Below are 239283 nucleotides of genomic sequence, written 5' to 3'. Positions count from 1 at the left end.
CCTTTTTTCCGGCCACATTTTGCCCAATAACGCGCGGTCTGCCGTTTACGAATTACAGTTGCATGATCCAACCCTTGCCAATAAGTCGCGTTCGAGCAGCCAGTACGTTGTATGGAGGAACGTTGACAATTCACAACGCCCTAGTAAACTGACCCTTACACGGGCCTTTGCACCATGCTATCAGATGGACGGCCTTCTGGGCGCAACCGTACAGCTACAGAGTCAACACTGTCTGGTGGTGGTCATTTTGAAACGGTCGCCATCATGCAGAAGCTATTTGGCTCTGGGCTTCTGCCTTGTTTTCCTTGTACGGCTAGCAAGTTCTTCTAGCCTCTTAAGTAAGGCTGCGCAAGCAAGGCTGACGAGTTGAGATGGCATCCGAATGCTTTCATCTGTCGCGCCAAAAGTATATGATGACTGGAAACAGCACCCGGGAAAATTTCTGGAACAGTTGAGAGAAGAAAGTCCACCAACTAGAAGCATGGCCCAGCCACCAGCGCAAGCAACTCGGCGTGCTGATTGGAGGAATCTGGGTTCCCCTAACAAGTGGAAGACCTAAGCTTATATGTCTTAGTTGCGGAGAAACCCTTCCAGCACAACGGTGTGAGTGTGTGGCACACGTCTGGGGGGGGCACCCTCGTTGTACTGAGTAGTTTTTCCCAGCTATTCAGCCAACGGTCGCTTCTCTTTGGCGCGGTGACGCCGGGATCGACAAGCCAGCCTGTCCAGGCACACGTCGTTGGCGGACGGTCGGTCGGGGGCGGCGGATCTGCCAGGTTGCCTGCGTCCAACAGTGTACAGCACCTGAGACAAGAAGGCTCTCCCCGGTAATGTAGACAGCGACAGCTCGACTGCCACGGTGAAAGAAAGCGGCTCGGGCTGTCATCTTGTCTGAAGAGATACTCGGGATTCCTCGTCGACGTTGTCCCATTGTCGAATATACAACTTGCACGCAAGTTCTACCTTGTATTCTCTGCTATATAAAGCTTCTTCTCTCCCCGTCAGCTCAAACGTTCTTCTTCTTTCTCCTCATCTTCATTCTCTTCTTCTCTTTCCAGTGACAGTGTAAGTAACTTATACACACACACCATCACCACCCACCTCTTTTCTTTTATAGAAAAAAAAAGAATATGGTTTCCTTCACCACCATCATCGCCACTTTGGTAGTAGCCGCTTGCGCCAGCGCCAAAGGCATCAACTGCCAAGGCTCCGGTCTCTGCGTCGGCAACAAGGGTCTTCTGGGCCAGGCCCAGGGCCAGCTCCGCGGGATGGGCCAGAACCGGAAGCTTCGCGACGGTGAGCACGCCGTGTGCGTCAAGTCCTCGGTGAGCATCGGCGACCCGTCGCTGTGCATCTTTTACCAGAACACCGGTCGCGAGTGGACCGTCGGCCAGACGGTGGGTTTCGTGCAGAACATCATCGACCACGGCTGCGCGGCCTGCGGCTCGGTCCCCGTCGACCCGGGCAACGACGTCAAGAACGGCCAGCTGACGGCCAACATGGTCACCAACGCCGCCAAGCGCGGCAACAACGACGACGATGATGCCTACCAGTACCCGGGCCCCCGTCGTGGCGTCCGCGCCGAGGTGCTGGCGGAGCGCGCCCTCGGCATCAACTGTCGGGGGAGCTCGACCTGCAGCGTCGGCGGCGTCGGCGGGTCCCCGGCCGGCACGCTCGAGAAGGTGCGCGACGCCGTGGCCGCCGGCCCCGAGGGCGAGTGGTCCAACGGGCAGCAGATTGCGTGCGTGGGGCATGTGACCGGCCGCCTGTGTTGTTTCTACCAGAACATTGGCACTCGCCGTTTCAGCAAGGGTCAGACACTCAACTACCTGGCCGGTCTCGCAGGCCACGGCTGCCGCGTCTGTGGAAGTATCCCCACTGACGATGGCAATAACGGCGCCAACGGTGAGCTGACTGTCAACTTTGTAGCCTAAATGATGAGGGATGAGAGATATTGGGTGAAGGAATTTGGGCTTTGCCACGATTTGAAGATGGGGTAGAGAAGCTTTGAGAAAATACAAAGAGAGCAATTCGATATAATAAACGGCTTTTGTACATTGTTTCGTGATGCTTAGAAAAGGGTACTCTTTTAAATCTAAGAAAGCGACTTTTCAAAGAAAATGATGTACTTGGCAAGCAGAAAATGAGACCAAAAAATACGAGGAGAAGAAGAGAAGACAATAGATCTGATGTACCTGCTATAGAGGCGGGCCTTCGGCAAGCTGCAAGCTGCAAGCTGTTTGAACTACCAACGGTTTTATTCATCTATAACTCATATTATCGAGGCGTTCTCCATACACGTCTGGTTAGCTTTTACACGTGTTTGGCTGAGATCACCGCCGCTGAGAGTAGGTACCCGAGTCATGCTCGCAGGCAGCTGCGGCCAGCACAACCACCCAAGAGGCCTCGGATGATTCATGCCTTTGGTTCCTGTCTTTCTTGTACTTGGCTGTAGTTTGCCGTGTGCTTCTGGCTCAAGCGGTCACTCCAATGTAGTTAGGGCGAGGACGCCGACTTTGGGTGGAAGCCTACTCAATCAATGTGCTGCAATGCTGGGTCCATGCGGTAGTTTCACCGACATCTCTTGTCGTTTGCTCAACAAATTGCAATCTGACTAGGAGCAACCTGAAAATACGAGCTCCTGCTCACTGGTAAAGCTTGATTGCAGAAAGCGTGCACGTATACGGAGTACCGCGTAACTGCGAATGGCATACAGGGTAGCACAGCGTATCCGTATCAGTAGAGAACTGGTACTCGAGGCAATCCGGTGGACCCCACCAAAAAAAAAAAGCTGGTCCCCTGCTTGCCCCTCTCACGCCCACGCGCCCGCCATAGAAAAAAAATTTCCAACCGCCGATTCTGGCCAGACCTTTCTTCTTCTTTTTCTTTCGGGAAGAAGCGCCGTAGCAATTCAAACAAGTCGAAAAAAATCGTTTCTCGTTTCAATTGCTTCATCGTCTTCAACCTCGCCACTTGTCTATTTCTCCCTGCATTTTTTTTCTCCTTACCCTTCTTCGTTGCCGGCAGACTTTATACAATGGCTCAAATCAACGGATCCAAGATTCTTGACCACAAGAGCGCCCTCGAGGTGCTCAAGGAGTACAAGACCCTCGACGGCCTTGACCTCCATGAGCTCATGGACACGGTCAAGCACGGCGGCCTGACCTACAATGATTTCCTCGTCCTCCCGGGCTACATTGGCTTCCCAGCCTCTGAGGTCTCCCTTGACTCGCACATCACCAAGCGCATCACGCTCAAGACGCCCTTTGTCTCGTCTCCCATGGACACCGTTACCGAGCACGAAATGGCCATCCACATGGCTCTTCAAGGTGGTCTTGGTGTCATCCATCACAACTGCTCTCCCGATGAGCAGGCCGACATGGTTCGCAAGGTGAAGCGCTATGAAAACGGCTTCATCCTCGACCCCGTTGTCATCACTCGCAGCACCACCGTTGGTGAGGCCAAGGCACTCAAAGAGAAATGGGGCTTTGGTGGCTTCCCTGTCACCGGTACGTTTTCCTGTTCCTTGCTCGACACTCAATTCCCGTTCGCATGATTCTATACCTTTTACTTTTAACTTTCGTTCCACCGCATAGACTATTGTCATGGGGACTACCTTTAATATGATTTTGAATTTCTTGTCCACTCCAGCAATGCATCTGCACAAGCAGCTTCATACGCTAACATGTTGCGACAGAGGACGGAAAACTCGGCTCAAAGCTTCTTGGCATTGTCACGAACCGTGACCTCCAGTTCGAGGACGATAACGACGCCTCGGTTGCCGATGTCATGGTTACGGACCTCGTCACCGCCCCCGACGGCGTCACCCTCGTCGAAGCCAACAAGATCCTCGCCAAGTCAAAGAAGGGCAAGCTTCCCATTGTTGACAAGGACCAGAACCTCGTCTCCATGATCTCTCGCTCCGACTTGACCAAGAACCAGCACTTCCCTCTGGCCTCTAAGCTTCCCGACAGCAAGCAGCTCCTCTGCGCCGCTGCCATCGGCACCCGTCCCGAGGACAAGACCCGTCTCAAGAAGCTCGTCGACGCTGGTCTCGACGTCGTTATCCTGGACAGCTCCCAGGGTAACAGCATGTACCAGATTGACATGATCAAGTGGTGCAAGAACGAGTTCCCTGGCCTTGACGTCATCGGCGGCAATGTCGTCACCCGTGAGCAGGCTGCTGCTCTCATCGAGGCTGGAGTTGATGGCATCCGTATCGGTATGGGCAGTGGTTCTGCCTGCATCACCCAGGAGGTCATGGCTGTCGGCCGCCCCCAGGCTGCTGCCGTCTATGCCGTTAGCGCCTTTGCTGCCCGCTTCGGCGTTCCCTGCATTGCCGATGGCGGTGTTCAGAATGTCGGTCACATCGTCAAGGGCCTTGCCCTTGGTGCTTCCACTGTCATGATGGGTGGTCTCCTTGCTGGTACCACCGAGTCGCCTGGTACCTCTTTCGTTTCCCGAGAGGGCAAGTTGGTCAAGGCTTACCGCGGCATGGGCTCAATTGATGCCATGCAGGACAAAAAGGCCGGCAGCGGTGGCAAGGACAGCCAGAAGAGCAACGCTGGTACCGCTCGCTACTTCTCCGAGGGTGACAGCGTTCTTGTTGCTCAGGGCGTCTCTGGTGCCGTCGCTCACCGAGGGTAGGTTCTCCCGGTTGCTTTTTATTGAAATTTCGCTGACATGTCCCGCAGATCGATCAACAAGTTCATTCCTTACCTTGCCGCTGGACTCAAGCACTCTATGCAGGACTGCGGTATGCGCAGCCTGGAGGAGCTACACACCTGTGCTAGCAACAGCACTCTGCGCTTCGAGATTCGCACCGCCAGTGCTCAGCTCGAGGGCAACGTTAACATGGAGTCTTATGAGAAGAAGCTCTTTGCTTAATTGACAGGACGAAATTTTCTTTTGGGACGATGGATGACTGAATGGAAGGACAATAACGATTTCAGTTTTGCTTTTTCGGAGTCAACTTGGGTATTTGAAAAAGAAGGGTACAAACTAGACACGTAAAGAGTTTTTCGACTGTGCTACACAGCACTGATATTCCCCGTACTTGCCAGCGAACAGTACATGCACATTTAGTTATAATGAAATGAAATGAATTTATGCCGTTATGCTGTTGTACGGAAGTGCTGTCCCGCTGCCGCTTGAGTGAAGAAAGATTTTGCCTGCACATGCGGCTCCGTGACCCTCTCAAGATGGGGGGTAGCCGATGACTTGGACCTTTTATTCTACAATCGCGATATATGTGCAGGTCTTTTCTTTCATTTCTTCTTCTTCTTCCTCTTCCTCTTCCTCTTCTTCTTCCTCTTCTTCTTCTTCTTCCTCTTCTTCTTCTTCTTCCTCTTCTTCTTCTTCTTCCTCTTCTTCTTCTTCTTCCTCTTCTTCTTCTTCTTCTTCCTCTTCTTCCTCTTCTTCCTCTTCTCCTCCCTCTTCTGCTTCTTTGGGTTCCCAAGCGTTCGTCACCGGCTTGTCGACCTGCACAGGATGACGTACTCGGGCTCGACCACCCGGTCCCGCAGCCTCCGCGGCCGCGGCGAGCTCTCGTCGACGTCGAAGCCCAGCCTCTCGTAGAAGCGCCGCGCGTGCGCGTTGGCCACGAAGCACGTCAGCATCGTCTTGTCCAGCGCGCCGATGCGGTCCGCGGCGGCCGTGACGTGGCCCATGAGCAGCCTGCCCAGGCCGGTCCTACAAAGATGAAGGCGCGAAAAGGGAGGTTGGCGCGCCTCTGGTTAGCGAGGTCTATGCGTGCGTTGCCGTGACTGTGTACTCCCCTCTATTCCTATCCCAGTTTTTCGGCCAACGGAGCAACGGGAGGGAGGGTTACTGGTCCGAAAGGGGGGCAGCCAACGCACCTTTCCAGCTCTGGCACCAAGTGAATCTCGTAGCAGTACACGACTGGGTGGTCATCCTCCCACGTCGGCATAAACGACGCAAACGCACGAATCTCTCCGTCGTCTTTTTCGGCTGCTGCTGCCGCTGCTTTGTCCGGATTCGGCCCCTCCGTCTCCGCCCTCCGGACGAGAATGTAGCGGAGGCCCGGGGAGCGCATCTCGGCGCGCTTCTCCTTGGGGTGCCAGCCGCCTGCCGCGCGTCGGTAGTCGTCGCCGCTGGTGCGCTCGACCAGGGCGAAGCACGCCTCCAGGTCGGCCTCGGCCATGTCGGCCGGCGCGCGCAGGCTCAGGGCGTGCGCTTCGTGCGTCGCGGGATGCGTCCACGACGGCCACGACGAGGCGCTGCAGAATGGAGCCGAGAATTTTTTTTTAGCAATGGCAAGTAAGAGAAGCAATTTTCTTTTCTTCCCTCTCTTTCCTTCAACACACACACTCACACACTCTCCCTCACTCTCCCTCTCCCTCTTGACGGCAGAGCTCAGTAGACGCCCGCCCAAGAGCAGAAAAGAGGATAAAAATGGTATAGAAGAATAAACACCCAATATGTACAAATGAATATATATACACACCTTGGTTTAATGTAACTCGAGACAAAGTCGTCATTGGTTAATTCGTTGGCAGCTGCGATTGCCTCTTCGGCGGCTCGTCGCGCGTCGCGCCGTGGGAGGCGACGTTTGGTGCCCGAGGACGCTCCCATGATGAATCGCAGACCAAAGTGAAGCGCCTGGTGTCTCCTGTCTGAGCTGCAAAGGCAAAAGAAAATGTAAAGAAGGAAGGAAGGAAGGGAGAAAAAAAAACACATCCACAATGTTTGCCGAGTTGTGAGTGTCAAGAGTCTGTTGTAGGGTTGTAAGTTGGTCTTTTGACTCCCGAAGTTCCACCGGGTTTGTTCTCATGATTTCGCTACCAATGATGGCCTTATTTTTTTTTCCCTCCTCCATTGACGCCCCCCCAACTGTTCTCCCTCTCTGTTTAGTTTTTTTTTTCTTCAATGGAACAGTACTTTTAATTATATATATACTTTATAATTTAATACAGATCCTCATGGCTTCGTCCCTGCGCATCGTGCACCGATGCTGTGGATTCGCCACACAGCAGCGTCCTTCATCCAAGCGCATCGGCGGCGCTCTCAGTCTCGATCACGTATGTCTTTCCCCTTTCTTCTCTTCAAAAATCGCTTGTAGCTCGAACCTTGTTCTAACAGAGAAAAAAACGGCCAAAAAAAAAGTTCCTGCAAAGATCAAGAGTCATTTCATTTTATCGCACAATTCTCCGCGGATGTCGCGGCATCGGCAACGCGCAGACGCGGCGCGAAACGCAAAAGTTTGCCCGTGATGAGTTGGAGCGCCATCGCAATGTCACCGATCTAGTAGGTCCCTCTTTCTTCCTTTTTTTCTTTTTGAATTCCTGGCCTTGCCCCGTTCGTTTCATTCGGGCCGTTGCCGCGAGGGCAAAGCCCATGGCTGACCAAGTCATCTTCAGCAACATATACGATATTTGCTGTCTACAGGAAAGACGGAATGGGAGGCCATGGAGCGGTATATAGGGGGTATGTAAAATGAGAGGACGGGTGTGCGTGCTCGCATCAATTGTAAAAGTAAATAAAGTACATGGAACATAACAAGCAATACAATATCCAGACGATTCACATGCTCATTCGTCTGCAATGCCCAAATCGCCCAATGCTGCTTTCTATGCCGTTTCCTGCCTTGTTCTGTACATGGTTCGTCCCATGAGCGCCAGTAATCGTACAAGTCTCTATCCTCTTTCTTTTTTTTTCTTTTTGGTCAATCCTCCACTGCAAGTGATCAATCAGTCTTGCCGTTTCACTTGGACAGAAAGGTTCGGTCTCGTAATCGTAATCCACACAGGTCAAGAGAGTCGATTGTTAACCTTGTCGTTGCTTGTGTCGAGGGTTCGCCTTGCAGATAATGTACAGGTAGCCATTATGTCTCTTGCCGGCCTTGCGTCGGACCACCTGCGCGCGCACACTCTCGTCAGTTCTTTTTTCCTTTCCCATTCTCTTCTCCGTGCCCACGGAAGGGGATTTGGGGGGGGGAGACGAAATGAACTGATGCCTCGCAAAAACGTACCTTGCAGTGCTCGCATCGCTTCTTGACGGAGCTATGCACCTTCATGCCGCGAACCTGCTGCTGATGCGTCGTCGTCGTCGTGGCGGTCGCCGCCAGAACCCGCGAAAACGGCGACAGCACAACGCCGGTGGCTTTGCCGGCGGCTGGGAGGGACGTCGAGGAAGCGGCCAAGAGGGCGCGCGAGGAAAATGCGCTCGCGCAGAGCGTCAATGATCGGAAAACGGACGCCATGGCGGCTTTTATGGGCTTATGGTAGCCTCTTCTTCTTCCGTCTTTCGCCCTTGGTCGACTTCGCGATAAACGTCAGTAAAAGTTGCGGAACCGCAAGGCACCCAGGCCGATGGCGCACGTGACCTATAGCTGCGGCGCCGCCCGTTTTGGCAGGCCCGTCATCAAGGCTTGTAAAGTCACAATGAACATAGGATATTTGCAGAGCATAACCCAAATTTCTGGGATGTTCAAGTTTGAATTTTGTTTGTCGCAAGTTGAGTCTCGTTTCTTTTGGCTCTCTTTCAAAACCCTTACTATTGATAGTTCTAGGTCCCATTACCTAGCCAAACATGCAAAGTTGAAGCTTAACCCCTATACCCTAGTTGTTCAAATTCGTGCCATTTCAAGCCAGTTTCACATTTTCCTCCATCAAAAAGATGGTCCAGGTTTTAGCAAGTCTCTCGCATACATTTCACTCTTTCTTTTTCTCTTTCTTTTTCTCTTTCTTTTTCTCTTTCTTTTTCTCTTTCTTTTTCTCTTTCTTTTTCTTCTTTTCTCGGCTGGACTGTCCCCGCCCTAATCAATGCTTGCTTGCTGTCATGGACTCTGTTTCAATGGCCTTTACCAGCCCTTCTCTCGAACAATTACGTGGAGCTGCACCGCTGTCGTGTAATTGAAGCTCTGCACCTCTCTCTCATGCTTCCGTCTCCTCCAGACCTCACCGTAGCAATCGTGTGGGAATTCCGACGGGCCCCAATTCTTCCTCCATTCCGCGTGGACTCTTTGCCGCGCGCGCGCGTATATGTCTGCCCTGTTGCAGTGGTTGAACAGATTCGCCCAGCATTGATCATAGGCCGCGTCTGTTGTCAGGTCCCGCAGTGATGGCAAGTTCTGCAAAGAGTCTGCGGGGTATTTGTTGTCCCGGAGGCGCTGAATGGCGTGGCGTCGAGCAGTCAGATTCCCTTCTTCGTTGATGAAAAGAGGTGACGGCTCAGTGCGCAATGTCGCCGTTTCTTGGAGTCGCATCAAATCGGACTCGGGGCCTGTATGGCTGCCCGTGGGCGCGTCTTTGTTGAATATCAAGCCGTCCCATTCTGGCATGAGTTTCGCCAGCAGGCCTACCTTCCAGTCCCGCATATCATGCGGTTCACGGTCGAGCAAATCTTGCAGAGCACACGCTGCACAGATTCGCCGATGCGGATTTGCATGACGGGTTCCGGCAGGAAACAGCTCGTTCAACATTTCGTAGCCACACGAACTACAAAACGGAAGGTAGCTGCCCATTTCTTGCCAATACCACCGTTCGTCATCAAGGCTAGGCTCCAAGCCAAGCCTAATCGGCTTGGTCAAGTCAAAGAGTGCTTGACGCTTCTGTATTACGGAAGCCCCCTTCTCAAGGTAACGGCAAAGGCCATCGAAAAATGTCGGGATGCTGAGCGGCGGGTTAGGTAGTCGAAACAAAAAGGCCTTTAGTGCTTGACCCGGCTCGAAGAGCAGACCGAGCTGCATTTGCTGCGACTTCAAGAAACTTTTGAGCAGAATCGCGTAGATGCCTCTCTGCACAATATCCAGGTCTGCCGAGTCTGCCGTGAGACCATACGTTGGACGCCGGCCTTCCGGCCCAGTCAACCCTCGATGAAAGCTTGGATAGAAGTCAAACGCCGAAATCAGCGGCTCATCCTTCCGCTTTCTCTCATCATTGATCTCATGTATCAGATCGAGCAGCGGAACAAGGTCCGCGAAATGAATCAGAGGGCAGTTATACACACCCAGCATCGTGACGTGGGGACTGGATCGAAGCACAATCGCGAGGATCCGTCTGTCAAGGAACGGAGTTTGGTGGAAATGAAGGACTTGCGTATTTTTCCGATGATGGAAAAGTTTGATGACTGCCACGGTCAGTTAGAGCAGCCGTGTCCTCGATGCAAGTCAAAATAGTCAAAGGAACTCACGTAAAAGCTGCAGTCGAGTAGCCGCATAGATCATCTGCGGCTCAAACACATGGCGTGACGATAGAGAGGTAAATTGGTTCGCTTTGAAGATGTTCTGGAGATCCTCAACGGCCCGAATCGCTGCCAGTATGGGCGGTTCAAAGATGCGCTCCAAAAACCCGGCATCTGCGCCAAGCCCAAGCCTTTTTCGGACCATATAAAGGGTGCTTATGATATCTTCTTCCCTCGTAATCGCGGCATTGTGCCAGTCAGTGCACGGCGTCGCTGATCTGAGGCCGTACGGGTCGGTGAGACGCGTCGCCATCATCTCCTGGCGAGTGAACTCGGGCGTCGTGCTAATGAAGACGCAAGTCGGTCCCAGATTCTGCAGCCTTCCGGCGTAAAAGTCAAAGTAGTTGACACTCGCGGCCAGTATGGCCCAGATTTTCTTTGAAGCGAGCGCCAGATGGAGTGCAGACTTGTGTCCCGTGGCGAACACATGGCTGATGATGAGGGGGCCGACAGACTGTGATGTGATGAGCGTTTCGAACTTACTTGCTTCATCTTGCTTCAGATGTGGCCTTTCTCGCAGGAAGAGAAAGGCTCTGGTCATGCGCACAGTAGACTCGTCGCGGGTCTGCCTCATCACCATGGCCGCCCAGGAGTCAATTGTCTCCCGGGTGCCTGTATGGCTCCAAGCCTGCGGTTGAAACCCCTCCCGCTCGAGTCTCTGTCTTGATAGTGTCATACCATACTGATCGCTCTCTGGGGCGGTAGTTGGCTTCGCCGCCGTCTTGCTTTTGCGTGCCATGGTGGCTCGTCAGATCTGTAGTGGATGTGTAAGAAGGAACGAATGTAAAGAAGGCAAGAATGGAGAGAAGGAGACAGAGTCACCGCCCCTTAAAAAAAAGAAAAAAGAATTCGCCACTATTAGATTTTATTAGATATTTCGATGCAATAATAAGGCTGTGATGAGAAAAGGGATGTGTATGAGATGGAAGAACAGTGAAGACCGCGAACAGGGACGACGTGCCTTGCCAAAATATCTCTTGCAGATGGTCAAAAGTCTGACTGAATCACATGAACACAAGAATGTAATAACTAGAATTAGAGCCCCTCAACTTGGACTCTCTTGTTACCGAAGTGGAACAGGACCGAAGAAGACAAACAGAGAGAAGTGTGTTCGTTACCTTGTACGTGTTATTCGGAGCAGAGGTATCAAGTAGATATCGTAGCAGGAGCTGAAATCCAGCCATCCGCGGGAATTATAAGAATCAATTATAAGACCAGGGGTCATGGTTGGAAGGGACTAGAGTGTTTGGAGAAGGAGGATACGGAAAGGCGTGTGTGCCTGCGAAGGATTCGTCGCAGCTGCGCGGTAGCTCAGAAGCTGTTAGAAACTGGTGCATGTATCCTTGTTTGACTGTATACGCGCGGGTGACACATTCGGAGCTGCCGCACAGGCGGTGAGGCTGCTATTTACCAAACGATCGCAGTCTAAATCGTGGCAGCCTTCTTCCTCGGGTTCCGTTTGCTTGACGAGTTTTTTTTTCTTGCAGAATCCTTTCCTCCTCGCATGACTATTATGAGAGAACCAGTTCAAATCGCAGACTGTGCCCGTTTGGCTTTCGGGTGCTTGGAGAAATGACTCACAGCTGCAAATCTGCACTACAATGTTCCTTCTTCGCACTGCAGGCGCGGCAGACGCGAACACGCGGAGCTGGTTCTGCTTCACATGAGCCGCGCCGTACTCTGGGTCTCATCATATCTAAGAAAGCGCGAATGAATGGCAGATACGTGAATCCTAGGCCTGTATTGACATTGTCTGATGATATTACGGGTGAATATTGTCATTATTGTCTTCCGGTCCGGGTTCTAGGATTTGTTCACGATGCGAGATTAGCTCATCTTGCAAGCGCGGGTCATGCCAGGTTGATTAGTTCTCACAGCTGGTACATGGTATGCCAACTTTTGGACAATCCAATCGGGCCAATCTCAAACAGATTATAGCTTTCATGGCGGGCTTTGAGCATCTATAGAAATACAGCACCACCACGAAAATTCAAAGCGGACTAGGCAGGTGGGAAGTCTCGAATGGATCCTAGCAGTTGCGCTACCGTAGAGGCAAAGAGGGGTCGCAGTGCCTCATCGGCTTGCCTGCAGGCTTTGAGAGATCCGCATCGAGTCGTTCCCCACCGGCGTTCGAGGGTGATGGATGCAGACAACCTCCAAGTTAGACCGGGAGCCTTTCCCGGTGGCTTCCAATGGCCAAATTGAACACAGCGCACGGAATCTCGCAAGGAAACCTACCGCAGTGACGGACGTGCCGTGGTACTACCTGCATGGCCAACTGTGCGTAAGAGAAAAGGGCGACGGCAGGCCGGAAAAGCGATAAACCCGCACCATATGAGCTGCATTTGTCATCTATCATATGAGGTTTCGTTTGGCTGTACGCACCTTGCGCGCCTTCCGTCAGACTGCATACCGCCTCCGCCAACGGACATGGTAGCGAGCAAATCGGAGCTCCTCATTCATGCTACGAGTATCACTGCTTTATTCGTCTCTGGTACCGTGACCTATGTCGACTAGCTTGGCATATTCGGTGGCGCCTGTCATGCAGTCAACACCGTGCACACAGCTGGCGCGTTGCCGTTGAACCACTGTGCCGGCCAATGGTGGCTGCTTTGAGAACTATCAGTAAAGCACGACCAGCCAATCGTGGCAAACTCGGACATGTATCTGGGGCTAAGAAAGGCCAGGCAAGTTATGCGTGGCCTCATGAGGAGGAGCCATGCCGTCCTCATAACCGTCGTCTTCGTCCCCGCCGCAGGTTTCTATCCGTAATCGCATCAGCGATGCACTGCATGGCCTCATTCGTCGAGGACCTTCACCTCGACGACACATGGCATTCAGCCCCGCTCGGGGTCCAGTTGGCCTACCAGTAGTTACCGACTGCAGCCTGCAGGTAGCTCGTACACATGAAGCGCCAACGTCGGTACTTGTTTCCTAGCGTGTGCTCCTACTCGATTGGAGAGACGTCAGTGGACTAGTTTGAGCAGGGCGCATGTGTGGCGTTTGCATTACTGAGTAAGTACATAGTATGGCACCTGTATCGTGCCACAAGCTCAAACACATGCCATTGGCTGTGCTTGCCCTCGAGTTGTTGCACCACAACCTACGACACCACACCACGCCCGCTGCGCACACTGACGAGCATAGATGCCGCTTTCTGCAGGTTTGCCGTACTTATTCTGCAGACGCAAAGGGGGAGGTGGTAGACTTTGCTGCGAAAGCCGGCTTTTGCGAGTGCGTTGTCTTGGGCGGAATACCACGGTAGCACGGCCATGTACTGGTACAGTAGGGTGCGGTCGCATCGGATCGCCTCGGTGTTCTCCATCAAGCACAAGTCATGAGCGTTTCAAGGTTTTCACGCAATACGAAGGATTCGCAGCGAGTGCTCCGTAATGGCTGGTACTCATGTAAGTACTCATGTCGACTTAGGCAATGGCAGCGGCCAAGAGAGTCAGTTGGCCCTGTGACGTCTCGGTGCGCCCCCAAGGTGCCCTCTTTTCTCACGGTCGTGTGGGTAATGGCCAGCCGGTCCACTTATTAAAAGATCAAATGGGGGCTCCAATTTGCTCAGCGAAACGGTTTGAGGAGGAGGTTGGGTATGAAGTATGCGGACCATTTTCAGCTCCTTCAGTGGTACAATTTGACGTTATTTTCCGAGAGGTTTTCGGCAGTAAGGGTATGGGTATTGCTTAACAAGTAGCCTTGTTGCTTTGGTTGTCGAATTCCTCCTTGAGTTTGTCAGCTCGTCGTCTTAAGGCTGCATTCTTTGGAGGCTGTCTCAAGATGTGAAGCACTCGCTTCATGTGGAACACGAATGACTATTAGTACGCTAGCCCGCCTGTGATGCAGGAAAGGCGACGAAAAAAAAAAAATAGACCTCCTTTGTGCGGGACTGCCTAATCTTGGACTGGCCACCATGTGCTAGTTGACCAACTATCAGCGTTAGTTCGTGTCTACGGCGGTGAGACAAAAGCCGTCGAATCTGCGAAAGGAGGCCTTTACTGGTAAACAGTCGAGTCCAAGGTTATTCATGGCCAGGGATGGCCGCATAACGCCAGCAGCACACCAATGCGTCGTCGTCGCAGCATGACACAACGTGCGCGAAACGGGCCATTGTTTCTGGCAGAGGAACGGGTAGCATGCAACTGTTGCAACCAGCAAACTCGTTTGGGCAGCGTGACAACTTAGTGTTGAAGCACTTGCCTGAACGGGACGGACGAGAGCATTGCGAGATTCCAGCCGTAAATCGGACCAAATCTGGGTATTGGTTGTTACCCTACCAAATTGAAGTGGGCAAATGGGGCCGCCATGTAGTTTGGCGCCAACACCAGAGCCTATCAGGCCAGCATTATGCTGGGCCACCTCATTTCCTCGGAGCCATAATTTCCGGCAAGGTGTCTGGAAGGAGGATCAATCTGCAAGGTGGCCCAGCGGCGGATCAAGAGGACGAGGCGCACCAAGGGACAGGCGGGCAACAAGAAAGGGGCTGTAGCCTGTACCAGGCTGCCAGGCATCGAATGCTGCATACTGCAGGCCAGCGAGTCATCGGAATAAGCATTGCAAAAGGCTTAGTTGCGCTCGAGAACAGGCTGGGTGAATTGATGCGTGGGCAAGGGAGAGGCTGAAGTGTAACGACGTGTGGCGCCTACTTGGACGCCGAATACTGAACATGGTGATAAGTATCAGCAGTCCCAAGAGTGGGCGCGGGTCGTTGCAAGCCTTTTATGGTCTACGCTGAGAGGCGTCCGTCCACCGTCCACTGGAGTTTAGTTGGATCGAGTATAGAAATGGCCTAAGCCGCCTAATATGATCTACTCGGGATGACGGGTGGAAAAGGAGAGCAAATGATGTCTGCGTGTCAAGACCATACCAAGACATCCCTTTCCTTTCTTCTCCCTCGTGGCTCCGGACCGTAATTGCTCAGCGCACAATGTCGGGCTACTGGTAGACATCGATAGTCGGGCTACGAGCCCTGGCAAAACAAAGCGAGACAGCAAGCGCAATAATCCGTACATGGTGTCTGACTGTCGATGGCATTTGATATGGGTTTGCCCCGGCAGCCATTGAGTATGTTTGCGGTGGCTTGCAAGTATGGAGTACCTAGTACTCGGTAACTAGGTTTTGACAATCAGTATCGGTCAGGGAAGCTCGCTGGGATCTTGACCCTGGCGGGAGGAAACCCCAGCGGTTCCTTGGTTAACAGATGACAATTTCGCCTTGTCGAGTTATCGGTGAGCACTGTATCCGTAATAGTATGCTGTGTAATCTGTATTTACGAAGCATGAGATGAGAGATGTACAGTATGACCCGCTAATGAGGGATCCGGTCGCACGGGGCACATGAGCGAGGGCCACGGCGCAATGCCGGCATCAGTACAGCATTCATGGTAGGTGTGAATGGACGAGCAGGCCGAGAGCCATGTGCAACAGATTGAGACGGCTAGGTACTTACAGAAATGGCTGTGCAAGTCTGCGTGAGAGCCACAGCGTTGGAGCCACGATCAGGTACACTGAGGACCACGATAGCAAAGACTATCGGTATGGCTAGCATGCACCGAACTGCCATTGTGTACCAGTATGTGCGGATACAGCTACACTGACTGACAAATGCACAAAGACAGGGTGTGAGAGGTTCATCGTGGCTCATTGGCCGAGTCTTGGTGATGAAAATGGGGTGAAGCTGGCAAGGCAGGGAAAAGGCTGGAAGGGAACAAGCCCATCTGGGAATCATGTTGCTGGAGCGGGTCAGTAATGTTGAAGTAAAATAAGGCCCACTCGCTTAAAGCAGCACGGGCCAGTAACTGACTGCGTAGCGCCGGCAGGATTTGGGCGGAACCCTGGCAACTAGCAAAACAGAGGGCCCAGGGTCTCAGCAGACAGGTGGATCGGGGTTTCGTTTTCCTTTTTTTTTTTCAGGCCTGGCGCAAGACATGCTTGGCATCGCGGGTTGCTGCCGAGACGAAAAGAGCCGCGGGCTAGTGACGAATTATTATTATTATTATTATCATTACTTATTATTCTCGGATTTTTCGGAAGGGATGGTGGTGGTGGTGATGCTGTGCACGATGAGGTCCCGTTTGTAGGTACTTGAAGATGCAAGCAAGGGATGGACGCGACCTACCTGTCGGTACTTACCTACCTGTACTTAGTGTATTCCGTACTCCTTCATCAGAGGCACTCTAGTACTTACTTACTTAAGGATTTGCTACCGTAATACAGGTAGCTAGCTGCACGGTTCTCCGTTTGCTGCCAGCCGGCCACGCAGACGGTATGGGCTGGCGGCGGGCCGGCAACGGTAACAGCGGTGGCATCGGTGGTCGCGCGAGTGCATCAGTGATGCAGGTACCTGAGAGCTGTGCAGGTAAGAGATGATGATAGGGCTAGCCAATTCTATGGGCACCAACTACCTAGGTACCTACCATCCTACCGTCTGGGCTCAGTGACGATGAATGGCAAAGACGCCATCCCTGGATATTTGTCTACCGATCTGCTTGCTCGTTGTGGTCTGGGTACTTGGCCAGTACGAATAATTATGCCAAGTACTTTGCAGCGTTGCACCAGGAGCCACGGTCAATCACATTTCGAATCACGGCATCCAGGTAAGTACCTAACGATCTATAATCTATACCTAAGTACGTAGCACTACTTAGTTGGTAAGTAGGCAAGTAAGTAAGTATCAAACTTTTCTGCGTACTGAGTAAGTAGGGAGACAAGTAAAGACTAAATAACGGCCGTGTGCTCGCCCACCATGGTCACATTGGCCATTCATCCATTTGCAAACTGTGACTTGCCGGCTGTCCCCTCACACCAAGATGATTCAATACGCAGCGGCAATGCAATATAATGCTAGCCAGCAATAGCATGACACCATTGCCTCCCGTCTCTGGCGACGCTGTCCACACATGCCCACGTCTAAGTATCTAAGTACTAAGTAGGTAGCCAAGTAATCTGCACGGATTACTGAGCAATAGCTCGAGGGTCATTCCCTTGTCACGAGACTCCTCAGACTTGGTCTCTGTTGCGGCCCCCTCCCTTACTTATTGGTATCAGCGAACCTCAATAGGTACTCCGTACGTGGTCCCTACCAACGCCATGTTGCCCCAGTCTGTTCCTGGCATTTGCTAAGTATTTCTTGTACTCAGTACTGGTAGGGAGGGGGTGTTTCTTGGTGCTCTCTGTTTTGCCCTGTAGGACAGAAGTGGTGGTGGTCCCCTTATTATTAGCTAGCGCCTAGCGGTAGGTAAGCAGTTACTTACTTAGCTTTCTGATGGTGCTACCTGAGCGAAAGCCGAGGGGCATACGAATTACGTGCTAATTACCTAGGTAGATACCTGGAGAGGTACTTGCTCCCTAATAACATATGTCAGGCGTTGAAACCCAGTCATGGCACAGTGGCCTGAGTAGCCAAGGTACCTAAGTTGCTACGGGTAGCATGCCTGTAGATACATGGTCCGAGCAAGGGAGGGTCTTGAGTAGGTACTTAGCTATCAGTACTCGGGTGCCTGTGATGATGGGCTGGTGAGTAAGGTGTCAAGTGTGTACCAGGCGACAGCGGTAAGTAGTTACTAAGGCAGGTGCCTACTACCTACCTAGGTACCTACCTACCTACAAACGTGGATACACTGACAATGCTGAAGGCTGGTGGCTGGCAGATAAGGTAGGTAGCCAGCATCACACCCACCCACTCAAGCACCCACCTCTCACTTCCGAATCATTCGTACCTACCTACGAGTCTACTCAGTAAGTAATAGTACAACCAGGGGACCAAGCGAAATAAGTAGGTAGTGGCTCGTGAACTGACGGCCTGCCTACCTAACTATGAGATAAGTACCTACCTGAGCACGTTCAGGTACCTATTTACCTGGGACATGAGGTACCTACCCTGCCCAGGTCGTCACCCCCTCCCTCCCCCCCCCCTATCAGTAGGTCCTAGGTCCCCTTGCTGCCTGCAGCCCATTTTCCATCTCATTAGCTTGCACCTGTAACCTGGCGCGCGCCGCTTCTCCTGCCCGTCCGTCCCCCCTCCTCCTTCAATTTGCCTGCATTGTTGTCAATACCCTGCCAATGCCCTGCCTGACCTGGCTCGCCCGCCCTTTGCAATCCAAATAAGTACCCCCTTCATCCCCTTCCGCCTCGTGCTCCCTCCTTCTTCTTCCTCTCACACACACCATCCTCTGTTCTCATCATCTTCGTGGACGCCTTTTTCTGGTTCCCGGTTTTTTTCTTTTATACCATCCGTCTTTCTTTGTTGTTGTGATACCCACTTAAGATACCCAATACTCTACTTTTAATCCAGAAAAAATGGCCGACATTCAGAAGCCCCTTGAGGTCCCTGCCGCCCCTGTCGAGCAGGTTGACGCCGCCGTCGTCGTCCCTGAGACGGCTCCGGCTCTCGACGTGGCCGCCGCCGAGCCTGCTACTACCGTCGCTGAAGAAACCAAGATCGAGGAACCCGCCCCCGTTGCTGCTGAGGAGGCCAAGGAGGAGGCCAAGCCAGTCGAGGAGGGCCACCTTGGCTACAAAGCCCAGGGCCTGAGCTTCCCCAAGTAAGTCTCACACTCGCATGCGAAGTCGTCGCCTTGATACACGACTCTAACAGCGTCTGAAGGAACCTGCTCGGTAGCAAGGAGTACTTCTTCTTCAGCTCCGAGGCCTTCGAGGCCAAGGCCCTCGAGGCTTACAAGAAGGCCCAAAAGTCGGCCGAGGGTGCCCTTGACAACATTTCTTGGGCCGCTCACACTGGCAAGGGTCTGCTCTTCTCCGGTGACAAGAAGGCTCCCAACAACGTCATCAACCTTGTAAGTTGACTCGACAGTCAACGAAAGCGCGTCTCGCGTCTAGAAAACTGTTAACAAATTTCGATAGTCCCACGCCTCTGAGCCCGAGGTCGACGGCAACAAGTTCCACTTCACCGCAAAGGGCAACAAGCACACCTTCAAGGCCGCCAATGTCGCTGAGCGTGATAACTGGGTCGCTCAGATCAAGGCCAAGATTGCCGAGGCCAAGGAGATCGCTGCCTCCGTCACGGAGTCCGAGGCCTACAAGAACACTCTTGAGTCTCTCAAGCCCACTCCTAAGGAGGAGACCAAGGCTGCTGAGCCCGCTGTTGCTGAGGAGTCCGCTGACGCCGCCAAGACGGAGGAAACCCCTAAGGAGGAGGCCGAGGCTGCCAAGGAAGAGCCCAAGACCGAGGAGCCCAAGCGCCGCTCTGCCAGCCGTAAGCGCGCTTCCTTCTTTGGCTTCGGCAAGAAGGACACCCTTCCCAAGGAAGAGCCCAAGACCGAGGAAAGCCCCATCGAGACCGCTGAGGAGGGCGCTGCTGAGACTACCGAGCCCAAGGTTGAGGATGCTGCCGCTCAGGATGTTGCTGCTCCCACTGAGACTGAGGAGCCCGTTGCCGAGGTCGTAAAGCCTACCGCCAACAAGCGCAACAGCTTCTTCGGTGGTGTCTTCTCTAAGAAGGAGAAGAAGGCTGCTGATTCCAAGACCGCTGAGACCACCGAGGCTGCCACTGAGGAGCCCGAGGTCGCTGCCGAGTCTGCTCCCGTCATCCCTCCCGTTGACACCACCACTCCTCTTGCCGAGGAGGTCATTGCCGCTGATCCCGTCGAGGCCGCTGCCCCCGAGATCAAGACCGACACCAAGGAGAAGCGCAAGTCTTCCCTTCCCTTCTTCGGTAAGCGCGATGCCTCTCCTACCACCGGTGAGGCCAAGACTGGCGCTTTCTCCAAGCTTCGTGCTACCATCAAGGGCAAGGGTGCCGCCAAGGCCGAGGAGGCGAAGGAGGAGGCCACCAAGTCTCAGGAGACTGCCGGTGAGGCCGTTACCGATGCTCAGGACAAGACTGAGGAGACCATCGCCGCTGGCCAGGAGCAGGTCACCAAGGATGCCGAGGGCGAGAAGAAGACCGAGGCGGCCACTGCTGCCCCCGTCGTCACCGCCTCTGCTTAGATGACAGATAGACGTGGCCTAGCTTGACGTCGGCAAGATGTACCAGCTCTTCGATCACTGTTACGCAAACAAACCGCAAACATTTAATCCCAAAAAAATATACCAACAAGCATGAGAGGGTTGGGAATGGAAGGATGGTTCTGCATTTCTTCACAAGATACCAAGATACCCTGTCAAGACTGCCTTCATTGATACCATTTTCCATACTGTTCTGCACCAGGCACTACGGAAGACTTTCTTTTTTTGTTTTCGAGAAAAACATTGGCGAGCCCAATGGCCCAAAAAAATACACAGCTTAGTTGCGCGCATTTGGTCTGTTTTGTTCGATACCCGGAGGTGGAGATTATAGTAATACCTAATTCAACTGCTGTGTTTATTATTTAAATATCATTTCTCTCAGGTGATGTGACTGTGGTGTTCTAGCTTTGACGAGTGACGGGATGACGCTGATTACCCGCTCTGCTTGCTACTCGAGGTTCATGAATGGTTCGGTGGTCGGTACTTTCGAGGTTCATAAACTACGCTTATACTTTGTCCCTCGTGACTGGTCTGACCACAAATGATGAATTCAAAACGCCAGGGAAATTAGTGAAGCACATAGATGAATAGGCATAGCTCATGTATTTCTAGCCTCGGCTCGAGGGGGTATCTGTTGATATATGTATATGTAATATGATAGCAAGTCTCGTGTATCAGTCCACCGCACCACCCACCCTGCCTGCCTGTGTGCATATATCCACGTATATACTCCGTACATACTAAGATAGACATGTAATCGCGCCTCAGACGCAGAGTTGGTGCAATGGCGTGTCTGGGCTCCTCGCCCCCTCTCCGATAAAAAGTCTTCCCGAGAAGACGTGTTTGACCATTGCGATGTGTAAATAGATGTTCGTCAATGATTTGCAGCAAAAAAAACAAGGTGCGTGGTGGGGGACAAATTTCGTCCTGAAAAAAAGAGAAAAAGGGTCCAAATATTGATAACAGTGGACACGAAATGCAAAAAGCCATCCCATTTCATCCCGTGTACTATGCCCGTTGGCGAGGTTCCGTCGCCCAACATACCGTTTCTCTCTGCCTCTCTCTCGCGCCGAATTTTGGTGGTGTTGATGTGAGATATTTCTTCCGTTTCGCAAAAGAACAAAGCATGGGCAAATGCGAGAGGGGGAGGGGATGCCTCTTGGCAAAAAGGTCATAGCAAATAAAATGAATTGCGCCGTCGCTTTGTGGTATAAATGAGGTCAGGGTGAAGGGAGATTCACACGCTGAGTCTTTATAAAAGGTCAATGTCAAACGAATACCTAAAATGAAGTGAAAAATGAAGAATGAACGAATAGAAGCTATTCGAGAAAGAAAAGCACGCGCCCCGCGTCTGGTCTGTAGAGGCGATCAGCCAGTGTAAAGAGCTTACTTCTCGACAGGCAGTGTGCCATACTGGCTCACAAGACCATCGATCCGTGGCAGTAGCTCCGGAATGCGAAACGGTTTGGAGATGACGTCGTCGATGCCAGCCGCCTTAGCATCGGCAATCTGCTCGGGCCGAGCATAAGCCGTGACAGCAATAATGGGTATATGTTTGGTGATGGTGCCCTCCCGCTCCAGCGCGCGTATGCGGCGCGCGCACGTCACGCCGTCCATGACGGGCATTTCTAGATCCATGAGAATCACCGAGAGGTCTATACCGTCGCCTTCCTTGCCTGTCCAGAAACGCGACTTTTGCAACGTCTCCAGGGCTTCTTGTCCATGGTTAGCGACAAAGGTGGTATTACCGCAATTGACGAGCTGGCGTTGCAGGACTTTTTGGTTGACGATATTATCTTCCACGATAAGTACATCGTATTTCGGGCCTTTGGACTCGCCTTGGGGTTTTTGTAAAGTCTGTTGGCTGTGTGAGGTACATTCGACTTGGGCGGCAGTCTCCGGTGCAGCCAGTAAGCGGCATTGCCGAGAGAGGGTGAAGCACGAGAGGGCCTCAAAAGGCTCCGACGCATCGGCGCACTGACGGCTTTGGATGTAAAAACTAAACTTGCTTCCTTGGCCAGCTGAAGAAGTCACACCGATTTGACCACCTTGCATCTCCGTCAAGATCCGCGAAATGAAGAGGCCAAGGCCAGAGCCACCATATTGCACATGGGTTCTAGGCGTTGCCTGTTGGAAACGTTGAAAAAGTATCTGAAGCTCCTCCTCAGCAAGGCCAGGCCCAGTGTCTTCGACGGTACAGTGAATGTTGATTATGTCGCCGGTGCCCCATTCATCCTCACTATCGATGTCTATTCCGCTGCCAATTTGTTTGGTGTTTCGAGGAAAGTATGTACCCTCACTGGCAACTTCGGATATGTCACGCGACGCACTGAGATTGACCTTGATCTGACGGTTCTGCCGTCCCTGGGTAAACTTAATCGCGTTCGTCATCAAATTTATGAGGACTTGCCGCAGACGTGATGGGTCTAGCTTCGTCCATTTGATGCCGTGCCTCGCAAAGCTATCGTCAACCGTGAAGTCAAAGTCAATATCGTGAGCTGCCAGTTCGGCTTCAAACATCTTGAGCGTCCGGTGTACAACCCTCACTGGCTGCTCTGCTATAGGAGTGACGGTGAGCAAGTTCGAGTCTAGTTTTGAGAGTGTCAAAACATCGTCGACGATGCGCTTTTGGTGGCTTGCGCACAGATTGATCGTATTTGCCGCGTCGAGGCAGCTTTCGAGAAGTGCTTCAATGCCCTCAACGTTGCGCGTGTTGAATGCAGCGATGTTGTTTGCGATCTGGTCGGCGCACTGTAGAATGGCCGAAAGTGGATTGCGCATTTCGTGGCTCGTGATGTCAATAAAGTTTTCCTGCTGACGTTTGAGCTCAACGGCTTCTTCTCGGCGTTCGCTCTGAACTCTTTCCGCCCACTTTTGAGAGGAGATGTCAGTGATACAGCCAAAGATGGACTTGAGAAGCCCATCGCTATTCTGTTCTGGAAAGGCGCTCATCAAAACCCAATTATCCATGGTACGATCGCTTTCATGACCAAAAGTCTTGAATCGAAATTCCTGGGAAACAGTGACTTTCTCTTCAACCAAAGTTGTCCAGGCACGCCCTAAGGCCTCCATGTCATCCTCATGGACAAGATCCATCCATGCATCCTCCAGAATATCTTCGCGGCCGAGGCGTGAAATCTGCCACCACATGTCGTTGCAGTAGTTAATTTTACCTGCGGCGTCTGCAATGAACATGCCGACCGGTGCATAAGCTGCCATCCGAGTAAATCTGTGTTCGCTTTCATTTGCTTCCTGCGTTCGAAGGAGGAGTTGCATCGAAAGCTCTCTTCGATCCTCGGCAGCAAGCTTCGCCGCCATTTGACCACGTTTGATCTCCTCTTCAAACAGTACGACCGACGCCATCGATGTAGCAAGTTGCCTTGCCAATAAATGAATAAACAGCTGGTAATCGTCGTCGTAAGGTCGCCTTGGATTAACGCCGATGATCAAAAAGTCGGTAATGGATTCACCCCCGCTAGTAGAGACGATGGGATGAACGACAATTGTTCTGCAAGGGTCACCGAATCCACGCCACTGAATACCCGCTATAAGTTCTTCAGGAAGTGTGCCATCTTTTTGGGACAAGACAACGGGTAGACCACCCATGTTGATGGATTGCCTCATATAAGGAGCGAAGCCTTCCTCGGATGTGCGCAAATCTATCGTCTTTGGCGCCGCAACGTGTCCCTCTGGCGCCCCGGATGAGGCTTCAAGCGTCAGATGGGTTGGGTGTGCCAGACTGCCGGAACGCACAGAAGATATTTCGCTTTCGGCTTCTTCTTTTGATGTGGAATAAATGAGATTGAAAGGTACATCAAACTCGTTGTATTCAAGTCCTTGTTGCACCAGAGGCCAGAATCCGCTAACGGTAGTCGCTGTAGCGGTCTGTTCACCAATCTCTCGCAGCGTAAGCATGCGCCTTTCATTGATTTTTCGACGAGTATTTTCAAATGCAGGGCTGTACAGGCCTACAACTTGACCATCTCCCCCGACGACCGGAACGAGAGACCATGAAAAGAATGTCTCCTCGAGATATCCATCTCGACGTAGAAAGAGGTGGTTGTCATGCTTCATAGTCGCTTGGCCGGATTCCCAAGCACTACGGAAGACAGGCTCAATTTCATCATAGACTTCCTCCCAGGCGTCAAAGTTCCTCATCCCCATGATGCTTGGGTGTTTTTTGCCGGCAATCTCGACGTATGCGGCGTTATATATGCAAATATATTCGGGACCCCAGTATAATGTGGCTGGGTGTGGACTGCCCATGACGAGATTGGAAAGCATCCTCAATTCATGAGACCATTCCTCCATGGGACCCAGCGGTGTAGACGCCCAGTCAGTTGTCTTTGCAAGCTTGATATGCTCAGGAAGCGAATCGCTCATTGGTATTCTAGTCCAGTCAAAGAAGGGTCTCGATTCTTTAGAACGAAGCACTTCATTCGTAAATTCATCGGGGTGTCCGGGTTGTACGTTTTTTGCTTGGTCGATCAACGCTTTTTCGAAACTATTGACGCGACAGGCATCGGATGTCTCCGCGGCAGCATCACCGAAATAATCCAGCGGCTCTACAGTAGTCGCAGCAGTTTCCACCTGCGCCTCGAGGCCTGACGGCATATTTCCCTCATCCATACATGTGGGAGCATCTGCACTTGTGGCATCAGGGTCGGAGTAATCTGGCGATTCACTTAGATTGATGCTACCAGATATGAAGCGGAATCGTTCCCTGACCGTCGACTTGATCCAGTTGATACGACCATACTCGCAAGAAGGAAAACCGAGCTCCGGTTGTTCCGGTGTCGGTGTTGAACACAAAGCCCATTCTCTAAAGTGGCCGAATTCTGGCGTCGTTGGGTTACTTTCAAAGCCGGCGTTTATTAAAGGATGTATGTCGTAACAGGCGCGAAGAGAAGGGTTGGAGTATTGTATAGGAAGATGAGATTGAGTCGTATTGGCGGGATTTTGGAGGTCGATCATGAACGTGGGCCGTATATCGTTCTCTAGAAGCTCTAGAATACCAATAGAACGGATTATCTGCAAGTTGCTAGGAATCGCGATACTGTCGGGGCTCGTAGAGGATCCTGAGACGTCTATGGAGGAAGTCAAGCTACCCGGGGTGCTTCCGGAAGGAGCGGGGCTGACGGTGCTGACGTTTGCTCTAGGAAGCTTGAGAGTCGTAACAGCCTCTCGAGAATCTTCGCCGATGGGGGAGAGCATGCCAGCGGCGAGATCAGATGTTGAATCGACTGATGGCCGGCTTGTATGGCGGATAGGCGAGTTGGAGAAGAAGAGAGGAGAGAAGACCGGCTCGCGAAGAATTCTCGCGGAAGCCCTTGTAAGGGGGGCAGTGGCAACGGATGGTAACTCGAATCGCCGGGGCGGTGATGAGCCGGTCCGATGCTTTTTAGACGGAGCGGATGACATGGCGGAGTCAAGCAGGGCAAGCCGGCGAGGTCGCTTGCGCAGTGAGTGTAGTGGCTGGACTAAGGCCGCAGTGTCGGTTTGGGTGAGACACCGTTGTTGTAAGATTGAGGCGGTAGCAAGCACACTGGGTATGGTGGTGTTTGAGTGGACGGATGTCGCAGGCGGCGCCGGTTGACCGGAAAGGGAATCAGTTGACTGAACGCATGATCCGGCGAGGGTTGAAGAATTTCGCCGCGGACAAGAGCCAGGAAAGCGACTCAAGGTGCTGGTGTTGGCAGTACTGTTCGTGGTGGAGGCGGCGCACCATTCAGACGCAGCGGGAGCGGCAGGGCCGGGTGAGGCTATCACCGGGGTGTCGGCGCCGTTGGGCGTTAGTAACGGTGACAGGTGTGAAGCACTGTCGGTGGCGTGGCATGAGATGAAATCGTCGGCAGGATGTGGGTGTAGGCACTGAACTCTACGCATCAAGGTCTTTCGGGATTTCGCAATTTTTGCCTGCGTCGTGAGAGAGAAGAGAGACGGCACTTGATGGCGGGCAAGTAGAAAGATCAGGCAGTGTGGTCCGCATGGCAGTGGGGGGAGGGAGTTGGACGGTTGTTGCTGGAGCCTTCCACAAGTTGAACTCTAGCTGTGTTTGAAGCGGTAAGAAGAGGGCCAGGAAAGAGATAAAAAAAAATTAGCCAGCGGAAGGGCAGCTTGCTAATAATGCGTTGCAATATTGTTTTGCTGCGGTGCGCGTGGCTTGGAGGGGGGACCTTGGGTCTGGGCCTGGGTCTGGACCTCTGGCTCAGGTGGTAGGGGATAGCAGCGGAAGATCGAGATGGGCGTGGAGGGATGTCAGCGAGTGGATATGCGAGACGACCGGGGGGCGGACTGTGAGGTGGATAAGAAGTCAAGAGAGCTGGTGCAAGGTACCGAAAGGATCATCATGTACTCCGTATGTGCGGACGGGTGGCGGTTTTGAAGTTGGGAGCCTAGAGCCAAAAGGAGCGTATAAAGGTTGCGACGGTGGTGCGCGGCCGAGACGGCGGCCGAGACAGCCAACAGGCGGGAGAGAGGCGTTTGCGACCCGCGGCAGGCTTCGTGGCCGTGTTTGGATGTCGAGGAAGCAACCGCTCGCAGCCGCTATTGGGGAGAGTCAGCGTCGAGTTGTGTTGCGTGGGATCGGTACAGGACACGGCCGTGATTGCACCCGTCGCATTACCTGGACTGCTGGGGTGCCGTGGTGGCCGTTGAGCATGGCCAGGCACGCATCAAGTCTAGCGACAGGTTATACTTAAATAAGGTATCCGTACTTGCTGGCCAGCCAGCCGTTTCGGTAGTAAGCCGATGGGGAGGACAGGCATCGATGCAGCTAATGCTGTACCTATCTACCCATCTGCTAGTTAACCCAGCAGACGACGAGTCTGTTGCAGAGGGGTTGCAGAAAGATGGGGGGGAGAGACTGGAGACTAAAAGGTTTGAGCGTCGTGTATCCGTACGCCAACAGTGCAGCAAGTCGAGCTTGGCGGGAGAGCTTGGCCTCGTCAGCGGCATGTCTCACTTGTGAGCCTGGTGCTGCTGGAGGTGCTGGAGGTGCTGAAGGCGGGCTGTCAACTCTTGTTGATGGGTATAGTGCGACCGGTTTTTGTTGAATCGGACGAGATGCTTGAAAGTCGACGGTGGCTTGGCCGAGCGAGTTAATTCCTGAGCAGCTCGCCGCTTTGTAGACACCGCGCTGATCAACCAGTCTGACGTCCTGCTGAAAACGAAAACGCCCTCGCTTAGTATTACTGATAGGTATCCGAGCAGCCGCCAGCTGGCAGAGAACTCGTACTGGAAACGCGGGCCAAGTGCCTCTCTTTGTTTGCCTTTTATTAAACTGACGACCGACTACGCACGAGTTAAAGCAAATCCATCCAACGATATTCTCAACCACAGCAACGCCACTGGTCGAGGCTTCGTGCATCAGCCATGAACCGTTGCTGCCCTCTGTGTTCCTTGTACGGAAATGCAAGCGAGATGTGACAAGACCGGGATGCCCAGCGATGTGCATGGCTTCTCCCAGCACTGGCCCGCGCCTGGTGGACCAAGGTGCAGCGCGTCCTCTGGTTTTCTCCAGACCTAAGTACTTATTTCGTTACCTAGGACCTCCCTTACTCGGCTGCTCAGTTGCCCAAGTACTGAGTACTACTTACCAAGTCATTAAGGTATTGCCTGGCTTACCTTTTCAGCATGTACTTACCTATCGAGATGCAGCATGTCTAGGTATCTGAAGTCGTGCCGTCCCCAACGCCGCTGCGACGGCTTCTCTCCCGTCAGGCAAGTAGTAACAATCACCGCCAGACTTCCCTCGACACATTCTCCCAACCGACCGCAGACTTTTCCCGCTGCTTCGCGCGCCACTGCCTACCTAGCCAGGGGGGTCAGAGGACCTGTCCAACTGTCCTCAGCCGTTGCGCCACCTTGTCGAGGTGGAGGGATGGACCTCTCCACCATGGACCAGTCCAGACCACCAGCAAAGGCACCAGTACTTACCCAGCGAGACACATCAACGTGTCGCTTACTGAGTATTATCAGTAGGTACTTAGGTAGGTACTCCATACTTACTGTTCATCACCGATAGAGTTCGCAGCGATGCCCAACCTATTTGGCGATCGTACCTTCGATGCCTTCCTCTCACTTGCCTTGTTCATCTTCTTTTCACATAGCCGTAAAGCTAACATGCGCCCGTGTAGTTATTGATCTACGCGACTAAGCCATATGCATAACTATTTCATCAACCAACACTAGACTATTGGTGCATAATGCCCTCAGAACGGTCCGCAACCCCGAGCGTTCCGCTGGTTCGTGGCTCTGTTCGGCTCACCTCCGTCGCACGCTACTGGGTTGTGGCGGCGGCCTCCACTACTCAAGGTTCGCTATAGCTACTGGTATCAGTCGTACCGAGCATTAGATCCGGTCGATGGCGGCTGTAGGGTAACCCAAGTCGCCACGTACCGAGAAGAAATGACAGCGTCATGACATTGTATGCTCCTTGTGATTTTGCCTTTCTAGGTACACGTCCTCCGGGTCTATCTTGCTCTAGCTCGTGGCTTCCACTTCCCCGGTTACACGGCAATCGAGTGCACCTGTTCCTTCGAACTGTTGCCCAAAGCACTGCTCGGATACAAAGCTACGATTTACTTCGATCTTGGCTTGCCGCGACGTCGCACCAAAGATCCACCTACCAATGCACATGAATCAACATATCAAGCCCACAAACGCAGAAAACCAGGCCAAAGCCACAATTAGCAACGGATGAGAGTGACAAGTTCGCAGTTGACAGCAGCCATTGAAGGCATCGCCTCTCATCAAACTGTGGCACGGCTGGACCCACAAACGGTCGCTGGCAAGCTTATGTAATACATTTTGTGTAGCTTCATCACAACGGCCGCCAGCTCCCGATATACTGACTGACTCCCGCATACGAAAAAAAAATAAAAAAAGGAAAAAGGAGAGATATGCAGGCCATACTGATAATGCATTCTGGAACTTCACCGCTACACATTTCTTATTTCTATGCTATCATCACAATTTCCATCACAATCCCTCCGTCACGGCCAAAGTCACCCACCACCTGCCTCCCGAGTTCCCCACCTCTCGACATAGCGCACAGCTCTGCGCCGTTCCTCGCCGCTCATTGGCCGGGGCCGGTACGGCACCCATCCAATCGTCCACCCCCGTCCGATCCGGGCGCTTACAGCAGCCTCACCAGTGGCTGGTGATGAGCTGTCCTGCAGCAGAACCCCTCCCCATGCTCTCACCCTCATCGACGTCGGCGCCTACCAGTAGCTGCTGCTGGTTTAAACCTGGCAGCGGCCCCCCAAATCCTCTCGTCGGTCTCTTGACGCTTTCATCTTCCTGAGACGAACAGCGCACACCGGACCGAGGAGAAAACATTCGTCGTTGTGTGAGAGCAGCTGGACTGGCCTCTTTTGCAACAACTCTGTGTGCCGGTGCACCCATCCCTCGCAATACACGACGCGCGACTCGCGGCCGCCGGCAGATTTCACGCACTCCAACCCTGGCGGTGACATCTTGACGCCACTTACCATCCGCCGCTGTCCACAACTCCTGGCCGAAATCGAAGACAGTGACTTTCGCTTGCACAGCGGACAACCGCCATCATGGGCATCTTTTCGAGCAGCTCGCGGAGCTACCACATCGTCCACCGCAAGTGGCCCAAGATCTCGCGCAAGGCCACCATCTGGCTGATGCCGCTCGAGCTCATCGGCCTGATCGCCGTGCTCGTCATTTACGGCATCGCACAGCCCGATCTCTACCGCACGAAGATGTGGCAGATTGGGTTCGAAAATGGGCTCAACTCCAACCCCAACATGATCCTCTATGCCTACGCCAATTTCAAGCCGCTGCCCAAGGTGCCTCTCATCTGGTCCTCCACGTACGCTTCCGCACCTGATTAGGGACTCGCCTCGTTCATCTCACTGACGCCATCGCAGATTGACCAACTTCAACGTCGCCATCTCCGTCATCTCCCTCTTCTTCCTCCTGTCCAAGCTCATCGCCTTCATCATGAAGCTGTGGTTCCCCATCGTCGCCGTCTTCATCAATACGGCTCTCCTGGCTCTCTACACGGTCAGTGTCTATGGTCAGATTGGTCCCGACTACGCCGACCCCCGCTACCCCTCACCCGCCGCGTGGTACTTTCGCCAGGGCTGTGGCCTCGCCAAGCGCTACGGCGCGTACAAGTCCTGCCAGATTGCCCAGGGCTCTCTCGGAGCCACCTTTTACATGCAGTAAGTCTCTTCGTCGTCTGGACGCCCGCCCGCCCGCCGGTGTTGCTTGCGCTCTCTGCTGACATGGCTGTCCAGCATCTTGTATCTTCTCAACCTCGGGTTTGCCATCTACGCCATGTTGCCGAGAAAGGGCAACCACTTCGAGGACGAGTCGGACGTGGAATCGGTCCACAGCACACCGAACCTCAAGGACACCGAACTGGAGGCCTTCAGCAAGACACCCTTTACTCCCCGAACGCAGGCCTTCCACACTCTCGACAGAAAGCTCCCCCTGCGGCAGGAAGTGGTCCAATACAAATAATGAATCTAGGAGATAAATGATCGCCGCGTACATACCAGAGAGGAGGTGACCCAAACACGGTCAATGTAGTTGGGACATTGATCAAATTTTTTTTTGAACATGTATCAAACGATGGCAAAACGACAACATCGATAATGATACCCGAAATAATTTTTATGTTGCATTTGGATAGCTTGCGTTTGGAAATGAAAATTGCTTTAAATTACTTGACAGAGTGTCTTTTCTTCACTTATTGAATTATATTCTTGCGTCATTGCTCAGCTCTGCAGAGGCTTGTTCATGCCGCCAAACGTGATCATCTTGGTGACTTGGTACTCGGCGATGCCATACTTGGACCCCTCGCGGCCGAAGCCGCTCTCCTTGACACCGCCAAACGGCGAGGCGACGTCAGAGATGATGCCGGTGTTGACACCGACCATGCCGACCTCGAGGCTCTCGGCGACGCGATACACACGCTCGAGGTCGCGCGAGAAGAAGTAGCCGGCCAGGCCGACGTCGGACTTGTTGGCCATGGCGACGACGTCGGCCTCGGTCTCGAACGGGAACAGGCCCGCCAGGGGTCCGAACGTCTCCTCGGTGGCAATGGCCATGTCGACCGTCATGTCGCGGAGGACGGTGGGCTGGAAGAAGTTGCTACCGAGGTCCGGCATGGCCTGCCCGCCGACCAGGAGCTTCGCACCCTTGGCGACGGCGTCCTCGACGTGCTTCTGCACCTTGCTGACCGCGCGGTCGTGGATCAGCGGGCCGTGGGTGACGCCGTCGGCGAAGCCGTTGCCGACCTTGAAGGCCTGCACCTTTTCGACAAACTTGGCGACGAAGGCGTCGTAGATGCCGCGTTGCACGTAGATGCGGTTGGCGCAGACGCACGTCTGCCCGGACGAGCGGAACTTGGAGGCGATGGCGCCGGCGACGGCGGCGTCGAGGTCGGCGTCGTCAAAGACGATGAAGGGCGCGTTACCGCCGAGCTCAAGCGAGAGCTTCTTCAGCGTGCTCGACGACTGGCTCATGAGCAGCTTGCCGACGCCGGTGGAGCCGGTAAAGGACACCTTCTTGACAACGGGCGACGTCGTGAGCTCCTTGCCGACGGCGGGCGTGTTCTCGAGAGACGCGATGATGTTGACGACGCCCTTGGGGATGCCCGCGCGGTGGGCGAGCTCAGCCAAAGCTAGGGCCGTAAAGGGCGTCTCGCCGGGGGCCTTGCAGACCACGGTGCAACCGGCAGCCAGGGCAGGGCCGATCTTTCTCGTGATCATGGCGGCAGGGAAATTCCAGCTACGTGGACGATTAGCATACAAGACAACAGTTGAGCGCCCCCTTCCCTCTCATCAACGCTAGCTTACGGAGTGATGAGGCCGCAAACGCCAACAGGCTCCTTGACGGTCCACACGCGGTTGGCGGCCACGGAGCTGGGGATGGTGTCGCCGTAGGTCCTGGGCGCCTCCTCGCTGAACCACTCGAAAAAGTTGGCGGCGTAGGCCGTCTCGCCGCGGGCGTCGGCGATGGGCTTGCCGTTCTCCCAGGTGATGAGCTTGGCGATGTCGTCGGCGTTTTCGTTCATGAGGTCGAACCACTTGCGCAGCAGTTTGGCGCGCTCGCGGCCGGTTTGGGTGCGGAACGTCTTGAAAGCCTCCGCGGCCGCCTCGATGGCGCTCTTGGTATCATCAATGTCGGCCTCGGCGCTGGTGCCGACGAGCTCGCCGGTCGAGGGATCTTTGAGGCGAACGGTCAGTCTGCCTGTGTGCCGAGGGCCATACTGGCCAGGAAAGCAAAGCTCGAAAACAGACATACCAGTAACCTTGAAGGTCTTGCCAGAGATGGCCGGCACGAATTGGCCGTTGATGTAGTGTACATTTTGCTTGAGAAGCGAGGGATCGTTGAGCTGCGTGCATGGGTTGCCAATTAGCTGTGGGAAGCCCGGCCATCGTACAGTACGAGAGCGAGTACAGTACCTTGGGTGCCATGGTGGAAGCGTTACGGGCCAGGGTCATGGACACAGACGGTACAAAACGAAGAGTCGATTGTGCTGCAATTCGTTGCAAAAGGGCCATTATAGTGAGGGTAGTTGCGGCAGGGTTCAAAAAGCTACTGTGAGCTATCCGAGTAGCTGTTTTCCCTCTCAGTATTAGCTATGCTTTTCGTGATGTCGCCATGACGCAGATGAGGATGGCGACGTAGCTGCGAAGCACCTTGGTGGATCCGAGCTTACAATCAACTTGCGGCCGCTTGTTCTCTTTGACGATACACTAGGTACCACCACGCGATGCCGTGTGATCCTTGTTTCCTGGGGCCGACTGTTGGGGAGTATATGGAGATGCAGATGTAGGGAGAAAGAGTTTAGGGTTCCCTGGGCCGCTGGAGCTTGTCCGCGAGATCGGAGGGAATGCCGGCCGCGGGTGTCCGTTGCTCCCCCAGAAGCGCGGGGTGCTGTACTACTGCTACAGGGCGCCCTCCGCTGTGAGAGGGCGCTGCGGGGGAGCTTCCTAGCTAGTACAAGCCTGGAGGGCCGCGGAGTGCGGCATGGGAGCACCTGTGGAGTAGCCGGGGTAACGTGTTTTCTCTACTCCGAAGACATTGAGTCGCAGATATCAAGACACTCTGGAGAGCGAGGTAATCGACTATAGTGGACGGGAACGCACCCGCATATGAGTTGAAGAGTGAAACATATGATCTCCGAAAGCATGTCGCTGGGAGAGTTCGGCGGAAAGATGGTAGAGCCAGTCGATCATTCGCCCACACATTGATGGTGGTAGCACTACACCAACGTCGTCCGCCTTACAGAGTATGACATTCATAAGAGTCATGTGGCTGCTGTAAAGAGAGCCGAATATACTTGCTGATGTACATTCACGACTTACAAAAGCAACGTAAACACCTTGAATAGAATTGATTGAATTTTGGAGGGAGTCCCCGTTACGGGAGCCTTTGTAAAGGGGAATAAGGCGGCTGGAACGCAAGGTCGTGTAGCGTAGTGGTTATCGCGTTTCGTTTACAGTTATCACCTTCATCCGAAAAGGTCGCAGGTTCGAACCCTGCCACGATCATTTCATTTTTGGCTTGCCCTCTCTTTTTGCCCGATCATATGTTCGGACGTTCTCTTTGCGGAATTTTTGCTTTACAATTGTCCTGCCCTAAAAGAAGAACAGACCAGACTGATTACTCGAGCCACACACCCACTGCTCGCGCAGTATCAACCGCAACCATGTCAACGATTGCATCGCCCTACAATTGTTGCGTTTCCTGCGGAGTAAGGCGAGACAAGCAGTAACGAAATAACTGTTCGTGAGCTCATCTGTAACTAGCTTGCTCCCGTGCGAATGTCTTAGTAGCTATAGAATGTAAAAGTTACTGATAGAATCTTGTCTGTCGCGCAGTGCTCTGCCGTGTGAATTGCATCTCTCATTATCAGGGAGAGCTGTCTCGACAGCCCCATAAAAAATTCTTGGCTTCGCCTGTCAGTTACAGCTCCAATTGCATGCAGCCTTCAGGTTGCTCCCCTTCTATCACGTCGCATAGTCGTCAATCGACATCCCCGTGCGCGGTCTCATTCCACTATAGAGAACAGACATCAGCGCCCCTCCTGACCTCCCGTCAACATGTCTTTTGTCCGTGTTGCTCGCCAAGCGGCGCGGAGCTTGCGAGCTGTCACACCAAAGGAACGGTATGGCTTGCTCCCTTTCCTCCCCCTTCCCTCGCTGCCAAACCTTGCTTCACGGGGCGTCACAACACCATCATTGGCTCAATCAGAGACTCAATCTAACTAGCCGAGCCCTGCAGGTCTACCACCACTCCTACCCGACCCGCGGCCCTGACGCCTGCTCGCCTCGCCCGGCCATTCAGCACATCACCACTACACCTCAAGAAGCGCAAGCCCGACGCACCCTCGAAATCCGCCGCTCACGCAGCGCCTACGTCGTCCGGCAAAGGCAAGAACAACGCTGCCAGCACCAGCAGCAGTACCAGCAGTGCCGGTGACGACTTTGACCCCCTCGACCTCGACCCCGTCGAGGCGGCCTTTGCCGAAGTCGACGCGCACTTCCAGGCGCAGGTGCAAAATGTGCTGCACGGCGGGCGCTTCAACCCGAACCAGCTCGGCGCGCTGGCCGTGAGCGTCAAGCCCGACAACGGCGGCGAGGCGGCGGACCTGTTCCCGCTCCGCGAGCTCGCGCAGGTGGTCCCGCGCTCCGGCCGCACCGTCTCGCTCCTCGTCAACGACAAGGCGTACATCAAACCCATCATGTCGGCCGTGCAGGCCAGCCCCGACTTCAACCAGCAGCCGCAGCGCGCCGAGGACAATGAGCTGGAGCTGCTGCTCCGCGTGGAAATGGAGCGCCCCGAAGAGCTGGCGCGGCGCATCCGGGAGGCCACGCAGGCCTGGCGCGAGCGCGTGCGGCAGGCCCGCACCAAGCACGACAAGGCGCTCAAGGACGCCCGCAAACGGGGGCTGCTGCTGCCCGACGCCCTGAAAAAGGTCGAAAAGGAGGTGCAGAAGCTGCAGGACAAGAAGATGAAGGAGATTGACAGCCTCGAGGCCCAGAGCGTCAAGCAGGTCGGCAGAAACTAGTCCGATATGGTCGTCGGGTGTAAAGGGTTGCGAGATGGTACTATTACATCTTGAACTTTTGTGTATACTATAGTACATGTACATTGATGAGAGCATTAAAGTAACAGGCTGCTTTTGAATGAGCCGCAGGAATTCACCCCTTCTGTGCCCCCTTGCCATCAAAATGCTTCGGTCTACGTGATCTGTTTCAACCACCAAGCCATTCTCTGTCCACATTTTCTTTTTTGTCACTGTATTTCTACACGCCCACATAGCCTGCCGCTGATATGGGCATCAATCAAGCCTTTGCTTCTTTGGCCTCTGCCTCTTTAGCGTTTCCCGCCTTGTTGGCGGGCGCGGCTGCGGGGGAAGAGCTCCCCGCAGCCTCGGGAGCCGCAGGCTTCGGCGCGCCGACGAGGCTCTGCAGCTTCTTCTCGAACATGGCTGTGGCCGCGGGCCCGTAGCTGCCTGCGCGCAGGTGCTGCGCCCGCACGATGCCGTGCACGTCGGTCGCGAAGCGAGGCGTCTCGTGCACCCCGGCCACGGCCGCGCGGAGTACCGCCTTTTGCACGGCGTCACTGGCCGGCGCGAACACGGGCGTTGCCGTCGCCGCATCGTCCCCCTTGGCGTTGGCATCCGCATCTTCCTCGGTCGGCTCCCGCTCGCGCCTCTTGGCCTGGAGGTGGTCCTCGGCCCAGCCGCGGGACGCGGGCGTCGCGAAGAAGGCGAGCCCATCCTCCCGCACGCGGCCCTCGACGTCGCCGGGGAGATAGCCGCTGGCCGCACCGACGAGGTCGCCCGTGCCGCCGCCCATGGCCTGAAGGCTCTCCATGACGGCGGCACGTCGGCCGCTCACGGTGGTGGGCGCGGCCGGCGCGTGCGCGACGAGGTCCTCGACGTCCAGCGACGGGCTGTACTGTGCCGGCTGGCGGAACCGCACCGCCGCGTCGAGCGCCGTCTCGGCTTCGTCCATCCTCTCGTAGGGGTCGACGGAGGATCTATTATTGTTGTTGCGCCCGCGGTCCCTCTTCTCGCCGCGGTCCTGGGCGGCGTTACCACCGCCACGACCACCTCTGGCGCCGCCTCGCCCGCGTCCGCCGCGTCCGCCTCGTCCGCCCTGTACGAACCGGTTTGCACCGGGGGGGCCCGTCGCGCCGGAGTCGGTGCGGCCTTGGAAGCCACCGCGGCCGCGGAACCCGCCGCGGCCGCGACCCAACCCCCTGGGCAGGCTGCGGACGTCGAGGACCTTGGGGGCTGCGGGAGCGTTGCCTACGGGTCTGGGCCCGTTGGAGGGAGCCGACGGCCCGCGGTTTTTTACCATAGTATTAATGGCGGATGCCGCGGCGCGGCCGCGCTGTAGGCGAGCGTTGCCTCGCCCCCGGCCGTTGCCGTCGTTGTCGCTGCTGTTGTTGCGGTTGCCGCCATTCCCTGGGGTGCTGGCATCGTCGGCGAGCGATTGCGTCGTGGAAAACTCTCGGAAGTAGTTGCTGAGAGCCTGGCCCGTCTTGAAAAGCTCCGGCCTGGCCCGAGAGCAGACCAGCGAGCGAAATGTCGGCGTGCTCATTGCTTGTGTGTGTTCGCGTGCCTGTGCTGAGCTGCTGGCGTCTAAATTTCTAGAGCTCCTTTCCAGCCAAATTTCTTCCCAGGGTGTTGATTCGTGGTGACTAAGCAGCCACACCACCACCTCGATATCGCACAGCAAGACGTTCTGCCAGGTGTGATTTATTCTTACAAATTCATGCTTCAGTTAATTGAGTGATAATGATGCTGATATTAAGAAAATTCGAACAAGTTATGCTAAATCATCAACTACATCGGCCTGCGCGGCCCCCGCCGCCTCTATGCCAATGCGCAGTATCTTATATTCCAACGACCTCGTAATACAACATCTCAACACTGCCACGCCGAATGCAGAACGGACGGGCGCTATTAGCACAGTTCTGCAAAGTTCAAACCACCACACAGCAAATCTTCCCAAGCATTTGCGCACCGCAAGAAAGAAAACAAGCAAAACGCCTAATTAATCGACAACCTGCGTCGATTGCCATCCAACGCCAATTATTGTCGGCCACGGGGCCAGGTGCAGATAAATATCTACGTAAGCCGTAATAATGTACTCGTGCGGCTCTGATGCACGGATTCTCCGACTGGATTACCGACCCTATTCATGCTGCGTGCCACTTGTAGCAACAAAGCGTGGCAGGGGGATGTAATTGTTGACGGCAGTGCTGGTGAGCCACGGGTGGCTCTGAAAATTTGTAGGTATGGAAACCATCATGTACATGGCCATGATATATGCAAATGCGTGAATCAATTTTTGAATGATCTGTGCAGGCTTCACTACACGCTCTGTGGATAGACACTTGCTGGCTGTTTTTTGTAAGCAATAATTTTGCATTGGTGGAAGCTGCATAACTTACAGGACTGTTTAGCATGTGTTGTCTCTTGTTGCGACCTTTCTTGATGTGGCTCTTGAGAGCACTGGAGTCGAGTGGCTTGAGGAGCTCGAAACTACATAAAAGTTCTGCATTAACAGACATGACGGCTCCCCAATTGTCAAATTCGCCGCAGTACTGAGTCTAGTTAGCGCAGCTCTGAAAGGTCACACGGAACAAATTTCGATGCTTACGTTGGGTGCGCTGAATACTGTCACTAAAACTCGGTCGTTGAAGAATTCGTAACCGTCTTCAACAACCATATGTGCACGGCAAATAAGATCAAAGTCATGGACAGCAAGAAAATCAGTTATGACCCTCTTGCCGAAGCAATAACTCACGCCCCTTTCATTTGCTTCCCAGTCTTGTTCCATATCTGCAGGATCAGACCAGAGCAGATCATTGAGTAGGCCGTAGTCAGGAACGTCTGTAGGGCGGGCAATGTTTCGAATATCGTCCATGTGACTGAGAGCGGGGGAGAGACCGCCATGAACACAGAAAATTTTGCCGGCAACAATGGCGGCAATCGGGAGAGTATTGAAGCAGTCGATAAATGTCTTCCAAATCTTGACGTTGCACCTTCGCTTGCACTCGTCATAGAATCCGTATACTCGCGTAACGTTGGCACATTCGTGGTTTCCCCGCAGCAAAAAAAAGTTCTCGGGGAACTTGAGCTTGTAACACAGAAGCAGAAGGATAGTTTCCAGAGACTGCTTCCCGCGATCGACATAGTCGCCGAGGAAAAGGTAGTTGGCCATGGGAGGGAAGCCACACATTTCAAACATTCGGATAAGGTCGGTGTATTGTCCGTGGACATCACCAACGACCTTGACAGGCGCATCGAGCTCGAGCAGAGCGGGCTGGGAGAGAAACACCTCGCGCGCACGCTGGCAGATGGCGACAATCTCGGCGTTCTTCAGACACACGCTCTTCGTGACTTTGCCGGCATAGCCAGCATCTAAAAGACGCTTGATATAATCGTCAAGATCCATTTCTTTAATGTCGGCCATGGCGACGTTGGAATTGCTGTCCGCTTTGGCGGACTCAGTCGCGGGTGTCTCATGCACCATTTGGTTGTTGCTACTGTCACGTCGGACCAGAATCGATTGCCCGGGAGACTGTAGGTGGGTGTTGGCGCTAGCTGCGGCTGCCGAAGGAGGCTGGTCGGACACGTGGTCGACCTCACCACTGGCTTGGGCGGCGCTCACATCATGAAGACCAGCGGCGGACTTAGATGCGCTAGACTGGACGGGTGAGGGCGGCGGTTGTTCGTTAGAGAGCATAGAGTCGGCAATCGACATGTCGGTAGAGCTGTGCTTGAGGTTGTTTTCACCCCGACTGCCGCGCGAGGCGCTGCGGCCACTTCTGCCAGACCGGACAGAGGCAGCATCTAGACCCTTGTCGGAATCGCCGTTGCTGAGAAGCGTAGAATTTCTGGGACTGTCAGTTTTGGAGTTTCCGGGAATCTTTGACCGCAAGGAGCGAAAGGAGCGGGACGACTCTTTAGTGTCGCTTCTGCTAATCGAGGGATAAGACTGGAGATTTCCATCAGAGCCGGATTTGGGCGACCCGCCATCGGGCTTGGAGCTTTGGTTGCCCATGGCCGCGATGATGGTCGTGTGACGACAGAGTTTGGTATAGCTGTCTCAGGCGCGGCTTAACCGTCAGCGGAAGACAAGAGCAACTGCCAGACAGAGGTCAGGTTGTGGTGGGGAGGAAAATGCCAAGATCGGGGGGTTTGTTGGGGTCGGCAGAGATTTTGTTGCCGCGGAAGAGCGGTAATGCGGGAGAGAGCGATCGGCGTCAAAACAGTCCTGAATGGTGAAATGTGAGTCGCCAGGCACGAGACGTGGATTCGGTCGCAGAGTGGGATGCTGCGAATGAGCACAAAAAGCAATGTTTGGCAGCGATACGGTAGCAACGATGACGTCGAGTGGTCCGTGGGAGTGTGAGGGAGCCTGCAGGGCAGGGTAGAGGTAGGGTTCGGTGTCGAGGCGGGCAAGAATCGACAGGGTCCGGGGATGGCGGTAACTATTCTAGAGGGATGGGTTCGTGTCAGCAGAGACATCTCATGCAAGATGCAGGAAAATGGATAGGTGGAGTGAGAAGTAGCGGGCGACGAAGAAAGCTTGTGCTGCGCTGCGCAGAGACTGCGACAGGGACAGCCAGAGCGAAAAATGCAGCTCGCGGGACGAGAGGAGAGAGGTATGGGCAATGAGCTAGGCAAAGCGAGACAGAGCTAGCGAGGCGATGCAACGACGGACGGCCGCGTCAATGTACCTGCAGAGGCAGCGACACAACATGCGGAAGGCAACGGTTTGCCAAGTCGTCATACAGTCTCAAGAGCATGGGCCAATGTCTCGAAGCTGCCCTCCGGGACCGAGGCGGAAATAGCGATGAACACCAACACAAAGGGAGGGGCAACGCAGAAACGGTGCATTCCTCGGGAGACGGAAGACGAGGCCGGAGACACGAAGCGACCACGATTGAGAGAAGAGAAACAGGAGACAATGCAAGAGGGTCTAGATGTCATTTGTAGAAGCATGAGGACGGCCAGAAGACGGCGGCTTCGGCGAAAGCACAGCGCAACGACAAATCGACGACCCAACAGTGAGTGACGCATGCATGTGAGCGCCAGAGAAAGACAAAACTTACCAACTGCGGATTATGGCCAGAGGATGGTAGAAGAGAGAAAAACTCGATCGAGGTTGACAATGGGGAAGAAGGCGTAGTGCAAAGAGTGTGCGAAGTGTGACAAGTGTGACAAGTCTATGACCTTTGGCAGCTTTTGGCGCGATATGGGGTGGAGGAAGGGGGGGGGGGGGGGGGGGGGGGGCGAAAAACGGCGACAGCGATTAAAGTTTCCAGCACAGTGTGGTGCTTTTGTTCGTCGAAACTAGCGAGCGAGCTGCCAAGGCGGGCAACAAATCCAACTTGAGTTCTCCCGCAGTGGCGGTTCTGGCGAGGCAGAAGCGGCTTCTAGGTCGGACCTAGTTAGTTTATTAGGTCGTTGTTGGGTGTCGCGGACCATAGATTGAAGGCCCGTCGCCGTAGTACCGCAAAGGCCAGCAGCAGGCTGAGGTGGCGGTGGGGTGCGTGCAAGCCGGCGCCGGCCTGGGGGAGGGGATAGAGACAAGCAAGGAACAAGTCGAGACGACAGCTGGAGTGCCCTTGCGATGCAACCCGGGAGATGACGGATAAGATGGCTGCGGGATATACCCAAGACCAGGAGGCGGAGATGAATGTGCATGAGGCGGGTGGGAAGGCGGCAGGTGGTGTTTTCTGGTGTCGGGATAAGTAGGTAGGTAGAGAGTAGTATGGGCAAAGGTCATCGAGGCATGTACCCAAGCAGAGGGCAAACGGGTGAGGCAAACGGGCGAGCGCAAACGTCAAGCAGAGGGCAAGACAGCAGAGGCGAAATACCTATGTACCTACTGATAGGTTGGGTATGCTGACGCAGACGACGAGGCGACCGCGGCCAGCGAGTCCAGCCAGCCCTACGACAGGCACTACAGGCGGCTGCGGGTGGTGCAAACACAGCGGGCATAGCGCCTACGGGTGCGGGTGGCCCCCGGACTTGTGAGGGGTGTGTGTGAGTGACTGCTCTATCAGTATGGGTACTGCCATGGTACAGCTTACATCGGCAGCCACTAGCCGACTAGGTAGGTGCCTGTTAATACCTACTAGTAGGTACTAAGTTATTATTCATATGGGGCCTCGTCCCTTTTGCCAACTGCCACGGCTGCCCGTTTGAACTGCTCAACTGCCTTCTGTCAACTCCCTTGGCTGCTACGCCTCTTGTTTCAATTCGACCTCTTCTATCCGTACAGACCACAAAAAATCGCCTTCCTGCATCTCCCGACTCTCCCCAACCCCTTGTGCCGTTTCCTCTTCAGCTCTCCCGTCCTTCATCTCCAGATCTCACAACCTCGTCACTCGCCTTCACAGCCTGGGGTCTCGAACACAACGCCATCATCCCACGCAAGGTCATCCGGCCGCTAGCCTGCCCGCTACCGCACTCCAACGACGCTCTAGCTGTCCGGACCCGGCGCTCTTTGCAGCGGGCGTGCCACACTAGCCAGGGATGCGCCCCACGTCTTGCCTGCGCTGTCCCTCCACTGACGAGCCACGACTGGCCACACCTCTGCAGCTGAGGCCTCTCTCTTTTGCCGTGCGACGACGGCGTCACTCTCTACCAATTTTTTTTGGCCGTTTCTTGCCAACTCTTCGCTTGACCGACAGCCTGTTGCGCGCGCACGCTGGGGGGGCTGCCCCCCGGCCAATACGCTTTTGGCCATTTTGTATCATTCCCCCTGCCCGGCCTGCGCCCGCCCCCCCCATCGCCGTCCGTCGCCGTCTACGGAGTCGGATATGCACATCTCTTCGGACGCGACGGTCTTGGTCCCACGCTGCTAATTTTTCTCGAGTCACACACCTTGGACAGTGCACAAGACGTCTCCGCGGGCGTTGCCGTGTCTGGCGCCGTATTGCGGCGGCGGCGCTGACGAGCCCTGCCTTTTTTTTGACCGCTGCGACGTTGAAATTACCTTTGAATATGCGCGGCAAGGCTATCGACTTCGGGCAGCCAGATGCAATTTCATCGGCGCCCAAATCTAGTAGCCGTTGAACAGGGTACACAGTTGGGCCGCCGTGCTAACAATCAGATCTTTTTCTGTATTGGCACGCTACTCTGCAGCCATTGTAGCACAGCGCGCCGCCTGACGTCCAATATCCATCATCCTATCTTCGACGCGCGCTATCAGTATGCAGACCAGCTGCCTCAAGTATAGTCCGGTCCCTTGCCTGAGCCAATAGGTGCCGGGCAGGGTACAGTGTAGGTGCCAGATTCGCCTGTCGCATCTCCGACCATTCCGGGTCAAAAAATGTTATCAAGATGTCTTCTACTAAGGCCGAGTAATTCCGCCTTGAAGCCGACATGGAAAAGTCAAGTTATCTACGGAGTAGGCAATCCACAATACGCGTCGCCGTGACACCTTTCATTAGTGATAACGGTAAATACCATGCCCTTGTGCTCGTGCCAAGTCAATGGATAGCCCCTCGCCCAATGTGCCGGCTAACATGGCACGACCAATTACATGCTCACTCTGGAACGCCGCACATAAAACGACGTTTTAGAATGGCGCTGTCGAGAACTTTTTTTTTGCTTCGTCATGCAACTACGAACTCACTAATAATCTGTACCCTATACGTAAGTAGTACGGATCACGGATTACCTCGATTGCTTTTGCACAAGCTGTACGGAGTACGGGTGGCGTGGCTTCTAAATTTAGGACACTCCGCTTAAATAGTGGCGGTGCTGCTGTGCCTGATCCACGCACGTCATGCTTGCGCCGCAAGCTCAAGTAGATCTGAATCTTGAACGTAACGTGCATCACATTCTCTCCGTCTCCCTATCACCTGGTTGCCAGTAATGCAACAGACTGTTGGCTGGCTGACCGCCTAACTGGATACCTCATGTGGACTAGGGAAATGACACCAAGAGAATGTCTTTTCAGATGGGCTAATAAAACACGGCGACGATCGACCCCGTTCGTGGTGGTTGGTAGGTAGAATCGGATTCCGATGCGGAGATTGGCAGCATGGCACGAACTCACAGATCATCTATGCAAGTTTCAATTTTATAGAAACATTGTGCCCAAATGTGGCTACTGTACGCCAATCGCGGGTTGGATTCCATTCACCGAGCCGGTCCATCACCTGTCCCATGACGCGGTCATCAAACAACATTCTGTGTAACTTTACGATTTGAAGTGGAGAAGGTGTTTTTGTCTTTCCTGCCATCGTCTGAGTAGAGAGGTTTGACGTTCTGCAGCGGCTCCCCGTCTATTTGGCCAAAGAATTTCTAGACAATACCTACGCGTAGCCCATGCAGAGAAATTGTCAAGATTCTTTGCGAGCCGTGGCGAAAACGCCAATGGACCTGTGGTTCTTAACCCTCGTGGCAGTGAATTACAGACAATATATATATAGTATCAAAGCTGCTGCGGATGCGGAAACACGCGGGGGGTTACACAGCAGACGGCGGCAGAACGCGCCATACCAGCTGACAAGTGGTGCTTCCGTCACGCCAGGACCACAGCCGGTCTGTCCCGTTCGGCAGTTGAGATGGAGGGAAGGACAGAGAAAGCTTAATCCTGGTGATGGGGCTCTTGCTTTGCAGTCCATTGAAACCCAGACAGCCACAACGCCAGCGCGCGTATCGAAGGCACGCTGACAGCCGGGTGCCGTTGAAACACGTCAGCGATGGACTGGTCTGGGCAGTCCTCGAGTCTGGCCATTGTCGAGGCCTTTGAATCAGCTTCCAACAAGATGGGATGCCAGCCGGCGTTGGTGGCCCCGACAACGTCTTTGGAGTGCTCGTCGCCGACGTAGACTTTGTACCAACTCTGCAGCTGCTCCGGCGTCGGCGCCGTGCCCTCACGCGCCGCGACGACTTGGGCCAGCATGGACTCGGCGGCGCGAAAAATTTGAACGTCGGGCTTCTCGCACCCAACGTCGTAGGACATGCAGTGAAAGTCGACGTCGTGGGCGCGGCCCGAGCGCCGAGGGTGGCCAGCAACCTGCTCCTCGACGCCGTAGCGCAACGGGCTCACGTCCAGGCCAAAGGAGGATAGGATGCTGGGGACGCGGTCGTCCGAGTTGGTCACGACGCCAATGACGACCTCGTCGAACGCCTGCCGCGAACCGGGGCGGCGCAGCGCCCGCAGCGCGGGGACGAGGTCGGCCTGCGCGTCATACCCTTGGTCCGAGGCGAAGCGTTGAATCAGCGCAGGGGCCAGTGCTGGCGGAAATGGCTGGTGTTCTTGAATCAGCGGTGTAAAGGTGTTGTGAATGACCTATGACAAGTGGGAAACAGGGAAGGTATGAGAAGAACTACGGTTAGCAATGGTTTCTAGGGACCAAGAAGCGAAACAGGGCTGCGCAGGGCTTTCGGATACATTTGTCCACCACCGCGTGGCACCCAGGCCGGTGGCCCTGCCGTAATTGGGGTTGAGCGCGCGCTCCTGGCGAATGGCGGCCATGAGGTGCGTTTCCAGCTCGGCCTCTGAGAAGCCGGCGATGCCGCACTGCCGCGCTACATGGGCGTACTGCTGGACCACGGAGCCCTTGGGGCTGAAGAGGGTGCCAAAGGCATCGAAGCAGAGCAGTAGATTTCGGCTGCCGGCCATGGTCGACGGCTTGACGATCAGGGTCGCATTCGAATGACTGCGCAGCAATGATGGGGTTGTGGGGAGGATGAGCAGAAACGCAAATCGGTCCTTTGTCTCTTGCGAAATCGCTGACGCGGCAATGGATGCAGATCGGATGTCGCAAAGAGTTGATGAGCGGTTGGATATACGAGTGATATAATGCTTATGGGCTTGCGTAGGAGCTCCATCCACCTTCGACATTGGCTATTATGTGGGCCGAGAGGGATGGAGGGTGCAGTTGGAAGGTTGGCAGGCCACCGGCCATGGCGTAGGGAGCCAGCTGTCGCCTACCAAAGTGCAGTGTTACTTTGAGTACGTGCATTGACCCAGGCAACAACGGTGTCGAGTCGGAAAAAGAAGAAGAGGAGGCTGGGAATTAAACTTCTCGAGAAGGTCTGAAAGGATGCTCGAATTTTGTCTCCATGCGGAATACGGCTGCGCTACGGCTGCTGTGGTGCAACAGCGTCAGCCTCAGCTGGTGACCCAACGTGGTGAACAAAGACTACTGATACTTGGTAAGTACGGAGTACAGGCAGAAAGTTGCGGTGGCACAGTCCTGGTCATAGTTTTGTGTTTCCGGGGCTGCTATTAATAACAAGGCTCTCTTCTCCCCCTCCTGCTTGGATGCTTGGTAAGTTGGTAAGGATGCGGTGCGGATAGAGACCTGCGCAAATGATAAGCCACGCTGTTAGGCCTGCCTCGGATAGTGTGAGCCTGGCGGTGCTGTTTATTTTTAGTGGGCTTGGTGAGGCTTGCAGTGAGCACTTGGCTCAATGGCTCCCTCCTCGACGTGCTACTGGTAAAGACCCCGTTAAAAAAAAAATCCAAGTCTCAAACTCCCGTCATCAGCAAGAGTCCAGCCACTGCAAAGCCAGCTTTTACGACATGAAACTTGCCCACCTCGTATGTTGGCCACATGCATAGTAGAGTGAAGCTACAGGTTCTCCACGTTCAAATTTCAGTTCGTAGCATCTTATTTTTTTTATCATCATTCCAATTTGAGAAAATTTCTTTTGCATTTTAGCAATCATCATCCCGCATCACACCGTCATCCCGCACATCATAACCAACCCCATTTACCCTTTTTGGCGGTGCGCTTTTGCCCTGCCACGCACCCGGCTGCGCCACCACCCTTTTGGCCAAGTAACCAGCCCCAGTTCTCCGCTAAAGAAATTGCCCGCTCGACCCAAAACATGCTGCCTTGTTTAACTTAGGCTGACTCTGCTCTGATCAAGGGATGCCCTTGTTCCTTGTTGCTTCCGTGACGCAGCCTCACATGCGCATCTTATAAACGAGCCGTCATCCGCCCACCCTTGTTTTCTTTTCCTCCCATCCATCGTATCTTTGTTTATTCACATCTCACCTCTCCATTTTGCCTTTTTTTTTTATATTTGCAAGGCATTTCTCATCTTCCATTTTCTGTCCTGCTTTGACGTTTGCACCTTTTCTCTGCACCCTCCCTACGAAACTCGGGCTGCGACTCTTCGACTCTTCGACTCTTCGACTCTCGGGCGATCTGCGTTTACATTGCGCCAAAGCCTCACCCGGCCAACCACAAAAGCATACACACACACACGCACGCACACAAAACTCTCACCACCACAGCCATGGCCGTCGGTCGTGCTCTCTGCGTGGCTCTGCCACTCCTATTAACAATCGCCTCCCTCGCCGCGCTCCTCTATGCCACCCTTGCCGGCGTCGCCCACCACAACACCTTCATGTTCAAGCTCGACACTACCAACCTGACAGTCGACAGACAGGGCCTCGAGAATATTGCCAAGGACGCCGGTGTCGACGTCAGTAGCATCGGAAAGGATCTTGGCATCGACATCGACGGCCTGCTCAACAAGGCTACCGGAGGCCAAAACGTCACTGCCAAGGAGCTCAACCTCGACTACGTATTCGAGGTCGACCTATGGGGCTTCTGCTATACAAAGGACAAGAAGCGCGAGTGCACCAAGGCCCAGTTCGACTGGGCTTCCCGCAGTCTCAATGATACGTACCTCAAGAGCTTTGGCACTCAGGCCGGTGTCAATATCCCTCTGCCCAAGGATATCCAGGAGCCCATCAAGGCTTTCCGTACCATCATGAAGGTTACCGAGATTGCCTTCATTGCCGCCAACATCTTGCTCGGTGTCGAGCTGCTAGTCGGCATCCTCGCAAGCTGCTCGCGTGTTGTCTCATGCGTCACGTGGCTCATTGCCTGCATTACCACCTTCCTCGTATTTGCTGCTGCCGGTCTGGCCACTGGAACATCTGCTGCTGTCGTCGGCGCCGTCGAGGCCACCGCCAAAGTTTACGGTGTCAAGGGCGGCATTCAGACCAGCTTCCTTGCTGCCGTCTGGATCTCTGCCGCCTTTGCTCTCGGTGCCAGCCTCTTCTGGGTCTTTACCATTTGCTGCTGCAAGCCTGATCACGGCCGCGCTCGCAGCGTCCGCAACCGCGACAGCTACGGTGATAACGAGAAGCTCGTCCCCTCGCGTGGCTATGCTCCTCTCGGAACCGAGCACGAAATGACCGGCTTCCAGCAGCAGCCTCAGCATCATGCTGGCTACAACAACGGCGCGTACTACAACGGCCAACCCGCTCGCTATCCGGCCGGCAACGGCCGCTCTGACCTGGCGTACGAGCCCTACTCCCACCGCGCATAAACAGGCCTCCTGCCTCGTGTGCATTTCTTTTTTTTACCTTTGGTTTGCAGCGAAACTGGTAGTTTAGAATGGCGTTTACTGGGAAATGGCACACGTCGCTTGGCGGTGCTCATGATGACGGATAGTATATTTACGTGTATAGATAATGGGCTAAGGCCCTACTAGCATTATTATACGCTATGACAATATAACGAACAATCAAGAAGAATGATGTGCCTTGGAGTTGTGAATGTAAACAAGCGCCACGTTTTCGTGAACCACGGCTGCCGATGAACTTGGAGCCACCAACCATACTTTGCGCCATCCAGGACTCAAGTTGTGGAGCAAAATTTTGAGCACTGTACAACTCGCTACACAAAAGAAAGCCTCTGCGACCGGACGGCAGGCGAACCCATGCCGTCAAAGTTGGAAAATTTACATAGACAAGAAGCTTAGGACGGCAAATTAGCTGCATGCGTGCGCCGGCGCGACCCCGCGACAGCACAGTCTTGAGGAGTTGTGCCCCTCCATAATGGCAGTACGTTGAAACCACCGCAAAATCCGTCAAACGGGCTAGCAACCGTCATGAGATGCAGACTTGTATGCGCATAGACACACGAATTCGATTTAGCATGCTAACGCAAGTCAGGCCCAGCGCTCTGTGCAGCTCAAAAGAGAGCTTGCGCAGGTGCCCATCACCGCTGTCGCCTTTTACCGCGACCCCTCCACCGGCGGCGCTCTCTACGTGTTGGCGGGCGAGGACACCGACCTCGTCGCCTACCCGGTCCCGGACCATGATGCCGCCGAGCCGCCGCACGACCTGCGCGCTCCCGTGGCGCGCGTGCGGATGCTGAACGCGCAACCAATTCACGGCATCCACGTGCATCAGCCAGAGGGCAAGGGCCCGTCCGCGGGCCGGCTGCTGCTCTGGGGCGGCTCGACCGTCGCTGTGCTCGCTCTATCCGACCTGAGCCTCCGAGGGGAGAGGCCGGAAGCAAAGGAGAAGAAGGGGGTCGTCGCCGCGCCGCCGCCGCCGCGCGTGGCGCGCGTGCGCGCCCCGGACTGGATCTACGACGCCGCCGTGTCCCCGGCCGACGACAACCTCGCCGTGCTCGTCACCGCGCACAACGAGGTCGTGAGCGTGCGGTTCGACGAGGTCGCCGGGACGGCACGCCTCGCGTCCGCGCCGGTCTCGCCGTCGCGGCCCATGCTGTACGCGGCCCACGTGTGCTGGACGTCGCCGACGGAGGTGCTCGTCGCGGCCGGCACCGTCTTTGGCGACATCCTGGTCTGGAAGCACGTGCTCGACGAGCGAAGCGGCGGTCCGCCGCCGCGGATGCTGTACTCGCTGTCGGGACATGAAGGGTCCATCTTTGGCGTGCACGTCTCGCCGCTGATGGAGATGCCGGGTGGCCGTGCGGTGCGGCTGCTGGCGAGCTGCAGCGACGACCGCACCATTCGCCTGTGGGACATTACGGAGAGCGAGAACGACGAGGAGGCAACGAGCGAGAGGGATGACACGGCGACGACGGTGCAGGTCTCGGACACGGGGTTCCGATGCGCGCCGGCCGTGTACGAAGGGGAGGCCGGCGGAAGCTGTAACAACAGCGGCGGCGCGGGCCGCACCGACGTCGCACCCATCGCCACGGCCATGGGCCACGCCTCACGCATCTGGGGCGTCCGGTTTGGCCTCCCCGGCGTCCCGGCGCTGACGAGTGGCCAGCGTCGGGTCTGGGGCGGCGGCGGCGGCGGCGGCGGCGAGGATGGCCGGCTGTTTGTGTACTCGTTTGGTGAGGACGCCACCGCGCAGCGATGGAGCGTGGACGCGGTCGCCGCGCTGCGGGACCCGCGCCAGGCGAGCCTCGTCCACGAAAAGACGTACGCGCTGCACGACGGTAAGCATCTGTGGTCGCGCGCTCTGCTCTGCGACCTGGAGGACGGCGGCGTGCCCACGACGCGCATCCTGGTCGGCGGCGCGGACAGCAAGATCACGCTCGTCAAGGAAACGGCCGGCACGGCGGACAGCAACGAGGTGTACAATGCGACGGAGACGTGGGAGGTGCACGACATTGTGGCGGCGACGATGGGCCAGTTGCAGCAGCAGCAGCAGCAGCAGCAGCAGCAGCAGCAGCAGAAGCCGGCTACGCGAAAGCAAGGCAAGGAACTGATTGGACGGTACGATTTCGTCACGCCGGATATTTTGCTGGCCGTGAGCAGCACGGGTAGGGTGCTGCTGGGCACGTTCCGCGGCAAGGACGCTACGTGGGAGGAGCTCGCCGTGGAGGACGAGGCTACGCGGGCGGACATGCGCAACGTGTACGCCATCAGGACCGTCACCTACGGCGGCGCGCTACTAGGGTCTGTCACTGGCGGCGTGTACTACTTTGGGATGGACAACAGGCGCGTGACCAGGGTGGCCAACATCGCCGGCCGCGTGGTGGAAATCAACGCACTGTCTGGGACGTTTCGGGCTGCTGCCCATGGTACGGGGGCTACCGGGGACGTGGAGGCACTTGTCCATCTTCACCGTGATGCCGCCTCGGTGCTCCTCACTCTCGACCGGAACACGGGCGCTGTCAAGAGCCGGCAGGTGCTCGCCGGTCTCGACAGCCGCTTCGTCGCCATCTCGGCAGCCCGGATCGATGATGACTTGGTAGCTGTCGGCTCCCGCCACGGCTGGATCGCCGTGCTGCGACGGGACGCCGACGCCGACGATGACGATAGCAGCGTCTTGCGCCCGATTCTTGACCTGCCGCCCGCGAGCGGTGACGCCGTCACCGCCATCGTGCCGCTGCCGCCGAGCCCCATGGCGGGAAGTCTGGCCAAATACGTGCTCACGACGAGCCGCGACGGCAAGTACCGCATCTTCCAGCTCGACGTGGACGTCGGCAACGCCCGCGCGCGGATGACACTGGTCCACGAGACGGCGCCGCCGTTTGGGCCGTGGATCGAGGGTGCGTGGTTCACGGGCGACGCCGCGGCGCCGGAGCTGATTCTGTACGGGTTCCGCAGCAAAGAGTTTGTGCTGTGGAACGAGACGCGGCGCGAGGAGCTGGCGGCGACGGACTGCGGCGGCGCGCACCGCACGTTCCGGCTGGCGCGCGATGAACAGGCGCCGGCGCGGGAGGCCGGCGCGGTGCGGCTCGCCTTTACGCGGACCTCGAGGCTCGCGGTGCACTCGCAGCGCGGCGGTCTCTTTCACGAGCTGGTGCGGCTCGGCCAGCACGGGCGCGAGGTGCGCTCCCTGGCGGCACCGGCGGCGGGCGGTGGCGGCGGCCACCACCAATACGTGGCCACGGGTTCCGAGGACACGACCATCCGACTATGGGCGGCACACGACGCGCACGGCGGCAGCGGCAGCGGCGGGATGCGGCACGCAGCGTACATGAAGAGGCACGTGGCCGGCCTGCAAAAGGTGCAGTGGTGCGGCGACGAGTACCTCTTCTCGGCCGGCGGCAACGAGGAGCTCTTCGCGTGGCGGGTGAGGGCGCTCGACTCGGCGTACGCCACGCGCGTGGCCGTCGTGTGCGAGGGCGTATTCGCGGACAAGGGCCCTAGGGAGGACCTTCGAATCTTGGACTTTGACGCTTCGCTGAGTGGGAGCGGGGGCGGCAACGACGACGCCGGCAGCATGCTCGTGACCATGGCGCTGTCCAACTCGGCGCTGCGGACATACCGCTACGCGGCGGCGAGCGGCTTCGTGCTCGTGTGTGAGGGCCGGTACACTGGCGCGTGCCTCACACAGGCGCGGCATCTCGAGACAGGCGGCGGCGGCGGCGACCTGAACGTGGTGACGGCGTCGACGGACGGGCATGTCGCGCTCTGGCGAGGAGGCCGTGACGGCCGGTACCAGCTCACGCAGACGCTCCGGGTGCACCAGAGCAGCGTTAAGAGCCTGGACGTGTCGAGGCTCGCCACCGGGTACGGCGCGGCGACGGGCGGCGACGACAACGCGCTGGCGTGGACGCTGCTGAGGCTAGAGGGTGGGCCAGACGGCGCGCCGCGCTTCCGGGCTGAGCTCGGCGCGGTGGTGCCGAGGGCGCACGCGGCCGCCATTACGGGCGTTGCGATCCTCGAAGAGGAAGAAGAGGAAGAAGACGGTAGCGGTAGCGGTAGCGGGAGTGGTGGTGAGAGGCGATGCGTGAGCGTGAGCAACGACCAGTGGGTGAAGGCTTGGCGTCTGGGCGAGGACGAGGACGGCAGGGTGGGGATACGGCTACTGGGCGAGGGGTACAGCGGCGTGGCGGACGCGGGCGACGTGGCCGTGTTGCATCAGCAGAAGGAGGAGGAGAGGAAGGGGGATGATGACTTTGGAGCGCGACGATGTCGGCGCGTGATGGTTGCGGGGGTTGGGCTGGAGGTGTGGCGGCTGGAGTGAATGCCAAAGTCGGCAAGACATTTGGTGTGCTTCATTTCCGCCTGGTGCGCCGCATCCATGTATGTCAAGTGATGAAGCCAAGCCATGATGATTTGATCTTTTTTTTCTGTTACGAACACAAAAAAATACAAGCGAATTAGAAAGGCGACAGATTTGGGATAGACAATATTCGGGTGACGGGTGACTAGGGGATACTATGCGATAAACCCCATGTCTACACTCTGTGATTTCGGTCAGAGAGCCGTGCGGTGGAGAGACGAGTAAAATAAAAATAACAATGGAAGAAATACCCAGTAGGATGGAAAACATAGTCGGAGAGGCAGAGCGCAGAGCCTACTATTAGGCAGGATTTACGAAGACGACGACGGGGGGAGGGGAGGGACAGAAACAGCTGAATCATTGTTCTTCCGAATGCAGGCACAGCAACCCTTTACGGGGGGGCCAGGGCACCCGCCAACCGGGCGTCACTGCTGCGACACTGCATCAGTTGACAGGGCGGGACGCTAATCCTGGTTGCGGTCTAGCGTCAGGAACAGGCTCAGCCATATACTCAGTACGGATTAATTAAATCAACATTGATTCGGGCTGAGGCTGGGGCTGGGAAAAAATTGTCAAGGGAGAAACAAGGCTGTCAAGGGGTGTGGGTTGTGTGGAGGGAGGGAGGGAGGGAAGAGAAAGGACGAAGAGTCGAGGGCTTTTTTCATTGCCAGTTGGCTGGCTGGCTGGTCACGGGTGCATCCCAGCGGAAGAGAGAAGAGAAGAGGGTTATCAGTTTGGCATTTGTTTTTGGAAAGGAGGGGAAAAAAGGGGAACACGGAAGAAATGCAACACGAGGCTATAGAAGACGGGCAGATATACCAAGTACCGACTTCCTATTGCGAGTACGGATGGTCGTAACAAGTGGCCTTGGGCTGGGACGCATGAATACGGAGAGGAGCACGGGTACGTATGAGGAAGGTGATGAATTCTTTTCGTTTTATTTCTCTTCTTTTCATTTGGTGAAGACGCTGCCGTGTCATGACTGCGAGCGGTAGGACATGAAACACGAGACAAGGGAAGAAGGGGGGGAGTGTGTAGAATAGGGTAGGAAACGGCAAGAGGAAGATGGCTGGGATGGTGAGAAGGAGGGGAGACAAGAAAAGTAGAAAAGAAACAAAAAAAAAGGCAATGGTGATCTGCTCGAGAGCCGTAGTAGTTGAAACACTAGGTCGACGCCGATGAGCGTCAAGTATATATCAAGTTGCGCGCGCAACGCGAGGTAGGTACTGCCAACATGAGGTTTGTAAGAGACGCTGCTGGCCCCATGCTCATCTCTGTCGCTTGCGATTCGGCATATCATACGGATACTTGTAGACTTGCTTGTTTGAAGGGAAGTAAGTAAACCTGCCAACAACCACGACAGCTGATCTCGGAAAACTCGGGCAACCCCCCTGTCGGGCGTGGTTTTTGCAGTGGGCCAATGGGCTTTACAGTGGGCGCGCGGGTGGGCGTCGGTGGGTTGCCCAAAGGGCTACAGTGGGTTGTTTTAGGCGGGTTCATCCGCTGACGATGAATTGTCTCTCTTTTTTTTTTTTTGTCTTCGTCTCTGTTCTGTTTTTTATACTCATCCCTTGACGTAAAAAAGATGTAAAAAAAAAAAGACGTTTCCGGGGTCGTCCAACAGGCCAAGACAAATAAGTAGGCCCCGCCCGCCTCTTCATCGTCATCCCGTAGGCTTGTCTTTACCCGAAACCAGAACGTTCTGCCCCCTTTTGTTGCTGGAATGGACCGTGTCTCGCGTCTGTCCTCCCCCAGGTGAGTATGCTTATTAGTACGTACTTTTATTAGTGCCGACCTACTTGCCTGTCTGCCTGTCTCGTCGAGCGGGAAAACTGCAACCATGCGTCATAGCGGAGAAGCCATCATCAGCCCGAGAGTACATAGGGCGGGGGGACATCATATGTAGAAGCCACAACCACCACGCACCAGGCTCCAGTAGGCTGACTGGCGTATGTTGTTTTCATTTTTTTTTATTTGGTTAAAGGAATTATAGTTATGCCCGAAACCAGCCCGGCGCGTGAGAGATCCATATGTAGACTATTTTCATTTGTTTTATTCCTGATAGTTGGGCCGGACAGAAAACTAGCACTTAGGTACCTACCTAGAGGCTAGGTACGAGCTCTCCCCCTCCCCAACCCGCCTAATAAACACTAAACGAGCCCTATTTACGACTTGTTGTCCCCTAACCTTGCCTTGTCCGGCTAGTATCCAAAGTAAATAAGTAAAAAAAGACCACCTATCCGTACTTCCGTACACGAGTTGTAATGTGCATTGTTTTTTTTTTGTCTTTTTTTTTGTTTCTTCATAAGTAGTCTTCCCCTTCTCGTGGCTGGCATGGCCCGTCGCATGGCATCAGGATGGATCCCTTTGTAACCAGTCGTCCGTTGGCGTCATTGCACACCTCCAAACATGCCTTTGGTTGGCCAGTCTCGACCTTTTTTTTTCTTCTCTCTGTTTCCGTACTTTTACGAATCAACAAGCTGAATGGCTACAGGCTGCTTGCTTGCCTGCTTGATTGCTTGCTGTCAGCGTACTCTACTCGGCTCGTGGCACCAACGAGGCTTGCTTCAGCCTGTTCACGACGCCCCCCCCGCCTCCCTCGCTCCCCCTCGTACAGCCCGGAATCCTATTTTCTTATGGGCCCAACAACAATACTGTACATGGAAATAGCAGCTAAAAAGATAATTGCAAGGATTTTTTTCCCCTTTTCATAATAAAAATAAAAGATACGAATCCAGTCTGGCCTCATTAGTTCCATGCATGCCAGATCTCTCCCCGTCTGTTTCCATATAATACTTGCCTTCCCTCATCCTCTGCTCCGAATGCGTCCCCTCTCTGCCTCTCTCTCTCCCGCCTCTCCCCTCGTCTCTCAGCCCACCCCACCCCTCAACTCTTCGTTTCCTCTAAACATGGGAATGTACGATCGGCAAAACTAGTTCCTGACCACAAGTTCCTTTATTACTATCCCTCCATCAATGCGTCCAACCATCACCTTGCCCGTCTGACCTGCCCGTGCTCGACGCTTTCGTTGTCCCGCTTTCTGCTTCTGCTTCTGCAACCGACTATTCTCTCTGCTGCTTGCTACACAAAGAAAAAAAATACAAAACCCTCTACTTGACCCTCTCGGCGCCCCTTGTCGATTCTTCTGTCAAAATTCCTGATCCATCGCCTTTGATTTCCCAAATCTTATACACGCGAGCCACTTTCGATATCCTCCTCGCACACAACCATCGACACGACGCTACTACTCTTACTGGTACCACCGCCGCCACCATCACTTGCCAAGTGCCACGCCAGAATCGAATTTCAACACACTCACCCAGACGTTCCTTTTCCAAAATGAAGGCATTTGCTCTTTTCATTGCCGCAATGATGGCCTCTCCCATCCTAGCTGCACCCATTGGCCCCGACGGCCCGTGCCCCGACGTGAGTGACTGTCTACCAGGCTGTTCCTCGATGCCAGGCGTTATGCTGACATGATTGTTTTCCTCGTCTAGTACAAAGTCGATGCCATCCTCAACGGCAAACTTGACCCGTCGGCTTGCTGCTCCTACGGCAAATGCAAGGGCGACGTTGTCATCTCCGTTGGCGAGTGAAGCGTGACCTGACACCGCACGGCCTTGCGCTCTGAAGCCTTGGAGCAGCATAGGCACACACACGCACACACACACACACACACACACACACAATCTACGGCTTCGTTCCCGCGTGTGCAAGACGTTTCAAACTACCAACCTGTGGTTCGGTATTTGACCTCTCCTCACCGTTACTGTCGTCCACCAAGGACGCGAATTTGGAACGCGAGAGAAAGGGGAGCGTCCTACTGCTGCACCCTTTGTCTTTCCACAACGGAACCTTTTTTTTCTTCTGCTTTACTCTTACAAGAAGGTATACTCAAATCGCTCGACACCGAGACAGACATGATGGCATCATTTACACGGCGTTGTTGAGGGCACAGAAACACCATCTTCCCTTTTCCTTTTGACGAATGTCCTTGTCGAACCAGACGTATCAAACTAGTGTCGCGCGACACAACTATACTTGTTATTTGTTTTGAGGAGAATGGGAAAAATCGTGTACGAATAGCATGTGTACAGCCCGAGGGCAAAGTTTACTACCCAAATGTGGTTGAACACGGCCAAAAGATGCACAACCATGTCGGGTGCAGCAAACAGGCCGTCTTCGTTCCCCATCCATGACAATCCCACAACATGACGAGCCAACTTGAACTCATTCCTCCCGTATTGTGGCAAACACAAGTGATCTCGTGCCTCTCCCAAGTGCATTGTACCAGCTCCGCTTTGCAGATCCACCCATGAACCATCTGATTTTTCTAACTACATGTTCTGGCAGAACATGGTACCAATTCCGTGGCAAAAAGAGGATTCTCTTCCCATGCTACCCACCTGCCTGTCCCTGTCCGGCTGGTGCCTCTCTTTATCGACCCATAGCATTGGATTGCACCCCATTTTGGTATTGAGTTTTTTTTTTTTTGCCCCCTCTCCCGCTCTTTCCCGCTCTCCTTTACTGCTTGGCGCTGTCGACGGACGGAACGGTAAGGCAAGCAAGTTGAAAGTTTTTTGTCTGGTCGCACTGGAGGCGGAGCGGAGCAGCAAGAGAGCGAGAGCGAGAGCGAGAGAGAAGACACACACAACATTTACACAAAAAAAAGCACAGATGGGGAAGGCTAAAGTAGGCGTCTGTGCTCGGCAACGCAGAAACAACAAACACCGGGACAAATAAAAAGAAGGAATTGGTGAAACTTGTCGGGGAAAACAAGGGTCACTGATTAATCATATTAATGTGCTTGACTTTTTTTTTCTTTTTTTTTTCTTGTTGATTGAAAGATTGAAAGCCCTGCACGACATCATTTGTATCGATTGTCGTCTCTATTTTGATTCGTTGGAGATTTCTCTATTCTATTTCATTTCTTTTCTTTGTCATTTTATCCATCTTTCTGGTAGTGCTCAAGTCTTTGCAAAAAAGAAAGAAAAAAAAAACAAGGACCTGAGTTTACATCCCCAATCTAATATATATATATATATATATACTGAGATATATTGTTCTTCGCCCCCACAAACTGCCCCCCCCCCTCCCCCCCCTCTTTTTTTTTTCTTGTTCTTTCTTCTTTGTGTCACCACCCTGAAAACTATGCGCGTAATGTCATTTTCTTCTTCTTCTTCTTCTTCTTCTTCTTCTTCTTCTTCTTCTTCTTCTTCTTCGAGCCAATTGACACTTTTGAGTTCTACGCTAGCCCCCTTTGCTAGGCGAGCTATTGGCTGCTTCTTCCCGTGTTTCATCTGTGCTGGTCGCGTTCCCCTCATCGGCTAGGTGCACCAGCGCGGCGGCATCTGCCCCGGGAGCAGGGGCAGTGGGGGGGGGCTGTTAAAAAAGAAGCAACGCAACCCAGGGCGACATCTCAATGGTAGCAGTCACTGTAAAAGACTTGGATGCAGATATCCGAATGCGTTCAACATCACGGTGGTGGCTCGACGCCTCCTCTTATCTGGGCGGCTTCTCGGCGCGCCACAACTCTGACGCCATCATTCGGCTCGCCCTGTCGTGCATCGCGTATTTTTGACGAGCAATCTCTTTTCTTTTCTTTTTCTTTTCTTTTTGCCTATACAGTGTTGGTGATGTGCTTGTACCTACCTGCAGCATCTCAATCCACTGCCAGTCACCACCAAGCCGTTTGCCGGCTTTCACCTGACTCTCTCCGCTGATTACATTCTTCAAGCGTAAATGACGTGTCTTAGTCGTACGTTTTCCCCCGTGTAGTGAGAAAATGAATTCCCGGTTTGAGGGGATTTCAATAGGCGCTTTAGTTTTCAACGAAAAATTTGCTTCTGTCTTTACTCTTCGTCTTTTTCTCAAAGCTCATGGACCATGTTGTGTGTTTCTTTCCTGGCAAAAAGCTTGGTGAGGAAGATGTGAGGTTGGCTCGGGGAGATGAGGTCCGTGTCCCCGAGCTCCCCGCCCCCCCCCCCCCCTTCCCCTCCAAAACAGTCCGTCAGCGCCGGGCTTTGTGATGGAGATCTAGCCTCATCCTCCTTCCCATCCTATTGCTGCAGCCATGAGTAAGTCACTATCTAGCCCGCGGCGATGCATGCCATACCTTATGACTCGTACCGTCTTCCTTTTCCTTTCGCTCGTACTGGGCGGGAATGTAACTGTAAAAGGTGGTAATATCAGACTCTGTCTGCAAATGGCAAGTCGAGTTCATTCTGTACTGCGGACAGCTGTCCGCCACACATCTCGAATCTGAATCTTGTCTCTATCTGCCCTCCAATTTTCCCTGTGATGGCCCTTCTGCAGAAGGTCGCCCCCCCCCTCAACCCGACGCCGGCATCGCGCACATTCTCGCCCAACGCCTTCCATTGAAAGTCGTTGACCTATGATTGGCGCGGCAGACTGCTCCCCCACAACCTCCCACAACCTCCCACGGCCAACTGGCGCCAGCTTCCCCGAAAAAGGCCCAAAGCTTTCCCTCCCCGCTTTAAGTCCTGAGCCGGAGCCCCCCACTATGTTCGAGATGGAGGAATAAGAAAGAAGCTCCTGGCTTCGTGACTTGCGTGTTGCGGTTCACTCCTCTTTTTGTTCCCCTCCTCTTCCCATTCCTCGTTCCTATTCGTGCGGATCCGTCTTTGGTCACCTTGTCCAAGAAAGAATAGAAAAGAAAAAAACCCCGTGACCACCACGAACAGCGGTTGAATATATAAACTTTGGCCCTCGTCCAGCCAAGTTAAGCTCCATTGGCTTATACGGTAGCAACCGTCCACACAACTTGATATACTACTTGGACACGGCCGATCAATTGCGCGGAAGAAGAAAATGAGTCCTTCGGCCAATGGAACTGCCGGCCTCAAGCCCAACGTCGGCGTCTACACGAACCCCAAGCATGAGCTCTGGCTCGCCGAGACCGGGCCCAGTGCCGAGAGTGTCCAGGCCGGCGCCGACCTCAAGGAGGGCGAAGTCACCATTGCCATTCGCAGCACCGGTATTTGCGGGTAAGTGTCATTCTCTTGTTTCGTGAGAGACCAAAAAACCAGAGAGAGAGAGAGATAGAGAGAGAGAGAGAAAACGGCCCGGCCTTGCTGACCAGCGGTATTCCGCCCTTCTTTTCATCTTGTCCAGATCTGACGTGCACTTTTGGCACGCCGGCTGCATCGGCCCCATGGTCGTGACCGGCGACCACATCCTCGGTCACGAGTCGGCCGGCGAGGTGATCGCGGCGCACCCGTCGGTCACGTCGCTCGCCGTCGGCGACCGCGTCGCCATCGAGCCCAATGTCGTCTGCCACGCCTGCGAGCCCTGCCTGACGGGCCGCTACAACGGCTGCGAGCGCGTCGCCTTCTTGTCGACGCCGCCCGTCGACGGCCTGCTGCGCCGCTACGTCAACCACCCGGCCGCGTGGTGCCACCGCATCGGCGACATGTCGTACGAGGACGGCGCGCTGCTCGAGCCCCTGAGCGTGTCGCTCGCCGCCCTGCAGCGCGCCGGCCCGCGCCTCGGCGACCCCGTGCTCGTCTGCGGCGCGGGGCCCATCGGCCTCATCACCATGCTGTGCTGCGCCGCCGCCGGCGCCTGTCCGCTCGTCGTCACCGACATCTCCGAGAGCCGCCTGGCCTTTGCCCGGTCCATCTGCCCGCGCGTCGTCACGCACAAGGTGGAGGCGGGCGGCTCCGGCTCCGCCGAGGACGCCGCCCGCCGCATCGTCGACGGCGCCTTTGGCGGCGTCGAGCCCGCCCTGACCATGGAGTGCACCGGCGTCGAGAGCAGCATCGCCGCCGCCATCTGGGCCACCAAGTTTGGCGGCAAGGTCTTCATCATCGGCGTCGGCCGCGACGAGATCAGCATCCCCTTCATGCGCGCCTCGGTCCGCGAGGTCGACGTCCAGCTGCAGTACCGCTACAGCAACACCTGGCCCCGCGCCATCCGCCTGCTCCGGAGCGGTGTCATTGACCTCTCCAGCCTCGTCACCCACCGCTTCCCGCTCGAGGATGCCGTCAAGGCGTTTGAGACGTCGGCGGACCCCAAGAGCGGTGCCATCAAGGTCCTGATTCAGAGCCTCGACTGACTGAAAAAAGAAAAGAAGAGGTGGCGTGGATGTGGCAAGTTGTCCGAGGCGTTTAGTGGCAAGTATATATGGGAGTGACAGTAATCGGGTACGGTGTTGCATTGAAAGGGGACATGAAGAAATTGAAATGAGAGCGTTGTCTGTCTGTTTGCGGGCTTGGTCCTGATGATGCGAATATTACTGCCAAATACCACATTTGTGCAAGACTTATTCAAATAAGTGTATATACATAACTGCTGCGGCGCCGGCGGGAAAAAAAAACATGAACAACGAGAACAAAACTAATTTGGACAAGATTTTACCATTCTTCGATCGATTCTAAAGAGAACCCTTTCCCTGTGTATTACTACATCATGGCGATGCAACTTGGCCTCACAAGGTGCCTTAGATAGCGGCCCTCTGCTTTTTCTTCCACATTTGATGGCCAGAGCGTAGTACAATTCTGCGCCAAGCTCGAGGGGAACATTTCTGTATTCCATATCCAGATCTTGTTGGCAATGTAAACGAAAAAATTCAACAGCCAGGCATGTGCGTCGACAGAAACAGCTCGTCTTTGAGGGCAGAGGCTGTTTGGTAGGCCACGCACCGAGGGCCGATGGTTATAAGAAGGTACAGAAAATTCTACGATTGAATGTGGCGAGAATCTACTTTGATTTCGTGGTAAAATCAATTCATGAACGCTTGTCTGATCTTTTGTTAACAAGGACATGATATTTGCGTCGATACAGTCAAATCCATATCTAATAAGTAGTCGAACGGACCATAACAAGGCAGACCGTCGCACCACGGCTCACCCAAAACAGCTTAGTGCCCTCTGTGGTCTAATCGGCCAATCAGCAGCCGCCAATCCACGAACGGACCGGGGGAGCAGCAACGATTCTTTCCGAGCTCTTTTTTTCTCCCTCACTGCCAACCTCTCCTCCCAATCCTATCCCGTCATCTCACGCCGTCGTCTTCCCACCCCCCTCCCTACGAGCGCAATCGTCGGAACTGGCATTCATTATCGAGCCCATTGACTCAATTCCAGGATCAATCCATTTTCCTTCCCTGTAACGACTTCGCTGTCTGTTCCTGATCCTGCCGCCCGAGCCTCTCCGCCCCTTGTCCGACCGAACACATCAGCGGAAAGAAAAAAAAAAATGTCTTCCTCGCTCGCTCGCCCCATGCTCCGCGCTCCCATGCGCGTCGCCGGCCGCCGCTACGAGAGCACCGCCAGCAGCGCCGCCTCCAAGGCCCAGCAGGGCCTCTCCAAGGTCACCAGCGCTGCCGGCCCTGCCATTGCTGGCGCCGCCCGCGGCGTCGGCAATGCCCTCGGCAAGATTGGTGGCCGCACCGGCCGCCTGATCAACTTTGTCCAGGGTGCGTTTGCTTTCACTTTAGCTGGGTCGCCGCGGGCCAATGGCTCGCATTTGACGCAGTTTTTGACGATTCAATTGGGCGTTGGACAATCAGAAAATCGCTAACCAACAACTGCAGCCCAGACTCCCTTTGTCACCTATTACGGCAAGGTCGGCCTCGAGCTCTCTAAGCTCGTTTTCCACGGCCAGAAGATGTCTCCTCCGTAAGTCTTCTGTCATCAACAACGACAAAAGTGTCGTTTTCATGTGGATTGCGGAAGACGTCCCGAGCGTCCAATCTACTGGCACCCAGAGCAGATTCTAACCACGCAACCACAGCTCCCTGGCCACCTTCCAGACCACCTACCAAAACCTCTGGACGAGGCTCCAGAACCGTTCCATCTCGCCTCAGACCATTATCCAGCAGGTTCGCAGCCTCGGCACCCCTCAGCTCGTCGCCGGCGGTGTTGTCCTCGCCGAGTGCCTCGGCTTCTTCACCGTAGGTGAGATTATCGGCCGCTTCAAGCTTGTTGGCTACCACGGCGAGGTTGCCCACCACTAAAGCAAGAAAAACTGGGCGGTTGGACGGGAGGACGTCTAATGGCGGACGCTTGCGCCAAGCAAGGAAACAAGATGGCTGCCATTGACACGCGTGGCAGCAACCTTGTGGTGGACGAGGGCGGGAATTGCTACGTGTCTTTGCACACGGCGAATCGTTCCTGCTTTTTCGTCGACTACTGGAAACTGTTGTCTAATGTTTATGGACGGAAAGAAGACCAATGATGGACTAAAACGTTGGAGGATGGATGGATGGACCGATACGGTGAGCACGCGGGTGGAAGAGATGCGGCGCAAGGAATACTTTTGTCGCTGCTCTAGGACTAACCCTTTTTTGTTTTACCATTTTACCTCATTTTCCCTTTGTACCACAAAAGAATCATTGTACATCAGATGGCATAGCTGTAGCGCCAAACAGGCGGCAATTGAGAAGAATAGAAGCTGCCAGGGCCAACGGCTACCAAATTCAAGAATTGATAAAAAAAAAACTATGCTACCATTCAACTCGGCCCCCCTTCAAGCCCTTGTGCAGTGTCTTCTTGCACAACAACACTTGTAGCTATAAAGAGGTTTGCGGGACCAAACCTTGTCAACTCGGTGCTGGTGGTAGATGGCAGAGTCCCTCTGAATTCCTAATCGAGATGTAGCAATATATATATGTATATATAACATGTACTCTGTCATATGTGCTGGTGGTAGATGGCAGAGTCCCTCTAGGTTTCAAATTCTCAATCGAAATGTTATATATATATATATATATATATAACATGTACTCTGTCATATGTAGTCTGCCTACTGGTAGCTTTTAGATCCATCCTTTTTTGACTGGGCTGGGCTGGGCTCATGCACTGTTGATCAATACTTTGAGGGCTCCTTGATGCTCGAATCCGGATGTGAAAAATGTTTGCATCACGGAGAAAGACGTTGAATTTCATCAATTCATTGTTTTTCCCCCCCCCGCGAGTGCCCGCCCTCACCCCCCGAGAACGGTCGTCCGCCCCAGGCGTTGGTGGCAATGGCCCGCCGGGGCGGGTGGGCGGCGCCCCGACAAACGAGCTTTTGATGGGCGGCGGGACCCCTTCCCTCCCTGGCGCTTCCCTCCCCTCCCCTCCCCTCCCACCCCGCCGCCTAGTCCGCCCCAAAAAGCCGTTGAACCCGTTCAGCCTGCATCTTTCCGCCCCCCGTCAACGCAATTGACTCCGACCGAAACCACCCCAGCCAAAAGGGGGAAAAACACCAACACATAATTGCTCTGGATACTACCCCCTTTCCCCCCTTCTACAAAATCAAGGTAATAGAGCTCCAAGCATCCAAGTCCCTGCGACTTTCTCCTTGGTAGAAAGGAGCCTAAAAAATGACCACAAGTCCCATTTCAGGTAACCTCTGTCTGCGCGCGCCGCTCGCTCCAGGTCTCGCTGCGCCGCACGACTTACACATGTGCTCTTGTTGCAGTGTCCAAGTCCGTTTCTTCCGCTCTATCAGTTACGCTTGCCGGGATTCAACCAAAAATGTGTCCTCTCTCGCGAAAATCAAATGAACCAGCCCGCTTCACTGGCCTCTTCTCGCTTCCACTATCCTGCTCTGTGAGCCTCGAGCGCGCGCCTAGTCCTCGGCTCGTCCGCTCTGTCCAAGGCCGTAATGGGTGCCGAATCCAATTCTCCCTTGGAGATATACACTTGCGCGCTCTCAAGGGAGTGAATGTGCTATAGATGCCGCGCCAGAGACCCGTATGCACTTCTCGCACCCGTTTCTTGACCGGTCGCCATCGAGAGCGTTCCAGAATCTCGCCCATCCATCGGCGTCTACACTCCAATAGCACGCCTCATCATACTCGAGACATGTCCCATTCTTCGGCGAGCTTTGACGCCGTTTTACCACCCTCTAGGCTGGCCCATGGCAGGCCGCACTCAGCCCGATGCCAGTTGGTGTATGATACCCATGGGGCCGACCCGACAGTCTGGTACGCCTATCTGGGTCAGCCAATTACAGTCCAGCCATACCGCGACCTAGGCTCCGGATATCCAATAGAATGCCTGGCGTGGCATCCACAACTCTTTGCTTGATTCACGACCGCCCTAGCACATTTTCAGTCAATTGCAAAGCATCGTCAGCCATCTGTCATCTCTGCAGCTGCCCTCATCTGCCTGCCTTGTACCACGACAGACCAACAGCCGCCTGAGATTAGAGACTTGACCACTCCCTCGCAGCGTCACCTCGTCTGCAGCGACGAATAGGAGGGAAATAGCAACGTCAAACTTTTCAAGGTGTCGCCATATTAGAAAAAAGAAGAAAAAAAGGAAAAAAAAAATACTGTATCAAACATAAAACAGGCAAGCAAGCAGAGTATTACCATCATCTTGCTGCAACTACGCACTGGCGTGCTGACCTCTTATCCCCTGCCCTACTGAACCCAGCTTGATAGCTCCCTACCAAAAAACTCCGCCCAATGTTGCAAATGCTATGCCTCTAACCCCTGTCCAAGACTGCCATCGGAAATTCTACTCCCATGGTCTCGACACAATGTATCAAAACCGCACTCTAGCGTGTCGGTCTTCTCGCCGTCCATATGTGCCTGGTCAACACAGTTAGCATTCCACGCCCAGGAAGCCCGTCACCAACGTCGACTCCCTCACTCACATGACGCAATATGCGTGGTAACGTAGCTTGCAGCACTCCGACTTAACAGCCTCTCGAAGCTCATTGACTTGTTCTATGCTCATGCCCAGGTTCTCCACCATTGGTGCCAGGCTCATGGCTTGCACCCCGTCAATCAGACACAGGTTGAACCACTGCGCAACCCTTTTTTCGCCAGGATCACTGCACCATGGATTCACATAGCAACGAATGGTGCGCTCCTCAAAGTTGACGTAACCTGCTGCCTCCATCATGGCTCTCACATTACCAGTGCTCACTCTTGCGCTTCGCTGAAAGCCATCCATGCCTTGCAAGAATTTCTGTGCCCATTCCAAAAACGATGAATGCGCTGGAATATCGGTTCCTTCCCATGACGGAAGCCAATTCATTTCGACCTGCTCGATGTAGCCGCCAGGGGCTGTGTGCCTGTTCAAGTCAGCATTTTCATCCTCCGGCTTACTCAGTCTTGTTAGCCTGCGACAAAACCTACTCAAACGCTTTTCGATAGGTAGCCGCCCATAAATTGTTGTGAATTGACCCTAGAAGCAGTCTCATGTGTATCAAATCACAGTCTTTCAGTAGGGGCTCCCAGGAAGCTTCTTCCAGGTCGAATTGTATCGTCTGCATGTTGCGAGGGATTCTAGGATACAATTAGCCCACAGCCCAATATCAATGGAGCCCTCAAAGTCTGGCGTACAGAGCTGGCTGGATTCTGTTGAGATCGACGGCCATAATGTGGGCATTTTTAAGGTAGCTAGATGCACTGTCAGAAATAGCAGATAGCCCCGTCGCACCGATACTTACTCTTCAGCTACATTTATGGCCCAGATACCCGTTCCAGTACCAAGGTCCAGCACACGGGGATTGGGCTTATTAATTGGGTATGAGAAAGCCTCTTCGTGGCGAGCCAAGAGAAAAAATTTGTGGAAGATGTCATAACGGTTCGTTTCTTCCTGTCCTTGGAGTTTAGAAAGCTGCAGCCATTGATATTGCTAGATGAGGCCGACTACTTATCTCGTACCTTATCGATGGGAAATTGATATTTATCGCGTCTCCAGTCTCCGTAAAACCGACCGTGCTTCCAGAAACCCTGGGTAAACTCAGGTATGTCTCTGCTGAGCAATTAGTCATCATGCGTAGGAACGAATACAGCGAATAGAAGAGACTGACGAGTTTCTTTGAGCCATTGAATTTCTCTGCTGGCCGTGATTTGATAAGTATCTTTTTCAGAAAGAGCGAAGGTACTGACTCGTAGCCAACTCGTAGCCAACACACGACGTACTTTGGTGGATTCGCCGTTGATGGTAGCCAAAGTGTTGGGCGATATATTTGCCGCTTCGGTTCGACGTCAACCTGCTAGATTTTATAAAGGCCTGCGAGTCTGTTGTCTACAATTAGACGGTGCTATCCAAGAAGCAAATGTGAGCGGGAATGACTGTCAACGCCACTCAAATCTCGATAGGGTGCAGCGAAGCGGTTTGGGATGACGAGGTTTGTAATGATTCTGGTATCAGGAATGCGGCCGAGCGAAGCGTAGAGTCTCCTCTTGAGAGCAACGCAACGGAATATCAACCCTGACAGTTGCACGAGGAAGTGTGCTGGGGGAAGCCTCAGAAGGCATTTGCGCTGCAAATTGAAACCACCCGGTCGTAATTGATGACCATTCACGATCCCTGAAGAGATTTTGTGCAGTGCAAGACTAGACGACTTTGAATAGATTGAACAGAAGTGCAACTGCAACCAGAGTGCTGCCTGCAGGTTGACAACTTCTAGGATGGTAGTGTGAGGCAGATTTTGGAGGGGGAGGGGGGGGGAGTGTGTAGGCCGGACAGGAGTATGGAGCAACTCGGCGCAGCAAGGCAAAATTGAGTGCTAAATAGCAGATTATAGTTCGGTAATCTGTGAGGGCAGTACTCCGTACAGGCGCGCGGGATGCGGTGGGGACCAATGACAAGTGAAGAAGAAGGAAAAGGCTAGGGAGACAGGGAGACAGGGAGTGAAGATGGCTGAAGATGGCTGGACAGACGCTATTACTTACAGGAGGACCAGCAATGTGGCGGTGGAGATTTTTCGACTTGACAGTTTGGTTGCGCGCCGCACTGCAGCAATGCACCCGCATATGCACCCACTTTCTCTGCGTCTCAAAATGGGGGTACCGCCGTGGACGGTGAGGACGGTTGATTGCGCTGCAAGTCTGGGCTCGTCAAAGTGGCCGGGAAATGAGCGAGTGATGGGCTTCTCCTTGTCAGTTGGGGTTATCGATGGCACCGTGTGAATGATGTTACCCACCTAGGCAGCCGTGTGAGCCCTTCGTGGGACACCAAGCACGCCACAACTGGTGGTGTAGTAGCAGTTGTACAATCCGCCGATCCGGTAGGGCTGCTGAGCATGTAAAATTTGCAGACGGTAGAGTCTAGCGGTTGACCCGGTTCGGAGGAGAGTGAAACGATGACACGCCGCGGCTGTGATCGGTAGGCCGAGTGAATATAAACAGACGAGGAGTAAAGTTGTATAGTTCTAATAGTAGAGAGGCCGACACACACGAGGGTATAATGCTTAACAAGTCGTGAAGCGAAATGCGTGCAGAAGCCAACGCGCTTTGCTACTGAGATCGAACGGTAGGGACTGCAGATGAATTTGTATCAATAGCCGAGTTCAAGGACAAGAAATGAAGCTGTTAAAAAACATATCATGTGAACCTGGTGTAATATGGCTGGATGTTAATATGGCAAGTACGAGCTGCAGGTACGGGAAAAGGCAAGAAGATTTGGTCAAAAGGAAGGAGACGAGAAACGGAAACGAACTAGTCTTAATAGTCCATCAGGCCTTTGTTTTTTTTTGTTGGGTCGATATCTCGGCAACAGGCCAGACAAGCAAAGACAAGTGACCAGAGACAGAGTCGAGCAGCGCTAAGTAACGAGGAGAACCAAAAGCGAACAGTAAGGCGGGCAGGGCGGGCAGGGCGGGAAGCGGACAGGGGGATCTGGCCGCCGCCGACTGCAGGCCAGCCCAGCAGGGTTACGGCGGTGGTGTGGTTATATGCGAAAGGCGCGGGTGGTGTATGGTGTACTGATGTGCTGAGTACGGAGTGCTGATACGGAGTACTGAGTACCAAGTAGACAGCGACAAGCTTGACGAGAGACGCCGTTGGGCAGGCTGGTCAAGGCTATATCCAGCCTGGTCAGCACAGTCAGCCAGCTCAAGCAGGCCCGACTGGGCAATACAACGAAGCTACTCCGTACTAAGACGACGCGGTTTGGGCACGGCAGGCCGTCAAAGACAGCGTGGAGCCGTGACACATGTTGTTGTCTTGTTGTCTGGTCGGCAGCCACGCCCTCAATGGCGGCCTGGTCTCGTCCGGCCAGCAGTTGGGTCTTGAAGGGCCGTCTCTGCTCGGCCTCTTGGTTCGGTCTGGCCTCGCGTATTCGGGGGCGGGTTGGATAAGGCCACAGCCGCCCGACGGGAAAGCACGGCGGGAAAAAAAAGGCCAGGGATGAGAGGAGAGGGGGAGGGGGGGCATTGGGCGTTGACCGATTGGGGGCCGTCGAGGCAAATACGAGGAGATGGGTGACGAGTCTTGAACGTACCATGTTGATTGCATGCGTCAGCTTGTCCTGTAGCTCCCGGATATAGCGTGTATTTTGCCGATTTGACAAGAGAAATTCTTGGCTCCTGATTTCGCTTCTGGCGGCTACTGGACAGGGTCGATGCGATTGTTGGTCTGAGACGCAAGGCCTCGCTTTTTTTTTTTTTTTTTCTTCTTCTTCGCTTGGGCTGCGATGTAATAATACCTGGCTCGGCTCGGTCTGAGCAGAGCCCTGGGACGTGGCCCTGTAGGCGCGCGTGACACGATCCGCCCCCAATAATGGAGCGAGTAGGAAACAGGAGGACTGCTTGTGAGGGATGACGATGACTGTCGCGACGCTGGGGTGGCACAGAACGAGCCTGGTGATGTAGAGACAGACGGGCAGGACAAGGCTTGTCGTCGGTTGACCGTGGAAGGCTGGGCTAACGATGAGCAGGTTCCCCAATGGCAGCCTGCTCAGTACTAATAGTAAGTACTCAGTACTACTCCGTCCCAGTTCCGTCGACGGCGGCGGCCCTGAGAGTTTGGCCTAGCGCCGAGGAATCAATCTGTACTCAGTACTCCGTATCCGTCCGTACTGGTAGTGTGGTGGGAGTGGCGCGTGGGCGGCCAGTGGCTCTGCTTTCCTGTCTCGCTGCTTTCTTTCCCAAGCCCACTCCATAAGCAGGGACACAAACCCGAGACTGGAGAGGCGAGGCGGAGGTGGTGACCAGTTGCCAGGCCGGGTTTTGGTGCGAGTGCGAAGCAAGGACGGAGACTGACAAGTAGCTTTAGTATAATAGGGGCCAGAGGTGGGAAAGAGGGGCGAGATGTGACGACAGAGCAGGGGCGTGTATGTGGGCGTGGGAATGGAAATGGGCTTTGGCTGATTGATGGTGGGCGTGCGGTGGTGCGGTTGCTGTCTTAAGGTCTTGTGTTGCTTGTCAAAAGTCATGGTGAGAGGCGAAACAAGGACATGAGAAGAAGCCAGTCAAGACTTGCCGCATCCAATCCTCGTCCGTTTGCTCACCAAGCTGCTTCTCCGTTCTTGTTTGTCCTTGTCGCCTTGTCGCCTTGTCGCCTCGTCGCCAAAAGAGCTCGCAGAGTCAACGTCCCACGTGGGGTTCGCTTGCAACGCTGCATCTACAGGTAATCGCAACCGCCAATGCAATATACAATAACTGTCCTGCCCAAGATTGCGACTGGACTATCCCTAGCTGCATAGCTTCGTCGCAGCGTGCTGTCTCTCTCTCTCTCTCGACCTCTTGTCGCATCCCTTTAGCTTCAGCCTGGAGAGAGGGCCGTTTTTTAAACCGGGGCACAGGCGTGTACTTACTAAGTAGCAACTACTGGCAACTAAATACTTAGATGGCAGGCTCGAGACGAGAATGGATCAAGAAGTGCTGGTATGCCGAGGACAAGTTCAAGTTGTCGTTGGTACTAGTCACTCAGCGCTCCGTATGACCGCCACTATTCGTCTACCGAGCTTCTGCATTCGAAGGCGCGGCGAGAGACAGCTCAATAATAATAACAATGCTGGCCTTATTATCCAGCGAACATGGGGTGAAAGAGCCTGTGCGCATAGACACACACCACCACCCCAACAGCGGCGCCACGCCACCCTGATTCTTGCGTCCACGCCCTCAACCTAGGTGAAAAAGACTTTGGGGGCGAAAAAATTTCGACCATGGAGTTACTCAGTAATAAGTAACTAGTTGCCAAAAGCAAAAACTTGTTGCACAAAAAAGGCACGAGGAAAATTGTACTAGTCCTGGTTGTCTGGCTGCGATCCTCTGCCCACCCGAGACACAGCATCGCGCGACGGAAGCGAGCAAGCGAGGAATTCACTTCTTGTCTTGGTTCCCACTGCGGGAGAGGTTTCACTGCGTCTACCCTCAACGTCGGACACCGAGATGCCAGTACGACATTACCAGTACCAAGATTTCGGCGTAATAAAGCGCAGAGGCCATGCCGATTCTGGCGACAAGGGCCGACATTATGCGCCGGGCGGCCTCGAGTAAACAAATGAGAGAGTCCCTTCGGATTAGCATAGCTAGCTATATTAGTAGTGAGATCGAGGACTCGGACAAACAACAACAGATGGCAACTTGTGCATTCATACCAAACGTTGTGTGTACAAACTGTCAAGTAGTCTCGGTCGCCGCCCAGGAGCCACACAAGCCACGCGACCCTTCAGACCTTTGAGCTTTTTTTGGGGGAAATTGGAAAGGTGAGGAAAGCGTCGATGGAAAAAGCAGTCACATCTGGAAATGTTACAGAGGCGGAAATAGCGGACAGGCCCCCCGACACCCCCCCTGACCCCCCTCCGCGCGCCAATGCAATATGCATAATGACCGCAACACACCTTCCAAGGCGGGCTATGCATCAGTCTCTGGCAACCGCTTTCTGTTATGAGCTTCCAAGACGAGAATGGAGCACCCGCAACAGTGCCCGAGGTGGGCAATCCCGCCGATGGATCACCGCTGCAGCCTGGAATCTACGTAGCCTACCCAGTACAATGCAGCCCTCAAAAGAGGCGCAAGGCTGGAAGGAGGGACCCAAGTAGGATATCCAATACGGGACGCAGATGAGAGCTCCGAACTCACTTGTTCTCTGCAATTAGTAGACGATTCCAACGGCATTCCAATCATGTTTGTGCGAGTCAGCACCCAATTCTTTTGGAGCAGCCTTCTCTCTCTCTCTCTCTCTCTCAGAGACGACACGCAATGGATATTCAAATTCACGAGCCAGTTCATGGCTTGTTAGCTCCGACAGAGGCAGCGCACGAGGCAAATGAAACACATTGGCGCCGTCTTCTAGCGCACTCTATTCCTTCCCTCACCCAAGTCACTCCCTGTCATTGACTCGGGCAATCCCAGAACCTGTCGGGGTTCGCGGAAATGGAATGACCACAACGAGTAAGCTGCGAGAGGAAAAAGGAGTAGGCAAGTAGGGTAGGGCTAGAACCAAGCCATCCATGAGGCTCCCGGGTGCCACTCATCAGCCGCCCAGATGAGACCTCGCGAAAGATGGTTGCGGAGGGAGTGAAAAGGGGTCGAAGGGGGTGTGTGAGAGCATAACGTATGTGTCTCTTCATCATCGAAACTCAGTCCTGTCTTTCCCCCCCTCCCCACACACACCATGGAAAAAGAAGTTTCCATCCACGGCTCTTCCCTCGTCTTCTCCCCACCGGCTCGAGCCAGGAGCGAGCACATATCAGTGGGAAAGGCTGCAACCCCCACCAAAGCCAAGCCCACTGGACTTTGATATCTCACCGAGCTTGCCAGCCAGCGAGTCGCTCATGGGAGGAGGCCAATGCTGATACTGATAGGGTCGCCTAGTGAGGGGCCGTGGGTTGAGTCGGCGAGCTCTGTTCCTGGTTGCCCTCTTTTTTTTTTATGCCAATTTGCGGGCACTCTTATTTGACGCTTTCTCTTCTTACTATATGCTCTTGACTCTTTCTTCTACTTCCTCCCCTGTCGGCGGCTCCGTTTAGTGCCCGTTCGCTCGCCCTACTTTCGGACCCGTCCTGCTCAGCTGAGAGTCAGTCGTCCCAGCCTGTACGTACGTATCGCCATTTCTGCTTTCGGCATGCTGCCAGTGCGTGTGCGCGATCGCGCGTCGCGCTCGTGGTGCAGCAGAAGTCGCCCTTTGCGGCTAGTCTCCCGAGCAGATCACTGTAAGGAATCGCGTTGCTAGCTGTCCGAGGAGCGGCGCTGGCCGGTAGCATTGTCGTGCCGCTGTGGCGCTCGTTCGTGGGCTCAACGTCAATCCAACCCCCCCCCCCCCCCATGGATTAATCAGAATCAGCGTGGTGGCTTCTTCATGAGCGCCTACCAGAGCCCGGCCCACTCCTGTCTACTACGTCACTTGGCCATCTTAGCAGTAATTTCAACTTTCCGCTTCAGCTGTATCTTGCCCCTGGCCCCCTCATATCCGCTAACGGGCCGGGCTTGACTGCCTCGTGCACTTTCTCGGCCAGCCAGAGACTTATCACTACATCGGGCTGGTTCAAGCCGAGTTGTTGAATCTTTGATGGTTGAATGTTCTGTGCAATGCGGGCGTTGATTAGGCGCTGTGCGCTTTCCCGCACCACGACCGTCTCTTTTAAAGTTTGAGAAACTCATCATGTTCTGCTTCTTGATCTTCTCCATCATCGTTCTCACCTGCAACCGCCCATGGAGAAGTCATATGCCGGTCCCATATTGTGGCGCTAGGTCTCGGGGCGGCCTCATGATAGCGCTAGATCCAGGAGTTTGGAAACAGGGCGCATACAACACTGCCGATACCACACGTGTAACCTACCATCAAGTCTGAGTTTTTCATCCCATACAGCATCTAGCTCCCTTGCGAGACGAAAGCTTGCTCCGTGCATGTCGGAGGGGCCAGTCTCCCCACCGGTAAGTCCTACGGCACTTGCGGGCTCATCTGCTCTGGCATCCGTGGTCTTGCCCTGGCGGCAAGAGACTCGTACCTTGAATCGGATTTGCCAGCTCGCAAGGCAATGACCTCATTCGTTGAGGGACCGAGTACTGAGTACGTGGGATCAGAACATCAGCTCACGAGTCAACCAAGAGGTCACTTGGGGCGTGCGAACCGAATCGAGCCTATTCCTCGCTCATGATGCCAGGTGGCGTTCGTATATTTCGTCGAGTATCCCCTCTTCCTGACCAAGGCTACTGTGTGTCTCGAGTTTCTACCCAACTATTGGACCCCACGACTGGCAGCGGTTAAACAGCCCTGTCTTACCGGTATGGCTCAGCAGTACTGGCCTGGCAGAGTAATCAAGTGTCATCAGAACTCGAGCGCTTACTGAAACATGATTGGCCCTCTGTCTGATCTGTCCGAGGTCGAGGCATATCCCTTTTTTTGGCCCTCCACTCTTCCCGCGGCTCCCCTTTCTATTGCTTGCTGCATGCAAAGTCGACCAGAGAAGGCCAATGGTTTGGCGCGCGCTGCCTTGGGTGCTCCTATATTCAGGACGGCTATTGTTCTCGTTTCATAGCCACGCATTCGACGAGGTATTTAACCCGCCTCGGTAAAGATGCGCTGCATCATGGTGACAAATTGGACAGTACTGTTCCATGTCCAGAGCCCCCATGATTCAGTGACAGCACTGTAATAAAAGCCTGATGTTGCAATCTTGTAAGCTGCTTGCCACAGCAAACTCAACGCCACAAGACCTGTTCAGCCAGTTGCCAACTCTCTAAGTAGCCAGCAGGACCCAACTGTTGCCAAAAGGAGCCTACCGTGAGAATTTTCAGGGACGAGTTGCTAAGTAGTTACTTGGAACGAACCAGGGCATGCTTTCATAACCGCCCCATCTGTTAGCTTTCTCGTAAAGGCCCGAGGCCCATCCACGTTTCCACTGCCAGAGTAACGGCGCCGGATTAGCGATAGCTTGCATGCAAGTGACGTGAAGACCGTGGCCGACCAGATTGAGGCAAGGGTCGCTTCTCCAACATGTACTACATTCGACAGTCGAATTGTAAAGCAGACGGCCGAACGGGGGAGCAGCTCAAACTTGATTTTTTTGAATCGACATTGGGGGAGGCTCCAGGCCGCAAACTTTCGAAATTCAAGGCCGACTGCAGTACGTTGAACCTAGGGGAGGAAGTGTACCTATAACAGATCTATAGTAGAATTCGTGACTCTGCTATATGATCATATTTGGTTTACTAGCGCTTGAAGTGGGTTAGCCGATGTACTTAGCACTGGAATGCTCCCATGTAACTACCAGTAACTAGCAGGAACATCAGTGCCGGTGGGACTCGGCATTGCTCTGGGAGTGCCTTGCAAAGTACTTCAAAGTCTTCACGTCTCGCGTGATGGGACGGTGTCGAACTACCAATACAGGCCTAATGAACTGCTGCAGCGCCACGACAATGTCAATTTATCTAGGGCAGCGGCGTGACTTGGGTCTCGACGAATATTGCAGCGTCCATCTTGGCTTGATAGAGGAACTCCCCGTCTTCATCATCAGGTTCTCCCAATCGCTGTTTACTCGAAATTTGACTCCGACTTGCTTTGTATTGACTCTGGATTTTGCGCAGTATTTCCTTGGCCGTCCCACCACTTCCCACTATTCCGGCATGACTCTGGACCTTTTTCCAACGTAACCGCGACGTGGCACGACCGGCATGCGCCATTGCCGTCGATGCAAGGTATCATGAAAGCCCATTCCTCCTGGTGGTTTGTCGTCACAGGCCAGGACTCGGAAGCAGGGGATCGTCCAAAGCCCCTCCCCTTCCCGTCTCTCCAGAGCTAATTTCGTGAGGCTGTCTATGAATACGCAGTGATCCATTGGACATGGTTTGCACTGTAAACTGAAAGGGGCCACACTGACTGCAAGGTCCGTATCACGGCATTTGCACCTGCGGCTGTTTTCCGTCGCAGTCGTCAAGCCCGTGACGCCCTGCTGACTTTGTGCCAAGCGCCATGCCTGACGGCAGGCGAAGCTGCGCCGTGGAAAATCGTAAGACTAAGAGAGGCGGTGAAGAAAACACATCACGCACTGCAGCCTGGTCTGCTTCAAGTGGCGTTGCCGTTTCAATGGCGTTACTTTTCCTCTATCCCAGCTAGCCGCTGGTAAGCTGACCTAGGATGATGCTCACGCAAGCTTCAGGATCCAGGCAACTACCCGCAGGTTAGTTGCCTGTCGCTGTGAGATTTTTCAACAGTTGCTAATCTTACAACGGAGGCAATGTCCAGGCACCGCGATAACAGCCACCCCCGGCTTGCCTCTGTCAGTTTTGACAGGTCATCTGTACTGCAGATCTCCTCAAGTTCTTGTTACTATTCCTTGCACTGTAGCAAAAGATTGTGAAGCGTGTATCAAAGCACGACGCACATGACAAAGCAGCTTTGCCACCACTTACAGCCGGGTGGCTCGGCCCAAGTTGCGCGTGGCTCAACTATCTTGCGCAATAACTAAAAACGAATTCCAGCATCATTCTCTGACGAGGCTCGGCTTGCAGATACGTACTGCATAACGCCCAACGAAACCTTGAGAAACATGGTGTCCGCTCTCACGGCAGGACGCCAGCCAGGCCACCACAGTAACTGGAAGTGGTATGATTGCTGCGCTGCTCAGCTGCAAGCCCTGACCAGCAACACATATCCGTGCCATTGGCAGAGAGCCAAGCAAAGATTCCACGCGAGGGCGGGCCAATACGTAAACACGACGCTGTATGCCAGCCTCGTCGATGCTCGGCTGAGCCAGAAGAAATAGCGCGGAAGCGCGCCATAGCCCTCGATCCGGCCAACCCCCGGGCCAAAAGGATTTCGAAAGTTGCACTAACGCACTGTATAGTGGTGAGAATGCAAGCACAAAGGCTTGACGCGCACCAAATAACAAACCAAGAACAACATGTAACGCACGCCACCGTCATCCATTCGACTGTGTCTCGCGCCCCCCCGTGGGATATCAGCGCCCCACCACCTCGACCATGGGGACGCGAACCAGACTGTCGGTACCGACAATAGTCAGCACCCTAGCATTCTTTTTGCTTCTCATTCGCCGCTCTCGAAGCACATTACGTCGTGCGAGGGGCGGTCAGTGTCGAGCCCGAGTGGAGGACGCTGCAAGCTTAGAGGCGCATACGACGTGTGGGCGAACTGCAGCGCAATGACAAATTGTACGCCCCCCCCCCGGCCCGAACCTGCTCACGGCGCCCGCAGTTCGCCGAATGCAAGTGGCGAGGAGAGGCTGCTTCACGCCCGACCTAATAACGAGCATACCACTTGGTCGGCAACTGTCCGGGTGCCGCCGAAGGGCGGGGGGGCGCTGCGACGGACCCGGCTTGGTAGGCTGAGAAACCGAGTGCGCGTCAGACTTTTTCCTATGCACAGTTGAGGTGTGCGCTGGCAGGGGATTCGGATTTCATGGGACTTTGGGGGGGCATGGTGTTCTCGCGGCATCCACAGACTATAAGCAGCGGGAGCGAGAGCGAGAGGAGGGGTGGCGTACGCTCGCAACAGGGGAAACATTTGACCTGGCCGACGTTGGCTGATTACGGAATCCGCTCTGTCAGCCAGCCACACACGCTGCAAGGAGAATGCAAGGAATGAGGCCTCGCGATTGCATCCTGGGGCCCGGCCCGCGGCAAGGTCGGCAAAAAAACAGGCGCGCATCCAAGCTGCCCAGGTAGAGAGCGGGGTCGACACATGCGGTGGTTGCTCACAACTAACCAGCCCGCGGTACGCTTCATCCATCCCTGATCGTCTAATGACACACGTCTGCAAGCCACTTCCGGTCGCTTACGTCAATCCAGGCGCTTACGGGATCTCATGCAGAAGGGGGGGTGTGCGCATGACGGAGGTAGAGAGAAAGAGGATACGGCGGCGTAGGTGTCGGTGCATGTCGTTTGATGCCACTTGGTTGCCATGGAGTTCTTGTTACCTGCGGAGATCCTCTGAATTTTCGGTCCACCCAACTTGGAATGGACACGTTATCGAAATTCTCTTTTGTAGACCGCAGCCTCGATTGAAATCGACGAGCTACCGCCAACGACCGTTCTGTGGCATGTCCGCGCGCAGCCGGAAACCCTATCTGGACTATGAAAGAAAGAAATCTCATTCATCCAAGTCGTAACGTTTGGGATGCTTCGTTCTCCTATCCTGGGCCAATAGAACTGGCGTAGTTGGCAGGCTCAGTTTCCGTGGGCAGGACAGCTAACGTACCCTATATAGCCTGTATGGGAAGCGGCCATCCACAGTGACGGGAAGACATGCAAGAGAATAGCAAAACGTGGCGGAAGCGTTGGTATATTTTGAAACTCAGAATTTTTAAAAAAACTATTTTTGGCCCTTTCCCATGCCGTGATATTTCGACTTTGGCCATACGAGAAACAAGGTAAAGACTACCTAACTCCAGTGCGTTTCCTGCCTCCCAGTTTCGTGCGTGATCCATGTTAAACCAAGAAGAAAGAAAGATAAATGAGAGAAAGAGAGGCGGATAGCCTCATCAAAAGGGAGTCAGGCACCCCCGACGAGTCCATTGGCCAAGCCTGGTGCAGAGTCCCGTTGATAAACGGAATTACCACTCATATTCACCAGTGGCCTTGTGGAAGACGTACTCCTTGCCGTTCACAGTAAGAACGCCGTCTTTAAGTGTACACTTCCTGTCTATGGCGTCAGTCAACCCTTCTTTTTTTTGTTATCAAATTGAAATAATCGGCATGTACTGACCACTTGTTCTTGACTCGCTGGACCTTGTCATACATGCAAAGCATGATGTGGCCGAGACCCTCGTCGTCGACTTCATCTTCTTCATGGTCTTCATCAGGGTCGTCGAGATCCGAGTTGATGGCATCCTCATCATCTTCCTCATCATCGTCGTCTCCACCATCGTAAGCTGCAACTCCTTTGCCCTTGCGGGTCCCTGAAACGGTGCGCTTCTTATTGACGGCCTCTTTCAAGGGTAGCATCAAGCCACCACCTTCCATACTACGAGCCTGAGCAGCCATCCGGGCGTGGAGCATGCGATCAATATCTACTCGGCCGAGCTCATCTAGAGTGCCGGCTTCACTTCGTCGGAGAAGGACGCCCTCGAAATCATCATCATTGGAGTCCCCAGCGCCATCCGTCTGGTGGTTTTGGACCGGCTGGCTCGGTTGTGATTTGGGATTCTGCTGTTGTGCCTGACTGGCGGCCGCCGAGGGCTGCGGTGTTTGGCCCGATTGCTGGGGCTGTTGACCCATGCGATCTTGGATGGCGTTGATTGAGCCCGCGGCGCGGATTCCGTACTGAGCCTGCAATTGCTGCGCTGCTCGGTTCGCGGCGACGCTGTTAGAGTTATCGATACCGTTGTAAGCAGGGTACTGAGGAACCCCAGCTGCTTGCGTTCCAGGTTCTTCCTTGATCATGACGCCCGGCTCGTCCTTGATATAGGCACCATCTGCAGCACCGTTCTGGATAGCAGGAGCAGCGGTTGGAATAGGCGGCTGTGGAACATAGGACTGTGTAGGCTGCTGATGATCGACCACAGCCGGGGTAGGCTCCGGCCTTGGGTCCCATGGAAATCGAGCGACATCAAGCTGGGAAAGCTTCTGCTGCCAGCCCTGTTCAAATATTGGTCAGCACCAGGGTCGGTTTGTTTGTAGAACTTATGGATGTGTGATCGAGGCATCGCAACAGATGCTGCACGTGACCGGAGTGAGATGGATGGTCGCACGAACGGCCAATCAGGCAGCGATGGCGCTAGGCAGCACAGAAATGGCCGGGGCCCTCTTAGTTTAAAAAGGCCCAAATATCAGCAGCCCGCCGCCCCCTCTTCTGCGTCAGTGAGCATCCCTCGGTCCCATCGCTTCCTCCAACGGTAGCCAGCATAGATTTTGTTCGCGACCATATCTCCTCTCTCTCCGCCACTTAACGTCGAATCAATGATGCGATAGATTTGCAAGGGCAAGGCTCTTGGACACGGTGCACTTTGAGCTGCCAAGGCCCTTTGTCGAGACCGGGAATAATATGGAACGGAGAAAAGGGAAAGTAGGCTCACCCTGCGCAATTCCTCCAGAGCCGACTCCTCCACGCCGCTCTCCTCAAAGTCGACCCGGGAACTGTTGATCACCTCATCGATGATTGCCTGGTAGACATTGCCGACAGCCTGGTTCGACATGATGATATGTAACACGCAGTGGACTGGTCGTTGGTTTCACCTTGTCCTCAGATTGCTCCCTAGCTGCGCAATTCGATCTTCAGCCGTGTTGATGGCGATGCGGCAAGCAAGTCGTTGTCTGATGGCTCGGAATAATGATCCCAATTGTAGCTCGCTGGCTCTAATTTTGGCAACGCAAGGTGCGAACTCCAGTCGGTCGACGGCTCGCCGTTGGCGGTCTCAGCCAAAGCTCTAGGCAGTCATGCAATCGCTCTGGGTTCAATGGATCGCGCAGCCTCGTGCTGTCAAATGTCTCGCTATGTGGCCGTACGCTTGCGCCAGATCAGTGTGGAATCGTAGCAGAGTTTGTGATAAATTACCGGGGGTTCTTTTGCGATGGCTTGCTGAAGAACAATCTGGTGCCGTTTACTTGGGTAGTGTGCACTGGAGAGAGTTGCTAAGCACCAGGGAAACTTACACTTTCTATGGCGGTCGCATTAGTCATCTCCAACAGGCAACGCCACCCACTAATAGAGGTTGCGGACTGCCGCTGGTCAACAGCTGTCAGAGCACTATATTATTGGCCGCAGGTCGCTAAAAAATGGTTCTGGAGCATCAATAAATACCACTACCAACCTACAATGTACGTACGGCCAACACGTGCCAAGATACATCGTCGATCACCAACCTGAGTCCATTGGTACAGAAATCAGGCACGATAGATCACTACAGCAGAGCCTGCCTGATATTCGTCATTTCCTTGAATGCCATGCCAAGCGCCAACCTGTTCACTGGATAGGCGACTGGGACCACGGGGAAAAAAGTAAAACACAATTTCGTTTGCAAAGTTAACTATCCTGAACCCTAGAATCTAGTAGATCGAAATAAAAAATTGACCAATCATGAGGTATCATCTGGTCTCTGCATCTTATCCCAGACCATTCCATGTACTCATTCATCGTGGAGAAGCGCTTTCGAACCACGTGCAGAAGGGCAGACAACAACTCCCCAACGCCGTTAAATAGAACAAGCAAGCCCAACCCACGAGACTATCGTCTGTGAAAAGGGAAAAATGCATACCTACCGTGCGGCTTCAAGAGCCGTATACTCATCGAATGGTCATAGACTTGGCCATCTCGGCCTTGCTGGACGAACCAGAGGCACCAACGCCGGCCGACGAACCAGCCTTCTTCTCGAAAATCTTCCAGAACTTCAAGCTCTCATCTGCAGCAGCAGTGGCAAGCATCTGCCCATCAGGGCTCAGGCAACTGTGGAGAACGCGGCTTTCGTGAGCGGGAATCTCAACATTGCGAACCAGGGTGGGATAGCTCCAGACACTCAGCGAGTTGTCAGGGAAGCCAGAGGAACTGACAATCTCACGGTAGTGAGGACTCCAGCGTAGCGAAGTTACTTGGGAACCGGTATCGATGCTATTGACGCGAGCGCCAGATGTTGAGTTCCAGAAGTGGATGTGACGATCGTAGGAGCCGCCACCAGTAGCAAGGAGATTCATGTTCCAAGGGCACCAGGCCAGTGCCTTCACCGCAGCTTTGTGGTTGGTCTTTGTGAACTTGGGGACAGAGAGCGAGCGAGCATCCCAAATGGAAACTAGGTTGTCGTTGCCTCCAGTAGCGAGCTGGGCTCCATCAGAGCGCCACTCGAGGCCGCAAACCTCAGAGGTATGTGAAACAAGCTCTGCAACCTTGTGCTCCGCAATGCGCACATCGTGGTTGAAGACCAGCCCGCTTCGGGCACCGGTGGATAGGAGATGCTTGCTCCAGCCCATGACGCCGACACGGGTATCATGGCCAAACATGCTTCGGATCTTTTGCCCCTCAGAAACATCCCAGATCTGGACCTCGCCCGTACCAAGACCGACACCGACATAGGCTCCATCATCAGACCACTTGACGCTGCTGACGTATGTATCTGGGCTGGTCTCGAGCAAGCAGTTAACATTGCCCTCATCAGCCGACCAGACATAGACGTTACGCTCAAGGCCGATGGCCACTTGGTTACCAGAGCTCCAGTCAAGAAGGTTCAGGTAGTAATCATCAATCAGGCCAGGGGCATCGAGAACACGCTCGGGAGCGGTGGCTATGCGCCTGCGGATCTGAGCTGAGCTGACGCCAACCGGCTTGAGCGGTCGGTTGTACTGCTGGCGAAGATCGATTGGTTTGGAGGACTCCGGGGGGGCAGGTTTGAACTCTAAAATGCGAGTGTTGAGCTTGACACCACAGGCATCGGCAAGCGAGTCCTGGTAGGCAACCGTATTCGGTGAAGGCTTTGTGTACGTATCGGCCTCCTCGCCATTGATATCCAGTCGCTCGAAGGCGGCAGCAGCATCGTCTGCTGCGGAGGCCAGGGCGGACGAACCGCCGGTGCTGGACTTGGGCCGTTGTCTCTCGGAGAGGTCGAGCTTGCTGGAACCAGCGTTGGCAATGGCTGAGCTAGAACTGCGGTTGGGTATGAAGCGGTCGCCGGCATAGTTGATGGTTGTCTTGTTAGGCTTTAGACGGAGCGAGCCCTTCTTAGACTTTGTGCTTGCGGGAGTCTTTGGGACACCAGTTCCTGTCAGGGTAAAATCGGAGACACCAAGTTCGAAGGCCTTGCGCGGTGTTTGCGCACCGAGGGCAATATTCGACTTTGGAGATCCGCGGCTGGAAGCCATCGATACGGAGCGCGAGAGATGTGACATGAGGTTACCACCGTACGTGGACTTGGGGCCTTTGACGGCACGGCAATCCTTCTTTCCTGATCCGTCGGGTGTGTATGGAGAAGAGTTGAGGTTCACGGGGACAGTGGTTGTTGTAGACTGCTGGCGGGGAGAGGGTGTAAGCGGCATACGCCCCCCAGCGGTCCGGGAGGAGAAAAGCCCCTTGTGGGACTTGACTGGTGTCGAAACCGCGGCTGTTGACATCATGAATGTGTGAGAGGGGTTTTTTTTGGTGATTTTATTTCTTAGGTGTAGGTCGGACTGTTGGGGATTTCAATGTAGTAGATGTAGGATGTGTTGAGCGCAAATCAAGCATCGATGTAATCAAAGGAACTCCAAGACACGCTAACAAAAGGCTCCTGGTCTTTAGAGACTCTCTCCTGGTAAGAGGAAGAGGTGATGGGCCCCGATTAGATCGAGGATGCCTTTCTTGCCAAAGCCTGGCGTTGTAGAGTGTCTGTAGAGTGTCTGACGGAGGAAGTAAGTCAAACGTAACAATTTTCGAAACAATTCAAGAATTTCGATGTGCAAAATGCAGAGCGTACAAGTGTGCAAGTAAGCTATGATAGCTTTAAACTGAACGGGCAAAGGATATAGATGGGATCTTTGGTATGAGGGTGAATATTGGTGGAACAAAGTCGACCAGATGCTGCCAATGCACAGTAACCTTTTATTTACTTTGGGCCCCACAAGTTGTCTGTCCAGGCAACCGACGAGGCCCTGTCCAGCGCCCGGAAGAACTCGGACTAGAGTTAATCCGTGTCTCATCGGGGGTATAGCTATGGCTAGTCCCAACTAGGCCTAGCGTCGGCTGACCGATACACCGGCCCCTGCATGGTGCGGGTGGCAGTGGAGCTACATGATTTTTGCCAACGTTCACTCTGCTCTGACCGATTGACGCCTGTCATCGGCGCTTGCAGCATTGTGTGACTCTCATCAATCATCCAGGTCTCAGACGCGGACAGGCTGTTACCATTGTGTTGGCCAGTAATTGTTCACAGCATACTCGAATTTGTATGTCTACCCAACGGGATGCACCGTCGACCACCTTTTGATATGGGAGAATAGCGCACCTAGAGAGTCTTGTTGTCATGGCGCAACCCTCCACCCCGGCCACCCAGACACTGAACTCCATTTTTGGTGCTGGTGACGGCCTCTCGCTACCCGACACATCAAGCCACCGGTCCTCGGCGCCGCCATCTATCATGGCTGCTCCAACACCCCCGGCCGCCCTCCCCGATTCCAACAACACCTATATCATGGCCAACTCCGCCGCCACGGCCCGGCCGTCGGTTGATGGCTATCGGCCGAAGGTCACTCGGACTTTGGGCCAGCGGCCGGCATGTCTTGTGAATGCCTCGGTTACATACTGTGGCAATAATGAAATTTATGCTTTCGGTGGCTTCGATCAGTATACAGACGAGGTATACAACCATGTGTTGCGACTCGACCTCGTCAGCCACCAATGGAGCCTGGTTGATAACTATGGTGACATACCAGGTGTACGCATGGGTATAGTGTCCCGTCACTCCATACTGGCGACTATGATATTCTGCTAACTCTTCCACAGGACATACTGCGACCCTCTACCAAGGCGACAAACTCCTGGTATTTGGAGGCGAAAACGAACACCGCACTTATCTATCCGATTTGATCATTTTCGACCTGAAGACCGCGCACTGGACTCAGCCAGTAGTTTCTGGTCCTATACCAAAGGGCAGAGCCAGACATGCCGCGACACTACACGAAGATAAACTGTTTATTATTGGCGGAATTACTGGTACAAACAACTATGTGTTGGATGACCTTTGCTACCTCGACTTGAAAACATTTACCTGGTCCAAAACCTGGCGCTTTATTGGGCGGTTTGATCATTCTGCCTACATCTGGGGCGAGCGCCTTTGGGTGTTCGGTGGGCTCAGCGAAGACATGGACAAGGTCAGCGACATGTGGTGGCTGGATCTCAAAGGTGCCCCAGCCTTCGACTCACGACCCCAACTTGGTGTTTATGACCGGCCCGCTAGTGGCAACCGTACCGATTCTCCTCGACCGCCATACACAATGAGCCATAGTACCGCAGTTGGAACGACCGGATACGCTGCCAATTCACGTACAGCCCAGGTCAACCCCCCCTCAGTGCAGTTGAAGGCATACGCGCCAATGGCCCCAGGTGCGATCTCTGCTCTTAAATTTACTTCGGGACCCAACAGCCCGTCACAGGGTTCTGGTATTCACTTCCATATCTACTCGTCAGGCACTTTACTCGACTTTGTCTCACCAGCTGCCACAATTACACATCGAGAATGCTCTCTGTCTGCACTAGACTTGACCACATTACGTTGGCAAAAACTTGCAGATGGCCATGAAATGTTCAAATCAGGCTACAGATGGCACTATTGTACTATGAATGAAGATGGCACTAAAGCCTGGCTGTTGGGTTGCCCTCTTGACCCTGTTGGGCCAGAATTCGGCCCCGGGGGTTATGAGCTATATCTTAGGTGAGTTTGAGTAGAGCGATACAAAAGCCTCGCTAACGGTATTAAGTGATGTTATGGAAGTTGACCTTCGGCGGTATGGCCTACTCGGAAACAAGCTGGCACCACAACCCAGTGTCGAAATTCGACCTTCGGCTCTTGCCCGACCGCTCGATCAACCTTCTCATGGTCTTGGCGCAGACCTGGCAAAGATGTTTGACAAACCACCAGAGTCAGGCAGCGGTACAGACTTTGTCATCACAGCGCTTGCGGACGGCGTCGAAGACGATGAACTGCTCAGTTCGGGTCTTATTCGCAGCGCGGAGGAGACTACACCGAACTGGCTTGCACCCGACGCCACGACATCAAGACCGATTCATGTTCACAAGCTGATATTGCAAGCCCGTTGGGCCCACTTTGCAAGACTATACAATGCTCAGATGGCTGAATTCCATACCAAGAAAATGCACATTCCAGAGCCGTATCCTGTTGTACGTGCATTTTTGCTCTATCTGTACACCGACGGCATCCACGGCGCCGTTGAGGCTGGTGGCGAATCTGTCACCGGAATCGATGAGGTAACCGGCCTGCTGGTCATGGCCAACATGTACGGCATCCCGCACCTGCGGCTTCTGTGCGTCAACCGTCTCGCAAAGGAGCTCGATGTAGAGAACGCCTGCTTGATCTGGTATTCCGCCGGCCTCGCCGACGAGGAGTGGCTGCGTAAACGTGCGGCCGGCCTCTGTATGACGCACTGGGGCCGCATCGTCCGCACACAGGGCTTTCTGCGACTGCCTCGCCACGCACTCGTCGAACTCTCCCAGGAGATTGATATGGAGGGCCGCGTCGTCGCCGGTGAAGAACTTGAATGGTCCAGCATGGGTGGCGGCGGCGGCGTCGGGAGCCGCTACGGCGACGACCGCAAAAACAGCGTTAGCAGCAACCAGCTCGCCGAGTCCGAGGCGGAAGAGGATGACGGCATGGAGATGACCTGAAGCCGCGCCAATATGCCGCTGTCTCGCCCTTGCTCTCGTTTCATAGAGATCTCCTGGTCCGTAGCCCCTGCTCACTCACAGAGCGAGGCACGCGGCCTCATTTGACGATTTGTAATTTGTTGCACACAGAAAGCAGACTTTGCTCATGTGCACTGCACCATACATAGATAGTTATGCTTGTCTCATTGCCACTTGTCAAGAACCTACCTTGTTCTTGACTCGTCACAATTTCCTTTCGTTGCTTTTGCACCACTGCATTGTTTTGGCGTTGGGCTGGCTACTCATCATGTTCATCTTATAGGTTTGTGTTGCACCCTCTCGGCCCATGTTGCTGTTCTCTTTTTCGTTGTCTTGCTTGTATATATCAGTCAGGAATCACGAATTACGTTGCTCATCATCGTCAACTTCACAGCGTGCAAAGCCATTTAAACGGGCAGCAGCAAGAGCAACAAACATGAATTGATGAATCTTTTAAACCAAAATACAAAAAATATTCTGCCCTGTATTCTTTTGTGTAACCATTCTCCTTGTGTTGAAAACAAAAAAAATCAAAACCAAAAAGACCAAACATAGAAAAAAAATACCAGACAAGGCGAAAGAATAAATATCAAGCAACCTGAACGGCACGAATGGAAAAGCAATCCAGAAATCCAGTAACGACTTTTTTTTCTGTATCCCTTGCAACCTCTCGCGACGCAGTCAAAGTATAGTATAGAGGAGCAAATACTCTTTTCCTTTCGTGGTGCACTGGAATGCGGGAATCGGTTTGCCGCCTGGTTTTCATGGCGCGTTATGTATGACCCGAACGTGGAGTCCCAGATCGGTCATCTTCAGACGGAGCTCAAGGCAGTAACGTCATTACAAAAAGCCCCAATGGACCAAAGAAGCTCTGACAAGCTGGATCGATCCAGTTTTGCTCCAGATGGCCCGTACGCTTGAGATAGACAAGTAGACAAGAAACATAAAAAGACAATCAAAGAAGGTGAAGATCGTAAAAGAGAGAAAAACCAAGGGCAAGATCCAGTTGACTTGTGCGTGTGCGTCGTCCCCGTTGTCCGACCGCGCATTGGAGTTATACTGATCTCCTAAGTGGCTGCAGAGCAGTAGACACCTTCCGAACCGAGTCAAGTCGATAGACATCAGCGGGGAAGCCTTCGACGTCGTTTGAGGTAGTGGTTTGGCATGACGCGAACGCTGAGCGGGGGCGGCCGTATTTAGGGATCGTCGTTTAGCCGTCTTTGCGGGCAGATCGGCACGGAGCAAACTGGCCTTTTGGGAATCGTGGAAATTAAGTAAGAAAGAAACAACCCTCTTTAGCGCTTTGAGACCTGCCGAGAAGTGGCGAGGTACCCAAATTCAGTGTCGCCATCAGAGAGGGAGGCGCGAAACGAAGTGCAAAAAACGCCGTTGCAATGAACCGTGAACCGTGAACCAAAAGATAATACCTAGACAGCCGTGAAATCACTTTTAGACCAAGATGAAAGGCCAGCTTTTTTGGGGCCTGCCCCCAGAGAAACCCCCGCCCCGTCAGGCCGTCAACGGCCGAACAGAGTCAGGGTTGCATATATTGCAGCTTTGTACAGATGGATGCACGTGGCCAGCATGCGTAATAATGTCGGCGGCGTCTCGGACACCACGCGGGATGCTGATCAGCTGCCTTACTGAGGGGGAACATCTTCAGTGATTCCAGGCAAACTCAATCCAGCGGCCATGGCTTGCAACTTGAACTCAGGGTTGCAAGGTAGCGAATGCGCCTTGTGCTATGGATGCTGTTAGTTTACCGAATGGCTGCATGTAGCACGAAGAGGGAGCACAAAACGTACGTATTTGAGACCGTTCAGGTTCTTGTATCGCTTGCCGCAAGTCTCGCAGTTAAATGGCTTCTCTTTCTCCATACCAAGAGTTCCAGGATATGGTGCACTTGTTTCGGGATTGACAATCGAGAATGTGCCGTCTCCGTTCTCATGCAACTGTTGCGTCTGATGGCCGTGGGCTTTATGATATCTGGAGCGCTGAGTTAGTCACTATGGTCATGGCGGTATATGGGAGTTAACATACTTGAGCCCGTTTTGGTTCTTGTATGCCTTTTCACAGCCGATGACTGGACACTTAAAAGGCTTGTGCTCCTCGGGCATCATCATGCTCTGTAGGCGCTGGAGTAGCATTTTGTTCGTCTCGGGGTCGGCAAACTGGCCCTGAGTAAGTCCGAGCTGGGCGAGCTGGGCCTGAATAGTGCGGTTGCCGCCGGGCGGGAAAGCGCCGTTGGGACTGAAAAGATGCTTGCCAGGATCGTTAATGCAGAAATTTGAGTCTTCATCCTCGGGGTTACCGTTGGAGAAGTCCATATCACCCAGAGTATTGACGTTGCCACCCATCGGCATGCCAGGCAAATCACCCTCCATTTCGTCCATATCATCCATATGCGCGCCACCTTGCGAGAGCTGATGTTGCTGCTGGGTGGTGAGGGTGGGAGTATTTACGGACGACACGGTGGGATTGTTTTGCAAGCCAAAACTAGCGACGGCAGGCGTGGTGGGCTGGGAAGTGCGCAGGGCCTGTGGAAATCCGGCGTGTGACATGTCGAGCTGGGGTCGTTGTTGCTGGCCAAACATCTGTCGAGTATGCGTCATTCGGGAGCTGTCGTCAAGCTCCATGGTTCCGACTGCATCGTCCATCTCCATATCTGCCACAGCATCCATGTCATCGTTCATGTTCGAGTTGAGGGCATTCATTTGAACATTGTCAAGACCGCCCTGGGGCTGCCCGGGCTGTTGGCCAAGACCTTGCATATTGCCCTGCCCGGGGGTGGGCGTAGTCCTGGAGCTGGACATTTGCGAGTTGACCGGCATGCCCATTTGTGCGCCAAACTGGCCGAATGCATTATTACGAGCAGCATTGGGACTAGGCTGGGTGTGTGCCTCTTCGTAATGCTGGAGCAAGTCGTGCAAGTTGGGAAGCGTCTTGCCGCAGCATGTGAAGTCTCTCATGAAGTTTGCTTCGAGCTTGGGCAGATAGGATGAGGAATGAAACGAAGAGGAAGGCTGAGCATTGGCATTACCAAATGCGGGGGATGTGCCTTGCATCATGACACTGTTTGGAAGAGTATGCGTTAGTCACGATGGTGGTGGTGGTGGTGGTGGTGGTGGTGGTACAATGCGTGGGTTGCGACAGCGGCACCGTCACCCCGCAGCCTAAAAAAAAGTGACCGTGTGCCCGACAGCGACGATGCAAATCACTGCTGGGCCGCCATGTAGCCAGTGCACACGGTCGCAAAGACCAGGCACTCTAGCAAATGGAAATAGATGGCAAATAGAAGCGCGGAAAAGGGGGGAAAGGGCCATCATAACTTGCTCGCAGGCGTCGGGGTGGGCTGGTAGGTGTTGGGTGAGGGGCATTCATTGTACTTACTCATCACGGACGAAGCTGCCAAAGGACATACCAGCCCAGCTTATGCCGCCCATAAGGCTGCCAGCGAGGGACTCTCTGCGATTGCGGTTGACGTTGTCGCGGTTCTGGTTGTTGACGGAGATGGGCTTTGGACCGGTGCTCACAAAGGAGTCTTGCCGTGAGCGGCCCATAGGACCGGTCGTCATGTCTGTGTCGGATTGGTCGCAATCGACCAGGTCAACGTCGTCGTCGCGGCGGAGGGAGTCGAGCAGAGCGGCGGACAGAAGAGAGTCGCGCGCCGAAGAATCCGCCGAGGGAAAGTATTGGGCGGGCGTGTCGCGAGGGTCGGAGGAGTGTTGGAGATGGGAAGACGGGTCGGGAGGAGTGGCGGGTTGGGAAGATGGTGAGAGAGTCAAGGACGTGGAGAGGAGAGAAGTAGGCGAATCGGCCACCTGAGAGGTAGAAGTCGACAAGGTATTATTGTAAGCAGAAAGGTTAGTGCCAACAATAGCGGCCTGGGGGCGCGCCACTGCCTGAGTATGGGCAACGGAGTGGGTGGCGGGGGCGGGCTGGCTGCTGAAGAGGGCGCTGAAGACGGAAGCAGCGGGTGCTGCAGCGGGTGTTGCGGTGGGTGTTGCAGTGGCGGTAGTACTTGTGCTTGTCCAGGCAGAAGAGGAGGAGGCGACGCCGCCTCTTGTAAGGCCTCTGCTATCGCTATTGCCATTGTTTTTGCTGTCGCTGTCGCTTCTCGCATCTGTGGTGATTGCTAGACCTGCGTCATTCGTCCATGTACCGACTGCAATAATAGCGCTGCTATCCATCCATGTACCTATACCTGTACTGCTCTCAGTCCCAGTCCTAATAAGCCCATTCCCAACTACCTGGTCGCAGGCACCGACGACGCTATTGCCGCTATCCGGCCTGCCAGCCCTTTGCTGGTGGATCGCCCTAGAACAATTGGAAGCGTCGGCGTCGCCTCCAAAGCCCCCATCAAGTCGTCCGCCTCTGCTACTGGAGCCAGGTCGCCCGCAAGCCGACCCAGGCGGAGTCCCAGCTAATCCAGATACAGCTGGATTGCCTTTCGAGGCCTGCTTGGCCTGCTTGGCTTGTTTGGCCTGCTCCTGCTGATGCTTCTCTCGGTTGGAACCTGGCACTACGCTGGCCGTGCCGGCCCCGAACCACTTTAGAGCGCTCTGCATCTCTTCCCACTCGCGGTGCTACGCCTTCAGCTCCTGCGCTCTCGTGGAGTCGCCTTTCGATGGCTGCGTGACGGTATAAGATGCGTGCTGCTGACTCGGATCGGCGTTTCAATAAACTCTTGGTGTTGAAGATTTATCCTTGTGTCGTCTCGGTATACTATATCCTGCGCGCAATCACGTATAGTCGGCAGTTTCGCTTTCGTGGAGCTGGTCACGCCTTCGTTGGTCCAGGCAGTCGTGGTGATACTGTGCAGTACTAAGTAAAGAGAGATGCCCCAGAACCAGGGTTCGAAGGGGGGGGGACAGCGGTAAGAAATACGGTCAGGGTGGAGTGGTGCCAGGCAGGAATCAGTTGGGCCATTCACCCCAGACATATATCCCTGTAGAATCGCGAGACGACACGGCTGTCGGCCTCTACGAATGATGCTGTGTAGGGAGTAGTACTTGGCCTCCCCTTGGGCTTGCCTTGGGCGCACCTAGTGTAACAGCCCAGTCTACCAGTAATCGATGTTGCCCCCGGGAAGTGTGCGTGTTGGGAGGGGACGTAATCCGCTTCTCGCTGCGACCTTGATGCGCCCGCACTCTAATTCGTTCCTAGGTTATTGTTGGGATTATCTGAATATGCGAGTAATAGATGTCAAACCTGGCTGGCTTTGTATGATGAAATGGCGGCCGCTCGGCTTCCATAGCTGGGTTGTCCGGCCCTACTGCAAAGCCGCCAACGCCAACCTTTGGTGGCTCGTAGCCGGTCGGCGCTGTGTAAGTCGAGTCTAGATGCGTAACGCGGGTAGAGATGGGTTGCCTGCCCGCCCCCCTCCTCCCGTGGTTGGCTCGTTCGTGGGGATGCCACAGTGTCCGATGAGTCGTGGCGGCGGTGAGTCAAACAAAGAAAGTGTATTCTGATCACTCACGATGGCTGCCTGTGCGTAGATGCGTAGATAGCTTGTAGTGCCGAAACTCGTGCCGCGGGCGAGGCAGGGCCTGATGATGCAGTGACCGATGATTTGGTGTTACAAATGTTGATGCACCAGCGTATTCGAGGCTCTCGAAATGTTCCAGCTAAGCTTCGCGAGGCTCTATCAAAGACATGCATATGTGTGCAACGGATAACTAGTCGGTGGCGTGCCTTCTCGGTGACATCTACTCCCACCTTGCAGCTGGCAGCAAACGGATCACCTGGCGTTGCCTCGCATGCCGGGCACTCGTTCGCTCCCGATCCCATCTTTACATATTCGTGAACCAATTCTGCTTATCTATCAAACTGCTTCTACATGCAGTTGACAATCGAATATGCTCTTTGTACAAACAAAAAAAAATTCGGCTTGCGGTTTCCGTCACTCTCTTTATGTTGCTTCCTACGAAAGACAACGGCAAACAAGTAGCTGACGAGTCAGTCAACTCGACGGTTTCCACCGCCACCCTTGGTCAAGTAGAATGGAATCATCTACGGATACTCTGCCTATCTACCAACACATCTTTTCCTATCTAGGTACTTTCCAGGTACACATGCGGCACTTGAGAATGTTCATTCGATGACGAATCTGCCGTGGCAAATCACCTGTCCCTACGCTCAGGGTGAGTAACACCGCCAACCAGACCATAGTTGCTCATAACATCTCAAGGCCACATGGTCACCCACCGTTCGTTGCTCGAAATGGCATGCATTTGCAACATCATGCAGCGTGGTTCATCTACTGTACTGGTACTCGACGCCGAGCTAGTGTGTCTAATAAAACCCTGTCCCTTTGGCCATTCGAACGTCCGCCGCTTGCTGCCACCATCGATCTACCCACTCATGCCACTAACTTGGCAGAGCCCTTCTGGGGTTACCAACTAATAATGATACGGCCTCGGCGGGTGCGATTGCCAAACGAGCTTCGAAAGACTACAAATAGCACTGTGTCAACCTTCCGGTCCAAGGCGTCCCGCTTGTCGACGTCCGCTTGTCGACGTCCGCTTGCAGCGACGCCCGCTCCTTTGGGTACACTGCCACTGCTTGCCTGCCCTGCGAGAAATCTCCAGTTTTGCCGCCAATACTCCAGATCTCGTTTTTCGGAATAACATTAACTCCCGTGAAACTATACTCCGTCAGTGATGCTGCCCAGATTCGCCAAGGGAAATCCAAGACGCCGCTACCGTACTGTAAAGGTTGCTTTGCCACACTTGTTGCAAGGGGCGTGCACAATTGGCTTGACGCTGTTTCCGGCTCCGCTAGTTGACTTTTTGGCAGCACGCTAAGCCTTATCAGCTGCCCTTTCATGTTGAGCTCTCTTTAGCAGCGATGTTAATTTGCAAAATGACTGTCTTTGAACCAACGCAGCATGTGATGCAGCATCGACTCGAAACAAAGGTAAAAAAGGTTCGGCCTATCGGACATTGGGATCCGTCTCTGCTTTGTACTCGAATTCTTTTCAAAAACTCGACTGCATCATCGAAGTGTGGAGACTTGATGCTGTCGGCATTCCTGCACGACGTTCCAGGCTGAAGGAGAACTCTATAATGCACAGGAAGGACAAAGAGGCCTTTCGGAGAAGGTATGTCTTTTTGTATAGCAGCCTGAATCATCCATCACAGTCACCGAATTTATTTTCATCTCTTCTGTCACTTCTTCTCATCCGTCTCCTCCATCTCCTCCATCTACATCAGGCTGAGAAATAACAACCCATCATGAAGTCAGGGAAGCAGAAATTGTCAGGAGTACAACAGTACTGAGTGCGAGAGACCCTCTACTTACTTAGGTGCTCTCCGTCTACATACAACTTCGCCCCACCAATACTCGCGGCCTAGCATATCATTCTCGTACAGCACGAGCCTCGCTTATTATTAGACTTAACTAGCAGCGGTAGCCTCCCGCGGCGCTTGCGTGCAATACTGCATGGCACTCCTGCGGCCGCTTTCATGAATGATAGGTAGCCTAGCAACCTGGCAACCTGGCTCGCTGGCTCAGAATGCTACTTGTTGGCATGCAGCTAGCCGTGGCCTGATGCTTCCACCAACCCCATATCGGTTCATGGTCGTGCCTGATATTTCCTGTGACACATACAAATTGAAGCAGGAGCCGAGTGATGCGCATCGGCGTAACCCTTCTCTAACCGCCACTGGAGCTGGGAAATGAGAGATATGGCGTACTAGGAGAGGCCAGGCCGAGACTAATACATGACGACGAGACCATGCTGCTCAACCGAAATGAGGCACTATAACTTAGCGGAATGCCTGCCGGCCACCGCCACGGGGAACCTGTGGCGCTCATGCAGCCTGTCAGCGCCAAACCCAATCTCAACCTTCTATTCTCACACATAACAAGCAATTGTTCTGCTACCTTCTAGGAATACAGTGCTCTGTCAGAATATCAGCTGCTTATTGCTCCGCCCGCCCGGCCACCATCAGTTAAGTACTACTGAGTAGGGGTGTTCCAACAATCAAAAACGCGAGTTCCAGTTGCCGCCTGTCGCAGCCGATCGAGACATGCTGACAAGCTGAATACTCTGCCGTTTCCTCGCTGCCACATGGGCGACCCTTTTTTAAATGTGGACGAGGTAGGGTGTTGCTGTCTTGGCTACAGGCCATCCTGAGTCATACCTTTAGGTGGGCGTCATGGTCAAACGGGTAACGGAGTGACGCCCAACTTTGAATGGAACACCCACCTACCAACTACAGATTATCCATAGACGCTCTCGCTATGATGTAAGCATTCGTATGGTCGATAGTTGCTTCAAAGTAAACATGCATTCTGTTGCTACGATATTCATCCCCAGCCGGTCTTTGATTAGCTGGAAGCCGCCACTCATACTCGCCCGTTGATCAATCAGAGTCATCCTGGGGAGCAGCCACAGAGCGTCTCACTGACATTATTATGACGTAGATGAAAGGGTTGGCAGTGCGATTGTCCTGCAAGGTCAAATCCGCGCACCCTAGCTGCCGGAGCTACGTTCTTACATTTAACAAGGGTTCAACGGATGAAGGGCAATGAGCATGTTCGACTATCAGTCGCCCGCCTGGTACCTTGCCTGCGTCTGCAAAAAGAGGCAAAGTCGTTCAGGTAATATAGCGTCGCAATCGCCTTGGCTGCCGCTAACTAAGGAATAGGAACCTGCATGGAACAAATGGAGTCGTTCTAAAAGCCTTCCAGCCTCTCAGGCTCTCAGGCTTGAAACGTCAAGAAGCTCCGGGCGCTTTGACCACTGCTTCTTGACGCATTCTGTTAAAGTGGTCCGCAACCCTGAAGATGGAGCTGGCTATGTGGATATTGCCAGGCTGGAATCCTGGACGAAAGGTGAGCGCGGTCCGCCTATAACTTTTGCTCGCTGTCGCATGAATTGCGTACGAATACGGGGGGCGTCCCAAGTTTCTTGAAGTGCGCACCTATTTGCGTGCCAAGGACCATGCTGTGCCGACCAACCATCTTGCTTGGTTGAATATTTATCAGCATGGAATCAGCCAGCAGATACCACCAGTAAGGGTTGAAGCCCGGCCTTGCTACTGGTACGTATGAGATTATCTCAAGAGACATCGGCCCTGGACAGCAGCCCGCGGACGCCGGCTGGTTTGCCGTCGTGGCCCCCTACTCGAGTAAATTGAGCTGTGGCTTCAGTCCTAAGGCGCAGAGGATGCGGAGTACGGAGTACACGCAAAAAAAAGCAACGCAGAAACAGATTGAGCATTCTTGCATCGACCAGATCGGCCCTATTTTGAGTGGCAGCTACTCAGTACGGCCAGATGATTGCTTGGCGACGTGTACTACGGTTTCGGGTATTGCTCCGGCCCTATGCCCAAACACCGACGACGACGACGACGACGGCAATTGCCAGTCACGGGGTCGCCCTGAAGACGAACCTGCCAAAACGATGATCCAAGTTTCATCTTCGTGCCGTCTCCTGTGGTTCAACTAATTATGGAGTCTTACGAGTTCACGAGACGGGCTGTGGATGTAGCATTCCCAGCCAGTCTTGCCGAGCCCATCCTGCCTGGCCTGGTCATGAGAGGGTAGCGGCATTGCACCCTGTTCTCCCCCGTGGCATTTGGCCGCCATTTGGCTGCCATTCATGCACTTGCCATTTTCATTCCCGATCGCTCGTGATGCACAGCCGCGCTTGGGAGTCCAGCAGAGTCCAGCAGAGTCCAGCAGAATTACGGACTATTAGCAGGATCGGGGAAGACCCGGCCGAAGGGAACGCTAAAACAGCTTGTGCAGAGCCTCACGCGTGCCGTTGTTCGGTGTCGCCGCCCTACCCACCTGTGCCGAGGCTGGAGGATGGACGGCCACGGAGATGGCTCCAACACACTTTGTCTCTCTTTGGATCGTTTTGGCCAGGGACTCCGTAAGTACTGTCAGTAGCAATTCTAATAAGTACGACTTTGAAGAATTGTACCTGTACAACCTGAACAATGGGGCGAGGCCGGTACGTAGAAGCCTACTTAGTAGCACCGGTGGTTTCCGACGACCCACGTGCGGCCGCCGCACGCAGCCCTTGCCCGCCCTCTAAGTTATAATTAGCTCGGCGACAGTCCTGCTGCGTTTTATTGGATCTAGTGCATCAACGCTCTTTGTCTGCCCATGTATGGATATCCCTGTGCTGGCCGTCGCCCGAGCTGAGACGTTGGCTTGCACCACGGCATGACCGCATGTTGATTTCAGCTCATTGTTCACGAGACTTGGGTCCCATGCCAGAACTGGGTTCAATTAGGGAGGAAGGTGCCTATACGTCATGGGCACACGAGCGAGCGGGTGAGAGCTGCAGCCGCGACGTCGTGAGAGCTGGAGTCGCGACGTCGTGACCCTGCAAGATGCATATTGACGCCGAGTCCCGCAACGGTCTTTAATAATGGAACGCAAAAGGTGAGTATGCGGCCCCGGCTGGCAATGACGTCCGGCGGGAGCCCGACGGCCCGTGGCTCTACACTCCGCGGAAAGCGAACAAGTCATGAATCAATCACTATTTCGAAATGCCTTGGTAATGGAATTCCCATAGCACTACGAAGTCGACCAATTTCACTTAGGTGGCAGGGGAAGGGGGGGGGCTGGCCACTATTTGGCAAGCTTCAAGTGTCTTCGTTGGGTTTGCCGTATCTCAGTTGCTCGGACCGGTACATCTTGGGGTTCTCTAATTTTCTCATATGATTCCGATAACAGCATTCTCAGGACAGCTTTGCTGCGAAACATCAATCCTCTGTGGCTAATACCAGATTATTGTTACATTGCTTGGAAGAAGTTGTGCAATACGGCTGGGCTAATCTCAACCGTGGAGAGTATCCCATGTCTGTTGCTCATCTGGTGAAACAGTAGCGTTGTAGATACTTTTCACAAATCGCAATGCATACAGACCAAACATTGCCTATGAAACGATACTCTAGATCGTGCATCGTAGGAACATTGCCGACCAGCCAGTAGCCCGGCATCAGCAAATGCAGCCACTTGGTCAAAGGTATTCATTCGCGTAGTACTCGCCCCGTCTTCTTTTTCGATTTATATGCACTCCTCTTGCGATTTCTTGCCTCGGCTCCATCGATGCTCTCTTATATCTTGACTCCCGACTGGCCGAAAACGCTCGACCCCTGATTGGCCAAAGTAGTGTTATGCCAAAGCAACACGGCGTGCTGAGATCTCTGCTACATGTGTCAATGCAAATATCATACGATGCACGCTCAGATATCCGTCGCGCGCGGTCGGGACAAGAGGCTTGATCTACGAGTTGCGGCGGCGAGCAACCCATGCCCGGGGGTTTCCTGCCGAGGCCTTGCCACGAAGAATGGTCAGTAACGCCATCGCGGGCTCGGTGAATCAACATTGTTTTCCGGAGCCTTTTTTTTAAGACTACTGATGCCAGCAGCGTACTGACCCAGGCAAGAAACCCGAAATCAGCGTTCGGCTCAAATATGTCAAGGGTAGCTTGGTGTTGAGCTTATCAAGAAGCTTATTGTCCTCGCGCCATCAGAAGAAGAGCGTACAACACGTTGGACATGCGATACTGATAGTTCAAGACAGTGATGGTGCTCGTGAGAAGTCTCTCGCAGGTGTTTCTGCGACGCGTTGCTGGTTACATGTTCTGTCAAGGCACTTCTTGCGCATTTTGACGGCTTTCGAAGCAGTCAAAACCTATGCTGCAAACAACACCAGCGAACTGGCCGGCACAGACTTGCTGTCCCGATTACAAATACGTTAATAATGCTAGTGTTGCCATTTCCGAGCGATCAAGGACCTGAACGGCTTGGGCCGAACGGCACAGCCGGGTCCAGCTCCAGCGATGAAGATCATGGTTCGTTGCTGCTCATTCGCTCATGCACGATAGCCAGAGAGAGATTAGTCTGTCCAATACTGAAGATCTTGATTGGAATTGTTTTTTTTAACCCGTTTTGTTTCTACTGGTAATAGCCTTCATGGCAGTGATGGAATCTTGCACCAATGACGCAACAGGATTTCGGGGGACTCTCGGGGGGTCTCGGCAAGTGGAATTTTTTTTCGGCGACCTGGTGACTGGCTGGCTGCCCGGCTGCGGCCTTGGAATTATCGTACGAGTTTCTTCCGGAGTTCGATTTGGGGTTTCCGGCGATATATTTACAACAAAGTGCCCTCGCGACACTGCTCAAGAGCCTCATGAGTCTTTTTACATTGTACCCAATCGACACCTTACCTTAGCATCTAACATTTTCATCGCTTCCGCGCACTCCGACCGTGCCGCGCACCATCTCAGTACGTCGCTTTCGCCTAACACGCGAGCAGCTATTGGACAGGCCCACTAATTCACAAGCTTGCACAGCGTCATTTCTGATTCCGGCACCGCATCAACGCATCATCACCGCAACGCAAGCATACGCAGTTCACGTTGATAGATTATATCTCTACTGGGAACGCCGTACCTGTTCGCCGTATCGAACGGTCCATTGAAGTCGACAGACCATCAAGCCACTATCGAACTACCCACCCCTACCTAGTACACACTCCCAACCACTCTACCCAAGATGAAGATTCTCAGCAAGGAAGAGGAGGCCGCGCACTACAAGGTCGTCGTCAAGAGCGGCCTCATTGGCGGCACGGCCGGTCTGGCCATTGGCCTCGGCGGCGTCGTCCTCGCGTCGCGCCGCTACCACGCCTTCCGCAGCCTGACGCTCCCCTTCCGCTCGTTCCTCGTCACCTCGTCGGCCACCTTTTGCGCCATCGTCAACGCCGACCGCTGCTCGACGCAGTTCCAGCGCTCGCAGGACCCCATGTGGGGGTACCAGGACAAGAGCCAGCGCGCGGCCCAGATCGTCCGGGACAACGAGACGACGTACCAGCGCTTCATGGCCTGGGGCAAGGAGAACCGCTACAGCATCGTCTTCACCAGCTGGCTGGCCTCCATGGCCGTCGCCCTCGCCATCGTCGGCCGCGCCCCCACCAGCACCGCGCAGAAGCTCGTCCAGGCCCGTGTCTACGCCCAGGGCCTCACCCTGGCCGTGCTCATCGTCTCGGCCGCCTTTGAGGTCAACGACGCCAAGGAGGGCAAGGGCCGCTGGGAGACCGTCATGGTCCTCGACCCCAACGACCCCGAGCACAAGCACCTGATTGAGAAGCGCGTCCACAAGGAGGAGTACGAGGGCCAGGACCTCTGGATGGGTAAGCAGCAGAGCAACCGCTCTCTCTTTTCTTGGGGGTTTGACAGTAAACTGCACGGACAGAACGCTAACAGCTTGCAGATATGGTTGAGGCTGAGGAGAAGCGCATTGCCGAGCGCAAGGCCAACTCGGCTGCCACCGACAACAACGGCAAGGCGCCTGAGCAGGCCTCTGACAAGTCTGAAAAGGCAGAGCAGCAGTCTGAAAAGGCAGAGCAGCAGTCTGAAAAGACGGAACAGCAGTCTGAAAAGGCCGACGCGAAAGCATAGATCCCTTGCCGAGTCCCATGACGCATCGAAATATAACACAATCAATCCAGTCTGGCAGCTGACCATACACTGCATAAAAAACGACAAATCTCCCGATATCTATACCAAGCACTCAACTTGGGCATTGTAACAATACCTATCACGCTTTACGAAAAGTAGCCACTTATAAAAGAACCAAAGCATATGACTTTCTTTGGGGAGAGAAGGGCCATAGATTAGACTTATATAGGAGACTCCGAACAAGGCGGCGCCAGGGCAAAACTGGTGTCTGTTCCGCTGGTCATAGGCAAGCTAGCATTTTGTACGATACGGCGTTTATAAAATCACACATCAAACCAAACATTCGAACCATGTCATCTTTCGCTAAGCTTTCATCATATCGTGCGTGCTATTTCGTCACTCATTGGGCCCATTCATGCGCCCAGCCCTTTTATGTATGCTATATAATCTATCCTCCTCGAGTGCTTTTTCGCCCGCCTCGGTGTTTTCACACTTCAATGGAAAAGTGGCTAATCTGCGAATAGTAGGCGTGCACTGCGAGCTCCAAAATGTGGACGTCGCCAAACACGTCGCTCCCGTCGAAGCCGCCGACCACCATGAGGCGGCTGTCGTGGAGCACCGTGCCGTGGTAGCCGCGGCCGGTCGGACACTGGCCGTAGACGCGACGCTTGTCCCATGCCATTGTGACAAGGTTGAGCAGCAGCACGTCGTTGCAGTACTCGGAACCGTCGTGGCCGCCAATGACGAACAGATAGGAGCCGACAATGGTGGCCGTGTGCGAGAGGCGTCGAAAGGTGACGGCGATTGGCACAGCCTTCCAGACGTGCGTGTCGACGTCGTACACCCACACGTCGTCGAAGCACTCGCCGCCGTCCGAGCCCCCGTAAATAATGAGCTTGCTGCCCACCATGTTGGCCGTGTGGTAGCCGCGGGCCTTTGGCCGCCGCGGCTTGTCTTTGGCGGCCGTAGCGGCAGCGGCACCGGCCGGCTGTTCCTTTTCGGGGCCCGATATGAGCCGCCACGACATCTTGGTCATGTCGCCGACCTCGAGCCGCCAGATGTCGTTGAGCGCGCGGACGCCGTCGCCGCCCCCGAACACGTAGATGCCGTTCTTGTACAGGCAGGCCGTGTGCGCGCGCCGCTTGGACGGCACGCGGTCGCCGATAATCTTGGGCTTGGTCCACCGAAAGTTGACCGTGTCCAGCACGTAGACGTCGTTGTAGTACGCCGGACCGTCGCCGCCTCCAAAGACGACGAGCTTCTTGCCCACGGCGGTGCACGTCATGGCCCGCAGCGGCATGGGGATCTCGCCGACGACGTACGGCACCGACCAGTAGAAGGCGTCGGCGTCGAGCACGTACATGGTGTTGAAGCAGGTCCGCGCGTCGCAGCCGCCAAAGATGTATATGTTGGACCCGATGAGCGTCGTCGTGTGCGCGCGCAGGTTTGAGTGCGCCGCGCCGGACATGGGCGCTCTCGACCAGTACATGCCCGACGCCGGCGCTGGCGCAATATCCGGCGCGTCCTTGGGATCCTGCAGCGGCGGGAACGCCACGTGCTCGCCCTTGGGAACCTGCGAGAGCGCCGCCGACGTGCTTCTGGACGACACCGTGTTCGATTTCGAGGTTAGGACCGAAGTCGAGCGTGAATAGCCCCGCTTCGCTTCCTTTTCGTGGTCGCCCTGTGTGTCGGAGGTCATCGGCGGCGGCGGCGGCGGCGGCTGTTTGGGATAGCTCTTGCTGCTACTGCTGTTGGCGCCCGCCGTCGCGGGTCGCGGGGGTACCTGGGATGCCGACTGCGATCTCTGGCGTACGGCGAGCTCGGCAGCTTGCTTGGCGGCGGCGCCCGCGCTCCTGTCGTTGACGCTCTTGCTCGCGAGATGTCCTGGCGTGTGGCTCCTAGGCAGCGCCGGATGGGACGGCCGTCGGTCGTCATCGTCGTCATCATTCTCGTCATCGTCATTGTCATCTTCGTCTGAGCCGTCTGAGTCGTCCGAATCTTCGTAAATCTTGGTCCGTCCGTGCGGGGAGCTGACGAGGCTCTTGTGCGAGCGCCGCGCGATGATTGAGGGGGAGGATTTGGAGCTGCTCACGGCGCGTGGGCGTGCCGACTTGCCCGAGTCTGCCATGGCCGTCGGGAGATGCTAGACAGTCAGGTATTCTGCATCACCTCTGCCTAGAGAGTCGCGCAATTGGCTGCGAAAGTAGGTATGTTGGAGCGGCCAGTCGCGCCTGGTATGTAGTCCATTTACTGGCAGCAGCGAGCGCCCGCCCCGCGATGTTTGATATGGGAGGGGTGGGGAGCCGCAGCTTATTATTATCCCCGAGCAGTCGTTGAATTGGCTTGCCACGGTGGCTGCGCACGATCTTTCATCTATACTATGAGATTTGGATTTCAGGCAGTTCGCATTATTCCAAGCAAAATAGATGTCTTTGTCTCGCGGCTGCAAATACTTACCACTATCCAGCCATTTCTTACCTAGGTACGGAGTAGTGCGGCAACATCTCATTATGCTGGCGAAGAGCTACCATCAATTAATGCCAAAACCTTATGCCATCCTATATTAAGCAATCCAGTAATACCTCTATTACATTACGGCCTCTCCGAGTTTGTCTCGGGCTGGTGATTTTAACGAGACGAATGCGGTTCAACGGGCGCTGTGTAAGCCTATGGGCTGCGCTAGCTAGCGGTAGTGACTGGCACCAACCAGGCTGCTATCGAAATTTTTATCGCCAGCGATTTGTTAAGGCTTGTTCAACAACATCACGTCGTCCCTGCCCACCCCCCTTTCACCGCCACCCTTATAGATACATATCGCGGGAACTGATTTCCTCAATCAAGATACTATCAATTCGTATCTCAAAGTCTTGCAGAGCTTGGTGGCTCTACTTATTGGCTCCAGCCGTACACCTTACTGAGACACTCACTTGGTCTGTACCAGGTGCAACAGCCACGCATCATGGCAGACCAAACACAGCAGAACGGGGAGTCTGACAAGGCTACTAACGGCCGACCGGCCTCTCCGATCGAAGAGCCTGCCGCCAAAAGACAGAGGGTTGAAGAGTCGGCTGCGGCGGAATCTCTGGCCGACCAAAACGCCACTGATCAGAACAGTACTGCGGCTGCGGCTCAAGAGAACGACTCTAACAAAAAGGTGGACGACAGAGATAACAGAGACAAGGGATATGCCCCTATTAAGAAAGAGTAAGCGAATTGGCTGTCTTGTAACTACCGTCAATAATAGCTGACCATGCGCGGCTTAGATATCTGATTGACGTCTCGGAGCTTCGCGCCCAGGCCGCCGACCAAGCAGGCGACGCTAATGATGACGATGCTGCAGAGGGCCGCAATGATGGTGATGATAGAGACGGTGACGGCAAGCGTGGCAAGAAGAAGAAGGTCAAGGGCCAAAACACAGAGCGCTCCTTTGGCAAGTTTGATGATGCCCTGCCGCTCTGCAACAGCCGCGCATTCTACCCCGAGTTTTCGCCTCGTGAATGTCGCTTCGGCGATCGCTGCCGCATGTGTCACGACATCCGCAAGTATCTGGCCGAGGGCCGTCGCGGTGACGTCGAGACTTTTGAGGGGAAATGCCCCGTGTTCGTCCAGTACGGCCGCTGCCCGTCGGGCTGGAAGTGCCGCTTCGTGCGCAGCCACATGGACGAGGTCGAGCGCGAGGACGGCCGCAAGGAGCTGATCCTGATTGACAACTCGAGCAAGGGCGATGCGAACGGCAAGACGGAAGGCGGTGCCGACGAGACTCAAGGCGGCGAGGTCGACGACTCGCGACCCGGCGTCGTCAATGTGGTGCCCATGTCGGTCAAGATTGACATGAACAGGAAGCGCCTCGATTTCAGCGACGCCGAAAAGTACATTAGCTGGCTCGACAGCGAGTCCAAGACCAACAACAAGAACCACCACCGCCGAAAGGCCGAGGCCGGGACCGATGCGGCCGCCGCTGACACGCCGAGCGAGGACAACCGCGCGCAGTTTGTCGACCCGCCGTTCAAGCCGTCGGAGAAGCGCCGGCTGTACTTTGGCCGGGAGACGCCGACGCTGGCGCCGCTGACGACGCAGGGCAACCTGCCGTTCCGGCGGCTGTGCGTGGAGATGGGCTGCCAGCTGACGTACTCGGAGATGGCGCTGGGGATGCCGCTGCTGCAGGGCGTCAAGGCGGACTGGACGCTCATGAAGGCGCACGAGTCGGAGATTGCGCCGCCGCGGTACAGCGGCACGGTGCCGCTCTACGACCACGCGCGGGACCTGCGGTTCGGCGCGCAGATCTCGGGCAGCGCGCACTGGGTGACGACCAAGGCCGCGAGCGCGCTCGCCCGCTTCTGCCCGCACCTGCGCCTCATCGACCTCAACTGCGGGTGCCCGATCGACATGGTGTACAAGACGGGCGGCGGCTCGGCGCTGCTCGAGGCGCACGGCAAGCTCGAGCGCATGATTCGCGGCATGAACGCCGTCTCGGGCGAGGTGCCCATCACGGCCAAGATCCGCACCGGCGTGCGCAGCTCCCGGCCGACGGCGCCGGCCGTCATCGACCGCCTCGCCTTCGGCTCCAAGGAGCACCGCGAGCGCCTCGGCGCGCCGGGCTGCGCCGCCATCACCCTCCACGGCCGCAGCCGCGAGCAGCGCTACACCAAGCTCGCCGACTGGGCCTACATTGGCGAGTGCGCGGCCCTCATCCGGGGCTACAACGCGCAGCGCGACGCCCTCACCGACACGGCCGCCGAGCCGGACCCCAGCACGCAGGCCGCCGCCGGTCGCCTCTTCTTCCTCGGCAACGGCGACTGCTACTCGCACGTCGACTACCACCGCCACGTCGACGAGGCCCGCGTCGACACCGTCATGATCGGCCGCGGCGCCCTCGTCAAGCCCTGGCTCTTTGAGGAGATTGAAAAGGGCCAGTACCTCGACAAGTCGGCGTCGGAGCGCCTGACGTACGTCGAAAAGTTTGTCCGCTACGGCCTCGAGGCCTGGGGCTCCGACGAGCTCGGCCTCGGCTTCACCCGCCGCTTCCTGCTCGAGTGGCTGAGCTTCGCGCACCGCTACGTGCCCATCGGCCTGCTCGAGCGGCTGCCCCCGAGCATCAACGAGCGCCCGCCCGCGTACCGCGGCCGCAACGACCTGGAGACGCTCATGGCCTCGCCCAACTACAAGGACTGGATCAAAATCTCGTAAGTCGCTGCTCTTTCTTTCTTTCTTTCTTTCTTCTCCCCCACTCCCTCCCCACTCACCCATTTCTCTCCCGGGCCTGGGCTTGCGACAACAGACCAAAGGCATGTTCACTAACAAGCGCGGTGCGTAGGGAAATGTTCCTGGGTCCTTGCCATCCTGGATTCCAGTTTATGCCCAAACACAAGTCCAACGCCTACGAGGCTGAAGGTTAAAGATTTGTATCAAAGATTGTTACGTAGCGGAGAGGTTACCAAATAGATGGGAACATGCATTTGGAGCGGAGTTTTATGACAGTTACATGAATCAGAAAAACAAAAAATGTCTGAATTGCACATGGGTTGGATTGGATTGATTTGATTTGGTATTTTTTTTATACTCTTATGGCAAAATACATGCAGATCGCTCATCATCAGATCTTGATTATTGATGCAGACAAGAGACAGAAATAAAGAAAAGCGCGCCTTATGCCATCGGTGCCCCCGGTTTGATGGAGGAAATGATCACTCTGGAACAAGAAAAAGATCCTAGAGAGGAAAGACCCAAAAACGCCAGTCGCCCAACCGAAACATGCCATCCTTCGTTTTTCGAAAGAGGGAGAGAATGAAAAGAAAAATTTACAGCGCGTCATCATGTGCGACCCAAAAAATTATTTCCAACAACTTTTGTGTCCATCTTCGTTTTATGCGCAATCGATAGGAAGCGCACTCAAGAGTAGAAGTGTCCCCTCTGCATGCCGTCAGCGGTGACATAGTCCTTCTTGGCCTCGTCCGAGGCGCTTGTCAGGGAGTTTGTGCGGGTGCTATCGGCGACAGCCTTGATCTGCTTCACGTCTTGGCCAGGGCGCTTGAGAACCTCGAGGTAGGTGGAAGGGAGGTATCCTTGGCGGCCATCGCGGGAGCGGCACTGCCACCACTCACTGGGCTGGCCTGCTGGGTCGTTCTTGGTAAGGACGGCGACGAGGTCGCCCTTCTTGGCGTCGAGCTCCATACCATTATTGTTCTGGGGCGCAAAGTCGAAGAGGAGGCGGCAGAACTCGAGCTTGGAGGGGTCGATGGGCTGCTGGGCAGCCAAGGCCTGTTCCTGCATACGGCGTTCCTCCTCTTCAGCATTGGCGGCGACGGAGCGGATCATCTTGGACATGAGGAACGGCAGACCGAAGGCAGCAAGCAGGAAGAAGAGCAAGGGCTTCTTGCTGGCGCGGGGAGCACTGCCAGGCGCGCCGTCGGGACCAGGGCGGCCTTCAAATCGAGCAAAAGCAGCAGGGGTGAGTGCGGTGGCATCAGCAGGCGGCGGGCGCCCGGTGATCTTGGCGATGAGTGTGCGGATCCAACGCATGAGAGTGAAGATGCCAAGAATAGACCCGAGAGTGTCTCGGAGATTTCCAAATTGTTCAGCCACGGCAACCATGGCTAGCGGGTGACGGTTAGTGTTGGGGATGTCAAGGCAAGTCAAGTAAGATGCTTACCAAAGAAACTGGAATGTGTCGCCATATAGGTGCTCTCTAGCATCTGTGCGAAGCCGCCAAAGGCCCCCACGATGCCTTCGAGCATCTGGAAGGTAGCGGCAGTACCATTGTTGAAGCGGTTGGTGAGACTGTTGGGATCATTCATTCCCATACCACCCATGCCGCCGTACATGCCACCACCGTACATGCCTCCGTAACCGCCCATGCCGCCCATGCCGCCGTACATGCCGCCTCCGTAGCTACCCATGCCACCAAAACGAGAGTAAGGGCTGGAGTATGGGGATGAGTAGGCGCTCCCGTAGCCCGTGCCGTAACCTCCGTAGGGTGAGGTGCCCATACCACCCATGGTGCTCATGGGGCGGCTATATGCAGAGGCGTTTTGGTTGACTGTCGATGCGAGAGAGGAAGGGAGGGCAGGTACGGGAGGTGCCGCGGCGGAAGTGCTGGCGGTCGACGGCACGGTTGGTGTGGCCGCCGTGGCTGATGGAGCGGGTATCGAAGCTGTCGAGGAAGCGAGCTTGTCAGCATGTGACGATGATGAGGGTAGGAAAAGAAAAGAAAAAAACCTAGATTGTACATACCTGCAGCTCCAGCTCCAGCTCCGGCGCGCTCCCAGGGCTTAGGTGGAGAAGCCATGGCTCGAGGGGAAAATGACAAGATAAAATTACACAGATGAATGACAGGGTCGCTGCGAAATCCAGAGCCTGGTCGAGAGCAGAAGGCCGAGGCAGAGCGAGAGCGGCGAGTCGCGTTGGGCGGGAGCAGGCAGTCAGTCTCTGGGGATCGGTGGAAATAGCCGTACCGCAGTCAGGTACCAAGGTACTAGAGTACGATGGAGGAGGTCGGCAGGTTGCGCCTGTGCAAGGCGATGGAGGCGGACGGCGGGGGCCGGGAGGACCGAGAAACCGAAGGCGGGAGCCGAGCGCGTGCGACTGGCTGGGTGAGCAAGCGTCGAGAGCGCAACAAAGGCAGCGACGGGTTGATTGAAGGGTGAAGGGAAAGGGTATCGGGTATCGAGAGAGAAAGAGTTGGTGATGGAAACAAAACGAGATGACGGATGGCAAATGTGGCAAGACGGAAATGGGGGAGACGGGTTGCGGTTTTTGGCAGCCGACGACGGGCAAAAGCTTCTGGGGAGGAAAAAAAAAAAGAGATAACCTGGGGCGGCCGGACGATGGGCTACTTTGGCGGCCGCGCGCTGCCCAAGGTAGGTTAGATGGAGGACTTGTTCCCTTGGGCTGGTCCAATCACTGTGGCTGCTCACGCACCTGTGCCGAGGCAAACAGACGGGCTCGGCTTGGTGACGTTTATTAGCTGTGGGCCGCTGTCGGTCTCTGTACATTCACTACGGGGACGATACTGTGTAGCCACGGAGTTTCCATGTTGTGTCATGCGAGCGCGGTTGTTGAAGAGTGTCTATTTTTTTCTTTCATTCATTCTTCTTTTCCAAGAAATCCTCATTTGACAAGTCTCATCGGCCCAACCAGTCCCGGTTACTACATACACCACAAGTCGCGCCACCTTACTCAGCATTCTAGGCAGTTACTGTTGTCGGCCCAGGCGCTCGCATCGCAGTGCATTCCATCCCCCCCCCCCAAAGTTCCCCCCCAAAACTCCAAAAGCATATGATCCATGGCCCCGCTAAAGTCTGCGCTCGTCTCCGTCCGATTTTACTGAGTAATATGTACTGATTGATAGCTACCCTGGCAATGGTTACCTGGCCTGTAAAATTCATGCAGCGCCAGCCATCTCCATCTCCATCTCATATTCATTCCATTGTATTATCACGTAATTTTTGCCCATTTCTTTACGTTTTGCATGGTGCATTACTCTGTCATCTCTACGTCGTTAGCAATTTGCTCTCTCGCAATCATGTTGTTGCCTCACCGCTAAAGTCATGGATACTTCAATTCCCCGCAAACAGCCAGCCAGCCCGCATCTCATCGCAAACCCCTTCATCAAAAAGAAAAACCTGCAATGGACGTTGCATGCCCCCGATTCCTGTCCCCAAGACCCGCCGCCAGGGGAGGCTGCAGACTCTGGAGGCGTCCCGTCACCCCCAAACCCCGACCCCAGCTCGTCCGCCCCCGAGCCGAGGCCCACTGCGGCCGCCGTGGAATCTGGGGCCGCCGTCGTCCATGACCACCTAAATCACTTCTCTGAGCATCTGGCCCAATTCGTCACAGGCAATACGGCAGACGTCTGTCAACCCAGGCTCTCCATTGACGAATATGCCGCGCTCTATTCGGCCAACGCTGCCTCTGAGCTCGGCGCGCACTTTGTTATCCATCAGCATGACCACCCTGTTGCCGGAACCCACTACGATCTCCGATTACAGATCAACGAGACAAGCAGTGTCAGCTGGGCCATCATGTATGGACTACCTGGCGATCCAAACAGTGTGCGACTGAATCGTAATGCGACTGAAACACGCATCCACTCGCTATGGGTGAGTTGGCCGCGCACCCACGTATACAAGGCTGTAAAGTTGACCCGGTAAAGAATCATTTGATAGAGACTGCTTCTCGAGACACGGGCTCTCTCATGATATGGGATACAGGCACGTATTCCGTCTTGCCTCGTCGCAGTAAATATGCTCCTACACTAGACCCAGAGTCTGGTTCGTCCGACGACGATGAAACAGCCTCCTCATCATCACCACCGCCAACGCAGCAGTCTCTTTTGCATGCCGCCTTTCAGACGCGCAAAATCAAACTACGCCTTCATGGTACCAAACTTCCGGATCCATACGTAATATATATGCGCCTCACCAAAACCGAAGATGCCGTCGGACGCGCCAAAGCCGAACGAACCAAGAAGCCATTACGTCGGCGCCGGCGGGGAGCCAAGTTGACAGAGACAATCGAACAAGAAACAAGTGCCAGTGAAACAGACGAGCAGCAAGACTCCGATGCGGACATTGTCCCCGCAACTCGTTCTCAGCTTCCACAACAGGATGCAGCGGCAATGTCGGCAATGGAAACAGAGCTGCGGGAGTTGGAGGACGCCGAGGTACGGCGCACAAACGCATATAAAGGCGCAACGAATTCTATTGGCAGCGTTCACCAGCGCAAATGGTACTTGTCTCTGGAGAGAGACCTGTCTGGCTTCCAGCCCGTAAAGACAGAGGGTAACCGTACGATCTGGCAACCAAAGAATGGTGAAGCAGCCAGTGAAACGACGATGCACGATAAATCGAATTCGGCACCCCGATTAACGTATCCATTCCATGTTCTCGGCAGAGATTCCGAGCGCAGTGTTGTCACCGGCCGTCTCGGCGCCGATGTCCTCCGTGACGAGGGTGTCGCTGGGTTCGTGCCGCGGATGGGATGGCGCCCGGTGGCCAACTAGTGTGGTCATTCCATCCGATCACTCCTGTTTGTGAGAACTAGCTGCTCTGATTTACGAGTAGATTTTTTGCTAAACAGCCTTTGCCGACCAATTCTGGCGCGGAGCGTTGCCTATACAGTCTGCTAAATAACCTAGCGACTGGCTGCTAGGATGTGAATACACATAGTAGGATGGCTATATTGCACATGATCTTTTTTGCCATGATATCAATATTTAATTCCATTGAAACTCCCAGCTGAACGATGATTTTAACAGCAACTTCAATTTCATTAAACAATTATTTTCAAGATCTTTCTATTTGACTTGCACCAAGCACCACGACTAATCGAACTTAAGCTACCGTAGTCAAGGGAAGGAGATAATTCCAGTTTTCTTAATCCACTGGTTTGAAAAGAGAATCGAGACTCCGTATAAATATATAATACCTCTGAATAACCCTAGTCGTCCTTGCCCACGCTCATCTACGTGAGTCGATGTCACTCATGCCAACGTCGCGACTGAATGACTAAGCTAAATAGAGCCTCTGACGTGGTAGCTTTCAGCGATCCACGATACAATGTTCAGGCCACCAAACCTCAACCAGTACATTTTCCGACCTTTGAACCCTCCACCACGCGGGCAACAAGTGATCCCGGCTAATTAGAGGCCGCCTGATCTGTTGCATTTCAGAGACAATGGAGGTCTTATCGCCGCCAACGGGGGACCGCACAGCCGAGTTGAATGAGCTGCTACGTGCGAGAAACGCTGCGCCGGCTGCAGCGAGAGTCGACCCTGACAAGGCCGACGGCTTTCTCAAGGAGGCCTATAGAATCGTGCGTCGCAGAAATCTTGTGCAGCTTCTCCCACGCGCAGCTACTGACCGTGACCCGCCGTCGAACGCAATTTAGAATTCACACACCACCACACTACACAAGGAGCTCCGCGACGTACGGCAAGCCTACCTATCGACGGCGCAGCCCCGACGAGCACACGCGCGCACGGCGGCGGCGCACGGCCAGCCACGGGTGCTGACGGACCGCGAGCGCGAAGAGGTCGACGCCAACGCGAAGCAGATGATCCGGGAGCTCAACGCCAGCATCCGGGCGGTGGACGACGCGGAGCAGCTGCGGCGGGAGACGGCGGCGGCGATTGTGCGCAAGACGTACGGCAGCGCGCTGGGGTTGCTCGGGTCGTGGGCGTCCGGCGGGGGCGGCGCCGGCGCCGCCGGCGCGGCGGGCGTGGCAGGCAAGACGGCGGAGCAGGCGGCGGCCGAGGGGCGCGCGCTGCAGACGGAGATGCACCGCGACAGCGTCCTCTGGTTCCTGCGGCAGCGCCTGGAGCAGTGCTGCCGCACGCAGCAGGACATGATGGAGACGCGGCTGACGCGGGAGCTGGAGAAGTCGCGCGGGTTCCTGGCGGCGCCGGCGTCCGACTTTGCCGACTTTGCGCAGGCCACGAGGAGGTCAGCGGCCGCCGGCCCATCGTCATCGTCACCGTCCAGTGGTGACGCCGCCGCCGCGGCGCCGGCGTACGGGGCAGGCAACGAGGGCTTGACGGAGGATCAGGTGCAAATGTTTGAGGAGGGCAACCAGGACATGATGAAGCACTACGAGAGCACGCTTGCCAAAGTACAGTACGTTTTCCCTTTTTTTTTTCCTTTTACGAGTGTGTGTGTGGCAGAGGAGTCACGGCGAGAGTCTGGTGGGCATTTTACAAAACGTACAGCTTTTCGCTAACAATCATTCTGAAAAAAAAAATCAGAACGGCCGAGAAATCACTGGTGGAAATTGCCGAGCTGCAGTCTTTGCTGGTCAACAACCTGGCGATTCAGTCGGCGCACATTGAGCAGTTGGTGACGGACTCGCTGTCGACGGCGGAAAACGTGGGCGGCGGCAACAAGGAGCTCCAAAAGGCGGCCCAGCGACCCAGCGCGGCGCGGTACACGTTTTTCGCCGCGAGCGGGCTATGCGCGTTCCTGGTGCTGTGGGATTTGATCATATGAAGAGAGGGAGAGCGCGGCGCATATGTGTATATAATGAGGGCGGGCTGTCACGATTTGGAGACGCCGCCCAGGGGGGGTAACAATGTAACAAAACAAGGGCGATCCGGCAAAATAAAAAGAGGAAGATGGGCGATACGATTGAATGCATACAAGCTTTTTTCTTTGCTATTGCGTGAACAGTAGCTTTGCATTTAGATTTCTCTTTTCTTTCTCTCTTTTTCTCTTCTTGTTGTCGAGGACAAAACTTGGTGTTTTGGGGGGGCGGGTGCTGAGCATGTGGAAGCAGACAGACATGTGAAGGGGCGGGCGCATGTGAGGAAAATTGAGGCAGAACAAGTCGCGTGCGTGGGCGGCTTACCAAACCGTGACATTTTCGGAGGATACTTAATGGAATATGCACAAACGGGAAACCAGGGTGCGGGATGTGAGATGTGAGCGGATGATATTATGTCGAGTGCATGAATCAATTGGTCAAGAGAGAGCAGGGGACGGGGGGGGGGGGGGGGGGGGGCCTTTGAGCGCTGATATGGGTGAGTTGCGGCTTTGGTGGTTTGGATATAGTTGTCGTGCGATACATGGCCCATCGATGCTGGCGAGAGAAGAGCAGCAGCTCCTTGAAAATAAGCAGAGCCTGCCGCCAAAAGTCTAATAAATAAATCCGGGGCCAACATACGAGTTAGCCATCTGTGTGTGGTGTCAAAACTCATGACGACACGAGCCAAAGGTTGCTGCTTGTGGGAAAGCCGAAAGGGCCTCGGTCAAAATTGGGCCGCCGGCGCCTGAGAAGCTGTTTGCGCTTCCCCACGGGCTTGTGGTTCTTTCTGGCTTATAAGCGGTAGATGGCCCGCCGTTCTCTTTTTTCGCGATGGCGATTTTTTTTCTTTTTTTCTTCTTCTTCTAGAATTGAACAAGGAACATTGATTGTTTAAATCTTGCATTCCTCCATTCACCTGTATTCCTCATTACATCTGTACATCTGTACGACAACCACGCTCGGTCGCGAATTGAGTTGGTTCTTTGGTTGCCACTTTGCAGGTACGTTGGCGTGCGCCGACACTCGGGCGCGGTTTTGCCCTGGTGTCGTTGTCTTTTTCTTTCTTTCTTTCTTTCTTTCTTTCTTTCTTTTTTTTGTTTTCTTTCCTTTTATCATTCTTGCCAGCGCAACCGGCTACATGCAATGGCAAAATCGTCAAACTCGAAAAAAAAAAACCCCCCAAACCGTCAAAGCTCTGGTTCGCTGCAACCGGGGTATGCGCGTATACGATGCATGGCTGCTGCGACGAGCGCCACTCGGAGACATACCGGCCGCAGCTCTACGACTGCGCAAAAAGGCGAAAACAAAAGAGAAAGAAGAGGAGGAACGAAAGAATAGAAACGAGGAAGAGGAAAGAAGAAAAATTACTGACAGACGGAAAGACTAGTTCCAGCCACGACTACGCCGAACGAGTAAACGAAAAGAAAAATTACTCCGAATCGCGACGGCAGTTGCCCGATTGATACAACTCGTGAGGCTATTATTACAGCTCGAAACAACTCCGAACGACTCATTTACAAGGAGACCCCTGTCATTCTACTGGATCACGATAGTTCGGACCGCCGTACTGGGTAAGTTTGATCTTATTTTAATATTGTATCATTTGATATTACTTCTATTTTCATTTTTCCCTTCCTTGTCTGTCTTGTCTCTCTTACTCTTTTCTTTTACCTTGCCCTTCCACTCTCATACATGTGTCATCTCGCCTCATCAAAATCCCGGTTTTGGCGCAGGATCCCCATTCGCAGCGGGTGATGATATTACTCTTGGTCCGTAAGCATATTATGCTTGGCACGACAAAGCTGTCAGTTTGTGCGGATGCGGATGGGGGGCGGGGGGGGGGAGGAAACTGGGGCAGCGGTAGTGGAGAGACCGGGCGCCGAATTCTGAGGTGGACTGCAGCGGTTCGGCAAAAAAAAAGAAGAAGAGAAAGCAAGGCGATCGATTGGGAAGGGAGGAGTGGTTCTTCCTTGTTCCCGTTGTGGCTATCCTTACTCAAGCTCGATTGGCGCGGTACTGTTCAACAAAGTACAACTGGCACGAAGAGACATCAGACGTCGGTTGCATGGATAACAAGTCGGCCGCTGCTGCGCCGGAGCAAGACGGAGAGACGGCGGGGGGGTGTGTGGGTTGAGCCATGAGGGCCCGAGATCAAGCCTACCCATGGCGACTACATTGGCCACGGGACTGAGAAGAAAAGGAAGAAGAGAACAAAAAACGGGAAAAGAATGGAGAACAGGCAATTGTTGTTCTAGATTCCGTCTCTTTTTTTTTTCTGGTCTTGTGCCTTGCGCCAAGTTTCCGGTTACGGGGACAAAAGGGCGCGCGCGGAGGCCGGCTGCAGACAAAAACGTGGACGGCAAGGGGACTTGCAGTGGGTGGCTTCTACCTGGGTGGGCAGGTAGGTACTCCCTACCTAGGCACCCAAGGTACTTGGCCGTTTCCAGCGGTTCCAGCGGTTGCAGTAGTGTCAGTGGTGCAGCTCTTACAGTGACTGCGCCTCTCATCACGGAGTGCTGGCCTTTTACCTACCAACCTAAGTACCTGCCTCAGGTACTTACCCGACAAGTGTTTGGGCAATGCCGCCTGCCTTCCTTTGTACAAGACTGCGGCCCGGACAAGAGAAGCAATGACAAGTCAGCGGGAAGAGGGGAGCCGTCTCCAAACGCCTGACGGCTTGGAGCCTGACATGAAGAAGAGAAAAAAGCCATTGTCTCATCTGCGGCTCTTGGCTCCGACTCTGACTCTTTTCTTACATGGTCTGTCGTGTCATGGCTTTGACTATGATGGTCCCTTTTGCTGAGCAACAGGAACAAGCTGACTGGGTGATGGCTTACTGGTAGTGGCCTAGTGGCCCTGCTGGTTGGTTGGCTCCCTGCTGGAGAGCGCTGGATCCCCTACAAACTACCTACTCCGTACCTACCCCTACAAACGCTACCCCACCCCCCACTCCGGACGCCCCCTCCCTGAAAAAGGTACCCAAGCCCTCTGCAGCAGCCCACTACTTACTGAGTACACCTGCCTGCCTGCATCAGTTTGCTGAGCAAAGGGAGCCCACTTGCCCATCAACTCATGAGCTCATGCGACCCCCTCAAGAAAACATGATCAAGTCACTTGGACTCACATCAACTCACTTTTTACCCACTAATCTGGTACTTGCCCTGGCACTATCAGCACCTTGCGTACCGTGGTGACCAAGCTCCTACTAAGGTACCTACCTCGTTCGCGAGGTACACCCTAACTACATCTCTCTCTCTACCGTAGCTCCGGCGCGCTACGATCCCCCCCTCCCACCCCCCTCTCAAGCTGCATCGCATTTGCTTTTCCAAGTACCTACACCCTAACTACCTAGACCCGGGCTGACGTTGGAGCAGTTGAAAAGCAGCCAAAAAATTACAATTGGACCGGACCGAAGAAGCTGAGAAGAAAAGGAAGGGGAAAAAAAACTTCAAGGAATAAAAAAAAAAGCTCCATATTCTACATTCCCGCCTGCCGCCTGCCGCCGCCGTCGGCATTGTTGGACCTACCTACCGATTACCCTACCTACCTACCTACCTCACTTTACCTTATCCCCTCTTATTATTGACCTTTCCCCCCATCATGGCGCCATCTTCTACTTCTTCATCCTCCCTCGATCGCCTCAACAGCATCGCCAAACACATCTCCCCCGCCATGTCGACCATTTCCAGCTTCCCTGCCGACTCGGTGCCCCAGGCCCCCGAGGACGCCCTCTTTGGCCTGGCCCGCGCTTACAAGGCCGATTCCAGTCCTGTCAAGGTCGATTTGGTGAGTCAAATACTTTCTTTGCTCGTTTCCTTGGTGGGGAGGGGTACCTTTGCGCATCTTCAAGTAGCTGCAAACCGCAATCACCCGCTCTGTCTCTCTCTCTCTCTGTCCCTCGACCTTTGAAAAATACTAATCCTTTGCTCCTACAGGGAATTGGTGCCTACCGTGACAACAATGCAAAGCCTTGGGTTCTTCCCGTTGTGAAAAAGGTGCAGTTCCTCTTCTTTTTGCCTTTTTTCCCCCATCATTGCTGCCATTGACTTGTACACCACGTCATGCTCTGCGCAACCTACTTCGCACCCCGCCTGCCCAAAAAGAAGCTTAGCTACTGAGAAACTCAGTGGCTGCGCAATCACCTCCCCTGCCTCTCTGTGTGACTGCGACACGCCACAAACACCACAAGCCCAAGCTCTCTCTCTTTTCCAAGCTTCCCATCTTGTACCCCCTCTTACACCCCCTATTACACCCCTCCTCTATTTATCTGTCTCTCCATCTCTCTTCATATTTCCCTCCTGCGTGTACATGCTGTGTCACACACACACTGCCCGCTCCGTACACCCGGCTCTTCCAAGCTTTGTTGCCGTCCCCTCCCAAGCTAACCACGCCACCAACACTCCGATCTAGGCCGACGAGATCCTCCGAAACAACCCCGAACTCAACCACGAGTATGCCCCGATCGCCGGTATCCCAGAGTTCACCTCCAAGGCCAGCGAGCTGATGCTCGGCTCTGACTCCCCCGCTATCAACGAGGCTCGTGTCACCTCCATGCAGACCATCTCCGGCACCGGTGCTGTCCATCTTGGCGCCCTCTTCCTCGCCCGCTTCTACAAGGGCTCCCGCCAAGTCTACGTCTCCAACCCGACCTGGGCCAACCACCACCAGATCTTGCGCAATGTCGGCCTCGAGACCGTCGATTATCCATACTTTGATAAAAAGACCCGTGGTCTCGACTTTGATGGCATGAAGGCTTCCATCCAGTCCGCTCCCGAGGGCTCCATCATTCTCCTCCACCCTTGCGCTCACAACCCGACCGGCGTCGATCCCACACTGGATCAGTGGAAGGAGCTTGCCGCCATCATCCGCAGCAAGAAACACTTCCCCTTCTTTGATTGCGCCTACCAGGGTTTTGCCTCTGGCAACCTGGCCCGCGACGCCGCCGCCGTCCGCTACTTTGTCGAGCAGGGCTTCGAGCTTGTCATTGCTCAGAGCTTCGCCAAGAACTTTGGTCTCTACGGTGAGCGTGCCGGCTGCTTCCACGTCGTAACCGGCCCCGGCCCCGATGCCAAGTCCACCATTGGCCGTATTGCTTCCCAGCTCGCCATCCTCCAGCGCTCCGAGATTTCCAACCCCCCTCTCTATGGCGCCCGCATCGCCGCCACGGTACTCAACGACGCTACCCTCTTCAAGGAGTGGGAAGGCAATCTCGAGACCATGTCTGGCCGCATTATTGATATGCGCAAGGCCCTGCGATCGAAACTGGAGTCACTCGGCACCCCCGGCACCTGGAACCACATTACCGACCAGATTGGCATGTTTAGCTTCACTGGTCTGACCGAGCCCCAGGTTCAGAAGCTCCGTGAAGAACATCACATTTACATGACCAAGAATGGCCGTATCAGCATGGCTGGTCTCAACACGAACAACATTGATCACGTTGCCTCGTCAATTAACAAGGTTGTCGTTGCTTCTCAGTAGTTTTTTTCCCCGTCCTCTCGTGGATGGGTGCGATATTTCTTTTGTTCAGGGCGGCTGCCGGCTGCCAGTGTAAGAAAACGGAACAGCTTAACGAAACAATTTGACCCCCCCGAACGGGTCAGGCGTACATATACATAACAGCAATAGATGCTAGCGACATGATGCTCCGCTATGTGATTGAATAGTACTTACACGCGCGACACTCGCATTAATTGATTCGTGCTATTTATTACTCTTCCAATTTTTTGCATGTCATGTTTCTCTTTAAAAGTATCGTTGACAGGTGAGCAGACTACTTAGTCACGCTTCATCGAATGTGTACTCAGAGAGTATTTTTTACCGAGTCAGGATCTGACAGGTATTTGACCACAATTTTGAGACTTGCAGGATCATGCATATCTTCTAATATATGAGCGATATTTGCCAGGCATTCCTGGAAGTAGGCAACAAAGTCGGGCATATGTGTTACGATATGTGGCGTGTAAACAGAAGATCGGACAGCAACGCCAGGGATTCGAATAGCAGACAAGCAGAACACGTATGGATAAACGGTCAAGCTTCTCTGCCAGGCTCAAAGTCTCATGTAATTCGTTTTACGCAGTTCGTTTTGCACCGGCGGGAGTGCGTCAATAAGCGTCAATAACAGCACGCCACCCCGTTGACGTGTCAGCCGGTGAAGACTAGGTACTCTGCGGTTCTCTGCCACCAATAGCGAAGACGACGAGACGGCTTCGGAGAACAACGGCATGTATCAATTCATTGAGCACTGTAACTTTATCCCGATCCAATCTGGTTTTCTGTTGTGTCAGAGAAAAAGTCATACTCTAGCTGTCGCAAGCCTACGCCGCCACACTCTGTCTCTTTCTGCGTAGCCGTATCCGCTCGTCCACCCAGCGAGCAACGGACAAGACGAAGCCAAAAGACAATATGGCGATGGCGACGCTGAATCCTCGCCTGTACAACGGTTTGTCGTCGCTGCGGAAAATTTGGGCTCCGTAAATGCCCGCAATGTTGGCGTTCATAATCACACTGGGAGCAGAACCAAGGTCAGCCAGCGTTGTTCCGTGGATGCGCAGGGTGACAGGGAGCGCGGAGCGCGCGGGGGAGGCCCCGGCAAAAAAACAAAACTTACCCGGCCATGGCGAGAGCACGCTGCTCCGAGTCGTGGCATGTCAGGGACAGCCAGGCAATGTTGAGCGGATGCGAAAAGGTGCCAAACATTTGCGTCCAGACGACGCCAAAGTAGCGCACGCCGCGCGAGCTGACCTGGGTGAAGGCGCGGTTGAGGATGTAACCGAGCAAATGGCCAAAGAGGCCGACCATGACGGTCTCGCCGCGGCGGTTGCTGGTTTCGCCTTGTTAGTATTCTGCCCTGCCCTCGCCCAGCTCCCGCCGCCGGGCGGGCTATATAGAATGGAAGTGGTGGGTAGGTAGGTCGAAAACTCACAACTTGTCGGAGAACCAACTAAACGCAAAAGATAGAGGCACCTGCAAGAACAGACCGACGGCGGCCAGCGCATTGCTGCTCAGCCCGGCGAAGCCGAAACTCGTCACGATGGAAGGCGCATAGGTGTCAAACGCGCGTTGAGGCCCATTGTTGCAAAGAGTGATTAAGAAGTGAGTCCATATGCGCCAGTCGAGGAACTGGAATCATGTTAGTCAGATGTATTACACAGACTTGCAGCAGCAGCAGCAGCAGCAGCAGGAAGAAGAGGCCTGGTGTCACTTGCCGCTCTCTTAAAGGCGCCGAGAGGAATCTTCTTCTTCTTGCGTCCCTTCATGGGATCGTCAATCAGGACGCGCGACTGGAGGATGTGAATCTCGCGGGGCGAGAACCACGAGTAGCGCGGCAGGAAGGTGCTGCGCGGGTTGCGAAACGAGTCGGGCAGGCAGAAGCCGAAGACGAGGCCGCTGAGGACGGTGAAGGCGCCCATGAGGGCAAAGAGCCAGAACCAGCCGGGCTGGCCGCCGACGCCGCGCATGTGGAGGATGCCAAAGGCGAGGAGCTTGGCCGAGGCCTGGCCGACCTGGTTGCCAAAGTAAAAGACCATGACGCGCTTGGCGGTCTCGGTCCGGGTGTACCACGTCGAGAGGGTCCACAGGCCGCCCGGGATGAAGCCGGACTCGGTGATGCCGAGCAGGAAGCGGGTGGCGACAAAGGCACCGTACCCCCGCTGGAAGGCCTGGAAGGTGCTGACGGTGCCGAAGAGGAAGAGCTGCAGCGTCAGCCACCGGCCCGGGCCGACGCGGTACAGGATCATGTTGGCGGGGATCTCGGTCAGGACGATGCCGAGGGAGAGCATCTGCTGGCCAATGTTGAACTGGTCCTGGTTGATGCCGACGTCGCGCATGAAGTTGTCGGTGATGGCGTTGGCCATGTTGCCGCGGTCGAGCTCTGTTATTTTGCCGTGTTAGTGAGCCAAGCTGCTGCCGGGACGGGGGGGGGGGATATTGACGTACGAAGACAGAAGAACCCGAGAGTCAGGATGGGCATGATGATCAAGTCCAGTCTGAGTTGCTCTTTCATTAGTTTGACGGCCCCCGAGACAGATGTACAGTGGGTGACGTACTTGCGCTTCGCCTTCTTCTCTTCCTCGGGAGTCCAGTCGACGACGATGCGACTGAAAGCCGGCACGTCCTCCTGGACCTCCTGGACCGTCGGGCTGTCTAGTTTGTCGCTCATTTGCCGGAGAGACTTGTGATTTACTGTTTTGCTTTTATGACGAGTTTTCGGCTCCCAAAAATGTCTGCTATCCTGAGCTTTTTTTGCCCGCAACGTTTGGCGGGAAAATCCTACTTATAAACCGTTGTGCCCCGGTTCGGAGCGACACCGAGCCAGCTAATAACCCCTCGGCTGGTGTCGCCAAGGAGCAAGCGTGGCGTGCGTGCCGCGAATCAAGAAAAAAAAAGGGCAGAGATAAGCATAAGATTAAGGTTGTTGTTAATGTCGACAGGAGGCTCAACGTGGGCATTGAAACGGTGCAATGGCGTGGCGCCGCCGCCGCCGCCGCCGCCGCCGCCGTCGCCGCAATGAAAGGGCCAAAGAGAGAGAGGCTTGGGTGCTCTTGGCGCGAGCACGACATCTGGCTGCGTCTTCTTGGCGACATGGAGGCAGCGGCTCGTCCATGTCGTCATTCCGCCTCGGATTTGCACAATTGAGAGATCAGAGACTTGGGTTATAGAATGGGCTGAAAGAGACTATTGGTTTTCATGGGAGACTATCAGGTCACGGCATATACGCCCGTTTTTTTTTTTTTTTTGTAGTCTGCAACTGCTACCGAGACATTAATGGCGGCATACGCGGGAGCACAAAATTCATTTTCTTCTCATACATTACAAGTGATACCCCTACATAATTCTTTTATGTCGTCAAACAATGTTGGTGCAATATAATATGCCTGGGCTGCATGTAGCTCGCGTATGCATTTAGATGGCAGGAGGCGTATGTGGCTGCAGGTCGGGGAATTGTGGGTTGTCAGATCGGTTTTTTTATTAGGCAACTGCTGCAACTACAAGTGAAATCGCGCCAGCTTGCGCACGCGCCTTGATCCCTCCCTACCGAACCTCCCTCTCTCTACGCGCTGCCAAACAACCTACCTAGACTGCCATTATTAATTTTTTTTTTCCTTGCGTCTTGGGCTGCCCATTTCGCAAAGCGCCTCGGGCCTTGCAAGAAATGGCCCGCAAATTGCCGTGGAAGAAGGCATCCGACGCGCAGCAGCAATCAGCTCCCAGTCCCCGGCGCGCGTCGTCGCCAAAGATTGAGACTCCCAGACGCACCGCGGCGACACCGAGCAGTGCCTCTGCGGTGCGCCATCGCCCGGCTGCCATCGCCGCACTCAACTCATCCGGTAGACAAATCTCTCGCCTCACCTGGCCTCGCCTTGCCTGACATGGAGTCCGCTAAGACTATGACATCTAGATCCGTTGCGCAGCCCGTCGACGTCTCCCCCCCCAGAGCCTCCACAGGAAAGGTACAAGTTATTCACCCGGGCCTGGTCAGCCCCTAGCTTTCTTTCTTTTCGTTTTGTTTCTTTATTTTTATTTTTATTTTTATTTTTATTTTTTCCTTTACCGCTTTTGCCGTCAATCTTCACATTGTAAAGAGAACGAGAAAAACAACTCAACATTAGCTAACATTCTCATTCCCAGGTACATGGTGGCTGGTGACGATCAATATCGCATCGTCGAGGATGAGCTGCTGCAAACTGCACAGCGCTTCACCACGCACCTGCATCGTGCCGAGTACAGTCGCCTCAAGCTCATCGCCAGATCCAAGAATGACGCCGCCATCCGCGAGATCAAGCGTCCCGTCGTCGGCCCGCTCACGTCTGATGCCAAGCGGCGTCGCGACCAGGCCAAGCGACTGTCCAAGCAGCGCTCCCTACTCTCGGCCGAGGGCAGCAGCAGCAGCAGCGCCAACCAAGATGACAGCGCAAGCGGCGGCAGCTCACCCTGGGTCGGGACAAATCTGAGAGGGCTGCTGAATGCACCGCGTGCAGAGACAAGGTCCCTTTCCCTGGCACCTCCCCAGCCTGCGGGCGTGGCGTCGTCGTCCCTCACAAAGGCCGCCGTCGGTCATCGTCCGCCGCCTCCTCCGCTAGCATCAACGCCCAACCAGCGCACTTCTCACGGTGGCCGTCTTGCGACTCCCGTTTCGGCGGGGCGCGCAGCACGCCATCTTGCTACGTCCGCCTCGTCGGCGAGTGCGGCGCTCAGCTCCACGCCGCCAAGCCGACATGCCAAGGTTGAGGCTGATGCTTCGACTCCTGTAGACGACGACTTGGATTTTGACGATCCTTTTGGTATCAACAAGCGACGACTAGATCGAAAAAGGTCCAGGGAGCATTTCAAAAAATCTGCTCGCTCAACGCCTACGAAGACGCCGTCCTCATCGGCCACCATGTCGTTTGTGTGAAGATGCTCGATGACGCCAGAGAAGACAGTTTGGGGAATCGTGCTATTTTTATGGCATTATTCTATTTACTGCAGCTATGAGTCCTGCATCGTGAGTTCGTCAAAGTCATCCAACAGTTCACCCATATCGACCTGTGGCGAGTCATCCTCGCCATCTTCAGTCTCAGCCATGCTCATCTCTTCCTCCTCACGCTTCTTCTCACTCTTGTACAGAGCCATAGCAGCACGAAGGTCCTCGTCTTCCTCAACATCGCGCAAGAACTGCTCGTATTCACGATCCATGCGCTCCTGGTCGGCCTTCTTGGGGAGCAGTTCACCTTCATCCTTGGCCATGCGGCGGAGCTTCCAATTGCGCTTCTTGTTCTTCCTACGGTTGGGGTAGTGCTTCTTTACCAGCACAACGTCAGGCAACATGGATGAATACACGTGTGACTCCTCCATGGCCTCCCACTCGGAATTGTTGAAGTTGGTGCCTGTCAGCATATATCCCATGACGCTGTCACCGGCCTGCAGGAGACCGCCCAGATGCGTTCTCGTGAAATACGTTGTGTCATTGGCGCCAAGGTCAACAGCGCGGGCAACGGTAACCTCACCGAGCCTCCACTTGCCGTTGGTCTTGCCAGTCAGCTCAACATCCATGACGATAAACTCCACCAGCTGCTGCGAGTCGGCCAGGGACGTGAATGGCGCTCGCCAGTAGATGGGACAGCTAATGTCTGCGGTCTGAAGGGTCTGGGGGTCCATGAGGTAAATTGAAGTGCCGATTTTGTGGCAAAGTACCAGAGGTGTGATATTTCCCGACTGCTTCGCTAATTTTATGGGCATGGCAACCAGGTCATCTTTACATATGGGTACCAGCTCGGTAGAATATGTGAATTTGTATGACGTTTTCGACGTGTGTGTATCGTGCGAGATCAGCTCCTGGGAGGTCTTGACCGTAACGGGGACGACGGAGTTGAGGAAGTCGATGAACTTCTCGGCTTGGTTTTTTTGTGAAAAGAAGAAATCGATGCCATCCTTTGCTTCCTTGATGTTGAGCGTATCCCGGTGCGCGCCGTGCTTCATGATCAGCTGTTCGAGAAATAGGAATGTGCGCTTGTGGAGGACCTTTTGGCGGACTTGAACGCACGCACGCCAGACATTGGCCGTGTACGACTTGGCGCATTCAGGGCACTGCTGGGTAGCGACAACGTAAAGGACTTCGAAGCTTTGCTGCAGCAGCACACCCTCCTGGACCTCGTCCTGGATGGTGAGCTTGACCTTTATTCTGCGCGAGTGAGGTTCCGTCCACACAAAGCTGGCGTCGACGATGCGGACTTTGTTCAGGCCACGCAGTTTCTTGAGGCACAGCGCCAGGAGCTCTCGGGATTCGGGAGGGGCCACAACCCAGCTGGATGGGGGAAGCAGCCATCGGTCGCAGTCTCGGCAAAAGTTGATGACGGCTTCGCGCTGGACGCCCTTGGAAATGTCAATGGTGAGCTTGACGCAGTCGTAGCAAAGAGCACCGGCGGCCGTCGTTCCGTCGATCGGGGCACCGCAGTTACAGCAGAGAATACTGTAAAACAAACATGATCAGTCCTCGATTCATTTTCGTTTTCGTGGTGTACACCCGCCCACTGCGGGGTGATTTTGTTTTGGAAAAACTCACGTTGCGCCGACCTGATGTTCTACGGCCCCGATGGACACGGGGGCGTCATCTAGATCCATGGACATATTGGGCGACGGCAATACAACTCAAAAACTGTTTTAGAGAAGATAATGCCAAAGGCTTTGGTCAAGTTGGGTTTGGTTTGTAGAAAAAAAAAAGTGGTAAATGTGATTCGAGTCACAGCCAAAAATTTGCCCCGCTGCTTGATAAGCGGGCAGAAAAAAAAACTGAGAAATCTTATCGCAAAATGTGGGGTGGCGAGGGGAGACGAAATAATTAAGCCATACTACATGTGAAATACTCCAAACAGCCTTGAGAACCGATTATGTTTTGCGTGGCCTTAATAAAACCAAAAGTTTGATATGCAATCACCAGCTCTTCAGGAAACAATGACCATATGCTTGAGTGCTAATTATATATACAATATGCCAGTTAAAAAATCTTGCTTAATACCCTCGTGACCCTTTCAGGCTGCTCATCCGTATCCTTATTCTTCTTGGCGAGAGGTATCTGCTTAAACGTCCTCGGGTGTCTCTGCGGCTTAGCCTCCCCACCAACATCGTCACCGCCGCCATTCGGCGCTCCTCCATCGTCATTATTGTCGTCGTCGTCGTCTGCCGCCTTGCGCTTCCTGGCCGCTGCCGACTTGGCGATGCCGTCGAGCACCTTGGCCTGCTCGACGTTGCGCACAAACTCCTTGTTCTCGCGGGCCGTCTTGCTAATCTCGGCGCGCATGCGGCTCGCGCGCTCCGCGTTCTCGGACGAGATCTGCTCCGTCAGGTTGTGCCACTTGAAGCCCTTGAGGTAGAGCAGGTTCCAGAGGTCGTCGCGGTAGTAGCTGCCCTTCTTGCCGCCGACGGTGCGCGCGTTGAGCAGCGCGCACGCGTCCTTGGCGTCCTTTTTGCGCAGGAACTCGACCCAGCCCTCCGTGTACGACCGCTTCTTGTTGCCCCCCGCCTTGACGCGCCGCGCGTGCGCCGCTGGGTCCTCGGGCGCGAGGAAGATGCGGTTGATGGCGCCGTACGGCTCGAGCAGCGACCGCAGCTTGGCGGGCTTCATGAACGGCGGTATGCGGGACAGGTAGACTACGCCGGATTTTTTGATGGCCTTTTCCGTCGCGACGAGGTTCTTCTTGGTGAGCGTCCGAGATATGTCGGGTACGTCGCTTTGTATCTTGGGAAGTTTTGTCTTTTTCTTTGCGGATTCCTTGTCCTGTGTTGCTTTTGTTCCTTCGTCGGCGCTGACGTCGTCATCATCGCTTGCATCGTGGTCGGAGTCGCCGTCCTCGTCTGGGCTCAGCTTCCTGCGCTTCGCGCTTCGGCTGCCGCCTTTGGCAACTTCGTTCTCCGAGTCATAGGTATCAATATGATCATTGTCGCTTTCTGAGGCATCCAGGAAGTCGTTTGCGTTTGGCGCCATCGTTACGACCGCGTGATGCCAATATGATTATCAGTCTTGTTTCTGCCTTATTAGCCCGGCTTAAAAAAAAAGGTCGGCGGGCTCCAAAGTTCACTTATCGATATGCTACTGCCGGGAGTATTGCTTTAGCGGAGCATTGAGGGGTCAGTGGTGGTTACCCTAGAGATCTGGATGGTTTTCTGTCAAATGATTTCTGATTTTTTTATTTCTATTTTTCTTTTGGCCTGTCAAAATACATCAAGGACGTGAAGATGAAGTTCTCAGCTATAAAAATATCTTTCGGTATTGTTGGTGCTTTTTTTTTTCTTGTTCAATTCAATCTTTGGTAAAAGCAGCCATGACGTCTGGCGACGAATTACAGACGTGGGGCAAAGCAACCTGTCTGAACACCTCCCCTCACTACTGAATAATCCAGAACCCATCTCTGTCCTGACATTTTCACCATCAACTTTTTACAATGTCTGTCGAAGTAATCAACACTCTATCACCGACCACCGGCGAAATCGTCATAACCCGCAATGGCGCATCAGCAACTGATCTAGACCTGCTGCCCAAGGTGGCTACCGAAGCTTTCCAGAGCTTCCGCAAGACCACCCTCAAGGAGCGACAGGAAATTGTCAAAAAGTTTCTCAAGGGTCTCGCAGACCGTGAGGCTGAGCTTGCAGAGGAGCTTACTGTGCAAATGGGTCGCCCGATCGCGTTCACTGGAAAGGAGATTACAACTGCCGTGAAGCGAGGTGAATACCTCCTCAAGATCAGTGACGAGGCCCTACAAGACACAGACGGTGAGGCAGAGAAGGGGTTTAAGCGATTCATTCGCAAGGTTCCAGTCGGAACTGTACTAGTCATCTTTGCATGGAATGTGAGTCGGCCGATGTACTTGGTTCATTAATCATTTGGCAACGTGAGCTTCGCCATGTTGTAGGGGCATGACGTTAACATATATCGCAGTACCCCTACCTAATTCTCGTCAACTCTCTTGTTCCTGCCATATTGGCAGGCAACAGTGTCATCCTAAAGCCTTCTCCCCAGACTCCTACTATTGTCGAACGCGTATCCGAGATCTTCACTGCTGCAGGACTACCCCAGGGCGTCCTTCAGTACTTCCACTGTGGCTCGCCTAGCACCATGGAAACGATTGTGCGTGACCCTCGGATCGAGCTTGTGTGCTTCACTGGCTCTGTTGCCGGCGGTCTCGCTGTTCAAAAGGCGGCCTCTGACCGCATCGTCAGTATTGGCCTGGAGCTTGGTGGCAAGGACCCCGCATATGTACGCGGTGATGTGGACATTGAGTGGGCTGCTGAAGAGATTGTAGATGGCGCTGTGTTCAACTCAGGCCAGAGCTGCTGCTCTCTTGAGCGTGTGTATGTGGACGAGAGCGTCCATGATGCTTTTGTTGAGGCAGTGCAGAAGGTCCTCAAGGGCTACAAGGTTGGTGACCCCTTTGACAAGGGCACACATGTAGGCCCTGTTATCTCGAGCCGATCCAAGGCTGCCATCGAGGACCATATCAAGGACGCTGTTGCCAAAGGCGCCAAAGATGCCACGCCGGCCAATGAGACATTTGATAACCTGCCGACCAAGGGCAACTTTGTTAAGCCGACTCTGTTGACTGGTGTGGATCACAACATGGTTGTCATGACGGAGGAGACTTTTGGACCTGTCATCCCTGTGATGAAGGTCAAGAGCGACGCCGAGGCCATCAAATTAATGAATGACAGCGAATTCGGCCTCACCGCCAGTATTTGGACAAAGGACACAGACAAAGGCTACGAACTAGCCGAGGATGTGGAGGCCGGCACCGTATTCGTGAACCGGTGTGACTATCCTAGCCCGGTAAGTGAGACACGACGACCCGGGATCGCGGTCGCGAGCGATGAAGCCACTCCAGCTACGATGAGACGAAGGGAAACAAAAATGTAATGAAAAGCTAACAACTGTCTGTGATGCAGGACCTGGCGTGGACTGGGTGGAAGAACTCGGGCCACGGCCAGACGCTAAGCAAGTTTGGCTTCGACGCCTTTGTCAAGCTCAAGAGCTTCCACTTGAAGGATTACCCGAAATGAGGATGAGATTTTTCAACTGAGACAATTTTATTAGTCGTGAGATTTCTAGAGTGTGACGAGAGTGAAGGGGTAGTGCATCTACCAGTATGACCAAGGCTATATAATATACAAGGATGTGGCGAGGGGTGCTCGCTAAAACTCCAGTTGCGCTGCTGGGCCGGGTGTCTGATCTTGATCACGTTGTGAGTTTCCCTTTGGAAAATGTCCGTCGAAAGATGGAATCTGTGACCTGTGCATTTCTGGACAGCAAAGGCTCGCGTGACCATCTCCGAGTGGCATCGGATGTACTATCCCTGCATGAATTTCTGTCGGATCGAGACAATATCGGCAGTCACAGGCCGGTCTCCACTGCTATAAAGTATACTGTAACCCAATCAATGAAATGGATATACGCTTTAAAAAAAAAAGTTCGCTTCGAGATATTTATTTACGTGCTTGCTCTTAAATGTAGGGCGCTACACGCTGGAACTGCAGTCTGTCACGATGGACACGGCCACTGATATCAACACAACAGCACGTAGAAAGTAACAACACAATAATTGCGATACCCACGCTTACTGTTCTGCGGCGCTTGTTATCAAAACTTGCGGCTCTTCAGCCAAAGGTAGTCCTCCATGTGACTGTTGGCCAGGTCTGCCAGAAGCTTACCCACCTCCAAGCCGTACGACTCGTTCCAGCTGTTGAACTTGGCCTCGAGGTCCAGGCTCTTTGAGCCCTTGGACCGATCAATGCCCGTGGACTCCCAAAGGTCCCCTACGAAACGTTTCTTCCTCGGTTCCAGCCCCCCCGTCGACCTGGCTTCCCATTGCTGCGGAATCCGCTCCGGGTCTATGCCAATCACGCTTGCCAGCCTCTGCATCGTGTCGCCCTCTAAGATGTCATCGGCATCCACGATGATGGGGTAGGCTTTGCGGCCAGGCAAGGGGCCCGTCTCAGGAGCAGTGGCGGCGGCAGGGCGAGCATCCGTGGCCGCCATGTACCAGCAAAAGAGAGCCTTGGTGAGGCGCGCGCCGGTCGACAAGGGGGTCGTGCTCTGGAGCAAGTCGGCGGCCCCCGTGAAGGCCCTCGCGCGGTAGTACGAATCTACAACCAGGGCCGGGTGGCGGATGATGAAGATGGGCACAAACGACAAGAGCATTTCGTCAGAAAGCATGGTCGGGTTGGTCCGGGGCAAGGCCGAGAGCGAGGTCTCCAGCTGGACAAAGGTTTCTGGAGGGTACACACCGCGCTTGAAGGAGCTATACACTTGCCAGGGACTCGTTATGTGTATGATGTGACTTTTGAGAAAGATGGCATGATTCTAGCGGTGCTACATCAGTATCCGCGCCGCATGTGTCTCGAAGTTGAAGGGGGGGCTGGGGGCGGGACAGGAGAAAACGTACGTTTTCGTGGGCATTTTCGCGCGCCGTCAACATCCCTTGGTATCCGGCTCGCAGCTTCCCCAGATACTCCTGCAGCATCTCTGCGGGGGATTCAAGATCGCACTTGTCAAAGTGATGCTGCGCGTAGTGGTGTGCATCGTGCACGAAGTAGGTCGACTCCTCCCAGCCGGCCTGGCCGGAGAGGAGCTTGAGGAACAAGTTGGACAGCGTCCGGGGGCTGCTCAAGAGGAACACGTCGGCGGGACGTGACTTGGTCATTGCGGCAAAGACGGGTAATGTGGCGATGAAGACGTGGTCGTGTAAAAGGGAAAGGGAGATAGAGATGGCTGACGTGTGCGTAGGGGGACGGTGTGGGCTTTGCCGCAAAATTGCAGTCTTGAAAGTGAGAGGCATGCGACAAGCTGCGGAGCTTTCACACTGGCAGAGAAGAGCGACGATGGACAACCGCGCAGTACGGAGGTATGATGAGCAGCGAGAATACAACTGTCTCAGATCAGCTGCCATAGTAGAAACAGGATTACATCCCTGCGTGCCGCTTGGAAAGACCTTGAGCAGCTCGCTCATCCTGCACTGTGAGACATTTTCGGCTTTGAGCGATACGGAATCTGTGTGACCCCTCAAATATTCTGTCTGTATTCAAGCACCGTTGCGATGGTTTGACTGCTAGTGGTATATGATTTACTCGATTCCCATCAAATCCAGGAGCAAACAGATGCTGGTTTACGGCTTGTATCCTTTGGGAGGGTTGCGGTCATCTGGTACCTTGATCGTGTCCTGATAGTAAGTCGGCGCGCCGCTGTCCCTCCAGGAATCCTTGATCGCCTGCAGGATCGGCCTGCCGGAAGCCGGCGCGTCGAGATCCAAGTTTGGCTTGGGGACCACCTTCTTGGCATGCGTGTTGAAGTAGCCCGCGTAGGAGCCGTTCCAGAGGTGGCGCCTGAACTCGGACGTGCTGCTGTCCCACGCGCGCAGGCGATCGCCAGTCTTGCCGGCCACCCATCCGAAGACGTTGGCGCCAACGTCCCACCTGCCGAGGGTGGCGAGGTCCCAGTTCGCCGAGACGGTGGAGATTTGGGAGTAGTGCGTGTAAAAGTTGTCGTCGGACGTGCCGACGAGGTCCCTGGGGATGACGTCCCCGAGGAGGATGCCCAGCACCCGGTTCCGGCCCTCGTACGTGTCCGTCTCGTCCCAGGTGAGGAGGATGAGAGTGTTGTTGGTGAACCTGGCGTCTTTCAAGAGAGGCTCGAGAAAGTAGCGGCACCACTTGCCAGAGGTTCGGACGTCCGTGTCGTGTCCGTCAGAAGTCATGTTTGGGGTGATGAACATCCACTGAGGCAGCGCATTGGCGGCGAGATCTTTGTGAAACTCGGAGCGGCCCGTGTCCGTCAAGGACATGTTCTTCACCCTGGCCAGGCGGGAAGGGTCCTTGGTCACGCTCTCGTGAAGGATGGCGGGGTTGTGCTTGCGCACGTAGTCGTTTCGGCCGTTCTTGCGGTTCTTCCATTCGCCGCCCTGAAAGCCGGTGTAGGGCATGTCTTCCATGTAATGCGCCCACGAGATGTTCTTGGACTCGAGGAGGTCGATGACGGTAAAGACGTTTCTCGGCGCAATCATGTCGTCGTCGTCGTCATCCATGCCAAAGTAGTCGCCCGCTATGCTTGCCATGTAGTTGCCCATGGAGGGATGCGTGGAGGCCATGTAGTTTGTAAGAGAGATGCCCTTGGACCGGAACCACTTGAAATTGGCTTTTTTTTTTTTGTTTTCTTCAACGTTAGAAAGTTTCGTGCTCAAGACTCTCAGTCGCGCGGCAATGAAGGGGAGTGACATACGATCTCCATAGGACTTGTCATAATCTTGATTTTCGAAAAAGAAGATGGCAATACGGTCAAACGCCTTTCCTGGTACAATATTGGCCACCCCGGAGACGGTTGCAACCAGCTGGCTGGCCAACACCAAAGAGGCTAGAAGCCGTTGACACATTTCGGGCTTTTTTAAGATCAAGGTCGGATGCGAGACAAGCGAAGAAGAGAAATTCCTTGCACCAGCAATGGTACCTTGAGTCGCGGAGAACGACGAATACTTATATATAATGATAACATCCTTTCTCATTCTGGTCGTTATAGCAATGCACGGGTCCAGGGTCTTTCCCCAGATAGTTGACCGACACCGTTGTCAAGATTCGGCCAAGGACCCGGTTTTGCCGAGATGCTCACTCTCAGTTTATTTGATTATCCACCAATAGAACGCGCCGCAAGCGTGAGAATCAGTACAGGCATTCAGCGCTTTGGGTAATGATGGGATCCCATGCCAACGATCCTACCCCGGTGTGTGCGGAAATCTACGGTTCAAACTGACCCTCGTAGAGGAGCGACGACAAGTGCCGCAGAGCGCCGGTAAACGTATAAAGGTCCGAGGGCGAGCGCTGATACGTCAGTTTACGAAGGTGAAGTGAAACGGAATGCACAAGGCATTGGCGAGTTATGAATAACGAGAACTGGCTCTGGTAGTTGGCTTCTCAGCCCAACAACTAGCACAGACTTGCGCAGAGTCGGCTGTAACATCCTCGGGATCGAATGGCCTCGTTGGCTGTCTGGAGCGGGCCTTGATCCGACGACATGAATCGCAATGAATATCGTTACTGGTCTCACTTCAGGCTATGGAATCGCTTACTGGACTTGGTGAAGCGGGCAGCTATCCGCAGCCCGCATAGCATCGAACCCGAGCAAACGCTGACGAAAGAAGTGAACTGTTGATCTTGACCGAGTACGTGATGTTGATGTGGCCCTCAGCCTTGAGAGATTGGAAACAACCGATCATGTTCGGGGCAAAAATCTGCGCTCTCGCGACAAACATCCTCTCCATGTTCATTGCTTGCGTAACCTGGTGCCAGGGGGAAGGGGTTACTTGGCCAATCACGCCGGGTCACAACCGACCTCACAGCCACTTGTCTTGCCGTGGTTGTTGCGAGATGAGCGTGGTCAAACAGCTCGAGACTCCTCCCCCCCCGCCCAGCCGGGAAGACGACGACGCAACTGTGGCAGTCGCACTGCTTACCGGCGAGTGTATCCAACGGACAGGCCAAGCAAGTACTTTGAGCCACCGAGGACGGTGAAGACGTAAAACCGGGTGGGATGCAGGCCTGTCTACTTACCCAGGTTCCCGGTAACAGGTCAGTCAATGTCCACCCGGGAGGGCGTCGCCAGGGTCACCGAGCGCACCGATTTCACACTCTCTGCATACCCGATGCGCCGCAAACTGTCGTGCCCTTGGGTCTGTCAATGGTATTTTGGGGCGGGCATATCATCCCGTTGCCCCCCTTCCCCTTTCTCCCCGCCGGGCCATATTTGCGGTTCGGTTCTCAAGCGATTCGCTTTGCGAAAAAAAAAAAAGGGCTCCCGTTGTAACGGAAAGCAAAGAAGATTGTTGTTGCCTAGGCGCGGATTTCGTCCGAGCAAAAAGCGTGGGCGGTGGCGTTTTTCCCCTTTCGAACGGAGATGACGATGCCCAAAATATAACTAAATCCAAATAACCAAATAACCAAATAATCAAAGAAAAAAAAAGTTTGCGGGGGTCGGAATAGCTTTGTAGATGCCCGTTATTGCCCACTGTACAATGGCAAATAGCAGGACAAAGGGGAGGTCGGTCCCCCTTCCCTGACTCCATTGTTGGCTCGCGAAAAAAAAAAAAAAAGAGTGAATAGATTTCTTCACATAAACGGCCAAGGGGCGGCGGGTAAATACAAGATGAGGTGTGCGGTCAAAACGAGGCGCCCGCAAGAAGCCCAACCATGTTCTCGTGGCGAGTTTGCGAGTTCCAGGCACCCGGGACGTGGTACGATGGTGAGGTGATCCATGTTGTGGTATTGTTTTTCGGGATACGTCGTACTTTTGCCTCTCTTCTTTTTTTGAAATTTTTTTGGCCTTTTTTGTTTCCATTTGCCGTCAATCCGGTTGGCATTCTGGTGCTGGTTCCAGCTCTTGCTTGCAGTTTGCAAACCGTTTCTGTCTTTTTTTCTTGTTTCTTCTTTTCACTCGCCTTGCATTCGTCATTTTAAGCTTTTCTCTCCCCTTGCTTCTCTCGTCGAGAGACAACTCGAACGGCTGGATGATGGGGCAGACATTGTTTGGGACAATTCCGTCGGGGCCCCTCCCTTTCGGGTCTTTCAAGTTTGATGATTGCTAGACAGTGAGTGGCCCATGGGTGTGGGTGAGAGGAGAAAGTTGGCAGGCTTTTTTTTTTTCTCCTCTTGGAAGGAATAGAGTCGTTTCCGCAGTGGGCTGGATCGGGGAAGGTTGCCTGGGAAGCTGAAGACGTAGCCAAGGGGGGTGGCATATCGTTTTCGTTTCTTCCTTCTTCCTTTTCTCTCATGTGTTTCGTGGCCGCGACATCCGACTTGGTGATGTGAACCGTCCTGTCGGACCAGGGGGGGCCTGGGTTGCGTGCAGCTATAATAAAGGCGGCCAGACTGGCGGGGGAAGCAAGGGTATTAAAATCATGCATATACTTTCATAGATGACTGCGTATTTGCCCCTGGTGATGTGTGAATAAGACTGTGGCTTTGACGACGTCATAGTGACTGTGCCCTGGAATTGTTGTGCCCCAATACCGGAACCTAGCCATTGAAAATTGATATCCATTCATTATTTATAATAGCAACTACTCCGGGAGGTCGAGAAGCTATTTGGTATTTTCAAAGGTTGGTGGCATCACTGAAGCCCGACAAAGAGCATCCGGCTTGCACCAGCATGCAGGATGCAAGATTGGCGTGTACGGATACATGAACCCAAATCTATCATTTTGTCTTTCAGTACTACTCCGTACTGACGTGGGGGCGAAGTGACACGTAATCCTGCTTTGCCGGTTCTGGAGTGAACAATCTATAAACGTGCCTGCGCTTCGGTGATCCCGTGAGCCATCACAGACACAGGCACACACACTCATGCAGTGCAATTAGACAGGGAATATTTTGCATCACGACTTGAGTCGAGATAGTCCGCGCACCGGAAGAGGCAAAACGAAACTTGGCGGCAACGAGCGGACCATCTTTGCAGCATGATGAGCACGTAATTCGAGAAGAGCAGGATCTCCGCGAGGCAAGGGAGACGCAGCGGAAGGGGGGGGGGGGGGGGGTGTTAAACTGCATGGTTGGCATTGAGCTCCTGTATGCAAGGACAAAGGACTGGTTGGCAAGTATCAGATTGAGATGAGCAATTAGCCATGGCTAAAGTGGCTGTTCAAAGCGCCCTATTGAGTAAAGGTCAATGCCGTCTCGTTATACTGTGATGGTCCTCAGCTGTCATGCACTTGAGATTTGAGGCTACGCCCACTCGTTTACTGATAGGCTTGCGAGAGACGTTGCACGACCAATCCAGGCCACCTTGACGGACAGGTCAACAGGTTGGGCAGCATCGTGGGCAGCCAATAGGTCCATGCGATTTCCTCTTTTTTTTTTTTAAATTATTAATCTCGCCAGGGCGGAGAATACTGCGTTCCAGCAATCTGGGATGCGCTGGAATGAACAGGCCGAGCCGAGCGCAGGACTCTGACCGGTGGCTTGGGTGGGGAAAAGGGCAATATATTTGTACCAGTAAGGGACCTGTTTTCCTCGGTGAGGCCAGCCAGCGATTCGTATTCCCAGGGTTACGGGTCACTCATTGTATCAAGCCAACGGCAGCCATCAACTTTGGACCGGGAGACTGGTTGTTGATGTTGTTTTGTGTGTGTGGAGGGCGCTGGCACAGGTCCATATGGGCGAACAGAGAGAGCGAGAGAGACTTGGCTCTTCCAACCAGGATGACCGGCCTAAAAATAAGCGTGTAGTCGGGGCTGTGTATTGGAAAAAAGAAAGTGTCGTGACAGGTTGGGTGGTACGATCGAAAGGGGCGGTTCTTGTCCCTTTTGTGATGGGAATGAAGGCTTCGTTAGCCGAGCGTGAGCGAGACTCGTGATGCGGGTCACGTCGCGCGGATTTGTAGCATCACGAAGCGAGCGAGAAAGCCGCCCCCAAAAAGAGCTAGCTGGGTGCCAGGTGGAAATTTGAGAATCCATAAGAAAAGAGAAGGCAAGAAGAATTAAAAGATTAAGAAAAAAAAAAAAGGTAGCGTCATCATCGGTACAGATTACTGAGACAACTGTTCCACGAAATCGGATGAAAAAGCGTAGGAGAGGCTGGAACTGAGACAAATAATGGGCGTGACGCCTACTTGTTAGTTTAGTAGGAGAGCAAAAGAGGAAGTAACAAGTACGGATAAGTAATAAATAGGCATTGATGGGAAGACGCCATTGCCAATAGCCAGGATGAGTGGCTGTACGGAGAGGGACCGAGCCGATCTGGTGTAATCTGTACCGTTTTTTTTTTTTTGCAATTTGAAAAAAGAGACGCAAAAAAATAAAAATAAAAATAAAATAAAATAAAAGACAGTCACACACAGCTCGATCCAATCTGTTGACGGCGACTTTGTGTCTGCACAAGTGATGATTGCGCAGTACTTACACTTGACCAATGATCGGTCATGAGAGGACGGGGGCGTGAAACAGGAAAAACGCAGGGAGTAAAAGTCTGTAATAAATTTGGTGGTGGTTGACTTTTTTTTTTTTTTTTTTAAATTATACTTTATACTTTTTACCTTTTTTTTCATTCCATCTTTTTATTTTCCTTCTTCCTTCGAGTATTAGTACTGGTAGAATGTGATCGGCACTGGCGGCCCGATCCCAGCGGACTGGTAACATACAGAGTATAAAAAAAGACGATGCGGGAGGGGGGGCCGTTTTCTTGACCTGTGCTGCCTGTCTACCTGTGACAAGGGGCGGGTGGTGTCCTCTATCAAAAATCACGACAAAACCAACCGACTGGGCCAGGTTCAGCTGTTGCTACGTAACTACTGATGCTTGGCCCTGCCAAGGCCGGCCCGGGGAAAGGAGGCCTGGTCTGTTGCGGCGTCGCCGTCCCGGGACGGACGGAGACAAGCCGAGGAAAAAGAGAAAAAAGAGGAAAAAGAGGAAAAAGAGAGAAGCTCCCTCTCTCTCTCCCTCTTCCCTGCACCCCCCGGCCAGTCCTCCCTTGTTCCGTCTCGTTCCCCTGCACCCCGGGGCTTGGATGTAAAACGAACGCACAGACAATGGGTTAATTTTTTCCTTTTTTTTCCTTAATTAATTTACTCTTCTTTTTTGCCTTCTTTCTGTTCTCCGAGGCTGCGAGGGAACGAGAAACAGGGACAGGGTTGGTTGGTTGGTTGGTTGTAGAGGTTAAGGCTCCGCAGCGGAAATCGAAAGATGCGTCTCGAAAGGGGGGACGAAGGAAGGGGGAGAATTTGACAGGCATCCCGGTATCCGGGGGTGTGTGTGTGCATGTGTGTCTGTTCATTTGGCCCAGTAACAATCACGAAAGAAAGAAGAAAAAAGAAAAGAAAGTAAGGCAAGGCAAAGGTTTCAGAATTCACAGCGCCTAGGTAGCCAAGTGGAAATGTGTACGCCAACTACTTACTCCGTACTGGTACTGAGTATTACTATCCGTACTGTATTACTTAGTAGTTACTACTTAGGTCCTCGGTACCTGCTTGGGTCCCTTTCGGGTGCTACTTTCTTTTCTTTTCTTTTCTTTTTTTTTATCCAATTCGTTGCTTGTACTGCGCCGCACACACGCATACAAGTATACGCACGCAGACACACACACACACACAAACACACCCTTGCTCAGTTTTCGGGTACCACCTTTTACTGGTAATATCAGTAGTAGAATCATCGTCGCCCAGGCAAATGTCAAGGGTTGTTCTGACTGAACGTTCCCTTGAATGACACTGTCGCCGCCGCGGCCCCTCCTTCCTCCCTCTCATTGGTGATGCGCAAGGAGCACCAAGGGGGGGATGCGCATTCGGCGCGGGCGGAGGCGCAAAAAGAATACTCAGTAAGAAATAAAATAATATGAAAAAAATAAAAAATAAAAACAAAAATAGTATCAGTATATATGTATTACAAGTACAGATTTACACGAGAGAGAGAGAGAGAGAGAAAAAGAGAGAGCGAGAGAGGACAAGGAGAAAAGAGAGACATTGTTGAATAAAAAAAAAAGCCAAGTATATATCCCTTTTTGCACCCATTCATTTCCCTTGAATTCAATTCTGCCCTGATTCTCAAGAGTCTCAAACGCACACATACATATATATATCCATCTACTTATTATACATTTATCCCCTCTTGCCCTTTTCCTTGATTTTCCCCATATTCTTTGTTGGAGGACATTGAAGCAAGGTTCTGTGTCTGTCTGTGTGTGCGTTGTCTTCTCTAGTCCACTCGTTTTTTTATCGTCGACCACGCGCTCGTCACATACATTCCTTTCTCATCATCATCATCATCATCATCATTATCGTCATCTTTCTTTCTTTTTCTTTTTCTTTTTTTTTTTTAAAAAACACGCTTCTCGTTTCTTTACTTTTTCCTCTCCTTTATCCACACCGACAGATTATTCTTTTATTCCTTCCTTCTCATTACAACCACTAATAATTCCTCATCCTCAACCCGCCCACGCACTCACGCACGCGCTCGTTTCCTTCATACCAAAGGGAGGCGCGCTCCGATCCTCTTCTTTTCTCGTCATCTCCAATCTCGAACCTCGAATCTCAGTCTCTCTCTCTTCACACAGCCTACGCACTCGCCCAGACGACCTCTTTCGACAACCAAAGAATCAACTTGTTTCGACATTTGTACCACCACATTATCCAATATTTCTTCTTCTTCTTTTCTTTTCTTTCTTTTTTTTTCCTTTTTCAGTTCTAGTCAAACGAGATCCCACCCACATACTTTCGATCCGACCGATAGCGCCCTTGTTCCAGAACATCTCACCCATTGGAATTCTACAACTTTCGTCAGCGACTTGCAAGGGGCGACATTCTTGCTGCATTTTCTCCGTCATCATTTCACACCACCCCTTATTCACATCCTCTAATCGCCATCTTCTTTCCCCGACTCGTTTTTTATAAAAGATTTCACATCCTTGGCAAAGGAAAAGAGAGGGAAAAAAAAGAAAAGAAAAACCGGCACGACATCATCTCGCAACAGACGCCAAAACTACGCAGCAATCACGCCCCCCGTTCGACCGCACCGACTCCCTTGGTTCGCAAACACGAAACGCACGAACCAGTCATCGCCACGCCTTCTTTGTTTTGTCTGCCTATTTTTTTCTCTCTGCTCTTTTTTCTTTCATTCTCTCTTTAAAAAATTCATCATCTCTTTTGCACTCGAGTGCCTTTTCATCATCATCATCATCATCGAAAAGAGAGTGCCAGTCTACAAACATTGCCGTCATCGACATCTCTCTGCCTCGTCGTCTTACACGCATCTTCTTGACAGACGCCTGCTCATGTCTAGTTACGCCGCAGAGATGCAACTTCGCGACAACGTCAGAATGCTCTGCTCCCGCATGCAGACACTTCTCAACCGTCGCTCCAAGCAGAAGCGCACCCTGGAAATCGTACGTTTGTCCCTTGTCTCTCTACCTTTCCTCCCTCAACCATGCCATCCGATTCTCACCCTCCATCGCATCTCTTACTGACAAAAACATGTACCGTCCTTCCATAGTCTGCCCCCTTTGACCTCAAGCTCGAGCCCGTCTCTCTCCCGGGCGTGTCCCAGGAAGAGCTGGCCATTCTCCGCGAAAAGGCCACCGCCAGCCGTGTCGGCATCACCGAGTACATTCCTCGATCTTCCTCCTCCATGACTTCGTGGGAGACGCGCTCCCAGAACCTCGTATACAATCGAGCCATCACGCCTCCACACGCCCATGCGCGTCGCACTATTTGGTAGAGAGACTCGATTGTGGGGGGCCGGATGGTCTCGAGGCAACTCCGTCTTCATGATGCCGAGTGCTTCTTCCTTTGGACGGACACACACACACACACAAAGTCGTCTGCAATCTATTTCCTTCATGTATTTTACCTTCACATCGTTCGGCGTCGGATTCTAGCCTCGATAGGCAAAGGCTGCTCTTTTCTGGTTTTGGGGGACAAACTCGGGATTTCGCGGGTTCTTGTTTTGGAGTTTTTCCTTGGTTTTCGAGCATCCTAACATGCTACTGTATTATTTGCCTCTTAGAGTAACCTGGTGCGAACCGGTGTTTTTTTTTCTTTTTTTTGAGGGGGGATTTTATCCTCTTTGTCCTGAGCAGCTGCAGCAGACTAAATGCAAACAATCTGCCTTTGTCCTCTTCGCGAATACATGCTATTCCAAAACGCTCGACAACAACAAAGAAAAAAAAAACTGGTTTACTAGTCTCCCTACATGTTTACCGCACCTTGGCTTCCTGATCCCTCCTCTTTCGTCCAATGTGCTCCTCCAAACAATAGACAGCCGTCTCGTGATAAAATCCTGCCGTCTACGTCTTGACCGAGCATTCATCCAACCCTAGCCACCTACGATCCCTCCTCCATCTTGGCTCAACACCTGCTCTTCATGACAGCCACCCCTTGTACACATCCAGCTCTTCCGTTCGCACACCCTCCGTCTCGCCCTTGACGTCGAGCAGCTTCACCTTGGAGCTCTTCTCCCGGCTCCACCGCGCGAGAAACTCGTCGACCCGCCGCCTCGTCGCCTCGTCGTCGTCCATCAGCAGCGCCGCCGCGTCGAAGCCGCCCGCGCCGGGCACCACCCCGCCGTAAACGCCCTCGACGCGCGACACGGCGTCCAGGAGCTCCGTCTGCGACTCGGGCTCGATCGGCACGCCGCTCTGCTGCCCCATCCTGCGGATGAGCTCGCGCACCCCTTCCAATTTGCGCGGCAGCTCGGCCAGCCCGCCGCCGCCGCCGTCGTCGCGCAGGCTCCCGGCGAGCGCCTCGTTGCGCTTCTGCAGCTCGTCCCACAGCTGCGTCGACTGAGAGGCGTCCTGCGCCCGCCAGGCGAGCACCTTCTTGACCATGCCCACCGTCTGGCTGCCGCAATCGACGTCGCACATGCGCAGCGCCACGCCTCGGGGCATGCGCAGGTCGCTGCTGCTGCCATCAGCACCAGTCACCTCGACGTCCCACGGCTCCTCGCCGTCCACCACGGCGACAAGCTTGGCGGCGAAGCCCGGCGCGCCGGCCTCGGGGATGCCGTTGAGGATGGCGGGCGAGAAGCGGCGGTACGTGCACGAGCCGTACACGGCGGCGGCCACGTCGAACCCGGACCCGACCTTGCCCTGCGCGGCGCAGTGCGCGGCCTGCGCGAGGTTGTGCAGCGTCCTCCTGCCCGCCTCCGACGACACGTCAAAGAGCGTCCTGGGCAGGTAGTGCGTGAGCAGGGCCGCGCTCAGCGACGTGACGAGGGCCGCCGACGAGCCCAGGCCCGTCTTGTTGGCGTCCTTGAGGGCCACGTCAAACTTGGAAAAGCGGCCGTGCGTGTCGTTGTCGACGACCGCAGATTGCGAATAGTAGTCATTGTCGGCGAGGATGATGAGACGGCTCGAGCTGAGCGCGTGCCGGTCCTGGGCCACCGTGTTGACGTATGTCAGGGCATAACTCAACGTCGTCTCGACAAATGGGTTCGCACGTATCTGATCCCCTCTACTTGGCCAGTCAGCACGTTCGAATCAAACAAATTGCATGTTCACTGCAAATAAAGGATATTACAAAAAAAAATCAAAGTCGCCTTGTCTAAAGCCAGCGTCGCCGCAAGAACGCCCCCCCTTCACTGTCGTTGTACACTTACACTTGCAATTGAGTGACCTTGATGCCACCTCCTTCGGGCGCGAGGTGGTAGCCATACCGCCACTGCGCTTCCAGAAACTGGGGGCTGTCCACCACAATCTCGTTGAGCTGGACACCGGCGCTCGAGTGAATTTGGCCGGCAATGACGTTGATGCGGGCGCTGAGGCCAAAGACGAGGCCCGTGTACTTGCGGTCCAGCACGAGGTAGCCGCCGGCCAGGAGAACCTTGCCAGGAGCCGAAATGGCCACATTGGGGTGAGTTACCGTCGACATTTTTTTTTACCCCCTCTTCCAATGCCGCTCTGTCTTTTTTTTTTCGATACCTTTTATCCGGGAGGATGGGGCGGGCTTCCTGTGGGTGTGTGTGTGTGGGTGAGGGGTACCAACCAGTACGGTAGGAAACAATCTTTGACTGCTTCTCGCGATGAATGATTGGCGTGCCCAAACGACCGTCGCTAGAGTTTTCAAGGGACGGCGGTGTCGAACACCACTACAGAATAATTGCACAAGGCCCGGAATAGCTTCCTGATGGGGACGCGAGGGATATGGTCGAGGGACATGCAGAGATCGCAAAGGTAGAGCTAATAAACCAACTCGTGGTCCCTGTCCGGCTTTGGGAAGTGGGAGCAAGCGGTGTCGAGGTGGGGCAACAAGCTTTGGGGACGAGTTCCAAGAAATACTTTGATGAAAGAATGCAGCAACTAGCGTTGGCTCACTCTCCTCATATCATATATACATGGCTCCGAACTCATCACCATAAAGTAGAAAAGCTCTTCCCTCGCCATGCGGATCACTTGTTCTACAGTGCAGTCTCTCTCACATAGCTTGGAGGGGCTCGTTTTATTGTGTGCTCGCGTTGCTGTTGCATTTACTATATAATGGTAGTACAGGCAGTCAGTCTATCAAATCAAGGCGCCTCGCTCATGATTCTTCATGCCGCCGTCAGATGTTTTTGGCCTTTTTTCATGCCGAGTGGAGATGGTCTATAGATGGGACACTTTTATAACCCATGACAAATGAATGCAACACCGAACCCGTTCCCTTGTCCTCTGTCCCGTCCTTTTCAGTACCGGCCAGGCCGTGAAATCCGTCGGCCAAACCCCAAGTTTGTGCACAAAAATTCATAGACAAAAAAAAAAAAACAGCAAAAAAAATTAAAACAAAAACAAAACGCCATGCCTTTGATATCAATATTAAGAAAATAAACCGCTCAGGTCTCATTCCGCCGGGCCTCCGGTCTTCTTGACGACACCCCCCGTTCACGACCCTCTTCATGCCAACAATATGGGGTATCAATCACAGAGGCTTCTATAAAACCCAAGTAGACAAAGGAAAAACGCGAAAAAGTAAAAACCAACAGACTACCCCTGTCTGTCCATGCACCAATTTTCTTGTTGAATAGTGAATCACCGCGATAAGAAGCTCAGAGCTGAGCCTGTTCCTGGCCGCCACCTAGCAGCTCCAGCACCTTGTTCACAACGGCGCTGGGGTAGCCGCGGGTAAGCATCTCGCTGACCACAGACTTGGCTTCGTCACGCTGTTCCATGGCGAGGAATGCCCGTGTCATGGACTCGTATGTGCTCGGCTCCCGCTTCTCTCGCGGTACTGCATCGTAGATGGCCTGAGCCTTGGAGATGTTCCTCTCCGCAGCCCAGCCGTGGATCAGAGTGTTGGCAATGTAAGGAGTGAGCTCCACCCGACGCTGGCGCATTTGGGCAAGCAGAGGCTCCGTATCCGCCACATTGTGGTTGGCAACCATGCCCTCAAACATGGCCTGATAGAGGCTTGCGTTAGCAGGCACAGATCTCTTCTCCGCAACAGAGTCAAAAATCTTGCGAGCGCCGTCGAGGTCATGCAGAACACAGCCCTTGGCGTGAACGAGCGAGGCATAGTGGACAGGTTCGGGCTGCTGACCAGCAGCAGTCATCTGCTCCATCACCTCCTCAGCAGCGGCCATGTTCACAGGCTCGAGCGTGGCATGCGTATCGATCAGTAGCTTGTAAGTATGCGAAGTAGGGGTGATACCCTTGGCCTTCATGCGCTCAAAGTAAGCCAAGACCTTGGCCTTATCTCTCTTGGTGGTCAGGAAAAACTGCATCATGCTGTTATAAGGGGCAGGGCGAGCCTTGTAGTTGGGCATCGATTCCATTTCGTCAAAGAGCTCCTCCGCAAACTTCTCGTCGCTGACGCGGCAAAGGGCATTGACAATGGTACCATAGGTCACGGACGTGGGCTTGATACCAAGGGCGCGCATTTCAGCAAAGTAGAAGAGGCAGTCGTCAATGCGACGAGCCTTGCCAAGTTTGCCAATCAGAGCATTGTACAAAAACGAGCTGGGCTCAACGCCTTCTGTCTTGGCGCGGTGGAAGATCCGCACTGCTTCAGACGCTTCATCGAAAGTCTTGGTAGAGTCCTTGAGGGTAGTAATGTACAGTCCGAAGGTGTTGGCAGAGGGGGCGGCACCCATCTCCAGCAGCTCCTGGTGGTACTGTTCAGCACGACCACGGTTGCCGACAGTCAGACACGCGCCAACCATAGCGTCAAGAATTGAAGACCAGCCGTAGCGGACAACGGCATACTGAGCCAGAAGAGGAACATCCGTACGAGCCATGCCAAGAACGTCGTGGCAGAGATCCATCTTGCCCTCCCTGGCCGCAGCCGAGATGATCTTGGCATAAGTGATGTAGCGGGGGTGGCGGCCAGCACGGCGCATGTTGCGGAATCGGTTCAGCGCATCGGTCAAGCGGGGGCCCTTACGGCCGTGGCTTCCCTCCAGATCGTCGGCAATGAGAGAAGAGCCCTTGAAGTCAGTGTTGTGGGCATAGGGGTCGAAACTATCCTCAAAGGACGAGACAGATGGCGTGGACATGAAGGGCGACGAGCTCATTGCTTGCTGGGGAACACTGGAAACTTGCGAGGCTAGTTCGCGAGGGTCAGTAATGCCACGGCTCTCCATGTAGCGAGCAATGAAATCGACACCCTCCTCAATCTCCTCGGCAAGCTCTGGGCGGGCGGCAGATTCGGAGGCACGAATTCTCTGGAACATCATTTCGGACTGTGCGAGTCCCTCGGCAACCTGACCGGAGCCAATCAAGGCGACAGCGTACATGGTAGTGGGCTCGATGAATGCGGCCGTAGCGTGCATTTCCGGTTGGCTAAGCACATGCCAGTACTTGGTGGCCGAGGCGACATCGCCCTCACGAACACTCATGGCGAGCATGGCCATGGAAGGCGTCTCGAGGACGTCCAGAGACCCTGTGATGCCGTTGTAAGCTTCCGTGGCAGTAGCAACCTCGTTCTTATCGGCAGCTTCAATGGCAACGCGAGCGAGGGCCCGAGGGCGGACCTGTGCCTCAATAGACTGAGCCCAGTATAGCGCCTCTTCGAGAATGCCGCGAGAGATGAAGCCCTTGACGAAGCCAGTGCTGATTAGAGCATCTTTGATATCGGCAACTCTGACACCGTACTCGTCAACAATCTTCTTGAAGAACTTCATAGCACCCTCAATCTTGTCCGAGATGACATAGGCATTGATGACGGAGGCATAAACCTGGGCATCGGCACGATCGTGCAAGGTGGAGCTGCCCGTGTCATTGGCCACAGCAAGGCTGCGATACTCATTGTAGCACTCGACGGCGCTGATGAGGTCGCCGGCTGTGGCATAGGCTGTAATCATGGTGGGGAACACGTCGGCGTGAGGCACGGTGCGGGTGTCCTCCATATGAGCAAAGAGTCGAAGCATGTCCGAAACACGGCTAGCCTGAGCACAGGCAGAAATTAGCTGGGAGTAGGTATCTGACGAGAACTTGGCGGTGTTGGCGTCAACAGAGGTATCGAACAGCTTGATGGCCAGGTCAAGCCTGTCGTCTTCGCAGAGAATAGCGTGTTCGAACTCGTGAGAGGCGAGCATGAACTTGCCAGGCTCCTCCATTCCACCAAATCGTACACGCTTCGCCTCGAGAACGGCCTTCATGCTGGCGACTTCGAGACAGCGGGAGGCCAACATGTTGACGAGAATATCAAAGGTCTGACTATCAGGAGTCACACGACGGCGAAGCATGTCAGCGTAGACGTCCAGAGCCTTGGAAACAACCTCGGTCTTCTTAACGGGGATGTGGATAGCGGCGAGCAGCAAGGCGTTGTAGGCACCGGCGATAGGCTTGACGCCGGTAGCCAGCATGGCCTCGAAGACGGCAGGGATCTCAGCATAGCGGCCAGCTGAGGAGAGCTTGAGCAGATGCTCGGCGTACGACTGAGACTGAGGGTCGACGGGCGTAGCGCTGCGGGAAATGCGCACAGGGCTAGCGGTGCGCGTGTGAACAGAGGCTACGTCGTCGTCGTCCAGGGTGCGGCGAGCCTCGATCTCTCGTTCGAGAGCGGCGTCAATGTGGGCGAGAGCAGCAGCCTCCTCGGGCGTCATGGGCCGGGGAACAGTCTCGGCGTGGGCGCTGGCATCGTGCTCGCTAGCCTGGGCGAGTGCATCTTCGCTCGTGAGGACGGTATCGGCATCAGGCTTCCACTCGAGAAGCTTGGGGAACTCGTACTGCTCCCACTCTTCATTTTCGACGGGACCGGCGGCCTCCTTGTTCTTCAGGGCCTCGAAGTAGGCGTCAAGACCGCCATGGTTGAAGGCGAGGCGGTGGTCGGCGAGTGTCGCTGTGGTGCGATCGCTGTGGAAGGCAGAGCTAAGCTGAAAGGTAGCAAAACGTCCCTGCCTGTTGGTATGCCTCCGCGCAAAGACGGGGCGGTTCTGGCTGTTTAGAACATGAGGGTGGGTGGCGGCTACGACAGATTGCGCATAGCCGTGCGAGGTGATGGACTTTGCGAATTGAGATCCTTGGCGGATGAAATTCGAGTAGAGGTTGGAGTAGATGGGCATTTAGAAGGAGAAAACGGAAAGAGGGGACTATAGCGTCGTTGTCAGCAGGGCCATTGAGGTTTGCACGTTTGGGCGCGCGCATAGGAAAAAATTGATATGGCGAGGTGACTCACGAGGGAGGTGGCTAGATGCGATTGCAGGTTCATTTGACAGCGATGAAAGCCGTCAAACAAACGCGCGATAGAGGAAGAAATGATTAGAGGGTGGTAATTGGGTAATTAAAATGATGAAGAAATTGAACGGAAACGAAAGTGTTTGCGTTCAATTACTGCGACCCCTAGATTCAAGTAAAAAGAATGAATGTATGGGCCAGCACACACGATGGTTCAGATATGGTGTTTTGTGGTTTGTAAAAAGAATAGTGAGAGAGAGCGTTGAACACAGAATGTGGCCTGGGAAACGGGGGTAGATGAATGTTCAGGCATCCAGGGGGGGTGGAGGGGGGGCGAAGTGAGATTTACAGTGAGAAAAGGGCAGATTCCAGTGCGGTGGCGGCGTGAAAAGTGCGGTTTACAGGGCAGCAAAGCACTAACGGGGGATTTGGAGGCGCTAGGAGGCGACCGGATGCGGGGATAAAGAGGCCTAATGCCGCCAGGATACAGGGCCAGATGGGAGGGTGCCTGGTACTGGGGGGATTGGCAGCGCTGACCAGGACAGAGGAGACAGGGGGGGTCAACAGGGTAGCCTGGCTGGCAACAGTTGGTTTTACAGGCGACCACGACCAGTAAATTGTAAGTGATTTGGGTGCGGCTTTGGACGGGGAGTGGATGGTGGATGGTGGATGCTGGCAGTGGATGCTGGTAGCAGATGGGTGGGTGGGCTGGCTCGGGAGCGTTAGGGTGTGTTTATGGGGCATTACGGAATGACTCAAAGACTCGGAGGACTTTTTTGGTGGTTGTACCTACTTACTTGATTAGCAGAAAGAGAGCCCCCGCCTGCACTGGATTTTGTTTTTTTTCTTGTGCCGGTCCCAGTGGCTCATTCTCAGCTCCTCAATGGAGCCATTGTAGTTGTTTATTATTATTTTTTTTAAACCGTCAGTGACAGGTTGACGCACGCACTGGCCTCTCCCTCACTGCTCCCTGCTACGCCCACTGAACCAGCCCACTACTGGTAGAGATGGCCCCCCTCTCCCCTTTGCCCCTCTTCATCTAGGTACCTTAGTAATAACGTATCCGTTTACTGTCAGGGCCAAAAACAAAAAAAGAACATTCTGGTGCCCCCAACACAGGGGATAGAACCAGGGGTTCAAAAAGATGCTCTGATGACAGATGTTGCGAGTAGAAGGAGTGGCGCCGATGGCATAAATGGAATTCTTCACCGAAATAAAGGGGAAATTCGAATTTTGCAGAGAGTCGACACGGCCCAAAAACTTGATGCCTAGGAAGGCTGGCCTGGTGGGCGATCGCTCCCTATATCCAGTAACGAGAAACATCTGCCCGGTCACTAGGTACCTAGGCAGCTAGGTAGGTACTGAGTACTCAGTACTGAACCACGCTTCTAAAGGCCTCCAAGGCTTCCAAGCTGTCGCGTCGCTCTTGTTTTTTTTCTCTTGTTTTGTTCCAGCTACTTACCTTTTTTTTTCCTTCTGACATGCCGCTGTGGGGTCGTGGAAGAAGCCGGAAGCCACTAGGCATTGCTCCCACACCCATGGTTCAGCCCCGGCCGACAGGGCTCTGGAGCAATAGGCTCATCTGCTGGACCATGACGAATGCCACAGTGCACACGCGAGCCCATAAGTATCTTAGGGGATGTTGATGGGCATGGGCTACTGGTTAATTAATTTCTTGATCCACACACGAGCCCAGGCCTTCAGGACACGAACGAAATGAGCATTGTAAATAACATATCCACCGTCATTCATTGGTTTTACCATGAATCCTCTCCCGGACCATCATGGACGGCTTGGATCCGTAGTCCCCGACGAAATAGAGTGGCGACTCGGGCAGGCCTCTCTTTACAGTCGGCGCGAGCCGCGGGCCTGCAATGCGCAGATGGGTATTTATAGACCAAGTATAGGGGCAATGGAAATGGCAAATGCGCCAAACAAGATGGGAAGAAGATAAAGGCCACGCAGTCAGGACAATTGATCCCACCACCAATGTCACTGGCAGCATAATATGGAGTGCTAATGCGCAAGACGCCACGTCTTCATACATGCACGCCAGCGGCCAGCTACCAACGGCCAGTGAATCAAGACAAATAACAAATACTTGGAAAATAAAAGAATAAAAGAATAAACTGATAAACTAAACACCAACTCTGAGCTACGCAAGCAAGCTCATCCTCCCAAGTACTAGTCGCAATCACTGTCGTCAACGTCAGCATTAATTTAGTGGACTCGTCGTTGCCTTATTACCATGACGCTGCAAGCTTTGCACCGTCACATGGCTGCGCCCACGAAAATGTCCCGTCAAAAGGGCCTCTGGTGCCATTCGGATGCTGCGGAGCGGGAGCGGCCACACACTAACTAAGTAGTTGGCTTCGAGCCTTCGTCCCTCCCTCCTCCACCCCTGCTGTTATGGCCCGTCATCGTCTTACAAGTTACCCGCAAAGCCGGATCCTGGTAATAACCCTGCCTCGGCGACGTTATAGGGCTCTACTTTATTTTCTCCCTCACCCCTCGGTCATCTTAGCTCCTCCGGGCCCGAGTTTTGCTGGCCGACCCCGATTGCACTTCTCTGCCCTCTTCTTCATCACCCCCGATGGTAAGTTCGACCAAAATTGTCCTGCTTCAGCTGCTCTTCTTTTCTGTGGTAGCCTCGTGCCTTGTTCCCTTTCCCCATTCCGCGCTGTTGGGTTCTTCCTGACCTGGGGAACGAGGCCATCAATATCGCACGCTCATCGCATCCATCACTCCATGACGGTGCGTGCCCCGCTACACCAATAGGACCTGCCGAATCTTCGCCGATTTCATCACACAAAGAAAATGGCAATCACGAAATGAGAACCATTCTTTAGGCAACACCACGCGTTGTAGCAAGTAGATGCAGTCGTGTCCTCACCTGCTCTAATCGGTGTGGCCCTGGAGGTTCACAAGACCGAGTAGCCTTATCTTATCCATCTTATCGTTGTAGACGGCTCCACAAAAAAGTCAGAAAATATCATCGCCCGCCAACCGTCCCTGCAGCGAGGCAAACCCATATCATCGGTTCGCCGCCCTCTATCGCGAGTGACTGTAAAAACATGGCCGACGATGGCATGCTATTGAATTTTGAGCTGGGAAGCGGTCCCATCAAGCCTCAGGTCAAGTTCAAAGGCGGACGTTGGCGCGACAGAAAGCAGGCCGAGCGAGGCGCACGAGGTCCTGGTCCGGACGGCGGCCCGCCCTCGCGCCCTCCCCGGGACCGCTTTGACGATTCCAATCGACCTTTTAAGCGCCGCAGAGCCGATGCAGACGACGACTTGGTCGACGACTACCGCCCGAGAACCCGTCCTAGCCATATCAAAATCGAACACGGCGGCGCCGGGAGCAGGCCGCCCTTGGACAATCGCAGACATGGGCACGGCGCCGGCGGCAAGGGCACCAAGCAGGTTGTCTCTAGTCTCTTCAGCTCCAACCCTGAGCAGAAAACAGTCTTCGAGGACGAGGAGTGGACGGCTCCGACGCCCACAAATGCACCGCTTGCCGATGTGGCCAACTTTGGTACACTCACAATCTCTTCTCGGCTGGTCGAGGAGCTCGGCAAGATGAACCTAGAGCGCCCAACCGCTATCCAGCAGAAAGTGATTCCTCATATGATTTCTGGCAGTTCCGACGCATTCGTGCAGGCCGAGACTGGCTCCGGCAAGACATTTTCGTACCTCCTACCCATCCTCCACCGCGTATTGCAGCTCAGTGCGCAAAACGACGGCAAGCAGGTGCACCGCGACTCTGGCATCTTTGCCATCATGGTTGCGCCCACCCGAGAACTGGCCAAGCAGACACACACTGTCCTCGAACAGCTCATCAGGCCCTTTCCTTGGCTCGTCTCAACGGCCATTACCGGTGGCGAGTCCAAAAAGGCGGAAAAGGCGCGTATCCGTAAAGGCGTCAACTTTTTGGTCGCCACACCGGGAAGGTTGGCCGATCACATCGACAACACCAAAGCGCTCAACCTGGGCACGGTTCGGTGGCTCATTCTCGACGAAGGTGATCGACTGATGGACCTTGGCTTCGAGGACGACTTGAAAAAGACGATTGACGCTCTCCGCGAGATTGACATCTCCAAGGAGACTAGCAATGGAACTTCGCTTGCCGCGCTTCCAGATCGGCGCGTCACTGTTCTCTGCTCGGCTACTATGAAGATGAATGTGCAGAAGCTGGGAGAGATGAGTTTGGCGGATGCCGTCTTCTTATCCGCCGAAAAGGGCGAGATGACAGCTGACGAGAACATCGAACACAAGGCACCTGCTCAGCTCCACCAATCGCACGTTATTGTACCGGCAAAGCTTCGACTAGTTACTCTTGCTTGCTATCTCAAGTCCATATTCTCTCGCAAGGGACACACGATGAAGGTCATTATATTCATGTCCTGCGCTGACGCGGTCGATTTCCACTACGAACTGCTGCGTAATCCAAACGACACAGAAGCGCCTCCAGCACGACCGAAAGACTTGGAACTGGTCTCCAAGACTGTTGCCAGAGCAGCCTACGTTACGTCTCAGGCTAGCCCCGAAGTTGTTTTACACAGGATGCACGGCTCCCTCTCCCAACCCATCCGATCAGCGACCCTGCGCACATTTTCGGCTTGCAAGTCGCCTTCGGTATTAATCACCACCGATGTGTCCTCGCGAGGTCTCGATATCCCATCCGTGGACCTCGTCATTGAGTACGACCCTGCTTTTAGCTTCGCCGACCATATCCACCGCATAGGCAGAACCGCCCGTGCCGGCCGCTCTGGTGAAGCCATGCTATTCCTTCTGCCGGGCTGTGAGGAGGGCTACGTCGAGCTCCTGCGCGCCTCCGGCACCCCCACCGCGCAGTCCTACGAGGCCGTTCTCCAAAAAGGCCTCATGTCCAAGCTCGAGTTCCCCGTCGAGACGGCCGCCAAGCTGACCGAGGGCCAGACCTACCACGACAAGGCCGAGACGATGCAGCTGCACTTTGAGCAGCGCCTGCTCGAGGACCCTCGACGCCTCGAGCTGGCCCGCAACGGCTTCAAGTCCCACATCCGCGCCTACGCGACGCACATCAAGGAGGAGCGCGTCCACTTTGACATTGCCGAGTTGCACCTCGGCCACACCGCCAAGAGCTACGGCCTGCGGGAGCCGCCCCGCGGCGTCGGCGCCGGTGTTGACAGGAAAGCGCGCAAGGGCGCCAAGGGCGCTACCAAGGGCGGCGCGACAGCGGCCAGGGATGATGACAAGGAGCAGCCTGTCAATGAGGGTGCGGCGAGGAATATTCTGAGGAAGAAGGGCATGATGCTGATGTCGGGCGCGGACGAGTTCAACATTGGGTAGACGGCATGGCGTAATCACTCGACCCGGAAAAGCGTTGCATTTATAAAAAGCGAGTATCCATAGAACATCTGAATGTTAATGAAGTACATATCTTACAACTTTACACTCTTTTGACATTTGTGCTACACGCTGTCGGTGTTGAAAGGGCGGCAATTCTTCGTCTCGAGCTTAATTTTAGACATGAAGTTGGGCCAGCAAATGCCTGACTGCGGCTGGGGCGTGGCGGCGTCCGGTCCTCGACGAGGTTTGAGGTCAAAATCGATGGATAACAGCTACAGTCCTGATTGTACCGTCTTTTCCTCCCTTGTTGGCCAAATAATGGTCGAGAAAAATCCGTCTCACAGATTTAATTATTCCTTCACTTTTTGTTTCCTCCGTCTTGTTTTGTCCTCTCCGATCTTGAAAATCATGATTTATTGATGACGGTTGGTGACCCACCTGCTGCTACTGACTTCACATGCCTGCGTTGATCAGTCCCTAAGCACCTGCAAGGCTATCCGTTTTTCTAAATTCGCGTTTGTTTCATGTGCCTGATTATCAACAGGTACAAGTTGAAAGGAACCGGTGGAGAAAATGCGCCTCGCTCGACATAACATTGATGACGTTTAGCAACTTGACATCGATGTGACGTCATATTCGTCATACCGGCGAACATCCCTACAAGCTTCAAGTATAAAGGTCTCGGATTCATACAGTGCCTATTGGGTCTTAACAAACCATCACACACATACTCTACTATCTCACTTCTTCGAAATTTTACGTAACTACGTTTTCTTGCATTACGCCGAAACACCTTTGCTCAACAAGACAAACTTACTTGCACACACTTGCACACACAGAACATGTCTTCCAACGAAAATAGCAATAACCCCGTCGCAGCCGGCAATGGAAACACTGCAGCCGACAAGGCCACGGGCGCGGCAAAGTTCGTCACAGGCGCGATCGGCAATACCCTCGGCGGCGTGGGCCGCACGGTCGGCAACGTCACTGGGGCCGCGGGCAAGGGTGTCGGCGACACCTTCAACAACGTCACGGGCGACCGGGCCAAGTTTGTCGGCGACGGCGTCTCCGGCCTGGGCACGGGTATCCAGAGCGGTCTCGGCAGCCTTTCGTCAGGCGTTGAAAATGCTGGGCAGTGGAAGCTCGGTACAGGCGGCCAGGAAGAAAAGGTGGCCGAGAAGAAGACGGAGGAGGCTTGAGTCTTTGCCGTTTTTTTACATAAACATGATATCCACGCCAAGGCGCAATTTTTAAGTCTAATGAAAAAAAAACACTATGATTGTCACTCAACTCTCCATTTTCCAAAAGTGGTGCTCTCCATCGTACAAAGCCGACGGTCATCGAAAGTCCGCATCCTCACCGCATTCCGGCAGTTTTGTCCCAATTTATAAAATACAGGTCATGAAACACGACAACAAGTGTCTGCTAGATTTCCCCCTTGATTATAAATCCTTCTCTAACCGGTATTGAGCAATGGTTCGTGGAGTAGCATCTCCGCAGGAAGCTACTGACCGGTTGTCGGCTGTTTAAACCTGTTCGGCGCCCCATCCAGCGGCATCGGCCTCGCGCATGTTGGCAGGGGGTTCGATGGAGGGAACGAACTCGAGAGCGATGTACGCGATACCGATGACACCAACAACACCACCGGCAATGTTGCTGAGGATCTTTTCGCCGAGAAGGAGGCAGCCGAGGAAGATGTAGACTAGGACGCTGTGTTAGTGGCTGTGCCACGGAGAAGAGAAATTGCAGACGTACAAACACCACGACCAACAAAGGAGAAGAGGAAGTTGGCGAAGCGGGAGACCTGAGGAGGAATCTGGAACTCTGTAGCAGCAGTTAGCGACGGCTTCGAGCGACTCATCTCTGCGGAAGCGCTCATTCGTACCGAGGAGGCCGATGGAAAGGCCAAAAATGATCATGTAGACGCTGAGGATGATGTTGCGCCTGTTTGGTCGGGTCAGCATGCGAGCCAGCAATCACGAGGTCGTGAGCGCCGAGTGCGACAAAGAAACGTACAGTCCGCCACTAAAGAAACCAAAGATACCGCCGAGGACGGTAATGGCAGCAACAGCCAAGTTGACAACGCGGCTAAACAGCAGGCGCGCAGGTTAGCACAATCTTCAAGCGAGGAGCCCATGGCGGAGCAGCGAGACGCGGCGCGGCGCAGTCGCCTTCCTCATAACCGCTGATGACAACATACAAGATATCAGAGAGCTCCATGACGACGGCAGTTGAGGCGCGAACGGGTTTTTAGCAATGATTGTTTGACGGGCAACTCGATGGCGATTGAGGGCTTGGGCAACAGCGAGATGCAAGGGAAAACGGCTCCAGGCAGCTCTTTAACGAAAACTTGGTGGCTTGGGTTGTCCAAGAAGCTTCTCAAACTCCGGCCTACCTAGGTACGTATTGAACTACGTAGTGGATCCACTCTTGGAGTGCCAGGGGGCTGCGCAACCAGTCAGTTGGCGGCTTTGTGACTTGGTCGCTGTGCCACATCCAAGGACGGATACACCGCCTGCCTGGACCGGTGAGTGGTGCTCGGATTCTGCCAGTCTATTTCGTCTGGGAGCTTGCAGGATCAGCACGAAACGGCACAGAGGCCTGTGCTATCCCTTGCAAGTCCGCATGCTGCCGCTCAAAGTGCAAAAGGCACCTTCTTCGCATGATTGGATGAGATATATGTGAAGCCGCTGGCTTCCCGCAAATTGCCATAATGCTGTTAACGGTCGCGCGAGCGACCCCTAGGTTCGCCAGGACCAGTCAGCGCCGTATGGCTGTCATGACGCTCAAGCTCGGCAAACCTGCGCTGTATAGCTCGTTGGCACAGGAATACCATGCCAGCCGATTGAAAGACATCCGAAACATTGGCATAATTGCTCACGTCGATGCAGTTTGTGGCCACGCGATCGCACCAGGCTCCCCAGCCAGACTAACACTTCCTTGCGACAGGGCAAAACTACAACGACGGAGCGTATGCTCTTTTACAGCGGCGTCACGTCCCGCGTTGGGGACGTCGATTCTGGGAACACGGTCACCGACTTCCTCGAGCTCGAGCGCGAGCGCGGCATCACCATCCAGTCGGCCGCCATCACATTTCCGTGGCCGCGCAAGGAGAATTGCGCCCCGGGCACCGCCCCCAAGACGGTCAACTTGATCGATACACCCGGCCACCAGGATTTTCGATTCGAGGTAGACCGTTGCCTGCCAATCCTCGACGGCGCCGTCTGCATCATCGACTCGGTCAAGGGCGTCGAGGCGCACACCGAGCGCGTCTGGGGCTCGGCGCACGAGTTTCGCATCCCGCGCATAGTCTACTGCAACAAGCTGGATCGTGAGGGCGCTTCATTCCGCAAGTCGGTACTGGAAATCGGCAGCCGTCTGAAAGGCTGGCCGCTTGTTTGCCAGATTCCTTGGTGGGAGAATGACGAGTTTGTCGGCGTCATCGACATCATCGACTCCGTCGGCTACCGATACAATGAAAAAAAGACGACTAGATATGAGAAAGAGGAGTTGATGAGCCAACTCCCGAAGTCGAACGCAGATCTTATTCAAGAGATTGGTATTGCCCGCCAGCACCTAGTTGAAGGCCTGGCCGAGTTCGACGACGTGATTATGGAAGAATTTCTTGCCGAAAACACGGAGATTCCTTCTTCAACGATAAAGCAAGCCGTTCGCAGAGCTATCCAAAGTGGTGACGGACGTGCAATTCCAGTCTTTGCTGGCTCAAGCTTCCGCCATATTGGAGTCGAGCCTCTGATGGATGCCATTGCAAGTTATCTCCCAAACCCAGCCGACAGACCCGACGTTCAGGTTCGCATAAGTGGCGCAAACCACGAACTAGGTAATGCCCTCCAGGGCGGCTCAAAACAAGCTGGTGCAAAGCAAATTGCATCGATCTCGTCCGTTTTCAAGGTATTTGAGCACCCCAAAGAGGGCATCATCAGCTTCGTGCGAGTCTACCATGGTACCTTGGCACGGAGCGCAGCCACGTTCAACACCAACATGGCCATCAACGAGAGCCCGATGGGTATTCTCCAGATTTCAGCCGACAAAACACACGATGTTCAGGAGCTATCAGTCGGCCAGATTGGTGCCCTTCGAGGACTGAAAAAGGCTCGAACTGGAGATACGTTGATCACAACGACAAACAGCAAAGCTCCCCATGCAGCTCTACGCAACCTGCAAATCCGACCGCCAGAGATACCTCCACCAGTCGCGTTCCTACAAGTTGAGCCGTATGGTAATGTGGCTGCACAGCAATTACAGGTGGCACTGGAAAATGCGTCGCGGCAAGACCCCAGTCTGCGATGGAGCCGCGACCCCAAGACGGAGCAGTTTACCGTCCAAGGCATGGGCAAGCTTCATTTGGACGTTTCGCTGTATAATATGAGGCAAAAGCACAAAATCGATGCGGAATTTGGCCCCATCGAAGTTGACTACAAAGAATGCCTGACGGTAGCCGCGCAGCCACAAAGGGTTGTGTTTGACAGGCCGGTAGCCAGCAAAGCTGGGAAAGTGACGTGCACTGTGACTCTAGAACCGTTGGAGGCTCACCACCGTGAAGAGCTGCAGGAATCATGCATTGAACGAGATGGAAACATGTTTAACATTGTCATACCGGATGGGAATACTCTCAGTTTCGACCTTGATGAGGCTCACCAGCAGCTTCTCAACGGTGCCATTGCCGGTCTCGCTCGTGGACCGCGCCGAGCAGCTCCATTGCATGGCTGTCTGGCGACAGTCAAGCTTGACACAAGCGACGGCGCGTGCGAGTCACCCACCGGTGGCCATTTCAGCTCGGCGGCTCGCACGGCCGTGCAGAACAGCCTGCGCGATGCGTTCGACAAGAGCCAGATTGGCGTCGTGGAACCCATCATGCTAGCGCACATTACGTGCCCCGAGCAGGCCGCGGGCACTGTGCAGCACGACATCTCGTCCGGCGCTGGCGGGCAGGTGCTCGAGGTGAACGACCGGTCGGCGGAGTCGGCGGGCGGTGAGGAGCAGCTGATTGACGTGAGTAAGATCTATGCGCCGCCAGACCCGTACGATTCAGTGACATCGCTGCGCGGCAAGAGGTCAGCGGCGCGGATGGTGGAGATTGTGGCTAAAGTGCCGTACAAGGAGATGCTCGACTACGACGACCATTTGCGGAGCAAGACTTCGGGCAGGCACTCGATGACCATGGCCTTTGACTCTTTTGCACGTGTGGTGGGACATCGCGAGAAGGGCCTGTGAAGGGCAGTGTACAATTAGATGAATATACTATGAACTAGAAACCAAATAGAGTACATATTATTACGCATACGAGTCGAACTATCCCAGGTTTTGCGGCCGTCCTCGGACACGATATGATTTTCACGGGATAATTGTTCTTTTCTTGGGTATGCTGGCCTAGGAGTACATGTCAAAAACGTATCAAGCCATTTCATCTCCCGATTGCCCCGAAAACTGCAGAGGAGGGTTAGCCACGTGGCAGAGATCCTTGCAGCGCAGCCAACATTTAGGCGCAATTAGTTGGGTAAAAATCCATGTACAACAATTGGTGTACATTTTCGAATGTCCGTATTCACGGTGATGTGAGTGCTGAGATGGGGAGGGAAAGTGGCTGTAACGGAAAGCAAGGCGACAGATGAGCCACAAATGGTCTCGGAGAGAACGAGCGAAGCTCTGCCAGGGAGAAAATATCAGAACAATCAAACCTTCCTATAATACTTTTTTTTCATAGTGCCAAACTATGCCTTTATTTTTATTTTTATTTCCGATTAGCGGTTTACGCGGTCTGCTAGTAAGATGCGGTTGCAGGTTGTCTAAGTGCTCGACGGACGAGGCGGCAATGGCGGCATTCTGGAGAACTTTAAAGAGGATCAGCATGTTTCTAACCGTCCTCAGTCGATCCTTTTCAAGTGCACTCGTGATGTGTCATATTCAAGCACCGTTAATTTCCTTGGACCCGTAAACTGCAAATTCTAGTCTTCTGTTTTGAGGATATCACACAGGTATGAGCTGTGTTAGGCGGCTCCTAGTACACGGAGATCTACAATGCAACTTGGTGTTTTTAGTCCCCAAAGTTTCCCGCTTTCCCGCAAATGGATAAAAAGGTCAGTCGCCGGGTCCACAAGGCGACCTGCATGGGGTTCGACGGAATCCCGCATCGAGCGAGTGCCATCTTGCCAATGTGCAAAGCAGTACGGATACACCTCGACGCAATGTAGCCTCTCGGGGCCAGTCTCCTCCTTGCAGCACATTGTACCTGCATCACTCATGGGTTGATCTACACGTAGACACGAGCACTTTACAGGCCGCTATTGTTCCTTTAATTATCGCTCCAGCCTCCACGCCGGCAGGCCACTACCTTGCCATGGCCGATAATGGAGCCCAAGAGCGAAAGCTGCGCAAGCGGCTACAGAACCGCGTTAACCAGCGACAAAGGAGTAAGCATTGGAGCCCAGTATCCGCTCGCACTCTTCGTTGTTTCCTATGCAATAGAATACATGAAATCTAATAGACAAGACTAGGGTCGCGCAAAAGGGAAGAAGCCCAACCCAGTGCTCGTAATCAGCGCCCGTATCAGGTGGACAGATGGCGGTACGTCTACCAACATGACGCCAGAAAACCCGATACCCGCAGCGATATATCACCTGAACCAGCTTCTACGCAGGGCTACGTCGTGCCAGGCTCCAATTTGAGTTACAGAGGTCAAAAGGTCGCGCAATGGAGCCCAGTGCCACAGGTGGCAACGAGCCAACTACGACAGTTCAAGCCTTCCCCTACTCAGGATCACTTGTTGCATCTCATTCAGATAAACGTGTTGCGGGGTCTCTTTGATAACAAACTAGCAATTTTATCCTGTGCGCACTACCTCACGAGAAGCGCCACTGCCGAGCTGGAGGTTACCGCTCCTGAGCTCGTCTTCCCGGGCCGTGCCGCCATCATACCAAGCTCGGGATGCCTCCCAAACTCTCTGTCCCCCACGCCTCTGCAGAGCACAACTGTTCACGCGACGTGCATTGATCTGGTCCCTTTCGCGGGGATTCGCGATAGCATGATTACGTGGGAAGGCTGCTTTGACTTTGCCGAGCTCGTGCAGGATCTGGTTGGCAATCTCGTTGACCCGACCTGTTTCTTCACTGGCCTTCCATGTCCGAAGAAGCACATGGCGCAGAATGATGCGGTGCGTTACCATGGAGAGGAAGATCACGACTATGCTGCAAATAGAAATGGCCTCATCCTCTGGGGCGAGGCTCACCTCCTAGAGAGTTGGGAGGTCACCTCGGGGTTCTTGCGGAAATGGGGATGGCTGGTCGAGGGCTGTCAAGGTCTAATCGAGTCCAGTAACCGCTGGAGAGTAGCTCGGGGAGAAGAACCGCTTCAAGCTGCATGGACTACGATATCAGCGGCCTCACGTTAAATATCTTTTAAACCCCCAGTGAAAAAAACTTCTCTATAATTTAATACACTTTTCCAATTCTTTGCTCAATTTCACAGACAATGTGTGCCCATAGCCGATCCTCTACTCCATTATCGAGCGCGTCCACCAGTCGTTTCTCGACGTCATGAGACACTCTCTCACACAAAGCATTCAAGCTATAGCTGCCGCTACCTTGCTTTCCATATGTTCCAGTAGCAACCGAGATTCTGTCCGGGGGAGGAACGCCTGCGGCAGTGCCAACCGCTGGTAGAAACGCTGCGCTGGTAGCACCGTATAACTGCAAGACTGACGATTCCTCAGGGGAGCGGTATTTGAGAAACAACGGCCCAAAAAGCATGAAAGCCATACGCACCATAGACATGACGCCTTTGGCATCTTTGCCAAAGTTTGTCTTGACGGCGCCGGGGTAATTGTGGATAAAACTTACATCCGGAGCCTTTCGGGCCAAGACATTATGCGCCATGGTTATCATTGAGGCCAAGTGGCCGCGAGCCATGATGGGGTGCTTCGATGCATACTCGGACCAGTCATTTTCGTCAAAGGGTCCCTCGTAGCCAGCCGCGAAGACGGAGACGACTCGCTTCAAGCCAGATGCTCGTTGAAGGGCGGGCAAGAGGGCAAGAGCGAAGAGAACGCGCGAGGTGATGGGGAGCACGTAAGCTTTTGGGAGTCCCTCCGAAGTCTCTAAGATGAAGGGGTGAACAATTGTTTACCGTCAAAATTTCACTTCGTGGCTGGTGGCATCACTCACTCTCCATTTGCAGGCCTCCCTGTGACTGGAACAGCAGATTGACGGTCCGGGTCTCTGACAGAATTCGTTGGCAAACTTGAGAAACATTCTTCAAAAGGCTGACATCAGATTCAATAAAGGCGTACTGTCCATCTGGGTTCAGCTTGGCACACTCGCATATGATACGGTCGGCCGCCTCCTGGGACCGGCCGACAAGATAAATGCGCGGGCTCTTGGCGTGCTCAGCAAACTGCTTCAGGGTATGCTCTCCGATGCCACTGGTGCCGCCGACAAAGACTGCCACCATTCCGGATGGAAGACTGGTGGCAATCTTTGCGTTGGAGGCTTGGGCAGCTGCTAGGGTGACCATGGCTAAGAGTTGAGTGATCTAACAAGGAGGGACAAAGTATAACAATTGAATGTGTCCATCTTTCAGGCTTCAATGACGGTTCGAACAGTCCCTTTATATGCATTTGGGAGGCACTGCGTAGTCGCTTTCAGCCGAGATCGAGCTGGCTGACATTTTTATCCAGTTTCGGAAGATTTGACTGGCGATCCCCTCCGGTGGCTCTACACCACTACCAACTTCTTAAGCACCCAGCAGCCAGCATAATGACCCTTTAGGTAGCAATGCAAGGTTAATATGCCCCCCGTTTAAGAGCCCAGTAATAATGCTCAAGTGAGGCCAGTGGACGAAACTATATCTGGAATTGGCAATGTAGGCCGCCTGTTTGGTGATAATTAACCGGCAGGCAGACCCGTCAGTGGGGCCGTCTGGGCGTAAACTATAAACTATTCGTCACCTAAACAGTTGCGTCACCTCCATTCCTCTGCTTGCACAACGCTCACGCAGCAGCTGCACACCTCCGATCTGGCATGTTGATCTTCTTCCAAATGGCAGAGCAAACGGAATCGCACATCTTTATCAATAGCATCCTACAGCCCGGCGAGGCTCGCCCCGTTCTCCACGGGCAAACAGTCGATGTCGGAGCGCGACGGTTGATACGGCGCCATAAGAAAAGTCGTCTTGGTTGTGTCGCGTGCAAACTACGGAAAATCAAGGTACATCATATAATTCATCCAAATTTCCGCCTTTTGTCATGTGCTGGGATATCCAAACTTATACGACAAGCGATAGTGCGATGAGCGTCAGCCTTGCAGCGGCTGCCTCAAGCGCGGCATCCCTTGTGTCTCGCCCACCAAGAAAGGTATTGCCTCGAGGCTAGCGAGACAAACCATCGACTTGGGGTTGGATTCAAAGTCTCAGATGAGCCTCTTGCAACTTGAGCTGTTTCATCACTGGGACAAGCACACTCGATCGACACTGGTGTATCCCGAAATATGGCCAGTTGTCCTGCAACATGCACTCCAAGTAAAGAATCTCGGAAAAATCTCTCGACTGAAAACCAGAACTGACTATTTCCTAGCAAAAATTTGTCATGGCTTCCGTGTTATGCACTTCAGCAATGCATCTATCCACAATTCACCCAGAGGGCAAAAAGTATTTAAACATTGCCAATTGGCTCATGCCCAGGTCCATTTCACTTTTTCGCCAAAGTCTATCAAAGCCCCTCACCAAGAACCACGCCGAAGCTATTGTTGGTGCCGCTCTCTTGATCAATTACATATCCTGGTTCGACCTGTCCTTTCTTCACGATAACGTCAACGCCATCGACGCTCTGGCACAAGATCCATTGTTACTGGCCAGCTCGGGCATCACACATGCTTGGTTTCAAACAATACCTATTCTCATTGAAGGCAACAGCATCTTCCTCAAGGTTATGACCCGTCATCCTCGACTCGTAATCGAGCGGTTTCTCGCTCGGCGAGACAGCAGCACCAATCTGTTTGCGCAACCACTAATGGACATCTGGGACGATTCACGCTACCAGGCATCTAGTAGCGTAGTGACGAGTACAGCTGTCCATGAACCCGCAAACAGCCTTGCCTGGCGTTTACTTCAGGGCTTAGAACGCGAAGTGCTACCAGCCGTCGCCCAACAAGAGCAAGCGATGCCACCCTACAATGAGTCCGAGAGGTTGCAGCAATATAAAGAAGGGATCACGAAAATCACCAACACTTCCATCTCAACCGACTGTCAACCTGCAACCCCGGAAATCACGCCATCGTCGCAAGCCAGGGCCTCCTTTGCATACGTCGTCCGTCGCATGTCGCCTCTGCTACACTGTCAAACTTTATCGTCCGGTTTGGATCTCGACATCCGGAATGACCTCGCTGCTATTCAAGACGATATTGAGCAGCTCATTTACGGATTTCCCATTCTCTGCTGCGGGCCGTTTACAAACCTAGTGCAGAAGAGAGATACGCGTGCCCTCGTCTTGTTATTGCACTTATTCCGCTCGGCGCTCATCTTGCTGGATACTGAAAGATGCTGGTGGGCGCGGACAAGAGCTGTTACTATGGGACAGCTCATCAACAGCGAGCTCAAGCTTCGAGGACTTGACACGCATGTCGATAAGCTTCATGCAAGCAATGCTAGCTTTTTGTCAGAATAATCACGACTGAAATCTACCATTGCTCAAGGATGGGGAAGGGCAAAGTAATTCCATTTCTCGACTCCAGGAAAAGCCCTGACTGGCTAATCACTGACTAGCTAAACAAATAGACAGGCCGATGAAAACCCCTCGTGCTATTCATACTGCAGATGAAACCGCACCAATGGGCATGTACGTGTGAAAACGACGGTATACGCCTCCAAATCTGGCCGAAAAAGCACGTCGTTGCTTTAAAAACACTTGCGATGGACAATAGAAGGTCCAGCCTCGTCGTACTCCTGCTTCGAAATCCAGAGTTGCTGGAACGATGAAAGCGAGGCCAGGATCGATCCACCAATCCAAACGGAGTACTTGCGCTCGGGTGGTGCGATAATCTTGACCTTCATTGCTGACGGCGCGAGGGCGGTGAGCTCCTTCTGCATGCGATCGGCCAAGCCAGGGTACATGGTGGTGCCACCGGACTGAAAGAAAATGGTTAGTCAAAATGGAGCTGTGCAGCAAGTATGCCTTTGTACAAGTTCTTACCATGACAATGTTGTTGTACAAGTCTTTTCTGACATCGACGTCGCATTTGATGATGGAGTTGAACGCGGTCACATGAATACCGCCACTTTCCAGCCCAAGAACTGATGGCTGGAACAAGGCTTCAGGGGCGCGAAATCGTTCATTGCCAATTGTAATGACCTGTCCATCGGGCAGTTCGTACGACTTTTCCAAGCTCGAGCTCTGCGCAGCCGTCTGGAGTTCCTGCTCAAAATCAAGCGCCACGTAGCACAGCTTCTCCTTGACGTCACGAACAATCTCGCGTTCGGCTGTGGTCGTGAAAGCGTAGCCACGCTCGGCAAGGATCTTCATCAGGTAATCCGTGAGGTCTCTACCTGCCATATCGATTCGCGCGATTGCATGGGGGAGCGCAAAGCCTTCATAGATTGGCACGACGTGGGTAACGCCATCACCAGAGTCAAGCACAATACCAGTGGTACGACCAGAGGCATACAGGGACAAGACGGCCTGAATCTGGACATAGAATGCCGGCGCGTTGAAGGTTTCGAAAATGATTTGCGTCATCTTTTCACGGTTCGACTTGGGATTGATCGGAGCCTCCGTCAGCAGAATAGGGTGTTCTTCGGGGGCAACACGAAGCTCGTTGTAAAAGGTGTGATGCCAAATTTTTTCCATATCGTCCCAATTGGTGACGACGCCGTGCTCGATGGGGTAACGCAGGCTGAGGATTCCTCGTTTGGACTGGGCTTCGTCGCCGACGTAGGAATCTTTCTGGCCCATGCCTACCATGATGCCGTGATGCCGTGGGCGGCCGACGATGGACGGGAAGACAGCGCGGGGAGCATCGTCGCCGGCAAAACCAGCCTTACACATGCCAGAGCTACACTTGGGTCAGCTTCATATCATTGATATCACATCATAAGTCCCTTTGCGGCCAAGAAACAACGTTAGTCACGGTGGGAGCTTACCCATTGTCGATGACGAGGGCGGCGACTTCTTCATCCATGATTCAGACGCGCACGCAAACACGGCAAATATCTATGAATGACAGAATTCGATCCAGGAATAAGGATAAGGGTCAGTCAAGACGTGAACAGAGAACCTAGAAGCGTATTTCGAGAGTACGGAACCGTGCAGAGGTGTGTAGAGTTGAGGAACACCCGAGATACGTAAAGGAGGCAGCGGCACCTTGGTGCGTATTAAAAGGCGGGGTCTATCAGCTTGTCCGCCACCTCAGATTCAACCATGACGAATCACAGGCACCACTATAATTGTGCAGCTCAAGACGGACATGCTCGTCACTGTCGAGGGGGGAAACAAACGTTCTGGCGGCGCACTGTGACGCTCTGCCCCACACCTTTCATGTCGAATTCAGATGCCTATTTTACAATTCAGCAGGCAGCAGTTTTGGGACAGAGAAAGTCCGCGACTCGCAAACCTTGACGAAATGAGAAGAGCATCCAAGTCCGCTAGGCACCGACTTAAAAAGATGGTGGAAGCGGGACGTCTGTCCGTACCTAGCCGGCCACTATGGACACATTCGTACCAGTATCAGGAAAAGACTACTCTCTGCTATAGTGACAAACTTTTTCGCTACAGTGATCCATTCAACGTGGACAGACGCCTCGACCACGGGGTCTTCGGGGCCTGAAAGGATCCGAATGTCCCATTTTGGTGGACATGGATGCTGCATGTAGTCCCCATTTCGAGCGGATTTGCGTCTTCAAGTTCAGACTAGCGCAGCAGCCCAGGCCGAGCCGGCTATTTTTATTTTCGCATTCCTAATCGGGAATCCGAAATACTCCACTTTTTATGACAATTGTGGAGATCAATTCTTCTTCTATCTCAGCATCAAACGACTTACATGAGGCTGTTGTTGTAAGCAAAAGCTCGCAAGGCCCCGACGTCGCAAGCGGAAGACTCCAGCCGTCAAAGGAGAGGAAAATCAAATTCAAAGCATACGCAGACCCTCGAAACGCGTCAGCGTATTCAAGGCTTCTACATTTCATGGCCTTAGTCGCGGCCCGGGCTCTCCATCTTTTTTATTCCTGCTGCCTAGAGCTTACTGCCCATGGTCGACAGTCGAAGGGGAAGAGAGTTGATGTCTTAAATCTAGGCCTGCACCGCATCTACCACTCGCGATTAGTAAACGACAATATTTCACTTCTTTTTTGTTTTCTGCACCGAAAATGCGCCCTTGAGCTCGTCGGACCACCATGGTGTTCGAACTCGGACGGCTCCCTCCCGAGGTCCGGCAGCTCATCTGGGAGGCGACCCTCCCCGACCGACGGGTCTTTCACGTCAGCAAGCTCACCGATGCTCCTCGAGCGGCCAACACCGAGCGGCGCGAACAAATGTTCAGCTTCCACATCCGCCACGCCCCGCCGGCGGCCCTTGGCGTCTGCCGCGAATCACGCGCCATCGCGCTCCTGCGCGGCTACTTCCTCGCGCCTGCAACGGTCTGCACGGCGACAAGGAAGCAACCGCTGCTGCTGCTGCCGCCGCCGCCACCGCTGTCCACGGGCCCCTGGCTCAACCCGCAGCGAGACATGCTCTATCTGGACCGCAACATGAGGTACTGCCTCAAGGCCAAGACCGCCCTGAACGTCCGCGGCCTAGACCGAGTCCTGCACATCGGGCTCGAGTGGCGTGCCTGGTTCCGCGACGTGGCGCGCCGACCAGACGGTGAGGACATGAGCCACCGGCGGTGGAGGACGGCGATGGAGCCGCTCCTGCTTCACTGCCCGCGCGCGGAGAGCTTGAGCTTCGTGCTGCCCCGCGTGCGCCACATCGGCGGCATCCCGTCCGGCCGCGAGCCGTGGCGCGCGGAGCATCATCACTGCGACTTGGCACAGCTACCGGATGACGTACAGGTACCTTGGGAGCGGAGGCCGGTCCAAGTCGCCAACGGCGCCCTGGTCGGGTATCCCGGGACGGCACTGTCACAGCTCGGCGGGGAGAGCCTCACCGTGGAGTGGCGCGTCATTCGCCGGCAGATGGAAACGGTGGTCGGTCTTCTGCAAGGCCGTGACAGGACAGAGACGGACGACAAAGAGAGCTTCCATGAGCCAGCTGACGAGAGGGGAAAGGCCTTGGTCGTACAGGGGTGGTGGTTGGTGCGGCCCGAGGCTCCGGCAAGCCAAGAGGGCCAAGGGGTGCGAGAGTTCTGGTACTGAGCATCAGCATTTACATGAATCTTGGAGACTCACTCTTTGTACAATTATAATACCTGTCGAGAACGCGCAGGCTGTGCCGGTCCGGCTTTCGAGGTTTTCCAATGATGGGCAAGCAAGGCTTAATGGCGTCACCTCGTGCCCCCGGTCCTCATTCATTTGCTGATAATACCTCAAGATAAGGCGCAGCGTCAGGCGTCATTGGTTATTTTTGGGAAGAAGTTTGGCTTCCCTGCGGCGCCAAGCCGTGTGCGGTGTAAGGACAATTCAGCATTGAAACAGACACTGGTGAGAGAACGGCGAGTGGGGGAGCGACTGGGCTTTACTATGCTGCTTTGGAATAACGCCCTCCTAATAGCGACTAAAACCAGCAATAGATGACTTTATCTTTACAAAATTTTACTATTTTAGACGCGACACAGACAATGATAGGTGTTTGGCGAGGTGGTTTCTGGTATAGGGTAGCCTCTGGCCGGGCATTTTGGACCAGGGTGCTACTGGGAGATGCCACGAAAGTTTGAGATACAAAAGAAAATATCAACCGTTTTGTCCATCAAATTATTGCTCGTAATGAGAACAAACGACTGCGGTTGCATATTGCCTGATATTATAAGCGAGAGGCGAGCCCAGAAGGCAGCTGGGGCGGTAATTAGGTGTACAATAGACCGGGCGAACAAGCCGCTGCAACCGCTCACCGGGAATGGCCGACTGTCTCGTGCTGCATACATTCAATGCCAAAATAGTCTGCTGTAGCTTGGCATAGCATTGTGCAGCATGGTAACATGTATGAGATGAGAGACTATCTCGAAACAGGCATCCCAGGTCAGCTGAGGTTGGCTGGAAAGCTCTTGGCTAGATTCGAGTGAAATATTGCCGAGCAGATCCGAGCGACTGCATGAGAAAAATGAGCATTCAAGAAGCATTATCGTCCACAAGAGGGAAATGAAAAGAGAACATGAAAACAAACAAATAAAAATGAAAGGAACAACAATGTACCCGTATGTTAGAGTCGACGGCTCGGTGATGTGTATGTGAAGCCGTCAGAAGTGGCTGGTAAAGACAGAAGAAAATAGAGCCTACAGCTTATAGAGATGTTGCAGAGGGCAATAGACTGATACAGACTGCTGTATCACATTGCAATAATTCGATATTTAGGCATTTCTTGCCTGCCTGATCCTGCCAGCCGGCAGCCATTGGGTTCGCGGTCGCGAGCACCGCTCTTGTCTTGAGGAAAGAAGGAAGAAAGGAACTAGGTTGAGTGGCATCAAACTCGTCTCTCGCCCTCCGTTTTCGTTATTTTATTCTATTATCTATTTCATCTGGAAATATGCGGTTGGTACCGCATCAACAGACCTATGAGGTATCGATGCTCAAGAGGTCGGCATGAGGGTGGTGTGAGTCAACGGAATGGCCTTGGATGGACCGGCCGGCAAGAAGCCGACCCACGACGAACGAAAAGTCATGCGATAGGCTCAGGGTTTTTGTTGATGAGATTTGGTGGCGATATTGTTGCAATCATAGCACAAAAGGTGGCAGAATGGTGATGTGGATGGCGGCACGGCGTTCAGCTATTAATACCTTGAGATGCATAAGTGTACTTTACTCCTTCAGGCCTTTATCTGTCAGTCAATATCGTAACTTGTCCATGCATGTGATTTTTGTTTGCCGGGATCTGTTCTTTCCGGCTACTGCTATACGTGATCCAATCGCCGAATTTCTCATTTGATGCGTCGACGTCGCCACCACGTTTGCTGATGTGTCGCCCTACAATCGCATTGCTTTCATTTCATTTTCGGACTCGATAATCACATATTAGATTCGACTTTGGGGTGAATCCGCCTATAGTGCCACCCAAGCACCTCCCGCCCCTGGGCGTCGGCCAGGCCACCTTCTGCAGTTGCAACGCAAATCGGTCCATCGGCTCTCCAGCCTACGCACCGCTCGCAGCTCTCACACGTCTGGGGGTGACCCACGACCAACAAGGTATGTTACCTCTTTGACCCCAATGACTGGCGATATCCAAGGCGCGGATTGCAAAATTATGACTGTAGTCGAGCCCGCACGGCCACAGCGGCGGCCGCCACGCCGCGAAAGCAGCAAACAGGCCATCAAAGTCCGTATCGCGCCCGCCGTCCGTCTCAGGAGAAGCTTCGAGGCATGTCCGCGCGGGCGTCATCGCACCAAATTATACTCGAGCACGTGAAATGTCACCCACTGCACCATTGTATGACGGCTAGGTTGGCTGTCTGACTGGGATTTGTCGTGTTGGGCTCCCCCCCGCCCTTGAGAGAGCATCATCTCCGACCCGTCGATTATTATCTACTGGTGCAAGACTTGGATGGCCGCGCAACGTCAGCTCATACCGTTTGTGCTGTAGAGCATCTGCTCGACAGCAACAATGGGTAGTTTCAATCAGCGAGCAGCACAACGGAGCGACCGTCTGCCCGCGCATCCGTTGTTATCAAATCAGGGCCATGACGGGTCAGCGAATCGCCGAGGAAAACACAGGGCTTGCTGGGCCACGGCAGAAGCATACGCCTCGGTCTACGGATACAACTGGCCCTCTTCCTGTCTACGGTGGTAACACGGCCAGGGCCCCCCATGCAACGAGAATCCAGAGCCGAGCGTACAGAAACTGAGCTGTTCTCGTCGAATGAGCCTTGAATTTGGGAGCAATGATCTTTGTATCTTTGGCTATTTATGCCTTGGTATTCAGAAAGATTCAAGTAGTCGTGAAGTCATAGCAAATTACGTGTGATGACATTGTAAGCCGGCTCAAGTCTGCATTCTCAAAACTTGCTCGGTACTGTGGCCAAGTCTGCCACCAGTAGTCCGTACGGAGGGAGTACTGAGTACTCAAGTACTCCGTGCGTCGCCCTGGGTGAGGTGAACGCTTTGTCCTTTTCTCTTTGTAACTTATGTAACAGGTATACACGGGCCACGGGCCGCTCCACGCAGATGGTGAGGGGGAGGGAACAGGTCCTGCAGAAATGACAATGGAGACAAGGATAATTTTAGGTTTGGAGGGTTGGGCCGCTACGCCGAGTGAGGCGTTTCAACGACCCTTTGGCGGCTTACTACTGAGTTTTACTTGTTCCCTAGGTAAATTTTCTTTGCTCTCATCATACGACATCCCCCCTGTTGTGGTCTTGTCTCACGAGATCATGGCAAAATGAGCATCTATTGGTGTCTGACACATCAACAAGAAAGGGCGGAGGAAGCTAACGCTAGCTGCCGTAGCGACTGCTTTTTCATCTAGGAGAGGGTCACTTTATAAACACAAGCCTGGCAGCGAGAAGAAGCAACGAGAGGCACAAAATTTCGAGGTCGAGCAAAATTGAGTCAAGGTGAAGGGCTGCCTCCCTTTACCTGGTGCCTGGCTGCCTGGCAACCTGGCTGCCTAGTTAGTAGTAGGTCGGTGAGCAAAGTCAAGGTCACCTATTGACCTGATTCGGCATTTACGCGAGGAGGTGACCGGGATGTTGATTTGCTCAGCTAGACCGGGTTTGCCTTACGGTTCTCGTTGGCGACGTGTAATTAATAAATGCAATTACACGTGGATGTCGAGGGGCGGCTCGCTGTTGTCGTTGGGTGCTGGTGACCGCAGTTGGGCCAGTGTCATGTGCGCGTTGTTGTTGCCAGGCATCGAGTGCGTGCCAGTGCCAAGTTTGGGAGGGCTAGGCAGCAGACGCGACGGAGGAGGAAAACTGATGATGATGACGATGCTGATGCTGATGGCGATGATGATGCGTGGATGCAAGTCGAGCCGCACATGAAAACCTTTTTTTGCACAATGAACAAGACATGGAGCAGCAGATGAGCCATCAAACAGGTACGGGAGTACGAATCGATGCGACCAAGCGTTTCGATGAAGCAAAAGCAAAAGAAGCAGAAAAGTCTGAAGAGGGCAGACGAAGCTAAAACGGCCTAGACACGGCAGCACGGTTACGCGACTGCAACAGAGGGCAGTCAGGTACCATCGAGAAGGCTATTTTAGTGCCAAGTCGGGCGGGGCGGCTGGGCTGGCGAGGCACGAGAGGGTAGAGGCGCTGTAGGTGCAGTGCATAAAATGCAGGAACAGGCTGTAATTTGTACAAGGCGGTGACTTGTGAGCGGTATAAGTGACACAAGCGGCATAAATGAGGGATAAAAAAAGTCTCTGCTCTCTGTAAAAAAAAACGGGTTCATTTGAGTCAATGACACCGACAGTTTGACTACTGATGTATGTACCAGTGCCCCCCCCCCGGCCCCCCCAAGAACGCTGCAAGCCCACGCGACTTTGGTGCGCCAAGCGTGCTGAAGCGTGCTGGGCCAACAGATGGGGATCCACATCTCATTTCCGACCTGGGGAGTACGGGCTGTGATTGGATAGGGGCCGGTTCCTGGGAGATGACGGCCCGCGTCCGATTGGAACAATGTTGACACACCAGTCAGGTACTGAGTATGCAGGTACCCTTTAGCCCTGTTTTTTTTTTCTAGCCTTTTGACAGGCACCACCAACATCAGTACTGATAGGTACCGCAAGACTAAGTTGGGACCACAGGGCTGCTCATACTTATTGGCAGGGCAGAATCTCAAGTACACCACTGACCAGTCACCTACCAGTGACCACACACTACTAAATTGCGCTGGCAACGGGGGGGACCTGAGTGGGGAGCGGAGGATCAGTTCAGTAAATAAAAGTACTGCAATCTCAAGTCCCCCCCTTCTCGTCCTCCACCAGTTGTCCAGGTACCCCAGAGTGACCCGTTTGCTCTCTACTGGTAGCTACACATTACTGAGTACGGTATATTAGCACTATTCTCATATCAGCCTGTAATTAATTAATTCTCTCTTTGTTCGAGACCCCCCTAGCCAATTCGCCTAGCCAGCCCCACAAATCGGGTCGCTCAACCGTGTGCCCATCTCGACCCAGCGGCTGTCCTCTCTCACCTCTCACGCTCCCTCCTTTTGGCTAGTCTTCCCACCTTCTTTTACGTTTCCATCCTTTCTTTAAGCTCTTCGCTCGTCCTTCTTTTGTTTTTATTTCTCTCTCTCGTCGCTTCGATCGTCTTCCGTTCAATTGCCGCAAAACGCGAAAACTCGACGTTTTTCGCGCTCGACTCGCTCGCTCCTTTCGGTCACCGGCTCTTGTTCAGTCCATTCTTTAACCCAAACGGCCCGCACGCCGCTCACGCACATCTCGTTTACACCCGACGACTTGCCAACTATATTCGATTCTTTCTCTTCGCTTCAATGCCATCAGCACTCTTTCGCATACAACAATAACAACCTTTGACCTCGACGTTCGTCATTCATCTTTTCTTCACGATACGATCAAGTTGTGCCACCACAGCTTCACGTCTCGTCTCTCATCTCAGCTTGGCTCTTGACGAGTCTGCGCGCGTCCTCTTGCCCATTGCTTGACATTTCGCTTAACACAGCTCAAACTACCGCCATTATGCAGCTCGCTACGCTGCAGGCCTTTGTCGCCTCGGCCATGTTCATTCTCGCGCCCGGCGCGGATGCCTCCGTTCTTCACCGCAACGTTCACCAGGCACACCGACACACGCACTTGCACCATGAGCACCACCGTGCTGTTGAGAGCCCTCCCAGCTCCGTCTCCCTCGTGAAGCGCAGCACCTGCGCCTTTCCTACCGACGACCCCGATCTCGTTGCCGTTACTCCCGACCAGAAGAATGCCGGCTGGGCAATGAGCCCCGATCAGTCCTGCGAGCCTGGCCACTACTGCCCCATCGCCTGTAAGGAGGGCATGGTCATGAATCAGTGGGAAAAAGAGTCGACCTACACCTATCCCTCGTCCATGAACGGAGGCCTCTACTGCGACCACGACGGCATCATCCGCAAGCCCTTTGAAGGTCAACCCAACTGCGTCCCTGGCACCGGTTCGATCAAGGCTGTCAACAAGTGCTCCCAGAAGCTTTCTTACTGCCAGACCGTTCTGCCTGGGAACGAGGCCATGCTTATTCCCACTGTCGTCGACTCCATTTCCACCCTCGCTGTTCCTGGCACCTCGTATTGGCAGAGCACAGCCGCGCATTACTACATCAACTCGCCCGGTGTTGGCCACGAGGGTTGCGTCTGGGGCACCGACTCCAAAGCTGTTGGCAACTGGGCTGTTTTTGTTGCTGGTGCCAACACGGATGCCAATGGCCAGACCTTTGTCAAGCTCGGCGTCAACCCTGTCTGGCAAGCTTCCGCCCTCTTCAGCACCAAGCCCAACTTTGGCGTCAAGATCGAGTGCCCCGAGGGCGGCTGCAACGGCCTGCCCTGTGAGATCTCGTCTGACGGCAAGGTCAAGAGCAACAACGCCGCCGACGGCGCAGGCGGCGCTTCGTTCTGCGTCGTTACCGTCCCCAAGGGTAAGACGGCTCACATTGTTGCTTTTGACGGCTCTGGCGGTCAAGCTTCCACTTCTACGCCTATCTCTGGCCTACTTGCCAACGCCAATGCTGCCCAGGACTCCTCTTCTTCCTCCAAGAGCTCCTCATCGCCGCCTCCGCCTCCGCCATCGACCACTTCGACCGCTAGCTCGACTCCCTCGCCCACACCCACGAGCACCAGCACCAGCACTACAACCTCTTCTGCCACGTCTAGCTCCTCGCATACGCGTAGTAGCACTACTACTACGACCACCACCACTTCCACTGTCAGGAAACCCTCATCCATCACAAGTGAAGTCCCTACCGTTTCGCCTGGCATCTTCCACGAAGAAAACAACAGCAACGCCACCTACACCTCCAACAGCACATATGCAGGGTCCCCAACTGCCCCTCAGACTGCTCCCACCAAGGACAAGAAGAACGATGCTGGACGTCAGCATGGCAGCACTATCATTGCTGGCATTGTCGCTACGCTAGTCGCCGCTGCTTGCCTTTATTAGAAACAGACTTCAAGCGGCGTGCCAACTAATCCGTGGCTAGCCACCATTTCAATTCTGCCCCATTCTTGCTTTACAATTTTCTTTTACCTCTGCCCGACATTTTCCAGCACCGACTAGCTGAAGTCGCGTCTTTGAATGCTCTGGGCTGGCGGAGGCTGTCATTTTTCTTTCTCTTCGTGCCAACGCTGGAGCTTGGTTCCTCGCGCTGGATCCTCTTTTTACAGTTTATAACATGTCCCGTCCGACAGGTTCAGTCTTGCCATATATATCAGCCAAACATCTATCGGCGATGATGTTTATTCTATTGGCGTGTATGTCTAGCGCGACGTTTGCTTTGCGGCAAGCGTCCCTTGACATGCCATCTCCCCATCACTGGAGAACAACATTTTGAATTCTTCTTCTTGTTTCTTTATGAAACGATATGGCTATTCAGCTTCACCCTGATGGCATTTATACCATTCTTGCTTACGGTCGATACCCCCCTTTTTACAGCATTGGAGACTTTTATACCTTCTTTTTTGGATTTTTATTTTGGATGCAATTTCCAACGGAGCTTTTGGAGACATGGAAATGGGAAAAATGGATCAATTACTTGATTGTCCGAAGAACTTGCTTCTAATGTTTTTTTTTAAACGGAGATGAACGGCTTGAAGCTTACTTTTTCTTATACCTGAAGCCTGTTTAGCTTCCACGGATGTGTGGCCTGTCAGGACTACCGCCGTTTTTACCCTTCTTTATCGACTTGCCTTTTGGAAGCCGAGACCAGATGCCTTACGATTAATGTAGGAGCGAACTATCTTGAATCTTTTAGAACTAGCCCCACCCCCTTTCTTTTTTCTTCTTTCATGATGATTGTTGCGAAGATTGAAACAAGAAAACCAAAAAAAAACTTTTTTCAAATAACATTTTCCACAACTCATTCTAACGTGTGCTCTTGTATCAGCACCATTCACGTTGAGTTTCCCAATATACTTGTAAATACACGGCCGCCGCCATGTTTTTAATTTATATTGATTTATATCATTGCTGGGTATCTTTTTATGCTGTGCTCCTATCGTACATGGATATTATCGTACATGGATATATATATATATGCGGATGACTTTTCTTGTTTCGTTCTTCTTTTCCTTGTATTTCCCTTGCCTCGTCCGAGTTTTTCACCATGGCAGACCTGAAGGGACCGACCACCCCTGCCTCACTCACACATCATCATCCCTTGACCCAGCCGGGCACCTCGTTGAGGTCAAAGGGCTCCTCGTACTGCCTGTTCTGTATGGCCTGCCACACGGGCGGCCAGCCGGCGAGGAGGGGGCTCCCCTTGGCCTTGGCGCCGATGATGGCGAAGCGGGCCTGGCCGTGGGCGACGAAGCCGTGCAGCAGCCCCTGCTGGACGAGGGCGGCGACGACCATCTCGACGTCTTGGTAGGTGACCTGGGCGTTGCCCCAGACGAGCCCCTCGTTGGGCCGGAGGCGGCGGGGCCCGCCCGGCGGGGGCGCGAGCGTGGACTCGCCGTCGTCGACGACGCTGTTGGACACGGCGCGGACGAGGAGCCGGGTGCTGCCGTGGGGCGGCGGGCGGCGGTGGTGGTGCTGCGGCTGCCGCGACGGCAGCCAGCCCTCCAGCCGACGCTGCGTGTACACGGCCAGCGTGTGCAGGTGGGCGAGGTCGAGCGTGGCGGCCTTGCGCGACGACGCCGAGTCGGCCGGCGGCGGCACGTAGGTCAGCAAAAAGGCGCGGCGGCTGAGGGCGCGCCACAGCAGCGGCCGCAGGCGCGACGCCAGCGGCAGCAGCAGGCCCCTCTCGAGCAGCCAGCGCTCGTGGGTGGCGAGGTGCGCCTGGAAGGCGGCAAAGTTGCCGGCGCGGACGGCCTGGCAGAGCGGGCGGAAGATGGGGTCCAGGGCCGCCGTGCCGGCTCCGGCTCCGGCTCCGGCTCCGGCTCCGGTGGCTTCAGGGCGGGCGAGCAGCGCGCGCGACGGGAAGATGCCGAGCATCATGTTGCTGGGGATGAGGTAGGCGAGGATGCGGGCGCGGTGCGCGACGAAGACGGCGGGCGTCTGCAGGTAGGCGGCCTCGAGGCAGAGCGCGGCGCGGCGCGGGTGGTGGTTGGCCAGGTTGAAGCGCCCCAGGTAGTAGAGGAAGGTGACGCGCTGCGCGGCCGGGTAGAGCGACAGCGGCGGCGAGATGCTGGCAATGTTGACGAAGATCATGCGCGCGAGGTGGGTGCGGCGGCAGGCGAAGAGCAGCTTGAGCACGAGGTTGGCGAACATGTAGACGCCGGCCCTCTTGCCCTCGGGCTTGCCGTGACGGGAGGAGCCGGAGCGGTCCGTCAGGCACGTGGTGAAGATTTTCTGGATAATCTCGGCCGACGACTCCGCGACCGACTTGTCCTCGTCGGCGGCCGCCGCGCGCAGCTTCCGCGCCAGGTCCGGCCGCCGGTTCAGCATCATGGTCAGCCGCGCGAGCGTCTCCGACAGCGACATGCTGGCCTGGAGCAGCATGGCGCCGTACGCGGGATGCGCAAAGGCCGTCGCGCAGGAGCTAATAATTTTCGGCACAAATGGTCAGCTTGCGGCGCTCTTGTCAATTGATGCAACAGGCTCTCATCTCTGCAGAGGAAAATGCAAGCAAGATGATTTAAAAGGGAGGTGCGCAAAAAGAGAGAGGCCAAAAACAAAAAACAAGAACAAAAAACAAGAACAAAAAACAAGAACAAAAATCAAGAACAAAAATAAAAAACAAAAAACAAACGACTCACTTGACGAGACCACTCAGTAGCTGATGCGCGCCTAGTAAATCATCATAGTCAATGTCCCGCCAAAAGATGAGATAGTCCTTCATAAACGACTGCAACCCAGGCCACGCCGTCGCCTGACCCTCGGGCACGTCGTCCTCCTGCGGCAGGCACGCCTCGACGACGCCGTCGACGCTGGCCGGCGTGGCAAAGTGCGCGCGCAACTCGGCGCCCAGGTTGTGGTACTGCGCGCCGCTGCTCGAGTCGACCTGCAGCCAGGACCGCAGCGCGTCGCCCTGCTGCCGTCGCACCTGTTGGCGGATCGCGCCCAGAAACTCACGCACGAGGGCCATGCTGCTCTGTCGTTGTTTTGTCTTGCAGACGGGTTGGATGGAGAAGGCGAGTGCCAGCGACTTGCGATGGGGTTGATGCGCAAGCGGTGGGAATGCGAGGGAGGGTCGAAGCAGAGTGAGCTTTTCTGGTCTTGATGAATGAATGAATGGTGGTGGATGGAGAGAAGGGCTGCCATAGCTTGGTGTCGTTGCTTGGGCTTCAGTTCCACGTTGGGGGGCTTATTAGCGGGTCTGGGGCAGGGGACTTTGAATGTACTTGTTAGTAGACATGGACGAGCAGCTCATGTGTGCAAGCTCAGTTTTATGTTGCCGACTTTGGGTCGTATTCTTTTTACAAAACAATGAATCGCTTTACTAATTTTGAAATCTACCTCAGAAACTTGTTTCCCTGCTTATCTTGGATCGTTGCCAGCTCCACATCCCGGCCCTGTTGCTGTCTCTTTAAATGACCCGCCGTGTCTCTTGAGCAAGCTTATTTGAACTGAATTCTTCGAGCTCGTCGAAAAAAAATGTGTCAGACCTTCTCTCCAGACCCCGAACCCCTTATCTTCTTCCAATAGTCATCCTCTGACTTTTCCCCAGAGTACAAGATCTGCCAGGCGAGGGCCTCCGCTTGCTTCACCTGCGCTTCCCTGGCGGCGACGGCGGCGGCGCTACCGGAGACATCAAAAGGAGAATTTGCATCCCAATCGTCGAATTTCAAAGGCTCTGTCGATGATGTGTAGCTTCTGCGCGTCGAGCTTCCATCTTCGCTGGTGGAATGAGGCGCAGGTGCAGTTGATATACCCGCCGGAGATGGTTTGCATGCCGAAGAGTTATTCGCACGCACACCAGCTGGCAAAGTGCTCGAAATTTTCCCTTTGGAAGGCGAGAAAGACGGTGCTGTACTGGTGCTGGGAGATGCATTGAATGTACCGTCAGAGGCCGCGCCAGAGCCAGCGGTCCTTGAATATGGATTCCACGGACCCCATTGGTCTTTGCCGTCTCTGCTCTCCGTGCTGGAGCATGTGCCGTATGTGCCATATGTGTCGTCAAAAACTGCTCCCTCATGGCCATCGGTCGAGTATAGGTTCCAAGGATCCCATTGCTTTTCGCTACTGCTGCCCTCCGGGCTGGAATATGTATCACGCATGTCGTCAAAGGTCGCACCCCCAGCGTTATCGGGCTTCGAATACGGATTCCACGGGCCCCATGGGCTCTCGGGCCGGACGCCCTGGCTCGAGCCCGCGAGCTGGCGCAGAGCCTGGCGATTATCCTGCGCGACGTTTCCGATAGAGTCAAGCGCTTGTATGTTGCTCACCATTCTCGACTGTGTCAGGCCCCGGCTCTGCTCAAACAACAGCTGGGCAGTGGCGGCATACGCCGCTTCGTCTTTTGGAGGGCGGTGCCCGTCATGCCACGCCATGTGGATGAGTGTTTTGTACAAGTTTGGGAACAATAACCCGGCATCATTTCTTGAGCAGATTTGAAGAGGACGGGGGCTGAGGCACGGAACGTGTCCGGGGCGGCTGAGGCTGTAGTCAACCTGGCTGACCGCCTCATCGCGCTAAACATGCACTGCCCTGCTTGGAGCAGCATTGCAGGTTAGTATCGGACGCCTCAATCGAATGCCAATCTTGCAGTTTTCATGTCATCTGAGTCATGTAGTGTTGCTTCAATTGGATGCGTATTGTATTCAAGTACCAGTGCTATGAAACCCGCAAATACTCCAGTCGCAAATGATTGCACTTGCTTGTTCTTTCATCACATTCGTTTTACACTTTATTTTCTTATACAGACTCAACACGCTGCACAACCATGGCGGTAGCAGCGCCACCGCCGTTGCAGATAGCAGCAACGCCGTACTCGCCAGGCTTGAGCTGGTGGAGAAGGGTGGTCAGGATGCGAGATCCAGAGCTGCCTAGGGCATGGCCGAGAGAGATGGCACCGCCCAGAGCGTTGACCTTGGCACCCTCGAGGCCGAGGATCTTCTGGTTAGCCAGAATGACACCGGCAAAAGCCTCGTTGAACTCCCACACGGCGACTTGGTCCTTGGTGATGCCGGCACGCTCCAGGGCAATAGGGACGGCCTTGGCGGGCGCGACGGGGAAGTCGATGGGGGCCATGGCGGCATCAGCGTAGCTGACAATCTTGGCCAGCACGCGCGAGTCCTTGCCGTATTTTTCGGCAATGGAGCGGTTGCCCAGGACGAGAGCGCTGGCGCCATCGTTGAGGGTGGAAGAGTTGGCGGCGGTAACAGAGCCGGTTCCGTCGCGGACAAAAGCGGGCTTCAAGGTGGGGACTTTTTCAAACTTGATGTCGTTGAAACCTTCGTCGGTGTCAATGATAGTCTCGCCCTTGCGGCCCTTGACGGTAACGGGAGCAATCTCGTCGGCAAAGGCCTTGTCAGCCCAGGCCTTCTGGGCGTTGCGGTAGGACTGGATGGCATACTCGTCCTGCTGTTCACGGGTAATGTTGTGCTTCTTGACCGTGTTCTCGCAGCAATTGCCCATGTGGAACTGCTCGTAAACGTCGGTGAGGCCGTCCTTGATCAGGCCGTCCTCCATCTTGGCGTGGCCAAAGGCGGGGAGGCCACTGGCGCGGTTGACGTAGTACGGGACGCGAGACATGTTCTCCATGCCACCGGCGATCTGGGCTTCAGCAAGACCCATCTGAATGTTCTGGGCGGCGAAGACGACAGCCTTGAGGCCGGAGGAGCAGACCTTGTTGATGGTAATGGCCTCGGTGGTGTCGGGCAGGCCGGCAAATATGACGGCCTGGCGGGCGGGAGCCTGGCCAATGCTGCCACCAAGGACGTTACCCATGTAGACATCGGTGATCTTGTCGGTGGGAACCTTGGACTTTTCCAGAGCGGACTTGATGGCGACGGCGCCGAGCTGGGGGGCGCTGACGTTTAGGTAGGAGCCATTGAACTACCAGATGTGTCAGATGGAGCGAGCGCGCGACTCGGCCGGGAAGAACGGACGGACCTTGGCAGTGGGGGTTCTGGCAGCACTCAGGATGTAGGCATCCTGCAGCTCCTTGCGGAGGACGGACCCCGTGGAGAAGGAGCGGGCACCAGCAGAGAGATGCTGAGCCAGCATGTTCAGTCTGGCGGTTCTGAGCGGCGCGGCAGGCATTGCGACGGGGTGTGGGCGACGCGGCTGGACTGGACACTGTGGAATCAAAGAGGGCAACGGGCGGCGCGAAGGACAGTACAAGGCAAAGAGGGGAGGAGAGATGAGACGGGTGTGGTGGCGCGCAATGCAGAATATATTCAATAAACGTCAATGGGCCGGAAGCAGGTGTTCGGAAACAAAGGCGAGGTGGGTCGGCGCATGTCGGGCGTCGTCGGCTTAGAGCGGGTGGGGGGAGAGCTGGCCAGGTGCACCGCTTCCCCGGCTTTGCGCAGTCCGCAGTTGTGGTGGAATATCGGGATGGTTCCAGAGGGTATTCCGAGCCATTTTAGCACAGTGGGGATTTGGATTTGTTTGCCCGTCGCAGGCTGACATTTTACGGGAGCTTATACCAGTACCAGTCAAGTGTCCGCAGCACAGACAAACCACCTTGCAGCCCGACGCCCACTGTAATGGACAAATAGAGACTGGCAGCTTCCAGGGGCCTGCGATGGCGTTGTATCTTGTGGTAATGCATTGCATATTCTGTCAATACTTGTCAGGTATACACGAGACTATTTTCAAACAAGCCTGAAATAGTTCCATACGCAAGAGATCTTGTCAAACCGACTTTTCATGCACGTCGTCTCGAGCTTTGTCACACTGCCTCCATACAATCACGACTTCACGTGATGCCAGCATGGCGAGACGTAGGCCCGCTGGCGTCGAGGCCACGGCTGCCCTCATTGGCCAAGCTCACCATCAGGGTGGTCCCCAAATGCTGCCATAATCCAGAGGGTGACAAGCGGCAACTCTCGTGCCCAATTTACATTTACACCGTCGTCGCCTCGCCACCCGAGCAGTTTCATCTCTGTTGAAATCTCCAGGCCTTTTGTGGCCATCACCGCAGCTTGTACCCGCCGAGAGCAACACACAATAAACACCAGACACATCTGGGGCTGCACTCGTCGCCCGCACTTGTTCACATCGTCACAATGTCTACGGCCGCCAGACGTCGCTTAATGCGGGACTTCAAGGTGCGTAACTCGCAACTCGCCTCGCACAAACCTGGCGTTGGCTCACAGTGCTGCAGCGTATGCAAACCGATCCTCCCGCCGGCGTATCCGCCTCTCCGATCCCCGACAACGTTATGACATGGTTCGTACGCCTGGCCAATGTGCAGAGACACACCAGGACCATCCTTGCTAACCACACATGGCGATGCTCAGGAACGCCGTCATCATCGGACCTGCAGATACACCGTTCGAGGATGGCACATTCCGCCTTGTGATGCAGTTTGAGGAGCAATATCCCAACAAGCCACCGCAAGTCAAGTTTATCAGCCAAATGTTCCACCCCAACGTATACGCCACCGGTGAACTTTGCCTGGACATTCTCCAAAATAGATGGAGCCCCACGTACGATGTCGCTGCAGTTCTGACGAGCATTCAAAGGTAAGGAGTGCGCTACCAGCATAGAGAGCCATGCCCTGACTCTGCCACAGTCTTCTCAACGACCCCAACACTGGCTCGCCAGCCAACGTCGAAGCGTCGAACCTCTACAAGGACAATCGTAAAGAATACACAAAACGAGTTAGGGAGACTGTAGAGAAGAGCTGGGAGGACTGATGGCGGGCAGCAACACAACGGCTGGGTAGACTCGTTCATGTACGAGTTTTAACGCCAGCCATCTACAGCATGTGGACTGCGCCTGGGAATGATGCGAAGCCGCGAAGCAGGCTTCACACAGAGTTGCCGCTATTGCTGCTGCACACTTCCCCTCGCAGGACCTGGGCGTTTGCATCTCGGCGTTTTGGGCGTCTGTGGACGTGATTATACCATGGGTTATTATGTACCTTCATACAAGTTCAGTCGTGCGTTTCATTGCAGGACGAGCTCGTTAGAAATAGACAAGAATACGTTTTTGAACAGACTCGAGTGTGTGTGAGTTTATTCAATATGGATCGAAGAGCTAACCACAGACGACGTGTTGAATCACGCTTGGCAATCCTAGGAAGCGACCTTCAATCCGCGCTGTGCTGCTTGTGGGTTTTCATGGATTTGCATGAATGCCGTAGATGATAAATGAAACCAGCAAGTATGCGAATCCGGTGTTATTAAGCACCTGAAAGCCGTGAACGAGCTGGAGGGTCCGGTTTTGGTACCTTTTCGGTACCTGCTTACCAGTTACTTATCTATCTGCTCGTGTGCTTGTATTTCCAGTTGGTATCCAGCGACTGTGCTCAGCAGGCACGCATGTGAGAGAGGAGAGATGGGAACAGCCCAATGTAACGCCAGTGAGGGGCATTCTTGGACAGAGGTACCAGGTACAAGATCCGGAGAGGATCTGGCCGGTGACGTTGGATACGTACAAGCACATCTCGTAACATATGTGCAGAGTACGAGTCAATTTGCGGTTCAACTCGTTAACAAGGAGTAGTATAGTGCTCAGTGGTCGTCTTTGTAATTTTACGAGTTACTTGTAGGTAATTTTATTCCGCTTATTTGGACCCGTTGATAGCATTGACAAGGCCAGATGAGCTGCCAGGATGGCGCAAACCACAGCCCGCGTGCCCCGAATTGAGCGGTTCCAGGGCCCAGCGATGCCCATTTCTCTCACTGGAGCCAGGCAGCGCCGTCTCTGTTATAAGTAGGTAGGTATCGTAAGTAATAAGTACCTACCTACATAAGTAGGTACCTACCTTAGGTAGGTAGGTAGGTACCAACGTGGCTGAAACGTCAGGGCCGAACGAGTGACGTCTACCGTGCCGCCGATTGTCAAACATGGGTTATCAAGGCTCTCCCACTACTTCAATGTTTAATGACACGCTCAAGTGCACCAAGCGCGTTTTATGCAAAGCCAACGCGTTTAGATTTTTAGTTTTCTGCCCTCTGGCTGCGTATTTGCGCGATGCCACCGAGCCCACGCCGCTTCAATATCTAGACCGCTAATTAGCAGTCTAGGCAGTAAGTACTTACTTATTAGCCTGCCCACAACTCGTCCCGCCGCGCTCACGCGCCGTACCGTAAGTACCACTGACCACACTGTACAGGTACCGAGTACTCAAAGTGCCTTGCTTGGGCTAGGCTGCTCCGCCAGCTTGCCCGCATTGTTGGGGGGGCTCTGTACCCGCTTCTTCGTCCACCAGCTCCTCGCCCACGCGTGGCATAACCTTGGGAAACAATAATAATACCCCTTTCGGCCTCACCTCTCTCGTTTTTCTGTTTCTTCAACTTGTTTCCCACACCTTCACGGCCACGACTCGGCGCGGCTGCTATCACCATGTCTGCGGCAAATAGCATCAAGGTTGTCGCGCGCTTCCGCCCCCAGAACCGAATCGAACTCGATTCTGGGGGCAAGCCCATCGTTTCCTTCCAGGGCGATGACAGCTGCTCGCTCGATGTACGTAGCCTCCCGACACACTCGGGCTCTTTGTCTCTTCTGTCGCGCGAATATCGCATCTGAGAATCAACTAACGCGGCCTTCGCCTCCAGTCCAAAGAAGCACAGGGCTCCTTCACCTTTGACAGGGTCTTTGACATGGAATGCCAGCAACAAGACATCTTCGACTTTTCGATCCGCCCGACAGTCGATGATATCCTCAACGGTTACAACGGAACCGTCTTCGCCTATGGTCAGACTGGCGCCGGTAAATCATACACCATGATGGGTACCAGCATCGACGACGAGTCCGGTCGCGGTGTCATTCCCCGCATCGTCGAGCAAATATTTGCCAGCATCATGTCCAGCCCCAGCACAATCGAATACACAGTCCGTGTAAGCTACATGGAAATTTACATGGAACGTATTCGAGATCTTTTGGCGCCGCAAAACGACAATCTCCCAGTCCACGAGGAGAAGAATCGTGGCGTCTACGTAAAGGGTCTACTCGAAATCTATGTATCAAGCGTTCAGGAAGTGTACGAGGTCATGAGACGCGGTGGAAACGCCCGCGCTGTCGCTGCCACAAACATGAACCAGGAATCCTCACGATCACATTCAATTTTTGTCATTACCATCACGCAAAAGAATGTAGAGACGGGTTCGGCGAAGAGCGGTCAGCTGTTCTTGGTCGATTTGGCAGGTAGTGAAAAGGTGGGGAAGACTGGCGCCAGTGGCCAGACCCTTGAGGAGGCCAAAAAGATCAACAAGAGCCTGAGTGCTCTCGGCATGGTTATTAATGCCCTGACTGACGGCAAATCCTCTCACATTCCCTACCGCGACTCAAAATTGACCCGAATTCTGCAAGAATCGCTTGGTGGTAACAGTCGCACCACCCTCATCATCAATTGCTCTCCTAGCAGCTACAACGATGCCGAAACGCTGAGCACCCTGCGATTCGGTACCAGGGCAAAGAGCATTAAGAACAAGGCCAAGGTCAACGCCGAGCTTAGCCCTGCAGAGCTCAAAGCACTCCTCAAGAAGGCTCAGGGACAAGTCACCAATTTTGAGTCGTACATTTCCAACCTCGAGACCGAAATTCAGCAATGGCGTTCCGGCGAGGCGGTTCCCAAAGACAAATGGGCTACCCCCAGCTCCGATGCCATCACGAAGAAGCCCGCCGAGACGAGACAGGCACAGCGCCCCTCCACGCCGTCACGCCTATCCGCCGAGAACCGATCCGAGACGCCAATTCCTTCGGAGCGTGCTAGCACGCCTATCATTACTCTCGAGAAGGATGAACGCGAGGAGTTCCTCCGTCGCGAGAACGAGCTCCAGGACCAGCTTGCTGAGCGAGAGTCTCACGCCGCCTCGGCCGAGAAGCTCCTGCGCGAAACTAAAGAAGAACTGGTTTTCCTCAAGGACCACGACACCAAGACTGGCAAGGAAAATGAGCGACTCACTACCGAGGTTAACGAGTTCAAGATGCAGCTAGAGCGTCTCAACTTTGAGGGCAAGGAATCGCAGATCACGATGGATGCGCTCAAAGAAGCCAACTCGGAGCTAACAACGGAGCTTGACGAAATCAAGCAACAACTTCTCGACGTCAAGATGAGTGCCAAGGAGAATGGTGTAGCCTTTGACGAGAAGGAGAAGAGGAAGGCTGAGAAGATGGCCAAGATGATGGCGGGCTTCGATCTCGGTGGTGACGTTTTCAGCGACAACGAAAAGCAAATTGCGCAAGCCATCAAGCACATCGAAACTCTACACGAGCACAGCAAGATTGGTGACAATATTGCCCCTGAAGAATTCGAGACGCTCCGGGCCAAGTTGGTTGAGACCCAAGGCATCGTACGACAGGCTGAGCTGTCCATGTACAGCGTACCTGCCAGTGATATGGACTCACGCCGCCGCCACGAGCTTGAAGTCCGACTCGAGGGTCTTCAGCAGGAATATGAGGACGTTCTAACTAAGAATCTGAGCGAGGCAGACATTGAGGAGGTCAAGGCTCGTCTCGAGAGCGCCTTTGCGGGCCGACAAAATGCCGAAATCCAGCTGGTGGATGATCTCAAGGCCGAAGCCGCGCAAAAGGCCGCCGAGAACTCGCGGATGAAGACCCTGATTGATGACCTTCAGCAGCGCGTCAAGTCGGGTGGTGTCGCACCGATGGCCAACGGCAAGACAGTCCAGCAGCAGATTGCCGAGTTTGACGTCATGAAGAAGAGCTTGATGAGAGACTTGCAGAACCGCTGCGAGCGTGTCGTGGAGCTCGAGATCTCTCTGGACGAGACTCGCGAGCAGTACAACAATGTTCTGCGGTCGTCGAACAATCGCGCCCAGCAAAAGAAAATGGCATTCCTGGAGCGCAACCTAGAGCAGCTGACGCAAGTTCAGCGCCAGCTTGTGGAGCAAAATTCGGCGCTGAAGAAGGAGGTTGCCATTGCGGAGCGCAAGCTGATTGCCCGCAACGAGCGCATTCAGAGCCTCGAGGGCTTACTGCAAGACAGCCAAGAAAAGATGGCTGCCGCCAACCACAAGTATGTATCCTCTGCACTTGCCGCCTGCGACACTGCTAACAATTTTGCGATGCAGGTTCGAAGTACAACTGAACTCCGTCAAGGAGCGCCTCGAGGCAGCCAAGGCCGGCAGCACCCGTGGACTCACGTCGGGCAATGGCGGCTTCAGCTTCTCTGATGCCGGCAGCCGCATCGCCAAACCCCTTCGCGGTGGTGGTGGCGATGGTCCTGTCGTACCCACGATCCAAACCATTCAGCAGACGGATGGCGCTGTCAGCAACAAGCGTGGAAGCTGGTTCTTTAACAAGTAATGAGAGGCTATGACTGCGCTGCGCGCCTGCTTGCCTACCCTCCGAAAAATCAAGAGACGACTACGACAACGAATGCATTAATGAAACGAGGCCCCTTTTTTTCTATTTTCCGAGGCGTACTGACGAGAGAAAAGAAGAATTCTTTTCTTTTTTTGTTTTTTAATAACTGGGTTGACAGCGGCTGTCTGGTCACAGGTCGTCCTCTTCCATCTCTCTCCTCACTCACAGCGTCTCCCGGACGCACTCCAACCAAAGCGCTTTTCCATGTCATAGATGATGGTTGAATATATCATACCCGAGGGCTGAATTCTTCACGGCAGCGTGAGAATCACGACGCTATAAGCAGCCTGTAACCTTCCAACGTTTATATATATCCCTTTTTCTCTTTCTGTAGTTTGTTGTCTTGAGAGTCTATTCCCTGAATGAAGTAGATATGGCTTGTTGATGTTTTTTGCTTTGCGTTGGCTGCAATGGGAAAGGGACGGATGGGAAAATTCAGTGGAAGGCAAATCATGATCAGAATATGCGCGACGAAAGAAAAACAAATGCAAAAAAATTTCAAATTGTTTTAGTTATTTGCTATGAGTGATGTACCAGACACAAGCTAAATCAGATTTCAAGGAGAATGCAGAGATTGAACGTTGTAGGCTGCAGCCTGCCTCAAGCCTGCTTCTTTCTTTCCTCATCCTACCAGTATTACAACACGGGAGGCCTATAGCTCATCGCCATTATCACCGGTCTTTTGGACCATGAGGAGGAACTCGGGGATTGCTACGGCCACAATGAGGGCGTAGACGCCCAAAGTGACGAGGAAGGCCTTGATGTATAGGGTGATGAGACGGCGCCAGCCGGCGCGGCTGAACGTCGTCCATGCCTCGACGACAGTGGCGTATCCGCGACCACCGGCGACGGCGGGCTCGACCTTGCCCTGGAAGGAGCGGTCAAAGGGGATGATAGCGTCGTCCTCGACGGGGAGCAGCGACGCCTGGACACGGACGAGAATGACGTGGGTGGGAATGACAAGAGCTATGCCGGCAAAGGCAGAGGCGACGGCGATGGCGACGAGCTTGGCAAGATCAGCGCCGGTGACGTCGCTGACGTCGGTGCGGCCGCCATCCTTATATTCGGGCAGGTGCACGTCGAGAATCTCAAAGAGCACGGTGGGCACCCAGCGGACAACCTCGAGAGCGAGCCAATTGAGCAGGACGGGACGCCAGGTGGCGTCAAAGGCGCGCTGGAAAGGCGGGAGGCGGCGGAAGTGCGACACGCCGGGGACGGGGTGCGTCAAGACGATGTGGACCCAGGCAGCGGAGAACTGGACGAGGGTCAAGGAGGCGAGGAGGGTGGCGAGGGGCGTGAAGTAAAGGCCGAGTGCTTGCGTGAAGATTTCGACGAGGATGACCGTCATCACGTACTGGATGAGCTGGAAGAGGATACCACGGAAGAAGCCCGGAACGCCGGCGACGGCGTAGAGGAGGCGGGTCACGGCGCGCAGGGACGAGGTGACGGTGCGCGGCGCGCCACCTGTCGGGCGTGCGGCGGCGGCATCGTGCGTGACAGTGCCTGTGTGCTCCTCCTCGTCGTCGGCGGCGGAAAGGGCGGCGTAGGCGGGCGGGTTCTCATCCTCGACCATGGAGTAGATGGGGTAGACGGTGCCCACGGTGTACTCAGCCTAGAAAGGACAGCGACTGTGTTAGCGGGCTGGTGGTCACTGATTCGATGAATGGGACGGAGTAAAGGGCGGGGCACCGCGGAGAGAATCATTAACAAAGAAAAGAACTTACAAAGAAGAGAAGAGGCACAAAGATGATGAGGTCGATAAGCAAGACCCAGAGCGACCACGACGGCAGCTCATAGTTGATGCTGCCGCCGTCCTCGACGGAGCGCCGGAAGATGGGCATGCTGGCGGCGAGCATGGTGGAAATAGCTTGCAGCGTTGGCACAAAGTCCGAGGGGAACTGAACGGTGCTTCGAGCCAGAGAGGGAGTCAGTCTATCCGAGAAAGGCTTGCAAAGAATGAGAAGCTGATGATGAGAGTTGCAACAGGAATGAAAGAAAAGGTCCGTCTGATGATGACGGAGAGTGATCGACGACTGGAGAGTTGGGCAGGCAGCGGAGGAGGTGGGGGGTTTATGAGGCAAGCGTTCGTGGCGCAGCTCTACCGGCTTACTAGCTGCAGCCTTATTGTTGCTTTCTCGCCACACAGCGGCATGATGATACAATGGGTGGTTCAGGTGTTACAGTGGGCAAGTAATAAAACATACATTTTAAATTCCTAAATTGACAAAAAAATTGAATCGATTATAGAAAATTCCTATTACAACAGAGAGTTCTTATTCTTGATATTTATATAGAATATATTCTACTTGCGTAAAGCTAGTCTTGGTTTCTTGAGGGTACTTTGTATTCTCCTTTTCCACTGTCGCTTTCCAGTACCCACTGTAGCTGCCGCCTTATTATGCTGCCAGGCAGCGGCATGATGATACAATAGTTGGTTCAGGGTGTACGTACTGGTAATTTCACTGGAGTAAGGTGGAGAGAGCTAAGTACTTACTTAAGTAGGGAATGGCGCCCTGGCAAACTGATACATACATGTACGGATAAAGTCAAGGCTATCCGTGGGTATAGATGTATCAAAAGTTATCACGCCGACGTCAGACCTCTCTCTTTGTGTCCATGGTCGGATGCCGTCATCCCTATCAGCGGTTGCAGCTCGGATGACTAACTGGTGGACAGCTCCATTACTGTTTGAAAGCGCTCTACTCCGTACTTCCTTTAATTCACTTCTTTCTTCCCCTCTCCTTTTTTTCATGAAAACTCCATGTTTATTTGTCATTTCACATGCATGTGGTACTCGGTAGATATTATACCCGTTATGCTACATCTTTGACTTGTTTTACAGATGATAATTGAAATCGGGAGCTCGATCTCCAGTTCGAACCCGACGTCGATCTTCCGACCCTGCCAGGTACTTTTCCTTTTGCCGGTTCTGCTGCCGCAGGTATAGCCATTTGATGGCGATGAGCACCTGCGCGGCTCCCAGTGCCGCGACCGAGAAGATGTTGCCCAGCTTGTACGGCGCCGTGCGGTAGATCTGGCCCGCGACGACGCCCGCCGAGTTGCCGATGCTGAGCTGCATGCCAATCGCCGTCGCGCGGCGGTAGTGGGGGGCCACGTTGACGTTCAGCCACGTCAGGTTCAGGCCAGGCCCGTTGTACACGGCCACGGCGCACAGAAACGTCCCGAGAAATTTGACGGCGTTGTTGGCCGAGCAGATGATGAGCACGTACCCGACTATGCCGGGCAGGTTGGCGAGCCACAACAGCGGCCCGCGGATGCAGTACCGGTCCGACACAAAGGCCACGGCGAGAAATGCGAGGCCGCCAAAGATGTAAACCGGGATGCTAAGGTACTGTGCCTGAATGACGGTGTAGCCCATGCTGACGATGATGGACGGGAGAAAGGTGCTAAAGCCGTAAAGGAGGATGTCCTGACAGAACTGGATTGCTCCGCTAGAAAGGCGAAAAAGAAAAATGTCAGTATCGTTCGAGGGCCAAGAATATACAAGCAGAGGCACGACAATCCATACCTCAGGTATAGCTTTGGATCTTTTAGACCGATGCGGATCTCCTCCCAACTGAACTCTTCGCTGCCCATGTACTGCGCTCGCTGAATCGCCCGCACCTTCATTATCCGCTTCTCTTCGTCGCTCAGGAAGTACGCGTTGGACGGGTCGTTTGGCAAGCCAAACCAAATGAGCGGAGCGATGAGCATCGAAAAGATGCCTTCAATAATGTATACCCACCGCCAGCCCGCCAAGCCCGAGATGCCGTCCATCTTGAGTAGGCAGTACGCGAGCAGACCACCAAACGCACCCGCAATAGCCGTGCAGACAAACAGGTAAGACACGCGAATGGCCTGCTCCTGGCGCTTGTACACCATGGTCAGGTACAGGTTCAGCGCCGGGAACAGGCCCGCCTCGCAGGCCCCGAGGATGAGGCGCACCGCGTACAGGCCCGCCACGTTGTGGATGAAGCCTGTGAGGATGGTGCACAGCGACCAGATCACGCACAGGCTGGTGAGGAGGATGCGCGGCGTCATCCACTTCATCATGATGGTCCATGGCGGCTCGAACACGACATAGGTCGCGTAGAAGATGGATATGGCCGTCGCAAATTCCTTGGGCGAGGCGCCAATGTCCTCGGGCATGCCCGCCACTTTGACATTGCCAATGTTTGACCGGTCAAGGAAGCAGGTGAGATATGTCAACGCTATGATGGGCACAAAATACAGGTCAAGTTTGAGTAGCAATTTCCGTTCGGATTGGGCGTCAATCGTCTCGATGCAGTTCTCGTTTGCTTCGACGTGGCTTCCGCTGCATGCGTCGAGCGCAGCTGGATCCTTCTCCAGGCAATCGTCTGTAGCTGGCCTGGCCATGGTGAGGCTTCATATAGCGGTATGGAGTGAGCGGCTTGCTCGGCGACTCTACCGGCCACGGTTTCTCTTTATATGTCAAGAAGTACAAACCAGGAGAGACATGCAAGTCAGTCCAGAAAAACAGCTGTAGAAACGGGGAGGGTCAGGCCGAGTCCTTGTACCCCATGGGGTAGTCCGCGGTTCTGGCAATCTCGTGCTCTTGAAAATAGTGGCGCCCATTTGCGCAAGGGACACCATGCAGGCACTGGAGATCCTCTGGCCAATGGCTTGGAGATGGTGGATCGCGGCAATGCATATTGGCTGGTGGCGTCGGAGTGCTTCACCGACGCTAAAGGTCGCACCACTGATATGCGCCAGGCCCAACGGCCGCGGATACAAGTCCGCCCCAGGTCAAATGTACGTGCGACCCGCCTGATGATAAGGACTCGAGTCTGCGAGTTGATGATCGGCACCGCGCTTTCCTGTATCGCAGAGAAGCACACGTACGACATGTCTTCCTGCAGCAATGAAGTGTAAGTGCCGCCAATGCATCTGAAGACGCGAGGGGTGTGTTGGCTCGTACCTGGGCCCTCTTCCACTATCTACGATTCTTCGTCACACGACGGCTGATTTGGTCTTGATACCGAGGAGTATCCCAAAAAGTCAATAACTTTACAGCTGGGTACGTTTCTTGCTAACTAGAAGCAAATTATCATTCTACTGCAGGCCTCGTGTAGTAGAGGCATGATGCGTGTAGCCAGCCTCATCGTCGCCGGTGAGGTCCGCTGGCAGCTGCTGTTGGGCCAAGTCCAGATCCAAGTCCATGGTGGGATAGGCGAAACCCTCTTCCCAAAGCCCAAAGTCCATCCCCGCCGTGCTGCCCTCGTCGTAGAACGGCTCCGACAGCGTCTGGATATCAATGACAGGGAACCGCGGCGGGCATGTGTTGGTGTCCGAGATCGCGCCTCCTGTCTCGCCGAGCGACGCCGCGGCCAGGAACGCCGAAGGGTCTGCCGGTGGCGCGATGAAGAGCGCCGGATTCTGTGGCGTCGAGCTGAGGGGGGCTGAATAGTCGCTGGGCATGACTGTGGACAGGAGGCGGATCAGGGCCTCGTAGCGAGCGCCGATATGAGTGTTGCCCCGTTCTGACATGGTGCGGAGGAGTCCGAGTCCGGTCGTCATGGCGGTCATGTTGGCTGTGTCTGTTGGAAACGCGGCGCAGACCATGACAAGAACTATGGTGGCTGAAAATATGTGCTCCCCATCCATGTAGCCATACGTGGCTGTGCCGGTATTAGATTTCGGAGCGCTGAGGGCATCAACAGGTGTACTCACCGACAAGGTTCTTCGTGGAGGCAATTGCCATGATGTTGATGTTGTCAAGTGCGGCGCCAATACACATTTCAATAACCTTTACTGTTGTCTGCGATAGGCCCGTCTTCCAATTCGTTTCTTTGGTCAAAGCCTCGGGGCTTTTCCGGATCAGGGCGAGCCTCTTCTTTACAACATGGAAAAGCAGGGGCCGAATTGTCATGTTTATGCACTGGTAGTAATGAGCCAGTGTGCTGACACTTTCTCGTCCAATGGTCAATCGATCGGGATCGAAGCGCAAGCCATATGGGAGCTCGCTGTCCCAGTTCGACAGATCAATCAGAATCCTCTGAACAGAGGCCATGAGAGTCTTTCCCGACTTTGTCTCAGCCCTATTTGTTTTGTGATATATCTTTTTGTGGATTTCGCCAAGAATCCTTGACAGTTTGGTGTACTGTCTCAGCACAATGGCTGGGCAATACTCCGGTTCCGAGGGCAGCCGGGAAGGCAGCTGGACGCCGATGTCATCATCCTGTATCGTAATTGGGTTTCCGGATTTTACAGAAAGGATGCGATCCAAACTATAGACCGACCACCACGTCCTTCGCCTGTGCTCCTGTGCCGCATCTCCTATTAGTGCTAGCTGCGGACCGAGGCTTGACGTATCGGAGATGCCTTTGACCTCGTGATGGAGCCCAAGGGAAATGGCCATTCTAAGAGCACGCCCGATGAACTGAAATGCTGCATCCCTCCTGTTCATGTTCTGCAGAAAGTATCCTGCCAACGCCAGCGTCTCGACACACAGCAAGGATCCATCCTCGTGCGTCTCGGGGAGAAGACTCAAAGCTTCCGAAAAGTATGCAAACCCAGGTGGCCCTTTGAAATCTACCCATTGATTTACCGAGTACATCTGGCCGAATGCCAGGATGAGAAGCAGCTTCGCATAGTTCAAGCAGCCTTCGCGATCAGTCGCATCGGGCAAGCCGCCGTACGCCTTGAACAACGATTCCTCGAACTCTTCTTTGGACTCGGTAAAGGCAAAGATGGGCCCTATAAAGCTGTACTGAGCGGCAAAAAGGCGGCGTGCGACATGAGGAGGGGGCGGGCGTATATGCGGACTGAATGCTCGCCTCTTCGAGGGCAGCGTCACAGGCTCACAGAAGTTTGGGTCAATGTCCAGGCCGTCGTGCTCATCTCCGAGACCAGTGACTTTTCCCACATTGCGAAGGAAGGTGTCTGACGATGCTGGTCCCTGAAAACCTGCAATATTCGATCAGAACTTGCCAAAGTACCCGTACCGCGCCTGGTTCCAGCTTCACAGTGCTTACTCGTTGATGGGCGATTGACTCGCAGATGAGTGAATGATTCGAATAGTGGTTCGGCATCTTCAAAATCATCATCCCCATCTCCTTCCAGGATGGTGAAATCATTTCCTGGGCCGGCGCTTGGCTGTTCCTGGTTCCTGGTTTCTTCTAATTTGTTGCAGTGTCAGCCATCGTTGGATCGCGTGACTGCCCCGTAGCGAGTACTGACTATCAAAGGCTTTTGCCTTACGTTCAAGGTCTCTCAGGTATCTTGAAAGGTGTAAGTAGAGCAAATCCTGATATGCTACCAGATACCTTACGATTCATTCACTAATATCTTCCGAGCACCCTCATATATGCACACCAATCCACTGTCACGACATCGCGAACATGTGGGCTTGTCTTTGGAACAGTACGACCGACGCTGACGACAGTTTAAGCAGCTATAAAAATGTCAGTGATGTGATTGAATTTGTCATGCTAGAAAAAGATGCTGTACGCACGCGACTGGCCGCAGTGCCCCAGTCTCAGAGGCAGGTGAAGCTTTCGCGGACATTCAGAGCTGTGTTCGCGCAGATACCCCACGTCGGAAAGTGCTTGCATCCGTTACATTGGAGATACCCCGCAGATTACGCGAGGATTGTCGGACTTTGATGAAAGCGCTCGCAGACCTTGTTCGTAAGTATGAAGAGATGGGGTTTGCAAGACAGGCTCACATGGCGGGGTGATCGGGGACCCATACCTGGGTGAGGGGCGGAACCCTTTGGCGACATGCGCCATGGAAAGATGCTTCCCGACGCCACAGTCGGGCATGCAACTCCGTCAACGGCCTCGTTGACGCGACATTTGGCTGGCAACAGCTGCGCCCGACTCCCCGGACTTGGACCTCCGTTGCCTTTGTGGGGGCTATCAGTACATCGCGGCCCCATGTCCTCCACTCTTACCACCTGCACATCCACGCCAAAGGACGGAACGACAGAGTTGTGCAAATGCAGGCATGCTCTATAAAGATGGTAATTCGCCGGTTCAGCGATGGCTGAGGCAGGCAGGTATCAATCTGGCTCGCCCTTGCCGCAACACCACAAACGCTGCATTCGCTGCTCATCATCATGACAATCAACCCTCTGGGCATCCGCGTCTCGATTGACCGCGGTGGTACCTTCACTGATGTCCATGCATCCATCCCTGGGCACGACGACATTATTCTCAAACTTCTTTCCGTTGATCCCGCGAATTACCAAGATGCCCCGACAGAAGGCATCAGGCGGATTCTTGAGCTCGCAACAAACCAGGTCCTAGCTAGAGGAGAGCCCCTAGACCTCTTCCACTTTGAATCCATCAGAATGGGCACCACAGTCGCTACCAATGCTCTGCTGGAGCGCAAAGGAGAGCGTGTCGCACTGATAACTACCAAAGGCTTCCGCGACCTCCTCGCCATTGGGAACCAGTCCCGCCCGAATATCTTTGACTTATCGATATCGCGGCCAGATGTTCTCTTTGAGACCGTTGTAGAGATCGATGAGCGCATCACAATGGAGGACTATACAGAAGATCCGACGCCTTCCAGAACAAAGGTTGACGGAACCAACTCGGAATTAGTTTCTGCAATCACAGGAGAGACTATTCGCGTTCTCCAGCGGCCTGACCTAGCCGTTGTGGAATCCCAGCTGCTAGCTCTGAAATCGCAAGGCTTTCGCTCAGTTGCCATTGCTTTCATTCACTCCTACGCATACCCTGACCATGAGTTACAAGTGGGCCGCCTCGCTCTTGAAATGGGCTTTTCAGTAACTCTATCGGCAGAAGTACAATCGATGATCAAGATTGTGCCCCGTGGAACGTCAGCAGTAGTTGACGCTTACTTGACCCCAATCATCCGCCAATACATCGATTCAATCTCTGCCAACTTTCGTGGCGGCTTTTCGTCCGCAGCTACGCGTATCGAGTTCATGCAGTCCGATGGTGGTCTGTCCGACTATCGAAAGTTCAGCGGTCTCAAAGCCATTTTATCTGGACCTGCCGGTGGTGTGGTGGGCTATGCACAAACATCTTGGGATGAGAACGAGAAATGCCCCATCATTGGCTTTGACATGGGAGGCACTTCCACAGATGTCTCGCGCTACGCTGGCTCATATGATCATGTTTTCGAAACTACTACTGCCGGAGTGAACATACAATCACCCCAGCTTGACATTCACACTGTCGCAGCCGGTGGCGGTTCCATCCTTACTTGGAGGAATGGCTTGTTCAACGTAGGGCCCGAGTCTGCGTCGGCACACCCTGGCCCAGCATGCTACAGAAAAGGCGGGCCTCTGACAATTACAGATGCAAATCTTTTTCTAGGTCGGCTGCTACCAGAATACTTTCCAAAAGTTTTTGGTCCGAAGGAAAATGAGTCACTCAATCGCGAGATCGTGGTCACCAAGTTTTCAGAGCTCACCAGCAACATCAACAAAGAGAGAACCGCTGCGGGCCTAACGCCGTTTTCGCCAGAAGAAGTGGCTCTTGGATTTCTCAAAGTCGCCAACGAAGGCATGGCTGGCCCAATTCGCGCTCTTACCGAAGCCCGCGGGTTTGACGCTGCTGACCACCATCTCGCTTGTTTCGGTGGTGCCGGCGGGCAGCACGCGTGTGCTGTGGCGGAGGTGCTTGGTATCTCACGCATCATAATGCACAAGTATTCTTCGATCCTATCAGCGTATGGTATCTCTTTGGCAGATGTGGTGCAAGAAATCCAGCGTCCAGCCGCCCTTACATGGAGTCCAGACACGCAAAGAGTTATTCAGTTGGAACTGCAGTTACTCGCCGATCAGGCGACTCACGAGCTTATAAAGCAAGGTTTCTCCGAAGAACACATTGCATTTGACTCATACTTGAGCATGCGTTACGCCGGTTCTAGTAGCTCCCTCATGATCTTGAAGGGCGATGACTGGGACTTTCAACGCGAATTTGAGGAAGAACACATTCGGGGATTCGGCTTCCACTTTCCCGAAAAAGACATCATAATAGACGACATAAGGGTAAGGGCAATTGGAAAGAGCCAGTCCAAGTGCTTCAAAACGCCCTACAGTCAGCTACAAAATATGAGCACCAATGACGGCATTACGGCGAACCCTGTCGGGAAGAGCAGTGTCTATTTTGAAAATGCAGGTCACATTGATACGTCAATTTATGAGCTGCAACACGTGCCTGTAGGAGCTCGTATTGCAGGCCCAGCCATGGTTATTGATAAAACCCAGACTATCTTGGTCAGTCCGGGCGCTACAGCGATCATGTTAGAGAACTACGTCATCATCGATAGAGATGTCGCGCCTGTGGTCAAGAGAGCCAAGGAGGAGGAGTTTAGCCCCATCCAGCTTTCTGTGTTTGCTCATCGATTCATGGCTATTGCCGAGCAAATGGGTCGCACACTCAGGAAAACCGCTGTTTCTACGAATATCAAGGAGCGTCTGGATTTCTCGTGTGCGATTTTCAGTCCTGACGGGGGCTTGGTGGCCAACGCTCCTCACGTTCCAGTTCATTTGGGCTCGATGCAGTTTGCTGTCCAGTATCAACACCGTTTGTGGGAAGGCAGGCTGCAAGAAGGGGATGTTCTCGTTTCAAACCATCCATCATGTGGAGGCACCCATCTACCTGACATCACCGTTATCACACCTGTTTTCGAAAAGGGCGTTCTGGCCTTCTATGTGGCCTCGCGTGGTCATCACGCGGATATCGGCGGTATACTCCCTGGCTCCATGCCACCCACATCATCTGCGCTCTGGCAAGAAGGTGCCGCTATTGAATCCACCAAGCTGGTAAGCGGTGGAAGATTCAACGACGAAGAGGTACGCCGCCTGCTCCTCGAGGAACCTGCCAAGTATGATGGTTGCTCAGGTACGCGCCGCCTGTTGGACAACATTTCCGACCTGAAAGCGCAAATTGCCGCCAACTCGAAGGGTATCAATCTCATCGCGGCATTGATCGAAGAATTTGGTCTCCCATGTGTCCACCGCTATATGTATGCGATCCAAAATACGGCCGAAGAAGCTGTTCGCGAGCTCATGCTTTCAACGCTCGCAAAGCACGGTCCCGCGCCTCTCGTGGCTGTCGACTACATGGACGACGGAACACCTATCAAGCTCACTGTTGTCATTGCCGACGATGGTTCTGCCACGTTTGACTTTACAGGCACAGGTAGTCACGTTCTGGGCAATACGAATGCCCCGCTCGCCATCACACACTCGGCCATCATTTACTGTTTAAGAAGTCTCGTTTCCTCTTCCATCCCTTTGAATCAGGGTTGCCTGGCCCCAATCAACATTATTGTGCCACAAGACACAATCTTGAAGCCCGGATCCGGCCTCGCCGTAGTGGGTGGTAACGTGCTTACGTCACAGCGGGTGACTGACGTTGTCCTGAAGGCGTTCCAGGCATGCGCTGCGAGCCAAGGCTGCTGCAACAACCTCACCTTTGGCACGGGCGGAAAAGACCCCATCACTGGCGAGCACAAGGAAGGCTTCGGCTACTATGAGACCATTGCAGGCGGTGCCGGTGCCGGCCCAACCTGGGCTGGCCAGAGTGGTGTTCATACCCACATGACCAACACGCGCATCACTGACCCCGAGGTTTTCGAGAAGCGATATCCGTGTATTCTGCGCCGATTTGAACTGCGAACAGGCTCTGGAGGTCGAGGCAAATTCCGGGGTGGCGACGGTACTGTCAGAGAGATTGAATTTTGCGTTCCCGTACAGTGCTCGATTCTGAGCGAGCGACGATCAAGACAGCCATATGGCATGGAAGGGGGTGAGGGCGGCCAGACCGGTCTGAATTCGGTACTCGTCACGGACAAAATGTCGGGCAGCAAGCGACTGGTAAATCTCGGCGCCAAGGCCACAACTAGGCTCGAACCTGGTGAGAGGGTCATTATCGAGTCTCCCGGCGGAGGTGGTTGGGGAAGGGAGCAATAAAGACCTGAGGCATATCAAAATTATGTGCTACTTGTGTGTGTAAATACCCATATGGTTTCTTTTTTTACTGTTAAAAGATCTGATCTGTTTGTGCTCTTTGACGATGCCTCTAGCCCATTACTCTGGTCGTTGTGCTCTGCTACACATAATCAAGACTGCTTGTACTAAATATCGACAGTCTCCTTGACAGATGCAAAAGCTGCGAATTCTTGTGTTGCAAGGCTAGCAGAAACACCGAAAACTGGAGCATCAATCCTCATTCTGGTTTGTATTGATGGGAAACTTGTAAAAGATGCCGTCTGCGGAGGGTTGGGAATTGGTAGTTTGGTGGCCCATTCTAGTATAAACTAACAGTAGTGTTTTGATTACCAACCAGTCAGCCAACAAGGCTGCTTACCCTGAAGCTTTCTCGAGGCTGATGCTGATGTATCAGTAAAACTTTCGTCTCATACCCGTGTCGTTCTTCAACAACTATAGAAAAACATGGAAAGCATCCTCTCGTCGCAGGAGATAGGTGATGGACTTCCAGTCTTGATTATACATGGCTGGGAGCTGTCCGGCAAAGCTGATCAGGCAGATTTTGAGCCCGTCTTCACCAAGCTGCCCGGTCTTCGTCGGATATACATAGATCTGCCTGGAATGGGCCGCACGCCGGCCACGGGTATCCGGAACCTCGACGACATTCTAAAGCGCCTCATACAATTCATTGATGCGCGTCTCGGCGCATCGAGGTTTCTGGTGGTGGGCTCCTCATGCGGTGGCTATCTAGCACGCGCCGTAGCGCAAAAGTACGAAGGTCAGGTGGATGGTCTACTGCTGCGCGTGCCGCTCATAGAGCCCAGGGATAGCAAGCGAGATGTTGATGCCGTCAATCCTCTGGTGGAAGACGCACAGCTCATGGCGACCGTCTCGGACAGCGACAAGACTCTCCTCGGCAACCTTGTCGTCCAGACATCGGCGTACATGAACGCCTTTCGGGACAAGATTCTCAACGTGTACCGGCCGGCGGAAGACTCTTCGGACAGTAAAGCACTGAGCGTCATCCGAGATGACCCGGAACGGTATCAGCTATCCCGGTCGTCGTTTGACCCGGGCGCCAAGTTTCTAGCGCCTACGCTGATCCTCTGCGGTCGGCACGATGACAGTGTTGGGTACCGGGACAGCATTCGACTGCTGGAGCTGTACCCGCGGTCGACATATGCTGTGTTGGATCGTGCGACGCATGGCCTTCCCATCGACGAGACTGGCGTGTTCGAGGTATTGGTCGGCGATTGGATCACTCGAGTGCTCGAATGGCGGGACAATGCGGCGAGACAGCAACAGTAGACTGAAAAAAGGTGCATATTGAAAAGGAAGTGTGGCATATTATCAACGGAGATATGGCTACTAGCCCAGATAAGTTTTTGTACTTGGAAGTCTGATCAAGCACAAGCAAAGTACAACGATACTTTTGGGTAACCCAAGCCTCCATGGCGTGGAACATCACAATGAGGCATGGATTTGTAAATAGCGACTTGACTAATTTAGTGCGAGCTATGGCAGTTAAAAGTAAAGTACGCTCTGTGACACTGCGGCACTTAGGTACTATGTGAATCGTTGTACGTCCCGCGTTTATTTATCCAGTGCTATCAAGATTATGGAGGGACGATTGAATATAGCTTTCTGACAGCATTCAAGATGTACAACACAAAAACGATGGGTTGAAGCGGTTTTTGAACTCTCATGATCCATTTATTCGAATCGGTCACATTCAATTTGTTTGTTTAACAAGTTAGTAATGTCGCTGGTTACACATTCAGTCAGTACCGCTGTTCTTCACGTAGTGGGGACGGCAACGCTGAAAGCTCCAGTTCGCCCTGAAGACAGACGTGCGCCACTTTGGCTGCAGTACACATTCCCTACTTATTAGGTAGTCTAAAGCGAATCGGAATTGTGCTGCGGCCGCCTTTCAGGTCATCTCCCTCATCATATTTCCCAAAATGCCGGCATCATCAATACCGAACCTCCTCTCCCTTCGAGGCGCTCGCGGAGGCAGAGGCGGCGGTCCTCGCCCACGAAGAGGTGGCGGCCCTGGCGCCGCTGGCGCGCATCACGATTCCACGATTCAAGGCACAGACACGGATGCCGCCGTGTCGCGGCTCAGTGCCGTCGATGCAGGCTACCTCGAGGATCCATATGCGGCCTTTTTTGTGTCGCGCTTGGACGGCCCCCCGCAGCGACGGTTTCCCATCATTAATCGTGGTGCGTGGCTGAGCCTCACTGTGAGGTTGGATGGACAAGGCACAACTGACACCGCGCCGTAGGCACATATACGCGGACTTCCGCAGTCGATAGCCTGATTGAATCCTTCTTATCGCTTGAGGGGAAAAGTGCAGCTGCCACGACTGAGCGACAGATTGTCTCTCTTGGAGCCGGCACAGACACTCGTCCTTTTCGCCTGTTTGCAGGCGCCTCCCATCCAAAACTGACTTACCACGAAATCGATTTTGACGTGACGAGCCGCAGGAAGCTTCAACTCGTGCAAGGAAACCCACAACTCTCGCGGATATTGTCCAAGCCTTCGGTAAAAACCCCGCAGACATGGACGGCCCAACCGGTGCACAATGCCGGAGTGTACTTTTGCCACGGGAGGGATCTACGAGACTTGGACAATAGCGTCACCGAACTCTTGGATGGTCTTCGGACAGATATACCTACACTGGTATTATCAGAGTGCTGCCTGTGCTATCTGAAAATTGAAGAGGCCGAGAGGGTCCTAGGCTACTTTACGTCGAGGATCGCCAACGTCGCTACCATCATCTACGAGCCTGTACATCTCGATGATGCATTTGGCAACACCATGGTGTCCAACCTGGCGGCACGAAATATCCATATGCCAGGAATGGACCGTTACAGGAATGTCAGGGATCAGATACAGCGACTGCATGACGCTGGTTTCGGCACCGCAGAGTGCAAGTCTGTCGAGTCCATCTGGGAGGCGTGGATCGCCGCTTCAGAAAAGGAGCGTGTGGACCAACTCGAGGGCTTGGATGAAGTGGAAGAATGGAAACTGCTTGCAGGGCATTATGTCGTTGCATGGGGAACAAAAGGCCAAGGGCTAGAATCTCTACGGCAGCCATGTAACATGACCTGCAGCTAAATTTTGAGGCAGCTCAGCACTTATTGCAGCTATTGCGCACCACGCAAGGTTATTGATACGAGCGAAAAGAAAGTATCATTCTTTTCTTTCCGAGATGAGAAACAAAAAATCAAATCATTCAGGCTTTTCTTCGTGTTTATGAAATCTCATCGCTTCTTGTACGATGCGGTCACGTGGGGCCATCGTAGCGCTTGATCGTAGACGCCGCGACAGCACGGAGAATCGTCACCCTGTTTGTATCTGATCGCATCATCAGCAGCCCACCACGGACCGCGTTCGCCATCGCTGCGAACTCCGTGCGATATTCTTACGTGGCGCGCGCTTCATCGAGTCTCATTTTTGGATGCTTTAGATCGCGACGCACACCAGCAATCATTCCCGACCTCGCATGTCCCATCTCTCACGCCTAGACCACGGTCACCCGACATTCCTTTTCCAACGAGCAATATTATTATCGGCGGCGTTCTTCTCATAGTTTACTTGCGATCCGTTCTTCCCGCGATTTTTGATCAGCGACAACGAAACCTCCGATCTTGCCCGTGCCGTAGGCCGAACCCGGACCCGATTGCCCATCATGGCGGACGCAAGGGACAAGATGTACAAGTACCGCCAGGAAATCAGCCAGGTAAGCCAAAAATATCCGGGAACTTGGCGGAATGGAGTCGAAGTGTCCCCCAACGCGAACGCCAGTGAATGCAAACGGAAGATGGCTTTGGACTGCTGGTTGGCGCAAACCGGCTCGCCAGCTGGCCATCGGTCCTGGGGCTACGTGGCGAGTGCAGCGTTGTTTATAAACATCTGCTGCCTGTTTGCTTGACTGTGCAAGAAGCGACATGCCACATCTCTTTAGAAACTCCATCTCCAGGTCCGACGCAGATATGGGACAGCAGACTAAAGACGATCTCGCGACCTCTTTCGCCGAAGACATGGCCTCCTCCGTTGCCTACCCCGAATCCTCGCCTGCGCCCGAACTATTCAGAAGAGTTCTCATTGACACTTTTGGACAGATGATGTATGTCTCTGGCGAGACTGGCGAGCCTTCCGTCGAAACCACGAGCATTATTGAGGACATTGTGCGACAACAGGTCATTGAGTTGGTATGATTTGAGACCACTCGCCTCTTTCCCTCTCCAACGCCCCCTTCCCTACTGACAACCTGCAGCTGCGCAACTGCACGGAGCTCGCCTCGCGGCGCGGCTCCAAGTCAATCAGTACGAACGACCTTATCTTCCAGATCCGGCACGACCAGGCCAAGGTCTCGCGGCTACGCACCTTCCTCTCGTGGAAGGATGTGCGCAAGAATATCAAAGACTCGGATGACAAGGGCGCCGACGCGGACCTCGCTGCGGGCGACGACCCAAGTAACGTCGCCGGTCCCGTGGACGAGGCGGCCAAGAAGAACAAAAAAGCCAAGGTTGGTCTGCCGTGGGAGCCGGCATCCTTCTTCAACGTCGAGGTCCCCGAACGCGACGACGAGGAAGACGACGAGGAAGAGGAAATGAATTACATCACACTCCAGCGCCTCCGCAAGGCCGACGAGCGCACCAAGGTCATGACGCGCGAGGAGTACGTCACCTGGTCCGAGTATCGCCAGGCCTCGTTCACCTGGCGCAAAGGCAAGCGCTTCCGCGAGTGGGCCGGTTTCGGCATCGTCACCGACAGCAAGCCCTCTGACGATATCGTTGACATCCTCGGCTTCCTCACCTTCGAGATGGTCCAAACCCTCACCGAGATGGCCCTCAAGGCCAAGGAGCAGGAGGACATGGCGCGCGCTCAAAGCGGCGGCGACAACGTCGCCCAGGGCACCACCAGCAAGAAGCGCAAACATCAACACGGTCTTTTTGACCCCCCAAGCGAAGGCCGCACGCCCATCGAGCCGCGCCACGTTCAGGAGGCCTTTCGCCGGTTCCAGCAGCGGCCCAAGAAGACGAGGGCCATGCTCAACAACACCCGCATCGCACAAAAGACGCCCCTCAATATCTTTTAATGTGCTCAAATATGTCTCATTGTGTCGATTTATATGTATTATTTGCCGTTCTTGGGTTTCATGTCGGAGTATGCTGGTATCGGGATCGAAGGCGTTTTTATTATTTCACAATGGCGCACACAGAGATGGTTTGATTTGCGAAACTGGGTTTCTTTTGGGGCGTTTTAGAGGGGCTATGAGACAATTATCATGGCATTACGAGACTTTGATAGTGTCGGAATGAATATACAGCGCTGATTCTATTTCATCTGCACATCACCGCATTCAAGCGCACGGCCATGCATACGGCGATTTATAAACGCGTCTCACTGGCCAACGGTGAACGCTCTGCTGCGCACGGCAGCATTGTTCTCTCGCATTCGCGTGCCTACACGCTGCAAACTAACGGGAATGTCGTCCAACCCGTCCTCCTCTTCATCATCATCTACCACGGCTGCATCGCTGGCTCCTCCCGCGCCGCTCTCCAGGTCACCGGCGCGATGCAGATACTGCGCCGCGCGTTCTAGCAACTGACTCTCCGGCCTCTCCGTGACCGTTGCGGCTCTCGATCTCCTCGTACCGCCCACCATGGCGGCGACGCTCACGTCTGGGTACTCGTCCTCACCTTCTGTCGCTGAAGCCCCAGTCTGATTCGGTGCCCGGGCTGTCGGCTCGTGCTCTGCCGCCGTTTCCGTCATGCCCCTGTGCTGCATATACTGTCTATAGTTGGGTGCCTCGAGCATGCCTCGCCGAAAGGCGTTGACGCCCACGAGCAGCTTGACCAGGTCGGTCAGCTCCTCGAGGTACTCGATAATCTCCATCTGACCGGAGGTGCTCGCGTTCCAGGACAGGAACTTGCGCTTCGTGATGGTGCTGGCGGTCGAGTCGTCGAGCTCCAGGCGGCCAGCGGCATACCTGCGCAGCGCCGACGTTGAGCCCTTGACACTCTCCGCATCGAGAACTTCGCGCACGCGGTTAATCAAGCGCAGCTGCGCGAGGCGGGCCGAGGGAAGAAACTGCGGTAGCGGAAGCCATGTGGTGAGGGCCTCGTGAATTGAGAAGAGAATGAGGTTACAGCTTCCCATGACGTTTCGCCGATAGGCATAGACGCGGGGGTTCAGGTCCTCAAGGATGGAGGAGCCGTACTCGCGGCGCAGTTGAACCACGCTGTTCATGCGATCTGTGATTTGATGCAGCACGTAAATAATCTCACTGTAAATGGGAGCCAAAGGCTTGAAACTTCCTTTGAGGCGCGGCTCTGTAAGACACGATGGAAGGTAGGTCTCGGCTGCTGTCAGACAGCTTTGCGCCTTGTCGCGGGCGCGTTTGAAGCGGGTATACAGCTTGCGGGAACGAAAGTTGGGACGCTCTGGGTGATCGATGCCGACAGCAATGACAGCTTGCATGTTCTGTACGTGGACAACGGCGGCGGCGAGTGAATCTACGAGGCGATCCCTAGCTCGCACAGGATAGATGAAGATATCGATGAGGACAGCTACAACCCCTCCAATAATAAACGCCACTAGACGTTTATAAAATACCTCGTAGCCAGGTGCGGTGGTATTAACAGCGGCTACAACAAGTCAGTGCCAGTCTTGGATGAAGTAGTGGGATAACAACTTACACAATGCAACAACTGCCATGGAAATGATGGAAATCATCCCAGCTTTGACGTATTTGGTCGCCACCTGAATGTATATAGACGGCACAATGCCGAGCAGTACGACAGCTACGACACCTGCTCTGTTTCCGCGCGCAATTTCATATGAGAGATAGCCGATGATACCACCAAAAATGACGCCAAAGAGTCGCACAAAGAATACAGTGAGAGACGTACCAATGGCAAGCTCAAAAACGAGGATGAGTTGAAGTGGTGCCCATATTCCACGCACTTCCGCATACCACTGGTTCCAACTCGGGACAAGAGCCGGCCAAGTGACAAGAAATAGAGCAATGGAGAGTTTGGCGGAGTAGACGAGATCTTCAGAGTTTTGTGCCCATTCTAATGCATCTGCAGCACCATGCCGCAATCGCTCGAACCAGGGAGCTTTCGGCCTTGTTTTTGTTGCGTGATTATGCTGTTCGTCAGTGTCCACACTGCTAGGGACGGGGCTGGCAATTTCATCATCTCCAGATCTTGCACGATGCATAGTCTCTGTCGAAGCGTTTTGCTCGGCTGCGGAGTTGAGCTCTCGTGGCGCATCACTATCGGTTCGGGTAGAACCGGGGCTACTCTCAGTAGCAGGCGGGCTGGAATCAGTGCTGCCACTCGATAGCCATTGACTCAGGTCGGCAAATCTGGGCAGCCATAGGTGTGGCCTGGTGTTGCGCTGCTGTCTGAGCTCAACAAGAGTGCGCGAGTGGCGCAGCATGAGCATGACTTGGGCAGCGGACTGGCGAAGCGCCAAGATGAAAGATGATATGAGAAATGTCTCCATGCGCGGCATAAAGTCGAGAGCGTGACCATCAGCTTCTGTGGCTGCAGCTTTCAGCGCTTCTGCTGATTGGACATCGAAGATTGCCATGGCCTCCGCAAACTGATCAATCTTGACATCCAGGTGGCTTAATGATATAGATTTGGGAGCTACTTCACCGGACGGGAGCTTTGCCACCTGAAGACAATACGCCAGACACTCCATGAGAACAGTGACTGCTTCCTTGATAGACTTATGGAGATCCAGGACCGAATCTCTGATACAAATCAGAATATGCTCCACCAACTCGGCACTACCAGCTTCAATTTCTTTAACCGGTTTAACATCTTCTGGCTGCCGATTCCGCCCAAACTTTCGTTTTCGGACATTTCTGGGTTGCCTATCGTTGTGAGACGATTGAGAGGTACTGGAAGAAGCATGTGGGGTTTGCGACTTGCGTGGTGTTGGCTTCGTGGTGCTGGCACCGAGTAAGACAAACTTATTTTCACAGGCACCAATCACTGTAATGATGCCTTGAACAAGGTTTGACATGGAGTTCATTGTGATGGGTCTCATCAAATCGGGTGGCAGCTTGGATAGAGATATCTCAAAGTTGACTTCATCTTGCGCTGCGCGACAAGCCCGCAGCTTGGAGCGAATCTTGATCTTGCTCTCTGTCAAGCTGGCAAGCGACGTGAGCTCGATAGGCACCTTCTGGTGACTTGGAAGGCTTGGTGAACTGAATGGATTCGGAAACTTGGAGGCAAACACGCGCCATGTTCGAGTGGCCGTGAGACGTCTGAGAAATGGGAGCGATGCAGCCGATGTCCGACTTTTGCGCGAGGTGGTGCTGTAGAGGCGAGCACGCTGCTGCCTGATCTCCTCGCAGTCTCCGCCTGGAGTTACAAACCAGTAAGTGGAGCGTGATAGGGCTTCCATGGCTTCAGAAATGGTATTGATGGCCGAGTCTCCAAGGTAGCTGCTGGATAGTTCGGGAAAGAGCGCAAGGTTGGCGAGTAGGGACACCGCCGCCCCCATGCAGACAGGGACGTAGATATTTGTAAAGAGGGCAACGGTTTCGTTGGTCGGCGCCTGCACTGTGATGATGACAGCCACTAGCATGAAAAGGACAAAGTTGAAGAGTCGCGGGCTGTGTGATCGGATGAATCCGTGCAAGAGCGCCGCGACGAGCAGGAAGACGCCGCGGATGGCGTATGCAGCAGAGCGGTCCTCGCGAAACACGAGGTTAGCCAGGTACAGACCCAGGAGCGACCAGACCACGCCAAGAAAGGCGCCGAAAAGAATCATGAGAAGCGACTCAATCATGAGGCCCATGCGCTGGCCCGGGTGGCCGAACACGACAACCATGGGAATGAGAAAGGTCTCGCGGCCCTTGAAACGGGGCAGAATGGCGAGGACCAGGGCGGCAACGCTGGCGATTGAGTACTTTAGGATGCGCTGCCAGGGCTGGTTCGTCTGGACATCGCCCCAGAGGAGGCGTACGGCGTCCTTGAACAGGTTGCGGGCGGCCATGACGGGCAAGGCATGGCCAAGAGCACCATTGTCGTCGTTGATTAGATTGCGAGCCGCTTCAAGAGAGAGCTGCAATGCGGGAGAGCTTCCATGTATCAGCCAATTACGCTCCTTTCAAGGTGCTCAGCTATTGTCGCAGCCTTGACCGTGTCTGGCACGTTGAGAAGGTGGTAGGAGATCGAATCAATGCCAAGGTGCAAAATTGCTAGGTATGAGGTCATGGGGCTGCTAGAATCTTGATGTTACCCGCTGCTAGCGGCCCCAACGCCGGACCCCGTTTGCCTGTCATTGTGTGCGGAGGCGTTGAATGGCGTAGAATGGCGTGTGCAGTTTTTGTTTCGCCGCTAGGAGAAACAGCGATACCAAAGTGGCAGTTTGGACGAGAAAGTAGCATGTTGTTGAATGTGACAGAGGTGGAGGAGGGAGGAGGGATTGCAGATGGCGGTTAGAAATCGTATTGCTTATAATGTCCTTGTTCCGCCACAGGCCGGCTCTTTGCCACCAGCCGTTTGCTATCGTCTACGCGGTCTTTGTGTGCGTCGTGTTTTGTATTGAAATTATGTTGGAAAACTCCTCCACGACGATTTTCTCAGTCTGAATTAGAAACTAGCTAGATAGCTAATTAGTAAACCTTGATCAATCTTTTCTCCTTCAACCCTGGCGCAACGTTGTGGCGTCGAGCCAAGCTTTAACTTTCAAACGGCTTCCTATAAGTAGGTAGCGACCTAGTAGCCCCACGAGACACCTGGCGACGGATTGTCAAGCAGGATGCACGATACACATACACCGCATAGATGAGGATGTCAGAGTTGGGTGCGCATTTTGGCGATTAAACTCTGGTTTAATTTTCCCTTCAAACTGCACGATATGCTCGATATCTACTTTGTTTCTTCAACCCAATTGGCCCTCCCAGTTCCAGCGCTACCGGCTTCTCAGGCGTACCACTTTCCGCGGTTCCGATCCATCCTGGCAGCTTGTCCAAGGCCTCAACCATGTCTACATTGTTCGACAGGTACAAAGGAAAGTGGCGGCTTTCAAAGGCGCCGATCCGTAGCATCGCAAACGAGTCCAGCTTGTTGGTCCAGCGCGGTGTCAGAGCACTGTATATCGATAGGCAAAGAAGAGAGCAAAGAAATACGCCGAGCAGGGCAGACGCCACAATCACACCCTGGCACGATATAGAAGGTATCTGCAAGTCATTTCCCAAGCGCGAGTCTATCATCACGCTCGCTCGGTTCGCAGCTTCATGCCACACATCAACGGCTACGAAAGCAGCCGCTGAAAGGCTGTCGCGTACAGCTGGGAATGGGAGTGCTTCCTCGTCTTGTCTGGCTAGCTCAGTTGAGTTGGCAGCAAAGTTGGCAAGGTAATTTCGTATCGCGTATGTTGTCATTTCGGGTTGATCTGGGTACCAGTCAAAGTACTTGCATGGGTTATCAATGTACAAAGGTCGCTCGTTTTCTCCCATCAACCGATGAAATGGAGGGTAAGTGTTGGTGATGCAAAGGCTTCGAGTTGCGCCAGGATCAAGCATGGACCCGTTACCGAACAGTGCAAGCGTGGTAGCCATGAGTGGCCCAGGATTTCTCAGCCAGTACACCGAGTTATTCGTGGCACCAAAACTCTTGAGCTCCTCAGTCGCCTTGTTCGGGTCCCCTTCTGCGGTTCGGTGAAAAACTGCCATGTGCATCGCTCAACGCCATCTGGTAGGATGTTATCTGACAGCAGCGCGCCACGAGTATGGTTGTCTAGGTAGTTAGGTAGCTGAAAATAACCGCCTGTGGTTTCCAGAGTAGCCTTGATTTGAAATAACCCGGCGAATCTGTATCTGTCTCCTTCGGCGAACTTGTCAAAGCCGGAACCGATTATCTTGATTCGCAGATATAGCTCTTCGTGAAACTTCTGCGGCGAGTATTGCGCCTTCCACAAGGGCATCGAAGCATTTCCCGGCATGCATACGTCCAGAGCATACCCATCCTCTACTATCAGATCTTCATGGTGTAGAAACAATGACTCTGGTCCGATATCCTTGCAGGCTGCTTGGTACGAGTCTGCTCCAACGTGTTCGTAGCTGCTTCGAAAGCTAACTCGGCTTGAAAACTGGCGGTATAGTCCAGTATCCAGACCAGCAGGTGGAAATGCCCAGAAAGGGTCATCCAGCTTCCACATGTTGCCAAAAGTAGACTGTCCCGAGTTGAGACACACAGGGTCAGTCAGCTTACTCGAACTCTGATCACAGGCTAAACTGCGAGACCACAGTCGGAACTGTGGTGTCATGTTGGTCGCCGCTGCTAACCTCGAGCGAAGCATTGCTAACGGATATCTTCCCTGGCCTTGAAGCTCAAAACCCTCATTGATGACCTTGGCTAGGTCTTGGACGTGGATAGAATGATATCGGCCTTGGTCTGTCGGCGCCTGCACCTTGATGGTCTTTGAGGATACCACCAAATTCTGGATGGGCATGACCAAAGCGCCTGATATTTGTTAGCCTATCCATACTCTGTATGCCGCATCATACATAGTGCCAGACGATAGTCAGCAAGGTACTTACCAATGCCATTCAACAAAAGGGTAGCGACAAGAAACACAGAGCCATACTTTCCCCAACCTCCAGACACGAGTTTATAAATAATGCTCGGGTCAGCCCAGCCCTTGTTAGCGATCGCCAAGGTCTGTCGTAGTGTTGGCCGCCTTCCCCGACTCGGCGGCTGCTGGAGGTACGCAACGGCGGCACAGGAGCAGACGGCCGAAGTGAGTGGAATCGTGAGCACTGAAGCTACAGATTGCATAAACCGAGCCACGCGGAGAAATCTCCTGGTCCTCGCAAATCCGCTTTCTATCTCGTGAAATAGCGCTTGGTTTCCGTCCTTGGTTGAGGAGCGATCTGCCAAGTTGTAGCCCTTGGCTCCAATCGGCCTATGTGCCACTATGCATGGGACGACCCAGGCGAAGATGGCCAGGCCGATATAGAGCACGGTGAGGGGGAGAATCAATATTTTTCGAGATAGCCTGTCAATGGTCGTGGGCTGATCGGGGCAAGGCGACGGACTAGGTGGTGATCTGGGTGTAACATCGGACCTAGGCTGTCCATCTTGATGCGCCGAAGATGGTGCCGTGCGTGCTTGCGCCGTAGGTAACAACGACTCAGACTCGTTCGGAGGCACGCGACCAAGCCTTTCATCTGCGTCAGCCGGTGTCGACATATCCAAGTATCCCTATCTACGGGCTTAAATCAAACATTTCAGGAAGAAGCCAGAAAGGAACCAACCCGCATGCCACAGCTTTTTTATGAGCCTGCAGGTCAGGCGTACTGCAAGGCTTGGCCGAGTCACCTACTCGAGTATTGTTCTCATACGTTCTCCTCGCCAATCCGGCTCCCCGCGAACAAGCAAGGATAAAAAAAGCCTTATTTGTCCGGTTGTGGCCGCTCCTGCATACTGACGCAATGCTGGCTGCTTCTGGGCTGTACAGCCACACTGATGTGTCTCGTGCAGCTTTCAGCTTTACAAGTAGGCCCGAAGTGCAGCGAAATCGAAACAACCGGAATGAACATGTAGCGAAGAAAGCATGTTTCAGTCATACGACATCTTAACCTCGTTTCTGCTAAGTTCAAAAGCTCCATGCTCCGTGACCTTAAAAGATTCTGGCCCTACGCCTGGGGGATTTGCGAGCGGACTCGTAAATAAGGGCACTCAATCTCAAAGCTTATATTTGCAGGTTGATGCTCCTCCTGACTAGTATGAAGGGGGGGGGCGCAGATCTTATCTTCTCAGCCTCTCCTCTTACCGGAAAATGACCCTGATCGAGCTTCCGATCGATGAATACTGGGCATTCAAGTAGTAGCCGGTGAGTTTGAAAACGAGCTGCAACTTATACTATCAGTAGTTCGATCTAAAATCTCTCTTGTGTGCAATACTGCGAGGCTTCCTCGTGCAATGAACAGCCGAAAAACGAGTGAGGTTTACATTTCAACAGGGCACCCCGTTCTCGGCGGTATTGCTTTTCTGAGGTTGTAGGCGGCTACTAGCACTTTTGTGCCGCGCCACAGTGGCAAAAATGCGATGATTAGTGAACGAGAAACGTTTCGTATACCAGCAGCCAACCGAATCACTACGCATCATTCTTCGACCTTCATGGTGGTGCCGTGTCTCAAAGTCCGTGAACCCGCCCTGACGGTTGGACGGAGGGCTGAAGGTGATGGGTGAGGAGACTGTACTCCATATAAATGTGACAATTAAGGGACGGGCCGCTACTAAGCTGCCCTGAAAGCCTTCAGTGAATAATACCAACCCTGTAAATCACTACAACACGTCATAAGGCGGCCTGTCAGGCCGAATCAGGCGCCGCCCACGACTTGCTATTATACATACAGGCCTACGTTGCTTCTTTATTAGAAAAGATGGTCCTCAGGACGATTGCATTGGTGTCGGTCCCTCGTCTTCGTTTTTTTTTTGAGGATTATTGTCCCACGAGTATGCCATGACCCATCCTCTTCGCATACTCATCTTCTGCCATCCATGGAAACGCTTGAATGGACTTGCAACGCCATCCCAGCCGACCCGGACATTGGAGGGCCTGGTGTGAGTATTGCAGAATAGACACATCGCTGGCCATTTCCGGCTGATATTTGTAGGTCATCGTTGGCTTTGTCGCAGTTGCATGGTACGCAACTCTTCTCGCTACAGTCGAACCAATCTGCATCACGATGAACCAGGTGTGGCTCTCCCTCCAACCTGAGCGCCTCAACACTTCTGACTGGCCTCTGGTTTCCAAGATTCGCGGCGTCGCGACCCGTCAGCTCCTCTTGAGGCCTCGTCTGGGCGACTTCCTGCGGAGGGACCGCACTCGTGGCATCATATTTGTTCGAATCCTTCTCGACTCCTTGGGGGACGTGCAACTGATCACCGGGACAGCGATCCTGATTGCTGCCTGGTCTCGAATCAAAACCATGTCGTTCTACCACTTACAGCTCAGCTATTGCTACTACTGGTTGACGGTGAATTCCTTTTCGTCTTGCCGCGCCGGTGGCAGGCGGGTCGCGACGGAAACGATCCCCTGGCCGATCCGCGTGCGCACCATTATCAGCTTTTGCACAGTGATGCTGGGCATAGTTCTCTGCAGTTACATCAATATATGGGTAAATGCCGCCTGGGACCCCCTCTATGAAGGGCGATGCTTTCTAAGCCACGACCAGTCCAAAGCAAACACAGAGTGGCTGTGGATCGTTGGTCTGATATCTTATGCCGTCTACTTGCTCTATTTCCTCTGCACCATGGGACAGCGCAACCGCAATCGCGTGGAAGCTGTTCGCCTGAGAATGTCCACAAAGACGGATCAGTGGCGTAAAATGTACTATGCCCACTGCACGAGTATCCTGATTGGCAAGTATGGCCAGCATCATTCGATTTTTCGTTGCTCTCTAGAGCTATGCTTCTATCTGCCAGATATCCTGTTGAAGCTCTTGCTCGATTTCGTGGACATCATTGCCGGGACCAGAGACTCGCTCCTGGCCCTGTTGGGTAATATGGGATTCGCTGCTTGGTTCACGTACAATATTGTGGACTACAAGATATCCAATAAAGAATTACTGGAGGGTTCCGAATCAACCTGGGGGTTCGGTCAAATCGTCCCGGTTTGTTTGCTGCTCCTGGTTGCTTTTAGCACTTTTGACGCGATCAAGGGTAAGTATTACTCCCCATACAAGGACGAATTGATAATCAGTAACCAACTCTTTCCAAGAGAGCTCGCAGCATCAAATGCAGCGAGGCATTTTGCCCATTACATTACAGAATAGCCGAGGGGGCCAACTCAAGTCAAGGAAAACGATGTGAGGTACAAATGCCTGTTCATTGTGGTCACTTAAGCCTAGATCTCGTTCTTTTTTTCTTTCTTGGTTCTTTTCTTTATCTCCAGAAAACAGAAGTCAGCCGATTTCTCACAGCTGAGCTTGTCCGATTTTACCCTCTACTTTATTTTGTTAGTCTACGCATCTTAGCAGAAGGATAATACTAGCGACTACTGCCCACCACAGCTAACATCAGATAGAGCCGCACAACAATAGTTCAAGAACGCATTACGAATAATACGGCATATAAAAAGTAGCCTCCGGACAGACCTATATATAGGGCCGATAGTCATGCCATGGTTCCCGCAGCGGTAAATAGAATGACAGGTGCTAGAGGCGCCTACACCTACACCTACAGGCCCCGATCGCATCTCCACCGTCGCCTACCTAAGGTAGGTACATAGGTACTTATTCGCACACGAACTTGGTCCCCTAATCACCCTCTGTCTGGCGGACGAAAGCACCTTAGTAGTTACCACCGCCGGCCACCCCTCCACGTCTTCCATTTTCACAACGAGCCGTATCGCATCTATGCCCATTCCAATCGCACTCTACACCACTTCCTATCCCGTCGGTACCTCAATCCTCAAACTCAACGGCTCGAAGTAGTGCTGTCAAATTCGCCTGGCTTTCCGGGGCCCTTTCTCAACGAAACTCTCTCCCCAGGACCGAGCCCCCCCCTCCGGCCGAACCCTCCCCCCCAAATCACCGCCCGTCCTAATCACGATGCTCTCCTACATTCTCATCCAAAACCGACAGTTCGTCCAACCCCCGCAGCTTCCTCCCCCGGGGATGGGCCGTGTCCGAAGCGCATGCTAACCGCAGCCTCTCCGTCTCGCCGCCAGGGGCAAGACCCGCCTCGCCAAGTGGTACGCGCCGTTCAGCGACGAGGAGAAGATCAAGGTCAAGGGCGAGGTGCACCGGCTCGTCGCGCCACGCGACCAAAAGTACCAGTCCAACTTTGTCGAGTTCCGCAGCCACAAGATCGTCTACCGCCGCTACGCCGGCCTCTTCTTCTGCGTCTGCGTCGACACAAACGACAACGAGCTCGCCTACCTCGAGGCCATCCACTTCTTCGTCGAGGTCCTCGACGCCTTCTTCGGCAACGTCTCCGAGCTCGACCTCGTCTTCAACTTTTACAAGGTCTACGCCATCCTCGACGAGGTCTTCCTCGCTGGCGAGATCGAGGAGACGAGCAAACAGGCGGTCCTGACCAGGCTCGAGCACCTGGATAAGTTGGAATAAGAAAATCGCAGCTGGAGAAAGAAGAAAAATTATTGATAGGCGGCAAGCAATTTTTTTTTTTTTTTTGCAAAGGGCAAAAAAGCCAATAACAACGAAGAAGTAGCAGGGATTTCTTCGCTGGATGCTCAGGTCTTCACTGTATATTCTCTGCTAGCATATATCGGAGTTGTGGTGTTTGGGAATCATGTCATGGGAAAGTCATCATACAAAACGCTATTTCATTTCTCCTTTAATGCACTTCTGTTTGTTTAAACTAGCTAACACAGGTGATTGGGTTGTTTCAAACGATACTCGAGCAGTTCCGTCGCCACCCCGTTGACTCAAGAGGAGACATCCATTGATTCCTCAGACGCCTTTAGGCTCCGGACATCGAGCGCTGTATTCGCCCACTCATGCACTAAACAGTCGGGTTGAACGGATCATATTCCTCCCACGCCCAATATTCGCGCGGTTGATTCAAGTCAGAAAAGTCACCCCATGTATCCAAGGCAACCTCACGATTTGTTTGATGAACCCAGACATTCGGTCTTCTTCTGAATAGGCGTGTCACGCTCGGATGGTATCCAATCAGAGGTTTCTTAGACCCTTCTTGCGGTACAAGGATTGATTGGTGGTCCAGCGGGCTGTTATGCATCCTTGGGTAAGGTGCGATGCGAGCCCCCGAGTTGTCCGAACTCACAGCACGGTGTTGCGCAAAGCGCTGTGGATAGAGCTGTGAACAGCGCTGTGGTTGCACTTGTGCATAATCTTGAGTGAGTAACCGTGCATTATTCTGAGTATCCTGTTGTGTTGGCACCGTTAACGCACTTGGGATGCATGGCTGTTGTGGCGTGGTTTCCCCGTTGGCGGCCCTGAGGACGCCTTCGAGCGCCCCAAATTGTCTCAGCGGCGCATTGATAGCGGTTCGATTGACTTTTAGCAGAGAATTTGGCATTACTGGAAGTGGTTTCTTGCTTTGTGCTACCTGCGCGGCCGCCGATATGTCTTCTGTTGGTATCTCAACAACCACCTCATCCTGTGCATAAGTCAGCGACGAGCCAGCATTTGCAGCCCTTTACTTGCCTCCTCCTAGGGGGAAAGACGGCCGTTTTCACATTCTCGCCAATGACTGAAATTGGAGTTTTGTTGCTTGTTGAATTCGGGGATGATCGAACTAAATCTGGCAATGGAAGACTGTCCAAGTCGAGAATCAAACGGGTCTTCACTTAGACCCTCTGCCGCTCTGGGAGCTCCAGGAGCCTTTAGTTGTAGAGCTGAGGCCTTAGAATACCTAGAGAGCTGGTTCTGTACGCTGTTTATCTGCCAACTCTGCTTTTGTACTGGCTTCTGCATTTGCTTCTGCATTTGCGACGCGGGTGGTACGGGCGGTGCTGGAGCACGTCTAATAGACACCACCCGCGGTGGAGGCGTTGGAGATCTCTCTTCCACCTTAATTGGTGCTCGTCGTCCCTGTATTTGCGCGGGTGGACGATTCTCGGGTCGCCGATCATGCTTCGTTGCGGCACTCTTGCGAGAACTCCAATGTGAGCCATCATCGGCCGAAAGGTGAGGTGTATTATCTTTTGTTGTGTTTTAGTTCCGACATCGTCGCCTAAGTATTGAACTCCACTTACATTCAATGTCGAGCAGCAAGCGTTCTCGTCTTCGTGGTGCTTTGCTCTCCTCTTTAACGCGGCCTCCCGCGTCTTGCAAGGAATGCGAGTTCGGGTCCTGGTTGCTGGGGGACAAAGAGAGAAAGTCTCTCTTACTGATAGGTACGCTTTGAGGGAATATGGGTACTGGCTGGCAGAACGGAGATGCCGATACGCCTTTAGCAATGTGGCTGGCCTTGTGCTTTTTCGTGGGTGGTAAATGCACGTTTTGATGGTTTGTTTCCTCGACCACAGGTTGCTTGTCAGGACCGACAGTATCTTCTAGCACAGCGTGCTTGCGCTTGGTGAGTGACACGGTGGGAAATTGGTTCGTGATAGCCGACCCAATCTTCATGTGCAGCGAACCAATTTGGGCCGCCGTCATAGGCCCAAGCATTGTTTGTGCTTGTGTCCAAGCAACACGTGCCATCTCGCGGGTGCATCCAATACCCCAGAGATACACGCACCATTTTTCTATGATGAGGTATAAATCTTTGGGTACGATGCAAAATGCCTTTTTCCAAAGCCAGGCTGCATAGATGGAGAGAGTATTGCGTACTGTCAGTTGGTGTTGAGCACCCGCGATGCGTTTTTCGAGTGTCTCTAGCCTCATCTGAGCCAAATCGCTGAGGTTGCGCAGGCCGCTGCAGCCGAGTCGGTCGCGAGCATTGAGAAGTAACGTCTTGAGGTCGTCCATATTGCCCTCTTGTTGCCAATTGCAAGCCGTGGGCGAACAAGGCAGGTCTCCACGATTGTCGTGGTTGATATTGAGAAGGGTGAGATTTGCCCAGCTACCTAGCTAGTAGGAAGGGACTGGATATCGTTGTTTGCATTCACCGGTCTTCCTCCCCTCCTAGGGGTGTACCTAATGAGACACCTGCTGCCAGATTGCCAGCCGCCAAGCGCCAAGGTGTTTGCACCTGCAGGAACCACGGCGGCGGGCAGAACTCACTTGCAACTGCCAAGTTCACAGATGAAGTCGGGATCTTAGCTAGGCATGAAACAATTGTCGCTACGCGAAAAGGCTCTGAATATAGAACTGCAAATACGACCTTCAACAGTCTTACACTACAATGATCCATCACCGTTTCTTCAGCGCCGCAAATCTCTGTTCCAAGTCAGAAATATCTGGGACAGAGCCCTCAGGTTCGTGCTTCTTCGTGGAGCTGCCCCTTCTCGCACTTGGCTTCAGTTCTACCGACCCCATGGTCACCTTGGGGTGAACATTATCCGTCGTCGGCCGTGGTGGTGTCACTGTAAGCGGGCTTGCGGGATCTTCCAGGTCCGCCGCCCTTCGTCTCGCAGGCGTTGTTGCCACTTTCCCGTCCCCCGTAGACAACGACTTTTGCTCGGCCCCAATAGGCTGCTCGAGTACCTTTTGTGCCTGTCCACCAGTCGGAGGGTCCTCGTCGTCATCCTCGTATTCTGGTGGTGGCGACGGCTTCTCGCGCTTCGGCCAGTCGACGCCATATGCTCTCGCAATTTCCTCCAGGTAGCCCTGCACGAGCTCCTTGCGCGGCGGCTCCACGCTCAGTTTCTTGACCACCTTCTCGTTGACCTTTCCCTCTGCATTATCCGTCGCCGCTAGCACGAATTCTTTGCCGTATTTCTCCGCGAGCAGCTGTCGTACCGTCGCAAGCTCTTTGATCTCTGTCTTTGGCGCGGCGTAGATGAGGCTCTGGATGGCCTCCTCCAAGCCGGGATCGACCTGCGCGCCCTCCATCAGACCGGATCGCGCTAGTAGCAATTCGCAGTATAGTTCGAGCATCTCGTGTAACTCTGTGATGATATCGGAGCGGATAATGTTCTCGACGCGGATCGTGGCAGAGTCAACTTTGCCGGTCTCGAGCAGTTGCGCCATCGCGCGTCGTTGCGTCTTGCCCAGCTGCTCATCGCGCTGCTGCACCATACGCAGGCGCGCAATAGACAGCTTCAGCTGGACCTTGACCTTTGTCTGTAGAGGACAAGGCCATAATTAGTTGTTTGAAACTCAATGATGGCGTTATTTCCGGTGGGTTCGGGGTTGGCGCTCACCAGCCAGGTGGCTCCGGGAGCCATGGTTCAGCGCGAGGCTACGTAGAGATTTGAACGTTGATATTATCCAGAAGATTAAATATCTCTCTGTATCGAGAATGATCTCCAGAATGTCAGGGAGAGAAACAGGCAGCAGCTGTGTAGTGGCAGTGTTGGAGTTCAGTGATGCGACGGCTAGCTGTCTGCGGGGCAAGTTACCCCACCACCGAGTGACGCACGAAGTCTCAGCAGTAGGCATCCAAGTACAAACATCTCAGGTATACATTCTCGGCAAGGAAACGAGCCACCGCGAAAATAACAAGCAGACAAGCTATCTTTATATAGTCTACTCTATCCCAAGCTGTAAAGAATTATTTCCACAAATCGGTTAAATGCCCAAACTATCGACGGTATCATGTCCATGCGAGCCTATAACACCTTTCGAAAATGTTACAGTCGCAGCAACAGCTCCAGAAAGCTCCCTGAGATCCTTCATAGCCATATAACGCCATAGTCCAATGCCAAATGCAACGAGAAATAAATACAGTCCGGCGCTGCTTTTCTTGCTTCCTCGGGGTGAACAGAAAAATCGAGGCCTTCCAACTAAGCAATATAAGACAAACACTATACACAGCTTCGGTACGTCGAGCCTCGTCTATTCCATCTCAGCATCGTCAGCCGGCGCCGGTACGCCATCTGTGGTCTCTCCGTTCACGACCGCTGCACCTTCATATGTTACACGGCGCCATCCGCAGGGTTCTGAGTTGTCCTTGATCCACTCCATCGTCGGGAAGTAGTGATCATTCTTCTTCATAGTGATGACCCATGGCACGCAGTCAAAGGTAACGGCCTTGAGACGGAAGTCTAGAGTTGGTCAGTATATCATACGGCGCCGCGCGAGTGGGAGGGGACCAACTTACATGTGTTGTCTGGAATTTTGCGAGTCGCAGCAATGAATGAATCCAGGTCCGGGGTAGGCTCACCATTGACGTGGGTGATGAAGTTGGTAGGGGCCACACCATACTGGTACGCAGGAGATCCGCGAATGCGACTGGAGACATAAACCTCGCTGTGCAATTTGCTGATCTGTTGGCGCACAGCCTGATGAGGGCGGTGTAAGATGGCACCGCAAAACGAAACGGCGTGATCAGTCTCCATGTCTTCCGCAGGAACAGTAGGCAGCTGCAGGTGAATCTCTTCATTCTCGCGCACAATCACAGCATCCAGCGAGGCGTTGGAATACATGATGTCGAAATCTGTGATAGTAGTGCAAATCTTGCCGTTCAAAGTAAGGATAATATCACCTTCGAGGAGAGACACAGGCTGGCTACCACGCTCAAATGTGCGCTTGCTAACCATGAAGAGCTGGTGGTGCGAGCGGTTGGCTTGTGTAACCTTCTTGATCCATTCGTCAGAAACGCCCATCACCGATGCTTGAGACATCTGGATCGAACGGAACTCAACAGACAGAAGGCGCAGCTTGGGAAGCTCGCCACTCTGAATAGCAGATATCACAGGTACCAGAGTCGCGGTGCCTAGACCAAGATAGTATTCTTCATCACGCTGGCTGCACGAAGATCTCTCGCCAAGGTACGACAGCCAGAGAGCCTGGACAGTACCGTCTGGGGCAACGAGGACACCGCTGTTGCAGGAGGATCCGAGGTTGCTGTCGATGGTAATGGCATCGACGTTGATGGCACGGTAACGCGGAGCGGCAGAGTTAGCCGGGATGGCGACAGCGGTGATCTCGGTGACTGTGGTGGAACCGTGCACAACGCGGCCGATTCTATTGTAACCCAAGAAGTAGGTTTTGGCTCCCTGTGTCAGAGGGTCACTGCTCAAACGTGCGCTCACAACAGGTGCGTCTACAAGCGATGGGTCATACTTGACAATCGTGTAGTTTTGCAGCGGGTGGAGGAACACTACCTTGCCCTCTACAATGATGGAATCGGCAATTGTGATGGTGATATCGCACAAATCATAGGGCACAACTGCTCTAGAGATGAGCACAAGGCCTTTTTCGGCGTCAATAACGAGTCCCATGCCCCACCTGCGGTTCTTGGGGAAGCCGTCAAGCTTGACAGGCATGGTACAGTTGATGTGGACAAAGCTGCGGATGAGCTTGGCGATGCTGGGGTCGGGCATATGGTCCAGCTCGATGAAGGAGGCCGAGCGCCGGACAGGCGCCACAGGCGGGAGAGGGTCACCAAGGTCAGTAAAGTCCCACAAGCCGGTGACGTCGTTTCGGACAGCGAGCTTCATTTTGGCAGACCAATGACGATCAACGTAGATGACGGTTGTGTTGAGGGTATGAAGATCGCGAAGATGCTTGTACTTGACAACAACTCGCGCCTTGTCAGGAATACCCCTCATGACGTCGATGAAGGTGTTGAGATCCGGAACCTTTTTGTTGTCGACAGACTGAATAATCCAACCATTGTCGGTGTTGTCAAAGCGGAACGACCCTGCGGATTCACAGACGTAGACTCCCTTGACAGCAACAGCGTAGAGTCTCGCCTGCTGGTAGGAAATATCGTGGAAGCTAGCGCCCGCAACAGAGACGAAGCGATCCGGAGTGATCTTGTGCAAGTCGCCAACCTCAATATCCACCTCGATGTCCTGACCGCCCCTTTGTAGCTGCAGCTTGATAGGCTTGCCAACGCTGGAGTCGAGGATGTCGTCTAGTCGAAGGAACTGAGTGATGAGCTGATCGTTTACTTTGATGAGGACATCGCCTTCCTCGACCTTGTTGTGGGAAGGGCCGTCGGGGAGGACAATCTCAGCAACCAGCATGTTGGTCTCGTCGGGGAACTCTTGACGAATAGCAGCCTCCCAGTGGGGGGTGAGGCCGAGACGGCGACACTCGTCAAAAGGCTTGAGCAGAAACTGGCACTGAATGTCGCCTCGAGTGACGGGCTTGCCCTGCTGGATGCACTGCAGAGCGCGCAACGGACGGTCGAGCGGCAGGAAGTAATCGGTGGAGGCTCCATCCGATCGACCGCCGGCCTGGAGCGCTACGGCAGTGCCATCCTTGCAGACGACAGGACTGCCAGAGGAGCCACCACTAGCCGCCGCGTTGGCCTGGTAGTAGCATGTGTTGAAGTCGCTATATCCTTCTCCGTACTCGGGTGCATTGCGGTCCAGACGGCTGATGACGCCAGACAGGATACTGAGTTTCTCACCTGCGTCGTTGCCAACGACGCGAATCTCGACGCCAACTATAGTCCTGTATCAGCGGCAGATTCTTATAAAGCAATGGGCTACGTTGCCTACCTTTTGCTTGATCAGGGGTCAGATCCAGGCCATCCACTTGCATGTACTTGATCGCCTTGGGGTCGTAGCGTAGAATGCCAAAGTCGTGCACTGGATCGCGGTATACGGGGTAGCAGTCGACTTCTTCGTGGTTATCGAAGACGCAGTGGCCCCAGAAGGGTCCTGCGCCAACGACGTGACGGTTGGTCATGATGTATCTGTAGTCATGGTCAGCGGGCGACGGATCGCCGACGGGCGCGGCGCAAGCGTAGCAACAAGACTCACCCTCGCTCGGAGTCGACAACAAATCCTGTGGCCTCGCTTGTCAAGGCCGGGTCGGTATCAAAGGAGCAGGTCTGGCAGAAACGAATAGCGACGACGTTGCGGACGACCTTTTGAATAGTGTCCTGCCACTCGCCGAGGCTGACTGGCGTGCCAATGAACATGTCGCCTGCGTCGACGAGGTCAGATTCGTCGTCGTAGTGCATGACATCGCCATCCGGGGTGTTGTCATCCTCAGAATAGTTGCCGTTGGGTACTCGCTTGGCGGCGGGCGCGCGATCTGGGGACCCGGAGGATTTTCTCTTGGCCCCTGCCGCGGCGTGGCCATTCATCGTGGGAGGGCGGCGGTTGGTTGCGGCTGCAAAGCAAGAAAGAGGGCCTGCGAAAGACTCGGAAGTGCCGATGTGTGAGCAGTCTTTCGTCGGTCGGGTCGTGGAAGGATGACTACAGGCGTATCGAACGGCTTCGGACGGCAGAAGGGAAGACGAGCCTACTGCTTGGGCTTGCTTCCGTCTCGAGGCTCTGTCGTTGGTTTCTCGCGTCGGAAAGGCGTCCGGAGCGGGCTAAATAGGGCAGAGGAAGGGAGAAGCGGGTGCGAGTACGACAGACTCGGGTACAGAGACAGACAAAAGATTGTGGATGGCAACGAAAGCCCATGTGATGCGGCCTGGTTGAGTCTGGGGATTAAAAACGATGCGACTTTAGATGCTGGAGGGTGGATCACCAGTCCACACCAAAACACACAAGTCTGGCCGTCTGGCCTGTGCTAGCGTTGTTTCTTTTATTTTTTTTTTCCTCGGGGCGGGCCAGCATTGTACCTAAAAGGATTGGGGTACAGTGGTGTACCAGGTATGGAGTACTACCTAACTATCAAAGAGTCGAGTTTCAAACCAGCATTTTAACAACGCACGACGAGGCAGTGTCTTTCTTCTCAGTATCCCCTTGAACACTCGGTGATTCTCTTACACTTACCTCGATTCATTCTCCTTTCGCAAAATCTCTAAAGCTTGCTGTGGGGACCTGTGGCAAATACTGGTAGTCCTTGATATCTACAAACAGTGGACGATGGATGGCTGGAACAAGAGTGCTCCACAGGGCAGGCACCTGCTCAAGCCACTCAACTACTGCACATTAGCAGGCAGCCAGCCGTCCGTCAGTGCCTTGGTTGGTTGAGCAGGTACTTAGTTACCTCTAGTAGTAGGTGCCGTACCTAGGTAAGCAAGTAAGTAAGTAAGTTAGTACTGCATCAGGTACTTATCCGTACTCCGTACACGCTTATTATAAGGCACCTAGATAAATATGTACCTATCTAGGCCCGCAAATAGCTAAGCCAAGCCATGTACCTTGATATCGCCATCACCCTCGACCTCATCGACAGCCTCTCCCGTCTTCTCCCCCTTCACACCACCATCCGTTCCGTTTCCTTTAGCGCCGCCCTCCCGCGATACGTCTCTCCAACTAACCCTCGCACATGCACACCTGCATATCGCGCATCTCGCTTTGATGGTGTGCCCACGCCAAACGATAAACGACAATCTCAACCCCCCAAGTCCATCCTCAACGACTCCCTTCCAACCTCTTCCGCGAGACCAACAAGGTGGATGGACGGATGAATGGAGAGCGCGCGTGGGGGGCCGGGGGACCTAGCCTACTTATCCGTTGCAAACCAAGCCCTTCCCTTCAGCGAGACAAAATCTTCTTCGTGGTCCGCCTCGTCTTGCCTCGACTCGTCTCAGCGACAGCAAATAAAGTCTTGTTCCAGCTCCCCAACCCAGTAGCCAGCCCTTGGGCACCTATTTATACGACGACGCCGCCGCGCCGCAGACAGCCTCACCTTTGCTCGCCCCGCCGCCCGCGTCTCAAGCCCATCGAAACTCGTCACCATGCTAGTGCTGCACGTCTCGGCGCCACTCCCACCCGATGTCACTCCTTGCTGCATGGCATCCCGGTCCACGTGATGGATGAACGACATGTGTGCTTCGTATGCCGCCCCCTTGATGATGTAAATCATGGTGGCATTCTACGGAATCTACTCGGTTTCGACAGAGAGGCGGACGCGAGCTCTTTGCCTTTACATGTGAGGCCAACCTAGGCCTTGGCAAAGAGAATGGCGCACCACGGCTACCAGGCTCTGCTGATAATACTGATGGTGTGTCAAAGGCCCTGATTCAAAGGAAAAGGTTGAACTTGTAGTATTAATCCCCATGTCGGTAAATCCTGCTGCCTACTTGCTCTTGCCACATAAGCCCAGCGAGGAACAACCCCAACGTAGCTGCCCTCAACGCGGGCAAGCAGTCCGTCCTAAACCATTGCAACATCGCTGCCAGATATTCTGATCGTCAAAGTACTGTGAAATCAGCCATATTTCATTCCCATGTTCTTTTGTTTTCTTTTCCCTCCATGCTTGTGTCAGCCCCAGGCAAAACAGCACAACTTCAATGCGTCCACTTCCGCTTAATCGTACGCGTCCGACTCCTCCTTTTTGATGGGCAGGCTGTTGGGGAGTGCTACATGTTGCCACTGTTAGAACCATTTCTAGTTACAACGAGGCTTCTGCACTTACGAGTTCGCTTCTTAAGAGGTGTTGCGTCGGGCGTCGGGGGCTCCTCGGCCTTGCGCTTCGCGCCAGCAGCTTTTCCTAGATGCGATCGTTAGTATTCTCAGACACGCTCAAGTTGGAGAAGACGAATAGCGCTCTCTCCACCCATGCTGAAGCTCAATCTGGCTCGGTATGACCTACCTTTAGCCTTGGTCGGCGTGCTGGGCTGACCACCAGCCTTCTCCAGCTCTGCAACCTGAGTCTTGATCTTCGCCCACTGGTGTTGGAGAGACTTTTGAGTGCGGCCGGGTATGTTGATCTCGTCCCATTTGATGCTCTGTCCACTACGCTGGAGCTGGGAGATGACCCGAAGAAGGAACTGGAACTGTGTCGAGGGAAGGGGGCATTAGTTAAACTCACGGAACACAATACTGCTGCATGGAGGGGGTGTGAGCGTACGCGGGCTTCATCAGTCCAGGCCTGCTTTGCCTCGGCTGCCATCTTGGCCTCGTTTGATGCTTTTGCCATCGTGATTGTCTTTTTTGAAAAGAAAAAGAAAATGAAAGAAACACCAGACTGGATATTGCTATTGGCAGTGGTGACAGAATGGATGAGGCGTGAAGGTGTATGTCAATGGGGGAAGATGGCGGTCGATGTAAGAACCAAGTGAAGGGATATTTTGTAAAACTTGGATTAAATACTGTACACTCAGCGGTGTAGAAATGAGAAGGCAAATAGGTCACTGGGGTGGTGCAATAACGTGGCCGGCCGAGAGAGCCGAGGTGAGGTGAGTGTGAAGGCAGCTGAGGGGCTGTGAATCGCAGAGCACAGAAGCGCAAGTCGCCGGAAGTGGTGCAAGCTGCGAGGAAAAAGTATAGAGCGGTGAAATTTTTCTTAAATCCATACCAGATGATTATATTAATCTTTCTCTGTTCCACTACAGGTCGCAAACTAATCAAATGGACGTCATTTTGGTATCGGTAGCCAAGCTCGCTATTTGTTTCCTCTTTAGCAAGCTAAGTAATTTCCATGTAGCCAAACCACATCAATCAAATGTCTATACGCTTTTCTCCTCAATTCTCTCTTCTGTCCCCGTCGTGTCGCGGTGCTGTCCTGTAGTTCGTTTCAAATCTCGCCAGTGCCGTTGTCTGCTTCGTCTTCCTCCTTCTTCATAACTCCACCGCCACTCTTCTCCTTCTTTACGGTCGCCGGTCGAGCTGAGCATAATTAGTCAACCATCATAGTTCTCAATTACTCATGGTAAAGACAGAAAGCCCCTGTATACCTCGTCTCTTGACTGGAGTCTGGGGCTCGTCCTCCTCTTCGTTCTTGATGGCTACCTTGCGCTTGGACGCTTCTGGAAGTTAATTTTAGGTTCGGTAAAGCATTTGACTACAAAAACTGAGCCGACTCTTACGGGTTCCTTTCTTTGGAGTGAGAGTGGCAGCTCCGGCGCCATCGTCGAGATCTTCTAGCGCTGCCATGTCTTTGCCGATCTTGGTCCACTGGTTGGTTAGGGACTTGGTGTTGCGGTCCCTCATTTTGATGGCACTCCAGTTGATGCTACGCCCCTGCCTAAGCTGATGTATGATGCGCAGCAAAAGCTCATACTGGTAAAGAGGACGCATGATCAGAGTAAGAAGTGGGCAGGCCGTGCTGGTGGACGTTCGACTTACCTTGGCTTCCTCGGTCCACACACTGGCTTTGCCTTTGTTGGCAATTGATACGGTACCAGTTTCGGAAGACATGACAAGGATGTGGGATGAGCACTAGTTGATGATTCTCCTTGAAGATACCTTGATACGTTGCGAAGCTGGATAGAAGATGTGCGAGCCGGGGAGGAGAACTTGAGCGAGCTCTGTGGGAACGAGGATGTTAGGTGCTCCAGGCGTAGGATCTCTGTGTTTTGAGAGAAATCCAAAAACCTGGGAGGGCGAATGTTGATGTCTCCAGGTTCATGCGCGCACCTGGTGGAGAGCACAGTGAATCCAATGTGAACTGCTTTTGGCGCCGGGCCGAGTGCAGCCACCAGCTTCGCTATTAACTTTAGATTATTGATTATTTTCATCTAGTAGCAGTCTACACCTTGGTGAAAACGCTCTAGTTATCATCTCCCCATATTCCGTAGTTCTTCAAATTGTACATAATGGTGAGGGAATGGTAAGAGTATTTGCCAAGATGCTGGCACAAGTAAGCAGTCAGCCAGTCTATTTATCGCAGCGCGGGTGAGATACTGGTCAAATTTCGGGAGGTTTATTTTCCACGCTCGCCCCCTCGTTTGCTTTTTTTCATTTCGATTACTATCATGGTTTGTACTGTGACCAACAGGCCAAAGCGCAATTCTCGTTTCTGCTGCACAAGCTTTACAGCGAACGTCAGCAGTCGCTCTCTTTTCGGCAAACAAGACTAAGTAATGCAGAATATCGGCTGCATTTTTATTGCAAAACGTGAGAAATCATGATTTAATTTCAAGGCGCTAGTCTAGATTGCCGTCCGCTCCGAGTGGTCTCCTTTTCATGACATTTGCCCATAACTCCAGTGCTATCGCCAAACCCTTGGCCTTCGTTTTACCATGCATATAACCCATCTTTGTATATCTCATCTTTCCATCAGAAAAGCTTTCAAAATACGACGGGAAAAAATACCAAGCGAATATCAATTACCTTGTCGACTTTGCATACCGAAGTGATTGGGCCTCGTCACACAGCCGTCTTATTGTCAATTCTTCTTCTTCATCCTATTTCGGAACGCCATAAACTCTCTGAACCGCTCCTCGTGGCCTTCGCAGGCAGCGTTCCATCGTCGGCGCACGTCGTTATCCTGCTGGACCCAGCTAATGTACTCTTGGATTTCATTCTCTGACCGCGAGCCCAGGAAAGCGTAGCCCTTAGACTCGCGATCTCGCTTAATGTGCGCATTTCTCGTTGCGAAGTGGTCGACAACTTGCGTGTTGAATAACTCCCATTCCTGGAGATACATTCCGAAGTCGTCGAGGTACTTGTTCCATGAACTGTCGCTGGGAGTAACACTCTCAATAGCGACAGTAGGGGGCGGTCGTGGCGCGATAGGCGGTGTAGGGAAGACAAGAGGCTGGACTTTGGGAATCTGCAGTGGAACTTCACCAGAAGCTTTCGACTCGAAGGGGAGGTTGTCCTTGAGGTCGTGGAATGACTTCAGTCCTGCCTTTTGCTCCGAAAACGGTGCCACATTCTTCAGATCTTCAAAACTCGCTATGAACTCCTCGCTATCCTCGGAGCCTCCCACGTGTGGCGTAGAAGAGTTGGCAGCACGAACGCCCGGGACAGAGTTCCCCGCTGTGGCCTGTGCTTCGTCTGAGCGCCACTCCGGCCGGGTTGGTTCAACGTAAATATCACGCGCCGATGGTGGTGGCCGAGGGGGGACTGCTGGAGGAGTATCTATATCCATCTCTTGGGGGCTGTCCGTCGACTGACCCTGGCCATAGGTGTTGCGTCCAGGCCATGCATACAAGTCTTCCTCATCGGTATTTTCAATGACGATGGGATTATTCGCATTCGACTTGACAGGCTTGTTCTTTCTCGAATTTGTACGCGATGCCCTAGTCGGCGATGCCGAAGCTGCAGGTGCTTGCTGCGGAACAAACGTTTGGGGACCAAACTTGTCGCTCCAGCCACCTGGGTTAAAGCCCGTCTCGTGAGCGGCTGCCTCTGTTGCGCCGATTGTACTGCCATGCGGGATGTTGCTCTGTTTTGAGTTCGGTGGCTCCGTATCAGGCTGCTGGACACCTGGCTTATCGGATGTCGGGGATCCTGCCGTGAAGTTCCAGAGTTTATTTCCAAACTCTTTTGAGAACTTTGTGTTAATGTCATCTACGTTAGTCTTGTCAAAGCTGCTCTGGTGAGTCGGGCGTGGGCGGGAAGGCGAGCGACTACTGTCTGAACGATGAAATGCGTCATCATCGACCTTGAAATTGAAGCTATTATCGAAAGCTTTGTCAGTAAATTTTCTTCTTGGTGTGCGAGTGTCATTCAGTGGAAATAAGGGGTAGGGGTCGTTGACATCGATCAGGCGAGCAAGTAGATCTTGTAGTTGTTTCTCGAATTGTGGACTGGCTTGCGGTAGAGCCTGGCATCCACTAGATGCTGAATTGTCGAGCTGAGGACTGTATACACTTGATAACGATCCGAAGAATGATGATGACGTTGTAGGTTGGCTTTGGGATGAATGCGAAGGAAAAACTTGATACGGATATGTTCTGGGAGGATATGCATACATTGATTCCGTGTCTGGCTGGGGGCGAGTGCTGTCAGTGCCTAAGTGAACAGTTAGCAAGGAGTCAAAAAAGCATTGATACAGGCCAGGTTCATACTACCACTGTGTTGAGCCTGCTTTTGAAAGGACGGCTTCGCGTAAGCACCCGCCGAGCCATTGTTTGAGTCATCGGCACGCGACCGCCGAGCAGCATCATTGCCCGTGTTTCTCATGCTTGGGGTCCGCTGCATGCCCTCGAACGGGTCGATCTTTTCTCCGCCATGCGTGGTGTACTGTGAGCTATAACGAGAATTCGACTGGGCCGCATTGTCCCGAAACTGGCTCAACGGGTCCGGCATGGGAGGTTGCGGTTGCGATCCAACATCGTAGTGTTGGGGCGCCGGTTTCCGGTAAGAGGGGTCTTGCTCTTCTGTTGGCGGCCTGTTGGGTTGGGCTTTTCTTGTGCCGAATGACGCTTCAGCACGCTCTCTTCCTGTTTGCGTACGAGGAGGGGGAGGGGGTGGTTCCGGCTTTGCTTGAGGCTTCTTGGCTTGCGACTTCCGCATGGTGTCAAACGCTTTTGCCGCATTCTTCTTGGTTTCGGGGTCTGCATTTGTATATTGCTTGGCTGTCGGCGGAACGCCAGCTGAAAATCTGGATGACCATCTCTGAGCTCCTCCGCCTGAAGCTGCTGGCTTACCACCGGGAGGGTTGCGACGTGGGGGCGGAGGGAAGTGCTGTGCTGCTTCGGACCATGGGTTGCCTTTGCGGCCAGACGCCGTAGGATAACGGCTGGTTCTCCCAGTGTACGATGCATCGTATTTTGCTTTCTCGGTCGGGTCTCCAAGGATTTCGTTGGCAGACTGGATAATTTGAAACTTGGCGTTCACTTCCTGCTCCTTTCCCGGGTTGCGATCAGGATGGTATTTTAGGGCTTCTGCAGCGTTAGCAAAACTCCGGCAGCTATGATAGTTATGGTGTTCGCACCAAGTTTCCGAAATTGCTTCTTGACCTCTGCTATATCTGCGGTCGGAGGCAACTCAAGGTCCGCGTAATAATCTCTGGTCTCGCCCATTGCGCGCCTCGCCTACGTTGGCCGAGCAAAGGTGAAGCGTTATGGGCCGTGAACTAGCTGCAATATCGGCATCAGGCTCTTTCGACGGGAAACTCGACTCGTTCGCTTGCGCTTTTATTTGATCGTCAAACCAATATCATGCGGCAGGGTACATGCGGCGCTCTGCAGTTCTGGATAGCGTTGATGGAATTCAAATTAAGCAAACACAGCACCAAGCAACATGCAAAACAAGACGGCGCGGGGTGCAGAGGGAGCGCAGCCTCTGTTGAGGGATATTCGACGGCCGTTGACTGTAGTTAAGTGTGGCTCGACGTAAGAGACTGTAGTGAATAGTGAGAATATGGCGTCCAAGCTCGCCGGGATGCGCGTTCAAAGTACAAGCGGTATGCGTTGAAATGCATGTTGTCAGATCAGGCGTGGGGCTTGTCCCCGCGGTGACGCAGCGTGGGCCAGGACGCAGTGAGGCGCAGCGTGGCTCAGCTCTTGGACACAGCTCTAAGCAGATACCGGCACAGAAGAGCAGCCAGAATGTTGAAAAGAGTCACAAAGAAGATCATTTTACACTTTATTCAAGTGGTCGAATGATTTCCATGGAGATAGTACTCTGTGAAATTCTTGGTGGCAGAAGCAGCGCAGAACCCTGGGCTCACACGGGACCTCGCCGCACACGCACACGAAGATCCGTAGGTCAACCTCAACTAGCCAAGGCGGCGAACACTTTATTGTGACAGGACTGAGCCGCAGGCGCAAGCATTACGATTCAAATCTAGATCTCATCATACAAATCTTGCAAATTGAACGATTTTGCCATCAGCATGCCCGTTCTTGAACAGCACGTGCAGTGACGGCCCGATTCATAGTAAGGATGCTGCATAAATACTACCCTATTTGAGGATCACGCTGTACAACCAAGAAAAGAGATAGGGAAAGAAAAAGGTGGCAAGATAGACGTAGTTTATACAAGGCGGCTGCGGTCCCGATACCGCTCGGTTATTGGGTTGGCCCCGTCGTCTGCGCCGCCATCTTGGCCTGCATCTTCCTGCGCGCGGCAAGGATCATCTCATCTCGCCGGCGCTGCAGAGAAGCCTGTCTCTCCTCGCGATTGGAGCTCCAGCCCTTGCCTTTTCCCTCGTCGCCACTCTTTGTCTCCATGTCAATCTTGTCTTTGAGGTTGTACCGTGTGATGAGGTCTGGCTGCGTGGGCTTGTCGACCTGCCGCGTCGCCGGCGCGCTGTGAGCCGAGGCACTCTGACCCGGTGGTGGTGGCGGCTGGAAGGTAACAGGAGGCTGGCAAAACATGTCCGGTCAGCAATCGCGAGATGCGCAAGCCAAAAAAAAAAAAGAAGGGTTGATGCTCAAAGTTGCACGCACTGTTTCTAAGCGTCCTGACAGAATCCGCTCCGTCGTACCCTGAATATTGCCCCCGTTGCGCTGGAGGTCCCAGAGGATGCTTCGCCGGTCCGTCTGTGGAAACATCTGTTGTATCCGCTCGACGGCCGCCTCTCTCGATCGCAAAAAGGCCTCGGGTGGTCGCGTCGCAGGCTGAGATGATGTGCCGGAGAAAAACAGATAGCGGATTACAAGGCCGGCGAAAACGAGCACACCTACAAAGTAGGGCAGCGAGATCTGTTCGTTGGCCATGATATCGACCAGGATCGGGAGCTGTGGCCAAAGACGAACGAAGCGTCGCGAATGCTGAGAAGGCCCGAAAAATAAGCAGCGGAGTCGAGGGAATAATTATCAAAAGATATCGCGTGTTCGGTTGGCGTCTCTCTGGCCTGGGGGCAACGTCGCTGAAGCAGATGGCATGGAATTGTCGGAGCAGCTTGTGACACCGGTTCGCCCACGGCACGAGGGGGAGATAGGTATTCTTGTCCCGCTTATTCCGCAGGCACCTACATTAGTACCATACAGTCCAGTGGGTAGCCAAAAGCCTGCCTGCGAGCACCGTCCGTAGTGCGACACAAATACACTAAATTAATTTTACCTACTAAGTAGGATTTCTCTAGCAACTTAACTCTAATGAACTGGGAAATTCTTTTTAGGTACTTATCATATATGCTCAATTCAGATACCATGATTGTTGCATGTGCGCAGCCAAATTTATCGACAACTATTTAAGATGGCTTTCGTTACTACTAGACTACAAGAGTCAACAATCTATTCGCTACTTCTGACTGCTTATTATGCAAAGTGAGTGCCTTATCATGACTAATTAAACGTATAGCAACCCATCTTTGTATGATAAAATAAGTCCTATTCGCGGACTTTAAAGCTAATACTGCAGTACATAAAGAAGGTACCAAATTGCTTTTGAGGTACTTATATGCAAGAATGTTTGACGGCTTGGGGCAGTGACCCACTCGGCCTCCAGTGCCACTTCACAAGTACTCTTAACAGTAAAAAAGACAATAAAAGCTGATCAAATCGTTCATTCGAAATTGAGATTAATGTTACTATCATTTCTATCTTGCAGTTTCGAGCATGTTTTGTTCATTCCATATCAGCTTTCACCTCAACAATCGGCTTACACAGAGTCTACTGCGGGTGCGCTTAGACACACTACAGCCCCATCGCATACAGGCAAGATCCCTGACCGCAACAGTTCCCGCCTGCGCCCAGACCAACAGTCCCAGATAAACCGGCAAATTTTCCCCAGAAAGTTTAAAAAAAAAGAGGGCAAAAAAACATACAGCAGCCGGTGTTCGCTGGTCGTCACCGACCCAACTACTAATCTGCCGGTCAATAGCTTGATTTACGCGGAGCGGACGGGACGCGATATTTTCTACTGCCTGTGGCCGTATGTGCTAACAATCTCACCAATTTTAGTCTATATCTGGTTGGAGATATCGACTGTAGGTTCTGAAACGTACCGCAGTCTGCCTTCTTTTAGATCATTTTGGCTTTCGGAAAGCAATCATCGTTGAATGAAAATTCCAAGGTCCATTTGACAAGGTAGATGGATGACTCCCTAGGGGCCAGAGTCGCTGCCCTATCCATTTACTTCCGACAAAGTCACTGTTCGTGACGGTTTTGGCCATAAGAACAATTTCAGTTTTTGTCTTGACCCGCGCTCTGACTCTGTATGTCTTCTCTCTGATCTCTACTTGTGTGAAAATGATGGGTAACCTAGCGCTGAGTCGGCACGCGTAGCCCTTGGGGCTACCTACCTCTGGGGCTATCTAAAACAAAGCCGGCGGAATATCTATATAAGAATTAACACAGTCCCCATGGTTACTCGTCACTACTACTATCAGTAACACTTTCAAAGCTTGCAAAGCTTTCCAAACTCGGAGCGGCCGCGTCGAGCCTCTGAAGAGGGTTTGTAGCCCTCTTCCCGCACAGATAACGCTCAGCTTCCCTGACCGACGCCGGCTCTTTCAACTCCTCTTCCCATTCATCTGGATCCGTGTTCCATATATCCAGGTGCTTGCGTTTCTCGCTTCCAAACTCGGCCCCCAGAAGATTCGACAGTATCACCCTGCACCGATCTTCCTGGCAGCGCTGCGCAGTGCTCTCGCGTACTACGTCGAGCAGTGGTGCCCAGCGGCCGTCGAGAAGTGCGATGCTGCCGAGGGACAAGAAGCCCAGCTTGGAGCCCAGCCGCGTCAGGAGATATTCTAGCTCATCAAATTTGACCTCCACATTAGACACGACAACTCGTGTCAGCTGAAAGGTGGTCAGAGACTGCAGCACCGGACCTAGCACAAACAGACCTTCGTCATTCCTTCTCTGCCCGGTGTTAATACAGTATGAGTAGAAGCTCATGCTCAAATTTTGTAGCTGCGAGCTCGCCAAAGCCGCTTGCAGATAGGCGCGCATGTATGACACGTCCCGGTCAGGGAGCGGGTTGTGGCGAAGGCCTTTGCAGCTCATGCCTGAGTAACCAAAGTGAAAAACTTGAATCTGCTGAAAGGCCGATCGAAGTTGGAGCTCCAGCTCCGCTGCTTGTTGCTTCTCGTGCGAAAGGAGCTGCGTGAAGCCCGAGTAGTGTGGGAAGCAGCCGAGATAAAGCTCCGTTAATGGCACACCGACGTCGGCCAGTGCAATGGGCAGCATTGTGAGAGTCCTCGCAATACCTAGATCCTTTTCTTCTCCTCGTCTTTCCAAGTCTTCCCAGGAGTACGGCTGAGCCATTAGGCGAGACAGAACCTGCGGGTTGTCCAGCACCTCCGCTATCTCGAGACCGCCGCCCCGGTAGGGCACAACTTCCCGGACCTTCGCTGAAAAGTGAACTTTTCCTCCACAATCTAGTCGTTTGAATGCGTTTGCCAGCTTCACCATTGACTGTGCGTCGCTGAGCCACTCGAGCTGCTCTCGAAAGCGCCGTACGTACTCGTTGTAGCTGCTGAGCAAGATATCTCCGAACTGGCTTTTCGCCGCTCCGCCTGCCGCCCCGGAATCTGCCTGGAATTCAGTGTTATCGCTTTCTGTCGGTGCAACATGGTCCCATTCCTGTTTCAGGATGTTCAAGCGATGCGAAAGGCGGTGGTATTCCTGAACATCATCATCCTCCTCATCACCTTCTTGTAATCGAAATTCCATATGATAATCCAGACTATCAGAGAGTTGATGGATCTCGGTGAGTCGACTTTTCTTGAACGCGCCCAAATCCATGGCCAAATCACGAGAGTATGTTGCCACGTTGACAACGACGCCACGGGCGTGGGTCGCAATGACCGGGTTTTTGGATAATTTTTCGAAGGCATCGACGGACTTGTAGTTTATGGAAACATGTAGTACCGGAAAGAGGACTGGAGCAGCTAGCCTTGACAGCGCTCGACAAGTCAAGCGAACGCTTTGGATTGTACGCAGCGACTCGCCCTCTGGGATCCCATGAACCAAGCTCGGCCAGCTGAGGGCCCCAAACTTTTGCGGAACTGCGATATACTGCAGTATTTGTAATGCGATATCATCAGGGAGGCTTGCTAACATCCCATTTTCCATTTTAAACGCCTGTGCAAATTCTTTGAAAACGTCTCTGCGATGTGAATTGCGAGCTGCAGTTGTATGGCAAGTCAAACGGGTCAGGCTCACCCGACCCCGACTTATGAGTCTTCGCCGCTAATTACCAGGCTCGGCGTCGGTGTGACATGGCTGGACTCATATCTCAATGCTGACCAGCATACTCGTGTTGGGTTCAACATTCTGAGCGAACAAAGGCTCGGCTTAGAAATGTTGCTTATCTTTCTGAAGTGCTGGTCTCGCTTTACCAGCACTGTCGCTTTACCAGCACTCTCGCTTTGCCAGCACTGGAATTGCCGGCCTCCGAGTCCGGCCATATTCGCAGTTTTAGAGCGAGCCTCCACTTCAACGTGTATACTTTACCACATTCCATTTGAATAACTGCTTGTTGAATCAATAGGGAAATGAAAAATCAAAAGCATTGAAAATCACTACAATGAATCGCGAGTTGTCTCGAGGGAAGCAGAATGATAATCACACACGGCAGCCAGTTCAAAAATCAATCAATCCAGGTGGGACTCATTGGCTCTTTCGTTGTTCTCTACTCGCTGAATCTCTCAACGTTGTAGACGTTTATTCACGCTCTTGCGAGTAACAAATACCAAATATCGGGGTGCGTGGCTTGCCGAAGCGCCAACATCTTACTGTACAGCATGTTTCCTCCCATTACATATCGCAACCTAGTGAAGCCAACCCAGGCAACGCGTTATTGAGTCCCCATTCCTGCCTAGTCCTGCCGTGACACCTGCTTGCCGTGAAAGAAACCAAATCAAAGACCAATTCCACAGCCAAGATAGCCAAATTCCAAATGCCGAAGAGAACCAGGCAATGCGATCCAAACCATTAGCTGCCTCGCACATGCACCCGACGTGCACCTCAAAGGGTGAAACGTTCCGATTACGCCCCAACCGCCGCAGGATTTACAGCCGTTTCCAATTCACTGTAATACAACGTGATCTCTCGCTACGCATTCAAAGTTAGAACCTGTCAGATAAGGTGTGTTGAGCAACATACCCTCTCTCTTTGCCAATGGTTAGCATCCCAGATAATGTACCAACCCCTCTCATGATTAGGGCCGAGGATTTGAGGGGCCATTTGCTCGTCCTTAGTAAGCCAGATCTGCAGTTTCCTGTGCCAGCGCCAATTACGAGTGTGCCTGATAATGGTTAGTCGGCCAGTCGTACGAAAGGGGTCGAGTGCGTACAATTCTTGTGCTGCCATCTGCTGCTTGATATCAGCGGGACAGCTGTAGAATATCCAGAATAGGGTCTCCTCGTTGAAACTGGGGGTTTTCGTCTCGATAGGTTGAACGTTGGTAACATTATAGCAATCGGGCAAACGAAATTTGCTGGCGTGGACTGTCGGTTTCGGCATATTATCGTCAAAGAGAGAATAAACCTGGTTCGAGATTGGACTAGCGCAGTCAGTATTGTGAAATGTCGAGTTTGAGAATTTTCGACTTACTCTGGCGCTTGCAAATCAAGCCCCAGTGAATTCGGATCCATCCCAACAACCAACGCATGATAGTCGGGATAGTTGTTCATGAGCGTTCGGAGGCCTTTGAGTCCCCATTTATCGGCATCAGGCATCCCAGCAAGAGGATCTACAGGGCCCTGTGCCTCCTCCTCTTTTACCTTGTTAATTAGGTCATCCTGTAGTGACAGGCCCGTAGCACCTTCTCCGTTGCCGATGTTTGCGAGCTGTTTATTTAAACGATCAGCCACCCGCGATCGATTATCATCATCCGTTAGTTGTGCCGTAGAGACTGTTTTTGATAATCAGCAGAAGTTACAGCAAATACTTAAACTCGGATATGTCAGTACCTGTGCCACCCGTCAAAGACTGCGATCTCGGCTCATTTGCTCGGTTATTTGCCGACAGGGCATTTAGCAACCCGTTCCCCCTATTACCTGTCACGCCTGGGGAAGATGCACTTTGTGCGCTAATACCCAGTGATGACATTAGGCTGGCACTTCTTTCCTCGCCGTTGACGGTCCTATTTAGCGGCGGGAAGTCATCCACACTGCTGGGTGTGGCTTGCGATCCTGTCTGGTTCCCGAAACGAAGAGAGCCATGGCTCGCCGTAGATCTTGAGTTCGAGTTATAAAGCTCTTCTTGGCCTGCATGTTGGGACGATACAGGAGTTGGTTGGTTTCGTTGCACGGGTGCGCTCACATTCCTGGAGCTAGCTGTCGACCACATCGATGTTTGCGACGAGTTGCCAAGCTGAGAATTATTCGATAAAGAAGGAAATTCACTATCAAGCAAGATTAGCATTAACACCCCAGTTAGAAACGAAAAGAAAAGTCGCCAATGCGAGAGCAACGCTGCCGCATTACCCTTTGACGACATCAGCGTAGGCCAGACCAGGTTGCCGGTCTGGCGATGGTCTATTTGCAGTCCCCATGATCTGGAGATATGCGGTCCCTCTACGCTTAGGCTCAAAGATATGACATCGATGGTTGATAGGACGGGGTCGAGGAGATAGTAAGGGGAAGGCATTGCGAGGGCAAAATAAAAGGCACGTACGACAAATCGAGGGGTGCTGCTTGCTGCGATCCTCCTAAGCTTTGGGCGAAGCTGACACTTCCACCCAGTTGCCGGTTTTGAGTCTGGAAGCCACCATTGCTGCTGTTTCCCATGGGTACTGCTCCACTGAAGGCCCAGCCGGAGTTGCTGTTTCCTGATGCTGGACAGCGGTCAGTTACTCACATGACGCCCGGGAAGACACTGCGGAAGGTATGACATACCTGATTTCCCGTTCGGTAATCGACTTGAAACAGCGCGATTTTGCTGCTGCTGAGATTGTTGCTGTTGGCCTCCGAAGTTGCCTGGCATTCCTCGGAGTGTCTGTGGTACGGCACCTATTGCCCGGCACATTAGCAATGGCCATGACCTCATGTGTTTCAACAATCGAATTTCAAAAATTTCCCTCAGTGTCGATATGCTTAGCGCAAATTTTCCAGCATCTGCGTCTCGCGTACTGAATGGCAGCTGACTGCTCGGTCAAGGCTTTTCGGCCACCGTTCCCCAGTAGCACGAGGACAGACGGCGCAGCAGATATGGCAGATAGCACCGCGCCATCACGAGAGCGCTCTCTTCCATTCCGATGTGGCACGTCGTTCCAGCGCGGGATCGGATCGGATAGGTGAAGACGGTCGCGTCGCAAGAACTCGAAGATGGGGCGAGGGAAACCTACCTGGTCGATTCATGATTCAGGCTGGTGCGCAGGGGGCGAAAGATGCAGTGTTGCGGAACCCTGTGATCAGAGATGCTTGCGCAGGGAGTCTTATATATGGGCACGAGGTCGAGCAGAGATTGCGCAAGTGAGCAGCGTTGTGCGTCGCTTGCGTTTGCCTTGGTACTGTGAAGCACGAGTCCTGATGCATCGTAAATGCTGTCCGGATTGAAGTGGGTCCGCCCCGATATGCAAACGTTGAGCCAATCACGAGCCCGGAAATGGCGGGCGTCACAGGGCACACCATTTTGGTCGAACGCCGGCGTCACGCTGCAGCAATATATTGGCCATTTCTTTCATGTGTGCGAGTTTGCCACTCGCACGGCGATTTTCTATTAACTCTACTTCGAAATTTGTGGCAGAAGACCTCTGCGTCTCAATGGAGAGCGTTTCTAAAGCTCTGCTCGAAATCTACCCCCGCCACGTGCCGGCCAATAAAGATGATCTTTCCGGATGTAGGAGTGGGTTCATCACTAAATGGGGCATCAATCAGTTCGAAAATCTCCCGTACACCTTGCAGCATCTTTAAGTCGCCATTGTCGAATACAAGTCGGCCCTTCGAACGGTGAATTTCGAATTTCTGGGCTTCATCGTTGCCAGGGAGCTCATTCTCCCAGAGAACTTGTCGTAGCCACTTGTCAACTTGCTCCAGTTGGGCAGGTCTAAGCGTGTCCACTGGAATTGTAATGGTCGATAGATTCTAGGGACATCAGCGTATGTCGCGCAATTGTGTACGCACAACTGTAGCACAGCTGCTGAAATAAATCAACTTACAGGGTCCAAGTGACTGTGCGCGGTCGTTTTCGGCTCTGGTTCGTTGAATTGGTCGTACGCGTGCAAGTCCAGCAAAAGCCCTTCGAGCTCCGGCACGACGCTCTTTTCGGTGACGTGTATCTTGGCCAGGCCGTTTATAGACTGGATTCTATCCTTGACGCTTTGAAGCTCTTGTTCTGTGACCAAATCTGCCTTGTTGATCACGATAACATCTGCGTGCGAGATTTGTACGTGTGCTGTAGTCATGACAGGGCCGTGGCCATCATGGTCGTGGCCTTCAACCTTGCCATTGGGGTCGTCAAGGCTTTTCAGAATGTTCTTCGCATCAACAAGTGTTACGATGCCATCAAGATAGATGGTACTGCCGAGCCCGTCGTCTACCCAAAAGAGGGGCGCAAGATTGCCAGGGTCAGCCAGGCCGGTTGTTTCGAGTAAAATGTAGTCAAATGCGCCCTTCTTCGCCATCAGCGACTCGATAGCATTGACACCAGTATCCCTGATCAGATGAGCACTCGCATGCCAGAGAAAGAGACGGTTGGGATCCTAACTTGACCGAGCAGCAAATGCAGCCGTTACCAACTTCTAGCCATTCCTCCACTTTTTCATCGCCTTTATTGACGGTGAGAGATTTTTCAATATCCAATGCTAAAAAGTTTGTCAGTAATTCCAGGCAATTTCGAGCAGCCGTAATCCTCCTCACAATCTCCAAATTCTATTACACAAGGACTGGTTAGTGCATATTGCACGAAGTCAGGGTCGTTGAGCGTCATACCGTTCATGATCACTGCAATTTTTTTGCCATGTTGTGCCGTCAGAATATAGTTCAACAGAGTTGTCTTTCCTGCTCCGAGATATCCTGGATGTCGTTAGAAATCTCTTGTGATAGCTATGGAAGGCAGAGTCGCCAAACCGGTGACAATTGTGATAGGCACTTTGACAATCAGCTCTTCCTCTTCAATTTGCCCCGCAGTGTCGACGAGCTCTGGAGGGGCATCGTCGTCAAAATCCATAGCTTGGCCTCTTCTAATACAAGCTGATCAAAGACTGGTAAACACTCAAAAGAAAAAAAAAATAAGCCTTGTGGCTACATACGAATATTTCAGGCGAATATTGAAATACCGGCGCGTTGAAGCTGTACTATACAGGTCAAGGGTAGCCTGCTTTTTTCGAAGGCTCATGATGTAAGTAGTGAGAGTCGCGCGAGCAACGCCACCAGGTACCCACACCAGCTGTGGCGTGCGTGTTATGCATCTATCAGGCGTTACCGCCAAGATATGCAGCTACTGAGTTGGTAGGTGAGCTCCGTACTGTGGCGTCCAACTACCACAGCAGGAGAGTGTGTGCGCACGACACCTTGCACCCGCAGGGTAACCTGTTTCCTGCACAATTGGTTATTGCGCCTTCCCGAGCTGGGTATATTGTTTTGATTGAAATGGCTCTGGCACCTAGCTCGCCGAGGCTGCCCAGCCCTCCGCCGGCTGCGGAGATCCAAATGACACCAAACTCGCCCTCCGGCGGCTCGGCCGCGACGCTCGAAGCGACCCAGATGGAACAGTCTCTGCTCGATGCCAACTCAAAAAGAAGGATACACCCCGGCACAAAGGCTTCCGACATGGCAGCTGGTCCGCCGCTAGTGCCTCTGAGCGAGGTAAACGCTTGCTTGCCAACCTCTCCCCGGCTGCTCGATGCCGCCATTTTGAGCGTTGCTAATGGAAAATGTGATGCAGTTGGAATCGGCATTCTCACTACAGGAGCACCTCGCTGCTCTACATTACAATCTCACAGCGCAAGGCACCCGAGCACTAGCGCGGACGACAGCCCACCAAATTGCGCAACCGCCGGCTGGCATCGATCGAACGCTCTGGCTCTACGAGCTTTGTCGATTCCTCATATCGCAATGCAACACCCTTATTGTGGGGTTTTTGTTTGACGCACCTCCTTGTAGTGCTGCAACTTGTCCAGAGATGCGTGCGTCCGAGTGGCAATTCCTCTGTGCCGTGCATGAGCAGCCCAAAAGCTGTTGTGCAATCGATTACTGTTGCCATACTCTCGACTGGGCAGCCAATGTGGTATCGGATCAAAATATCTTCCCCAGTCGATTCGTGATATTAAACGACACTCAGAGCAAGAATGTCGGTCTCAAAAATTTGGTCAACGTTTTCCGGCGTTTGCACCGCATCTTTGCACACGCCTGGTTTCAGCATCGCAGTGTGTTCTGGGCAATTGAAGGACAGAGTGGACTCTATGTCTTCTTTAAGACCGTGTGTGATTTATATGATCTGCTTCCAGCGGAGAATTACAAGCTCCCCCCGGAAGCAGAGGGCCTCGAGGCCCCCGAAGCCGAACACGAGCCGGCTGCGAATAAGTCGCCGACCGCAACAGCGCCTCTAAGACCTTATTCGAGAATCCTTAAGCCAAGTTCGCCGCCACAAAACAATACTAGCGGCGCAACAAGCCCCGACGACAACCTGCAGCCACATGGGCGGACCACGACGAGGAGACACATTAGAAGTAGCCCCTCAACAGGAAGCGCCGTGATGACTGTGATGGAAACGGACGAAGAAGAAACGGATGCGGTAACGCGAGGACTAGATGGAATGCACCTGGCAGTTTTGTCATCACCAAATCTTTCCCGGTTTGCAGATGAACCCGAGGTTGCAGAAGTGCCTGCGGTCACAAATGAAGCATTGGCGAACGAACCAGTGACGCAATCCACCAAGACAAATGAGGTCGATGATAAAGCTGAAGAGGCAGACACGACTGGTGCAGAAGGGATCAGCGACAAGCCAGAGGCAGAGTCGGTAGTTGCTGACAACAGCGCTAAAGTGACTGAATCTGCTGCCAAGGGACCGTCCACCACACCAGCAGTACTAGATGCCACAGTGTCACCAGGACCAGGTCCATCAATAGAGATGGAACTAGCAAAGGAGAGCGCGGACACTATTCCCGCTGATCAAGACGAGTCGGTGACAGGGCATCCGGGGGTAGAGACGCCAGCCGGGCAAGATACCGAGGCTAATGCTGAGGCGGTGGACTCCTCATCTGGTGGCGTTGCTGGCACCGACACGACTGAAAGTTCGTCCACGACGGCCGCAGAACCATCTACCACTACGGTGGAAGAGGTGAAGGAGGATGATCAGAAAGACTCACATTAGTATAGTGCCATATTACCAAGCAACTTTCGCAATCTTGGCTCCCACAAAATATGGCCGTAATCGCTACCCTCAGAAAGCAAGTCTAGCTACTAATAATGGATAGAAGAGGATCTCCTCTTAGCATTCACCCATGCCACGAGCAAAGCTACAGGCATAATTAATGAGTATTCCCTTCAATTTTGGCCGCTGGGGGTGGTGCCACACACCGGCCACCTTTTTTTTTTCTCCAGCATATATAATCAGTCATCAGTATATACCTGCGACAAGTCCCTTGTTCACGCCCCCCCCCTCCCCTGCACACCGCGGTTGGTTCTCGTAGCACGACGCCACGCCCGAAAGCCGCAGACATGTCTTCTTCAGATGGCTGGGCAGGGTTTGCTTCCCAAAAGCCCGAGCGACCCTTGCTGTCACATCGACGCTCGCGCTGGCATCCCACCCCTGCGCGCGCGAGCGACAACCAGTAGGCTTGTCGTCGCTACGATGTGCTGCGCCGTATACGTACATGGAGAGAGGGGAAGAGACAATCGACAAGACACACGCCCCCTACCCATCTGCCCATGTCGTTCGTTTCTCCACAAGTCAGTGTAGCCGATGCTCTAAACCGGCATTAGCGTAATTGTCTCCCAACTCCTCAAACTCCTCCCGCGCGCTCTTCTCTCCTGCCTCTTCGGTAACGTCGCGCAGGTTGGGCCCTCTTGAGTCATCGGGCTCGTTTTCCCGTTTGCAACTGGCTTCGTAAATGGGAGGGGCACATGGATTCCAAATAAGAGAGTCAGGTGGAAAGCAAGCACAGAGAACGCGAAAACAGAAAAAAAAAAAAAAAAGGCTAGGTTGGCCCCCGTGAACAGGCCCATCAGAAGGGCTACTGATAGTATCTGTCTCTTGAGCTCACTTTTCATGACCTCCTCCTTTTACGACTGCCTTTTATGACTGAAAAGCAGTTTGGTAAAGAAACAGAGAGGAGCCGACTTTCCCGTTCCCGTCCACCACGCTAGTTGCTTTCATCGTCAACCAACTACTACGTAGAATTCTCCGCCTTCCATCTAGTTTCCTGATATTTGACTACGTTCTAGACAAGAGATGATATGGAAAATAATGGGAATTGATCGTGACAGCACCAAAAGGCAACGTATGTATATTAGTCAGTATATCACAACATACAA

At 53.8% G+C, this 239283-nt stretch overlaps 74 protein-coding genes and 1 non-coding gene across 75 annotated transcripts; 35 read left to right on the top strand and 40 right to left on the bottom strand.

Annotated features, from left to right (window-relative positions):
• Positions 1-1130: 1130 nt before the first annotated feature.
• V2A60_007638 (killer toxin Kp4/SMK) lies at positions 1131-1934 on the top strand (the record flags this gene model as incomplete). Its single annotated transcript, XM_083258921.1, has 1 exon — positions 1131-1934. The coding sequence occupies one exon, from the start codon at positions 1131-1133 to the stop codon at positions 1932-1934; it is 804 nt and encodes a 267-aa protein (XP_083115047.1).
• A 1103-nt stretch (positions 1935-3037) lies between these two features.
• On the top strand, positions 3038-4887 carry V2A60_007637 (IMP dehydrogenase/GMP reductase; the record flags this gene model as incomplete). The annotated part of the gene is made up of 3 exons (XM_083258920.1): positions 3038-3509; positions 3698-4643; positions 4695-4887. 3 exons carry the CDS (start codon positions 3038-3040, stop codon positions 4885-4887), a joined length of 1611 nt encoding a protein of 536 aa, XP_083115046.1.
• A 578-nt stretch (positions 4888-5465) lies between these two features.
• Positions 5466-6594, bottom strand: V2A60_007636 (N-terminal L-serine N(alpha)-acetyltransferase NatD; the record flags this gene model as incomplete). The annotated part of the gene is made up of 3 exons (XM_083258919.1): positions 5466-5691; positions 5859-6239; positions 6467-6594. The coding sequence occupies 3 exons, from the start codon at positions 6592-6594 to the stop codon at positions 5466-5468; spliced, it is 735 nt and encodes a 244-aa protein (XP_083115045.1).
• Positions 6595-7785: 1191 nt separating this feature from the next.
• V2A60_007635 (mitochondrial 54S ribosomal protein bL36m) lies at positions 7786-8221 on the bottom strand (the record flags this gene model as incomplete). The annotated part of the gene is made up of 2 exons (XM_083258918.1): positions 7786-7875; positions 7991-8221. The coding sequence occupies 2 exons, from the start codon at positions 8219-8221 to the stop codon at positions 7786-7788; spliced, it is 321 nt and encodes a 106-aa protein (XP_083115044.1).
• Positions 8222-8821: 600 nt separating this feature from the next.
• On the bottom strand, positions 8822-10942 carry V2A60_007634 (uncharacterized protein; the record flags this gene model as incomplete). The annotated part of the gene is made up of 2 exons (XM_083258917.1): positions 8822-10089; positions 10153-10942. The coding sequence occupies 2 exons, from the start codon at positions 10940-10942 to the stop codon at positions 8822-8824; spliced, it is 2058 nt and encodes a 685-aa protein (XP_083115043.1).
• Positions 10943-18503: 7561 nt separating this feature from the next.
• Positions 18504-20153, top strand: V2A60_007633 (Pleckstrin homology domain-containing protein; the record flags this gene model as incomplete). The annotated part of the gene is made up of 3 exons (XM_083258916.1): positions 18504-18748; positions 18811-19000; positions 19068-20153. The coding sequence occupies 3 exons, from the start codon at positions 18504-18506 to the stop codon at positions 20151-20153; spliced, it is 1521 nt and encodes a 506-aa protein (XP_083115042.1).
• Positions 20154-21557: 1404 nt separating this feature from the next.
• Positions 21558-25592, bottom strand: V2A60_007632 (hybrid sensor histidine kinase/response regulator; the record flags this gene model as incomplete). The annotated part of the gene is made up of 1 exon (XM_083258915.1): positions 21558-25592. The coding sequence occupies one exon, from the start codon at positions 25590-25592 to the stop codon at positions 21558-21560; it is 4035 nt and encodes a 1344-aa protein (XP_083115041.1).
• Positions 25593-29740: 4148 nt separating this feature from the next.
• Positions 29741-30671, top strand: V2A60_007631 (uncharacterized protein; the record flags this gene model as incomplete). Its single annotated transcript, XM_083258914.1, has 3 exons — positions 29741-30015; positions 30074-30370; positions 30446-30671. 3 exons carry the CDS (start codon positions 29741-29743, stop codon positions 30669-30671), a joined length of 798 nt encoding a protein of 265 aa, XP_083115040.1.
• Positions 30672-30928: 257 nt separating this feature from the next.
• On the bottom strand, positions 30929-32632 carry V2A60_007630 (NAD-dependent succinate-semialdehyde dehydrogenase; the record flags this gene model as incomplete). The annotated part of the gene is made up of 4 exons (XM_083258913.1): positions 30929-31943; positions 32012-32381; positions 32460-32550; positions 32621-32632. The coding sequence occupies 4 exons, from the start codon at positions 32630-32632 to the stop codon at positions 30929-30931; spliced, it is 1488 nt and encodes a 495-aa protein (XP_083115039.1).
• Positions 32633-33625: 993 nt separating this feature from the next.
• V2A60_007629 lies at positions 33626-33712 on the top strand. Its single transcript has one exon. It is a non-coding gene; the product is annotated as a tRNA-Val (tRNA).
• Positions 33713-34264: 552 nt separating this feature from the next.
• On the top strand, positions 34265-35232 carry V2A60_007628 (ribosome-recycling factor; the record flags this gene model as incomplete). Its single annotated transcript, XM_083258912.1, has 2 exons — positions 34265-34329; positions 34446-35232. 2 exons carry the CDS (start codon positions 34265-34267, stop codon positions 35230-35232), a joined length of 852 nt encoding a protein of 283 aa, XP_083115038.1.
• A 277-nt stretch (positions 35233-35509) lies between these two features.
• Positions 35510-36775, bottom strand: V2A60_007627 (uncharacterized protein; the record flags this gene model as incomplete). Its single annotated transcript, XM_083258911.1, has 1 exon — positions 35510-36775. The coding sequence occupies one exon, from the start codon at positions 36773-36775 to the stop codon at positions 35510-35512; it is 1266 nt and encodes a 421-aa protein (XP_083115037.1).
• Positions 36776-37551: 776 nt separating this feature from the next.
• Positions 37552-39247, bottom strand: V2A60_007626 (Metallo-dependent phosphatase-like protein; the record flags this gene model as incomplete). Its single annotated transcript, XM_083258910.1, has 3 exons — positions 37552-37581; positions 37632-37784; positions 37841-39247. 3 exons carry the CDS (start codon positions 39245-39247, stop codon positions 37552-37554), a joined length of 1590 nt encoding a protein of 529 aa, XP_083115036.1.
• Positions 39248-43795: 4548 nt separating this feature from the next.
• On the bottom strand, positions 43796-44836 carry V2A60_007625 (uncharacterized protein; the record flags this gene model as incomplete). Its single annotated transcript, XM_083258909.1, has 2 exons — positions 43796-44503; positions 44606-44836. The coding sequence occupies 2 exons, from the start codon at positions 44834-44836 to the stop codon at positions 43796-43798; spliced, it is 939 nt and encodes a 312-aa protein (XP_083115035.1).
• A 1628-nt stretch (positions 44837-46464) lies between these two features.
• On the top strand, positions 46465-47508 carry V2A60_007624 (SUR7/PalI family-domain-containing protein; the record flags this gene model as incomplete). The annotated part of the gene is made up of 1 exon (XM_083258908.1): positions 46465-47508. The coding sequence occupies one exon, from the start codon at positions 46465-46467 to the stop codon at positions 47506-47508; it is 1044 nt and encodes a 347-aa protein (XP_083115034.1).
• Positions 47509-48019: 511 nt separating this feature from the next.
• Positions 48020-51865, top strand: V2A60_007623 (WD40-repeat-containing domain protein; the record flags this gene model as incomplete). The annotated part of the gene is made up of 2 exons (XM_083258907.1): positions 48020-48025; positions 48137-51865. 2 exons carry the CDS (start codon positions 48020-48022, stop codon positions 51863-51865), a joined length of 3735 nt encoding a protein of 1244 aa, XP_083115033.1.
• A 3378-nt stretch (positions 51866-55243) lies between these two features.
• Positions 55244-55500, top strand: V2A60_007622 (uncharacterized protein; the record flags this gene model as incomplete). Its single annotated transcript, XM_083258906.1, has 2 exons — positions 55244-55330; positions 55402-55500. 2 exons carry the CDS (start codon positions 55244-55246, stop codon positions 55498-55500), a joined length of 186 nt encoding a protein of 61 aa, XP_083115032.1.
• A 3235-nt stretch (positions 55501-58735) lies between these two features.
• V2A60_007621 (NAD(P)-dependent alcohol dehydrogenase) lies at positions 58736-59981 on the top strand (the record flags this gene model as incomplete). The annotated part of the gene is made up of 2 exons (XM_083258905.1): positions 58736-58911; positions 59039-59981. 2 exons carry the CDS (start codon positions 58736-58738, stop codon positions 59979-59981), a joined length of 1119 nt encoding a protein of 372 aa, XP_083115031.1.
• Positions 59982-61120: 1139 nt separating this feature from the next.
• On the top strand, positions 61121-61880 carry V2A60_007620 (ATP synthase subunit g; the record flags this gene model as incomplete). Its single annotated transcript, XM_083258904.1, has 3 exons — positions 61121-61340; positions 61458-61542; positions 61658-61880. 3 exons carry the CDS (start codon positions 61121-61123, stop codon positions 61878-61880), a joined length of 528 nt encoding a protein of 175 aa, XP_083115030.1.
• A 2534-nt stretch (positions 61881-64414) lies between these two features.
• On the bottom strand, positions 64415-68100 carry V2A60_007619 (methyl transferase; the record flags this gene model as incomplete). The annotated part of the gene is made up of 8 exons (XM_083258903.1): positions 64415-64448; positions 64514-64936; positions 65001-65150; positions 65208-65264; positions 65315-65463; positions 65532-65622; positions 66636-66799; positions 68098-68100. The coding sequence occupies 8 exons, from the start codon at positions 68098-68100 to the stop codon at positions 64415-64417; spliced, it is 1071 nt and encodes a 356-aa protein (XP_083115029.1).
• A 9012-nt stretch (positions 68101-77112) lies between these two features.
• On the bottom strand, positions 77113-78693 carry V2A60_007618 (transcription initiation factor IIA large subunit; the record flags this gene model as incomplete). Its single annotated transcript, XM_083258902.1, has 3 exons — positions 77113-77197; positions 77265-78136; positions 78574-78693. 3 exons carry the CDS (start codon positions 78691-78693, stop codon positions 77113-77115), a joined length of 1077 nt encoding a protein of 358 aa, XP_083115028.1.
• Positions 78694-79780: 1087 nt separating this feature from the next.
• On the bottom strand, positions 79781-81592 carry V2A60_007617 (WD40-repeat-containing domain protein; the record flags this gene model as incomplete). The annotated part of the gene is made up of 1 exon (XM_083258901.1): positions 79781-81592. One exon carries the CDS (start codon positions 81590-81592, stop codon positions 79781-79783), a length of 1812 nt encoding a protein of 603 aa, XP_083115027.1.
• Positions 81593-82479: 887 nt separating this feature from the next.
• On the top strand, positions 82480-84857 carry V2A60_007616 (uncharacterized protein; the record flags this gene model as incomplete). The annotated part of the gene is made up of 3 exons (XM_083258900.1): positions 82480-82900; positions 82959-83886; positions 83933-84857. 3 exons carry the CDS (start codon positions 82480-82482, stop codon positions 84855-84857), a joined length of 2274 nt encoding a protein of 757 aa, XP_083115026.1.
• Positions 84858-86515: 1658 nt separating this feature from the next.
• On the bottom strand, positions 86516-89065 carry V2A60_007615 (zinc-coordinating transcription factor SFP1; the record flags this gene model as incomplete). The annotated part of the gene is made up of 4 exons (XM_083258899.1): positions 86516-86617; positions 86681-86861; positions 86916-87947; positions 88266-89065. 4 exons carry the CDS (start codon positions 89063-89065, stop codon positions 86516-86518), a joined length of 2115 nt encoding a protein of 704 aa, XP_083115025.1.
• Positions 89066-97399: 8334 nt separating this feature from the next.
• V2A60_007614 (HIG1 domain-containing protein) lies at positions 97400-98301 on the top strand (the record flags this gene model as incomplete). The annotated part of the gene is made up of 2 exons (XM_083258898.1): positions 97400-98033; positions 98114-98301. The coding sequence occupies 2 exons, from the start codon at positions 97400-97402 to the stop codon at positions 98299-98301; spliced, it is 822 nt and encodes a 273-aa protein (XP_083115024.1).
• Positions 98302-98788: 487 nt separating this feature from the next.
• On the bottom strand, positions 98789-100429 carry V2A60_007613 (Kelch repeat-containing protein; the record flags this gene model as incomplete). Its single annotated transcript, XM_083258897.1, has 1 exon — positions 98789-100429. The coding sequence occupies one exon, from the start codon at positions 100427-100429 to the stop codon at positions 98789-98791; it is 1641 nt and encodes a 546-aa protein (XP_083115023.1).
• An 831-nt stretch (positions 100430-101260) lies between these two features.
• V2A60_007612 (tRNA dihydrouridine synthase DUS3) lies at positions 101261-103697 on the top strand (the record flags this gene model as incomplete). The annotated part of the gene is made up of 3 exons (XM_083258896.1): positions 101261-101505; positions 101565-103484; positions 103616-103697. The coding sequence occupies 3 exons, from the start codon at positions 101261-101263 to the stop codon at positions 103695-103697; spliced, it is 2247 nt and encodes a 748-aa protein (XP_083115022.1).
• Positions 103698-104190: 493 nt separating this feature from the next.
• V2A60_007611 (peroxin PEX13) lies at positions 104191-105586 on the bottom strand (the record flags this gene model as incomplete). Its single annotated transcript, XM_083258895.1, has 3 exons — positions 104191-104894; positions 104951-105451; positions 105532-105586. The coding sequence occupies 3 exons, from the start codon at positions 105584-105586 to the stop codon at positions 104191-104193; spliced, it is 1260 nt and encodes a 419-aa protein (XP_083115021.1).
• Positions 105587-106847: 1261 nt separating this feature from the next.
• On the top strand, positions 106848-108301 carry V2A60_007610 (DNA polymerase ligase-domain-containing protein; the record flags this gene model as incomplete). The annotated part of the gene is made up of 2 exons (XM_083258894.1): positions 106848-107399; positions 107453-108301. The coding sequence occupies 2 exons, from the start codon at positions 106848-106850 to the stop codon at positions 108299-108301; spliced, it is 1401 nt and encodes a 466-aa protein (XP_083115020.1).
• A 674-nt stretch (positions 108302-108975) lies between these two features.
• V2A60_007609 (uncharacterized protein) lies at positions 108976-110282 on the top strand (the record flags this gene model as incomplete). Its single annotated transcript, XM_083258893.1, has 3 exons — positions 108976-109113; positions 109189-109913; positions 110042-110282. The coding sequence occupies 3 exons, from the start codon at positions 108976-108978 to the stop codon at positions 110280-110282; spliced, it is 1104 nt and encodes a 367-aa protein (XP_083115019.1).
• A 3634-nt stretch (positions 110283-113916) lies between these two features.
• V2A60_007608 (pyridoxal phosphate-dependent transferase) lies at positions 113917-115797 on the top strand (the record flags this gene model as incomplete). Its single annotated transcript, XM_083258892.1, has 2 exons — positions 113917-114102; positions 114727-115797. The coding sequence occupies 2 exons, from the start codon at positions 113917-113919 to the stop codon at positions 115795-115797; spliced, it is 1257 nt and encodes a 418-aa protein (XP_083115018.1).
• Positions 115798-116636: 839 nt separating this feature from the next.
• Positions 116637-118480, bottom strand: V2A60_007607 (major facilitator superfamily domain-containing protein; the record flags this gene model as incomplete). The annotated part of the gene is made up of 6 exons (XM_083258891.1): positions 116637-116826; positions 116930-117142; positions 117245-117441; positions 117528-118192; positions 118258-118307; positions 118368-118480. 6 exons carry the CDS (start codon positions 118478-118480, stop codon positions 116637-116639), a joined length of 1428 nt encoding a protein of 475 aa, XP_083115017.1.
• Positions 118481-119473: 993 nt separating this feature from the next.
• V2A60_007606 (uncharacterized protein) lies at positions 119474-120715 on the top strand (the record flags this gene model as incomplete). Its single annotated transcript, XM_083258890.1, has 3 exons — positions 119474-119648; positions 119720-119771; positions 119950-120715. The coding sequence occupies 3 exons, from the start codon at positions 119474-119476 to the stop codon at positions 120713-120715; spliced, it is 993 nt and encodes a 330-aa protein (XP_083115016.1).
• Positions 120716-120789: 74 nt separating this feature from the next.
• On the bottom strand, positions 120790-122427 carry V2A60_007605 (ribosome-binding protein NMD3; the record flags this gene model as incomplete). The annotated part of the gene is made up of 2 exons (XM_083258889.1): positions 120790-122269; positions 122363-122427. 2 exons carry the CDS (start codon positions 122425-122427, stop codon positions 120790-120792), a joined length of 1545 nt encoding a protein of 514 aa, XP_083115015.1.
• A 367-nt stretch (positions 122428-122794) lies between these two features.
• V2A60_007604 (RNA-binding ATPase activator ESF2) lies at positions 122795-123781 on the bottom strand (the record flags this gene model as incomplete). Its single annotated transcript, XM_083258888.1, has 1 exon — positions 122795-123781. One exon carries the CDS (start codon positions 123779-123781, stop codon positions 122795-122797), a length of 987 nt encoding a protein of 328 aa, XP_083115014.1.
• A 457-nt stretch (positions 123782-124238) lies between these two features.
• On the top strand, positions 124239-125847 carry V2A60_007603 (Aldehyde/histidinol dehydrogenase; the record flags this gene model as incomplete). The annotated part of the gene is made up of 3 exons (XM_083258887.1): positions 124239-124643; positions 124733-125617; positions 125734-125847. The coding sequence occupies 3 exons, from the start codon at positions 124239-124241 to the stop codon at positions 125845-125847; spliced, it is 1404 nt and encodes a 467-aa protein (XP_083115013.1).
• Positions 125848-126424: 577 nt separating this feature from the next.
• V2A60_007602 (uncharacterized protein) lies at positions 126425-127487 on the bottom strand (the record flags this gene model as incomplete). The annotated part of the gene is made up of 2 exons (XM_083258886.1): positions 126425-127147; positions 127230-127487. 2 exons carry the CDS (start codon positions 127485-127487, stop codon positions 126425-126427), a joined length of 981 nt encoding a protein of 326 aa, XP_083115012.1.
• Positions 127488-127949: 462 nt separating this feature from the next.
• On the bottom strand, positions 127950-128927 carry V2A60_007601 (uncharacterized protein; the record flags this gene model as incomplete). Its single annotated transcript, XM_083258885.1, has 1 exon — positions 127950-128927. One exon carries the CDS (start codon positions 128925-128927, stop codon positions 127950-127952), a length of 978 nt encoding a protein of 325 aa, XP_083115011.1.
• Positions 128928-136584: 7657 nt separating this feature from the next.
• On the top strand, positions 136585-137027 carry V2A60_007600 (uncharacterized protein; the record flags this gene model as incomplete). Its single annotated transcript, XM_083258884.1, has 2 exons — positions 136585-136695; positions 136803-137027. 2 exons carry the CDS (start codon positions 136585-136587, stop codon positions 137025-137027), a joined length of 336 nt encoding a protein of 111 aa, XP_083115010.1.
• Positions 137028-137670: 643 nt separating this feature from the next.
• Positions 137671-139177, bottom strand: V2A60_007599 (phosphomevalonate kinase; the record flags this gene model as incomplete). Its single annotated transcript, XM_083258883.1, has 2 exons — positions 137671-138760; positions 138906-139177. The coding sequence occupies 2 exons, from the start codon at positions 139175-139177 to the stop codon at positions 137671-137673; spliced, it is 1362 nt and encodes a 453-aa protein (XP_083115009.1).
• A 1150-nt stretch (positions 139178-140327) lies between these two features.
• On the bottom strand, positions 140328-143783 carry V2A60_007598 (uncharacterized protein; the record flags this gene model as incomplete). The annotated part of the gene is made up of 1 exon (XM_083258882.1): positions 140328-143783. One exon carries the CDS (start codon positions 143781-143783, stop codon positions 140328-140330), a length of 3456 nt encoding a protein of 1151 aa, XP_083115008.1.
• Positions 143784-146969: 3186 nt separating this feature from the next.
• On the top strand, positions 146970-149225 carry V2A60_007597 (P-loop containing nucleoside triphosphate hydrolase protein; the record flags this gene model as incomplete). The annotated part of the gene is made up of 1 exon (XM_083258881.1): positions 146970-149225. One exon carries the CDS (start codon positions 146970-146972, stop codon positions 149223-149225), a length of 2256 nt encoding a protein of 751 aa, XP_083115007.1.
• Positions 149226-150067: 842 nt separating this feature from the next.
• On the top strand, positions 150068-150424 carry V2A60_007596 (uncharacterized protein; the record flags this gene model as incomplete). Its single annotated transcript, XM_083258880.1, has 1 exon — positions 150068-150424. One exon carries the CDS (start codon positions 150068-150070, stop codon positions 150422-150424), a length of 357 nt encoding a protein of 118 aa, XP_083115006.1.
• Positions 150425-150751: 327 nt separating this feature from the next.
• On the bottom strand, positions 150752-151445 carry V2A60_007595 (Golgi apparatus membrane protein TVP15; the record flags this gene model as incomplete). Its single annotated transcript, XM_083258879.1, has 5 exons — positions 150752-150927; positions 150981-151049; positions 151111-151169; positions 151242-151313; positions 151426-151445. The coding sequence occupies 5 exons, from the start codon at positions 151443-151445 to the stop codon at positions 150752-150754; spliced, it is 396 nt and encodes a 131-aa protein (XP_083115005.1).
• Positions 151446-151938: 493 nt separating this feature from the next.
• On the top strand, positions 151939-154460 carry V2A60_007594 (mitochondrial elongation factor MEF2; the record flags this gene model as incomplete). The annotated part of the gene is made up of 2 exons (XM_083258878.1): positions 151939-152115; positions 152175-154460. The coding sequence occupies 2 exons, from the start codon at positions 151939-151941 to the stop codon at positions 154458-154460; spliced, it is 2463 nt and encodes an 820-aa protein (XP_083115004.1).
• Positions 154461-155583: 1123 nt separating this feature from the next.
• On the top strand, positions 155584-156633 carry V2A60_007593 (DUF3425 domain-containing protein; the record flags this gene model as incomplete). Its single annotated transcript, XM_083258877.1, has 2 exons — positions 155584-155656; positions 155741-156633. The coding sequence occupies 2 exons, from the start codon at positions 155584-155586 to the stop codon at positions 156631-156633; spliced, it is 966 nt and encodes a 321-aa protein (XP_083115003.1).
• A 40-nt stretch (positions 156634-156673) lies between these two features.
• Positions 156674-157754, bottom strand: V2A60_007592 (uncharacterized protein; the record flags this gene model as incomplete). The annotated part of the gene is made up of 2 exons (XM_083258876.1): positions 156674-157338; positions 157406-157754. The coding sequence occupies 2 exons, from the start codon at positions 157752-157754 to the stop codon at positions 156674-156676; spliced, it is 1014 nt and encodes a 337-aa protein (XP_083115002.1).
• Positions 157755-158850: 1096 nt separating this feature from the next.
• Positions 158851-159900, top strand: V2A60_007591 (uncharacterized protein; the record flags this gene model as incomplete). The annotated part of the gene is made up of 1 exon (XM_083258875.1): positions 158851-159900. The coding sequence occupies one exon, from the start codon at positions 158851-158853 to the stop codon at positions 159898-159900; it is 1050 nt and encodes a 349-aa protein (XP_083115001.1).
• Positions 159901-160130: 230 nt separating this feature from the next.
• On the bottom strand, positions 160131-161410 carry V2A60_007590 (actin; the record flags this gene model as incomplete). Its single annotated transcript, XM_083258874.1, has 3 exons — positions 160131-160361; positions 160426-161284; positions 161373-161410. 3 exons carry the CDS (start codon positions 161408-161410, stop codon positions 160131-160133), a joined length of 1128 nt encoding a protein of 375 aa, XP_083115000.1.
• Positions 161411-162620: 1210 nt separating this feature from the next.
• V2A60_007589 (2EXR domain-containing protein) lies at positions 162621-163580 on the top strand (the record flags this gene model as incomplete). The annotated part of the gene is made up of 1 exon (XM_083258873.1): positions 162621-163580. The coding sequence occupies one exon, from the start codon at positions 162621-162623 to the stop codon at positions 163578-163580; it is 960 nt and encodes a 319-aa protein (XP_083114999.1).
• A 5437-nt stretch (positions 163581-169017) lies between these two features.
• Positions 169018-170460, top strand: V2A60_007588 (uncharacterized protein; the record flags this gene model as incomplete). The annotated part of the gene is made up of 1 exon (XM_083258872.1): positions 169018-170460. One exon carries the CDS (start codon positions 169018-169020, stop codon positions 170458-170460), a length of 1443 nt encoding a protein of 480 aa, XP_083114998.1.
• Positions 170461-171669: 1209 nt separating this feature from the next.
• V2A60_007587 (uncharacterized protein) lies at positions 171670-173545 on the bottom strand (the record flags this gene model as incomplete). Its single annotated transcript, XM_083258871.1, has 2 exons — positions 171670-172999; positions 173217-173545. The coding sequence occupies 2 exons, from the start codon at positions 173543-173545 to the stop codon at positions 171670-171672; spliced, it is 1659 nt and encodes a 552-aa protein (XP_083114997.1).
• Positions 173546-174059: 514 nt separating this feature from the next.
• On the bottom strand, positions 174060-174950 carry V2A60_007586 (uncharacterized protein; the record flags this gene model as incomplete). The annotated part of the gene is made up of 1 exon (XM_083258870.1): positions 174060-174950. The coding sequence occupies one exon, from the start codon at positions 174948-174950 to the stop codon at positions 174060-174062; it is 891 nt and encodes a 296-aa protein (XP_083114996.1).
• Positions 174951-175314: 364 nt separating this feature from the next.
• V2A60_007585 (Thiolase, N-terminal domain-containing protein) lies at positions 175315-176664 on the bottom strand (the record flags this gene model as incomplete). The annotated part of the gene is made up of 2 exons (XM_083258869.1): positions 175315-176457; positions 176515-176664. The coding sequence occupies 2 exons, from the start codon at positions 176662-176664 to the stop codon at positions 175315-175317; spliced, it is 1293 nt and encodes a 430-aa protein (XP_083114995.1).
• A 971-nt stretch (positions 176665-177635) lies between these two features.
• Positions 177636-178268, top strand: V2A60_007584 (E2 ubiquitin-conjugating protein RAD6; the record flags this gene model as incomplete). The annotated part of the gene is made up of 4 exons (XM_083258868.1): positions 177636-177677; positions 177734-177798; positions 177870-178094; positions 178145-178268. The coding sequence occupies 4 exons, from the start codon at positions 177636-177638 to the stop codon at positions 178266-178268; spliced, it is 456 nt and encodes a 151-aa protein (XP_083114994.1).
• A 1654-nt stretch (positions 178269-179922) lies between these two features.
• On the top strand, positions 179923-182847 carry V2A60_007583 (putative kinesin family protein (KinA); the record flags this gene model as incomplete). The annotated part of the gene is made up of 3 exons (XM_083258867.1): positions 179923-180042; positions 180135-182557; positions 182613-182847. The coding sequence occupies 3 exons, from the start codon at positions 179923-179925 to the stop codon at positions 182845-182847; spliced, it is 2778 nt and encodes a 925-aa protein (XP_083114993.1).
• A 712-nt stretch (positions 182848-183559) lies between these two features.
• V2A60_007582 (uncharacterized protein) lies at positions 183560-184763 on the bottom strand (the record flags this gene model as incomplete). Its single annotated transcript, XM_083258866.1, has 2 exons — positions 183560-184519; positions 184632-184763. The coding sequence occupies 2 exons, from the start codon at positions 184761-184763 to the stop codon at positions 183560-183562; spliced, it is 1092 nt and encodes a 363-aa protein (XP_083114992.1).
• A 980-nt stretch (positions 184764-185743) lies between these two features.
• V2A60_007581 (uncharacterized protein) lies at positions 185744-187284 on the bottom strand (the record flags this gene model as incomplete). Its single annotated transcript, XM_083258865.1, has 2 exons — positions 185744-186359; positions 186437-187284. The coding sequence occupies 2 exons, from the start codon at positions 187282-187284 to the stop codon at positions 185744-185746; spliced, it is 1464 nt and encodes a 487-aa protein (XP_083114991.1).
• Positions 187285-187980: 696 nt separating this feature from the next.
• V2A60_007580 (fungal specific transcription factor domain-containing protein) lies at positions 187981-189959 on the bottom strand (the record flags this gene model as incomplete). Its single annotated transcript, XM_083258864.1, has 3 exons — positions 187981-188546; positions 188599-189826; positions 189903-189959. The coding sequence occupies 3 exons, from the start codon at positions 189957-189959 to the stop codon at positions 187981-187983; spliced, it is 1851 nt and encodes a 616-aa protein (XP_083114990.1).
• A 1028-nt stretch (positions 189960-190987) lies between these two features.
• On the top strand, positions 190988-194824 carry V2A60_007579 (uncharacterized protein; the record flags this gene model as incomplete). The annotated part of the gene is made up of 1 exon (XM_083258863.1): positions 190988-194824. The coding sequence occupies one exon, from the start codon at positions 190988-190990 to the stop codon at positions 194822-194824; it is 3837 nt and encodes a 1278-aa protein (XP_083114989.1).
• A 483-nt stretch (positions 194825-195307) lies between these two features.
• On the top strand, positions 195308-196150 carry V2A60_007578 (alpha/beta fold hydrolase; the record flags this gene model as incomplete). The annotated part of the gene is made up of 1 exon (XM_083258862.1): positions 195308-196150. One exon carries the CDS (start codon positions 195308-195310, stop codon positions 196148-196150), a length of 843 nt encoding a protein of 280 aa, XP_083114988.1.
• Positions 196151-196803: 653 nt separating this feature from the next.
• On the top strand, positions 196804-197963 carry V2A60_007577 (leucine carboxy methyltransferase; the record flags this gene model as incomplete). The annotated part of the gene is made up of 2 exons (XM_083258861.1): positions 196804-197065; positions 197128-197963. 2 exons carry the CDS (start codon positions 196804-196806, stop codon positions 197961-197963), a joined length of 1098 nt encoding a protein of 365 aa, XP_083114987.1.
• An 833-nt stretch (positions 197964-198796) lies between these two features.
• On the top strand, positions 198797-199950 carry V2A60_007576 (transcription initiation factor IID, 18kD subunit-domain-containing protein; the record flags this gene model as incomplete). The annotated part of the gene is made up of 2 exons (XM_083258860.1): positions 198797-199060; positions 199126-199950. 2 exons carry the CDS (start codon positions 198797-198799, stop codon positions 199948-199950), a joined length of 1089 nt encoding a protein of 362 aa, XP_083114986.1.
• Positions 199951-200255: 305 nt separating this feature from the next.
• Positions 200256-207079, bottom strand: V2A60_007575 (uncharacterized protein; the record flags this gene model as incomplete). The annotated part of the gene is made up of 4 exons (XM_083258859.1): positions 200256-201502; positions 201554-203961; positions 205723-206350; positions 206428-207079. 4 exons carry the CDS (start codon positions 207077-207079, stop codon positions 200256-200258), a joined length of 4935 nt encoding a protein of 1644 aa, XP_083114985.1.
• A 1314-nt stretch (positions 207080-208393) lies between these two features.
• Positions 208394-210966, top strand: V2A60_007574 (AP complex, mu/sigma subunit; the record flags this gene model as incomplete). Its single annotated transcript, XM_083258858.1, has 3 exons — positions 208394-208456; positions 208510-209508; positions 210547-210966. The coding sequence occupies 3 exons, from the start codon at positions 208394-208396 to the stop codon at positions 210964-210966; spliced, it is 1482 nt and encodes a 493-aa protein (XP_083114984.1).
• Positions 210967-211363: 397 nt separating this feature from the next.
• V2A60_007573 (uncharacterized protein) lies at positions 211364-213294 on the bottom strand (the record flags this gene model as incomplete). Its single annotated transcript, XM_083258857.1, has 3 exons — positions 211364-211701; positions 211774-211981; positions 212773-213294. 3 exons carry the CDS (start codon positions 213292-213294, stop codon positions 211364-211366), a joined length of 1068 nt encoding a protein of 355 aa, XP_083114983.1.
• Positions 213295-213678: 384 nt separating this feature from the next.
• V2A60_007572 (regulator of Vps4 activity in the MVB pathway-domain-containing protein) lies at positions 213679-214655 on the bottom strand (the record flags this gene model as incomplete). The annotated part of the gene is made up of 2 exons (XM_083258856.1): positions 213679-214551; positions 214632-214655. The coding sequence occupies 2 exons, from the start codon at positions 214653-214655 to the stop codon at positions 213679-213681; spliced, it is 897 nt and encodes a 298-aa protein (XP_083114982.1).
• A 610-nt stretch (positions 214656-215265) lies between these two features.
• V2A60_007571 (putative nuclear serine protease HtrA2/Nma111) lies at positions 215266-218476 on the bottom strand (the record flags this gene model as incomplete). Its single annotated transcript, XM_083258855.1, has 4 exons — positions 215266-215474; positions 215531-217828; positions 217884-218080; positions 218148-218476. 4 exons carry the CDS (start codon positions 218474-218476, stop codon positions 215266-215268), a joined length of 3033 nt encoding a protein of 1010 aa, XP_083114981.1.
• A 2122-nt stretch (positions 218477-220598) lies between these two features.
• Positions 220599-221211, bottom strand: V2A60_007570 (uncharacterized protein; the record flags this gene model as incomplete). Its single annotated transcript, XM_083258854.1, has 4 exons — positions 220599-220651; positions 220708-220782; positions 220885-221068; positions 221143-221211. 4 exons carry the CDS (start codon positions 221209-221211, stop codon positions 220599-220601), a joined length of 381 nt encoding a protein of 126 aa, XP_083114980.1.
• Positions 221212-221808: 597 nt separating this feature from the next.
• V2A60_007569 (uncharacterized protein) lies at positions 221809-222431 on the bottom strand (the record flags this gene model as incomplete). The annotated part of the gene is made up of 4 exons (XM_083258853.1): positions 221809-221900; positions 221969-222040; positions 222101-222293; positions 222360-222431. 4 exons carry the CDS (start codon positions 222429-222431, stop codon positions 221809-221811), a joined length of 429 nt encoding a protein of 142 aa, XP_083114979.1.
• A 970-nt stretch (positions 222432-223401) lies between these two features.
• V2A60_007568 (J domain-containing protein) lies at positions 223402-225988 on the bottom strand (the record flags this gene model as incomplete). Its single annotated transcript, XM_083258852.1, has 4 exons — positions 223402-224638; positions 224936-224975; positions 225032-225850; positions 225901-225988. 4 exons carry the CDS (start codon positions 225986-225988, stop codon positions 223402-223404), a joined length of 2184 nt encoding a protein of 727 aa, XP_083114978.1.
• A 990-nt stretch (positions 225989-226978) lies between these two features.
• Positions 226979-227629, bottom strand: V2A60_007567 (CUE domain-containing protein; the record flags this gene model as incomplete). Its single annotated transcript, XM_083258851.1, has 2 exons — positions 226979-227275; positions 227360-227629. 2 exons carry the CDS (start codon positions 227627-227629, stop codon positions 226979-226981), a joined length of 567 nt encoding a protein of 188 aa, XP_083114977.1.
• Positions 227630-229222: 1593 nt separating this feature from the next.
• On the bottom strand, positions 229223-230935 carry V2A60_007566 (uncharacterized protein; the record flags this gene model as incomplete). Its single annotated transcript, XM_083258850.1, has 1 exon — positions 229223-230935. The coding sequence occupies one exon, from the start codon at positions 230933-230935 to the stop codon at positions 229223-229225; it is 1713 nt and encodes a 570-aa protein (XP_083114976.1).
• A 915-nt stretch (positions 230936-231850) lies between these two features.
• V2A60_007565 (CobW/HypB/UreG, nucleotide-binding domain-containing protein) lies at positions 231851-235975 on the bottom strand (the record flags this gene model as incomplete). Its single annotated transcript, XM_083258849.1, has 11 exons — positions 231851-231916; positions 231968-232109; positions 232158-232367; positions 232418-232653; positions 233704-233817; positions 234607-234891; positions 234966-235461; positions 235514-235610; positions 235666-235677; positions 235738-235821; positions 235876-235975. The coding sequence occupies 11 exons, from the start codon at positions 235973-235975 to the stop codon at positions 231851-231853; spliced, it is 1842 nt and encodes a 613-aa protein (XP_083114975.1).
• Positions 235976-236397: 422 nt separating this feature from the next.
• On the top strand, positions 236398-238120 carry V2A60_007564 (Mob1/phocein; the record flags this gene model as incomplete). The annotated part of the gene is made up of 3 exons (XM_083258848.1): positions 236398-236613; positions 236693-236878; positions 237089-238120. 3 exons carry the CDS (start codon positions 236398-236400, stop codon positions 238118-238120), a joined length of 1434 nt encoding a protein of 477 aa, XP_083114974.1.
• Positions 238121-239283: the final 1163 nt, after the last annotated feature.

The sequence above is a fragment of the Cordyceps javanica genome, chromosome 5, assembly GCF_051103115.1.
Source record: "Cordyceps javanica chromosome 5, complete sequence".
NCBI lineage: Eukaryota > Fungi > Ascomycota > Sordariomycetes > Hypocreales > Cordycipitaceae > Cordyceps > Cordyceps javanica.
Note: the sequence above shows the minus strand (reverse complement) of the source record. Positions and strands in the feature narration are given on the sequence as shown.